Source organism: Eumetopias jubatus, unplaced genomic scaffold (genome assembly GCF_037043125.1).
Source record: "Eumetopias jubatus isolate StellerSeaLion01/CBP00866 unplaced genomic scaffold, mEumJub1_p1.0 scaffold_14, whole genome shotgun sequence".
NCBI lineage: Eukaryota > Metazoa > Chordata > Mammalia > Carnivora > Otariidae > Eumetopias > Eumetopias jubatus.
In genome coordinates, this window is record NW_028274820.1 from 85,827,895 (window position 1) to 86,032,079 (window position 204,185).

General features: G+C 44.5%; 1 protein-coding gene, 1 non-coding gene and 3 pseudogenes across 6 annotated transcripts; 4 read left to right on the plus strand and 1 right to left on the minus strand.

Moving 5' to 3' along the window:
• Positions 1 to 5,097: 5,097 nt before the first annotated feature.
• On the plus strand, positions 5,098 to 152,618 carry NRF1 (nuclear respiratory factor 1). Of its 5 annotated transcripts, none has more exons than XM_028104992.1 (12): positions 5,098 to 5,201; positions 56,366 to 56,597; positions 63,849 to 63,963; positions 67,061 to 67,187; positions 85,626 to 85,766; positions 103,845 to 104,003; positions 104,790 to 104,987; positions 105,607 to 105,708; positions 109,476 to 109,634; positions 112,129 to 112,286; positions 120,053 to 120,177; positions 150,584 to 152,618. In XM_028104992.1, the coding sequence occupies exons 2-12, from the start codon at positions 56,375 to 56,377 to the stop codon at positions 150,745 to 150,747; spliced, it is 1,671 nt and encodes a 556-aa protein (XP_027960793.1). In that variant the 5' UTR covers positions 5,098 to 5,201; positions 56,366 to 56,374; the 3' UTR covers positions 150,748 to 152,618. The 5 variants fall into 5 exon arrangements, with proteins under 5 accessions (XP_027960793.1, XP_027960795.1, XP_027960794.1 ...); XM_028104994.1 differs by having other exon boundaries at positions 109,476 to 109,622; XM_028104993.1 differs by having other exon boundaries at positions 56,369 to 56,597.
• LOC148162536 (uncharacterized) lies at positions 5,229 to 6,239 on the minus strand (annotated as a pseudogene).
• LOC114210689 (elongation factor 2 pseudogene) lies at positions 35,782 to 39,020 on the plus strand (annotated as a pseudogene).
• On the plus strand, positions 80,172 to 81,135 carry LOC114210570 (proline-rich protein 13 pseudogene; annotated as a pseudogene).
• On the plus strand, positions 142,065 to 142,169 carry LOC114210714 (small nucleolar RNA U13). Its single transcript, XR_003609573.1, has one exon. It is a non-coding gene; the product is annotated as a small nucleolar RNA U13 (small nucleolar RNA).
• Positions 152,619 to 204,185: the final 51,567 nt, after the last annotated feature.

Sequence of the window (204,185 nt, forward strand, 5' to 3'; positions counted from 1 at the left end):
AATGAGTTCATACAGGAGTTTGCAATAGTACCTGACTTTTAGTGAATGCTCAGTAAGTTAGTTATTGTTGTTTTTATTCTTTATATGAGGACATTCTGTTTATTAGATCAGGCATTTAAATACAGAGTTTAAAAGGCAAGGTAGATATATTATGTATATAAATGCAGTTTAAAATGTTTAGTGGTTATTTAACATTAAATGAGTGAAATAGTTATTTAAAGGAGTGTAGTGTATTCCAGTTGAGTTGAAGGAGCATTAATCAGCCTTTTCTCAAGGACAAGGCCCATGTTTCCCACCGTATCCCCAGCACTCTGGCATTTGGTATAGAGAGGTACCCACCAATAAATGTGTGTTGAATTGACCTGACAAATCATATAAAAAGGATTCTAAGATGTTATATCCAAAAGACACTGTTAATTGAGACAGGGACTACAGGAGGAGCAGCTTTGAGGGAAGATAATGAGGCCAGGTTTTAACTGACTGAACGTGCAGTGTCTATATGACAGGAGCTCCTGATCATAGTTCAAAGTCTCATGGGCAGGACAGACACTTGGGAAACAATCTGAAGCAGGAAATACATATAACAGGGGGTCATCAACAGACTTTGGGTTCAGGGAGAGGAGGGCCCTTTGAAAATGACTGTTAAAATTTCCTAGATTTTGAAATAGATGAGATCAACTTAAAGGCTCAAAGAAAAATAGATTTTAAAAGTTATTACTTTTTTTTTAAAGATCATTTATTTGAGCGAGAGAGACAGCACTAGCAGGAGGGGCAGAGGGAGAAGAATCTCAAGCAGACTCCACACTGAGCGTGGAGCCCAACATGGGGCTCGATCTTATGACCCTGAGATCATAACCTGCGCTGAAATCAAGAGTCAGACCCTCAACCAACTGAGGCACCCAGGCACCTTAAAAGTTGTTACCTTAATACAGAAATATTAATTTAAATAAAGTAACAGTAAACAGTCTTTTCCATCCTCTTTCCCCCAAACCATCCTCAGACATAAAAAAACTCACCTTGACATTTCTAACCTTGTAACACATTACTTCCTTACACAAATCCCTTGTCTTGGCATCCCTTGAATGCTCTCCCTAGCTTTTGGGGGAGTCCCCAGGGATATTTACATGTGCTCACACTTATTCATCATCATCACCACCACAACAGCCACCATCTATCATACCTGTATTTTGTACCAAGCAGTCTGCATGCTTAATGGTAATTAGGAAGAGCTAATAATACCCAGTGCTTACTATGTGCTTCCTGGGTCCAGGCTCTGTTTGGAGTCCTTATATTATCTCTTAACCTCCACGTCTTGGGCAGAGAAACAGAGGCTTAAAATGTTGAGTGGCTTGTCAAGGTCTCACAGGTAGGAAGTGGTATGGCCAGGCTTTGAACCAGGAGTCTGATTCCAGAACCCATATTACAATGTGGCCTCTGAAAGCATGGGGGTGTGGCTCCTGGGACCAGCGCTCTCTGGAAAAGCAGACCCTGCCTGGACCAGCCCTTGGTGTTCCCAAAGAGGCAAAACTCCCTTGTATTGTTTACAAAGTTCCAGGTTCCCGGTAATCCTTATGGGGCTGGGGCTGCACACATTCCAAAGTAGAAATGGGGAGGCTGCTATTCTTGGAACTCTTACACAGTGGGTCCTGAAGGGTCCCTTGTGAAAATTGTTGCTTCAGCCATCTTTCTTCATTTCCTTATCCCCTATGGTCCCCCCTACCCCACCCCAAGGGACACAGTCAACCCTAGAGCTAAAAGCCTCCCACAAATCAGATCCTGTCAAGTGTCCCACTAGTGAGCAGACTACCTTGGACAGGCCTGCAAGCCGGCTGCCCCAACTGAGACCTACCTTGCTGCTTTACTTACTAAACACACTTGGAGGCCTCCCACTTCCTCCTATTGCTCGGTCTCCCACAACAATCCACCCGGTTAAAGGGTCTTCACCTTTCTGCTCTATGCCCATAAGAATCTTGCCCACCCTTCAAGGCCAAATCAAAGTAAATCTCTCTGAAATTACCCACATAAGTTCAATTCTGATTACCCGGAGCATTTATTATCTGTAGGACCACTCATTTGGTTCTTAGCACACACTATAATTCAGCCAGCCAAATGACCAGCAGCTTCTTTTTTTTTTTTTAAGATTTTATTTATTTATTTGAGAGAGAGAGAGCACAAGTCGGGGTGAGGGGCAGAGGGAGAGGGACAAGCAGACTCCCCACTGAGCGGGGAGCCCAACGCAGGGGCTCAATCCCAAGACCCTGAGATCATGACCTGAGCTGAAAGCAAACGTTTAACCAACTGAGCCACCCAGGTGTCCGCAAATGACCAGCAGCTTATTGAAAGCAAAGCCAACTTGGGAATCTCCTGCATTGCCAAGGCTGATGAACTCCCAATATATTCTCAAAGGTCTAGGCTTCTTTTTATCCTTGCTCTGGGTGCCAAGATTAAGTCACCTTAAGTCAGTCTGCCTTTCTTTTTCTTTCTTTCTTTTCCTTCTCTCTCTCTTCCTTTTTTCCTTCCTCCCTCCGTGTTTGTTTCTTCCTTCCTTTCTTCCTTTTCCTCCCTCCCTTCCTCCCTCCCTCCCTTCTTTCTCCCTTTCTTTCTTTCTTTCTGCTCTAGGCAGGGTTGAATTCACAGTCCTGAGACCAAGAGCCACACACACCTCACTGACTAAGCCAGCCAGGCACCCCAAGTCATCCCTTCTTTCTTAATGCAACTACTACCTACACCTTACCTTATGGAGTTGTCTTCTGACATTATGCTGTCTACAGTTTCTGACTTCCACGTGAAGCTGATCACTGTCACTTCATTGGAATCCAGTTCTTTTAATCTCTTAGGGTAGATTTTTCTGCTTTTTTCCCTGAGACTGATTCTAGAATCTTTGGTTATCCAGAATGAAGAGCCTTTTGGATAGAGCAACTGGGGTTCACAGGCTCATTTGTCTTAAGAAAATAACTTGCATGTCTGAGGAGGGTGGACACAGAGGTCTCTCATTATATGTTTATTGAAGGTCTACTATGAGCCAAGCATTGCGTGAGGTGCTAGTATACAATCATGAACAAGATGAAATCCCTGCCCTCTGGCAGCTTCTGGATTGTGGAGGATTCATGGTCTGAGAAGTGCTGTGGAGAAAGAGTAACGCAGTACTTTCAAACTCTTTGTAGCTGTAATCCAGTAATCCAGTATCATGATCCAGTACAAATACACAAACCTATGTACATACATTTATATATCTGAAATAAAAGCTTCACAAAACAAGAGCCTCACTAAGTTTGACGCTCTCTAATATTTTCTATTTCTTTTATGAAATGTTGGTCATGACCCACTAAGTTCATTTTGTGCTTCCTCAGTGGGGATCAAACTGCAATGTGAAAATGCTAGTAATGGTTAAGAGCACAACTCTGAGGTCAAGCTGATGGCTTTCAGATCTGGCTCCACCTCTTATTGTCTGGGTTTGGGCAAATAATCTCTACATGCCCTTGTTTCTCTACCTGCAAAATGAGATAATAATAACAGTATATCTGCCTCATGGACTTTCCTTGAGAATTAGATGAGAAAGGAGATAATGTACGTAAAGGACTTAAAATAGGCCCTGAAACATTCTGAGTGCTCAATAAGCACAAGTGATAAATACTGGGTATGATGATAAAAGAGCCAAAGCACTCAATTTGGGGGCGATTCGAGAATGTGTCCTGGAGGAAAAGGCCTTAATGTTGAGACGTTAAGAAGTGGCAGGTGACGAGAAGGTATAAAGAATGGAGAAGAAAGTTCTGTGCAGAGAGAGCAGCCCTTGCAAAAATTATGAGGCGGGAGAACTTTCTGCCATGTATGACTTGAGAGCTTCTTGATTTGGCTGCAGCCTGAGGGAGATGTCTGTGGCAGATGAGGTCGAAGATGGCCGCAGGGGTGAGGTCACCAAGGGCCTTGAAGCCAACTCAAAGAATTTTAGGCTTTAACTTATGTGCATTGGGATCTTATTAAGCCTGTTAAGCAGGGAAATGACATGTTTTCTTTTTTGAAAGACCACTCAAGCTACAGGGGGTAGAATGGATTGGAGAGGGCAATTCTCCTGGCAGGGAGACCATGAAGTCTTTCGCAGCATCTTGATTAGAGATGATTTGGTAGCCTGAACCAACCATGCATCCTAACGCAATGGTTCTTAAATTATGGTGTTCATGAGAATTACCAGGACAAGGTGTGTTGGGGAGGGCCGGGGAAGGGCTGTTAAAAATGCAGTTTCCTGGGCTAACAAGCCAAGATTGTGGAGACAACCAATTGGGGCCCAGCATTTAAGTAATCAGCCCTACTGATCCTGATGCACGTAGTTTCCTGATCCCACTTTTAAAAACCAAGAACAAAAACTACCTCTCGTATGTCTCTGACATTAGATTGTTTTTCTGCTACCCACTCCTCTTTACTTCTCAGGCACCTGCTTGGGGGTCCCTATTGCTTCTGACTCCCTGCACTGAACGTACAAACTCCTTGACAGCAAGGGCTTCGTCTTTCTAATAGGTGCATCTCCAGCGTGTCCAGAACAAAACTGGCACAGAAAGGGCCCTCTAGAAATGTTTGCCAAACGAATGAATGAGAGGATAAATTAAAATATTGCTTTGTGCAAAAATTTTTGCTTTTAAATACCTGGGCAGGGTTTGAAATCGGGAAACAAAGGTCATTCCGAAGAAAGGGTGAAGGTGCGACTGTCAAGGCTGAGGAAAATGCGGGGAAGCCCGTTCCCGATTGTCGAGGCTTGTTCAGGAGGTGCTATAATTCTCGGGGCTGAGGGGCGAGAAATGTTACTATTTTCAGATTAGCAACCATCTTGGGCTGCCTGCGCCACTCTCCCAAGAGTCCACACTTGACTAATCCAGTTGCCTTCATGGTTCCGGCCCCATCCAACCCTGTCAAGCTAAACGTGGGCTCTAGGAGGCCGCGGGGGCGGGGAGAGACCCTCGCCCAGAGCCCCCTCCGGGCCAGCCCCGCTGAAGCAGCGCCGACCTCCTCATCATGGCGGCCGCCGGGCGGGGAAGCTGAGCCCGTGCGTCGCGTGCGTGCCTCCTCTCCCTCCCCTCCCCCCCCTCGGCGGCGGCGGCGGCGGCAGAGGCGGCAGCGCTCGCCATTGCCGCTGGTGGCAGGAGGCTGCGAGGAGCCGGCGCGGTCGCAGTCTCCACGGCGCAGGCCCACGGTAGCGCAGCCGCTCTGAGGTGAGTGCCCTACCGCGCAATCTCCAGCTATTTCAGCCCCGGCGCAGCCGCAACACGCCGCCCGCCCGCCGGCCGGCCGGCCCGCCCCGCAGCCTGCACCCTGCCGCCCCCGGCTCCGGGCCTGGGCCCCCGCCGGATTCGGCCCGCCTCGGGCGGGGGGCCCCGGCCCGGCCCAGTCAAACCGCCACCCCGAGGATGCGCAGGCCGCAGTAGGCCCCAGGCGTCCTGGCGGGCTCGGGAGGGAGGCGCTGCCCTCCCGAGAGCCCCAGGGTTCCGGCCTCCCCCGCCGCCTGAGGCTCTGGGGGCCGCGGCCTTCTCACCACCGTAGAACCCGGAGCCCGGGCCCGGTCTTCCCGCGGGCTCGGGAGCGGGAGGCCCGGGAGAGCGCGCCGGGCCCGGGAGCGGGAGGTGGGCGGGCTGCGCGGGACCGGAGCCGCGGCTCCCCGCTCGCCCCCTCGGCCCTTCCCCGGTCTGGTCCGCGGGCGGCGCGGCGGGCCGGGCCGGGGCGCGGGAGCCGCTGTCTCCTGCGGGAGAGGAGTCTGGCTCTTCGGGCGGTCTCCGAAGCTTCCTCCCGCCGGGGTGGCGTGGGCTTGTTACCCAGGTAGACCGGGGACGCTCGAATATGGCGCGTTGCCCACCTTCTTGCAAGTTAGGAGGCGGCCCGGCCAGCAGCGGCGGCGGTTCGAGGAGGAGGGCGCAAAGTCCTTTTGTACGCAGAAATAAGGAGCGACATTGTGTTTTCTTCCCCAGCTGAGATGCTGCCGGTGGAGGGGCCTCGGTTCTTCCTATGCCTGGGGTGGTGGTCTCCTGGGTGAGGAGAGGGCGAGTGGCGCGCCCCTCGGAAGGAACCGAACTGTTGCCACTGTAAAGACAGGGGCTCTGGATGGCCTTGTGCAAGGGTATTATTTCACATCCCCAGCCTTTCGGGGAACTCAAGGGTTTGCCTCTGCATGTTGTCCACCTCAGTGTGCAATGATGTCCACCGCCTCCCTCACCTGTTGTGTCGTTGCTGCTGGTCCCAAAGTTTCTACAGTGCATCTGACTGTGTCCATCAGAACTTGGAGTTGTTTAAAAATCTTAGCATTTTTAGGACTTCAAATGGTAATCTGCTCCAGCCAGTTGGAGGAGCTGTTGCCTGATCTCCATCCCTCCTTAAGCATTAGGTTAGAACATATTAATTGCTTACTTCAGAGCTGGTGTCAGTTGTGCTTAATTCTTTTTGTGGTCAGAGCAAAATTCACGTTTTCTTAAGTGTGTAGAGACAATGGATTGGGAAGTTTTCAAGGTGAAGGCAGTGTGAGTGAACCTGTCAGCATGGACAGTGCTCACAGGAGAATGGGTTTGCGCATCTCACCTGTTTTTCCAGGGCATCATCTATGCCCACGGTGATCCTTTTCCTATTTCATGTCCAGCCTTTTTTTAAAAAAAAAATTCCTTTTGCTTTGACTTTGAACAGTAAGTTATTGGGTTGTTCCTCACTCAAGAAAGGAGGGGCGAGGGGCTTTGGAGATGCTGGGGTTTTTTGTTTTGTTTTTAGAGTTCAGTAGTAGTATCCAGATTTGTGTTTGAATGTTCTTGACGTATTATCTCATCAGGTAGTGAAAATATGACTAGAATCTGTGCATGAGTGTAATTTCCTTATTTTATGAGCAGGAGAGGAAACATACAATTATCACATGTAATGTAATACTTATTCTTGGGTGTGCAGAATTGTTTGTGTTAAGGGACTTTTTTTTTCTTCTGACAGGCATTAAATGTGACTTTCAACTGGGTCCATGACAAAAACAAAAAAACAATCAGATTAAGAAGTACTGCTTAATATCTTTTGGCACATGCTTATTTGAAGTCCTTTGATTTCATCCTATGTGCCTTTCCCCTCCCCCCATCTCAAACTCAACATATATGAGAGAAAATGACTTTTTGCTTAGTAGTCAGTGGTCATATTCTCACTTAGCCAAAAAGAAAAAAAATCATCCTCAAGCTAGGAGTTTTCATGGGAACAGATTTCTTACCAGGTTTTAAGGAAATTTAGCTCCTGGATTTAGGAAGTAACTCTAAGAGCAGCAGATAATGAAAGCCCTTGTCCAGATCTAGAAGGGATTAAAGAAGAAAGGATTTCAGGTTTCCCTCCCAATTCATGTATATTCCAGTGGAACCCCAAATTGCAAGTTTCTTGTTATTATTAAATCACAAGTGTACATCTATCTCAAATTTTGTTAGGAGCTGAAGACAAACACCCTATGATTTAAATACCTGAATTTTCCATTGCCTGTATACTGTGAGTTCAAGCAGACCCCTGAGTTGTCTTGGAGAAGTATTTTATGTGAAATAATCACAAATGGGTGACTGTTTTAAGGGAAATTTAAACTCCTTGGGGTCTGGGATTAAATTTTTTATACCTCATATATAATAAGGCATTCAGTAAATGTTTGTTGGGAAATAATGATGAATAGTAATTTTTGAAATTAAAAATTTTTTCACAAGTATTTGAAAAAAACGTACTGACTTTTGGTTTTTGGAAGGGCTATGAATTGTCAGCCTTTAGAAGCACACCCTCCAGTCTGGAGAACAGGAAGTTATTGCATATGTTCAGCTTCTGTTAGATCTCTTTAGGCAACCCCAGTGCTTTGTGCTGCAGTGGGCTTGTTCATCCACTTAGGGCCACTGTGAAAAATTGGAGTGTGAAGCGGGAACTCTGGGTTGTTGAATCTCAGAAGTGTCTACTCTAACCTCAAGAATTTCAGTGCACCCTCTCTGGGGTTGTAATTAGTCCAGGAAATGTGATATTTGAATTTAAATGTGTGTGACTTTGTGTGGTGCTTATTAATTATGTAATTATGTGTGTGTGTGTATTGTATTTGGAAAATCAGTCTTAAATACCAATCTTTTGTAAAAAACGTTTTAGAAAATGTTCTCTCTGTTCGTTCATGTTTTCCTTGAGAGCTAAAACTAGTGTTTTCAGCCTGAGCTTACCCAAGTATAATTTTCCATAAATGTTTAGTAAAACAGCAATGAAAAAGAAACCTACTTGTTAAGCTTATTTTAGAAACATTTTATTTAAACCAAGTCCAATCATTGTTTTGTTTTGTTTTGTTTTTGAGGCTCTGGGTACATGTTAATTTTTGTGCATTATGTATCATAGTTCCTTTCTTAAGAGCTAGGGGATGGATTATTCACTTTCTGGGCTTTTCAGTTAGAACTTTGGTCCATCAATATTCTTCTAAGGTGATTGGGCTGGAAGAGACAATAGTAAAAGGAGGTGAAACAAATCAACTTCGGGTGTTTCCAGAAGATTACAACCACATTGAGCTATTGGAAACTTTCAATCTTGGAGCAACAAGAATGCTTTGTCTGAAGTTATTTTGATGTAATATGGACAAAAGTTGGAAAATGAAAAGAATTTTTGACTGCTCAGGTAAAATAAGTGGATTATATATGCCTTAGAATATATATTTTTTTCTGAAGTGTAGTTCAGAATTAGGCTAATGAGTTTTTGACCCCACTCAATGCGGTTTAGTTATTGAAGCTTCAAACACATTTCATCATACAGTCTTTTTTTTTTTGCCTTTTCACCATGTCTGTGGGCCTAAATGTGAACATTTATATGAAGTGAAGAAAAGTCAGAAAATACAACTTTGTTTATTTTTATTTTTAAATTTTATTTATTTATTTGACAGAGAGAGACACAGTGAGAGAGGGAACACAAGCAAAGGGAGTGGGAGAGGGAGAAACAGGCTTCCTGCAGAACAGGGAGCCTGATGCAGGGCTCGATCCCAGGACCCTGGGATCATGACCTGAGCCGAAGGCAGACGCTTAACAACTAAGCCACCCAGTTGCCCAGAAATACAACTTTAAAGAGAGCTTTTAGTATATTTTTGAAAGACAAAAACAAAAAAATCTAGGAGGCAAATAAGGTGGGCCTACCATATTTGTGATCCCTTGAGGCAAATCTGTATTCTGTCACCGAAAGTAGCCTCTTAGAAGATAATTGTACCATATATGGGATTTCCTCCAGAATCCCAGACCTTGTAGCCTGCCTTATCAAACTGTTACTGAACCATCAGATAATTTTTTGAGGAAACCAGGTTTGTTAAGGGAGGGGTGTGTGGGTGTGTGTGAATGTGTTTCGGGAAAGTTGGTTACTCTAGAAGAGTAACTGATGCTGATAAAAGAATCTAGTTTTATAGATTGGGATGATCACTGGAATTTAGGGCATGTACTTTTTTTTTTGAGATTTATTTATTTATTTGAGAGAGTGAGCGAGCAAGCCAGGGAGGGGCAGAGGGAGAGGGAGAGAGAGAATCCCAAGCAGACTCTGAGCTGAGCACAGAGCCTGACATGGGGCTTGATCTCATGACCCCCTGAGATCATGACCTGAGCTGAGAGATGCTTAACCAACTGAGCTACCCAGGCACCCCTTTGGGTACGTATTTTTTTTTTTTTTAAAGATTATTTGACAGAAAGATAAAGCGAGAGAGGGAACACAAGCAGGGGGAGTGGGAGAGGGAGAAGCAGGCTTCCTGCAGGGCTCGATCCCAGGACCCTGGCATCATGACCTGAGCTGAAGGCAGACGTTTAACGACTGAGCCACCCAGGGGCCCCTGGGCACATATTTTTAAAGGAAGCTAAAAGAACTACTTATGTGTGGGTCATCTGGTAATTTAGACTGATTTATAGATAAATATATAGTGTATTTAGTATACAAGCATAGTATTTAGATAAATTCATGCATGCTGATTTCTATGGTTATAAATGTGAAAATTTTGGCTGACAGTTTAAATGGACATTTTCTTAATAACTCTTAAATGGTTCCTGTTGGGTAAACTATGCCAAGCCTTTTTCAGAATTATGAAGAATGAAGTTTTTATCCGTAAACGTTAAGACTTGTTTTTAGAAAGGAACTTGTATCACTATTGGTAATTGTAAAGTCTTTGCTTTTTAGAACTTGGAGAGTCTGTTTTGTTGCTGCTCCTGAATGCTAATGTGGTTAGGCTGGCAGCTAGACCTACAAAAACAAGAGGAAGTGAGGAAATGTCCCCATGAAACATTGCTTAAAACTAAGCAGCGGACTAGAAATGGGGATTGAGGGACTAGGGGACTTAATTCTTGTTTTATGTTCAAAAGGGGATAAGGTATACCCTTCATTGAGAAATAACCTTAACTCTGTCTTTGGAGTTTTGCCGTTCATTCACTAGTCATTGATCAAAGACATGCTGTATTCCAGGCATGTGTTAAGTGCTACAGTAACAAGTAAACCACAGGCCTTGTCTACTAGAGGAGAAAGATAAGGGCTCAACTAACTACAGTATAGCTTGTTGAGAAGTAAAATAAAGACTCGTGTGGAATTATAGAGGCAGGGGGTGAGTAATGTGGGGAGAGTAAGTGAGGTTAGGGAAGACTGTAGGAGATCTTTAAGTAGGACTTGAAAGAAAAAGTGAGTAGCTGTTTCACCTGATGGAGAAGAGGTTAGAGGAAGGGCATTGATAGTCTGAGGAATAGCAAGTAGATTTTGCTATGCTTGAGGAGTAGTGGAAAATGAAGCTGATGAGGTTGTGACTTGATTGGGAAGAGCATGGGGAGTTCAAAGATTATAGTTCATTAATGAATGATGATGCCTTTAATTAAGATAGGGACTGTATTGGAAGAACAATTTGAGAAAGAAGGGAATAGGGTATGATTCTAGATGTGGGAATCAAGATACATCAAATAGCTCCCTATTGACAGATTTGGCTGGAGCAGAAGGGGAAGTGGGGATCAATTAAGAGACTTGTATCCATTAGCATAATGTCATTCAGAAACTGCAAAAGAGTATAGTATCAGGATTGAGAAGACTAAGGGCAACCTTAACCAAGCATCTACATCTGAAGGTCAAGTGGAAGAGGAGGGGCCTATGAGGGAAGTTGAAAAAGAATGGCTAAAGAGATAAGATAAATAGTATGGGTTTGAAGAAGCTAAGGATAGGGGTTAAGGGAATTGTAACAGGGAATTTAGCAACTTGAAATCCTACGGAGAGCTCATTGGGATGAAAACTGGATTTGGCAATTAAGAGATAAAAGGCATTTTCTGAGTATGTGTGTATGTATTGTGTGTGTGTGTGTATTGTTTTGACAGGAATCATAGTGTAAACAATAGATTTCTAGAGCATTATTGAATACAGGGTCTATAAAACCCAGTTTAATAGATGACCTATGCTTAGAAATAGGTCCTATTCTTCCCCTTATGGAAATTATAGCATAAAAGCTTTGAGAGAATACTTCAATTCTAACAATTAGATTTTATAGATTTGAGTATATAGTATATGTGTTTTAGTTTATAGTCTTTTTTTTTTTTAAAGATTTTATTTATCTGTCAGAGCACAAGCAGGGGGAGTGGCAGGCAGAGGGAGAAGCAGGCTCCCTACTGAGCAAGGAGCTTCACTAGGGACTCAATCCCAGGACCCTGGGATCATGACCTGAGCAGAAGGCAGGTGCTCAACAGACTAAGCCGCCCAGGCATCCCTGAGTTTTTAGTGTTTGTGTTTTTTTTTCCAAAGATTTTTTGTTTATTTATTTGACAGAGAGAGACACAGCGAGAGAGGGAACACAGGCAGGGGGAGTGGGAGAGGGAGAAGCAGGCTTCCCACCAAGCAGGGAGCCCGATGCGGGGTTCGATCCCAGGACCCTGGGATCATGACCTGCACTGAAGGCAGATGCTTAACAACTGAGTCACCCAGGCGCCCCGAGTTTTTAGTTTTTTAAGATGGAGATTTTTTTTATAATTTAATGTTAAATGCAGGGGTTTTTAGCCTGAATTTTATAGTTCTGGGACTCAGGGATATATTTTGGTCATGTAACCCTGATCTCTTGAAATTGTATGAAAAATTTTTTATGTGTGCCTGTGCAGTTTTTCTGGGGAGAGGGTCCATAGCGTTCTTGACACACGGAAAAGTCAAAGGCCTTTTCAGTATTGTTAATTAAGTCAAATACTGGTTGTGTTGGCTGGCTGAAATCTGTTAACTTGATTGACTGGGACAGACCAAGGGGAAGAAATTTTGAGTGGGTATCTCAGGTGAAGAACTTCGGGAAGATCTGAGACTCCTCCAGGAGATAGGACTAAGAGCACCAGAAGGAAGGTGGGAGGAATGCCAAAGCAAAACTTAACCAATTTCAGAATCTTGCCAAGTCTTCTGGATTCCTTGTTTTGTTTTTTTGTTGTTGTTTTGTTCTTTTAATACTCTAGGATTCACACTAGTATATGACTATCAGTTCATATACTATATACAGTAGTAGGCTTTGTGGGCGATCAAATTACTATTTTATTTTTTATTTATTTTTTTAAAAAGATTTTATTTATTTATTTGAGAGAGAGAATGAGAGAGACAGAGCACGAGAAGGAAGAGGGTCAGAGGGAGAAGCAGACTCCTCGCCGAGCGGGGAGCCCGATGCGGGACTCGATCCCGGGACTCCAGGATCATGACCTGAGCCGAAGGCAGTCGCTTAACCAACTGAGCCACCCAGGCGCCCAAATTACTATTGTTTTAAAGAGAGAATAAGTTTTAAAAGAAAGCTTTGTGGTTCATAGATTGCACTCAAAAATGTTTAAGTTCAGAGTTCTTATACTTTGGAAGTTTTCTAAAATGCACAAATGTTTCAGTCTAGTCATTTGGGGCAAGACATTCTTTACTTGCTTAATTTTTCTGACCATGAAGTGAAAATACCATTGGCCTATTTTACAGGGTCCTTCTGAAGTATGACAGTTATGGAATGCTTTGAGATCTATGATGATTTAATGCTAACAAATTGCTAGTGTTCCAAGTTTCTTAAGTTATTAATAAAATCTAGAAATTTAAGCAAATTTTTAATAATGTTCCATATTAGAACTACTTATTCCAAAATCATTTCATTCTGAAATTTTTTATTTTATTTTTAAATTTTATTTATTTGAGAGAGAGAGGGCACAAGCAGGGGGTGGGGCAGAGGGAGAGGGAGAGCAGACTCCCCGCTGAGCAGGGATCCCGATGTAGGGCTCCATCCTAGGAGCCACCCAGGTGCCCCTCATTCTGAAATTGTAGATAATTGGTCATTTTTACTTTCTACCTCTGATTTTTGGATCTTTGAAATTAGATTAGGAGACAGTTTTGTTAGCTAAGCCCTAGGTTCTGGGGCAGTGATCTCCAGTGACTTGTATGGTCACCCATTCAAGTAAAAATTTTGAGCACACATTCTGAATCACTTTATTTATAAATGATGTTCCTGTGCTATTGTACTAATACATTTGTGTGCATTATAAAGTATATAGAAGATAGGAACTTTTTTTTTAATTTAGCAGAGAAAGAGCACGAGCACACAAGCAGGGGGAGCGGCAGGCAGAGGGAGAAGCAGGCTCCCCGCTGAGCAGGGAGCCCAGTGTGGGACTTGATCCCAGGATCCTGGGATTATGACCTGAGCCAAAGGCAGACGCTTAACTGACTGAGCCACCCAGGTGTCCCAGAAGGTAGGAATTTTAAAAGGACAAGATAAAGATGAAGTAGTTTTTTTTAAAATGTCTTGCTAATTGAGTTAATGATGGTTCATAACTTAAGAGTTTCATTAGCTTGTGTTTTTTTTTTAAGATTTTATTTATTTATTTGAGAAAGAGAATGAGAGCACGAGAGGGAAGAGGGTCAGAGGGAGAAGCGACTCCCCGCTGAGCAGGGAGCCCGATGTGGGACTCGATCCTGGGACTCCAGGATCATGCCCTGAGCTGAAGGCAGTCGCCCAACCAACTGAGCCACCCAGGAGCCCGATTAGCTTGTTTTTATAAATATATTTGTTCATAATTCATTTTTTTCCTATAATTAATGCCAGCAATGTTTTATGGACTGTTGGTAAATACAAGGGAGCGATGAATGGGGGCTCCTGGGTGGCTCAGTCAGTTAAGCATCTGACTCTTGATTTTGGCTCAGGTCAGGATCTCAGGGTTGTGGAGCCTCTTGTCTGGCTCAGCAGGGAGTCTGCTTGAGATTCTCCCTCCCTCCTCCTCTGTCCCTCCCTTCTGTGCTCACTCTCAAAACAAATAAATGTTAGAAAAGGGGGGGGGCGCCTGGGTGGCTTAGTCATTAAGCGTCTGCCTTCGGCTGGGGTCATGATCCTGGAGTCCCAAGATCAAGCTCTGAGTCAGGCTCCCTGCTCAGCGGGGAATCTGCGCGCCCCACCGCATTCTCTCTCTCTCTCTGAAATAAATAAAAGCAATGAATTAATATTGGGTAATCTTAAACAGAAAATTTGTGTTATGGAACTTATAATTAGCTGTGTTTGTGGATTATCTTTACATTCACTAATCTACAAAGAAGATCCCTAGGTAGAACTGGAGTATTTTATCTTTTCCTTTGTTGGTTTTTTTTTTTTGGCTCTTTGTCTTTTATTAAACAGTTATGAAATAAAATTCTTAGTAATTGATCTTCTGTATAACAATAATTCACAAATTAAAGAACCAACCAAGTTTTGCTAATTAAAAACACTGTCATAGACCTAGTCTCTTGCCCCAAAACTGGCTTCAGGTACTAAGTCTAAGAAGAAATAATTCTGATATCACCAGTTATGTGACTGAATGTTAAAATTTTGTCTTTTCCTTAATTTTTGGTTCTATATTTTCAGAGTTTTTTTTACATTAAAAATATATTATTTTTGTAGTGAGCAATTTTAGAAAGAAAAAAAAAACCCTCCAAAGTCAATGGTTGTTTTCTTTGGTTTATAAGCATATAGATGATTTTCATTTTCTTTTTTATAACTTTGAAATTATCTTTAGTGAACATGCATTAACTCTTATAACCAACCCTCCCCCCCAGCCCCCTTAAGTATGGATAAATATAATTATGGCCCTAAAGGCTCACTATCAGATTTTGGGCAGGCAAGTCACTTATCTTCACTGGACCTGTTGCCCCACTTGAAAAATGAAGACAGAAATGGTATCCAAAGTTTCTTCTAAATAAAAATTCTAAATTTCTAATTCTAAAATTGAGTCTGTGTTACGACATGTTAAACAATAAAAATGGTATTTTCTTCTTAAAAAGGCATGTATATATGTTCATTGTAGAAAAGCAAAAAGAAAATTTAAAATGTTTGTAATTATACCATAAAAATATAATATTTTAGTATATATAGTTCTAGATACTTTTCTCCGTCTATATGTATGTACATGCATAAGTACACTGTCTATGAAGATGCAATAATACTGTGCATACTGTTTTGAACCAGAAATGTCTAATTTTATGTAATTCATCTATTTATTTTTGCCCTGAAGTATTCTTAATGGGGCAGTTGTAAATCCATTTGTTTTAATGAAATATAAAAGATATTTAAAATTTTCTCTCCAAATACAAATTTGTTCAGGAAATGCTTGCTGTCTGTTTCGTGCTCCGTGTGTTTTTGCTGAGGTAAGGGTAACTTGGAGTAAGGGCAAAAGGGCTGGCCTGTGAAAGCTTACTTAGTGAAGAATGAAAGCTAAATCCTGGGTTAACCTCAATTTCATTCACATAATAACTCATTTTTTTTCTCCACTCTGTCCATACTTTCTGAGCTAAGATTTCTATATGCAGGATAGTTTCTGAAGTGAACAAATTTATCTCAGTATATTATTGGCCCTTTAATTTTATCCTGGGACCTTTTGACTTGTTTTATTCCTCTTGAGAGCAAATTAGATTATTAGTAGCAGCAATAGTGTAATACAAAAGTGTTAAAAATACCTGGTTTCTTTTTTTTAGCATTATCTATGGGGATTTCAAAAGATTATATGTATATAAAATATAAGTATATGTACAAATATAAAATGCTATGTAATCTCATTCATGCTTGCCCTCAATGAAGCATGTGGCATATATAATTCTAATTTTATGTAAAAATAACTAGATATTTCTCAAAGTTAACTTTCTTAATTTATACAGTGGATTCTCTTTAGAGTTAGTAATAAAACCCAACTTTCCTGCCTTCTCCTTTAGTTCTGTCTTTAATCCCTGTGGTAGTTGCTTTGTTTTTGTTTTTTATACAAAATGGAAAGCACATCTAGGGTAAATAGTTCCTTAGTTACGGCAACTAATATCCAAAGCAATCTAGTCATTTTTCAACCTAGTATAGTATAAAGTTTATGGAGGTGTGTGTTGGAAGAATAATATCTGATTGATTTATTATCTTTTACTCTGAAGATTAGTATCTTTTCTAGGAGAAAACCTTTATGCTTGACATTTAAAATGCTAAATATCTTGCAGGTAGAGCAAGAGGTAGAGAATCTGGGAATAAAAAGAACAAACTTATTGCCTCTTAAACTTGTTTTCAGTTTTTGTATCTGAACATGTGAGAATAATAATAGCTAATTCTAACTTGAGATTCCATCAAGATGGATTGTCTTCATTCTGAAGAAATCCATTTTATAGCCATAGAGTGGTATACATCCACTGCCCTTTAAATAGGTAATCTTTGTTTAGTATTTTTTTTAAGTTTTTAAAAAATTTATTCATTTAAGTAATCTCTACACCAAGTATGGCCCTTAAACTCACGACCCTTGAATCAAGAGTCACATGCTTCTGACTGAGCCATCCAGGTGCCCCAATCTTTGTTTAGTATTAATTTAGGGCTTTTGGTACAGTAGTGATTCTTGTCTTTTAGGTTAGCATGATTTTGAAATTATCTTTTTTTAAGAATAATGATTACTTTTTAAGAATGACTGGTTTTCCTTAATGATAAAAAGTCTATGCGGTTGTTCCATGTAAATATGCATACTCAGATTTGGCCTACAAATAGAGTTTCAGAACCCTATATCCAGTGGCCTAATTGGTATTTCTTGGATGTCTCCAGATGCACTTACATCTCCAAATGAAATTCCCTTATCAAACTTGCTCCTGTTCAACTCTTGCTTACCTCAGTGAATAGTACCACCATTTCATCTGGTTTATCGGAACAGAAACTTTAGTCTTCCTGTGTCATCAAATCCTGTTTATTTAGCTTTCTAAATTCAATTTGTCCTCTTCATTTCCCCATTACCACTTCTGTCTGAGTTGCTATCATTTCTTTCTTGAACTTTTGGAATAACCTCTAAGTGGTCCGCCTGCATCCACTCTGGCTGAGCCCTAATCCATTCTCTTCAGTGCGGCCAGAATGAAATGGTTTTGTCTAAGTACACGGCTCTGGTCGTGCTCCCCCCATTGAATTTAGGATGAAGATAAGCTCTTTAATGTGGTACCTAACTTTTGAACTGATTTTGTATCAGTCATGTTCCCCTAACCATAAAGCCTTTCCTTTGGTGTTCCTTCTGCCTGGAAAGCTTTTCCCTCTCTTCTCTTTCTAGTAAAATCATATAAATTTTATTCAGGTCTCTCCTCAAGCATAATTTCCTCAGGAAGTTTTATCAGATCTTCCTCATTTTTGCACTTTCCATTTACCATGTCTATACATGTCATTTTACATTTATATATATATTTTTTAAGATTTTATTTATTTATTTAATTGACAGCGTGAGAGGGAACACATGCAGGGGGAGTGGGAGAGGGAGAAGCAGGCTTCCAGCCAAGCAGGGAGCCCGATGCAGGGCTCAATCCCAGGACCCTGGGATTATGACCTGAGCCGAAGGCAGTCACTTAACCAATTGAGCTACCCAGGTGCCCTTATTTGTATATTTCTTGATATATGTCTGTTTTTCCCACCAGATTGTAAAGCTTCATTATAGTAGATACAGTGTTCATTACCAGCCACTGTGCAAGACACATAACAAGCAGTCAGTATTTATTTGATTGTGGAAGCCTTGCAAAATTCATTTGTAATATTTTACCTTATTACCAGGCTTTGTGGTGCTATCTAATACTTTATAATTTTTAGGAACTCAGGGTGGGACCAGATTCTAAGTCATTTAAGCCACCCCTGCTCCCCAAAGTTATATGATCATTAGTCTCCTTGAACACATCCAGTGATAGGAAATTTACTTCTTACCCAAAGTCCGTTTAATCTTTAAGATATTTGGATGCTTAGAAAGCTTAGTTTCAACTGAAATTTCTCCCTGTAAGTTTTACCTACTGGTCTTCTGTTCTCTAGGACTTCTAAAATCATACATGTTTTATATTTTCTTTGTAAAGTCCTCTGAGTTCTCTTTTAGTTTAAATGTCCCTGGGACCTTCAGCCTTTTGGAAGGGTAATGGGGTATGCTGGAAAGAGAGTTGGAGGGCTGTTTTCCTAGGCCTACCATAACAAATTACCATAAGTAAGTGCCTTAAAACAACATAAATTTATTCTCCCATAGTTCTGGAGCCCCAAAGTCAGGAATTAGGTGTTTGTAGGGCCACAGTCTCTCTGGAGGCTCTAGGGAAGAATCTGTTCTTTACCACCTCCTGCTTTTTGTGGCTGCTGGTGTTCTTGACTTGTGGCTATATCATTTCAGTCTCTGCCTCTACAAGCACACTGTCTCCTACTCTCTTGTCTGTATAATCTCTGTTGGCCTCACTCCTATAAGGGCACTTGTCATTGGATTTTGGAACAACCTGGATAATCCAGGATGATCTCCTCATCTCAGGATCCTTAGTTTTGTTATATCTAAAAGACCCCTTTTTTTTCCAAATAAGGTAACATTCACAGGTTCCAGGAATTAGGATGTGGGCATACCTTTTGGGGAGCCACCATTCAGCCCATTACAGGAGCTCTGGGTTTAAATCCTGATAATGCAAAGTTGCATGCAAATTTGAGCATGTTACTTGCTGTTTCAGAGTCTGAATCTCTTTAATTTTAAGACAAGGATAATAATGCCTGTATCATTGATACGTGAAGATGTAAGAAAAATTCATGTGAAATGCTTCACACATGATAGCTAACTCATTAAATGTTGCCTTCCACTTACCAAACTATCCGTACCCTACTGTACTTTTTCAGGGTCTCTAGATCTTGTGTACCTAAATACTCTAGATCTTTGGCCTAATCCTCAGCATTAGTTGTGAGATAGGTCTGATAAGTACAAACTACAGTGGGTATTTCTGTATTCTGGACACTGTGTAGCCACTATGATTAATACAGCCCAGATTTGAATTACGTGTATTGTAACCATATCATGAGATTGGCTTGTTGAACTTGGAATTGGTTAAAACCCCCAAGTCTTTTTGATTGGTGTAACTATTAAATCTATACTGTGTAGTTAGGTTTTAGATCCAAGTGCACATTGTCATGTGTTACATTGTGTGTTATAAGTGTTACATTATGTGGCGTCTGGGTGGCTCAGATGGTTAGGCATCTGCCTTCGGCTCAGGTCATGATCCCAGGGTCCTGGGATCGAGTCCTGCATCGGGCTCCCTGCTCAGCGGGGGCCCTGCTTCTCCCCCTCCCTCTGCTTCTCCTCCTACTCATGTTCTCTCTCTCTCTGTATCTCTGTGTCTTGAATGAATTAAAAAAAAATCTTAAAAAAAAATTAAGTGTTACATTATCTAGTCATAGTGTCTAGTGCCTAGTAGGAACTAAGTTAATTCTGACTTTGATGTTGCTGCATGGTTTAAAGGAATCTTTAACCTTACCTACTTTGGTGCTATCCAGAGAATATTTCTTAAAGCAAATGCTGTGGTGAATATAAAAAAGAAAAAAGTTACCATTGGAATAACAACTATAGCAACTATATCAATACGGGGCAGATGGATGGCATCGGATGGCATCGCTAAATACTTCTGTAATCAGGTACTCCAGTACTTCTTCAGGTAATCAAGGCTGATCACTTCTTGGTTGATGGACAGATTGCTTTTGATGTTTCTGTCAGGTATATGAAATGTGTATCCACTGCTTATTTAACAGATAAGCATTTAATGATCTGTATATCTACTAGTATTATTTGGAATTTGCATTTGAGATAAAAGACTAGAGAAATAGGTGATGTAGGAATGGTGTTTTAAAAATACTTATTTTTGCATAAATATTATATGCACGTGATTAAAATATCAAACAATATAAAAGGAATACAGTGAAAAGTAAGTTTCTCTCCTAGTCTCCCTCTCCAGAAATCACCTCCACTAGTTTCTTGTGTATCCTTCAAGGTAGGCTAAGCACACACAAAAGGTGTGTTTGTAACTCCCTTTTTATTTATTTATTTTTTAAGATCTTGTATTTATTTGACAGCATGAGCAGGGGGAGCAGCAGAGGGGAAGCAGGAAGCCCGACGCTGGGCTCAATCCCAGGACCCCAGGACCATGACCTGAGCCAAAGTCAGATGTCCAGCTGACTGAGCTACCCAGGCGCCTCTGTATCTCCCTTTTTTAAAAACACCAATGATTGCTTATGTGCATATGGTCCTCCAGAAAGTGCCCCCCCCCCTTTTTGGAATGACATCTTCTGTGTCCTGAATCTCAGCACCAGTGTAGGATTTCTAGGTTTTTTGCCCTGTTGAGAGGCAGGGAACCAAATTCCATGGCTTTCCATTACTAATTGGATTATGTGGGATGCTTTTCCAAGAGAACTTCTCTTTATAGGCTAAGTTTATACCAGGGAAATACAACCAATTTAATTCAGGCCATTTATTTAGAAAACTAGTAAAGAAAAACCTATGAATTCAGATTGGTTTAATATATAATCTTGGTATTGCTTAAGTCCTTTTTATGCCTGCTTAAAGACTTACTCATTTTGATTATATTGATGGCAGGGCCAAATAAATTATTTCAAGAGCCTGGTAGGTAGCATAGGTCTAGTTTAAGAAGAGCTGGGATATCCAAGAATAGAAGGGCTATGACACACATTTTTCAGCCTTGGGTTATTATTTGTGTTTTCTTTTTTTCTCTTATTATACTATAAGCCAGTGGTTCTTAATCTTTGGTCTCAGGACCCTTTTATACCTTTAAAATTACTGAGGACTCGAGCTTTTGTTTATGTGGGTTATAAGTTTTTGGTTTTTTTTTTTTAAGATTTTATTTCCTTATTTGACAGAGAGACACAGCGAGAGAGGGAACACAAGCTGGGGGAGTGGGAGAGGGAGAAGCAGGCTTCCCGTGGAGCAGGGAGCCCAATGCGGGGCTTGATCCCAGGACCCTGGGATCATGACCTGAGCCGAAGGCAGACGCCTAACGACTGAGCCACCCAGGCGCCCCTATAAATTTTGATATTTACTGTATTAGAAATTAAAACTGAGAAATTTTTAAAAATGTTTAAGTTAAAAATAACAATAGTACACCCACTATATGTTAGAATAGGTGAAATATGTTTATAAAAATTATTTTTTTAATAACTATATTTTTTAAAAAACAGTATAATGGGTATTGTTTTACAGTTTTTGCAAATCCTTCTAATGTCTGGCTTGATAGAAGACAGTTGAATTCTGTTTTTGCACTTAGTCTGCTGTTTAATAACTTTTTTTTTTAAAAAAACAGTATAATGAGGGGTATTGTTTTACAGTTTTTGCAAATCCTTCTAATGTCTGGCTTGATAAAAGACAGTTGAATTCTGTTTTTGCACTCAGTCTGCTGAGTACGTTGCTTTGGTTAAAGTAAATGGAAAAGATCTGATCTTATACCAAATATATAGGTGGGAAAGGGAAAAGCATTTTAAGAGCCTTTTCAGATAATTGTGGATATTCTTTAATATTACACCAAAACTCAGCAGTATTAATTTCTTCAAGGTGATTTGCAGTGTAGGTTCTGAAACCATAATTGTACTTTGTTTCATTGAAATCTATTGGCTTATCATAGACTTTGAATGACTCTTTTAACCCATCCATGATTTTGTAACATCATATGTGGTCATTTGGAAGATACCAGTTTACTGGGTTACGCACCTTTCCAAATGTTGACACAAAAATCACATTCAATAACACTACCATTGATCTCATCAGAAAAGGCTTTTAAGTAATGGAAAGCTGTCAAGCTCACTGTGGCAGATAAAGTTTTCCAGAATTCTAATTATCACTTGATATACCAGATTTTATCTTTGGCAATAAATACTGTCAGTTATTTTCCTTGGAGTGACAGGTTCACTTTGTTGTTTTTTGGAAAAATATCTGCCGTATACCCATGTCTGAATAACCATATAGTCTGTCTGTTAGCCATTCTTTGAAGTAAAAATGGTGTTTTTTGGGGGGGGGGATGTAGCTAATTGAGTTTGCAACTCAAAACATGATATATGTGCTTTTTGAAAGAGCATGCTTCTGAATGCAGAAGTGCTTTATGAATACTTTCCGTTTGGTTATACAGAATAGTAAAAAGACAAGAACTCAAGTGTGAAGATTTAATAAAAATATATAACTTGTACTTTCATCAACACATTCTTCAGTAAAATTGACTCTTACTGTGTGCACATGAAGATTAAGACTATATTGTTCTAAAGTGCCAGTAGTTTTACCCTACTGTTGCTTTTGCACGTAAGTGCAAATATAAGCACAATGAAAACGGCAAATGTCTTGGTTACTAAATTGTTCTGAGACTAATTCGAATGTGTATGGGGGGGATGGAGCTGGTTTCCCACACATACAGCCAACCAATTCTTGGGCACCAGCAGGATGCCTGAGAATTCAACTCATTTCTGACAAGGACTCCCTCCAACTCAGAATGCTAATCACAAGTCCAGGTTATTACCTGTACTTCTGACTGTAAGTCAGAGGATCCCATGACTTCCTTCTCAGGTTCGATTAATTTGCTAGAGTGGCTTGCAGAACTGAGGGAAACACTTAATTTTACCAGTTTATTAAAGGATATGATAAAGGAAGTGAACAGCCAGGTGAAGAGATACACTGGGCGAGGTATGGGGAAAGGACGTGGGGCTTCCATGCCCTCTACAGGTGCACCACTCTCCCAGTATTTCCATATGTTCATCAACCTAGAAACTCCCTGGATCCAGTCCTTTGGGTTTTTATGGAGGCTTCAATAGGTAGTCATGATTGACTAAGTCATTGGCCATTGGTTGATTCAACCTTCAGCCCTCTCCCCTCCGAGGAGGTAGGGGGTGCGGCTGAAAGTTCCAACCTTCTGAAAACGTGGTTGGTCCTCCTGGCAACCAGTCCCTGTCCTTTTGGGGGGGGGTTCCAAAGCCACCTTCATTAACATAACAAAAGACAACTTCAGTTGACCTTATCACCAGAAATTCCAAGTGTTTTAGGAGCTGTGAGCCAGTAGCTGGATGGAGATCAAAATACATGTGGTTCCTCAAAAAATTAAAACTAGAACTACCCTGGGGCGCCTGGGTGGCTCAGTTGGTTAGGCGACTGCCTTCGGCTCAGGTCATGATCCTGGAGTCCCAGGATCGAGTCCCACATCGGGCTCCCTGCTCAGCAGGGAGTCTGCTTCTGCCTCTGACCCTCTTCCCTCTCGTGCTCTCTCTCTCTCTCATTCTCTCTCTCTCAAATAAATAAATAAAATCTTTAAAAAAAATAAAACTAGAACTACCCTATCATCCAGTAATCACACACTGGACATTTGCTCAAAAAATACAGAAACACTAATTCAAGGAGATACATGCACCCCTCTGTTTATTGCAGCATTATTTGTAATAGCCAAGATAGGGAAGCAGCGCAAGTATCCATCCATAGATGAATGAATAAAGATGTGGTGTATATATACCAGGGAATATTATTCAGTCGTAAAAGAATGAAATCTTGCCATTTGCAACAACATGGATCATCTAGAGAGTATTATGCTAAGGGAAATAAGTCCGAGAAAGACAAATACCATAGGATTTCACTCATGTGGAATTTAAGAAACAAAACAAATGAACAACAAAAAAAGACAAAGCAAGAAACAGACTCTTAACTATAGAGAACAAACTGATGGTTACTAAAGGGGAGAGGGGTGGGGGGGTGGGTGAAATAGGTGATGGGGATTCAAGAATACACTTAACATGATGAGCACTGAGTAATATATGGAATTGTTGAATCACTATATTGTACGCCTGAAACTAAAAAAACTTAAAAAGTACATCTGGATGACCAAATATATATTTCTTAAAATCACGGTATTGCAGTTATATGAAAATAGATTTGATCTTATGGGTCCCTTGAAAAAGTCTCAGGGGATCCCAGGGTTCTACTGTTCACTTTGAGAACTGCTGCTATAAGCTGTGTGAGGGCTAAACTAATCATTCAGATGTCCCTCTTCAGTTTCCCTCTTCCGGGATTTCACACAGAAAAGGTGCTGAAAGAATACTTGTTTAGTGAATGTGGTATGATGACACTTAAACAGGACAGAACTTGGTGAGTAAAATAATGTAGGCAGTCTTGATTAGGCAGCTTTCCACAGACAGTTGTTGAGGATAGGTTGGTCAAATGAAATATGGATGATAATATATTTGGTAAATGCAAATTATGATATAAAGAACTAAATATAAGGTGATATTAAAATGAGAATTAACTGGTTTCAGAAATGCACAGGAAAAGGACACGTGTACAAGTACCCACGGAGCCGACAATTCCAGCCTTGTTAGGCTTCTATTAATGACTCCTGTAGTTTTTGGGTCCTTAAATTTGTAGTAGTCTAAGAGAGGATCCTCAAGTCAGATGGATTTGATCTGTAAAGCAAACATCTCATTTAAATTTCAATAGGTCATTGCTTGAGCTTGTAAAGTCTTTTCAAAAAGGGTTACAGAAGCTGGATGTTAAAAACAAATCACTTTTGGGGCGCCTGGGTGGCTCAGTCGTTAAGCGTCTGCCTTCGGCTCGGGTCATGATCCCGGGGTCCTGGGTTCGAGCCCCGCATCGGGCTCCTTGCTCGGCAGGAGGCCTGCTTCTCCCTCTCTCCCTCTCCGAGCTTGTGTTCCCTCTCTCGCTGTGTCTCTCTCTGTCAAATGAATAAAATCTTTAAAAAAAAAAAAATCACTTTTTAGGAAGAATAGTGAATAAAAGTCCTTGTGTTCATATAAACTGCAGATCCAGGTAGATAGTTTTAATTGAGTCATTTTCGCCTTTAAGGGAGCCTGTCTGAAGAATACCCTAGTGTGATTATAGACTATTGTTCCCGCCCCCCCCTTGTTTTTTGGGGCAAGGAATTGGGTGGTAAAATGGCATGATATAGCCTTTTCTTTTAGTGTGGAAACCTCAGTCCATCTAGCTACGTTTTGATAATTTCAGTTTGCTAAAATAGTACTCCTTTTGTTTTCTGGTAATTTGTTTGTTACAGTCTTATTTCTGGTTTAGGGCTAGGTTGTGGGAATGGGCAGTGAAATTGAAGGTGGAAATGGGGAGAAACAGTGCTAGTTCTAAACCATGTAGGTCTTCCTTACCTCCACCCCAATCCTTACTTTTTTTAAAAAAAAACTTTTACTCCTATCACAAGTAGAGATTGTAAGAGATAAGCTAAGGCATTTCTAACAATCAAAACCATACACTTTTTTTTTGTTTCAAGTTAAAAGTTACTGAATCTATTTTAAGGAGTATCTTCAAACATCTTGTGAATTTATCTTTTGTCCTTGAAGGTCATTGCTTCAAATTACAATGGATACTACTGAAAGCTTGGGTAGGATAGCCATTACCTAGACTTGGGTCACTGTCATAGCTATGTAACAGTGTGAATGGGTGTAGCTAGTACAGGGGTTGTGTTACTATGTGAGCCACTTTTGTGGTGCTGCTTGTGGTAGGTGTCATGTGCTGGTTAAAATCCATTTTAAATCACCAAGATGAAAAATACCAGTCAGAAATTAATCTTATTTTTACAACATCTTTAAAAGCCTAAGTACTGTTTTTAAACTGACTAAAGTAAAAAGTCTGCTTTCAAATAGGGTTGTTAAGTGGAAATGTAAAATGAGGTCATATTCAAAATAATTTATATATTACATTGGACAGATTTAATTTTGAGCTATGTGCAAGGTACGGATTAGAATGTTTGCTACAGATATTTTATGGAATGTAGATTTTAGATTGTTATTTGCTTGTAAGTATACACATGAAAACCCACCTTTAGAACCCCTGCTTTAAAATTTCCAAAGAATTTTCTCACTTATAAATGATACGTTTATCTCTATTATCTTCTAGTACCATATTCCATTAAAGTAGTTTGAAGAGATTGGGGTTAAGTACTACTGCTTTGGCATGACTTCTGTAGCTGCTGCTTTAACAGAATTTTGAAATACTTTGGGCATAAAGAAGGGTATAGAACAATTTAATGAATACCATGTACCTACTACGCAGCTTAAGAAATAATGTATCATAGATATTATTGAAACCTCCTAGACACTCCTTCCTCATCATAGTCCCCTTCCTTCCCAGCTTTGACCATTATTCTGAATTTGGTGTTTATCATTCTCCTGCATTTTAAAAAACTTTCTCTTTGTGTGTTGTATCCATGGAAAAGACATAATATTTATTTTTGTTTTTAAATATTACACAAGAGATTAATCTTTATTGATCTATATAGTTATAATTTATTCATTTAACATGCTGTAAATATTTGATTTAATGGAGTGTGAAAGTAATATATGATCTTTGTAGAGAACTTTAAAATAAAGTACAAAAATGAAAATATTTGTAGCCTTGCCATCCGGAGATGCCATGATTAATATTTGGGAGTGTTTTTTGCTTTCCTTCTTCCTACTTAAGTCTATGTATTTTTGGTACCTTTTAATATATAAGGATGCAGTTTTATGGATTACACAAAATTGCAAAGTAGCCACATAAAGGCTGTAAAACCATTTTAGTTGATTCTTTGTAAGAAATAGAAAATGACTGAGCATTACATATTAGACACATACCTGGCAAATTTACTATTTATATGAAATATTGTGGCATATTTCTTAGTATAGAAATACTATAAATGGCATCTAGAAAGAGGTAGTATTGTTAAGCATTTTTTAAACTTACAGAGATTTTTATAGTAAACAAATTACAGATAAGTGATGTTTATGATGTTTATCTCTAAACATTAAGTACTGTTTTGGTTTTAGCCATTTTTTATTTTAAAAAATGAAAAAGATGAAATACTTAGGTATACATATAACAAAATATGGACAATGTCTGTATGAGGAAAACTACAAAACTCTGATGAAAGAAATCAAGAACTAAACAGATTCCATGTTCATGGATAGGAAGACAGTATTGTCAGGACGTCATAGCTTGAGCCTATGGGTCCTGTCCCCCGTGCTTTAATAAAAACACCTTTTTGCGCGTACACACAAACACACGCACACGTGTGCATAAAAGTCATAGCTGATCTATAGATTCAGTGCAATCCCAGTCAAAGTCCTAGCAAATTATTTTATGAATACAGACAAACTGATTCTAAAGTTTGCATGGAGAGGCAAAAGACCCAGAATAGGTAACACAGTATTAAAAGGAGAAGAACAAAGTAGGAAGACTGATACTACTTGACTTCGAGACTGTCTATAAAGCTGCTGTGATGAAGGCAGTGTGGTATTGAAGGAATAGACAGATCAGTGGAACAGAACAGAGAGCCCAGAAATAGATCCCCATAAATATAGTCATCTGATCTTTGACAGAGGAGTAAAGGCAATAGGATGGAGCAAAGAGAATCTCTTCCAACAAATGGTGCTAGAACAATTGGAGATCCACATGCCAAAAAAATGAATTTAAATAGACTTCACACCCTTCCCCAAAATTAAAGTGGATCAGAGTTCTGAATGTAAAATGTAAAACTCTAAAACTCCTAGAGGATAACATAGAAAATATAGGTGACCTTGGGTATGATGATGCCTTTTTAGGGACAACACCAAAGGCAAGATCTGTGAAAGAAAGAATTGGTAACCGGTACATCCAGACGATGGAATATTTTAGCACTAAAAAGAAAGGAGCTATCAAGCCATGAAAAGACATGGAGAACCTTAAATATGCATTACTAAGTGAAAGAAGCCAATCTGAAAAGACTACATGCTGTATAATTCTAACTATATGAGAAAGTGGGGTTTGGTTTGGTTTGGTTTTAACAAGGCTCTATGCCCAATGTGGGGCTTGAACTCATGACCCTGAGATTACAAGTCACTTGTTCTACTAAGCCAGCCAGGCGTCCCCAAAAAAAGTCTTAAAAAAAAAAAAAGCCTACAATGTGTATTTCTGTACAGTTTAAACCAGAATACTATGTACTTTGTATAATTTTATCTTGGCAACTTGATATTACTGTGGAAAGCACTGATTACTGAACAGTATTGGAACTTCTTTTGGCCTCAGTGCCTGTTTGAACTCTTGTGCACTTTTTAGTTAGAACGTTATTAGCAGTGTTGAGAAAGCTCTGGCAGCAACATCATCTTTTCATTAGATGAAGCTGTCCCACCTCCCTGATTTCTTCAGTCTTTCCCATCACCATGCCTCCTATACATTCAAATGTATTTAGCTTTATATAAATTAAGCTATGCATACTTTACATATAAACCATATTTTAAGAATAAATATATATTATGTAAGTTATAACAATAAATATCACATATAATATATAACTATTCAGCATTATCTAACAAAAGGCTAAAGGCTATGATTTAGAGTAGAGGAGCCCCTGGCTGTGCCTGAAAATCCCGATACCCCACCTTTACCATGATTTCTTATGGGAACATTGATTTTTGACACATATTTAAAAAAAATTTTTTTTAAAGATTTTATTTATTTAATTGAGAGAGAGAGAATGAGAGATAGAGAGCACGAGAGGGAGGAGGGTCAGAGGGAGAAGCAGACTCCCTGCTGAGCAGGGAGCCCGATGTGGGACTCGATCCCGGGACTCCAGGATCATGACCTGAGCCGAAGGCAGTTGCTTAACCAACTGAGCCACCCAGGCGCCCCACATATTTTAAAAATTAATATACTTTATTTTTTAGAGCAGTTTTAGTAGAAAAACTGAGCAGAAACTATAGTAAGTTCCTGTCTACCCCCTCGCCACCCCTTCCTTCTATTAACATCTTGCTTTAGTGTGGTAAATTTCTCACAGTTGATGAACCAATATGAACTAAGGCCATAGTTTACATTAGGATTCAGTATATTGTACAGGTATATATATTGTGTGTTTTGACAAGTGTATTATTTTTTATAAAGATTTTATTTATTTATTTGTCAGAGAGCGAGAGAGCGCACAAGCAGGGGAGTGGCAGGCAGAGGGAGCAGCAGGCTCTCTGCTGAGAGTAAGGACCCTGAGGTGGAACACGATCCCAGGACCCTGGGATTACCACCTGAGCTGAAGGCAAATGCGTAACTGACTGAAGCACCCAGGCATCCCTGGGCAAGTGTATTATGACAAATCATCCATTATGGTATCATACAGAATGGTTTCAATGCTCCCAGATCCTCTGTACTCATTCCCTCCCTTATTCCAAACCCTGATATTTTCACTGTTCCCATAGTTTTGCCTTTTACAGAGTGTCATAAAGTTGGAATTGTTACAGTATGTAGCCTTTTCAGATTGGCTTCTTTCACCTAGCAGTGGGCACTTAAGGTTCCACCATGTCTTTTTGTGTCTTGGTAGTTCATTTCTTTTTACTGCTGAATAACATTCCATTGTCTGGATGTACCACAATTTGTTTATTCATTCACCTATTGAAGGACATCTTGGTTGCTTCCCAGTTTGGCAATTATTGAGTAAAGCTACTATAAACATTTATGTGCAGGTTATTGCGTGTACATAAGTTTTCAACTTATTTGGATAAATACCAACGAGTGTAATTGTTAGATCATATAGTAAGAGTATGTTTAGTTTTGTAATAAACTGCCAAACTGTCTTCCAGAGCGACTGCCATATGTATTTTTAGGTCGCTCATGCTTTGTGAAAAACATTACTCAGATATGTAAAGGAATGCTTGTCCTGTGATAGAATAATGCCCTTATGAGCGGTTGAGATCTGTAGGGCTGGCTGTCCCTCCATAATAACAGCTCGTTGTAGTTTGTTCTTGTCTGCTTTTTCTTTTCTGTCTTTCTTTGATTGATTGATTGATTCCTCCCTATTGTTCTTACTCTTTTTACCCTGCTCTACCACATCTCCTGTGTTAGCCTAGGGAATCAGAACTACACTTGTTAGAATAACATACAAATTTAAAAGGCAAAGTAAGACAAAATTAAATCCTTTCCCAGGGTCTCTTGGCTATATTATGAATGATTGAAATTGCAGCATTCAGTAAACGTGTTGTTGCATTATCAGTTTCACTCTACATAATCTTCAGAGATGAAGCAGTACATTAATAAAAACTGCTTTCCTTTGCAGTTTGTTAATAATAAGGAAAGTGTATAATTTTTTTTTTAAGATCTATTAATTTGTCAGAGAGAGGGAGAGAGAGCACGAACCAGGGGGAGCGGCAGGCAGAGGGAGAAGCAGGCTGCCTGCTGAGCAAGGAGCCTGATGCAGGATTTGATCCCAGGACCCTGAGATCATGACCTGAGCTGAAGGCAGACACTTGACCAACTGAGCCACACAGGCATCCCAGGAAAGTGTAGGAAATGTTTTAAGACTATGATAGCAGAAGAGTTTTGGTTTTTTTCTTACATTTCTCTAGGAAAGCCTTTCAGCTTCTACTGTTACAGTTCTCAAAGACACTAAACCTTTGGTTAAAGCTAGTTTTGTACCATCTGTGTAATTCTGTGTGTACATTTGTACACACCCCCAAATGCGGCAGAATTATGTATCAAAAGATTATTTTCTTCCAGTAAGTGAAGGGCAAGGATTGAATCAGATTTTTATCTGGGGTATGTATCCATTTCGCCTGAGACAGCCTTCCTAATATACACCTGTGGACCCCATGTTGCAGAATTTGAGTTTGTGCTCCCTTACTTTCTGTGTATTAGTTTGAATGAGGATGTGCACAAGTCCACTTCTCCAGTGCCCCCAAGTGGTTATGTGTGCTTTGTATGAAGGTGTCTAGTGATGGGAGAACTCCCTGTTTTCTGACAACTCACTCTGTCTTCACACCCCTGTTAGAAAAAAATGATCTGTTAACCAGAATTCTGCCCTACCTACCCTAACTCCTTAACTATTTTTTTCTTATTGGGGCCACATACTATTTATGATTCGTCTTCCCCATGTTAGCCCTTTAATATTTGAGAGGTCATTTTCCTAAAGTCCTTTCTTCTCTAGGCTTAGACATATCCATGTTTTCCAACTGTTTCTTATACTCTTGGGCTTTTCACAGTCCCAGTGCTTAAAAAAGTAAAGTGCCCAGCACTAAATACAGGTGTGGTCAGGCTGATGCAGAAGTCACCTTTCATTATCCACATTTGTATGTGTTGCATGTCATATGCTCATTTCCATACTAAGTTTAGTGTGAAATTTGTCCAATGAGAATTTATTATTTTTAGGCTGTTTGGAGTCCTTATGGACTTTGATTTTACCTTCCATGGGTGTATTTCACTATCTTCAGCATCTCTAGCTATCTACTTGACCAACAAATCTTTTTTGACTTTTCGGTCTCCAAAACTGTCCTTTTTCTGCTTTTTTCCCCACTTGTTTTTCTCAGTGGCAGATTCCAGTTTCTATTACTTTGATGGATATGTATAGCTAAACATGACCCTCAGACAATAGAAAAACATACATTGGCAAAGCCACTAAGGAGTTGTGTGCTCGAATCATGTTGAATATCAGGAACCTTTATGTTTCTTTTCCCTTTTTATATATATAATTATATATAATTTTTTTAAAGATTTTATTTATTTATTTGAGAGAGAGAGAAAGTGAGAGAGAGCATGAGAGGGGAGAGGGTCAGAGGGAGAAACAACCTCCCCACTGAGCAGGGAGCCCGATGCGGGACTCGATCACGGGACTCCAGGATCATGACCTGAGCCGAAGGCAGTCGCTTAACCAACTGAGCCACCCAGGCGCCCTAATTATATATAATTTTTATTATGCAAGGGTTTTTTTTTGCTATTTTGGAGCCAATTCATATGTCTTTTCTGCTTTCTCTACGCTTTTCTGGATGTATTTGAAAAGACACGGCTCAGGGACTATGTCTCTCATGCCTAGCAGATAAAATGACCTTGGGGCCAGTCTGTATGGCAGAGGCCTTAACAGGAGACTAATTCTCAGGCCGCAGTTTCCCAACTGCACGATGGAAGACTTACATCAGGGAGTTTCCACTTGTGCTCCGTGGAGTCCTCAGGAACCTCAGAGGGCTTGCAGGAGATGAGGAGGATGAATGGTTATAGCTGTCTATGTTTCCCAGCTCCTTCAATAAGAGAAGTTCTACTTTTATCTCATGTTTTCAGGTTCCACATAGAATTCTGCTTAAAGATGGGACACCTAGGTGGTTCAGTCAGTTAAGCGTCTGCCTTCGGCTCAGGTCATGATCCCAGGGTCCTGGGATCGAGTCCCACATCAGGCTCCTTGCTCAGCGGGGAGTCTGCTTCTCCCTCTGCCTGCCGCTCCCCCTGCTTGTGCTCTCTCCCTCTCTGACAAATAAATAAATTTTTTAAAAAATTTAAAAAAGCAGAAAGAATTCCCAAAGAACATCATGCAGCTTTGGCGGTCTGTATATGTGTCTCTGTGATTCCATGAGCTTGGAGGCCATTCTCAGATTTTTCATTTGGTAAAGGGGGAGAGAAGGGCTTATTACGGTATTTGTGTTTTCTTTCCTAGACCTGGAAATCACCACCACCACCCCCATTATAAAAGTAATTACGTACTTATTATTTTAAAGGGAGAAGAAAATTATATAAAAGAAATAGTCTTCATAATTCTGCACAGAAGAGTATCCTTAATAGTTTCAGTATGTCTTTGTAGAGATTATTTTGTTTGCTCATAACCATATCCATAATTTTTTTTCTGAATGAGACCACATTCATTCTAGCAGATTTTATAACCTGTTTTTTTTTTTTCAGTTTCCAACAGTGTACATTGTGGATGTTTTCTGTGTCAGTACACATCAGTCTACTTCATACTTTAATACTTCTGTAGTATTCCTCAGTACTAATGATTTATAATTATACTAAGTCAGAGTGAATATTCCTTATTGCATAACACATGGAATCTGTTTTAAAGTATAACCCTAGTTTTATTTACATACTGCTACTGGCATAGTCATTTATTTTTTATTTTTCATTTTTTAAAAAATATTTAATTTATTTATTTGTCAGAGAGAGCGAGAGAGCACAAGCAAGGGGAGCGGCAGGCAGAGGGAGAGGGAGAAGCAGGCTACCTGCTGAGCAGGGGGCCCGATGCAGGCCTAGACCCCAGGCCTGCAGATCATGACCTGAGCAGAAGGCAGACTATGACTGAGTCACCCAGGCGTCCCTGGCCCAGTCATTTTTAAAAAATAGTTTACCCTTTATTCCCCTCCTTTTGGGGTAGTGATATTTGTTGCTTTTTTCCCCCCCAGTTGCTTCTCTTTCCTCTGGTCTGATTACAGATCAAGACCTCAGAAATATTATTCCAATTAAGCTACAGATGCAGATAGCCCTTTTCTTTTAGGCAATCACTCTAATTTAATGTCCCCTTTAATAGTTACAAGTCTGTTCTTAAGAACAAAATCTTGGCAGCCAGAATTATACTTGACACTTTTATTCCAGTGTATTACTGCTGGTGAGAAACGCAGTTGACTTGTTTTGACCCAAGTGAGCTCAGTTCTAAGAGGCTAGGAAGGTGGGTGACAAGCAGCTTTTAGTGGTTTGACAGCCAGCTGCAGGATGTCTATTGTGGCCAGGACCAAGCGGCTGCTCATAAATGTATATGGTAAATTACATCGGATGGTCCCTTTTACCCTTCTGTTTTTTACCATTTTATTAAAGATCACATGGAATAACTGGTAGTGGAAAAAAAATTTTTTTTTGTTCTTACAGGATGATTATTCTTTTTAGTGCTCTATAATTCTTCAAATATTTATTCTAAACATGCAACATTTGATAGTCATGGAAAAATTTTGTTGTTGTTTTTCGAACAGGAAATATAGTGTAAATGTTATTTAGGGAGCTTTTATTCCTTTAGAAACTTAGGGTAGCATTCCCCTACCCCCCTTAGTTTAGGGATATCTTGTACAGGTTAAACAAGTTCTAAAATGGAAATGTTATTCCTACTTTTAAGAAATCATTTTAATTTTATATTCAACCACTTTCTAAATTTCATTTATTTCAGTCTTGAAACATATATGCTTTTTTACTTTTCTCTAACTTTTCTTCTTCTTTTTTTTTTATAAAGATTTTATTTATTTGTCAGAGAGAGAGAGAGAGAGAGAGAGAGCACAAGCAGGGAAAGCAGCAGGCAGAGAGAGAAGCAGGCTCCCCGCTCAGCAAGGAGCCCGATGTGGGGCTTGATCCCAGGACCCCGGGATCATGACCCGAGCCGAAGGCAGCCACTTAACCGACTAAGCCACCCAGGTGTCCCTCTAACTTCCTTTTCTAATCTAGGGTTCTAAGATGATTTTTTCCTTATTACTGTTTGTAACTTTGATTAAATGCTATCCTAAATTTAATTTTGTAAGTAATTCAAGATACAGTTTATTTTAATGGATTACAGTGAATGTGGGGATTTTTATTTCTGAATGGGTACTATTAAAAATTTAGATGTCTGACGCTTTTTGAAGTATTTATGGATAGAAACTGTTATTACCTATGTCATTTAGAAAGGTTTGTTTTATTAGTTATTTATATTACAAAATCTCTGGGTACTGTTTATCTTTGTCTTAAAAAACGTATTTCATGTATTCTTAGTCCAAGTCATTTAGTAAGTTCTATATATCTCAGTTTTCAGCACATGAATTTGAGTGATCATTGAACAGTTCTAGGGTAAAGTTGAGGTAAAGCACTGAATAAAACAGAAAACTCTTTGCCTTCATGAGCTTACTTTCTAGTGGGTTGAGAAAAAAAGAACTAATAAACAAATATTGCATCAGATGGTGATGAGTGCCACGGGGAAAATGATGTCAGCCTGAGATTGTCTCCATACTGCTCAGAAGATTAATCCTCAAAATGCCAAGGCTGCAAATAGAAATGTGGGTTATATATAATGGACTTTTTCTTGACTATTGATTATTGATTGATGTGCAGTTTGAGTGGATTCCCATATATATTGTCTGCTCCCTTTCATACCACTTTCAGTGTCACAGCTGTATTAATAATTCTTAGTGTGGTTCTATTTGTTGCTTAAAATAATACCTTCCATAGTGACTTACAGTTAAAAAATTTTTTTCACATTTCATTTTTTTAAGTGGCTATAGCATAATAGTTAAGGTTGAACCTAAAATTCATTTGACTGTGTTGGACCTACAAAAAGTGATTTCAGTTTGTTCTAATACTGTACTACACCTACTTTTATTTTTATTTATTTTTTAAAGATTTTATTTATTTATTTGACAGAGAGAGCGCGCACACACCAGCAGGGGGAGCTGCAGGCAGAGGGAGAGGGAGAAGCAGGCTCCCCGCCGAGCAGGGAGCCGGATGTGGGGCTCGATCCCAAGACCCCGGAATCATGACCTGAGCCGAAGGCAGCCGCTTAACTGAGCGACCCAGGCGCCCGTGTACTACACCTACTTTTAAAAATAAAATATGAACAGGGTGCCTGGGTGGCTCAGTCGGTTAAGCGGCTGCCTTCGGCTCAGGTCATGATTCCGGGGTCTTGGGATCGAGCCCCACATCCGGCTCCCTGCTCGGCGGGGAGCCTGCTTCTCCCTCTCCCTCTGCCTGCAGCTCCCTCTGCCTGCAGCTCCCCCTGCTGGTGTGTGCGCGCTCTCTCTGTCAAATAAATAAATAAATATTTTTTAAAAAATAACATGTGAACATGTTTTGTAAACTATAAAGCAGTATGCATATTGTCAAGATTTAAATTTTGTTGCTCTTCCGCCATCGTCGCCGCCATCCTCGGCGCGACTCTCCTCGCTCGGATCTGCCTGGGAGAATCCACCGCCATCCGCCACCATGGTGAACTTCACAGTAGACCGGATCCGGGCCATCATGGACAAGAAGGCCAACATCCGAAACATGTCCATCATCGCCTACGTGGACCACGGCAAGTCCACGCTGACGGACTCGCTGGTGTGCAAGGCCGGCATCATCGCCTCTGCCCGCGCTGGAGAGACCCGCTTCACTGACACCGGGAAGGACGAGCAGGAGCGTTGCATCACCATCAAGTCAACGGCTATCTCCCTCTTCTATGAGCTCTCGGAGAACGATTTGAACTTTATCAAGAAGAGCAAGGATGGCTCTGGCTTTCTAATCAATCTCATTGATTCCCCCGGACACGTGGAGTTCTCCTCGGAGGTGACTGCCGCCCTCCGTGTCACCGACAGTGCCTTGGTGGTGGTGGACTGTGTGTCTGGTGTGTGCGTGCAGACAGAGAGGGTGCTGCAGCAGGCCATTGCTGAGCGGATCAAGCCTGTGCTGATGATGAACAAGATGGACTGGGCTCTGCTGGAGCTGCAGCTGGAGCCTGAGGAGCTCTACCAGACTTTCCAGCGCATTGTGGAGAATGTCAATGTCATCATTTCCACTTATGGGGAGGGAGAGAGTGGACCCATGGGCAACATCATGATCGACCCTGTACTTGGGATTGTCGGCTTTGGGTCTGGACTCCATGGTTGGGCCTTTACCTTGAAGCAGTTTGCAGAGATATATGTGGCCAAATTTGCTGCCAAGGGTGAGGGCCAGCTGGGGCCTGCTGAGCGGGCCAAGAAAGTGGAGGACATGATGAAGAAGCTGTGGGGTGACCGGTACTTCGATCCAGCCAACGGCAAATTCAGCAAGTCAGCCACCAGCCCTGATGGCAAGAAGCTACCACGGACATTCTGCCAGCTCATCTTGGACCCTATTTTCAAGGTGTTTGACGCTATCATGAATTTCAAGAAAGAGGAGACAGCAAAGCTTATTGAAAAGCTGGATATCAAGCTGGACAGCGAAGACAAAGACAAAGAAGGCAAACCACTTCTAAAGGCTGTGATGCGCCGCTGGCTACCAGCTGGGGACGCTTTGTTGCAGATGATCACCATCCATCTGCCTTCTCCCGTGACGGCCCAAAAATACCGCCGTGAGCTCTTGTATGAGGGGCCCCTGGACGACGAGGCAGCGATGGGCATTAAAAGCTGTGATCCCAAAGGCCCCCTCATGATGTACATTTCCAAAATGGTGCCAACCTCCGACAAAGGTTGGTTCTACGCTTTCGGTCGTGTGTTCTCTGGGCTGGTGTCCACTGGCTTGAAGGTCAGGATCATGGGCCCCAGCTACACCCCTGGGAAGAAGGAGGACCTCTACCTGAAACCCATCCATAGGACAATCCTGATGGGCCGTTACGTGGAGCCCATTGAAGATGTGCCTTGTGGAAACATTGTGGGTCTGGTGGGCGTGGACCAGTTCCTGGTGAAGACTGGCACCATCACTACCTTTGAGCATGCCCACAACATGCGGGTGATGAAGTTCAGCGTGAGCCCTGTTGTCCGGGTCGCTGTGGAGGCCAAGAATCCAGCTGACCTTCCCAAACTAGTGGAGGGTCTGAAACGGCTGGCCAAGTCAGACCCTATGGTGCAGTGCATCATTGAGGAGTCCGGGGAGCACATCATCGCAGGGGCTGGGGAGCTGCACCTGGAGATCTGTCTGAAGGACCTGGAGGAGGACCATGCGTGCATTCCCATCAAGAAATCTGATCCCGTAGTCTCCTATCGTGAGACTGTCAGTGAGGAGTCGAATGTGCTCTGCCTGTCCAAGTCCCCCAACAAGCACAACCGGCTGTACATGAAGGCTCGACCCTTCCCTGATGGCCTGGCTGAGGACATTGACAAGGGCGAGGTGTCCACCCACCAGGAGCTCAAGCAGCGGGCCCACTATCTGGCCGAGAAGTATGAGTGGGATGTGGCTGAGGCTCGCAAGATCTGGTGCTTTGGGCCCAACGGCACTGGCCCCAACGTCCTCACTGACATCACCAAGGGTGTGCAGTACCTCAACGAGATCAAAGATAGCGTGGTAGCTGGCTTCCAGTGGGCCACCAAAGAAGGGGCTCTGTGCGAAGAGAATACGTGTGGTGTGCGCTTTGATGTCCACGACGTGACCCTGCATGCGGATGCCATCCACCGTGGGGGGGGCCAGATCATCCCCACTGCCCGGCGCTGTCTCTATGCTAGTGTGCTGACTGCCCAGCCCCGGCTTATGGAGCCCATCTACCTTGTGGAGATTCAGTGTCCAGAACAAGTGGTTGGTGGCATCTATGGTGTCCTGAACAGGAAGCGGGGTCATGTGTTTGAGGAGTCCCAGGTGGCCGGCACCCCCATGTTTGTCGTGACGGCCTATCTGCCCGTGAATGAGTCCTTTGGCTTCACCGCTGACCCGAGGTCCAACACTGGCGGCCAGGCCTTCCCCCAGTGCGTTTTTGACCACTGGCAGATCCTGCCCGGGGATCCCTTCGACAACACCAGCCGCCCCAGCTAGGTGGTGGCCGAAACACGTAAGCGCAAAGGCCTGAAGGAAGGCATCAAGGCCCTGGACAAATTATAGGCAGCCTCCCCTGCAGCCCATCTCCCCGGTGGGACTCAGCACAGCCCCTGTACCCGGCTGACGATCGACCACAGCAGCAAGCCCTCGCATTCTCCATAACACCTCAAGACTGTCCACGGGGACGCTCCACCTGACAGGTTCTGGGGCCCACTCAGTGCCATCACTCAACATGAACACTTGATGCCATTTCTTTCGATATTTATTTCAAGATTTCAGAGGCAACAGAAATGCCCTGGCAACAGGGACTTATTTGGCCAGTGGGGGTGGGGGAGATGGGAAGGGACACTCAGTACTTTTTTCCATTTCAGAAACTCAGATGTCCAAAAAAATATATAATGCATTAAGAGATTTATTTGGGTAAATGGCCCGTAGTGGATTTTCCCCCCAGGGGGAAGGAACGAGCGGGTAGACCTTTCTCTTTGGACAGAAGCTAGAAGGCAGGAAACTTTGTGCAGTGTCACCGTGAGCACCTCCAGCTGTATTAGTGCCATTGGGATAATAAATTTGATATGGTGGTGAAAAAAAAAAGATTTAAATTTTGTTTCTGCCACTCCCTGTTTGCTCTAGAACACTTACTTAACCTTATTGTGCCTCATTTCATCTTATATCAATGAGGGTAATAATTAACAATACCTCATAGAATTGTGAGGGTTACATGAGATTATGTACAAGTCTTAGAAAAGCATCTAGCACATAGTTATAAGGGCTTAATAAATGTTAGCTATTACTACCCTATGAGGTGGGCATTATTCTCAGTTTTGCAGAAGCTCAGAAATTTTAGGATTTTTTTCCCCAAGGTTGTGCAACTAGAAATCAAAATCAGGCTCTTCTTCTTCTTCTTTTTTTTTTTTAAATCAGGCACTTCTGACACCAGGTTCTGGCTTCTTTCTGCTTACACTACAGCAGCTCTTAGTAAAAGAAAGAAAGAAAAAATATTTATATAGTAATTTATAAAGTACATTCTTGAATCTCTCCAGTGGCTACTTTAACTTATTTGTGTAATTACCTGTTTTTATAGACGTTTGACATCCATAAAGAAAATTGACAGAAATCAGTAAACTGAGATATGATAGGTTATTGCAACCTAGTGTTTATATTGTTACCTTAGGAAAGATAATAGTGCGACTTTTATATTTTATTTGTTGAGAAATTAATGAACCCTGATAATAAATGTTGATCTCAACCTTCCTAAGAATATAGTGTAGTTCTTAATTCTTCAAAAAAAGAGCAAAAATAAATGTTAAAAAGCAATTAAAAATAGTTTTTAAAAAGCAGTTCGAAAGCATCTAAAAGCAGTTAAAAAAAAACCAACACACGTAAGCCACCAATTCAGTACATCCTACCCAGCATTTCCACATGAATATCTAATAGGCATCTCAGTTGTTCTTCTGACATTCATTCCCATTTCACTAAATGGCTATTGTGTTCTAACAGTTGCTCAAACCAAAAACCTTGGAGTCAATCTTGACTCCTCTCTTTCACTCTACCCTGCATCCAAGTCATCTGAAAATCCAGCAACTCTCTCCTCAACACCTGCACCTCCACGTCTGTCTGCTACTCTGGTCCAAGCCATGCTTATCTTTCACTAGCCTTATAATTGGTCTTCTGCTTCAACCCTTTTCCCTCCCTTCAGGCTGCTCACACATAGCAGGCCAAGTGAGGCTTTAAAAACATAAATCCAAAAATCAGACTGCATCTCTGCCCATCTCATTCAGAGTAAAATCCAAGGATCTTAGGTAGCCCTCAAGGCCCCCCAAGTCTGACCCTGGCTAACCTCTCTGGCCTCCTCTGCCTCTTCTCCCTTAACTTAGGGTGCTTCAGGCATACGGGCTATTTTGCTACTCCACCATCACTCCAGGCTTGGTCCTGCCTCAGCATTATTTGCATTAGCTGTTCTTAACTGCCTGGGATACTCTTCCTTCAAGTATTTCATGCTCGCTCTCTCATTTCCTGCAGATCTGAGTTCAGATATCTGGTCAGAAAAGCAGTCCTTGACCAGTACCCTGCCCCCGCCTCCCTTCTTTCTGAAATATTTCATTTACACACACACACGTATATTTATATATATATTCATATATACATTCATATACATATGTATATATATGTGTGTGTATATATATATTTGGTTTTTGTTTATTGTTTATCTCCTTCCAGTAGCATGTCAAATCCAAGAAGGCAGGGATCTGTTTTGCTGTCTCCTGTGTCTGCATCAGTGCTTGACATAGTCGGTGATAATCACATATGTGTTGGATGAATGAATGTATTGAATCTCTTGGCAAGTCCTTATCTCAACTGTCCTTTCACGGCACTGGGTATTGGCTTCTCTCTTCATTTGGCTACCCTGACACTGCTGTCTTCTCATTCTCGTTTCTTCTTCTAACCCTTGCATTCTCCTTCATATGTTATTGTTTTTTCCTCTTTAATATACCCTTTGAATATTCCCCAAGTTTGCTTCTTTTATTGTCCAGCTTTACATATTTACAACTATTATATACATTTCCTGGTCAGTTCGATTCATGCTGTCTGCTTTCATTACCATCTCCTTGTTGGTGCGTGCCACACTTAAACCTGCACCTCCACTCCAGCTCTGGGTCTCTGTTCCGCTAGCTCATGTGAATATTGTCATGAACTGCCTTCCTGTGCAGTTCTGCTCTTTTCCTGTTCCTTGCCTTGGTTAATGAGCCACTGCCTAACCAGCCAGAGGAGTGGTCGTCATCCTGGACTTACTTTGCCCTCACTGTTCACATCCAGTTGTTCACTAAATCCTTTCCATTTTTACCACCTAAGTATTTCACACACACTTTTCCTCCCCATTGTCGTAGCTCAGGCGTCCGTGAGTGCTCCTGCCTGGACCGTCAAATTAGTTACCTGACTGGCTGCACTGCCTCTAGCCTCATCCCACTCAAGCCATTCTTTAGCCATCCAGTGTTACTTGTTTTATTTAGTGAGACGGTGAATACACCATCCACAAGTTGTGCACAATTTATGGAAAATACAGTAGATACTGAGGTTTTGGTTATTAGATCTTGACCATTCTGCATATACTTATTTCCAGTGATTGGTTCGGTTCCCATTTTTACATGTTTTTTATTTTCATGTTTCTATAATAATCTAATATAATCTCATAAATAATAGGGACTTTCATAGCGTTTAAAATTCAGTTTTAAAATAATTTTTATAAAATGGTATAATGATTACAAACATAAAAATCGTGTGCACAAGTCTCCATTTTCCTCAAAACAATTGTTTTTTTAACAGTTTTGTTCTCTTTCCATCTACTGAAAGTGAGAGTGGGTAATTAGCTAAATCATTTCATCTGGGTGAAGAAGAAGATGAAATCAGTTGCCCACCCTGGTCCTCACAGAAGACCGTTGCTTCAAAAGACATGGCTTGGAAACTTCATGAATTGCATTTATTCCTATGGCTGGGAAGCATGCTGTCAGGCCTCTGAGATTGTGGGAACCAGTCCTCAAAGTAGCTATATCCTTTCAGGCAGAGATGGTGGGGGCTTCAGGAGGCCTGGTAGGAAGCCTGGGGTGGGTGACTGCAGGTACAGTTTTTTGAAAAAGTACTTCAATATGCATATTTATAGTGCAAATTTGTTACAATACAAATTCACTGCACCCTGAGTAAACCCCAAATTTTGGCTTGGAGATACGGACATGATAGTTTGGGATAACGGTTAAGGAGCCCAAGCTAATAGTGGTTAGATTGTACTCCAGGCAAAGGGTAGGTCTCTGATGGAACGAATGGAGCACTTGATTGGAAGCCAGGAGCTGTGGGTTTGAATTTTGGCTTTGCTGCTAACTAGAGATGTGACTTTGAGTAACTCACTTAACCTTTCTGGGTTTCAGCTAAATCTGTAAAACGAGAAAATCAGACTAGATGGTCTCCAAGGTCTTCAGTGTTTTTTAGTTTGCATCTGGTTGAAGGAAAGCTCTGTGGATAGTTGAGCCTGACTAGTTATCAAGATAGAAGGATATAGTTGGGGGCACCTGGGTGGCTCAGTTGGTTAAGCGTCTACCTTAGGCTCAGGTCATGATCTCAGGGTCCTGGGATCAAGCCCGGCTTTGGGCTCCCTGCTGAGCAGGGAGCCTACTTCTGCCTCTGTCTGCTGCTCCCCCTGCTTGTGCGCTCTCTCATTCTCCATCAAATAAATAAAATCTTAAAAAAAAAAAAAGGATATAGTTAATGGGAGTCAGAGTGAATAGTTACAGATTTTTTTAGCCAACCTTCATCTGGGTATTATTTGCACTTCCTAAAAAAATCAAATAGCAGGAAAAAGCTCATGATGAAAAAAACACGGTTCCTGCCTCATCTCTTTTCTTCCATCCCCAGCCTTACTGTCCAAAGACAATGTTTAAAAACCATTTCACTCTTTTTGTTGGTAGCTTCTCCCGAGGTCACTTTCATTAAGACTTATTAATATGTATAAACTTCTGTTCCTTATACACCAACTTTAGAAAATATCTTGTAGATTTTTTATGTGAAAAATAAGAATCAACTCACTTTTTCTGCCTCTTCCTCTGTCTCCCATTAGTTGATATTTATATTATTTATAGACTTATTATCTTTATAATTTTAAGTGGTAAACTTTTATTTTTTTGATCCATCAACTTTCAATAAGGTCTTAATCTGCCATTTTGTAAAATGGTATAAGTATCCCTGCACTTACTTCCCTCTGCCCATATTCTACCTTTTGGGAGCTATACTTCCCTTTTTCATTGTCAAGGTGAAAATTTTCTTTCTGTCCTCCATCCACTGCTAAATGTTATGTGCTTACTTTTATGTTTAGATTGCTGTTTTTACTGCATTACTTTTCCATGCCTGCTCTAATAGCAAGTCCAGAATCATAACTATGTGATTAAACAATTAACAGATTTATATCCATTAGAAACTAAGGAAATAATCAGGTATATGTGAAAGACTTTCCCTTAGTCAATCATTCGTTTACTCATTTATTCAACAGATATTTATTGAATATCAGAATTGTCATCACAGTCCTACTTATAATAGTGAAAATTTGGAAATCAATCTAAATGATTGACTTTAGGGAATTAATGAAATAACTACTGCACACATTTATAAGGGATGCTCTGCAAACGTTAGAAAATGATGTGCAGATGTTAATAACATAAACAGTTTAATTCTATATTAAATTTTAAAGTATTTATAAAATAGTACGTACCTTGGGGCTCCTGGCTGGCTCAATTGGTAGGACATGCGACTCTTGATCTCAGAATTGCAAGTTTGAGTCCCGTGTTGGGTGTAGAGATTACTTAAAAATAAAACCTTTAAAAAAAATAGTATGTACATGATAACCTCAATTTTGTTTTTAAAGCGAACAAAATAAAACCGACCATAGAAGAAACTTGGCAGAAGAGGGATGCTAGAAACATACATACCAAATTGTTAACTTGGTAGTGTGGCCGTCTCAGGTTGTAGTGACTTCTGTTTCTTTTTTGTTTTTCTCACCTGTATTTTCTCATTTACCCAAAAAAGAACTTGTTCCTTCTCTAATAATACATTTTTAACTAAAAAAATAAAAAATTACCAATCATAGTTTTTCTTGGAACACTAATACTAAAATAATCTGGGAGTATCTGGTAAGAATTCAGTAAACACCTGTAAAATGAATGACAGAATGATTGAATTGCAGATTCCTAGATCTGTAGTATTGACACTTATATCTTCATAATTTTATCCAGAGGCAAGTGCTAGTTCAGTTATCTCAGAAGAAAAATGATGCATTGAACTGTCCACCAGAATCTAAGAAACAGCTTTAACTAACTGAATGTTGGCTGTGTAATGACAGATCCAGCAGGATTGAGGCCCACCACAGAAACAGCCAGGCAACAATGCTATATTTGACAGTAAGCAGGATCTGAAATAAGAGTGTCCTTTGTGCTTGTCTGAGACAGAGGGGTGGGTCTTACAGCAATTTAAGTTATTTCCTCTTAATGTAAATTGAGGCAGCCTCTGATCCTGCTGTCACATGACAAGTACTTATTTGATTTTTGGTAATTTGGGGAGCAGCTGTGGACAAATGATTTTTCTGCGAAAAAAAGCCAGCTGTGTTCTGACCCATTAGCAAATACCTGGGCATACTAACCTCCCTATCTACCATGTTCTAACCCAGGGATAGCTTCAGTAACTTACCTGCTTTTTATTGATATTTGTGGCTGTTAATAAGCATCTGAATATTTGCAAATGCATTTTCTAATCCTTTTTATCATTGTCATCAACCCTCCATTCAGGGCACTGTGATAAACACAGGGTGGAAAGCTGTAAGGTGTTTCACAATGTGGATAGACTACTTTTCCTCTGACAGGTGGGTCAGCAGTAGCTTTATTGTTAGCAAATTAAATTGCAGTGTAAAGCAAGAATCTGGAGTGAAGGAGTGGTGGAGTGGTGTTCCTTTGGTCCGCAGACTTTTCCTGAGTCTACTGTCTGGATGTTCCCTGATGCCCTCCCCCCCTCATTACGCCATGTGACTTCACAAGCTGTTGCCTCTGCCTGCAGCGCCCTTCTTTCATTCTGGCAACTGACGAACTCTTGGCTGAAGACTCATCTCCTTCATGATATCCACTTGATGCCCTTGCCGCCTTGTCTTCTCTGTGCTTCCCTAACCCACTGGTGACTTTCACTGAAATGTGATTTTTGCTTTTTTAAATGGCACATGGCTTCCTGCTTAACTTTATTAATTTGTACTTATATTTTTAAGCTTATAACCCAGGGGATTAAAGAAACCTAATAGGGGAATTGGGCAGGTAGGGTCTTCTATAATGAGTAAAGGAAAGCTTTACTTTGGATTGTGAACATCTGTAGGGCAGCTGAGAGACCTTTGCAATGTTGATTTTTTCACGAGGGACAGATTGGTCTGAATTACTGTATAAGCCTATTGTATTAGAACTTTCTTTAACAATGATGTATAATGCCTGTGATTAGAAGCAAGTCATTCTGAAACTTAAAAATAGAAATGTAGAGGGGTGCCTGGATGGTTCAGTCGGTTAAATGTCACTCTTGATTTCAGTTTGGGTCATGATTTCAGGGTCGTGAGATAGAGCCCTGTGTCGGGGCTCCTTGCTCAGCGGGGAGTGTGCTTGAGATTCTCTCTCCCTCTGCCCCTCCCCCTGCTTGTGTGCGTGCTCTCTAAATAAATAAATAATCTGGGGAAAAAAATGTAGAGCTGCACAATTCAGTGTGGTAGCCACAGCCACATATGGTTAAGTTAAAATCAGTTAAAACTAAATAAAATTTAAATTTTAATGCCTTAGAACATTTTCATGTGGTCGATAGCCACATGTGGTTAGCACCTAGTGTTTTGGACAGTGCAAATTTAGAACATTTCCATTGCAGACATTTCTACTGGACAGTGCTCATCTAGAACCTATAGAAGAATTCATGTATTTTAAAGCATTTGGTGAAGTAGATTCACCTAATTCTTTTCTGCGGAAGGATATTGCAGTTGAAGAATTTTAAGCAACCTGAAATTCCCTGTGCTTTCTTGACATTTTTCTTTGGTTGTGGCACCCTCTAGTGTTTCAGTTTTGGTCTAGCTATATTATCATGAAATAACCTATTTGTGATTTGAGTCCAAGAACATTGAAATATTTTGGAAAATTTTGTGTTTATATGCATTTTTCTAGGGAAGAGGTCTGTAGTTTTCACACATCCTCAAAAGGATCCATAATCCAAAAAAGATCAAGAACTACTCTCGGATAGAGGTCCTTCCTTAAATGGCCAAACTTTGTTTTTTTTTTTTTACAGATTTTATTTTTAAGTGATCTCTACACCCAGTGTGGGGCTCAAACCCACAACCCCAAGATCAGGAGTGTTCTGCCAATTGAGCCAGCCAGGTACACTTGGCCAAAACCTTTTAGTTTGTGATCTATAAGCAGTTTTTCTCCCAATATAAAAATAAGTCATGGGGACCACTGGGTGGCTCAGTAGGTTAACCATCTGACTCTTATCTCTGCTCAGATCTTGATCTCAAGGTCATGACTTGAAGCCCCGTGTTGGGCTCCATGCTGTGTGTGGAGCCTGCCTAAACAAACAAAATTCAACAAAAAATAATAAAATAAATCCTGTAACTTTCCTTTTGACATTTCTATGCTTTGCTTATATTTCTGTGTGGAATTAATAATGATAATAATAGGTAACAATTATGTAGTACTTATTATATTCCATGTCCCATTTTAAGCTCTTGTACATATTTACTCATTTGGTCCTCAGTAATTTTATTAACTAGGTTCTATTATTTTCCCCATTTGAGAGATGATGAAACTAAGGCATAGAAGTCAAGTGAAACTTCTCTAAGGTGCTAGTGAATGGCAGGGCAAAGACATGAATCCAATAATACTTAAGCTTCAGACTCTGCACTCTTAACCACCTTGCTTGTAGAAGTGAGGTGTAAAGCCTTAAAGCAAGTATGAGGTGGAATGGAGAAGAGACTTTGCATACCTTTGTGCACTTTGTGTCCAGTTATATAATAAGAAAAAATAGGGGCGCCTGGCTGGCTCAGTCAGTAGAGCCTGTGACTCTTGATCTCAGGGTCATGAGTTTAAGACCCATGTTGGGCATGGAGCCTACTTTTTTAAAGAAAAAATAATAACTCTAAATTGCTACAAGCCACACTGGAAATTATACTTAGTACCCACTGTTGATTTTCAGTAGATATACATAGACCTATGTAGTCTGTCAAGAACTTAGAGTGGTAGATGAGGGTCAAAACTGCCATTGCTACCGTATTTTCTTTGATTGGTCCAAACACCTGAACTAGTCTATTAATTGAATAATATGACAAATCTTTTTGTGACTGTCACTATTAATCCCATAAAAAGACATGTATTGTATTACTGTGATGTTGATTCTAAGGTTTCTGGAATGTTAGACTTATTAAGTATCTTAAAGGATAAGTAAGGGGCACCTGGGTGGCTCAGTTGGTTGATCGACTGCTTTTGGCTCAGGTCATGATCCTGGAGTCCCGGGATCGAGTCCCGCTGTCGGACTCCCTGCTCAGCGGGGAGTCTGCTTCTCCCTCTGACCCTCTTCCCTCTCGTGCTCTCTGTCTCTCATTCTCTCTCTCAAATAAATAAATAAAATCTTTAAAAAAAAAAAAAGGATAAGTAAGATGGGGCGCCTGGCTGGCTTAATCCATAGAGCATGCGCCTCTTGATCTCAGGGTCCTGAGTTCAAGCCCCACATTGGGCATAGAGCTTACTAAAAATTAAAAAAAAAATAGGTAGGATACACTCAAACAGATAAAAGTTTGTATTTATATCTCCTACCTCCCTTTCTGTCTATACCCTCTTCTTACTTGTAAGGCTCCCATTTCTCTCTTCATGGTTCATATTATAATCTCTAACCCAGCCTTTTTTTAATGATTCATCAGACTCAAGATTTTGAATTCAACTTCTATCAGTGTATGGAAATACAAACCCTAGTGGTGGACTTACAAAAAAAAGTCCTTAGAATCTACTTTATTGACAGTATAAAATACATTTCATTATCTTGACTTGTACAAGTCAAAATAAACTTTTGCTTCTTACCAGGACCCTATGAATTATTTCTGATGAGGGTACATATTTTCTTCTCTTTGTATCAATGAAGGCCTAGTAAACCATAGGAGATATTTCAGAGGATTTCATTCTGGGAGTGGGTTACACGGATATTGGAAGACTGAAGGGGCAAAAAGCAGACACCGAGGTAATCCGGATATTAATAATTATGGGAAGCAGCCACCACCCCTAGGGCTGGGGGAACAGAAGAGAAGATTCTAGGAGCTCAGAGGGGCCCCCACACAGCTGGTAACTGGATCTCTGAGTGGGATACCAGGCAGCTGGTGCTCCACCACCAGAGAAGAAGGGGCACAGCTGGAGTTGGGAGAAAGGTTTGGCCTCTTTGTTGGAGCAACACTGATAGGAATGAGAATAGCAAGGAAATTCTTCTCCCTCTCTCTTCTCAATTTATGCTGTTGCCTCCCTTCAGTAAAACCTAACAGGAAACTGGCAGGCAAATCTGGTAAAGGTTGACTGACCCAGCCCAGAGCTGGGTCAAGAGCACATCAGAACAAGTATAGAAGAGAGCATTTGGAAGTGAGAGACGAGATGAATAGCCAGGGCAACCTTATAGGGAAATTACAGAAACTGTAATGCCTGGATTTAGCTTAGTAATTAAAATATGCAAACCAGTTACCCCCAAACATTTATTAAAGAGCAAATTATAATAACAACTATTCATAAAGACTTGATGGAACCAAGCCCTGCCTTCAATGAGCTTACAGTATTGTTTTCTTAGTACTGTGGTTACTCATCCTTAAATCATTGTGACGTTGTGTGGTAAAGCTTGTTTTTCTCACATATTCTATAAAAGCACTATTATTAGCTGGATTCTTGGGCTGTTATTAATATTAATGAATATTTACAAATTTTATCAGCATATCAGAATTAAAAAGAACAAATACATACAGAAAATACATGCAATACATACATGCAGTCATAAAAAATTTTGTTACTTTCATGCTCCCAATGAGGAAGTTAGTCTTACACAAGGCAAGATGATTTCTAAACTTGAACTGTGCTGTTCTCTTGATTCTTAGCATAAGATAGGAATTTGATTTTTCTAGTGACAGTTTGTTCCAGTATGTCACTTAAATATTTCAAAGGCTCAATTTGGAAGGCAATATTGTAGTTAATTTGTTTTTGAAGTCTAGTTTGGTAGAAGTCAAAGTATACACTCATATGATAAAAAATCAAGTAGAAGGATTTATAATAAAAATCAGTGGCCTTTGTCACACTCTTCCCTACCCCAGTCCTACTTTTCAGAGACAGTTAACTGTTTTTGTTTATAGTTTAACTATTTTGTTTATGGTATTAAGCAATAATTCCTCCATAACTCTGGATAATTATTTATCAAACGTGGGCATTTTTTACTTTCTTCTGTGTAAGGATTACCTCACAGCATTTTCTCCATTCTGCTCTATTTTTGATGGTTACATTGTCCTACTGAGTTCTTCCTTCAGCTCTTGATAGTGTCTCCTGACTCCCTCACTGCGGTGAAGATAGGATGTCGATGTTCCTGGCCATTCCTCCACTCCCCCACCCCTTCTCCCACCTCATGTCTCTCTTCTTTATCTGTGTTTTCACCTTGTCGAGTTTCATAACCTTTACCTTCTGTTTTGTACTATATTTAATTTCCTGTATTTTTACCTATGTTTAATTTTCTGTTTTATGGAAAACAAACTGCCTACATGACTGTGGCTTTATTTATTTATTTATTTTTCCTTTGGAGAGCCCAGTGGTGTGGGAGGATATTTTTTTCCAAGTCCAATATCACCCGTGGGCTATTTGAAAGAGAATATTCCTAGGAGGGTCAAATGGATTCTTCTTGTCTTAAGCTCCATTTATTACTCAGAATTAAGCTACATTTTACCCTTGCTTCTATTTTCACCTTGACTTTCTTGTGCAATTTTTTTCTTCCTGCTGTGTTGAGATTTTGATCCATTACTCTGCATTCCTCCAAGAATCAAATCCTGTCGTTAACTTTAGACTTTTTTGAGAAAGGCTCTTCTGTTGAGTGAAATTTCTATCCTAGTTATGAAGTTTCGATTCTGGACTTGTCTGGGAATATAGTTGAGCCTCTTGGTTTTCCTGTCCCTGGTTTGGACAGTAGACACAGTCTTGCTCTGAGACTTTCCCTCAGGCGGTTCTTGCAGTTCTTCTTTTGATATGATAATGCTATTGATTAGTCTAGTGCTTGCCTTTACATTTATTTATACCTTGATTAGATTTCCCAGCCTGCCCTTCCTACTTTGATTTTTAAAATACTGTACACTTGGGTGCCTGGGTGGCTCAGATGGTTAAGCGTCTGCCTTCGGCTCAGGACATGATCCCGGAGTCCTGGGATCGAGTCCCGCATTGGGCTCCCTGCTCCTTGGGAGCCTGCTTCTCCCTCTGCCTCTCTCTCTCTCTCTCTCTCTCTCTCTCTCTCCCTCCCTCTCTCTGTCTCTCATAAATAAATAAATAAAATCTTTAAAAAAAATAAAGTACTGTACACTTAATCTTATCCATTATGTGTGGATTAGATTACATTGAACTCTGTTGGACATGTCATCCAAATTCCAGTAGCTTCCTAGGAATTACTGACTACAGCTACCAGGGTGCTGGGAGATAGGCAAATCCCTGTTTTGTGCCCTCTTCATTACCTTTCAGTCCTGCCCTTACTGGCCCAGAATGGCAAGAGCAGGAACTCCTCTGTACCAAACCGCCCCTCCCCAAGCCATGATAGTTTATATAATAAAGACAAATCTATAGATAAAGAACATGTTGTGCCTGCCCCCTCCCCCGTGATGATCCAGGCTAAGAAAAAGGTTTTAATAAACTTATTAAATGCTATGTTATTATTTTGGGGAGTGAATTTTTTGAATGGAGTGTTGACTGATCTGCTGAACATCACTGGCTCCAGGCATGCCTTTTCATTTGGATTGGTATTTAGAGTGACAGGTTGCTTTCACCTTGCTTCTCACATCTGTTCGGAGGGGTCACAGTTGGGTCCATCTGCTGGCTCTCCATTTGTGCATTATCACGAAATTATGCTAGAATTGTGGGTGCTCTATAGTCTCCTTATTTTATGTCCAGGAGAACAGTATCTCAGTTGCCAGAGTTAATATAATAAAGGAAGGGCTTTTTAGATGCCTGGCTCAAAACCTTTTGCATACAGTTAAGAAAACCATATTCTTAGAGCTGGTTGCCTAATTGAAAGATGAAGAAATTGAGACCCAGTCCTTGCAAGACTAGTCAGGTAGTGAGTCAAGAAGGATAGGACCATAAAGACCTAGGAATTCTGGCATCATCATCATCATAATTAACATTGAGCATTTATGTGCCAGGCATTGTGTTTCTCACTTTATCTGGATGATCTCATTTAATCCTCATATTCTTTGAGCACAGGTACTATCATTTTCTTTTCATTTAAAAACAAATGTTGAAATTGAGACTCAGAGGTTAAGTAACTTGTCCTAGGCTTCCTGGATATCTGATAATAGTCTGCTGTTTTTAAAAATTGTTACTATCTAATATGTTTTCAATTATTAGCAGTTCCTCCCAGTTTTGCTGTCCACAGAATCTGACTGCTCATGGATGAAAGTGAAAATGCTCTACTAGAAATGAGTGGGCGGGTGGTTATGAAGATCTCCAGCAATATGTGTATGCCAGCAATATCTGGCTTTAAACAACCTATTTTATGTATTATTTTATGAAAACATTGAAAGCATCATTTATTAAGTATCCCACTGGTTCAAAGAAGTCTGAAATACCTTTGCCTTTGCTTTTTTACAGAGTGCTGAGTAAAAGTAGTTAGAGAGGTTGAAGGGTGGGATGGGAAGAGAGGTAGAAAGAGATGAGGCACTGGGCACAAATGACAGGCCGGTGAAACAGACAGCCCTATTGATTTCTGCCGCGAACCGCATTCTGCAGGAAAGAATGGAAATCCACTATACCAAGTGTATAGCAGACAGATCCCTTTGAAAAGCAGTTAGATGCCATCTAATCCCAAATCATTTAAAAACAATTTTGGAGTACCCAGAATTTTAAAATGCCCTAAGTAGTTTGTCTCTTACACTAGAAGAACCGTGAAATGGATGGAAAAACAGTATTTTCATGGTGTTTTCCTCTCATATATTGTGTTTAATTGTGCAACTTAAATAGTGTGTTAAAATTGCATTTTATTTTTAAAGATTTTATTTATTTATTTGACAGAGAGAGTTAGTGAGAACAGGAACACAAGCAGGGAGAGTGGGAGAGGGAGAAGCAGGCTTCCTGCCGAGCCGGGAGCCTGATGTGGGGCTCAATCCCAGGACCCTGGGATCATGACCTGAGCTGAAGGCAGATGCTTAACGGCTGAGCTACCCACGCGTCCCTAAAATTGCATTTCAGATATGTACAAATCTGGGGGGTAAGATATAGTCCCTTGAATATTCTGAAATACATCAAACATAGGCTATGGAAGAAACCTTATCAGATACCTTTCTTTAAAAAAAAAAAGAAAAAAGTTTATTTTGATATAATTTTAGACTTTTAGAAAAGTTACAAAAATAGTATAAAGAACTCTCATTACCCACATTTCCCAAATATTAACGTTCTGTCGTGTTTTCTTTATTTTTTCCTCTTTTAAATAATACTGTTTTACAAGGTAAATCTTCCAAAGCTCCATTTGAAGAAACTGTCATGTCATGTTACGCCACACAGAGATACAGGGCTGGGGAGATGACCTCAAGCAGAAGAGAAAGTGTGGAAAAGGGGTTGGGGAGTGAAATGATAGCTGAGTGATTCCTAATCTTTTTGGATTTGAGGCATCATGCGGTTGTTTTATTTTGTAATTAAAGTGAATTTTATTTTGAAATACAGAATACTCCCTGAGATAACTGAATAGTCCCAAAGTTAAAAATCAGAGTTAGAAGGATGAGTTGTGATATGTATAGTGGTGTGAGAATGACAAGGGAGAATTAAAAGTTAAAAGAAAAAAAAATTGGAAACAGCACAAGAATATAAAATAGAAATCAAGAGCTTCCAAAAGGTGAAAATTTGGTCATTTACAAAGAACCAGTTTGCCTGAAGAACAAAGACAACAGAATGGGGCTTAAAGCAGTCAAACTCTGGGGTGGCTGAGGGGAGGGGGTAGGGATCCGGGAAAGAAAACAATCACTCAGAGAAACCAAGGATTTTAGAAGTTTTCAAAGAAGGAAAGGGAGAGTTTTACAGTAATCCCAGGACCCCAAGATCATGACCTGAGCCGAAGTCAGACACCTAGCCAACTGAGCCAGCTAGGCACCCCGAGAGTATCTTTCATAGAGCAGAAGTTTTTAATGATGTCCAGCTTCTCAGTTAACTATTTCTTTCATAGATCAGGCATTTGATGTTGTCTCTAAAAAGTTATCACCATAGCAAAGGTCATCTAAATTTTCTCCAGTGTTCTCTTCTAGGAGTTTTATAGTTTTGAATTTTACATTTAGGTCTATGATCCATTTTGAGTTAATTTTTGGAAGTGTGTAAAGTCTGTCTAGATTCATTTTTGGTATGTGATGTCCACTTGTGCTAGCACTGTTTGTTGAGAAGATTTCTTTTTGGCTCCATTGTAGTGCTTTTGCTTCTTTGTCAAAGATCAGTTGACTGCATTTATGGGGATCTATTTTTGGTCTCTCTGTTCTGTTCCATTGATCTGTGTGTTCTTTTACCAACACCACACTGCCTTACTGTAGGTTTATAGTAAGTCTGGAAGTAGAGTAATATCAATCTTCCAGCTTTGTTACTCTCCTTCAATGTTGTCTTTACTGTTCTGGGTCTTTTGCCTCTCCATATAAACTTTAAAATCAGTTTGTTGATTTCCATAAAATAAACTTGCTGGGATTTCAATTGGGATTACATTGAATCTATGGATCAAGTTAGGATATCTTGACAATATTGAGTCTTCCTATCCATGAACATGAATCTTGTTACTGTTATTTAGTTCTTCTTTGATTTCTTTCATCAGAGTTTTGTAGTTTTCCTTGTATAGATCTCGTCAGTATTTTGTTAGATTTATACTTAAGTAGTCTAGTTTTTTGCTTGCTAATGTAAATGGCCTTGTGTTTTAAATTCAAATTCTGTTTGCTGGTATAAAGCAATTGATTTTTGTATGTGAACTTTGTATCCTGCAACATTGCTATAATCACTTATTAGTTTCAGGAGGTTTTTTGATTCTTTTGGATTTCCTATATAGACAGACAATCATGTCATCTTGAACAAATACAGGGTTTTTGTTTTATTTTTCCTTCCCAATCAGTATGCCTTTTATTTCCTTTTCTTGTCTTACTGGACTAGCTAGGACTTCTAGTACAATGTTGAAAAGGAGTGGAAAAGGAGTTGCCTTATTCCTGACTTAGCAGGAAAGCTTCTAGTTTCTTGGCATTAAATATGATGCTAGGTGTAGATTTTTTATTGATTTTTTTTTTCTTAATTTTGGAGAGAGGGAGCATGAGTGCGGGGAGGGGCAGAGAGAGAATCTCAAGCAGACTCCCCGCTGAGCGTGGAGCCTGCCACAGGGCTTGATTTCATGACCCTGAGATACAACCTGAGCTGAAACCATGAGTCACATGCTTAACCGACTGAGCCACCCAGGTGCCCCAATTTTTCTTATAGATTTTTAAAAATTGAGTCAAGTAAGTTCTTCTCTAAGTTTATATTATTATTATTATTTCTTTAGATTTTATTTATTTATTTGAGAGAGGGAGAGGGAGAAGCAGGCTCCCTGCTTAGCAGGGATGTGGAGCTTGATCCCCTGGGATCATGACCTGGGGCAGACACTTAACCATCTGAGCCACCCAACTGCCCCTGTATTCCTTCTTTTTAAAGGCTGAATACTATTTTATTGTAGATATATCCACATTTTGTTTACGCATTTATTTTTTTTTTAAAGATTTTATTTATTTATTTGACAGAGAGAGACAGCGAGAGCAGGAACACAAGCAGGGGGAGTGGGAGAGGGAGAAGCAGGCTTCCTGCTGAGCAGGGAGCCCGATGTGGGACTCGATCCCAGGACCCTGGGATCATGACCTGAGCCGAAGGCAGACACTTAACGACTGAGCCACCCAGGCGCCCTTGTTTACGCATTTATCGATTAGTGGATAGTTGGGTTGCTTCCACCTTTCTGGCTATTGTGAATAATTCTGCTATGAACATGGGTGTACAAGTAACCCTTTGAGACCCTGCTTTCAGTTCTTCTAGGTATAAATGCTGGATCATATGGTAATATTTTCATTTTATTGAGTTTATTGAATATTATATGCAAAATTTTATATACAAGGATATTCACTGCACTGATGTGTATAATGGCAAAAATTTGAAAGCAGCCTTGCTATGTATCAGTAGGTGATTGGTTACATAATTACAGTACATCCATACAATGAAGTATACTGCAGCTGTTTAGGAAGATCTGTATGTTTTGACATGTCAGAATGTCTAGATAGATTATAATATGAAAAAAGCAAATTATAAAATAATATGTTAATATGAACCTTTTTTTTTTTTTAAGAGGTTCTATTTACTTATGAGAGAGAGATAGAGAAAGAATGGGAAGGGCGAGGGGCAGAGGGAAAGGGAGAAGCAGACTCCGTGCTGAGCTGGGAGCCTGATGTGGGGCTCTATCCCAGGACCCCGAGATTGCGACCCAAGCTGAAGGCAGATGTTTAACCAACTGAGCCCCCCAGGCGCCCTGCATATGAACCTGTTGTTGTTGGTTTTTTTTAATTTTATGTATGTATGTATGTATGCTTCAAAAAAATTTTTTAAGGATAATACACTTCTGTAGGTTGAGGGGGATGAGGGGATAGATAATAAGTGCAGTAGAAGAGCAGACCTTTATCTTACTACTTTACAAGTTACTGCATCATATGTATCATATCAGGATTTATAAGAGGCACAGTTTTATAAGCAGAAAAACCAATTTAAGTGATTGTAGTTTTGGAAAAAATAAAGCTTAACTTCCGATTGTCTGTGAAATACAAAGAAAATGTTATCTATCTCATTACTTACTGAGGGTTTTTATGTCTACGATGTCAAATGCACATCACTGAGATCTTTAAAGTATCTTTTTTATTGTTATATGTAATATGAAGGGTATTTATTGTCTTGTGGCCTGACATATAAAATTAGCTCGGTGAATTTCTATCAAAATGGTTTTACGTAAGGAAAATGTTCTTCCATTTTTGGATCATACTTGAATGGTGCTATCCATTTCCTGTGACTTGGTGTGGTGAGGTATGTAGTGGAATCGTAGGCTTCCTCTGCTCTTGAGGAAAACATTGCTTCGTTTAAGAATTGTGTTACACTACACACTGAATTTTGTTCCTTTGCCTTTTCTTCTGACAGTAGATCTTCATGGAGGAGCACGGAGTGACCCAAACCGAACACATGGCTACCATAGAAGCCCATGCAGTTGCCCAACAAGTACAGCAGGTCCATGTGGCCACCTACACTGAGCACAGTATGCTGAGTGCTGATGAAGACTCACCTTCTTCTCCTGAGGACACCTCTTACGATGATTCAGACATACTCAACTCCACAGCGGCTGATGAGGTAACAGCCCATCTAGCTGCTGCAGGTAATACTGTTTGGATCAGAAGCTCTTCATTTTTTTTCTTAACCTCTGGTATTGTGCATATCTGCAAGGGCCTAGAATGCAGGCATTCTCACATATATCACATTTTCATGATTTTTTAAGCCTTGCATTTACAGCTTATGCCTGTATTCTACTGAGACTTAAGATCTAGAATGGCATACTATTAATGATATGACTTTGGTTTTGTTTTTTTCCTCCATTCTAACAATCTTTTGACTTCTTACTAAAACATTTAGTCCATTTACAGTAAATGTAACCACTGGTATATTTAGGTTTAAATTTATCATGTTTACAATATGCTTTCTTTCTCTTCATCCCACTTACTCTGTATTTACTTTTCCTTTGTGTTTTAGAGGGACTGAGAAGTTTTTAATTTTTTTTTTCTTGTTCGTTTGGAAGTTATACACACTTTTACTATTAGTGGTACCCCAGAAATTTTAATACATCCTTAACTTATTTCAAAGTCTTCTGTAATTGGTACTTTTGTCCTTTTAAAGGGATAATGCAAGTTTCTTAGAACACTTGAATTTTATTCTCCTGCTTCTGACCTATATGCTATTGTTATTCTGTGTATTAATTCTTTGTATATTTTAAGCCATACAAGACATTATTTTTGTTTTATACTTAATATTCATTTTTTCCTTTATATCCAGCTTGTCTTCTGAGAATTTTTCTTCTATGTAAAGATAACATTTAATATTTCCTTCAGCATGGAAGTCTCTCAGTTTTTCATTGTCTGAGAATGTTTTTATTTAACTTTCAATCTCAAAGGATGTTCCCCCTGGGTATAGAATTTTAGGTTGGCACTTATTTTTTTCCCCCTCATATTGAAGATACTGTTCCCACAAATTGCTTTTCAGAATTCAGCTGTTTCATTCTAACAGTTGCTCCTTTGAAGGTTATCTCCCACATAGGTCCCTCCTCCAAATGTTATTAAGATTTTCTCTGTCTTAAGTTTTTTGTTTGTTTTTCCGTCTTCAGTTTTTGTGATACATCTGGCTTTGGACTTCTCATTTATTCTGTTTAGGATTCTTTGAACGTCTTGAATCTGTGGATTGATGTCTTTCATCAATTCTGGAAAATCTTAGTCACTAGATCTTTTTTTTTTTAAGATTCTTTTTATTTATTTGAGAGAGCGAGAGCATGCACAAGAAGGGGGGAGGGGCAGAGGGAGAAGGAGAAGCAGACTCCCCATTGATCAGGGAGCCTGATGTGGAGCTCGATTCCAGGACCCTGGGATCATGACCTGAGCTGAAGGCAGACGCTTGACCCACTGAGCCAGCCACCCAGGCTCCCCTTAGTCACTAGATTTTGCTTCAGTTTTGCTTCTGCTTCATTCCATCTTTTCCTTCTGTGACTCCAATTAAATATGTTAGTTTTCCTCATTGAATCCTTTATGTCTCTTACCCTCTATTCTATATTACCATCATTTTGTCTCTTTATGCTTCACTCTATGTAGTTTCTTCAAACTGTCTTCCAGTTTATTAATTTTTCTCACCAACTGTGTCTGAGGTGATTTAAATCTGTCTACTGAGGTACTAATTTTAGTAATAGTTAAGTTTCTTTTTTTTTTTGTTTTAGAATTTCTATTATGTTTTTCCCTCCCAAATTTGTACTATTATAGTTTCCAATTGTAGTAGAAAAAAAAGTTTTTTAAACCTTTGGGAGTGAAGTAAGCATCATGATTTTACAATACATTTGGTAATTCTCTCTGAGGTGCCTATGGGTCTTTTTCTGTTATATGTTGTTAGTGCTATTTCTTGTTTATGTTAGTTTTTCTCTTCATGTATTGGTTATATTTAAATGAATGCTGGATGGTGTGTTTGGAAGTTTATTTTTAGAAATAATTTGGGGTCTAGAATAGTATTATTGTCCTCTAGAGAGGATTTTTGTTTGCTTCTGCCAGATGCCTGAGGACACTAGCAATCCTGGATTATCTTAATCCAATTTAAGGTTTGAGATTTTTCTGGGCCACTAAATGACTTAAAGCTGGGCTGTATTTTGTACCATTCCTTTGCTATTTACATTGTATACTTAGCATTATGGGGAAGACTCCATGTAAACCATGCCTGGATGGGTTTAATATTGTATAAGGAACATTGATCTTAGAAGATATTTAGGGAAAGTTGGACAGTAAATCAGTTATCAGGAATGACCAAAATACTTCATCTTTTTTTAGTATGTGCTGTATTTAAGGAAAAGAAGACAAATGTGATGAAAAACAACCTTATTACTTTCAGTTATAATCCACTGTGTATTTCTGGAATTGTGAATTTAAAATAAGGCTCAGTGGCAGAACACATTTGAGATGTTTGTAAAATACCTTTTTGAAATATTTATACTTCCCAGAAGAGGGCATCCTAACATAATGAATGCAGGTCAACCGCTTTCCTAGGAAGAGAGATGCTTTTGAGACATAGTTTTGCTGTATTACTGTACTGCACTGTCATAGTGTTAACATTAGGAAAGGACTTTAATCTAACATTTTCACGTGGCAGATATGGAAACTGAGACCCAGCTGGTAGAAATGATTTACCATTTAATCATTCAACAACTATTGAGGAATTACTGTATGCTCTATATCACTGTATATAAATACTACGAACAAGACAGGAAAGAGCTTGCTCCTAATGTAGCTTACAGACCAGTGGTGGGGAGAAGGGTACAAATAATAAAGTAAAATAATTTCAAAAAGCACTGAATACTCTGGAGGAAATAGGTGAATGGAGAGGGAAGGGAAGGAGATTGCTGCTTTTCTAATCCTATTCTCTTCCCTCCCTCCACTGAGGTAATCACTATCCTAAATTTGATCTTTATCATTCTCATGCACTTCTTTTATTTCTGCTGTATATGTATGTATCAATAAATAATACTTAGCATTGTTTGGCATGTTTTAAAGTTTATAAAAATGATAACACTCTAATCCTATCTCTCTGTAACATTGTTTATCTCATTCAGTATTATTTTTTTGAGATTCATTCATGTTGATAATGTGGCAGTATATTTTTATTTTAAGTGTGATTTGGTATTCCATTCATTATCTGAAAATGACATATATTGGTATAGCACTTAGGCTGTTTATAAGTTTTTCCTATTACAATAACTGCAAATGAAGATTATTTTATCTTTTCTTGTGCAAATTGTGGGAGTTTCTTTTGGCATTGGTTTTCAAACTCTTGACATTTCCCATAGTGATACATTTTACATTGTGGTCTGGGATAAATGAATGCACATATAACTGGAATAACAATTTCTCATGGAGTAATACTTACCCTTCTGCCATGACACACCCACTGATATGTTCTAGTGTCTTTCACTTTATTCCATTTTATTAAAAAACAAAAGCTACTCATGAACCACCAAAGAACAGAAACCTGCAGTTTGAAAACACTGCTGAAGGGTATATCCATGAGGATAATGAGAGGGCAAAGATGGGCACATTTTCAACTTTACTAAATATTCCAAATGTCTTTCCAAATCATTGTATCAATTTACATCCCCACACAGCATGCTGGAGTGCCTGTTGCTTCCAGTCCTCACCATATTTGGAATTGTCAATCGTTTTTTGTTTTTGCCAGTCTGATGAAATAGTATCTCATTGTCTTTTTAATTTGCTCATCTCTGAGCTAGAGATTCTAGCCAGTGCAGGAAGACAAGATAGAGTGCCATTCAGACTATTGAAGTGACTTTTTATTGACTATTGCTTTTCTTCTTTTGCATATTTCCTCTTTATGCCTTTGTCCAATCAGGTTGGTTTGTCATTTTTTCTTATTGTAAGAGTTATTGATATATTTTTTAATACTGTTCTTTTCTTGATAATATACATTGCATTTAGAATCTTCTCCCAATTTGTTGACCACTCCTTCCCTCAATTTTTTATTATTTCTTTTGTCCATAAAGGTTTTAATTTATATTATTGTGAAATTTATCAGTCTTTTACCTTACTGTTTATCCTTTTGGAGTCTTATTTAAGGAATTCTTACCCCTGAGTTCATAAGTACTCTACAGCAGTTTATTGCAGAAGTTACAAAATTCCTTGTTGTTTTAATTTAGCTCTTTAATTCACCTGGATAATATTTTTGTGTATATGATATAGGGATCTAGTTTCATTATTTTCCCATACGATCATTTGTCCCAGTACCACATTTTTAATAGTTCATCCATTTCCCACCTCTGTCTTCTGACACAGGGAAGGTGTTTGTGAACTCTTAATCCCGTTGCATTGGCTTGTCTATCCTTCAGCCAGTTCCGTACTGTCTCAATGACTGTAGCTTTATAATAACTACTGATATTTGATAGGATGAGTGCACCTTTTTAAATTCTTAAAATTCTTCACAATTATTCTAGCTATTTTTGGCCTTTTGCACTTCCATTTAAGTTTTAGGATCAGCTTATCAATTTCCAGAAAAAACCCATGCTGGGACTTTTATTTGAATTGTATTGAATTTATAAATTAATTAAGCACCTTTATTTATAATAGCCTAAAACTGGAAATTACCCAAATGTCTATCAATAGGATAAGGGATAAACTGTGATTTATTTATATTCGGGAATATTACTCATCAATAAAAAGGAACAAACTACTAACACATATAACAGTGTGGATAAATCTCAAAAACATTATTCTAAGTGAAAGAAACCTTATACAAAAGAATATATACTGTATGATTCCATTTATTTCAAGTTCTAGAATAGAGAGGGCTAAACGAGGGTGAAAAAATCAGAATTGTGGGTACTTTTGAGAGACTGGGTGGGAACTGACTGAAAGGAGACATGAGAGAACTTTCTGTAGTTGTGGTATTGTTATATATCTTGATAGGAGATTGGTTATCATAAGTACATTTTCAAAATTCATGGTACACTTACACAAAATTGAATGTACACTTAATATTTGTACATTGCATTATATGTACATTTTGCCTCAAAAGAAAAAATTATAAAGAAGTATTGAACTCTAGCTAATGATATTCCCACTGAATATTTAGGGGACTCATACTGCAGTTTACATGCATCAGAATAAAAAAATGATATGGATTGATGAATGGATAGAAAGATGGATGGGGTGCCTGACTGGCTCACTAGAGCATGCAACTCTTGATCTTGGGATTGTGAGTTCAAGCCCCATGTTAGGTGTAGAGATTATTTAAAATTTTTTTTAAATAATAAAAAAGAAAGATGGATAGATGCATATGGTAAAATGTTATGGTAGAGTGGTAGATATATGAATGTTCACTAAAAAATTCTTTCAACTTTGCTCTATATTTGAAAGTTTTAGTAATAAGATATTGGACTCTTATAGATCAATAGAATAAAAACAAATAAGCTAATTAAAAAATGGACAAAGGACTTAAGTAGACATCTCCCTAAAGAAGACGTACAAGTGGCCAAGAAGCCTGTGAAAAGGATGTTCACATTACTAATCATCAGGGATATGCAAATCCAAACCACAATGAGTTGCTATCTGACATCTGTTAGGATGGCTCTATCAAAACAACAACAAAGGATAAATATTAGCAAGGATGTGGAGAAATTGGAACCCTTACATGCTGTTGGTGGGAATATAAAATGGTGCAGTCTTTATGGAAAACGGTATAAAGGTTCCTTAAAAAATTAAAAATAGAACTACCCTATGATCCAGCAGTTTCACCTCTGGGTACATATTCAAAAGAATTGAAATCAGGATCTCATAGAGTATTCACATTCCCATGTTCATTATTCACAATAGGCAAGATGTGGAAGCAACTCGTGTCCATTGACAGATGAATGGGTAAAGAAAATGTGGTATATGTATAGAATGGAATATTATCCAGCCTTTAAAAAGAAGGAAATCCTGCCATGTGCAACAACGTGGGTGAACCTTGAGGGCATTATGCCAAGAGAAAGAAGCCAGTTACAGAGAAGGACAGATACTGCATGATTCCACTTTACATGAGGTATCTAGTCAAACTCATAGAAACAGGGGTAGAAGGGTGGTTGCCAGCAACTGGGGTATGGGAATGAGAGTTGCTCTTCAACAGGTATAAAGTTTCAGTTATGCAAGATAAATAAGTTCTAGAGATCTGGTCAACATTGTGCCTATCTTTAACTGTATTGTACACTCAAAAAATTAATATGGTAGATCACATATATTAAGTGTTCTTATCACAGTCAAAAAATAAAATACTGGGAAAAATGTATCAATAGGATTTTTTTTATCTAGCAGCTATTTACAATGGAAATGAAGGTTAAAAGCATTAATTTATTTTTTGACTTGCTCTGGGGGCTCTTTAGAGGAGTTTATTTAAGTCAGACTGATTATACTACTAAATAACATGTAGAGAGGTCTGTCTAGATTTTCAGGGAGGCTTATTTTAATTGAGCCCCTTAGACCATATATAACATATGTGCTAGTATAAATGTGAGTAGTTAAACTTAATTTTCATATAAGCCTTTTATATGGTTTACAAATAAGGATAAAAGTGGATCATCTGCTTTAAAAAGAAAAAGGAATGTCCTTGATATGTTGAGATTCCAGAATCAGAGACTCCAATAATTCCTTAGGGTCTACCCTTTATTTTAATAATTAGTTTGAGGGCAAGCCAGACCAACTTTTATTAACATTTTTTCCTTAGAGTGGGATAGTTTTCATCTCTTTCCTGCCAGCATGCTTTCATCAGTTTAACTTTGTGGTCAACAACTCCATTTTAGGCACAATTCTCAGATATATAAGAAATAATTTCCAATTAAGATAATATTCTTCCAGCTATTCCTCTTATGGGTGTTGTTGTTACTATTTGAGTTCCAAGCATGAGTGATTATCTCTCTTCCTTAACTTGGCAGTGTCTTGGGGTAATGGAAAGAGGGGCACAGGGATGGAAATGAAATTTGAAATCTGTGATTCTTTTGGCAAGCTCTTTCTCTCAATGCTGCGATTTCATTTAGCACCTCTGAGAATATTGCCTTCGCAGTATGGGCATGCTGGCAAAACACAACACAACATTATGTAAAATTTAGCTAGTGTATGGTAGGGAGGTGTTTAAGTCAGTCACTTTGTAGATTCCTTGTAAGTTTCATTGGTAAATGAAAATATGATTTGTGTTGAACAATAGTGAACTATGTTAATATCAGGAACATTCTATATTTACTGAGAACATATTAGGAAATAAAGGCTACCTTTCTCGTGCCTTTAATTGCTTTCTGTCTCGTAGAGCTGACGGGCTTTGCCTGATCTCAGCACCCACGTTATTGTTTCAGGTCCCGTGGGAATGGCTGCTGCCGCTGCAGTGGCAACAGGAAAGAAGCGGAAACGGCCTCACGTGTTTGAGTCTAATCCATCTATCCGGAAGAGACAGCAAACACGCCTGCTTCGGTGAGGGCTCCCTTCTCCGTGCTGTTGCTGTTCCTCCAGCACTTCGTGGTGTGACAGGCATTACTAGGTGCACCGAGGACACCGTCGGAGTCCTTGATGGCAGAATTAGACTTGAAAGTACTCCTGTGAAGTCAAACACATGAAACTAGAAAGGAAGAACAGATGTAGAATACCACATCATTTCATTCAGAGAAAATTTCTATGCCTGCACTGTGCCAGACATTGTTCTAGGCCTTGGGAATATAACCATGAATAAAACAAATTCCCTGAAAGAGCTTATAATCCAGTGGAGGAAAAAAGAAAATAAACACATATGTAATGTGTCAAATGATGATAAGTACTATGGAAAAAAAGTGGAGTAAGGAAAAAAAGAAAAGAAAGGTTTGGGGGGGATATAGTAGTTTCTCTTTTTTTATAGGGATGGTCTGGGAAATCCTCTTTGACAGGCAACCTCTGAATGGAGACCTAAAGTAAAGGGGCATGACTAATGTCTAAAGGAAGAGCTTTTCAGGCAGAGAGAAGAGCAAGAGGAAAGTTGCACAAGTGGCATGGAATGAATGTGATAATCATGTTTGAGGAATAGCCAGGGAAAGAATGACGGGAGATAGAGTCAGAGCAGTAGTAGAGAGCCACATTATGGGGTCATTGGTCCGGTGTAACGGCTTTGACTCTTGTTCTGAGTGAGATGGGAAGTCAGTGAAGGCTTTTGACCAAAGCAGTGATATGCTCTGATATATGTTTTCAGAGAAATCATCAGGCTACCGTGTTGAGAGTAGAATTTGGATATACCAGAATGGAAGCAGGGAGAACAGTTAGGAGTTTATTGTAGTAATCCAGGCCAGAAATCACAGGATCTTAAAACCAATATCGCAGCAGCAAAGGTAGTAAGAGGTGGTCATCCTGGATGTATTTCAAAAGTCAACTCCAACATGATTAACTGATGGATTGGATGTGGGGTGTGAGAGCAAAAACAGCAGGGAAGGGGACCTCGATTTTTGGTCTGATTACTGGAAGGGTTGAGATGACACTTACTGGAAGAGAGGAGCAGGTATAGGAATGAGTGAGGGTGGGGCAGAATCAGGAATTTGGTTTTGGACACGTCAGGTCTGTGATACCTCTTAACCATTAAGTGGAGAAACAATAAGCAGTTGATACGTGAGTCTGGAATTCAAAGGAGAGATCTTGCTGAAAATGACTAAGTCTTAGATCTTGTCTAAGACTGTGAGACTGGAAGAGGTCACCTAGAGAGTGAGTGCAGACTGAGGCCTGAAGCATTCTACCCTTTAGAGGTTGGAGAGATGAAAGGAATGAGCAAAGGAGTCCAAGAAGCTACCAGTGAATCAGGAGGAAAATCAAGAGAGCAATACACTGGAGGGGCGCCTGGGTAGCTCAGTCGTTAAGCGTCTGCCTTCGGCTCGGGTCGTGATCCCAGGGTCCTGGGATTGAGCCCCGCATTGGGCTCCCTGCTCTGCGGGGAAGCCTGCATCTCCCTCTCCCACTCCCTCTGCTTGTGTTCCCTCTCTCGCTATGTCTCTCTCTGTCAAATAAATAAATAAAATCTTTAAAAAAAAGGAGAGAGAGAGCAATACACTAGAAACCAAGTACAAAGAGTGTTTTAAGAAGGAGGGCATGTGATCAGCTCTGTCAAATGCTGCTGGCAGGTTGAATAAGATGCAAATTGACCATTAGATTTAGCAACACGGAGGTCATGGTTGAACTTGGCAAGAGCATTTCCAATGGAGTGGTAAGGATGAAAGGATTGGGGTGTCTTCAAGAGAAAATGGGAAAAAAAGAATTGGAGAGCGTGAATATAGACCATTCCTTCAAGGAATGCTGCCAAATTTCTTGTTTGGCATATGGTCCTTTGCTGAAGAGTTTTTTCTGAAGAGTTTGTAGGTTGCACAGAAAGATTATCACGCAGGTATAATACACAGAGGACTTAATATTTGATGGTTGTACAAAATGCATTCATAGAGGGTAAGAAATTTTGTCTATAAAATATTCCAGAAGTTTTTTTCTTGTAGTGTTTTAAATATTATATCCAAAATTTCTAGGTCTTATTAGAATGTTGAATCCAGATGGAGTGCCAGTCCATGCAAATGATATGTGACAAAAGCTAGAAAATACAGTTTATTTTATAAGAGGAAGATTATAAGAAACTGAAGGAAAAACCCAAAAAGTACTGGATCGGAAGCTTTCGGCAAAGAGTTTATATGCCACCTGATAGGCAGTTCTTCTCATTTCCTTTAATGACGGGATAGGCCGGAGTAATTAGAATGTGTTATATATAGAAATGTCTTTGCTATAAGGGACATAGACGTGGTAGTACATACTTTTGGAGAAAGATGGAAAACTAGGCATGTTCGCTCTGTTTCATCTGAATTAATTATTCACCAGTCCCTGGAGAGAGTAGACTATGTTCTCAGAAGGATTATAGAATGTAGAACTTTAAAATAATCTCCCATGATTTCAGAGGAAAAGCCCAACATTTCTGTCGTCCAGTGTTGATATATTTAAAAAAGCTCTTTTACTTCTTCCTTATTTGTAAAATATTATAGGACCAAGAATTGTTGTTTATATGCAATGAAAATCTAGAAATGACATTTTTGAAGTCGTATTTCTGGATAAAACTGTCAGTGAGACATAAACAATGACATATCAGTCAAAGAAATTAGAAGCAGGTCATTTAGGCCCCCTTCATTAAGCATGGAGATGATATGATAATGTCTACAAGAAAATGTCTCAGCAGTAATCTTTATCGTTATTACAAGTTGCAGTAAGAGAAAACCCCTTTAGCGTTGCTAGGATCAGGAAGAATTAAAGTCTCCATGTTCAGCCTTGTGTCATGGCTGTGCCTGATGCAAACTTGTAGCCGACCCTTGTATCAGTGGGCTAGTCATTGATCTTTAGGACAAAGGTATGCACATATTTCTGCTGAACAGGATATTCAAACTCACACTCCCCTTTTCACATTTTGGGTACAACAATGTATCTAATCAGAATAAATTGTCTCAAGTCAAAGTAAATTTTGTTTCCTTGTCACTGTCATTTCTCTCTTCTTTAACTGTTTTTATTCTCTTTTCATTCTCTAATTCAGGAAACTTCGAGCCACATTAGATGAATATACTACTCGAGTGGGACAGCAAGCTATTGTCCTCTGTATCTCCCCCTCTAAACCCAACCCTGTCTTTAAAGTGTTTGGTGCAGCACCTTTGGAGAATGTGGTAAGAAAACTCAGCTGTGTCCTCAGATACTCAACTCTTGCTTTCTGTGGGTTGTTGGTTGTTCTTTTGATCCTCTGTCTAGTACAATAGCTTTTACTTCTCTCCTCCCCTCATCTGGGGGTGGGAGTGGGACTGGTTTTCAAACCATTTTATGTAGATCAAAATAAAAAGGATTATTTCTGTTTGTACTTACTATAACAACATATTCTACCCAGGGGGGGAAAGATGGTGTTACGTTTCTTAAGAAACCACCACCACAGGATCTTGTTGGTTTTTTTTTTTTTTTAATTTAAAGTTATTTATTTATTTATTTAGTTATTTATTTATTTATTTATTTATTTTGAGAGAGAGAGAGAGAGACAGAGTGAGTGAGAGAGAGAGAATACGAGCAGGGTGAGGGGCAGAGAGAGAAGCAGACTCCCTGCTGAGCAGGGAGCCCAATGTGGGGCTTGGTCCCGGGACTCTGGGATCATGACCTGAGCAAAAGGCAGACGCTTAACCAACTGAGCCACCCAGGTGCCCCAACGATTTTGTAAGAAAATTACTGATTTATGTCAGAAACAAAATGTGAGATAATTCTAAGATGTAAACTTCGTGAGGCAAACCTCAGGAAGCATTTTACTGCTTGCTGGTATTTGAGTTCCATATTTAAAATCACTTGCATTTCTTTGAAGAATTTATTTGACACTGTGCTTCAATTTTGAAATATAGTTGAATATTTTGATTGCCTAACTATCTGTAGCTAAGTTTATAAAGATAGTATTTTACCTTTGTATACTTATACTAAGTGAACTACTCTTTCTCTGGTGGAAATAACTTTGAATCGTTAGTAGAATAATGGTCTGTCCAGATTTAGATTGCATTTTGTTTTTATTAGGATGACGTTTATTAGCTAAAGGGACATTTATTGGATTTCTCACATATCGAATGTAGACATTTCAGGAGTTTAGAACTGATTAGTAAGCAATTGAAATTTTGTTTGTTTTATTGTGTGTGTGTTTTTTTTCACATACAAATGTTGTTCTTTTTCAACATTTTTGAGTTTTGTTTTGAGTTGTGCCAAAAATTCCTGAGGCCCTAGATTTAGGGTGCATATTAGGACCTTTCCTTAGAAGAATATGGTAGATTTTTAGATCAAAATGGTGCCTGACAAGCTGTCCTTAGTGTCATGATGTTCACCAACATGAAATCTGGGCATGTCTTCTTTTTTTCAGTATCAAAAATTTAAAATAATTTTACTACTAATAGTAATATGATCTGTGAAAAAGACTCATCCAGAAGACTCAGAAAAATACCTCTGAAAATTGCTCACTGAAAAGAGGGGTGCCTGGCTGGCTCAGCCAGTGGAGCATGTGACTCTTGATCTTGGAGTTGTAAGTTTGAGCCCCATGTTGGGTATAGAGATTACTTAAAACAAAATCTTTTAAAAAAAACAAAAACAAAAAGAAAGTTTGGAAAACTCCTGGAGTCTTCCATACATTATAAAAAGAAACAAACAGTCATATGACAAACTAGACAGAAAAAACAGTATTTTCTTCATTGACTGACATTTGATAAATACAGGCTGAAGAATAAATACCAGTAGAATTAGAAGCAGAGTATGTCTTCCAAAACATTAAAGAGGGAAAAAACAAGTCTGTATAAAAGATTTAAAAAGGAAAACACAAAATATAGAACAAAGTAATAAAGTGAAGCCAATTAATTCTGTTATAAATCATAAATATAAATGGATTAACTCCTTTGAGAACGACAAAGATTTTCTTTCAGAGTGGAACAACAATAATCCAAACCAAAACCCAACTGTATTTAATTTATGTGACATACAGTGACTCACAAATGTTCAAAGTAGCTGCAAATGATACCATTAAGAAAGTGAAAAGGCAGTTCACAGAATGGGAGAAAATATTTGCAAATCATACATCTGACAAATAACTTGAATCCATATAAAGAACTCTTAGAACTGAACAATAAAAAGACAACCCAGTTTTATTTATTTATTTAGAGTGCGCATGTGCAGCAGCCGGGCGGGGGTGGTGGCGGGCAGAGGGAGATAGAGAATCTCAAGCGGGCTACACACCTAGTGTGGAGCCCCATGCAGGGCTCGATCTCACCACCCTGAGATCACAACCCAAACTGAAATCAAGAGTTGGACACTTAACTGGCTGAGCCACCCAGGCACCCCAAGCCCAGTTTTAAAATGGCAAAGAATCTGTCACTGTTTGCATATGACATACTACTATACTTAGAACACCCTGAAGACTCCACCAAAAGTCTGTTTGAACTGATAAATGAATTCAGTAAAGTTGCAGGATACAAAATTAATATACAGAAATCTGTTGCATTTTTATACATTAATAATGAAGTAAATTCTGCTTCTGAAACCAATATTGCACTGTATGTTAACTAATTTGAATTTAAATAAAAATTTGAAGAAAAAATAATGAAGTAGCATAAAGAGAAATTAAGAAAACAATTCCATTTACAATTGCACCAAAAAGAATAAAATACTTAGGAATAAACTGAACCAAGGTGGTGAAAGACTGTACTCTGAAAAAAAATATACAATGATGGAAGAAATTGATGACAGCACAAATGGAAAGATATTTTACGCTCATAGATTGGAAGAATTAATATCATTAAAATGTCCATACTACCCAAAGCAATCTACAGATTCAGTGCAATCCCAGTCGAAATACCAATAGCATTTTCAAAGAAGCAGAACAAATAATCCTAAGATTTGTATGGAACCATAAAAGACCTCAAACAGCCAAAGCATTCTTGAGAAAGAATACAGCAGGAGGTATCACAATCCCAGATTTACATGGTTTTAATAATCAAGACGGTATAGTACTAGCACAAAAACAGGCACATAGATCAATAGAACATAATAGAAAGCCCAAAAATAAACCCACCATTATATGGTCAATTAATCAGTGACCATGGAGGCAAGAATATATAATGGGGGAAAGATAGTCTCTTCAAAAAATGGTGTTAGGAAAACTGGACCACTTTCTTACACCATACACAAAAATAAATTCAAAATGGATTAAAGACCTAAATGTGAGACCTGAAACCATAAAACTCTTAGAAGAAAACATAGGCAGTGATCTCTTGTACATTGGCCTCAGCAAGATATTTATGGACATGTCTCCTCAGGCAAGGGAAAAACAAAAATAAATTATTAGGACTACACCAACATAAAAAGCTTTTTGTGCAGCAAAGGAAGCCACCAACATAATGAAAAGGCAATCTACTGAATGTGAGAAGATATTTGTAAATGATACATGTGTCAAGGGGTTAATATCCAAAATATATAAAGAAGTTACACAGCTCAACACCAAAAAAAACCCAAACAATCCAATTAAAAAATGGGCAGAGGACCTGAATAGACATTTTCCCAAAACCTACAGATGGCCAACAGACCTATGAGAAGATGCTCAGCCTCACTCATCATCAAATCATCAAATCAAAACCAGAATGAGATATCCCCTCACACGTGTCAGAATGCCTGGTATCAAAAAGAGGGGCACCTGGGTGGCTCAGTTGGTTAAACATCTGACTTGGTTTCGGCTCAGGTCATGCATGATCTCAGGATCGTGAAATCAAGCCCCACTTCGGGCTCTGTGCTCAGTGTGGAGTCTGCTTGAGATTCTTACCCCACCATACCTCCCTCCACTCGTATGCACGCTCTCTCTTTCTCTCTCTCTCTCTCTCTCTCCAAAATAAATAAATAAAACCTTAAAAAAGAAAAAGAAATAACAAGTTTTGGTGGTAATGTGGAGAAAACAGAACACTTGTGTACTGTTGGTAGAAGTGCAGCCACTATGGAAAACAGTATGGAGGTTGTTGCTCAAAAAATTAAAAATAGAAATACCATACAATCCAGTAATTCCACTACTGGCTATTTATAGAAGATATGAAAACACTAATTTCAAAAAGATACATGTACCCCTATGTTTACTGCAGCATTATCTACAGTTGCCAAGATACGGAAGTAACCCAAGTGTCCATCCACAGAGGGATGGATAAAGAAGTGGTAGTGTGTATACACACACACACACACACACACACACACACACGCACAGTGGAATATTACTCAGCCATAAAAAAAATGAAATCTTGCCATTTGTGACAACATACATAGACCCTAGAGGGTATTATGCTAAGTGACATAAGTCAGACAAAGGCAAGTATCATATGATTTCACTTACATGTGAAATCTAAAAAAACAAAACAAAGCAGAAACAGACTCTTAAAATACAGAGAACGAATTGGAGATTGCCAGAGCAGGGTGGTAGGGGATCGGCAAACGGGTGAAGGGGAGTGGGCGGTACAGGCTTCCAATTATGGAATGAATAAGTCATGGGGATGAAAGGTGCAGCATAGGGAATATACTCAATGGTATCATAATAGCATTGTATGGTGACAATAGATATACTTGTGAGCGTAGCATACTGTATAGAGTTATCAAATCACTATGTTGTAATACCTAAAACTAATGTAAGTTGTGTTCAACTATACTTCCAAGTTTTTAAAAAATGGCAAAGAATCTGAATAGATATTTCTTCAAAGAAGATAGAGAAATGGTCAGCAAGCACATGAGCACTAATGATAGTCATTAGTTATTACGGAAATGAAAATCAAAACCAGAATGAGACCACTTCATACTTACTAGGATGATTATAATCAAAGAGGTGGACAACAATAAGTGTTGTTGAGAATATGTAGAAATTGGAACCTTCCATACATTGCTACTGGGAATGTGAAATGATGCAGTTGCTTCAGAAAACAGTTAGATGGGGCGCCTGGATGGCTCAGTCGATTAAGTGGCTGCCTTCGGCTCAGGTCATGATCCCAGGGTCCTGGGATCGAGTCCTGCATCGGGCTCCCTGCTCGGCAGGGAGCCTGCTTCTTCCTCTCCCTCTGCCTGCCTCTCTGCCTACTTGTGCTCTCTCTCTATCTCTCTGTCAAAAAAATAAATAAAATCTTAAAAAAAAAACAGTTTGGCAATTTCTTAAAATTTTAAAAGTAGAGTCACCACATGACCCAGCAATTCTACTCCTAGGTTTACTCAAAAGAACTGAAAACAAAACTTATACACACAATGTCCATAGCAGCAAAACTTATAGATAAAACTTACACACAATGTTCTTAGCAGCATTATTCATAATAGCCACAAAGTGGAAACAACCCAAATGTTCATCAACTGATGAATGGATAAATAAAATATGTTATTATCCATACAATGGAGTATTATTCAGCAGTAACAGGGAATGAAATACTGATTAAAAAAAAACAAAAAAAAACTACAGCATGCGGGGCTCCTGGGTAGCTCAGTGGGTTGAGCATCTGACCTCAGCTCAGGTCATGATCTCCAGGTCCTGGGATCGAGTCCCTCATCCAGCTCCCTCCTCAGCAGGGAGTATCTCTGTCTGTCTGTCTGTCTGTCTCTCTCTCTCTCTCTCTCTCTCTCCGCCCCCCCGCCCCTCTCCACTGATCATTCTCTCATTCTCTCAAATAAATAAATAAAATCTTAAAAAAAAAAAAAACTACAGCATGGATAAACCTTGAAAACATTGTGCTAGGTGAAAGAGCCCAATCACAAAAGACCACATGTTGTATGATTCCATTTATACGCAATGTCCAGAACAGGCAAACCTATGGAGTAGATTAGTCATTGCCGGGTTGGAGAGGTGGGAAGGAGGAATGGAAAGTGACAGCCAATTAGTATGGGTTTATTTTAGGGGGGATAAAAATGCTCTAAAATTAGATTATGATGATGCTTGCACAACCCTACATTTATACTTAAAAAGGTTGACTTGTACACTTTATTTTTTTTAAATGGTGAATTGTATGGTCTGATATGCTGAATAATGACCCCAAGGATATCCAGGTCTGAATCCCTGGAACCTTGTGTGTTACCTCGTATGGCAAAAAGGACTTTGCGGTGATTAGGTTAACAATCTTGAGATGGGGAGATTACCCTGGATTATCCAGGTACGCCCTACGTCTAATTACATTGTCTTTATCAAAGGGAGACAAAGGGAGATTGATAAAGTAGAAGATGGGTTGGTAGGAGTAAAAGGCTGGATGCAGGGAAGGGGTCAGGAGCCAAAGAATATAGGCTAGAAGCAACTAGACAAGGCAAGGAAATGGACTCTCCCCTAGAGCCTTCAGAAGGACCAGCCTTGCCAATAACCTTGACTTTAGCCCAGTGAAACTAAGAGAATGAATTTCTGTTGGTTTAAGGCACCAAGTTAATGATACTTGTGGCAGCCATAGGAAACTAATATGTAGGGTATGTGAATTATAATCTCAATAAAGCTGTTAAAAATCTTAAAATAATAGGCAAAGGTATGTCAGACAAATGCCTACAAAAGATAAATCATGGATCACAGCATTAATATCAGACAAAGCCAAATTCTCAAGACAAATGAGTATTAACTGAGAACCAGATGTAATTTGATATTGATAAGCAGTATAAATCTATAATGAACCTTTTATGCCTCAAGTGACAGTAAAGCAAAGTGTGTAGATCAAAAAATTACAAATATAAGAAAAAATAAAACAAATGACAATGGTGGGAGGCTTTAATATCTTTGTCAGAATAAGGAAGAAAATGAAATAAGAACATAGGGATCTGAATAAAAGAATAAGGTTAATATAAAAGATATATGCTAGCATTGATACTATATAAGGAGAGAACATGCCATATTTGAAAAATTACATGAATGAATTGTAAGACTTGAGCAAATATTATTATTGGGCCCCAAAGAAAATCTTAATAAATTGTAAAATGCAGAAATTATACAGACCATATGGGGTTTTTTTCCAAGGAACTACTTTAATTTTGTTTTTCAGCTAGAACTACAAATCTCTCTTTTTAAAAATTGAAACATAATTAACATGCAGTGTTACATTCGTTTCAGGTATATATTTCAATGAGTCAACAGCTCTGTACATCTCTCAGTGCTCGTCAAGGTTAAGTGTACCCCTAATCCCATTTATCTATTTCAGTCGCCCCCCCCGCCCCAGGCTTCTGATAGCCAGGAGTTTGTTCTCTGTATTGAAGAGTCTAGTTTTTTTGTCTGTTTTTTCCTTTGTCCATTTGTTTTGTTTCTTAAATTCCACATATGAGTGAAATCATACAGTATCTGTCTTTCTCTGACTTCTTTCACTTCTCATTTTACCCTTTACATACATCCATGTTGTTGCAAAAGGCAAAATTTCGTTCTTTTTTATGGCTTAGTAATATTCCATTATATACTCCAATATTATAATATTCCATTATATATGTATGTATATGTACATATACACACACCACCTCTTCTTTATCCATCCATCTATGATGGACACTTGGGTTGCTTCCATATTTTGGCTATTGTAAGTAATGCTGTAATAAACTTAAAGGGTGCATATTTATCTTTTCAAATTAGTGTTTCCATTTTTTTTGAGTAAATACCCAATAGTGGAATTATACAGGCCATATTTTTGACCATGATACAGAACATTTTGAACTTAATATCAAAAGATAGACAGGAAAAAGTATTCAGCCACATAGAAACTTAAAAATACTTCTTAATTTGCGGACTACTTAGAAAATACAAAAGCAAAACTTAAAAGTTTCGATTTGAACTGGTACTCAAAGGAATATTCATTGCCTTAACTTTTTTAATATACAAGAAGATGGAAAAGAAACTTCTCTAATTCAAGAAGCTGGAAAGGGAATAATAAGATGAGTCTAAGAAAAACGAGACTAAGTAAACATGGGGAAAAAATGAATTTGTGAGCAGAAAAAGTAGAATTGTTACGTTCAAGAAATGATACTATGAAAAGTCCAATGAAAAAGAAAAACTTCTAGCATGCTAGTTGAGGAAAAGGGAGAAGAAAGTCAATATATAGTCTTAGAAATTAGATGAGTCATAGTTGCAGATAAGGAAAGATTGAAACTTGTAAGAAAATGCTGTGCATTAATTCTGTTCTTACAAATTAAGAACCTCAACTAAGTGGATAATTTAGTAAGAAAATAAAATAACTAAAATATATCTGAAGCTCAGTAGAACAATAAACATGGACAAAACTGAATAAGTATATCCCTCAAAGGGGACACTGCTCTGATTATTTTGGGTGACTTCTGTTAACCTTCAAGATACAGAATATAATCTTAATATATCAGTAATGGTGTTCAGAGTGGTATTAAGTAATTAGAACCCATTGTTTATCATAATCAGTATGCAATGTATTGCCCATAATCTCTTGTTAATAACAGTTAAGGAGATGATTTAGATGTCTGACATTTATTGAGTGCTTACTATGTTCTAGGTATAGTTATAAGCACTTCGTATCATCTCATTTAATAATTTTAGTATATGTGCTGCCAAAGTGAGCACTCATTTAATAATTTTAAAACTGATACTTGCATTTTGTTCTCCTGCCTGAAGCTGTCATTAATCTTCCTTTTTGCTTTTCTAGCTGGAGGCTGCTGAGAAACTCTAGAAAAATTAAAATTCAATAGGGCTATTCATCTTTGAAATATGGATTTCAGATTCAAGATTGTCTGTTATTTTAAGAGTTTGTTGAAAGGGGATTGGATACATTACTAGGCCTTTTAATAGTTAATGATGAATTTTTTTTTTCTATTTTTCAGGGTTCTATTTATTTTTCCATACTGTGTTTTGCCCATATTACCTTCTTGTCCACAATTGAGGTGTATAGCAAGGCACTGTAAACAAAATTAAATGGCTCACAACCAATGGGGGAAATGTTTTCAAGTTAATAACAGCAATTACAATTTATTGAGTATTTTTAATGTACCTATTTTCTGCTAAGCACTTTAAATTTATGATTTTTACTTAATCATCACAATAACCCTATGATATATATGTTATTATTTGTGCTTTACAGATGTAGAAATTTGAGGGTTGAGAGCTTAAGTATTTTGTTCAAGATCACACAGTAAGTAGCAAACTAATGATTAATATTCTTAATATATAGGGCTCTCAAAAATCAGTAAAAATAAGAACAGATGAATAACAAAGACCCAAAGATATGTTTGAATATGGATTAAATATTAGATGATATTAAGGAATTCTGATATTTTTGTAGGATGTGATCATTGTACTGTAGTTATGTATGAGAATGCCCTTATTTTTCTAAGATGCATGCTGAAGTATTTACAAGTGTCTAAATATACTCTATAATATACTCTAAGTGGGAATGCCTGGATGGCTCAGTCAGTTAAGCATCTGCCTACAATCTCAGGGTCCTGGGATCAAGCCCGGGGTCAGGCTCCCTGCTCAGAGGGGAGTCTGTGTCTCCCTCTCCCTCTGCACCCCCCCCGCCCCCCGCAGCTCACGCGCACTCTCTCTCTCTCAAATAAATAAGTGAAATCTTTAAAAATAATAATAAAATAAAATATACTTTAAGTGGTTAGCCCAAAAAATATGGTGTATATGTGTACAGATGACCGATAATTATGCCAAAATGTTGGCAATTATTGAATCTGGGTGGTGAGGGTAGAAGCATTTATTGTTATTTACATCTTTCTGTATATTTAAGTTTTTTCATTTAAATTCATATTTTCACACACCTAATGACAAAAGAGAAGACATAAGTAGAAGGAGGAAGTACAAATGTCAAACAAAATTTTCAAAGAAATGGGAATTAAAACAGAAAGCCACTTTACACGGTTTGGGTTGGCAAACATGAAAAAGATGTACGACCTGCAGTATTGGCATATCAAACAGCCAGTTTAAATTGGTGTGATTTTTTAGAGGGCAGATTGACAACTATATAAAATGTGCCCCAAGTGTACACTTTTTAACCCAGCTTCCTTTTGAAATTTTATCCTAAGGAAATAATTTGTTAAATGAGCAAAGATGTATATACAAGTGTATCAGTCACTGTACCCTTTACAGTATCTTTTAAAAATTGAGAATAACCTAAATGTTCAAAGAGAAGGGATTAGTTAGATAAATGATGGCTCATCCAGAGATGGGACCGCTCCACTGCTATTAAATACGATGACATAGGTCTTTCTGTTAACATTTTCAGATGGAGATGATGTATTAAGTGAACAAAGCAAGTTAGAGAACCATACATAGTTTGGTCCTACTTTAAAAGTAAATCTGCATTTTATACATGTTTATGGAATTGTTAAATGCAGAGGATTGTTGTAATTAACGTTTGTATAATATAGCAGATTATTCTCAATAATTCTGGCAATAACCTTGAGATGTGGGCATATTATTATTATTTTCATTTTGCAAGAGAATACTAGCTCAGAGAGGTTAAGTGATTTGCTCCAGATTCCCCAACTTTTTTTTAATTTAATTTTATTATGTTATGTTAATCACCATGCATTACATCATTAGTTTTTGATGTAGTGTTCCATGATTCATTGTTTGCGTATAACACCCAGTGCTCCATTCAATACGTGCCTTCCTTAATACCCCTCAGATTCCCCAACTTCTGAATAGTAGAGCCACTGTTGAGATTTGGATTCATGGTGATGGAGTATTATATCTCCCAGAGGTTTGTCCAGGGTATTAAATATGGGGTTTCAAATTTAATTCAATAATTCAAATTTCATTTCATTTTCTTAGTCCTTGCCTCTTTTTCTAAAAGAGGCTACCTTCCAGTTCCACAGTCCTGTGCATACTTACTGCAGATGTACTTTTATTTGTATGATTATTTGATTAACATCTATCCCCAGCTAGATTGTGAGCTCTGAGACGGGAGGGACTGGATCTACTTTGTTCTCCATTATGCTCCCAGTACCACACATTGCCCCTGCCACGAGTAGTTAGTTGTGAATGAATAAAGCATCTTAAACGTTTGTCAGCACTCAGCAATGCAGGTTTGGTTTCTAAGTTCTAATCCTACATTGGATCTCAACTGAGACCCTGAGACGTAAAGAACTGTGAGGTTGGCTTGTGTCATTCTTCATAGTGCTTGTCCCAGTTTGTAATTATACTTTTATTTTTATGATAATTTTTGTGTTTGTCTTCTCCACTAGATTGAAATATGCACAATAATGGGGCGCTGTGATGGATAAATTTGCTTTCCATTTTGTCCCCAGCTCTTCCTTAGTACAGTAGCTAGCATATAGGAGATGAATAATTATTTGGTTGATGGCTGGCTGGCTGGAGGAACTACTAGGTTCAGAGATCACATACGCCATGTCTATATTTGTAACATGAGGGAGTGAAGTAACCTAAAGCTAGCTGAACTCTCAGAAAGGGCCTTTGACTTTAATGTAGAATGAGATTCCCTTATTCAGAAACTCAGGGTTTCTTTAAGTTGCTCGGGATCTAGCCTCTCAGATCTAACAGATCTTTAAAGGTTTTGTTTGTTTGTTTGCTTTTTAAAGATTTTATTTATTTGTCAGAGAGAGAGAGAGCACACAAGCAGGGGAGTGGCAGGCAGAGGGAGAAGCAGGCTCCCCGCTGAGCAAGGAGCACAATGTGGGACTTGATCCTAGGACCCCGGGATCATGACCTGAGCCGAAGGCAGATGCTTAACCAACAGAGCCACCCAGGCATCCCTCTCTGCCGTTTAAAACCTATGTCTTCTTAAGCCTCAGCTTTTTAAAACAAAACAAACAACAACAACAACAAAAAACAAGTTAAAAGACCTCCGGAACTCCATTGGGTGTTTTGGCCCTTTTGAATATCCTTCTTAGTGAAGGTGCGGCTCCCACCTAAAAGGCAGCATTATTAACGTTTAGACAAGCTAATTCAATTTTGCCCATGGGTTGGTATTAACTAGAGTGGACATATATAACTAAAACCTCCACATTTGTGAAAACTGTTTTTAAGCTTTGATTTTTTTGAGTAGTTTCCCCACATTGATTTTTCCTATATGTGTGTGGCTCGATGTCCTCATGTGTAAAATAAGGATAATACCCACCTCACTGGGGAGCAGTAGAAATTAATTAAAGTTGATTATCAGCCCCCTATATATGTTTATAGAGAGCTGGCATGAAAAGCATTGGCAAATGGTAGCTTTTTTTTAAGTTGCTGTGTCCCGAGGGCATTCTCTTGGCTTACTGCCATATCCCTCTTTTATAGGCTTGGTAGGAATAGGCCTAGAAATATTTTGTTGAGGAACAGCGAGAGAATTTCCATCCTTTTCCAAAAGAACTTCAGGAGTTTCTGGAGGTGGAGCTCTTTCCTCGGAGTCAATAATCCGTAGCATTTAGATGGGGATACACTGGCTATGACTAACCAGTTCTGCAGGTGCAGAAATTAGTCCCAGGCACAGAGGTGAGAAGTAGCTCTGGGGTTGTCACTAGCTTCTTTGAAATCAGGCTTCAGTCTTTAATTCTACTTTCCCAGTAGATGAGTGGACTCTGGAGTTGGTTGTGATTTCTTGTCCTAAGTTTATATAGGTTTTTTAAAATGTCTTCAAGTTACAGGAAATGTGGAAGCATATTTTAAAAAATAGTAAAAAATACCATATGATTTCCTCATATGTGGAACTTAAAAAAGAAAACAAATGAACAAAGAAAAAGACAAACCAGAAAACAGACTCTTAACTATAGAGAACAAACTGGTGGTCACCAGAGGGGAGGTGGGTGGGGGGATGAGTGAAAGAGGTGGTGGGGATTAAAGAGAATATTTATCATGATGAGCACTGAGTAATGTCTAGAATTGTCGAATCACTATATTGTACCCCTGAAACTAACAGAACACTGTGTTAACTATACTGCAATTAAAATCTTAAAAAATAGTGAAGTAAAAACTTTTTTATTTACATACAACAAATAACTAACACTGTTAGATACAAAATATGAGATAAGGAATCCATCTAAGTCCTTTGAGGCTCCAAGGTCTAAGACTAGGGTCCCAGGGGGCGAGAGGAAAATTAGAGGTCTGGACTGAGGTGGGGGAGAAAAGAGACTGACCTTGGGGCTGGAGAGAGAACAGGGTGAAGGCCAACAGAGCTTTATGGGCCCCAGCGTGTGGCCTGGCTCAGTGCCAGATGTCCTTCAGGCTCATGGGTCTGAGGGCAGCTCTGCACTGGGGCGTCTTTGTGTTACGTATCTCAGATGACAACATATTTTTAACCTCAGAAAAGCACATAGGTAAGAAAAAATGTTTTGATCTTTTCATGGCACCTTTCTGAAGACTCCTCTTTTCTCCAGAAAGGCTTCAGCTATACAAAAGAATTATGGTATCTTGTCTGGGACTCTTTTTGCAACCTGACTAAGGGCCCATTGATACTACAGTGGTAGCAGCCAATTCCAAAATCCTCAGCAAGCACATTCCGTGCCCAGAACTCTTAAGGGCTCTCATAAACACCCTAAACGCTCCACCTCTGGCAATTACGAGAATGTTAATTAATATATCATCTGCACGTGGAAAGTCTTCCGGACTTAGTCACGGAAAGGGAGGTGAAAGATGAGGACAGTGGGATCCGCAGACTCTGTCCCTCTACTGAGGAGTTAGAGACCTCCAGCTGCGGCCAGAGGCTGGAGGAAACACCTGAACTTGTGGAATCCCAGTGCCGGGCAGCCAGGACCAAATCCATATCCCCCTAACGTCGGGTACCCTGAAGGTTCCAATCCTGCCCCTCCACCGCCTGTAAATCCTGCCTGTCCTCCAGGCCCCTTTCCAACTCCCCCAGGAGTTCCCCCAGGGGAATCCAGCTTTCCCCCCAGGTGGGCCCCCTCATCCTGTGCCACAACCAGGGTATCCAGGATGCCAACCCCTAGGTCCCTACCCACCTCCCTACCCACCACCTGCTCCTGGCATGCCTCTTGTGAATCCTGTGGCACCCGGCATGGTAGGACCGGGAAGGGTGATGACCAAGAAGACGCAGAAGAAAATGAAGAAAGCTCATAAAAAGATGCACAAACACCACCAGCATGGCAAGCATTCTGCCTCCGCCTCCTCCTCCTCCTCCTCTTCCAGCAGTGACTCTGACTGAATACAGGGCCTGGACCCTTCCCACAAGCCTCGCCAGTTCTCTCCCATCAAGCTTCAGATGCCATCTTGCACTGGGGAAAATTAGCCCTTGTGCCCCTTCTCCCTCATCCCCCCAGTCTGAGCCTTACTGTGCTGTTCAGCCCTAACCGGCTAGGGAGAATGGGAAAAGAATTGCCATGGGCTAGCAAAGACCATCTTCTCACTACTTGGGTAGAACTTTTAGCTGATGAGTTTAGCAGGAGAACTATTTTTTGAGGATGGTGAGACCTTGGAGCTAAATGCCAAAGATGAGTTTAAGATCTGTAAAATGTGATTTTTTTTTTTAAACTTTCTTTTGTAATACTTGTAGTTGGAAGGTGTTGTGGAAATTTAATTATGGAAAAAAAGAAACTGTGCCGTTTTTGTAATGGTGGCTGGCACACTTTGGTGATTTAGTGGCAAATAGATTTCCCAGCAGCCTTTATTGATTGTACTAACTGTAAGGCTGCTGGGAGGTGGAGTCCATTTGGTTGATAAGCTCTGCTTGCCATTTTGGAATCTCACTCCTTGGTTCAGTAGGCTGGCTTAGGTCCTTCTCGTTCTCCACCTCTCAGTCCAAACAAAGCTTTTTTTTCCTTGGGGGGGGGGGGCGGAATATATCATCTGCATGTGTCTGAATATGTGAAGTGTTTCATAACACATGTTAAGTAATGATCGTGGTGTCACACACTAGTCGTACATGGTATATGTAAGAATGTAAGTGATCATTTGATTTTGTAGGAATTTAAAGGAGTAAGAATTATGGCAAGAAAACTTAGGAATTTTTCTTAAAGGGAGTGGAAATTGGGTTGGGCCTTGAAAGATGGATAATTTTTTGGTAGGAAGCAGAATTAAAGGCCCAGAGGTAGAAGAGAACTTGGCTCGCTGCAAAAGTTAGTGAGGAAACTGACCAGCTAGGAGGGTGCCATTCGCATTGTCTCCAGGGCTGGGCAGGCACAACTGTATCTGGTGGCCCGGTTGGAGGAGTATTGGCAAAGTGGGGAATAATTAGAAAGGTGGAAATGCTGGACTGAGAAGTTTGGACTTCATCCTATGAGAAATGGAAACTGTAGAAGTGGTTTTGAGAAAAAAGACAACGATAGCAAAGTGGCTGAACATATAGGCTTTGGAACTAGATAAAAATTAGTTTGATTTGTGGCCATATTACTGTGTACTAGCTATATGATTTGGGGAGTCACTTGTTTATTAAGCCTTGTTTTTCTTAGCTGCACAATGGGTATACTAATATTTTCCTTATAGAATTATGTGAGGGTTAATTGAGATAATATACACAGTGCTTGACACATAGTAAGTGCTCAGTAAATTGTATTTGATTGTCATAAGTCATTGTTTCAGAAATTTATTTATTTATTTATTTTCATACAGCCACCAAAGGGGCTCAGATATTTTTTTTACATACTTTTTTTTTTTAAAGTAATCTCTACACCCAACGTGAAGCTTGAACTCACGACCCCGAGATCAAGAGTCGTATGCTCCACTGACTGAGCCAGCCAGGCGCGCCGGGGCTCAGCTGTTTTATAAATGGCAGTGGTATATAGGATGAATTGGGGGAAGAGAGACTGGTAGGCAGACTAGCTGATTTTGTTTTTAAGTGATTTTTAACTTTGTAAAACCAGTTAGTTGACAGTGACATTGGTATGAAGTAACAAAGGCTTAAGCTGTGGTTTTTGAAGTTGGAAAAACAAACGTCTGTGTCACCAGATCTATGGCATTATCACTTACAAGATGAACCATTATTTATGTACCATGAAGACTGAAAAAACATTGACAAACTCCGGCACAGTGCTGATCACTTAGAATTTTTGTTTTATGCTTATTGAAAGAGCTCTTTCAAGCTTATTTAGACATAGATTTTAATTGTATTGCATTTTATATAGTACCAAAAAAGGAATGTGAAATAAATTGATATTCCTAAAACTTCCTCACTTCCACAGCCTGGTGCTTCCAAATAATTTCTTGTTGCAAAGTCATCATCGTCTGTGACATTTCATGTAATACTGTCCTCTGTGCCATCAAGAGCACGAGTGATGCTGCATGGCTTTAAAGAGTGCTCTGCTATTGTCTCTAGATGTTTTTCCAAGCTGTGACAAGTTTGATGCTGGTGCTTCTTGATCTTACCAGAAAGATCACTGGGGAGATTATCTAACTGCAACCAAGACTCACATTCCTTTCTCAAATGGTTTGTTGATTGAAAAGGCAAGGGATTGGGGCGCCTGGATGGCTCATTCAGTTAAGCGTCTGCCTTCGGCTCAGGTCATGATCCCGAGGTCCTGGGATCGAGCCCCGTGTCGTCGGGCTCCCTGCTCAGTGGGGAGCCTGCTTCTCCCTCTCCTCCCCACTCGTGCTCTCTCTCGCTATCTCTCTCTCTCAAATAAATAAATAAAATCAAAAAAAAAAAAAAAAGGCAAGGGATCACAGTCATGCTCCCAGGGAGAACAGCCACCAAGTTCACAGGTCTATAGCCTGTGACAGCTGTGCCTCAGGTTGTCTCATCCACAGCAATTGTAAGATGTATCCCAATTTCAGAGGACTGATAAATGTGAAAGAATATGCATCTCAGAATTGGTAAGTCAGAACAAATTGAAGCACTAGCTTGATCCTTCTGGGAAACTTTACTGAGCAACCTTAAAAACATGTGGTCACAGCTAAAGTTATTCTGTTGTAAATTACTTGGAGGAATGCTCTACCAGCAATTTGGTTTTTTTTCTTTTTGAAACTCACGGTATTTTTAAGGCATTATATAGCACTGATAAGTTTAGCCAAATGCCTGGGTATGAATTCCTAGAATTTTACTGATCCATAAAAATGGCCAAAATTGTTTGAAACTAGCTAATGTAATAGTAATAATCTAATGATTTTCTGTCTTTGAATGCCAGGTATTTCCAGCACAGTGAAATTTATTTTTATACTATTATCATTCACTCTTACTATGGGCCTACATACTGATATAATGATTTAACTTGATATATTAAAGTTCAAAGACCAGAACTTACGCTTATAAGATTCGGTGTTTCTCTGGGCTGGTAGCATAAAAACTCTACATAGGATACAGAAACCTAGAAAGCAGAAAATATAAATCCTTAAAGTTGGCATGGCAACGCCAGCTGTTTATGTTACAGTAAATATATTGGCAATGATTTTTGAAACTTTCTTTTTTGTGTTAGAAACCAGGCTACCACTGAATCTCTGGGATGATAATGATTAAACGTGTTTGTACTATTTTTCTTTCATCGCCTTCATTGTTGACCTATTTGGAAGGTTCTGTCACTGCAAAAGTTGTATTTCGTAGCCAACAGTAATTTTTACTTTTCTACATGCTTGAGATGGAGTATGGGAATCTTTCTTTTTTAATCCTCATAATGAGATACTTCTAAGGAAGTTTGTCCTGATTGAGAGTCCAGTCTGGAGCAGAAAACCCAGGCCTTGAACATTGTCATAATTTTTGGATACCTCATTTTCTCTTCCCTTTTTTTCCGAGGATAATGGCTTGATACCTGAAAGCAAGTTAGTTTCCTATCCCATCTTGTTATATTTCCGTAATTTCATGGCTTCTTTGTTATCCCCTAAGGTGTCCTTATCCCACTGTGTATTCTTGTAAGTGAATGAACCCATCATTGGTGGTTATAGGATCCCGTGTCTGCCTACCGTTTCTGCTCATCATGGAGGAATGTGTGCATGTACAAATGTGCTGCCATTAAGTTCTCTGTCTCTGGAGAGACCTTTCACTGGTAGTGGAAGGAAAGGAGTCAGAACAGTGATATCTGGTTCAGACCTGGGCATGTTGGAGCTACAGAAACATCATGGATTCGAAGGTTACCTCTGTCACCAGGGAGGACCAGAAAGGAGGAGGGCTTGACCCGCGGGGCTCTCTCTGGCCCTGGGCCTTGCTGATAGTGGTACCTTTGACACACAGCTACAATATACACTGCTTGTTTTTCCCTCCGATGCCTTTCAGCCCAGCCTCTTAAGCACTTGAATCACCTGTTGGGTAGTCTGGCCTTGCAGGAAAGTAGTGGCAGTTTCAGATAGGTTGCCTAGAGCTTTAGAGACATAAGTCCTTGGTGATCTTGGAAGTGATTTTGGTGGTGAACTGCCACAGCTAGGTTTTATCAGGTGGCCCAGGAAACGCAGAATAAAGAACACCATTCCTATTAGATCTGGAACAGGTAAGGGGGTCGGCGTTGAATGAGAAAACATGATTTTAACCAAGAAGCAGTATTTCTGTAAAACTTCCCCTGGCTCCTTTCTACTGTTATTACCTGCAATTTCATCATCTTTTCACTTTAATTCTGTACAGTGTGATGTCTTTGGGGCCAGCGGGTATTTTTATCTGCTAGTTGTAGAAGTGTTTGCTCTTAGGGCTCTGCTGTGGCTGAGGGAGGTAGCCCTACCCCCTCTCCAGTTGCTTGGCACCAACCCTCCCTGGTTGCTGGGCATCTCGTTTACTGCTGCCCTTAATTCCCTGCAGGTGCGTAAGTACAAGAGCATGATCCTGGAAGACCTGGAGTCTGCCCTGGCAGAACACGCCCCTGCGCCACAGGAGGTTAACTCCGAGCTGCCACCTCTCACCATCGATGGAATTCCAGTCTCTGTGGACAAAATGACCCAGGTAAGGGGCGGGAAGTGAGGAGGAGACAGAAAGACAAGTGGCCCGGGTGTGGGCGGGTCTCAGATCACACTTGTCAGTTTTGTGCTCAGTGATAGCAGCGGAGAGAGGCTGGGTTCTGACAGCGAGGCGGTAGCAGCCTTGGGGAAGAGAATGTAGTGTCAGAAGAATACTCTCCTCCTTGGTTGGCAGTTCTTTCCTTTCACTTGGGCCGTTGGGTTAGATAAAGAAACTTGTAGCTCAGAATTGGTTTGCTTGGACAGGTGACTGTTAGGACTTTGATGAGTCACCGTCAAGCAGGGCAAGTAAACTATTAGTCTTTTGGGCTAAGCTGCTCCTCTTTCCATGTAAATTCTGAATACCACCACACTGTCGCCAAGGAAGGCTCCCCTTTCTGGGGAATAAGAATGGAAAACTCAGAAGGACACCCTTCTGAGTCATTGCTTCTCTCCTCTTGCTTTGACGAAGGAAGTCAAGATGTACTTAGCCAGATAAATCAGCATTCCTCAGGAATTTTGCTGAGGTGGTCCGTCTCAGCTTTGAAAGTGATAGCTTGATCAAGATCAAATGCCCTTTTTAATAACATATTTTCCTACCTTATTTCTTTATTGTACTCTTCTCTTGCTAAATCCAGTTGTGCATTTTCTTTCCTTATCTTATTCAGTCTTCCAGCAGCATGTGACACAGTTGATTATTCCTTCCTTTAAAACACTTCCTGGGGCGCCTGGGTGGCTCAGTTGGTTGAGCAGCTGCCTTCGGCTCAGGTCATGATCCCAGGGTCCTGGGATCGAGCCCGTCATCGGGCTCCCTGCTCGGCGGGAAGCCTGCTTCTCCCTCTCCCTCTGCCTGCCTCTCTGCCTACTTGTTCTCTCTCTGTATCTCTCTGCCAAATAAATAAATAAAATCTTTAAAAATAAATAAATAAAACACTTCCTGCTCTCTGTGTCTGACCCCACACTCTCCGAATGTCCTCCCACCTCACGGTGCTCCTTCTCCGCTCTTCCGCTTGCTCTTCCTCCTGTTCTCAATGACCAGTATTGGCATGTCTGTATCTTTACTTTCTTTCCAAGTGGTCTCATCTGGCCCATGGGCTTTATGTTCCTTCTATATCCTGTTTACAGCCCAGCTTATAGCACTCATTCTTAGATATCCAGTGCCCAGCATGCCCCAGACAGAACCTTCGATTGCCCCACTCTCCACTCCCCCTACGACCCTCCGTATCGGTGACCAGCACCACTGTCCATCTGGTTGCTCAAGTGCCAGCATAGGAGCAACCCTTTGTTTCCCTGTTTCGCCCTCACTCCACGTCGTCTCAGTTCGGCTCTGAGATGTGCCCTGAATCTGACTGTTCTCCTCAGTTCCCATCACCACCCTCACCCAAGCCAAGTATCTCTCACGTAGAGACTATTTCATTTGATCGACTCTCTTGCTCTCCTTGCCGCTCTTGCCCCGCTGCAGTCTGTACCTCACGGAACCACCAGAGGTTTTTTCCAAAACTTAAATCTGCTCATATCACCGCCTTATTTAAGCCCTTTAATGGCTTTCCACTATTCCTAGAATCAAATTCAGACTCTGCCATGGCCTCTGAGGTCCTGCAAAATCCGAGAATCCAGCCTCTTCCAGCTCCATTCTTCAGTCTCCCCCTCAGTCACTGTGCTCTGGCCACCCTGGCCCTCTTTTTGCCCAACACTTCAAGCCCATTCTTTCGCGTTGGCTGTTTCCTCTGCCTGAAACGTTGTTCTCCCGGATCATTACATGCGTAACCTTATCCTAATCAAAGTCTGCCTCAGATGTCACCTCCTGAGCCAAGCCTTTCTTGATTATCCCATCTAATGGAGCTTCTCCTTGCTACCAAGTCACTGCCTAACACATCCCCCATTTTATTGTCTTGGAAACACTGATTACTACCTGAAATCATCTTACTCATTAACATTTATACTTACCTGGGATCTCTCTAGCTAGAATTTGAGAGCAGGGATTTAGTTTCTGTTCTTTACTGCCATCTACTACAGCTCCCGGCACCCAAATAACCTCTGAATTCTAAATAATAGTATCTGTTCAATAGATGACCTAAGCGTCAGAGTAAAACAAATTCAGCATGGTAGTTACCTGGATTGGAAGTCTTCCAAGTACGTGTTCACAGGCTGCAGACATTGACAGTGCTACTCAGGAGGTGGCCCTTTTTTCCTGCTGAGTCTGAACCTGTAGCTTGGTCTAAAGCCATACAGTATTTTATAAAGCTACATTGTGATCATTTGCTTGTTGGATTCATAGATCTTTCTGTGAACATTTGAAGAATATCTAAATAATGGCTCAAAAAGGAAAGCATTATCTAAACTTTTTTCCTGTCACTTCATACCTATTATTCTGTCCTTAAGACCATTCTGACTAATTAAAGAAAACATAAGGTGAAATTTTTTTTTTTACCTGATTGATGTAAAGAATCTTCTTTGTACCTCAGATATAAGGTATCTATAAAGTTAACTAAGCTTCTGATTAAGAATACTGTGTTAGGCATGTGAGGCATTATGCCCTCTCCTGTGATGAGCATTTTTTCCTTCTTTGTCACATTTGGTGTGTTAGGTTGAAATAATCTGAGGTTTTGATTATATTAAATCATCATGGACAAGTTTCATGTTATGAAACTTGGCTTATGGCCTCAGAAGTCATAGCAAACAGTTTAATTTTCATGCTGGAGGTAAAACATTTGTAACTGTGCTGTTTTCTATTCTTGTGACATATACACTTGGGAGAGCTTAGTGTAGTGATGGATCCAAGGGAAGCTGGTACTCAAGTCAGGGATCAGACTCAGAGGTGCTTTGTTGGGGGCATGCATTTTCTTTATCGTCCTATGTTCCCTCCTTTCCCTTCTCACCACAGATCATGACCAAAAAGTAATACGTAACCAATAAAACAGATGGTGAGGAGGAGTGAGTAGAGTGATGAAAAGCCCAGCTCCTAATTGAATGGGAATTTCTGAGTATTTGGATCCTGGGTTTTCTACCCCAGATCTTTTTTTTTTTCCCCAGTTGTTTTCCTCAGATCCTTGTTATTAATGTGAGCCAGTTACCTTTTTTTTTTCCTAATTGATCCCAAAACCTTTCATTGTTAATGATAGTAAAAGCAGGGTGTTATTTCAAACTAAACCTAGGTAGGAGAGGGAATGAGAATACAAGCATTTTAACACCCTGTCAATAGAAATAATGCAGTGGTATGATCTTTCCAGAAAGCAGGGTGGCAATAGTGTATATCAAAATTTAACGTGTATGTCATGCCCACCAGGCGAGCAAAGATGTATGTTCATGGCACTGTTTATAATAGGAAAATCTGGGAACAAAGTGCCTGAATAAATTATAATAGTGATGTTTAGAATTTACATGAGAAGATGAGCAGCTCCCAAAAGAGACCAGAAATTTACTATTGAGTGAAATATTAGACACCAAAAATGCCAACTTGTTCTCTATTGCAATGGGATAGAGAGTTCCAGTAGTTTTTAACTGCTTATAAAATAACATTTCTTGGGCGCCTGGGTGGCTCAGTTGGTTAAGCAACTGCCTTCGGCTCAGGTCATGATCCTGGAGTCCCGGGATCGAGTCCCACATCGGGCTCCCTGCTCGGCGGGGGGTCTGCTTCTCCCTCTGGCCCTCCTCCCTCTCATGCTCTCTGTCTCTCATTCTCTCTCTCTCAAATAAATAAATAAAATCTGTAAAAAAAATAACGTTTCTTATGTACTCTAATTCGAGTGCTTTATTTAGTACTTTGTTTAATGCTTTATATTTTGTTTCTTTGGGAGAGGGCTAGATTTTTTCTTTCAGGAAATACATAATTGAGTTAATCAATTTCATTTGTTTAAAACATGCACACAAAACTTGTCTCTGTCGCGTGTGTGTAAAACTTTAGAGAGATGTAAATATATTTACTGTAAAACCAAAGTATTAACAGTGATTATCTATGCATGGTGGCATTATGGGTGATTTTTATTTTATTTGTCTTATTAACACGAATTACTTTTATAACCATAGAAACACAAAAAATATTTTCATATTTATATTGAACTTGAATTTTTTTAAGTTTGTTGAACTTTATGTTTGGGTGAAGATGTCAACAACTTTTTCTTTCTCTTATTTTTCTCTTCTGTAGCTACTATGTTTTGGAAGGCACACTACTAAGTTATTCACAGGGGTATCTCATTTAATCCTTGCCCTCCAGAGTATATATATAATTCCTCTTTCATAGTCAAGGAAGCAGAGCTCATATATGATCAGTAGCTATAAAGGACCAAGTAAATTTAATTGGACACCAATTCTAGAATTCAGACCAAATGGGTAATTCATGACTTCTTGAAGTGATAAAATTCCAGAATTGTAAAAGTACACTGTAACAGAATTGGATTTGGGTTAACCAGACAGCTCTATTAGTTGTCTTATCTGCCCTGAATGCAACGGAGATGACTAATGTTTATATTGATGGGATCCTAACTCATAAACATAATTCTTTTTTTTTTTTTAAAGATTTTATTTATTTGAGAGAGAGAGAATGAGAGATAGAGAGCACGAGAGGGAAGAGGGTCAGAGGGAGAAGCAGACTCCCTGCTGAGGAGGGAGCCCGATGTGGGACTCGATCCAGGGACTCCAGGATCATGACCTGAGCCGAAGGCAGTCGCTTAACCAACTGAGCCACCCAGGCACCCTCATAAACATAATTCTATATGCTATCCTAAGATGAATTTTCAGTCATCCAAAGAGTAAATTATATTTGATATTGTTCTAGTGTTATGTGTTCCATTATTTTAATTCCTTACAAATTTGAGAATTAGCCTGGTTTTTTAGAGTTGGAAGGTCTAGTCTCTAGTCCCAATCCTACCACATATAGCCTTGGTTCCCAGTTTCATCTTCTGAAAATGAGAATAATATATGCCCTCCTACTTTATGGAGTCAGAGGAAGAAAAAATGAGGTATTATATGGGAAAGTGCTTTGAAAATGAAGGCATCACACAAAGATAGTATTACCAATTATTAATACTGTTTATATTACCTATATTAACTTTTGAGTAACCTGAACATACCATTTCTCACCCATTTTTCACTTACAGAAAGTTAGTGAACCTGGAATTTTTATTTGGCTCAGCAATGAAGTGGGACAATACAGGTGGCAATATATTGAAAAATTGAGACATAAAGAGAGGAAGCAATTTATGAAGCAAGTTAGTGACAAACAAATGGAATTAAATGGTCGAGTTCATATTGCCAGTGCTTTCTCTCTCTCTCTCTTTTTCTGTCTTTCTGTAAAACTATATTGTGATCACTCAGGTTGAGTATTTCAGCTAATCAAAACTAAACATTTACTGTTTTATTTTTTTTTAAAGATTTTATTTATTTATTTGACAGAGAGAGACAGCGAGAGAGGGAGCACAAGCAGGGAGAGTGGGAGAGGGAGAAGCAGGCTTCCCGCTGAGCAGGGAGCCTGATGTGGGGCTCGATCCCAGGACCCCGGGATCATGACCTGAGCCGAAGGCAGACGCTCAACGACTGAGCCACCCAGGCGCCCCACATTTACTGTTTTAAAGGAATTTCTTGACTTGCTCTAACAACTATCACAGTTGTCACCTACACAAATTGAAATTACGTATGATAGAATATCTTAAGTTCTATGTGAACTAAATGCTCTGATTCTTTTAGGAAACAGCTCTGTAGTTTTGGTTTTTGTTGTTTCTTATTAATTTTTGGTTTTGGTACAAGTATAATACTATGTTAGTAAATAGAATGTTTACATAAACATTTACTTAAAAACAAACTATTATAAATATATCTTGACCCTGATGAAGTCTTTTGTGTGTGTGTGTTTGTGTGTGTGTGTGTTAAAAAATACATAGCTCTGTAATATTTTTAGTGCTAAAATGAAAACTTGCATTTCTAGGCACCTTTAAGAATAGTGACTAGAGGCGCTCCTGGGTGGCTCAGTTGTTAAGCGTCTGCCTTCAGCTCAGGTCATGATCCTGGAGTCCCAGGATAGAGCCCCGCATCGGGCTCCCTGCTCTGCGGGAAGCCTGCTTCTCCCTCTCCTACTCCCCCTGCTTGTGTTCCCTCTCTCTCTGTGTCTCTCTCTGTCAAATAAATAAATAAAATTTTAAAAGAATAAAAAGAATAGTGGCTAGAACTTATCCTACATCTGCCTGCCTCCTGGCTATGAGTTGAAGGAAGTTGAGATAAGGCTTAGCAGAAGAAATCATTAATTTAGTGTAGATTCTGCAACCCCAGAATTAATGAAATCATCTTTTTTAGAGATTTTGAAAGCCAGGTTAGCACAATTTTATAGGATACTTCAGACCAGAAACCAGAGAATGGGCTAAATTGTGCTTCTCAAACTTCAGTGTGCATGAGTTACCTGAAAGTCTTGTCATTTAAATTCAGACTGTGAATCAGTTGGTCTTGAGTGGAACCTGAAAATCTCCCTTTTAGCAAGATCCCAGCCAATGCTGCTACTAATTACCAGACTACACTTTGAATTTAGGAATTACATCGTTGCTCGAAGAGTCTTTAAGCAATGATTATGATTTTGCTAGTGGGAAATCAGTTCTGCTCTTTACCACACTTGAGTCCAATAGGATTCTCTTGTTCTTGGGAAGTTGTAAATCTTCTTGGAATTTGTCTTAGAAGAGATCCAGGCAAAGATTATAATTATAGAAGAAACATCTCTGAAAAGACCAGTCCAGGATTATTGGTTAAAATTCAGTCCTTTTTGAGACAAAGAAGGCACTACATAATGATAAAGGGATAAAATCAGAAATTAAGAGAAGTAACAACTGGTACCATAGAAATATAAAGGATTATAAGAGCATATTGTGAAAAATTATATGCCAGTAAATTGGACAACCTAAAAAAAAAAAAAAAGGTAAATTCCTAGAAACATATACTCTTCCAAAAATTGAATCAACAAGAAATAGAAAATCTGAACAGACCAGTTACTAGTAATGAAACTGAATTGTAAAAAAACAAAAACAGAACACTTCTGGGGCACCTGGCACTTGGCTGGCTCAGTCAGAAGAGTATGTGACTCTTACCCTCAGAGTCCTCCATGTTGGATGTGGAGATTACATAAACAAACAAACAAACACATACTTTAAAAAATAATTAACAAATAAAACAAAAAGCTCCCAACAAACAGAAGTCTAGGACCAGATGTCTTCACAGGTGAATTCTACCAAATATTTAAAGAAGAGTTGATATCTGTTCTCAAACTATTCCAAAAAATAAAGGAGGAAGAGAAATTTTCAAATTCATTCTGTGAGGCCAGTGTTACCGTGATATCAAAACCAGAAAAAGACACTACAAAAAAGAAAACTATAGGCCAGTATCGCTGATGCACGTAGGTGTAAAAATCCTCAACAAAATATTAGCAAACTGAATTCAATAATACATTTAAGGAAAAGATTTCACCATGGTCAAATGGGATTTATTCCAGGAATGCAAGAGTGGTTCAATATTCACAAATAAGTCAATGTGATATATCCAATTAACAAGAGGAAGGTTATAAACCATATGATTATCTCATGAGATACATAAAAAGTATTTGACATAATACAACATCTGTTCATGATAAAACTTTCAACATACTGCGTTTAGAGGGAACATACCTAAACATAATAAAGGCCGTATATGAAAAGTCCACAGCTAACATCATATGCTCAGTGGTGAAAAACTGAGAACTTTTCCTCTAAGATCAGGAACAAGACAAGGATGTCCACTCTTACCACTTTGATTCAGCTTAGTACTGGAAGTCTTAGCCACAGCAGTCAGACAAGAAAAAGAAATAAAAGGCATCCAATTGGTAAGGAAGAAGTAAAACTGTCACTATTTGTAGATGACATGGTACTATATATAGAAAACTTAAATACTCCACCAAAAAACTATTAGAACTGATAAATCAGGTCAGTAAAGTTGTAGGATACAAAATTAATATACAGAAATTTGTTGTTTTCTATACACTAATAACAAAGTAGAAGAAGGAGAAATGAAGAAAACAATTCCATTTACAGTTGCACCAAAAAGAATAAAATACTTAGGAATAAACTTAACCAAGGAGGTGAAAGACCTATACTCTGAAAACTGTAAGACATCGATGAAAGAAATTGAAGACAACATAAACAAATGGAAAGATATTCTATGCTCATGGATTGGAAGAATTAATATCATTAAGGGGTGCCTGTCTGGCTCAGTCAGTAGAGCATGCAACTCTTAATCTCAGGATCATGAGTTCAAGCCCCACACTGGGTGTGGAGCCTACTTAAAATTTAAAAATTAATTAATTAATTAATATAATTTCCATACTTCCCAAAGCAATCTACAGATTCAGTGCAATCCCTATCAAAATTCCAATAACATTATTCACAGAATTAGAACAAAGAATCCTAAAACTTGTATGGAATCATGAAAGACCCCAAATAGCCAAAGCAATTTTGAGAGAGAAGAACATAGCTGGAAGTATCACAAATCCAGATTTCAAAATATACTACAAAGCTATAGTAATCAAAACAGTGTGGTACTGGCACAAAAAATAGGCACAAAGATCTATAGAACAGAATAAAGAGCCCAGAAATAAATCCATTTTATGGTCAATTAATCTGTGACCACAGAAGCAAGAATATACAGTGGGGAAAAGACACTCTCATCAAAAAATGGTATTGGGGGGGGGGCGCGTGGGTGGCTCAGCCATTGAGCATCTGCCTTTGACTCAGGTCACGATCCCGCGGTCCTGGGATCGAGCCCCGCATCGGGCTCCCTGCTCAGTGGGAAGCCTGCTTCTCCTTCTCACAACCCCCCTCCTTGTGTTCCCTCGCTCGCTGTCTCTCTCTCTGTCAAATAGGTAAATAAAATCTTTAAAAAAAAGATAGTATTAGGAAAACTGGACAGCTACATGCAAAAGAATGAAACTTGACTGGGGCGCCTGGGTGGCTCAGTCGTTAAGTGTCTGCCTTCGGCTCAGGTCATGATCCCAGGGTTCTGGGATCAAGCCCTGCATCGGGCTCCCTGCTTGGTGGGAGGCCTGCTTTTTCCTCTCCCACTTGCCCTGCTTGTGTTCCCTCTCTCACTGTGTCTCTCTGTTAAATAAATAAAATCTTAAAGAAAAAAAAAGAATGAAACTTGACCACTTACTTTCACCATACATAAAAATAAAACTCAAAATGGATTAAAGACCTAAATGGGAGACCTGAAACCATGAAACTCTTAGAAGAAAACATAGGCAGTGATCTCTTGGACATAGCCTTCACAACATATTTGTGGATATGTCTTTTCAGGCAAGGAAAACGAAGCAAAAATAAACTATTGGGACTATGCCAGAATAAATATATTTTACACAGCAAAGGAAATGGTCAACAAAACCAAAGGCAGCCTATTGAATATGAGAAGATATTTACAGATGATATATCTGTTAAGGGGTTAATATCCAAAATATATAAAGAAGTTATACAAATCAATACCAAAAAACCAAACAATCCAATTAAAAAATGGGCAGAAAACCTAAATAGACATTTTTCCAAAGAAGACATACACATGGCCAACAGACATGAAGAGATGCTCAGCACCACTTATTATCAGTGAAATACAAATGAAGACCACAATAAGATATCACCTCACATCTATCAGAATGGCTAGTATCGAAAAGACAAGAAATAAGTTTGGTGGTAATGTAGAGAAAATGGAACATTTGTGCACTATTGGTGGAAATGTACATTGGTGCAGTCACTGTGGAAAACAATGGAGGTTTCTCAAAAAATTATAAAAATACTGGGGCTGTGGGGCACCTGGGTGACTCAGTTGGTTACGCAACCAATTCTTGGTTTCAGTTTGGGTCATGATCTCAGGGTCGTGAGATCAAGCCCCACATTGGGTTCTATGATGCGTGTGGAGCCTGCTTAAGATTCTCTCTCTCCCTCTTCCTCTGCCCCTCCCCAAACCCTTTGCATTCTCTTAAAAAAAAAAAAAGACTCTTTAAAAAAAAAAATAGTGGGGCGCCTGGCTGGTTCAGTCAGAAGAGCATGCAACTCTTGATCTTGGGGTCATGAGTTTGAGCCCCACATGGGGTGTAGAGATCACGTAAATAAAAAAACTTAGGAGTTTTTTTTAAAAAATAAAAAAAATTAAAAATAGAAATACAGTGAGATCCAGTAATTCCACTACTGGGAATTTACCCAAAGAAAACAAAAACGCTAATTCAAAAAGGTATATGCACCCCTGTGTTTATTGCAGCATTATTTACAATAGCCAGGATATGTAAGCAGCCCAAGTGTCCATCCACAGATGAATGGATAAATAAGAGGTGGTATATATACAATGGAATATTACTCAGCCATTAAAAAGAATGAGATCTTGCCTTTTGCAGCAACAGGGATGCACCTACAGGGTGTTATGCTAATGAAATAAGACTGAGAAAGACAAATACTGTATGATTTCACTTATATGTGGAATCTAAAAAAAAAACAGACTCTTAAATAGAACAAACTGGTTGTTGCCAGAGGGGAGGTGAGTGGGGGGATGGGCAAAATAGATAAAGGGAATTAAGAGGTACAAACTTCTAGTTATAAAATAAGTCAAGGAGGTGAAACAGAGTAGGGAATGTAGTCAATAATGTTGTAATAACATTGTATGGTGACAGATGGTGAGCACTTATTTTGGTGAGCGCTGAGTAATATATAGAATTGTCAAACCAGTATGTTGTACACCTAAAACTAATATAAATATTCTATAGTAATTATACTTTTTAAAAAATCTACTACTTTTTCCCTTGTCCCTTCCCTTTCCTCACCTGAACTTATGTCCTCCTCTTACTCTCACTGGGGCAATCTTTGTTGCTTTAATAGTGCCTTGGGGCGATGATGCAGGAGGATAGTAATTCCTCACCGGTTTTCAGGAAGAACCTTAAGAAACATTCAGCACAGTGATTGCTTCATTAGGAAGAAGTTATTCACAGGTCTTGACATGTTTTACTTAGAAAATATTCATCAGCTGTCAATTTAGGTTTTTTGGGTGTTGTTTTGAAAAAGCATAGGTCTGGCCTCCTACCCAAAGAGTAGAAACAGTATACTAAGTGAAATAAACCAAACAGAAAAGATAAATATTGTGTGTGATTCTGCTTAAATGATGTATCTAGAATGGGCAAATTCATAGAGACAGAATGTAGAGTTTACCAGGGCCAGGGAAGAGTAGGAATGGGGAGTTATTGATAAATGCATACAGAGTTTCTGTTTGGGATGATGATGAATAAATTCTGGAAGTAGGAGCGATGGTTATACAGCATTGTGAATGTACTTAACGCCACTGAATTGTACATATTAGAGTGATAAATTTTATGCTATGTATATTTTATGACAAAAACAAATTTAGTAGAGTTGTCTTCAAACTTGGCCACATAGTAAAATCACCTGGAGAACTTAAAGTCCTAGTGCCCAGGCCATACTCCAGACTAATTAAATCAGAATCTTTGGGAATGAGATCCAGGCATGTATAGTGTTTAAACTCCCCAGGTGATTCCAGTGTGCAGCCAACTTTGAGAACCACTGTTGTAGATAATAGTCCCAAATTACTTCTCCCTACTGTAATGTCAAAACCGATATGCAAAGTAGGCTTTTCCTACCATCTAAAATTATCAAAAAATGTTTATATGATGCCATTCAACATTTTGTAAATATTAGGTATGCAGGATGAGATTGAGAATAACAAAAATATTGGTAACAAAATTACTGAATTCTTAGGTAGAACATAGCATATTTTGAGTAGAGTAAAAGAGTAATGATATATTTAGGAATACTAATAGAAGGCATATAAAGGCCTATAAATTCCATATGCAGGATACAACTAGACTAGAGGAAAATATTTGCAGATTATATGGCAAGTAGTAATATCCAGAACATATTAATATGTCCTTCAAATTAATAAGAAAGAGATAATTAGAAAAATAAGCAAAGCATTCTGAACAGTTCACAAAAAGAAAAAAAATAATCACGAAATATATAAAAAGATTCTCAACCTCACTAGTAATGAAAATTAAAATAATTACCATTTCCCCCACATTCGATGAATCAAAATAAGAAAGCTGGATAATAAAATTTGAGGGAGGGTGTGAAAAAAATGGGTCTTGTGTGTATTGTTGATGGGAGTGGTATTGGTACTTTTTGGAGGACAATTTGGCAGTGTCTATTAAAATGTTAAATGCAGGGGCACCTGGGTGACTCAGTTGGCTAAGCATCCAACTCTCGATCTCAGCTCAGGCCTTGATCTCAGGGTTGTGAGTTCAAGCTCTGAGTTGGGCTTCATGCTAGGCATGGAGCCTACTTAAAAAAAAAAAAAATTAAATGCATATGCCTTCTAACCAGCTATTTCACTTTGCTGCTAGAGAAATACCCACACCTATGCACAAAGAAACATTTTTACAAGCACTGTAAATAAATGCTTATCAGCAGGAGAATGGTTAAATAAAATGGAAAAATCTATATCATGGATACTAGGGAACTACTTTTTCTTAAAAATGAGATTATTCTAGTTGTACTACCATGAGAAGATCTCTGTGACAATATGTTGAGTGGAAAAAGTGAGCTGTAGTAAAATATGTACAATATCATACCATTTGTGTTTTCTTTCATCACTTTAAAACTGCTTTTCAGGGGCGCCTGGGGGGCTCAGTCGGTTAAGGGTCTGCCTTCGGCTCAGGTCATGATCCCAGGGTCCTGGGATCGGACCCGCATTGGGCTCCCCACTCAGCGGGGAATCTGCTTCTCCCTCTCCCTATGCTGCTCCCCTTGCTTGTGCTCGCTCTCTCGCGCGCTCTCTCTGTGTGTGTCAAATAAATAAATAAAATCTTTAAAAAATAATAAAAATAAAACTGAGCTTTTCCATCATATATTTATGTAAACACATAGAATTTGGCCTATAAGGAAGGATGCTCTGCTGCTGACAGGTGACTGGATTGGCGAAGGTATCAAGAGGACTTTGTTTATTTAGATTTTTGTACAGAGGAGTACAGCTGAGATGAGGTAGCAGAAATGGACCAATCTGAGACTCCTTCAAAGGGAAGGTAGAATTTTAAGAGCAATTTGATGAATGCGAGGGACAGTTTGGTAGGTTGATGGGGTATGAAGACGAAGGGTTGGCTTGAGAGAAGAGTCTCGAAATGAGTGTCTTCATTGACTGTCCCTCCTATTCTCTGAATTTATTTTTCCTTCCAAACTTGTTCTTCCCATGTTTCTATGGGAATATGTTTAATGAGGAAATGAGATTAAAAGAAGCCAGTGTTTCTGCTGGTGCTACCAGGGAATGGGGGATACAGGATTGGCGTTTCTAATAAGGAAAGTCACTTTCATTATCTCTGTGAACCAGAGGTCAGTGGTAGAAATCATTTTAAATAGCAAAAAAATCATTTTGCTTTTGCTTTCTAGTACCCTTTAAATATCCATTTGAATATAATTGAGTCTGTTGACTTTTAAGTTAAAATAATGAAGCCACAGTCTGAAAATTCTCTGCCACATTCCTGTTTCCCTTATAGGCTATAGAAAACATGACCTGCCAACACAATTTGATTTCAGCAGCTTTCTCTTGAAATTTATTACATATACTCTCATCTCTTAAGTAGATGGGGAGTTGGCAAACGTCTTGAGAAGCCTTTTCTTCGTAACTGAATCAAAATAGACACCAGGGGCCTCAAAAACCCTAGGACTTGGGTACAAGCACACAAAGATGGAATGAGAGAAGATGGGCACTTGGGAATGTGTAAGGGCAAGACAGCAAAGAACCTACTGAATTTACGAGTGGAAAATTTCTAACGTAGTGGGAATTGTCTCATTCGGGTTGGATTAAACTTTTTAGAATTTCAGAAAATCTTTTTTAAAACCATCTATGGTTTCTACATAATCTTCACTTTTGACTGCCACTGGCAGGAATTTGATACCATTTTTCTTTGCTGAATGTGCCCTGGAAGGAGTGGTACTTTCTACTCTTTGCTGGTTTGGGGTGGGTTTCCTGACCAAGCGGGGCACTTTAAGCCCATATAGAACCCTAAATAAGAATGAGAGGCTCGGAAAGCTTACTGCAGCCCAATTAAAGGACAGCCTGAGAGGGTAGGCTTTACCTTTGCTGATCCTGTTGATTGTCTCCTCTGGGGATTAAAGACAAACCTTCCTTAACAAGCACATTGAGTAGCTTGGGTTTCCAAAACTCTCCAGGACCAGTAATTAATCCAGCTGGTAATGAGAGCACAGTGCTGAATTCTGGAAAGAAATCATTTAACTCTTTCTATACTGAATAGTTCATTTTCCCTTAATGATAGTCCCTTTAGCCTTCGCACTGTTTATTTGGGACAGTATAAAATAATAGTCTGGTGGAAAATCGTCTTTTTCAGTGAAGTCACATCATTTCTATGCATTTAAAAGCAAAGAATGGTCTTCATCCCCCAAATGTACAGACTTGAAAAGTCAACTTTTATAGTAGAAAGTGCTTTTTACCTCTTGTTTTGATATCGGGGCAAATTTATACATTTGATAATTAGTAAAAAGTTAAAATCTACCTCTGAGTTAGAACTTGTATACCAGCAGTTAAATTTCACTCTGGTCCCATTTTTTAATTTTTGGTGGAGTTTTGCCTGTGTACGCAACCTTCCCTGTGTGTTGCTTGTTTCTCCTACTCTCTTCTTCCCAAGACTTTGAGACATTTCCATCCAGAGATTTCTAGCACATGGAACATCTCTGACAGCTGCCTAGTTCTAGTTTTCTCTTCTAATTATGGTTACACTTGAGTCTCATTTTCTGATGATTTCCATTAGTAATCTGCTTGTACACTTTAAAAAAAAAAATGCTCAAATATCCCACAGAAAAAATTGCCTAAACCATCTACGCATTGGGGCGTGTTGGTAACAGCTTAATTCCTCAAGGCACGGAATTGGCCTCAGTGGTCACTTTTTGATTCTAGCATTCTTTATTTCTCATCTTGAACCATGTTTACACAGATACATATAAACTCATACTTCTATCTCCTTCTGCCTTTTTCCCCATACCCACCATACCCACCTTGGAAAACTAAGGATAAATGTCTTTCCATACATCACAATGTGTTTAGTACTAGAAAACCATTTCAGAACATTTTTGACTTTTTCTTTGAATTTGAGAAAAGGGCTGATGACTGAAGTAATAATAGTAAAACTGCTATTAAGTCAGTGCAACTATGTGCATATATCCCCACTATCTCTGATCCTTTGAATTGACCCTGTATACTTGCCATTAGCATTTTGCAGTTGAGAAAATTAACATTCAGAGAGAGCTGGGATTCAGAGCCAACTCTCTGAGTCTGGAGTTTGTGTTCTTACTGACTGATTGACAAGAAGTTGACTTGAGAAGTAGTCAAGAGATATTTCACAAAGAATGTGGGATTTGCTGGGCAACAAGGAACAAGTGTCAGCATTGGAACAGTAGCTTGAGAAGGTGCTCCAGTAAGGGGAACAAATCAAAAGGATAAAGCAGGAATGAGTTCAGTTCATAGATAGTGCAGAGATTCACCTAAATAGGACCAAGGCTGCCTGTTGGCAATTAGCAGGAACTGAGTGTGCTGGGAGGCTGGATTGTGGCGGGCTGGAAAAGCTAAACAGAGGAGTCTAGTTTGGTTGCTAGTAGTGAGAGGCCATTTGAAAGTTTTTGTTTTCGTTGTTCTTTTTTTTTTTTTTTTTTTTGAGCATAGGATCTGTGCAGCATTTAGGGAAATCTGTCTGTCAAGGATGCATGGGATGAGGAAGAAAGGGGAGAACCTGGAATTCCATAAGAAGGTCAGCTAGAAGGATGCACTAGCCTTGGGCTAGGAAGTGGGGATGAAGGTGGGTCTGGAAAAGAAGAGATGGAGAGCACAGACATTTCAAAGAAGAAAGAATTGAACTTGCAATGAGTAGCTAGATGGGTGTTGAAGGAAAGAGGTAAAGCTGACTGAGATTTTGAGCTTGACTGTCTAGGGAAAGAAAGTGGGGTTCTACTAGCAAAGACTAAGACTGAGAAGACAGGTAGTTGGAGAGAAGGCAGAGGAGGGTTTTAAATGAGTGTGCACTGCCCACACTTCCTGCAGCCTGTGAGTCCTTGAAACCCAGTGAAAGCCTGATGTGAAAGAGCCAAAAAAACAAGACAGGATGGAAGGTGTCTGTCACCAGGTGCCAGGGTGACCCAGGGCTGAAGAATGTGGGAAACCATGATACGACTGGGTGCGGGATCAGAAGCTCAAAGTCATCAGAATTGGAGAATGTATGGGGTTCCAGGTGGTATTGGAGCAGACTCTTGGTAGCCAAGTGTTTTTGACAGCGAGTTCTTCTGGACACTGTAGTCTTATGTTAATTTAGAGCTGTTGAGCCTTACATCATTATCTCCAGACTCTGCTAGGTATGGATATTCAGAACTCTCCTTTTGGAGAGTGTTAATGGGATTAAAAGAAAAGAGAGACTTGTGAAAGTGTGTGGTATCAGTTTATTTTTGCATCTGAGAAAGCCATTATTTTTTTCCCTTGAAGAAACGCAAATATTGTGTGTGAGGATTAAGGCTTTTCCTTCTCCCTGTATCTGAGGCAAGAAAAAGACACCCTCCCAGGAAAGCAGGATAAAGGGGAAAATGACTTTGAGATGCACTTTCTTAAAATAACTGAAGGAGTGACCTCATGAGCCAGCGGATAGCCTGGGTTTGCAAATGGATACTTTCTATTAGCCTGCTGCTTGATGCCGCAGAGCCAAATATATACAGAGTGTATTATATCATATCCTGTAGGCAGGAGACTGTCTGGGAGAGGTGGACTTGGGGAGGTGAAATGGCAGGCTCCGCACAAGGATCGATGATGTAAATACAGTCAACCAGAGCTCTCCTCGTTAGGGGAAGCATTACTGATTTGGGTTCATGATTCCCTCTTATATAATAATTGGTATCAGCTTCTGGTAAAATAATATTCAAATAAGAACACCTGATATCTCAATAGGCTCTTGAATGTAAAACTGGTGTTGTGCTCATTCTCCCATTAATACTTAACCATTCCCATTTCTGTTTTCTTTTTCTCTTTTATTACTGCAAGCCCATGTCCTTGGGTCTGACTCATTGCTAAAATTGTCTTCTCCTTTTGGTCTTGAGCTGTAGGGGCAGCATAGATGTGTCCTTAGTTGGAGGATACTGCTTCTCTCTGGAGTGTTGCAGAGGTTAAAGGGAAAGCAGTAGGTCCAGGGAGGAACGTTATAACTTGATAAACTGCTTCTCTTGCCAAAATTCATTGTCAGCAATTAAGAGTATTCACAAAGTAAGCTCCCCTTCTCCTCCAACATACACACTCAGTGTGGTTACTGTGCCAAGAGATAAAGAATGGCAGTTGTCTCTGGTTTAACACCTGCCTGGTCTGGATTCGATTTGTGAAATAAATCTGAATGAAGTCCATAATGTGTTTAAGATCACATATGCTCACTCTATGTGTATGTCAGACTCAGAGACATTGGCCTAGCATACCAGAAACTTTCTGGAAAAGCTTTAGGGTTATTTTCCCTTTTTATTAAGTAGACCCTATTTCCCATTTGTAACCAACCACCTTCCTGAATGTTCTTACTGTTTATAGTTTTTCGTATGATTCTCTGGGGTTTTCCAGATGCACAGTCATATCATCTACAAATAGTGATGATTCTACCTGCTCCTCACCTCTTATTTCTCTGATCTGTTTGCCCTGGTTACTACCTCCAGAACAATGTTGAAAACACATCGGCTTTGTTTGACACCTTAAATGTGTGGAAAGCTGCTGTAGGATGGAAATGAGAGAAATAGCATCCATAGTATCTTAGGCAGAAATCAGACTCGTTGGCAGGTATTCTTGATCTTCTAGGGCCAAGTCAATGAAATATAGCTTAAGGTATACTTTACCAACATATGTATAATTCTCAGCCACCCATGGAGCTATGGTGACCTGTGGAAAAACAACGGGTTCTCATCAGTCACATTTTGGAATTCTCTGGGACCCTCCAGGAAGGCTCTCTGTTTTAGACACAAGCACACCCCAGATGTTTTTCATGACTGCTGATGACCACACTCTTGTCTTCCAGGCCCAGCTTCGGGCATTTATTCCAGAGATGCTCAAGTACTCCACAGGTCGAGGAAAACCAGGCTGGGGCAAAGAAAGCTGCAAGCCCATCTGGTGGCCTGAAGATATCCCATGGGCAAATGTCCGGAGTGACGTCCGCACAGAAGAGCAAAAGCAGAGGGTGAGGGTTTCTCAGACCTGTTGCTTTTCCACACTGAATCAACTACCTCAATTCTGGGGGTTCTACTTCTTATGCTAAAAAGTCTAAAAACATATGTGTGAAAGTCAAACTTGTCTCCCAGAAAAGCTTGATACTGTCTGATTTGTAGCCTTTCCCATTCCATCACTTCATCAGTATAAAGACTCAGGGCAGGTCCATGAGTTTACACTTCTCTCTGCCTACTTGCCTTTTGGAGCAGTTTTAATATTATGAGGTGCTTGGAAAAACTGAAGAAGCGTTAAGAAGAAGTATTAATCACTCTGAAGACTTAGAGGATGTCCTTATTTCTGGTTAGCAGGAACCACTGTTGAGAAATATAAATATAGAGTTAAAGAGATGAGAAGTTGGCTGAGTCTGATAATGATACTTCTTTTTAAAAAGATGGGCTCAACTAGATGTCATCCCTTGCTTTTTCTGCATATTTGTTTTTTAGTTAGCCTGGAAGTTTATTGAGAATCTTAATATAAAATTCTTGACAAAAGAGTCAACTTCTTTTGTGAGTTGGCCTCAGAAAAACCCAAAAGCTAAACCAGGCTTTGATCAGGAAGGAAACTAGTAGGAAATCTTTGGTGCTTGGTGCTGAATTTCTTTGTGCCACAATCAGTCTAAGGGAAATAACCCTAAGGGAGCTTATTCTGTACAGGTTTGGTTTGGTTTGATAAATAAGCACCTGCTTATTCCATAGTGGGGCTGAATAACCAACATTCTTTGTGACTTTAATGTGCTTGTCTGGTCTTTTGGTGACAGGTTTCATGGACTCAGGCACTACGGACCATAGTTAAAAACTGTTATAAACAGCATGGGCGGGAGGACCTTTTGTATGCTTTCGAAGATCAGCAAACACAAACACAGGCCACAACCACACACAGTATAGCCCATCTTGTACCATCACAGACCGTAGTCCAGACCTTTAGTAACCCTGATGGCACTGTCTCACTTATCCAGGTGAGTAAACCTATGGTTCTCAGATTGTGGCTTCTGAGGTGGATCAGCGGGCACCTCACCTCAGACTGGAGAAAATTTTTGTCATGCAAACTCTTAATTAACTTTTTATAGCTTCCCGAAGTCTTTCTATCTGAAATTGATTTTTGAATAATACTTTAAATTGTTTGCAATTTGTTAAATACAGAGCTATCGGTAGCTTTTTCTTTGTTTTTTCCAAAACAAAGCACTGTTAAATTGGCTACTTTTGTACTGTTTCATTCTATCAAGGATCAGGAGCTATTCCTTCAGAATTAGCTCTTCTGAGGTAAAACATAACTTGTTGGTAGATGGGGAACCTCTAAAATTCCAATTGGGGTGAAAGTAGAAAGTTGGTTGACTGATACTAGTTTACTGATGGTGAAACGTGATAGCTTCTGATATTGATTTATTTGGTTGAAATAAAATTCTGAACCTCATGTAAGTATCTGAGATATGATTTTAGTAACACGTTTCACATTACAAAGCATATTAATCATTACCTTTGCTGAATTTGGGATTACATGAATCTTAACTTCTGAGTAAGGGAGAGGTAGAATGATCCATCCGCTGAGCTGACACCACTCTCCGTGTTTTTCTTTAGGTTGGTACAGGGGCAACGGTAGCCACATTGGCTGATGCTTCAGAATTGCCAACCACAGTCACTGTTGCCCAAGTGAATTATTCTGCAGTGGCTGATGGAGAGGTAAGAAAGAGGATTTGGTCTGTGTCTACTTAAAATACTTAAATGTGTAGGTGAGGGAGTAGGTAGAGTCCAGAATATAAAAAGACCGGGTAGCCGACACATCTGTAGCATTATTTTATTTAAGCCTTTTAAAACATCAGACCATGACAGTTTTGCAGAGTATCTTATGCTGTGTGTATTAATTGTAATCATTGAAATTATAATTTTACATTTGCAATATAGCATTTTGTATAATACACAATAAAAAGAGATTATCCATGTAATACTTTTATGCTGTGAATCCCAAAGATTTAATCATTGGGCTTTATGAAAAAAAACTGATTATTTAGACTGGAGCTACTGAAGAATTCTTTGGAGGGATAAAAATATTTGTGTATCAGTGGCCGTGATTTATTACATTTTAAATATGCCTTTGAAAAGACTTTATGAGAAAATCCTTCTCTACCAAAATCAAGGTAATTATGGGATGTTAACCTAATGGTAGCTAGCCTTAATTGAGCACTTGGTAAGCTAAGTGCTCAACCCTATTAAGAATAGGTTCTGTTATCTTCACTTTATAGATGAGAAAACTGAAACCTGTAGAGGTTAGGTGACTTGTCCAAAGTCACGGAGTAAGTGTTGAAGCTGAGTAATGCATTTAGAAAAATGTTGTCCAGGCTCTGAGCTCTGAGCCATTTGTGAAGTTCAGGAAAGGGTTCATTAAGGCACTGTGGGCTTTTCCCTTAAAGGTACCAGTATGGTGTAGCCCTGAAGCTTGAAAAACAGCTAACAAATGTCAAAGAGCAGTATTAGAAATAAAGCTAAAAGTATTATCTCATCCTTGTTCACAACCATGGGGCTTTCCACTCAGAACACCACAGAAGTCATTTTCATTTGCACAACTCAGGAAAGGGAGAGAAGTAAGAAAGATCTCATGGCTAGGGAGATGAAGAAAACACAGCCAGGCTCTGCAGTCGGCCAGCAGGAAGTGAGCCCATGTCATGCTGCACTGACGCGTTAGATGTGTGAAGTGGATTTACACGGGAACCCTGCTCGCAAGACGCTCCTCCTGTCTGGTGGGGGAGAGAAATGTCTACATAAATGAACTCTGTTCCATGCTGTAGAAGATGCTGCAAAGTGGTCTGTGCCTTCAGGAGAGAATGTTTCCAGCTAGGGAGTCTGGGAAGGTTTGGGGGCAGGAGCAGCATTTGGTTTTACAGTATAGGAAAGTAACAGTCGACAGGATATTTACTTTTATAAGTATATAAACATCATGGAAGAGTATGGATTAGCTGAGGGAAAAATCCATCTCCCCAAACACTAGAACTGGAGGACACTAGATGACACTAGAACTTGAAGTGTGAAAGAGAGAAAAGACAGTGGTGGGTACATTCACAAGATTTCTTACTCTCTGACTTAACCAAAGTTATCAACCATATCTCCCTACTGAATGTTTCCTGATACTATTTAAAGAAAGCAGCTCTGTTTCTTAAACATTTCTCTAGAGACTAATTCTTTGAAGCCCATTTTACTAAATAACTTCACATATATAGTGGTAATTAACATATTCAGAAGTTCACGGAAAAATAGGAAAAATTAAAAAAAAAAATCTCAGTGACTTATCTACGGCTTTGTCAGCACACCATTTTTAAGTCATCGATTGTAGGAATGGGTGAATGACAGAAATAGCCTGCTGGTAAATACCCAAATTCAGTCAGATTTAAAAAAAAATGTAACTCTTTGCACACTTCCAGTGAAATAAAAATGGTATGAAGAGAAGCAGCACAGGTTATCTCAGAAAGGGACAAAATGTCTTTAGATTTCGAAGTGTGATTTATTTGCCTTCTCATTTCTCCTAGATGTTGACATGGTTGTTAGCATCTCAGTTTTGAACCCTAAGAACTGGAATTACTCAAAATATCTCACTGCTTAGGGCAGATAAGACCACATCAAGTTAATGAAACATTATATCAGATGACTCAGTAAAAACATCCTACTGCCTTGTATTTCACATCTTTTCTTCCAAGGAACAGAAAGTACTGTACAAAAATAAATGATACCTATACTTTTAGAAGTTGTGAGGTCATTTTGTTATCCTCCTTAACCTTGCCAGTGAGACCTCTTGCCATTAGACTACACTGCCTTCAACATCCAGTTAGTTACATTTAGTTACATTTGTCTCTTCTGGTAATATATGGTCTCCCAAATCTGTTTGAATACTCTGTCCTGAGAATGCCCAATAATCTAAGTCCAGTTGACCCTTGAACAACGTGAGAGTTAGGGGCACAGACCCCCTATGCAGTCAAATTCACATATAACTTTTTGACTCCCCCAAAACTTAACTACTAATAGCCTAGTATTGATCAGAAGCCTTACTGATAACATAAACAGTCAACTAACACATATTCTATATGTTATACGTATTATATACTGTATTCTTATAATAAGGCAAGCTAAAGAAAGTATTATTTAAAAAATCATAAGGAAGAGAAAACATGTTTATAGTACTACACTGTATTTATTGAAAAAAAATCCCCTTATAAATGGACCCACACAGTTCAAGCCTGTGTTATTCAAGGGTTGACTGAAGTTACAAAGAAACAAAAAATCTCTAACCTTAGTCAGCTTAAAACTAATTAAGGACACTATAAGTTACATAGACATTTAGAAATGAACAAGGAAATAGGGGCGCCTGACTGGCTCAGTGGGAAGAGCATGTGACTATTGGTCTCAGTATTGTGAGTTTGGACCCCACGGTGGGTGAAGAGATTTCTTAAATGAATAAACAAACTTTAAAAAAAGACTTTTGGGGCACCTGACTGGCTCAATTGGAAGAGCATATGACTTTTGATCTCAGGGTCATGAGTTCAAACCCCATATTGGGCGTGGAACCTACTTTAAGAAAAAAGGAACAAGGAAAGAATTTGAAAATAATATGAAATAAACTATGTTGATTTCAAAATATTTATACAATTTCAATTTTGATGGCATACTTACAAATGCAAATGGGTTTGAGAATTTATTCTGTTGTGTTATAAGACCACCAGTTGGTAATGGTGATATTAATTGCATGTAAGTGTCAGAAAAGTCAAATTTGGAAAGAGAATGTTATGTGATCATAATGGTATATATGGTTCTGTTAGAAGAAGAAGAAGAAGAAACCAAAATACAAAGACATTGAAGACATGAATTTTAAGCTGAACCATCCCACATGTAACAGTAGAACAACTTATTCTAGATGGTTTTTAATGAATATCAGTTTACCTGAAATATCAGTAGGCTGAAGAACAAGTAGGAAAACATGAATAAAGGAATATGTTCTCCATCCTGCCATTCAGTAAACACTTTCTGAGCCCTGTGCCATTTACATAGATTTGATACATAGAGGAAAATAAAGACTGCTCTTGCTCTTAAGGAGCACACAGGTAGGTGGTAGAGAAAAACACATCAAAGCACAATGGCAATGAGGTAAGGATCTAGAGGAAGCAAGCCCAGGGTGCTATGGAACACAGAGGAGAGATCCTGAGCCTCGACCACAGGGGAATAGAGGGAGTTGTCTGGACTCAAAGTTCACCTGAGGTCAGACAAGAAGCAAAGGTGGGAGTTGTTGTGTTCCTATCGAAGGGAACAGCACATGCAGTGCATCGCACTGGGAGAGTGTGGAAGAGAGTGGTTCACTGTAGCTAGAGGGGTAAGAGTGACCACAGTTTGAAGGGCCTCATTGGAGTGGGTCTCTCAGAAAAGCATTGATGCTAACTGTACATCCTCTGAATATCTTTCCCTCCTAGGGCTTGGGGCCCTTTCTCTGGGACATGGTGACATCCGGCATAGATAACCACACAGTGGCTCCCAACAGATGGAAAGGGAGAGCAACAAGAGCTCAAGCAAATACAACTAAAGCACTGAGACTGAAGAATAGGAAATTCCAAAGAAATGTTAACACCCAAGTGATTTATTTATCACCTGCCATTATTCTGAATAGAAATCTCTTCGTCTGCTTCTTCTTCCTACTTCCTCTCTACCCTTTGCCACCATCCATTAATCTTTCATGCCATATAATTTAACTTCCTTAAAGTATACTGTATATGGCATCTTTCTAATACCATTTTTGCTACGAATACAGTTGTAACTAAATGTGTATACATTAAATTGCTGCCATTGGAGTCTGAGTATTGGGAGAGCCGCACTAGGCCAAGCTCTGCAGTGGGATGGGCAAAAATATAGAGGGGCAGATCTGGAAAGAGGAAGACTGTTTAATGGCAAAAGGTGACAGGGGCTGGTCAGCTTTGGCTGGTGTTTTGAGTGGAATCAGAGACCATCTGCAAATTGGCAGTGTCACTTGCCATTTTAAGTGGCATCATTTGCAGTGACACTCACTGGAGCAATGAAATCAAAGAGATATTAACTCTTGGGAAGCAAGAGTTTTGTGAGTTCCTGAGTGGGCAACTTTGCAGCTCTAAGGGGGAGGAAATGGGATGTCTCTGCCTCTTAGTGATGGGCTTTGAAGGCTTGCTGGCATAATCCACTGCCTATGAGAACTCAGGGCAAATACTAGGGTAGTTCAAAGGAATGTCCCATTTTCTGGGAGGCTTTTGACAAGCATTCTGAGAAGCACTGTCATCGTCTTAAGTATGGTAATAGAAAAGCAGGAGGCATTTTAAGTATCTACCTCTCCTAAGCTTGTGACACTTTCTTTGGGACACAGTTAATATGCAAGCACAAGCTCTCCACTCGCTGGGCCCAAGCAATGTGAATCAGAGCTCCAGTGAGCACAGCTGACATCCGGAGACCCAAACCCATAGAGATATTGTACCTGAGCGGACTGATTTATCACCTACCCTAATTTCGCTTAGAAATTGCTTTCACTGCCCCTGCCCTTTTTGTTTTTGAGGGGGAATAATTAATCAACTGCACTTATTGAGCAAAATGGACTAAAGTAGCTAGATACAGGTATCCAGGACTGAGAAATCTCTAAATGCAAAGCATTATACTAAAAGGAGTGGTTCTCAATCAGGGTATACCCTCTCCCCCCCCCCCCCCCAGGACATTTGGTAATATCTGGAGATGTTTTTGAATATCATGACTGGGGAGGGTGCTGTTATCATCTAGTGAGTGGGTAGAAGCCAGTGGTACTGCGAAACATCCTACAATGCACAGGACACCCCCCCCCCCCAAGCAAAGACTTGTCTGGCCTCAAATGTTAATTAATAATGCCAGTGCCGAGAAAACCCCTGTCCTTGATCTAACAAAACTAAATCCTAGTCTGTTCTCTCACCAGATAAAAGTTTTTTTGTATGTTTTATTTTGTTTCTTCATAATTCCTCTCCACTAAAAGGAAAGCCGTTTTTGCTACATTAAAAAAAAAATGTTTCCTGAATTCGGCAGTTTCCATCAAAAATTAAAATATATAATAAATTTAATAGACAGTCCCACCTCTAGGAATTTACTCCATAAGTAGACTCCCATAAAATATACAATGTGGTATGCAAAGATATTCATCACAGTACTGTTTGTAATAGCAAGAGACTAGAAACTTCTTAAATGCCCATTAAAAGATGGCTGGTTAAATAAATCATGGTGTGCTTACATACTACAATCCTGTGCAGCCATCATTATGAGTCATGAATGAATGAAGTAGTTTTATATGTTCCAAAATAGAATTACTTCAGAGATGTATTGTTGGTGAAACAAGCAAGGCACAAAAAGATAATGTAGAATAAGCTGCCATTTTTATTTTTTAAGAGGGAGTAGGAAGGGGGAAATAGGAGGGAGAGAGAGAGAGAGAGAGAGAGAGTGTGTGTGTGTGTGTGTGTGTGTGTGTGTAAATATGCTTGCATATAGAGAGAATGTCCCTGCAAAGACACATAAGAGATAGGTAACCGTAGCCACCTCTGGGCAAAAGGTCGGGAGTACCGGCATTGCATATCCTTTGGTATCATTTGAATTTTTTTAGAATTATATTTATGGTCTATTCAAAAATTCTAACTTTTGAATTTTATGGTTTATTCAAATTTTTTAATCTGAGCCGTATTAATACATTACCTATTCAAAAGAATTCATAAGAATAGGTAATACATTGATTGATACGGCTCCGATATTTCAAAAATTATTTAAAAGTATACATTGGAAAATCTTGCTTTCTGTCTCCTAGCCAACCTATATCCCACAACTCCCCTCCCCGCCACACACAAGGAAGAAAATATTTTCAGTGGTTTCTTTTGTGTCCTTCCAGAATTTCTTTGTGCAAATATAAGCAAATTCAAATATATATTCTAATACCCCCCCTTTTTATACACAAAAGATAGCATACTAAAAACCCTGTTCTGTACATTGTAGGTCATGTTAATTTAAAAATGTGTATGTATTTGGCTGAGCACGTAGCAATTTGTTATAATCCTTTTGTGACTTTGATTCTTTACTCTCCTGTCCTTTCTGCCTCAGGTGGAACAAAACTGGGCCACGTTACAGGGAGGTGAGATGACCATCCAGACGACACAAGCGTCAGAGGCCACCCAGGCAGTGGCCTCATTGGCGGAGGCCGCGGTGGCAGCTTCTCAGGAGATGCAACAGGGAGCTACAGTCACCATGGCACTCAACAGGTGGAGGCAGGGCTGGGGGAATACACGAGGACGGTGAATCTGTCCCTACCTACGGGTCGAAAAGAGAAATGTGGTACCTCTGTCACAACTGGCGGTTGGAGCTTAACATTAACACTCTTGGCCCCTAGGGTATTGTAGTTTGGCTTCTAATCGGCCTCCGCTCACCCCGTTACTGCCCCACCTCACCCCACAGCAACCAGTCCAGCCTTCTGACTTCCAGCTCAAGCCTGCTGATAGAGGGACATCAATCCGTTTTGCTCTATCCTACCTTGTGCCCTTTATCAGACCAAAAGCAGCAGGGTTTGAGTACCTTTGGGTTTTTAAAGGGACCAAAGGATATAATAAAGCAAGCAGCTTCAGGACTGATTTTCCATTTACCCTACAGAACAAATTGCTTTAGTCATACTTTCATTCCTACAAAAGAAACTTTTTGTTAGAGGCATTAATCGATGTTTGGACTGGTTGAGAGCTGATTTTACTGACTTTTCAGGACATTTGTTTCCCTTGCTTATCAGTAACTTTGAAATGAGTTTTATTTAGATTATTAGGAAAAATAACTTAAATATTTTTCTTCAGGTATGTTTAGGAAAGGTGCTACAGAATAGGATACTCCAGTGAGAGTTTCCAAAACGATATTGTTCCCTGCTTGCTTCCTTCTGTTGCTTGTTGACAGAAGAGATCATCCCTATATCATTCTTTTTCTCTTCATTGCTGACATAATTTTCTTTTCAGTGGACCCAAGCATTTTACCTAGTAGTTAATTGTGTGGGTCTTGAAGCTAGACCATCTGGGTTTACATTGCAGCTCTGTCACCTACTAGCTGTTTGACCTTGGATCATTTACTTGAACTCAGTGCCCAGGCTTTCCTCTTCTGTGAAATGGGTGTAATAACAATAGCTCCCTTGTAGGGGTGTTATGAGGACTGAGAAAGCCACTGCACGCAAGATCCTTAGATCAGTGCCTGGCATATGGTAAGGCTACTGTCCCCATTATGTACCGCAGCTGTGAGCCTCACAGTTAGCCACTGAATTCCTATGACCTGCCTGCACTCTACTGGGGAAGGTTGTAAAATAAGGAGTGCTCTAAGATACAATGTCTGCCCAAAGAGAAGTCCTACTGTTATCTTTGGGGGAATTGATTTAAGTAAAACACTTTGTAAACACTAGTACTCAGCATAATTCACTATTGAATTGTGTAGTACAGACCATGAACATTGTAGAAATTCAGAGGAAGGGGATAACCTCCTCCAAAATATATATAAAAAAAAAAAACAGCCAAAGTTTAGATTGGTTGTGATAGGTAACTAGAAAGTCTTGATAGGCTTATGTACGAATGATTTCCATGTGGCTGTATAGTATGGGGACTGAGAAGGTTCTGAGGTCACGTAGATTCAGGTTTGAATTCTAGCTCTGCCACTTACTAGCCATTTGATCTTGGTTTCCTCATCATAAGGATAATTTTCATCATATAGAATTTAAAAAGATTCACTGAGATGATATATATAAAACTCTCATCAAAGTGTCCAACCCATAGTTAGCACTTCAAGAATTAGAGTTGTCAGGGCACCTGGGTGGTTCAGTCGGTGTCCGACTCTTGATTTACACTCGGGTCATGAGCTCAGGGTTGTGGGATTGAGCTCCGCACTGGGCATGGAGCCCGCTTAATATTCTCTCTCTCTCTCTCCCCCACCCGTCTAAAAAAAAAAGAAAAGAATTAGAGTTATCATTGAAATTGCATTTTAAATTTTGTCTGTTCAGAATTACTTACGATGAGAAGAGATTAGAAATAGAAGGCCAGTTAGGAAGAGGCAGGCCAAATGTGCCTTGTTAAAGCCTTGGAAACTAAAGTAGTGAGAGTGGAGATAAAGTGACTGGGTTTGAAGGGAGTGTGGCCAGAGTGTGGTTGATTAGGTATGCAACACACACACCTCCCAGGGGTACTCAGTGAGTCCCCAAGTGACCTGGGATTGAAACTTTTTTCTTAGCCCATTGAACCATGTGGCTTTTCAGTAACATGAAAGTCTTATTTGACCCCTTGCACTTTGGCCCAACCCCACTCCTTCCTTTGAGAGAGGATGCACGGATAAACTTCCTAAAAGTCATGGCCAGAGTGAAAACCTCCCTCTTGGTCTGGTAACCCCTCACTGTGGCATGGAGCCTAACGGGGCCAGCATTAAAGACCATCAAAACTTGATTTCATTGAGCCAACACCTTGGATATTCCAATGAAGTGTGAGTGTCCTGGGAACCCTATACATAGTGGAACATATGAGGCACCTTCTGGCTCCCTTTAGTGTAAGGACCAGGGCTTATTTCTAAAGGCAAGGAGAGTAATGGTTTCCCCTGAGGGCTTGTTAACAAGCTCAGATGCGGCTGAGGTGGCTATAGTGTTTACTCCAAAGGAAGGAGAATGCAGCTCACTATGGCATGGAGGAGGAGTAGAGATGTTGAAATCTCTTTGCAATCAGAGAGTTCAGCGCCTTGATGAGTGTTGGGGGATGGTGTGTTGCTCTGCTAGATGTGAAGAAACCAAGCCCGGCAGCCAAGACTAGACTATAGCCGGGCTACTAGGGGCTTTCTGATTCCAAGCGAGGTCACCCACTGTCTAATGCCAGGAGGTTTGGACGTAAGACGCAGACCCCTGGTGTTTGCTTCTTTGTGGAATTAGACAATACTCCCAGCCTCTCTCTGCAGGTTGTGTTGCTGGAAGTCATCTTAGTGAAAACTACACTGAGAAATCTGGTCTTTGTTCCCATGGTAACAAAGCGATTTCATAGAGCTGCTTCCATCTAGCCTGTTTCAGGTGCAGATGGAACAAGCATGGTTCTTTAATAATCACCTGCCCCACTGCTGCGCTGTAAACAGCAGATGTGGGTGCAGAGTGAGGAGTGAAAGGCAAGCTGCATGATATGGCAGGTGGGGAATAAGAAGGCAGAGGGGCTCCTTCATCTGCTGGAGGGGAAAGGGGGGGTCATTTAGGACAGATGCAGGACAGACCTGTTTTTCAACCACACTATTAAAAGAGTTTTGTGTAGCAAGTCAGAACAAGGGCCCTGGACTCAAACAGCCTTCAGCCCACCCTGGCATTATAAATAACCCAAAGAGGGTAAGGAGAAATTGTCATTAAGAATCTGGAAACAGGGACACCTGGGTGGCTCAGTCGTTAAGCGTCTGCCTTCGGCTCAGGTCATGATCCCAGGGTCCTGGGATCGAGCCCCACATCGGGCTCCCTACTCAGTGGGGAGCCTGCTTCTCCCTCTCCCACTCCCTCTGCTTGTGCTCTCTCTCTGTCAAATAAATAAATAAAATCTTTAAAAAAAAAAGAATCTGGAAACAGTTAATTTTAATTATTTTCAAAATACATAATAAATCAGCACTTTTAGGAAGGAGATGGGGAGAGAATCAAAAGGAACAAATGATGTGCGGAACATTACAGCTCAAAAAACCAAAAGTACTCAGCTGAACAACCAGAGGGAAAGGAAGTGAAATCATCATTTGCTTCTTGCGATACAAAAATTAATTTGAAGTTTCAGTTTGTTAGTTAAGCCATCCTAGATTATATTCCCTCTTAAGTCAGTTTAAGTCACTACAGCCCTGGGGTGCCTGGCTGGCTCAGTCAGGAGAGCACACGACTCTTAATTTCAGGCTCCCCACACTGGGCATGGAGCCTACTTAAAAAAAAAATTGTCTTAAAGTCAGCACAGCCCTTGCATATACACATGCATGGTAAGTATTTATAGCCTGAGTCTACATTTGCCCGAGTAGGAATTCACACTGTGTTGTCGACACCGAGACAATTTTTACTTGTGTGTCTACTGTCTGTCGTGCTGCGACTCAGCAGTATGCGGAAGCAGTGGCTTGCTTTGAGTCCGCTTCTCAAGGAACTCAGAGTTGCTCTTCTTTTGCTGTGAAGACACTTGGCATAAAAAAGAAGTGAATCCTATTTTTAAAGAAAAATTTACTGGTTTTTTTTTTAATGAAAGTACTACTGACTTAGAATTAGAGATATTAAAATAAAATATGGCTGCAATGTACGGACTGGTACTTATTTGTCTAGTAAAATGGGATAGATGGCCTAGGCTAGAAGCCCTCTCTGGAGATGGAGGGCAGCTGCTGCCTGCTCCTGGCTATGAAGGCTGGGCACTTGCAGATGAGAAGCTGATGAAAACTTTGCATTGGTAACTCTGGTTTAGAAACTTACTTTTGTCAAAAACTTGTGAACAGTAGCTTCACCTTGTAAGTAAAGGGCATCTTTTCCTCGCAGTCTAGTTTGCTCACTCCCATGAGGTCTAGTGTCAGTGGTTAGGGTAGATTTGGAAATGAAGGCCTGTTGGCCGCCGGGGTGGCCACGTCATGCCCCACGGGGAAGATCCCTCCACCACTGCTATGCCTCTGGCCCCTGAGCACGGATGAGATAACCAACCTCCCCAGCCTGTGAGCTCGGCATCCTCCTCACACCTCTGGTCCCGGATTGCACTGGCTTGGGCTGGTTCACATCCTTTCCTCTGCCAAACATATTTTAGAAAGGTGTTAAAGAAAATGACTTCAAACATGTAGAGCTTCAGATGTAATAAAATAGGTGTGGCTGGGAACGGGTGCGCTTCCACATCCGCGTAGCTGTCCTCCCTCCATCGCCCGTAAAACTCCACACTGCAAGCCCGTGTCCAGGGTCTCCGAGACTGGCAGGACATCCCCTTTGATGGTCACAGAAATACGAGTATACAAATTGTGACCAAAACTATGGGGAATGGAGCAGTCACTGAGGTAACCTGTAAACAGAGATCGTATTTCCATAGAAACAATTCTCATTGACAGCTTCCTTCTTCAAAATACCACACTGCTGCAGCTTTTCTCAAAGAATAGACTTTTCAGCTCTCTGCGATGTCTCAGGACAGAGAGTGTGAGATATTTTTGTCATGAATCAGTGACAGCTGGATACTGTAAAATTTTCTAAGAAACATCAGTTTCTTAAAAAAATATATTAAAGATCTAGACACAAAATCATTAATTTTATGATCTCTTTTTTTTATTATTTTTAAAAGATTTTATTTATTTATTTGATACAGAGAGAGAGAGACAGCTAGAGAGGGAACGCAAGCAGAGGGAGCGGGAGAGGGAGAAGCAGGCTCCTGGCTGAGCAGGGAGCCCAATGGGGGGGCTCGATCCCAGGACCCTTGGGATCATGACCTGAGCCGAAGGCAAATGCTTAACGACTGAGTCACCCAGGCACCCCATAATTTTATGATCTCTAATAAAGATTTTTGAAGGACTTTAAAATTAAACTCTACCATGTAAAGTGTAAAGAATAGCCTTTAGTAGTAATTGCAGATCAAAGGTCCCTTTCAGTTCTAAATCAATGTCACAGATACTGTGCAATGACTGACTGTGGGCATCGGATCACGAAGAAGTGTGTCTCAGCATGGAGGGTGATCTTAGCTCTCACATGGCCTGCACATGCACCCTAGGACTGTTGAGCTTTTTGCTCAGCCTCAGTTACACCCCCAAATGTTTATGAAGGAAGCAAACAAATTTGAAACACGTAATTATGACCTTGAACTAACTCAAAGGAAGCCAGGAACTTGAAAGTTGCCACAGATGAGTGACTAGGGAAAAAAAGAGGGGTGTCTGTCAGCAATTTTGCATTTATTATTTTGAATAAGTGTCAGAGAGTATTTACATGGGGAAATACAATGTTAGGTGAAAAAAAGTAGGCTATAAAACTGCAGTATGATCCTGATTATTAGCTGTTGTATTTAAGATTAGAGGGAAATAACTTCTCTCTGTATATTTTTAAAGTTTCTTTTATATTTAATGAAACTTTAACAAGTATGCTATGTGTATTTTATTATCAGAAAAAATAACTTTTGAACAGAGACCTAAAAATTAAAAAACAAATCAAATTAGTAAGAAAGGGAGAATTTTCAATTTAAGGGGACTTTTCTATCCATTGGGTTTCTTTTACTGCTTCCTAGAATCCCTACATTCCCCCAGGGAAGTGATTATGTCAGTTGCTTTACTTGTCTGCTGACTTTCACAAGTGAAAGTGACACTGTTGAGTGTGGTGCATGTTGCTTTGCCCACAGTAAGGACATGTCTACCCTAACCAGTCCAGGGCCCTCGTCCCCCAATCCCACCTACAGCTCGTGACTACGAGGTGTGCCTGCCAGAGTTAGGGCCTGCAGCTTCAGAGCAAAGCTGAATCAACTGGCTTCTTCGGTGTCAAACCCAGGACTTTGCCCATCTCTGCAGAACTGGATGACACCACCTCCTCTACTCCATGCCCGCATTTGATACTCCTTCAGTAACTGTGCAAAGCGGGAGCTGATACTTTCCCAGGAGAGGTGCTGAATTTCTGCTTCTTTCACATTTTAACATCTCGGAAATTTGGATACTACAATACTACAGTTATCAGGCATATTTTCTTTCTTGCTGGCACATAAAATAATGGAGCATTTTCTAGTTTGTAACATCCTAGAATCAATAAAAATGGGTATTTGTGCATTTGGGAAAAGCGTATCAAGAAAAAGAGAAAAATAGGATACAAATTGCTAGAATGGTGCTCACTATAAACAGATGGTTAATATCTTTCTATTTTACAAAGTGTTTGCAGTGAAGGGAGATTTCTTGTTTCATTGTGTTTCTGGAAGCTAGGAGTTTGGGCTGATGTGATCATTTAAAATTTCAAGCCTTAATTTAGCACTGCCCACATGTACCCTGAGGCAAAGAGAAGAGCTAGACTTTGCAGGATATTAGGGTCTTAGCCATTACTTTGTATTGGAAGTCATGGATATGAACTACATTGTTATTATTTAATATTAATTAAATAGCGAGTCCAGGTTGTTAACTTCTCGTATCATCCATCCTCTGCCGCCAAAGGGCAGTTTTAGATAATCTGCCTAATGTTACCATAAAGAGAAGAGAGAACAAGAAAGCCTTGTGATTGCCAACCAGAAAGACTTTTGCATTGTCAATGTGGATCAGAGCTCCCACTCTGGCTGGCAGGCACTCAACCAATATTGATAAAGAGATTGGTAATGAGTGCCTTCTGTCCTCAAACACCCATTTCTTTTCTTTTTTTTTTTTAAGATTTTATTTATTTATTTGACAGAGAGAGACACAGCAAGAGAGGGAACACAAGCAGGGGGGAGTGGGAGAGGGAGAAGCAGGCTTCCCGCCAAGCAGGGAACCCAATGCGGGGCTCGATCCCAGGACCCTGGGATCATGACTTGAGCCAAAGGCAGATGCTTAACGACTGAGCCACCCAGGCGCCCCCTCAAACACCCGTTTCTTAGACTTAAAGAAAATGTCACATTAGCTTTATAAATCTGTAGGACTTGGGGCACCAGGGTGGCTCAGTCGTTAGGCATCTGCCATTGGCTCAGGTCGTGATCCCAGGGTCCTGGGATCGAGCCCCGCATTGGGTTCCCTGCTTGGCGGGAAGCCTGCTTCTCCCTCTCCCACTCCCCCCTGCTTGTGTTCTCTCTCTCGCTGTGTCTCTCTCTGTCAAATAAATAAATAAAATCTTTAAAAAGAATAAAAATAAACAAATCTGTAAGACTTGGGGGTTCTCTAGCTATTTACTGTTATCATTTAAAAATTCCTCTGGGTCTGTCCAGCAGTACTGGACTCCTGCATTCACTGGTAGGCTCATAGCCATGGAGTCAGTAGAGAGATCCAAGGAAGGGTTGGGAGGATGGGTTGTCTTGCTGCAGTGCTGTACCTTTATTCAACTTAGACAGCCCCCTCTCTGCTGTTCCTGTGCCCACAGTGAAGCCGCCGCCCATGCTGTCGCCACACTGGCCGAGGCCACCTTGCAAGGAGGGGGACAGATCGTACTGTCTGGGGAAACCGCAGCAGCTGTCGGAGCACTTACTGGAGTCCAAGATGCTAATGGTAAGAGAGCATAAATATTTTATTGAATATCTTCCCTGTTTCCACTTAAACCTTCATGACATGACTGACAGCAGACCCTTCAGAAAGAGGTTGAGCTTTGATTTGAGTTTTTCTTTATTGATAGGCAGTTGATGCCGAGTGAAATTCTAGGAGCCTCTCTGATTCCTTTCACTAGTAGGAGACTTGGGGTTTTCAGCGGCGGGGCGGGGGCGGGGGGAATGCCATGATAATGGCTATCTAACTGAATTGCTTATTTGAAAAGTATTTTGCTGTGATAGGACTGAGAGGTACTTTAAAATTTGCTATGGGGCACATTTTGTTCTTTACTCTCCCATGGGGCAGATCAGTGTCCTTTGCTGTAGCAGAGACCCTCCCATGGGCAGGTGCTTTGTAAGTTAGAACATGCTGTCTTAAGAAAGGCACCAGCATCTCACACGGGGTCAGTCAGCGGGCTGTGACGAAGGCGCTTTTCTGGTTGGTGCCATGAGTCTGCCTCCTGTTAAATGTGGCCTCACCAGGGACCTCTGGATTTAGCCAATAACACGCCACCACCCTGCCCTTCTTTCCCATCTCTTTGACTTCCTGGATATTGGTGATTTCTTGAATAAACAAAAGGGATAAAGTTCATAGAAATATGGTGGCAAAAATTTACAACTCCAGCCCAGCTCTTTGGATCCACGTCAGCAGGCTCTGGAAGTCAGTTACCAAGACTTGGGCTGCCTGGGGAAGTGCCTCAAAAGTCTGGGTCAAAGAGAAGGACCAGACCCATTCTGTGACACTCTGTGATTGTTTATTAAACTTATATATATATATATGTAATTAGGTTAAGTAGGACAAGTTAAGTACTCCATGGTTTTTGGAGATTTCTTTTTAGTCTTGAAAAGAGGATAAATAATAACATAGTCTTATTTAGACAGAAAGTTCCTTAATGACATCAGTGGCTGAGAGAAAAGTTCCTGGCACTTTTTAAAGGATAGATCTGTTGTTATAAGTGAACAAAGGTACCTGGAAAAGTCTTTGAAGAAAGACCCAAAGCTGTGTCCTCCTTTGGAAGTGAGAAGAGGAAAGTACTTGTGTCTGTCACCCAGAGAATAACACAGGAAATGTGAAGAGCCCCTGAGAATCATTTTCTTAAAAAACAAACAAACAACAAAATCAAATACTACAACTAGAGCCTGCCTTTTCTGTAGGGTTAGGGGCTTCCATGAACTAACCCTAACAGAGTTAGACTTGATCTTAGCCAGAACACTGCAGGTTAAAGGGCACCTTACAGCCATGTGTGTTCGGGATGAAATGGACCATAGGTAGATTTAAGGAAAACCTCCCCCTTTAGCTAGAATCCTACCCCTACTTTCTTACTTTATGCTACTCCTCTTCTGAGTCCTAATCTACCTTGAACAGAGAGGATATCTGGCTCTGCGACATTCTTCTGAAGTGCAGATTGCTGTTACTCCCTGTGGAATGCTCCAGATACTCCTCTGCCTGGGTTTGATAGGAGACTAGGAGACTGTTATCCCTTCTAATGGTCTTGACATGTCGTGGCTAGGAGAATAGACAGCTTTAGAGTTCTGGCTCCTCCTCAGCCTCACCTTCTCAGATGAATTTATAGGTAAGTATAAGGACCCTGGGGGTCTCTGGCCAAGTGGACCCATTCAGCCATACAGTAAAGCTGAACCACACCTACTACTGTTGATTCCTGGAAGCTGCCTCTTTTCAGTTGCCTTGGGGTGTGTGAATCAGTTGTGTTGATTTCATGTAGTTGATTGTGTTGGCAGTAAGGGAAAATTCTGGTCTACATCCTAAAAGCCAGTGGTTCCCAAAGAAGGCCGTCCCCAGTGTGTGACTGCCAACATGTGCCGAACTAAGACGTGGGAGTTGGAGTTAGCACTTTCTCAGCGCAGCGTTTCTGATTCACACCAGGCGGTTGAGTTGTGCCTTACACCAGCAATTTCAGGGGAAGGCCAATCATTTCATCTCTCCCTTGGGAATCCAGAGAGTGAATCTAATATTGGATATGATCCAAATAATTCTGATGCTCCTTCTGTCTTCTCACATTTTACCCAGAGTGCTATAGAGTTTACTGTGGGGCTGGAACCAGATCTCTCCCATGTACATAGCTGATTTGGTATCTGGATAGACTTTTAGGGAATTCTCTTTTCATCATTCTTTCAGATTGTTTCCTGTTGCCAAAGTTTGTCACTTCTGTGATGATAACCTTATGGTGTCTGCCAGTAGACCAAGTTGATTATCAGGAAGAGTATTATCAGGAAGAACCAGATGGTAGAGGAACAAGGTGCTATTTGGAAAACGCCACTACTGGGGAAAAAGAAATGCTCCCCAGATTCCAGAGCATGGTTTAAATAAAAATCCTACTAGCAGACAACTCTTCTGAGAGCAATCTGGATATTGTTTAGGCCTGAAGCAGAGGGAGTTTCTGCGTCTTCTGGGATGGAGAACCATCGTGTGTGTTGCTTGATAGAGTACGGTAATGGGAGAGAGATGTCTGGGCAGCAAGGATATGAAGCAGTGTCCTGTAGGACAGTGGTTTTCAAGTGAAAGATAATAACCCATGCATACACGCCAGAAGTTTAATTTCTGGGTCACCAAGGCAGATTGGACGGAGACCTTGCGCCTTGAAGATGTCTCCTTTTGTCTGGACTCTAACCCACCCCAACACTAAGGGGACTACTCAAGCACTGGTATTACTTTATCTCATGTATGCTCTCCCTTTTTTGATAGCACTGAATAGGTCTTTGGTCTCTTAGGATGGAATTTCATGGTTTGGTTCAATTCAAAGTTTTCACAGGTTCCTTTCTTTTTATTGACGTGCAGGGAGAATTGCCTAAGACTAGGGAAGGCCTCTCCATGAGTGCCTTCCTTTACATCTTTTCTCGTCTGCTCCTTTCTTTTCTTTTCTTTCTCTCACAGTCGCTCCTTGCCTCCCCACCCCCCAACACCTTAATATAAAAGGTTGTGTAGTCTGTGAGGCAGGCCCACACAGGGGTTGAAGGGCTCTGTGACCCATAGTCACCTCTCACCTGACCTCGCCACCCATGGTCAGCCATCATCGGGCAACCAGATCTACACATCTTTTTTCTTCCTTTCTATTTCAGCAAAAATAATTAAAAATAGGAACTATATTGACCCTCGGCCACCTCTTCCAAGGTGCTGTTATGTCTGAGATCTTATTGCATATTCATGCAGCTGTCTTTTATTCCTAAAAGCTAGATGGGGGGGTGGGGAGGGACTAAACAGATAGTTCATAGTTAATCAATAAAGATAATGGGAATCATCTGCTTCAACTGTTGTCCCATTAAGCCTCTTACCAGAGCTGCTAAGAAAGTATCCTATTTTAAAGATATAACCCCTTTAATTGTGTATGTTGCAAATAGGGTTTTTTTTTTCAGTTTATTTTTATTTTACTTCTGTTACTTTCATTTTTATTTCCATAATTATTTGTCTTTGGCCTTTACATTTACATAGGCCCCAAATCAGATAAATATATAACAGTTCTTCTGTGGTCTCATTTTTTATTTTAAATACTGTAAAATAGGGACGCCTGGGTGGCTCAATCAGTTAAGCGTCTGCCTTCAGCTCAGGTCATGACCCCAGGGTCCTGGGATTAAGTCCTGCATCGGGCTCCTTGCTCAGCGGGGAACCTGCTTCTCCCTCTGCCTGCCACTCTCCCTGCTTGTGCTCTTTCTCTCCCTCTCTGACAAATAAATAAATAAAATCTTAAAAAAAAAAGTTTAAAAAAAATAAATACTGTAAAATATCTGGAATTTATTTTGGAATATGACATTAGGTAGGAATCTGAATTGATTTTTTTTCCCTACATAATCTATTCTAGTACCATTTATTCCATAAAAAGGTTGAAATCCATCCTTTCTAAACTAATTTAGAAAAATATGTCATTTTTATCATATGCAGAATTCTTTTTCATTTTTTAGTTTATTTTAATTCCAGTATAGTTAACATACAGTGTTCTGTTAGTCTCAGGTGTACAATACAGTGATCCAACAGTTCTGTGCATTACTCAGTGCCCATCATGATGATCCCCTTCACCTGTTTCACCACCCCCCCCACCCCACCTCTGGTAACCATCAGTTTGCTCTCCATAGTTAAGAGTCTGTTTCTTGATTTGTCTCTCCTTTCCCCCAACTCCCGCTATATTTTTTTATTTTATTAGTTTTTTCTTTATGCTCCACACCTAACGTGGGGCTCAAACTCACAACCCTGAAATCAGGAGTCACAAACTCTACCAACTGAGCCAGCCAGGCATCTTGCTTGTATGTTCCTTTATTCATTTCTTTTGTTTCTTAAATTTACATATGAGTGAAATCACACGGTATTATTTATCTTTCTGACTTATTTCACTTAGCATTATACTCTCTAGCTCTATCCATGTTGTTGCAAATGACAAGATTTCATTCTTTTTTATGGCTGAATAATACTCCATTGTGTATTATCCATTCATCTACGGATGGACACTTGGGCAGCTTCCATAATTTGGCTATTGTAAATAATGCTGCTATAAACATCGGGGTGCATGTATCCCTTTGAATTAGTATTTTTGTATTTTTTGGGTAGATAACCAGTAGTGCAATTACTGGATCATGGGGTAGTCCTATTTTTAACTTTTTGAGGAATCTCCATACTGTTTTCCACAGTGGCTGCACCAGTTTGCATTCCCACAGTGTAAGAGGGTTCCTTTTTCTCCATGTCCTCGCCAACACTTGTTGTTTATTGTGTTTTTGATTTTAGCCATTCTGACCAGTGTAAGGTGATATCTCATTGTAGTTTTGATTTGCATTTCCCTGGTGATGAGTGATGTTGAGCATCTTTTCCTATGTCTGTTAGCCATCTGGATATCTTCGGAGAAATGTTGGTTCATGTCTTCCGCCCATTTTTTAACTAGATTATTTGTTTTTAGGGTGTTCAGTTTTATAAGTTTTTTATATATTTTGGATACTAACCCTTTATCAGATATGTCATTTGCAAATATTTTCTCCCATTCAGTAGGTTGTCTTTTAGTTTGTTGATTGCTTCCTTCCCTGTGCAGAAACTTTTTTATTTTGATGTAGCCCCAAGAGTTTATTTTTGCTTTTATTTCCCTTATCTCAGGAGACATATCTGAAAAAATCTTGCTACGGCTGATGCCAGGGAAATTACTGCCTGTACTCTCTTCTAGGATTTTTATGGGTTTCGGGTCTCACATGTAGGTCTTTAATTCATTTTGAGTTTATTTTTGTGTTTGGTGTAAGAAAGTGGTCCTGTTTCTTTTTCTTTTTCTTTCTTTTTTTTTTTTTTTTTTGGCATGTAGCTGTAGAGTTTTCCCAACACCATTTGTTGAAGAGACTGTTTTGCCCATTGTATAGTCTTGCTCTTGTTGAAAATTAATTGACTATATAATCATGGGTTTGTTTCTGGGCTTTCTGTCCTGTTCCACTGAACTTTGTGTCTATTTTTGTGCCAGTACCATATTGTTTTGATTACTATAGCTTTGTAGTATAACTTGAAATCTGGAATTGGGTTACCTCCAGCTTTGTTTTTCTCTTTCAAGATTGTTTTGGCTATTTGGGGTCTTTTGTGGTTCCGTACAAATTTTAGGATTATTTGTTCTAGTTCTGTGAAAAATGTTTTCAGTATTTTTATGCAGAATTCTTAAATAGGCTGTGTAGGGTCTTTTGTGTGGATCATCTATTTGTTTTTTCTTTATACTGTAATATTTTATTATTATGGTGTTACTATTAGCAGTTAGTGAAAGGCCTGTCTCCAAATTTGGAAAAAATTCAATCAAAATTCCAAAAAGATTTGTGGGGGGAGTGACCTTTACAGAAATTTTAAAGTTTATCCAGAAGAATTAAGCCTTTTTTTATCCTTAATTTTACTTCCAGTGTAATTAACATAGTGTTAAAGTCTTATTTTAATTTAACTAATTTAAGTGTTCTCCTCTCCTTCTGCCTCATCTTTCCCTAGGGCAGGGGAAGTGGGGAGTATTCATTATCACAGAGATGGACCAGGAGTGGGAAGCAAGTGCTCTTAATACTGCCCCAGTGAATTGAATGAGACACTAATTGTTGCTGGAGGAGACACTGTCCCTGTAGTTAGACCAAACCAGGTGCGTTTTTCTAGATTAAGAAATCGTGGCTGTCCATTCTGTTTATGCAGAATTCTGTGGAGGCTCAGTTCTTACACTTTGAAATTTTAATTTCCCTTTTTTCCCCAACTTCTTCAATTTCATTTTTTGTACTAAAATGAGGGTGGGGCACACTCCCCTGATGGAGTACTCCAAGCTAGGAATCTGCATTCTTTCCCACTATTGACCTTGCATTCTGTCTCTCAATTCCATTGTCTTATCAATTTTATTTATTTAATAAACATTTATATAATGCTTGCTATGTGCAAGCCCTCTGCTAAGTGTTGTACGTGCATGAACTTATTTAAATAACTCAGAATAATCCTATGAGGTAAACACCATTATGCCCATTTAACGTATGGGGAAAGTGAGACCCAGAAAGTTTCAGTAACTTGGCCAGGTTCACACAGAGTGTGGCGGAAGTGGAATTTGGATTCAGGCAGTTTGCCTCCACCTCACTCAGCTGTGCTGCCTCCCTTCAACGTGACCCCACAAATACAGAGTGATGACTGTCTCCCAGTGTTGAACAAGTAAGTTCAGGAATGTCAGGCGTTTCTCCCCATCCCTGCTAGAAGCCGCTTGCCTTTGTCTAGCTTAGCCGCAGTGCCCATCTGCCCAGGTGTCCCCGATGGCCATAGGGAGCCTGTGGTGATTTCTGATGCCAAGGGCTCCCCTTCCAGCAGCCCTGCCCTCTGCCTGCGTGATTGCACACGCACTTCCCTTTGCTAGCCGAGGGGAGCCCGTAGGTCTGTGGTTCTCCAGTGGCAAAAATTGTAGAAGCATTCAATGGTCAGCTATCACATTTTAGTATTTTTAGTGAGCAGATCACTTTGCAATTAGTGAACATATCTTCTTATTTTCATTTGATTGGGGGTGGGTGGGTGTTGTTTAGAACGAGGGATATTGTTTGGGGGCAGGGAGTAGATGATGTTCCCAAGGAAGTGAACCCAGCTTATGAGTTGTTTCTTCACCCCCTAGAAGCTCCTGTCCAAGCCCTCCTGCCACCATTCAATTGATGCCAGAGTTCTTTCAGCATTCCCACCTGGCTCTAGGAAGGTAGGGACCGAGGTAGTAGAAAGGGCCCTGCGGAATGTAACATTTCTGCCTGAAGCTAGTTGATGGCTAATTTGTTTCCCCTGCCCCTCACTGTGCCTTCCCTTTGGCTCTGCCTCCAGCTCTTGATAGGGTCATGCCAGAGAGTTTGGAAAATGCATCTTTCTCCACCGTTCCGACACCCAGAGACCATCCACTACCTGTGCTGTCCTGGCTGAGACATGGGGCCAGCCCTGAATGGAGAGATGTGTACTCTAGAGGGCTGGGTTTGTTTAAAAATTAAAGCTGATTACAAGGTATTAACATTATACTTACAGAAAGAGCAGGCCTTCTCACTTCTCTGCTGTGCACTGTGTCCCTCTTTGTTCTGACATGGCGCTGGCAACAGCCCTGCTGCCTGAGGGTCCCCCTTAAGACTCATCAACATAAATTTCCTCCAACTAAAAGATAAAAGACCCCACTCGGTCTTCCTGCACTGTAAAACCAGTGTGCATTTTACTACCCAGTTCAACTGCCAAATCAAGTGAAATCAATTTTTAATTCCTTTAGAAAAAAAAATACTGTCTTCTCCTTTTCTTCACACTGAACCTGTCTTCACCTTTCCACCTGGCTACTTTTCTTTGACCCGACTAAAAACTTTTAAGGTGTGCCTGGGGGGCTCAGTCGGTTACCCATCTGCCTTCGGCTCAGGTCATGATCCCAGGGTCCTGGGATCGAGCCCCGCATCGGGTTCCCTGCTTCTCTCTTTCCTCCTCCCACTTGTGTTCTCTCTCGCCATCTCTGTCTCCCTCTCGCAAATAAATAAATAAATAAATAAATAAATAAAATCTTAAAAAGAAAGAAAAACTTTTAAAAATATGTATGTTTCTCCAGTTTACTCTGTTATGCTCACTTTTTTTTTAATTTTTTTAAAAAATTGGTCTTTTTAGCAGGAGGGGTAAAAGAGTGGATAGATGGGGACAGAAACATGAAGTTCAGATGAGAGAGCAGGATTCCTGGGTGAGGTTTTTGCCTGAGAGATTGGAACACACATTCCTATTCTGCAAGGCCTCCCAAGTGAGACAGGACGGCAGAAAGGCCTGTTCCGTACTGATTATAAAGAGGTAAGCGCCGCTGGATCTGAAGGAGGCAGATATGTGTGTGCTTTAATTCTCTGTGGAAACCTACTTTATATGTATTACAAGGACATTAGCGCACCCCTAACCTGGGGGCTTGGACCCTGAAAAATTCTGCATAAATTTTTTGCACTTATCTGGGATCCATAGCTCTGATCAGATGTGCAAACAGATTAGAGAACGCCTTCCCCCACCTCTCACTCCTTGCCCCTCCACCGGCCAAAGGATTAAGAGCCTCTGCTATAGAAGTGGTGGCTGGGGTCATTTAACTTTGTGGATATCTGGTCTAGTGCTGAGAATAAGAGGGGCAAGGGAGATGAGAGGGTCTGCTGGCCTAGCTGCTTACTCTAAAAGCTGCATTACCAAGCTCTGTGATCTTGAGCAAGCAAATTAACCTAAGCCTTAACTATAAAATTAGGCTAATGGTTGTTCCATGCTCATGAGGTTGATGGGAGCATTAAACAGAGTGATTCCTGTAGAGTGCTTAGCATAGTGCTTGGCACATAGATGCACTGTAAACATAAAGCAGTTATTAGCTGTCCACATCAATTTCATCTCCCCGAATTTCATCATTCCCCAGAATATGTTCAGTTGCACTTCCGAATGCAGAGTACTCTTGTGCTTCCCTGACTTCAGGACTGATCCATATGCTTACCTTATGCAGTTGAAGGATTTATGCTCCAGAGGTAAACGCTGCAAAAATGGGACATCAGAAGCCCTTTCTGTATAGCCTTGAGGGAAGGAAATTGAAGGGGACTGGTTAACGGCTCCTGGATTCGGTTATATCACTGTTCTGGGGCGAGGGCTGCTGGCTCCCAGCGCCTAGTTTGCATTAGCTGATAGGGCTCTTGGTTACTCCTAAGGGCATAATCGCTCTTCAGATCTCACAGCTGCATGGGATTTCAATCTCCATCACGAAGGGGCACTTTTTTCACTTTTGTCCTTATTCTCACCACCACCATCATTCCATTATTACTCACTAGAGGTCCTTCTGATCCAGCTCTTCTTTAAAAATAAGAGAGAAAATGCCAGTGCTCATCATGATAAACTATAGAATACATCTCTCGTTCTCCGTTTTTCTGTACTCCTCATTCTCTGGTCACATTAGTATATGGACATGTTCCCAAAAGAGTCAGTGGAGATGTCAGTATTAATTTAATTTAGGAAACATGTCAGTGTTGCTCCTCCAAAAAGTGCTGGTAGGGGCGCCTGGGGGGCTCAGTCGGTTAAGCGGCTGCCTTCGGCTCAGGTCGTGATCTCGAGGTCCTGAGATCGAGTCCGGCGTCGGGTTCCCTGCTTAGCGGGGAGTCTGTGTCTCCCTCTGGCCCTCCCCCCCCACTCCTGCTCGCTCTCAGATAAAATCTTTAAAAAATAAAGTGCTGGTATGCTCTTCTAGTATGCACTAAATCACTTTTTGCCTCACTATTTTAATTAAAGTTTAAACAAATGTATTAAATTAAGTTTTATTGTAAAGGAACATTTTCAGTCACCATAAAGCGCGATAATAGCTTTGCCACGAGCTGTTCTTTGCTATTAAATCATTTGTCCCTTTAATCCAAAGGTGGCGAGTTCAGTACTCCCTGGACTTGAAGCAGGCAGCCCCTGAACGGTGTTATGTGAGCTAGGAGTCCAAGGCCAGAAGCCTCCCAGCCTGAAAGTCCCCAAAGAGCAGCGCTCTGTGGACCCTTAGGCCACCTTCCCTTCAAGTAAATGACCCTCTTTTCCACTGACAGGGAGACGTAAAGGGAAGCTCAGCTCCTAGGATCGTCTCAGTCAGACCAAGCCAAGGCGTTGCCTGTTCTGTCAAAAAGCAAAGGAAGATTCATCTGTCGTACAGCTCTTTTCCCTTTAGAATCGTAGGTCTTTTTTATTTTCATTTTTTTAAGATTTTATTTTTAAGCAATCTCTACACCCAGCGTGGGTCCAGAACACACGACCTCAAGATCAAGAGTCATATCCCCAGCTGACTGAGCCAGCCGGGTGCCCCCGGAATCATGGGTCTTTTTTAAATGGAGGGGGAGGTAGAGCATACTCGCAGACCTGAAAAGATCACTTCTTAGAAGGAATCAGATGAGGATGGTTGAGAAAAGAAGAGGGTGGAGGGGTGAGTACGTGAGGGCCTGCAGCTGGGGCCCCCTGGGAAGCAGGCGCTGCACTGGGGAGCGGCAGCCCTGCAGCCAGCACCCGGGCCCTGGATGCTTCAAATGTCCTCTGGACAACACGCTTTCTTTGCAGACAGCATTTCCCTATTTAAGTCAACTATTTTCTTTTTTTTTTTAAGATTTTATTTATTTGGCAGAGAGATACAGAGACAGAACAAGTAGGCAGAGAGGCAGGCAGAGGGGGAGGGAGAAGCAGGCTCCCCGCCGAGCAGGGAGCCCGATGCGGGGCTCGATCCCAGGACCCTGGGATCATGACCTGAGCCGAAGGCAGACGCTTAACGACTGAGCCACCCAGGCGCCCCTAAGTCAACTATTTTCTTAAAATGATAGTTTTCATTCTGGAAAACATGTTGGTAGATGTCATACCAGGAAAATAACTTTCACTTTTGCTCTCTTTTTGCTTTTTAACTGTAAGCACTGACCATCATTATTTAGGACCTTCATCATTTTCTTGTCTTCCTCCTTTCTTTCCTTTTCTGTTTTTACTACTACGGCTGCCACCGTCACCCTCTGCATTGTAGAACAGTAAGGTGGGTAGAACAGAGCTATGAGCCCTATTTTGTGGAGGCAGCTAAAGCTGGGACTTGCCCAGTGTCACTCAGCAACTAAATGGTGAAACTGGAAACTAAACCCGGTTCTCCAGTACTCTCTACTGCCTGACGTGGGCCCCTTCCTTCCTCTTCACTCCTCCTTGCAACCCACCCAACCAAGGAAGTCAAGGAGATCTAAAACAAGTGAAAACCATTGTCTTTATTATTCATCTGATTCAGCTGTTCCTTTGTGTGGGTCACTGTTTTGCAGGATTGTTTTAAGGAGTGGTAATAGCCATATTTTACTCACCTTAGAAGTCAGTGTCATGATAAATCTTAGCAGAGGCAAATAAATGGCATCAAAACGCAGGATCTAAATGTGTGCTGTCTAATACAGTAGCTATGATTTGTGGCTGTTGGATTTAAATGTGAGTTAATTAAAATTAAGTAAAATAAAAAATTTAGTTCTTCAGTCAGCCTCATTTCAAGCACTCAACAGCCATGTGTGGCCTGAGATATTGTATTTTTTATTCTAATTTATTTAGATTTAAATGTAAATAGGTATGGGGCGCCTGGGTGGCTCAGTCAGTTAAGCGTCTGCCTTCTCAGGTCATGATCCCAGGGTCCTGGGATCGAGCCCCGCGTCAGGCTCCCTGCTCCGCGGGGAGTCTGCTTCTCCCACTGCCTCTCCCTCTGCCCCTCCCACTGCTTGTGCTCGCTCTCTCTCAAATAAATAAATAAAGTCTTAAAAAAAATTTTTTAAATGTAAATAGCTACTGCAATACACTGCACAGATACAGAACATTTTCATCATTTCAGAAAGTTATATTGGATAGCATTGATCTAAAGGCTATAGCAAAAATACTGTGCTCTTCTGGCAAGTTGTGCCCCCTCTGCACAGAGAAGGACAACACTAATACTTCATGAGCCTTGCCTCCCAGTGACCTTCTCAGCTCATAGACAGCATGGCTTTGCTTAAAACAAAACAAAACAAAACAAAATAAAAACCCACTACCATATGACTGCCGTAATCCTCAACCAGTAAACAGCTGGGCAGGAGGGTTGCAAGAACTGGCCTATTTTTGTGCACCGCAGAGTCCCGAGCAGGAAAACCTAAGACAAGAGGCAGTGGAGACACCTAGACCCACTTCCTAGTCTCTGTATGCACGACCCAGGCCGCTTACACGTTTCCACCCAGATGCCTCACAAATGCAGATTTCTCTTCTTGGCTACAGGCATCTTGAGGCGAGGCGCTTTAATGATTTATAGTGACCCCAAAAAGGATCAAATATCCAGAGCCCAGTGGGTCACGAGGCTGAAAGAAGCCATTACTATTGGATGAATTCCAGATTTCACCACGAAAACATGGCTGCTTCTGAAATAGGAACATAGAGGTGTATACCGGGGCTCTCAATTCTAGAATACCCAGAGGGCTTTACAGTTACAGTTTTCTGCCCCAGATGTGTTACTGCCCAGCCCTTTTATAGCACTGAAGCTTGTCCTCCTTCCCGACTCCATTCACAGTTACCTCCTAAAATCCAAAATGCCTTCTAGAATAGCCGTCAGAGGGAAATGGCAGTTTTTCTGACACCCCACTCTTGCCCATCCAGGGAGGTATGTCGATCACACTAAACTTAGGGGCCAGCAGAGACTATTTCGTCCCATTCCCTTTAGTGCCTGGAGCATTGTAAGCATGCAGTAACTCTTAACTACTATTGCTGCTGCTGCTGCTGCTGTTGTTATTATTGTTGTTATTTTTTTTAAACACTCAGACTGAACGGGAAGGATATTAATCTTCAGAGTGTTCGCTTTTAGCTCCTCTGGGACACATTCTTGGGATCTGGTCCAGTGAGCCTCCATTTGGAGGGAGCAGTGTGAGATCCACTCCCTGGGAATCCCTGCCTTAGAAAGTCTCTGTTACTGATAAAGCATACTGTGCCCTTCAGGCATGCTAGAGAAACCAAACTGAGATTCAGTTCTCCAGATGACCAGGTCTTTCCTGTCACTCATCAGACATAGCCCCCACAGCTGGAGGGTTTTCTAATTGTCAGGGTTCTTTGGTGCCTTTGTTTGTCTCCCGTAAAAATGCTGACCTGTGGATACCTCCAGAAGGACCAAGGCTGTCTCTTGAAAGTGTCAGTGTGATGTTTAGATTCATCTTTCTCCTTGCAGAGTCTGCTCCTCCAGAGGGGGTGGTGTATTGTCTCCCCTATACCATTTATAAACAAGGGTGGCCTCAGCATTCATCATTCGTACACCAGAAATTGCTAATCTAGGCCCTGCTACTTGAAGACTTAAGGACTACAGAAAGGAAGAACCTTTACAATGAAATGACAGGCCGCTACACACTGGTCTCTATTCTTAGTATTCATCTGAGCCATGGCCATGTCCTTCCGAGGTAGCTTTTAGGTGCTTTCCGTATTAAAAGCTGAATGCCTCCAGACTTGGCTCTCCAGGGCCCCGGAGGGAATTAGCATACATTGTCAAGCTAGGTTGGCATACCTTCACAACAACTTGGTCTGACTGTGTCAGGTATTCTCAGCTGGGGGACCTCGGTGAGCCAGGGACATTCTGGGCAAAAGACTCAGACCAGAGCTTCAGGGCAGAGACTCCCAAGAAGGTGCCTGCCACCTGGCAGATGGACTGACCAGTCTCCTCTCCATCCCCAGTGTCACGAGGGCCAAGTTACATGTGTCCTTATCTCATTCTCCTTCCCTTTAGGTCCCCACATCTTTCTGAGTCTTTGTATTCGAAAGACAGATTCTGGTCTTAGATGATTCCAGCAGAATCTTGGTGCCTGTCATTGCAGGTAATATTCTGTAAAGGGAATTGGTTTTTTGTTTTGTTTTGTTTTGGCATACCAAATCCAGAGCCATAATTGGACAACTTTAATTGGACTCATTTCTGTTTAATACGTGGATGAAAAAGTAGGTTTTAATTGAGCATGTAAAAAGGTTCACACAAGAACCAGAATCTCATGACAGGAAAAACTCCTACAGAATGAAGTCTTTAAGGTTCTTGGGGAAAGTGGACTTTGCTCATTTTATTTATGCTTCCATTAGGATTTTGAAGGAATGTCAGCGCACTGTTATTAACTCTGATAGCTTGTACATCGCAGCCAGTATGGTTTGGGGGCCCTCTGGCTCTCAGGTTACCTGTGTAAATAGAGGGATTCACTTCCCAGCACCACCATTTGCTTAATAAAGAGCAAATGTGCAGAGCCCAGCATCGGCGGCCTGGCAGAGCCGTAATCTGAACAGGATAAACACGCTTCCTTTCTGTATGATGCTCTCTCCCCATCCTCCTGCCAAGAGCAGGATATCAAATGAAGGGGAGGTTGTGGTTGGAGTCAGTAAAGTGAATGTCTAAGTGGCACCTGCCCCATTCAGCAGATCTGCTTCCCCGGGGCCTCCCACTGCACATCTGCTCCTGACAAAGCTTCTTTTCTCCTCCTGTTGGTCAGACTGAGAGCAAAGACCCAGCAAGGAGACATATTGGTTTTGCCTTGTCAGGACAATTGCCTGTGACATTATAATTACACCAAATCTTCATTATTAGAAAGGCCTATTTAGAGATTTTCAGAGGCCAAATGGGGTTTTCGAAGTGAAATTGATAAACACATCTTTTCCGTTGTAAAGCTAGCAACTGGATCTGAAAATCACCGAAGGGGTCTAAATCTGGAAACTGAGACACTGCTCTGAGTGAGACAAACCCTGCTATCAGATTGGCTCACGAAGCCGGCGTCCAGCAATTCTTCGGGTTTTGCCCAGCCCAGCCGTTCCGTACTGCTCGTAGTCCTATACTGCAGAGCTATGCTGTATTGTTCTCCAGTGCTGGCAAAGTTTCTCACCTGGGGGCCCTGGGGGAGGGGGAGGGGGTGTTAAAAATAAGTTGATGGGGTCGAGCAGCAAAGGGGGAAGGAAAAAACAACAACCCTGATATAAATAGGGGAAATGCGAGGAAAACATATTTTAGGTGAAGGCAGAGCATCCAGTTTCAGATTGAGTTTCCAGTTAACAAAGGCAACTCTTACGGTGTTCTACAGTGTGTTCACAATTGAGGCATGTTTATGCTGTGGAGGTGGCTCACTGGAAGCTCGGGAAAGGTTTTAGAGCTGCACTATTTAAACTTTAATTAAAGTCAAAGTAAAGATTGAGCTCCTCTGTCCTCCTAGCCACATTTCATGTGCTCTGCAGCCACCATATTGACCAGCACACAAATACAACATGGCCGTCTTTACAGTGAGTTCTGGTAGACAGCACTGTGTTAGAGATTAGTCTGAACGTTTTGAAATGGTTTCTTGACTGCTTTTGCCAGCCTTGGAGTTTCTGTTTCAGCTTTGTTGGAGGGGAAAGAGGGAATTTGGAATTTGCCTGGATGTTTTTGGAACAACCCCTTCCAGCCATATTGCTTAGGTTGTGGTCTTTATCTTCCCACCTTAAAAACATTGTTTTCCTCCAAGAATCTCATGTCCTTTCCCCACCCCTCACATACACCCAAAATAATAGTAATGAATTATAACCATGAGAAAGGACTTTAATTTTAGGAAGGTCCACTTTCAGCTGGCTACTCCCTGGTCTTCCGCTCCTTAAGCTTTCACGGCCCTGCTGTTTGACTGGAGAGTTTTCTGACTAACGAGAACGAGCGAATGCTCAAGGGCCAAGGGTGTGTATATGAATTCTTCATTTTGTGTACAACGCGGAGTGCCGATGACACTCTGGGGTGGACCACTGAGCTGGCGGCACCTTCCATTTCTAACAGCTCTGGGGCCCAAGGGCAGGATCTTGAATCTGCTTCCTCCATTTGTCTGCCTCTGGTAGCCACTGCATGGTAGCTTTGACTCCCGAGAGGAAACCTATGTGAAATAACAAAACCACCTCAAATTTAGATCTTGTCCTTTTTCTCCAGAACTTAAACTTTGTAACTATAATGTTCCTTATCCTCACAGCAGCCCTATAAGACAGAGTAGCTGTCCATTTTATAAATGTAAATATAGACAACTCTCAGGTGCCACATACAGATTCTGTCATGCAAATGAGTCATGACACATTTTAAATCCTTAGACAGTTTCTCCCAACAATCCAGCGTAAGCCCGGACCATCTCCTCCCTCCCCCCCAACCCAGCTGCTGGGTACTTAAGGAATACAAATTAGTTTTCATATTAGCCCAAGGAAGACATTATTAGGAAAGTAAGTCTGCTACAAGAAAAGTACATCATGAATTCCAGTTTAGAGGGGAGGTATCGGAGAAATGGCTGACCCTCCCTTCGGCTTAACTAAGAGCTGACTGAGATCACCTTTTATAAACATGCACACCATTGGCACTTGGTGTGCTGGCACGGTTACCGAAGGATTTGTAAAACCCTCCGTGGGAGGGTGTTGGGATGGCTTTGTACGCCGGGCACCAGGGCGTACAGGGGAGGCGGTGTTCTGATGCTGCTCCTCCGCACCACATTCCGGGGGCCCGTCTTGCTCATGCTTTTTTGAAAGTTCTGTGTTGGGCCACCTGTGGAGCTCAGTCAGTTAAGCGTCTGCCTTCGGCTCAGGTCGTGATCCCAGAGTCCCGGGATCGAGCCCCATGTCGGGCTCCTTGCTCGGCGAGGAGCCTGCTTCTCCCTCTGTCTGCCGCTCCTCCCGCTTGTGCTCTCTCTCTCTCTGACAAGTAAATAAAATCTTAAAAAAGAAAGAGAAAGTTCTGTGTTGTCAGACTCTGTCTGGCTGACCGAGCATCATGGGGGCTTGTCTCTGGCGAAAGAAGGTAGCGGCCACAGGGTAGGGTACCAGAGGCGCTGCATCCCGCATGGATGTTAGAGCCCTCTGCTCCCCGGCCCGTCCTCCAGCCACCCGAACGGTCTTAGCCATTGATGATTTTGTGCAGAGATAACAACATGGAGATTCCTCTAGTGTTATCATTCCTTCTGACTTTCTGGCAGAAGCTGGAGTTCTTTTGTAAAGAACTTGTCCCCATTATCAATTTGGTTATGCTAGATACAGTCCAGATAGGAAAGGCAGCATAAACGGCTGAACAAAATGAAGTTTATTGAGATAGATTTCTTTCTATGACTATCAAACCCCCTAACTATTTATTTCTACTTTCCAACCTGCTGTCTTCAGGTGTCTTACTGCCAAAAGCCAATTTAATTCTGCTCTTTATGTGCTCATAGAATTTTTTAGTGTTTGTTTGCTTTCTAAATGGTACTCTACAGATTGTGCTAAATGTGAGGGGTTGAAAAATAGTAGAACATCCTTGGAAGCTTTTGTGCCTCAGTCTACGCCTGTTAGGTTAGAAGAAGCGAGGGCGGGATGGTGGGTACATTTGCGGCGTGGGGCGGTGGGGGCAGGGTTCCTTGTGCTAGTCTCTCTCCTTTTGTGCCTATTTGAAATTTTCCCTAATAAAAAAAAAAACTGAAAATAATGACAGAAAAATAAATAAATCTCCATTCCTAACTCTGGGTAACTCCTGATTGGCTCTTGCATTCATTTCTACATCTGACTTCTGCAAATTCTTAGCATGGTGACTTTCCGCTAAGGTTTCTATCATCTTGGCTCGGCTTTCTATTTATTTTTTTCTAATTTTTTAAATTAAATTTAATTTAAATTCAGTTAATTAACACATAGTGTGTTATTAGTTTCAGAGGTAGAATTCAGGGATTCGTCAGTTGTATATAACACCCAGTGCTCATTATATCACGTTCCCTCCTTAATGCCCATCCCCCAGTTTCCCCATCCCCCAACCCCTTCTTCTTTCTATTTAAAAATATCAACACTTTTGGGACACCTGGCTGGCTCAGTCAGTGGAGCATGTGACTCTTGATCTTGGGGTTATAAGTTCGATCCCCATGTTGGGTGTAGAGATTACTTAAAAATGAAATCCTAAAAAAAAAATCAACACTTTACATATTGCTCATGCCCTATCTACTGGTGTACACACTTGGGGGACCTTGAGTGTCCCCCTTCTTCCCAGGGATTTCTTCTGGATTTTACTAGGCATCTCCTGCCCTTTTCTGTAAGGGTCAGATCAGATGTCCTCCTGAGCAAACACATGTCCCACAGACTTTAGTTGAACACTTTTCCCTCCTGCCATTTTCAGTTTAAAGCCCTATTGGGCAGATCAGCAGGCCTTGGAGTCAGCTTGTTCAACCCTACATTGGGGGCTCAGCCTGCAAGATAGTACACCACAGTGGTTCTGAAGCACAAAACCATGACTTCATTAATGTTCCTGGACATTCCAATAGTTTCAAAAGGAAACTGTGAAATTTTACCTCCAAAATATGTTTTGAAGTACACTTACTAATAAAGTAAAAATGAATTTAATTTTAACATTTGGCTTGTGGATTGAGGGCAAGAGGAATTTCCTGGTGGTCTGAAAAATCAGGCAAAGGACAGAATCTCTGCTATGGAAGTTATCAAAGAAAGTGGTTTTTCCGAGAGGGGTGACATTGTCTAGCAAGAGGGGAGAAAACCTTGTATGCCAAGGAGTGCCTGTTACGCCAAGCCACCTGTGAGGCTGCTATGGGCTTTATGAGAATACTCAGTACGCCAGGTGTAATACATATTTTAATCCATAAATCCCTCAAATGTACCCAAAAGCCATGGGGTTAGAAAACACGGAAAAGAAGGATTAAATGTCCCAGAAGCAGCTAATATAACAGGAACAGAACGACTGGAAGAGAAATACTTTTGCTCTGTTTCCTCCTTGTGTTAGTATCAGGAAGGTTCCCTGGATCTCCTTTCATTTGATATTGACGTTCTTTTCATGATCTTCCCCTTTTGACCCTGCGACTGTCCTCTCTTTTTCCATCTGGTCCTTGTTTGTCATTCTCGGCCTCTTTATCTGCCAGCCGCCTATTCGACTAGCTTCTTTCCCTGATTTCCTTTCATGTTCTCCCATCTCTATACCAGTACATACCTAATGCCTCTTTTTCTTCATATAATAGTGGCTTGCCTTAGACATCAGTCACTGATGTAAATTCTTTTTCAAGCCTGCAAATAAGACTTTAAAGGACTTACCTCCTGCCTGTCACCCCTTGAAACATCTGAAGATAGCGCTTGATGGCTCTTTAAAAACTGCAGAACTAACTTAAGTAATATAATTCATAGCTTTGTTTTTTACTTATTTATTCCTATCCTTTCTAGGTACAGTTTTCTGGTTCCCCCATTTAAGCCAGCACTTTCCTGATACCTGTAGCTAGCTTTCACATCCATAAACTGCAGAAGGCTTTAATACTGTAAATTTTTCCTTTGGGTTTTAAGAATTCTTTCTCTTCGGGTGCCTGGGTGGTGCAGTCGGTTGGGCATCAGACTCTTGGTCGTGGTCTCAGGGTCATGGGATCGAGCCCCATGTCAGGCTCCACGCTCAGTGCAGAGTCTGCTTGGGACTCCCTCTCCTGCTGCCCTCCCCACAACACACACTCTCCGTCTCTAAAATAAATAAATGTATCTTAAAAAAAAACTCTTTCTCTCCCACCAGATGTTGTGTTCATTTGATAAGTTTCTTTGTTTAGCTGGTTTTCTCTCACAGCCATCAATATTTTTCTCCCAACTAAAGATATTTCCATGACCAACTTGGAAGGCCTTTGGGCTGAAAGATTCAGTTACAGCAAACAACAATTCCCAAAGGTTTCCCGGATTGTGAGGGCAAATGAAAGGCCCATTCTTCCTGAGGCTGTCTGTCCTGCTCTATCTTGTCGCGGGGTGGGGTGGGGGCAGGGCAGTCTGGTTCCGGGTGACCGTGGCCAGGCGCATAACTCTGTGCTCTGCTGCACTTGAGCCTATGATATCGTTATTATCTGGAGGGGTTGAGAAATTTATCAGAGTGATGACATCATATCCTCCTGCCCCTGACCGTATATTTAACATTCTTACCATTGATTAGTGGTTCTGCCTGGATTATTCATTTACCAGTGCCCTGAGTCGGCAGCTATTCCATAGACGTCCGGGTGCCGCCGCAGTGCCAGTTCTGCCCATCGCTGCGTTTCAGAAAGGAAGCTGCCCCCCAGTCCCTCTGCCCTGATTTCATGGCTTTTATCTCTAATCTTTACATCTTTGAAGGCTTTTGGCGAATGATGTGCTTCCTGGCAGGAACAAATCACTGCTGAAAGGAGATCTGTGCTGTCTCTGCTTTCATTTCTGTTTGCTGAGAGCTTTAGTCGAATGCCTGTGACCCCACCAGACTTCATCAAGCCTCTTATTCAGAGTCATCTTTGAAACGTAGCTGACATTTATGGTACACCTACTGTGCGCCAGGCACAGTGCCAGACTTCACCTCCGTCAGCACACCTAGCCCTCGACAGCCCTGTGAGATGAGTAGCTGCCCTTTTCCATTTAAGGAAAGCGAGGTTCACAAGCCATTTGGCAGCAGAGCCAGGAGTCACGTGTAGTCTTTCTGACCGGCAAGCCTTTCATGGAAATAAAACAGCCTGTTTTACCCTCACACACAGTGCACCTGAACTACCTTACGGCATTTGGCTACAGTGCCTTGAGAGTCTTGTGAAAATCCCCACTGCACCCGGGAACAGAGTGAAAAGTCCCAAGGCCTTCAGTCTGTGGAGGCCAAGGCTAATACGAATGTGACCGAGTTTCTGAAAATCATGAGGAGCACGATCTATAGTCATATTTAATTATTAAGCATCTACTATGTTCGGGCTACTCAGTATTTAAAGACACCGTCCTGCCAAAATCTAAGCAAGCAGATTATACAGAGAACAACAATAACTACTTGGAAACAGGTTAGCACACAGCTGGTGCCAAATGGTGGAGGGAGGAAAATCACAGGAGGGAAAGAACCTCCTGGTGGGCTGTTCTGTCCGGGGTGACTCCAGGAAAGATGTGGAAATTGTTGGAAGAATGGGACTTGCGTTGACAGGGGATAGTGCTAGGACATCTGCCTGAGCAATATGTGTGGTGGGGAGGGGACACTAAGGGGACAGGTGTGGTTGTAATGAAGAGAAAATGTAGAGCATTTGTGGGAGAGGCTGATGTAATCCTTCAAGCCAGTAGCTATTTGGACTTATTTTTCCCATTAGGAGACAGCCATCAAAAGTTGGGGTTTTTTTGTTTTGTTTTGTGGGTTTTTTGGTGGGTTGGGATGGCCATTGCCAAACGGTATTTCAAGAAGATTTAGCGAACTGTGATATGTAGACATATTCATCAAATCACAGAATACTAAAAGAGTTAGTCTTGAGGAAAGTAAATGAATTCCCCTAAGTAAATAAAGTGCATATGTGCATATACACACGTACACATGTGTGTGTGTTCCATTATACAGTAGGTAAGTGATGAAACTCATTACCTCAGGAGAGGTCAGGAGTAGAGTAGATCAGCTCATGAATGATAAATTCACAGAGTGTGCAAAGCTGTGACCCTAACCTTTTGAGTCACTCTCACTGGCGCCCATGGTCTACCACAAAGCCTCCCCTGGTGCCACCGTCAGAGACAGACCACTGTAAGCCTCATGGCCTCCTGTTCCGCAGACAACAAGGCCAAGCCCCTTAACACGAGCAAATGGTCACTTGTATTAGAAGACGAGACCAGGCTTATGAGGTGATGGCATTATCTGCCACCCATGTAATATGAGAGGCTCGAAGACAAATGTCTGTCCAAAAGTATATTCCCCTGTCACTTATCATGCCTTAATCTTAAGTCCCACTACTAGAGGTAGATTATTTTGAGTCTTGAAAGGAACTGGGCTGAGCAGAACAGTTAAGAGTTCCCCCATTCCTGCACCTAGGAAATTTTAAAGTATAAATCGCCTCTTAAGAAGTTGTCTCTTTGGTAGTTATCCTCGCATTTGTGAGAAATTGCAGTACATTTGGCACAACAGCAAAAAGATTGGAAAGCCAAGGTGTGAGTCATCCGAGTACTGATTAATCAAAATCAAGCACCTCTAGATCCTTCTGTAGTTCATAAGCATGATGATGGGGGCGCTCACGCTGTTGTGTGCCGTGTGCCTCCCTCAGACCTTGTTACAACGGCAACACATGACCCGTCTGACGTGAAAAAACATTAAGCACCTTCATGCAAATGGAATACTCTGCAGCCACTAAAAAAAAAAAATAAAGCCACTCTGTTCATACTTGTAAGTAAAGATCCCGAAAAAGCGAGGTGCATTGTTCAAATGGGGAGGATACACAGACACACAGACACACATTTCCAAATGCACAATCTAGTAGACTACAGGCCAGCCGAGAAACTAGCCACAGCGGTTACCTCTGGGAGGGAGACTGACTTTTTTCAGCCCCATACTATGCCTTCTCTGTGTTACCTATTTTTCAAAATGAAGTATCTGTTAAAATCGAGATTCTCCTGAAAGGGGGGAAACGTAAGAGGCAGACGATCACCTTGTGTGAAATGATGGCCCTGGTGAGATGAACAGGTCCCTCGAAGAATGGACCCTGTGCAGGGGTCTCCTTGGAGCACTCTGAGTAGAAGCCTGGCCACCTCGGAGGTCAGTCTCCCTGTGTGTCCTCCCTGAGAAGGTCATCTGACTTGAAAGGAAGCCTTTGAAGCGTGTGAGCTGCATCAGAACCAACCTAGCCAGGCATCTGAATTTTCAGAGGCTGTCCTGATACCCATCGTGTCATGTGGAGGTTTTCGAAGATCCCTCTGGCTATAGTGGAGCAAGGGCTGAAACCGGGCGATTACAAAGAAAGATAAAACGTAGTCCTGGCGGGGCGCCTGCGTGGTTCAGTCGGTTGAGCATCCGACTCTTGACTTCACCTCACGTCATGATCTCGGGGTCGTGGGGTCAAGCCCCACATCAGGCTCTGTGCTGGGGCTCCCTGTGGGCGTGGAGCCTGCTTCAGGTTCTCTCTCCCTCTCCCTCTGCCCTTCCCTCCCGCACACATGCTCTCTGTCTCTCTCTAATAAAAAAATTTAAAAAAAAATTTTTTTTTTTTAAATGTAGTCCTGGCAAGAGATGATAGGATTTTGTCCAGGGAGGCAGCAAAGAGAAGTGGCGGAACTCCAGGTTTATATGTGAAGGGCAGGTTGACAGGATTTGCTGATGTGCCGCATATGAAGTCAAAGATGACTGTGAAGTTTTCAGCCGAGGCAACTGGAGGGATGTGAGGGCCGCTTGCTGCCCTGGGGGAAGACTGGGAGGAGTGTGTTTGACCATGTGGGCTTGAGTATGTGATACCCGGCAGGGGAGAAATGAGCAGGGTCGGGTCTTGCCTTTTACAGGGAAATGGGGTCCCGGAGCCAGCAGTTCTTCCAGGGATTTTAGTCTCACTGCTGTCGGACAGGGAAATCCTTGTGCCTGGGACCTGTGGCTCCCGAGGCACCTCTGGCCTCTTCCCAGTTTGGCCATTTCGTAAACCTTGGCTGGAAGCCTGAGGGGAGAGGCAGCGATGAGCCCAAAGAGAGTAGTCCTCCACTTTCCAGGTCCCTGCCGGTGGGTCTTCCATGGTCAGGTGGGTGGGCGCATGGAAAGACTCCCACATCGAGAGCCTGGACCCTTGGCTTTGCCACAACTCAGTCATCTTGGGGCGAAGACCACTCAGTCTCTCTTGCTTCATGTTTACTTTTTTTTTAATAACCTTTTTATCTGTTTACTTTTGAGTTTAAAAAGAAAAAGAAAGGGATTTACTAAACTGAATGAATTTTAAGGTTTCTTTTTTTTTTTTTTAAAGATTTTATTTATTTGACAGAGAGAGACACAGCGAGAGAGGGAACACAAGCAGGGGGAGTGGGAGAGGGAGAAGCAGGCTCCCTGCGGAGCAGGGAGCCCGATGTGGGGCTCGATCCCAGGACCCCGGGATCATGACCTGAGCCAAAGGCAGACGCTCAACCAGCTGAGCCACCCAGGCACCCCGAATTTTAAGGTTTCTTATGGCTTTGAAATACTGGGGTCCTAGAGACTGGGGTACTAAATCTTCAGGACTTTATAACATGTGCCTTTAGGGTAAGTCCATGGTTCTGCCAAAGGAACTTGCCTGTTTGTGACAGGGAGGACCACCTGCCCTGCCGGCTCTCTAGGGTCTTAGCAAAAACCAGATGAGACACAGTGGATGTAAGAGGGCTTTGCAAAGTGCTATACAAATGCTAAGAGACAAACTGCTAGGATTGTACAGGGTCTCTCGGAAAAGAAAAAAAGAGAACTCCCAGCCTTTAAAGTAGAATGTGAAGGGCTTCCTGTTGCTTAATCAATCGAAATGACCCAGAATACAAACTGGGATTAACATACGCCTTCTAGATTAGGGCTAATCAGGGCCGGGCTGAGCAGATGCAGGGACAGTCCCAGCCTGATTACTGTACCTCAGCGTTTAATCATCTCTCCTCCAAGGGCAGCCACCGACTTAGTGCACTGGCTTGCAGGCCTCCGGCCCCTCCCCCTGCCCCTCCGTAGACAGGAAGGCCTCTGGGTCAGAGCCGCTGAGACGATTTAATCTAATCCCATGCCAAAATGGCTGTTTGTGAGAGAGAGAGAGAGAGATTCCGAAATTCTAAAATCCCCACAGTAGGATGGTAATGCGCAGATTTAAGGTGGAGGTAGACTAAAACCGCGTGTAGAAAGTAATGGCCTTGGAATTTCAAGGCATTTGGGGTTATGAAATGACCCTGTGCATGGAATTTTGCCCTCCGTAAAGCTTTTCAGAGATGCAGTTGCTGTCACCATTCACTCTTAAGACAGCTTCATCATGCAGTTGTAGAGGACAAATTTATTCCTTCCCTGATCGTGAAGTGAAATACAGAAGATGAATCTTTTTTTTTTTTTTGAAGATTTTATTTATTTATTTGACAGAGAGAGACAGAGTACAAGCAGGGGGAGCGGCAGGCAGAGGGAGAGGCAGGCTCCCTGCTGAGCAAGGAGTCCGATGTGGGACTGGATTCCAGGACCCTGGGATCATGACCTGAGCCAAAGGCAGACACAACCAACTGAGCTACCCAGGCATCCCTGAAATCTTTTATTTATTTATTTTTTAAAGATTTTATTTGAGGGAGCAAGAAAGAGCACGAGCAGGGGGTGGGGCGCAGAGGGAGAAGCAGGCTCCCCGCTGAGCAGGGAGCCCGATGCAGAACTCCATCCCAGGACCCTAGGATCATGACCTGAGTTGAAGGCAGACGCTTAACTGACTGAGCCACCCAGGCGCACCCAGAAGATGAAACCTTTAAAAGTGGTTTTCTTTGGATGAGTCCTGAATGTAGTCCTTTTTACTCGAACATTCTCTGGACTGGGAGTTCCTGCTCTGAAACTGCCTCATAACCCTCAGACTGGGCCACTTCAATCACCCCGTCTCTGGAAGGGACACCTGTGCAACCTCAGAAGGCAGGTTCCCTTCATGAGTGCAGAAATCGTTACTGAGCTGTCGCCGATTGCTGAGGACTCAAAGATGGAGACTCCATCCCTCAAGGAATTGACAGTCCTCCCGAAGACAAGACATGCAAACAGTGATGGTGAACACGGTCACTGCCTCCATGGAGGCCAGTACAGAGGGCTCAGGACCTCTGGAGAAGAGGGGCTAAGGCCAAGGAGGAGGGACTGACGATAACTATTACTGTGGAGGGAAGAACAGGAGCCCATTCAAGGAGCAAGTCCCGGCACATCATCCCAGGCAGAACTGACAGTTGTGTGCATGTCATGGGGACTCAATCAGGTCATTCACCTGATTGGAGTGTAAAGCGGGTGGCGATTCGTGGTCACTAGGCTGAACTGAACGATAGGGGCTGACATAAGGGTTTAAATCCTGCAAGGGGATTTGGATCTATACCCCGAGGGCCACTGAAGAATTGTAAAAGAAGGCAACAGGATCAGTTTGTGTTCAGAAGAATGTTCTGGTTATAGCAATGGCAGCCAATAGATATCTCTGCATTTGCCCTTTTCTCCATTTTATTCTGGAACAAATCTTCCATGATACTAAAACTTGTTACAACAGTGTTGGATGTGGACCTGCATCATAGGAAATGAAAACATATCATAAACCAGAGATATAACTATGACAATTCTTTAAGTCTCTACCCACCCCTACCCCTGTGACCCCCCCCCCCCCATCCCAGCCTGGTGGTTCACCGTGAGGAAGTCTCCCTGCTCACAGTGGTCCCTGTATTTATCAAGGGTGCAACTTGTTCCCCCAGTTTGGAGCTTTTGGAACTGCATCAGGCTCAGAATCGAGAGTAAAGAAATGAGACTGGTCTTTGCTTCTAGGTTAGCTGCTATTTGCCAACATTTGGCTTCTTTGCAGGAGGACACAGGTATCCTGGCTTTGCCGGGGACATTCTTCGTTGCCTCATGAGTTTTGCCTCACCTCTTGTGACCAGAAGAGAGGACAGAAGCGATGATGATCATGAATAGAGTGGGGAGGTGGAAGGGGTTGTAGACTCCATGCCTGGAGTCTAGAGGCCAGGGGGTAGGGCCCAGCTGCACATTGCTGAGGCCACTAATAGACTCCCTTGGCCTGTTGCCCTTCTGGCACATCTTGTACCTCACACTGTGGGAAACCACATGAACCAGAGCCACACCTGGCCCTGAAGTCGCCCTCTGTCAAACAGGAAGTCCTGTCCACACACATTTACTGGCCACGCCAGATGATGCACTCCTGTGCCCGTGCTCACTGGGCCACTGTCAATATTGACTGGGGCTGGGATGGGGCCAGCTTCCAAGAGGAGGGACAACGGAACCCGTTTTTTTGCATTTGTTTTTGTTTTAATTTCATTTCCATTATATTTGGGTTTTTTAAATTTCATTTCCATTATATATTTTTTTGAATTTCATTTTCATTATACATATGTTTTTTTTGAACCAGCCTTTAAAGGGGAAGGAGTAGGGAGTTTGGGGACTCCCAGTAGTGAACAATGTGAGCAAAGGCCCAGAGGAAGGAGTGTGACCGCTGTGTTGGGAGGTGAGAGGAGCCAGGCTGGTGCCCCGAGCGCACAGTGCCTGTGGTGAAGGATGGAGGCGAGACTGCAGAGCTAGACCAGGGCAGAGCACGAGATGTCTTGAATACCATGTCAAACATGAACATTTTTTTATAGGCTTTGGGAACCTTTTTTTTTAAGATTTTATTTATTTGGGAGAGAGAGAGAGAGAGAGATAGCAAGAGAGAACACGAGCAGTGGGGAGAGGGAGAGGGAGAAGCAGGCTCCCTGCTGAGCTTGATCCCAGGACCCCGGGATCATGACCTGAGCTGAAGGCAGATGCTTAACCGACTGAGCCACCCAGGTGCCCCTTTGGGAACCTTTTTAACATGGAATTTGAACAGTTTGAGATGGAGGCGTGACGTGGTCTAGAAAGATCTCTCAGGTGGCAGGGAGAGGTGAACTGAAAGAGGATTGGTTAGAGACATTTAAGAGCCGTATGCAAAGTCTAGATGAGGGAAACTGAACCCCACAGCATTCTGGGGTCAGTGCCGGGCCCTCCGCCTGCTCTCCTCTCAGCTTTGTGTGGGAGCGTGGGCTGGTCTCGCCTCCTTCCAGGCCCAGCGCGGCAAGTGTGAGCAGGGGGTGGGTCGTGCCCTCCATTCCTATCAACACACAGCAGGGTGAGCCTGGATTTCCAAAAATGACTGTCACGAAACAAAACATCGAGCCTGTTTCATGTTGTATCATCAGATAGGGTCCCCAAAGTGGCAAGACTTTCCTCTAGAAAACAGATAATAATTTAACATTGTAAAATAACATGGATTTTGTTTGGGGGGGTTTCTTTTTGCGTTAGAAAATATTCTGATAAAACACTCTTTTTAAAATTAGTTTTTATTTTCAGCAAAGTGATAATATGGCCTTAAATGTCAAAGAGGACGAAAAGGCCTTTTTTTATACCCTAGAGGCAACATTTCATGCTCGTTCTTTCTGGTGTGTATCTTCCCTGCTCTAAAAGTCTTAAATCGTTATTTCTTGAGTTGAGACATTATTACAATTTCTTGATAACCCACTTTGTATGTTTATATTATTATAACTACATAAAAGCTGGTCACTGCTAAGACAAGTATATTATCACAGTTACTACTTGCTTTTTCTCTTCTGTGTTTTAGGTAGTAATCACCGGTTCTACCCCACTTCCGGAAAACCCCCCTCAGTACTCGTGCCCAGGTCGTCATGCCGGTCTCTGCTCTCTGTGCTCTCAGACCTGCTGCAGAACTCTGGTCCGGGGCCCCTCAGCCTGCCCACAGCTCTCCACAGTGGGTTCTCTGGTCTCCTAGATCCCACAGCCACCTCTTGCGTAGTTTTCTGTCTCGTTGCTTTGGAGCACATCCTTCAGAGCTTCCTGAGAAAGCATGCATGGGTGGCCAGCTTTTCCACCCCTTACGGGTCTGAAGATGCCTTTCTTCTGCCTTCACAGTCAATTGATAGCGGTATCATTTCTTGGGCCGGAAACAGTTCTAGCTGGAAAGCACTTTCTCTCAGACACTCAAAGGCATCTGCTCCTTCATCTCCTAGCTTCCAGGCTTGCTTTTGAGAAGTCCCACAATATTCCAACTCCCAGTTCTTTGTGGTAGGACTTTTTTTTTTTTCTTTCCGGAATCTTTCAGGATCTTTGCTTTATCCCTGGTGTTCTGAAATTTTGCAAAGATGCGCGTTATTGTCTTGATCTTTTGTAATCTTGTCTGCTGGGCATCTAATGGGCCTTTTCAATGTGAATTTGTTTTTCAGCTCTAGAAATTTATTTACAATGTGTCTGATAACTTCCTACCCTTTTTTTTTTTTTTTACTGTTTCTGGAATTCTCTTTTATCAGAGGTTGGACCCCTGTGGTCTCATATTTTCTCTCCTTTCCATCTTTTAATCTTTCCTACTGAGAAATTTCCTTGACTATCTTCTGCTTTCTTTGGAATGTATTTCATCTATTAGATTCTTTATTTTAAAGTTTTTCTCATATTCCTTTTTAAGAAAAGCATCCCATTTTGATGATACAAATCTCTTCTCTGAGGATATTAGGGTTCTGGGGCCTTTGTTTTCTTCTCCCCGCTCCTCCCCCGCCCCGACCATTGTCTGCAACCTTGTGTTCCTGAAGAGTGAGAGCCGGTTGTCAGGTGGTGCAGGGCACAGCTAGGTGATCTGTAGGCTAGCACAGCAGGCCAGGACTTCAGGGTCTCCCCCCCGCCCCACTTCCCCACCCAACAGGTACCACTGTGGTCTTTCCCAGCCTTTCCAGGTCAGCTTCTCAGTACAGTGGAGGAACTACAGATGTCTTGTCAACAAAGGTCAGGGTGTCTGGGTGTTGGGATTGGTGAGAGCTACTGGTGCATAAAGTTGAATACACGCTTTTAACCAATTCCCGTTTTTAGCCTCGTCTTTTTCTGCGGTAGTGAGGCCTACATGTCCTGCTCCCGCCATGGACACAGGGCTTGCTACTTCCACTGCTCTGATAAGTCAGAACCACTTGACATTTGCTTCTCATCTTCCAAAAACATGTTGACATCCCTCATTGATGTCCTTCCTCCCACTTCATTCTAATTTTAGTTTCAAGAGGAAGAGGAGCTTGATAATGTGCATTTATTCTGCCTCATTTAACTGGAAATCCTTTTTTTTCTTCAATATGTCATATAAAACTATCAACTTTTCTTTCTTAGGAAGGACTGCCCTTTTCTGCAATTATGTGTTTCTTCCTTTGTGTTAAACCATCCTTTCTACTGTGCAATAATAGTGATATTAGGAGACAGTTGGGTCTTTATATTTTAAGTTGATCCCAAAATGTATTTTTAAATTTTACTGGTCTGTGGATTTAAAATCAAGAAAACAATGCCCTAGGTTTTTTGTTTTGGGGTTTGTGTTTTGTTTTTGTTTTTGTTTTGAGAGTGCTGGGGAGGACAGAGGGAGAGGAAGAGAGAATCTTAAGCAGGCTCCACGCCCAGTGTGAACACCTCATGCCGGACTCGGGGCGCAATTTCACAACCCTTATTGAGATCATGACCTGAGCCAAAATCAAGAGTCGGATGCTTAACTGACCAAGCCACCCTTGGTGTCCCCCCTCTTTTTTTAATAAGCAAACACTGAAGGAAGGGGCAGTGGCCAAGGAAACAGGACAGGATTGAGGGGGATATTTTTTCAAGCCGAGGGAAACAGCATGGGCAGGCAGACAATTGAAGAAGTCGGTAGCAGAACATCAAAGAAAATTAATGGCCGCCTTTCCCAGTGGAAGGAGGCCGTCAGGAGCGCTGGGCTGGGGAGGAGGGTTCACACCTCACCAGCCCTGCTTCTAAAATTAGAAGCAGGCAGGCTCATCTCCTGGCAAGTTGGGGAGGCCCTGCCCTGGGGCCCATTTCCACAGTTTCTTCGAACTTTCTTTCCTGATAGTCTGTTTTATAGAATGACAGTGGGTAAGCGGAGGGATATATTTGTGCCTGGACAGTCGGTGGGCAATTACATGAGGCTGACAGTGGTGCCCTGAAGGCTGGGGGCTGGTTGCTCTGTCCAGCCAGCATCTGGGAGGCTGAGCCCGACCCCCACCAACAGTCTCCCCTTTGTCTCCCCAGGATTGGTCCAGATCCCCGTGAGCATGTACCAGACTGTGGTAACCAGCCTCGCCCAGGGCAACGGGCCAGTGCAGGTGGCCATGGCCCCTGTGACCACCCGGATATCGGACAGCACAGTCACCATGGACGGCCAGGCTGTGGAGGTGGTGACGTTGGAACAGTGACATGCAGCCGTACGATGGCATCGTTTTCTAGTCTACTTCAGAATTTTTTACACGTTTGCAGAGGTGCAATCAAATGGAATTAAGTCTCTCGACTTTGGAAGAAAAGTTTTGTTAACCTTTTTTTTAAAAAGGAAGAAAGGCAGTGGGTTTTGGAATTGCATTTTTTAAAGCACCACTCTTGATTTTCTGGGATTGGTGGAATAAGATACTGTTGTCAATTTCACTGTCCCGAAAAAGCCAAATTGTGGCAGGACTTCTTTCTGCAGAAACATGTGTGTATACTTATGTGTGAGTGTGAATATATGTATATGTGTACATATGGATATACACATTTACATATATATAAAGTATATATATGTATGTATGTATGTGTATATGTATATATATATATATATATATGAAACCCGCATGGAATTATCTGTATGAAATCAAGGTGAGCTGTGGAAAAAAATAATTCACCCAGTTTAGTGGGTGTAGGGTACGTGGCCAGACACAGTCACCCGGTTTTTGTTCATACCAGGGTCATGCGTTGAGCTACTGACAAACTCAGGCGGAGGTGACCATGCCCTTCACCAAAGCTGCCTCCCAGTGGCCACCCAGAACTCTCCCTGCTGGACTCACCTGAGGAAGGAGGTTCCAGAACGAGGTGGGGTCCAGAAATTGTGTTTGCAAGGTCCAAGGGCCTCATGGTCTGGCAGCTGAGATGCTCCTCGGGCTGGCCCAGGTGCTGACCTTGCCCCAGGCAGGTGAATGTCCTTAAAGCTCCAGGCAGGGACAAGAGGGATTTCTTCAGCCTCCCATCTCCTCCCCTTCCCAGGAAGCCTTCTTGATCTCATGACTATTAAAACGTTGCTTTGGTTTTAAGGTCAGTTCTGAATTGGTCATGTATATGAACTGAAGGTAACAAGTATTAAGGGTTTGAGGAGCGCGTGCGCATTAAGTGTGCTTGTGGGCGTGTGCTTGGAGGGGAGAGAGTGGGACGGGGAGGGGAGGGATTGGAAGGGGAAAGGAAGGAGGGAGAGAAAAATCTTCAAAGACCAGGGCACACCAACGGGAGCAATATTTTCCTTTCCAGTAACTTTCTGTAGCTTAAAAGAGGAGACTGTAAGTGACAGGAGCACCCGGCTCGAGGAAGGTTGCTCTTCATGCTGAGGGGCCTTGGAAGAGAAAGGGACCTGGGTGTTTCCAGCAGCCCTGGGGCAGGCCCTGTCTCAGAAGGGACAGTGCAGTTTTCCCAGGTGCGGCCCGGTGGCACAGGCCCCACAGCCGCCTCCTCACAGGTGTTGACCGGTCTGGGTGTTCTCGGTAACTTTCAAATTCTGTGATTTCTCAGCTGCAAGCCCTGAGTCTCCAGTGGCTAAATTCACCTGACTTCTCGACAGGCCAAATCTCTGCTCCTTGAGTACAGGGACAACTCTTCCTCCCTCCTCCCGGGCCCCCATGTGTGATAGTGTATTTAATGTGTTTTTTTTAATGCGACATTAAAAGATCCTTCACATCTTGCTCAGCCTTTGAGAAAAGTTTCAGATTCTTGTATTTGCTTGTTTTATATAAAACTATCTAATGTTCTTTGTATGTTTTTTTCTGTACGTAATAGGGGGAGGGAAGGGAAATTTACATATAAACAGTCCTAGTTCTACAACTTGTTATTTTTTTAATTATTATTTTTTATCGTCATTGTGAAGCTGTTCAGGGGCTTTCAAGTCCGTGTTCCTTTGTGGTGAAATAACCTCCTAATAGTTTGAGAAAAGAAGAAGAAGAAGAAGAAGAAGAAGAAAAGCAAAACCCAAGTAGCAGAGCATGGATTCTGTGTTGTTTTCCATTCTGTCTATTACTGCCTCATTCAATAAATAGTTTAAAATGTGGCAACAGGAAGTGGGACTGTTCATCTCTGTAGGAGCACTTGGCCCCTTGGAACTCCTTTGGGGTGGCTTGTTCTGCTTTGTGAAAGGTGCTCGTACTCAAGCTCGGTGGTCTTTGAATGGTGCTCCGTGATGTTGCGGAGCCCTGGAAGGAGCGAGGGCAGGGGCAGGGCCTCCTGGCCAGCGCCCACCTCGGGAGCAGCGCCACTGAATTCATTTTATAAACGGCTGTCCTGAGGGTGCAGGGCCAGGTGGGGGGCTGGGATCTAACTTGAAAAGTTCTAAAGATGGTTTGAAAACTGTACTCTGGAGTTCTTTCTTTAGGGGTTAATTGCATTCCACATTAAAACTCAGGCTGGGCGATGGCGCCTGTCCATCGGGGTTCCCTGCACGGGAGTGTTGTTCACTGTCGCAGTGGATTATCCTCCCTGAAGCAGAGGCCTCAAGCCATTAATTTTTCCTCCAGTCCTCACTCTGGCTCATTGCTTTCATGCGACAACTGCCATCTTTCCAGCTGTACCTCCTGCCACACCCCCAGCTGTAGGCCCTTCGTCACCACCCCCCCTGCCAGTGGTTTGGCACCTCTGTGTTTGTGTCCGCTCTGTGCCTCAGCCTCGAACGAAGCCCTCCACCCCTTTGTTATTGGATGCCTGGGTCGGTTTCCTGGTGACAGTGATTAAAATCGTTGAGTAAAGGAGACCAGAGGTGTTCTCCTCGATGACTGACAGCGGCTCGTAAAGCTAGCGCCCCTCTCCCCCTTTTTGAACAGATGGCACACTATTGCCTATTTTCACTAGAGGGTGCACCGAAAAAGAGGATCGATCGCAGCCAAACCAACCGAACATCACTGCCACTGGCCACCCAGGAACAGCTGGGTTCTCTAAAGTACCTCCTTATGGGGCCAGCCTCTCTCTGGAGGTACCTCACTCTACAGTACATTCTGTTTGCCTGGCAAGACCCAGCTGCTGCCTTTTCAACAAGCATGTGTTGAAAACTTTCTTTGGTGGGGCTCACGGAGACCTTTGCTTCCATTACTGCCTGAGTCACCACCGGCAGCTGCTGCAGGGCCCAGTAGGTAAAATCGCTCAGTGAAGGGGAAGCGGCTCAGGTGGGCGAGTGGGGGGGGCGGGGCGTGGGGGCAGGTAGAGTGGAGAGAATTGTCTGCAGATTGCCACCAAGTGGGAGCGATGTGGGCCCTAGAGCCCCATCTTCATAATTTTCCAGAGAAGATGGGGAGTCCAGATTTGTGTACAGATGTCCTGATTTCAACAACAAATCAAAAAATCCTTCACATACTCTGCAGGGAAAAAAAAAACCACAAAACACTACACCTGTCGACCAGATCTGGCCCATGGGTCAGTTTTGTTTAACTTGGTGACAGCCTGCCATGTGTCAGATGATACAACCTGGCAGGTGCCCATGGGCACAAGATGGGAGGAGACGTTCGTATGAGCCGATCGTTGCAGCCCAAGGTGATAAGGTGCCATCTGGATGGAGTGCTGTAGCAGAACGAGTTCTGTTCTCTCCTTTTATCTCCTTAAGGGTCCTCTGCGTTAAGTAGTTTATCATCCAGGCTGCAGACAAAGATCCGGTGCTCACAGAAATTGAGACTGGGCTAAGAATTCTTGGCTCTTAGTCCTACATCTGAGAAGTTACTGGCGATGCTGGTGACCGCTGGAGTTGTCTGAACTCAGATGAGTGAGCTGAAGAGAAGCAGAAGGGCAGGGAAAACAAGGGGCTGCTCACCCTCTAAGCTCAGGCTGCCTGTGCACCCTGGACCTCACTCAGACCCAAGCCAGGCTCATCTGCAGCCACTTTGCACATGGAAAAGGGCCTACTCCTGCACCCACCTTCCTCCCTACCTGCAGCCAGTCCTCTCTCCTCCTCCATAATGCCCCCAAAGCCTCTGCTCCGAGGGTGGCTAGGTTGGTACCCAGCCCGTGGTGGGTCCCTTTAGTGTCCAAACTGGACAAACCAAAACTGAAGCTTAATTAGTTGGAACAGAGGCTAGGTGGGGTGAGGGAGGAGAGCCCACATCCCTCTCATCCCCACCTCACTGGGCTCTGGGTCAGGTGATGAGCCCAAGCCAGCCTGTGGCGTCAGCACGGCTCATGCTCAGATGCCAGAGGCAAAGACCACCACCCGCGCACTCCCTCCTAGCCTCTGCTGTTTGCTCCAGGTTGGCAGCTCTCGGAGAAGACCCACCAGGATGCTGGAGGCAGCATGGAGGGAGAGATAGGACTTAAGGTCTCTGAAATAGCTGGACAGGGTAGGTCTTCCCACCTGCCATGCCACTCCCAGTGCTTCTGGGCCCCTGAATGAGTCCCCAGCTCACTCTGAATTTGAGTTCTCTTTCCCCAAAACAGTTAGGCTGTGAGCAAACATTTGTTGACTACTGGTGTCTTGGGAGTGTATTTCTACAAAGGTGGGGGGGGGAGGGGAAAAGAACAGGGATAATACCCATCTGCAGAGGGGGAACCAGTCTCCCCTGAGAACCTAGGACTTTCCCAGGGCGACCTTGGGAGGCAAGGACAGCCCTGTGTCTCAAGCCCATGTCTCCAGCCCTGTCCGGAGGCTTTCCTGGCTCTGGATGAGAACTATGACTTGTCTGCAATTAAGAGTATTTATGTGGTACCCATCACAATAGTTAAAACTTATATACCCTTACAATGCGCCATGTTCTGTTTCTGTTCTCAAGATTTACCTATAGATCCACTTAATCTTTACAAAGTACTGTTATCATCCCCACTGCACAGATGAGCAAGCAGGCACAAAGAGGTTAAGTTTAGAGTAGCTTATTTAATATTTGGGAGAAAAGGCTAGAAGCTATCCCCCCAAATTTAAAGCACTTGTAATTAAAATTGTTGGTACAACTTAAATTGGGTCTCAACTCAGATTTCTTCTGAATGTATCTACCTTTAAGTAACTAGTGCCAGAACTAGCAGGAACTCAAGAGCTGCTCTGCACAGGACACTGCAAAATGCTCCAACACCTTGATTTCTCATCCTCTCCACAACCCTGTACGGAGGTTAGATTCCATTTTATAGCTGTGGGAACTGACACTTGGCAACTTCACAAGGTAAATGCGGAACTAGCTAACGGGGGGCCTGGATCAAACTCTGCTACATCTGTCTCTAGAAGTTCTGTTCTTCGTGCCAACCATTCAGGGGGCAGGTGTCAGAAAACGAGCTGCACATCTGGATTCTCATCTTTAAAGAAAACTCCAGGTGAGTCCTGAGCTTAGCCCACAGGCAGCCTCAGCCATCAGGGTTTCCTGACAGTGCAATGGTCGTCGTGTGGGGCCCACGCCACCAGAGGGGCCTCCCAGCAGCTGGGCCTTTTCGTCACGCATGCACACACAGGCCAAGGCACACAGGGACTTGACTACAGCAGACACTCAAAACATCTCATCCGATGAGTGACCTTAATTTCCAGTGGTTTCTTAGGAAATTCAAGGAACCCAAAATATCCATTCCCACACATTCTCATTACTCAAAAATTTTCTGCAAAAAGCCAGTGTTAACATTGTTAAATAATTTGATGTGAAAAAAATGTTGATGTTATTTCCAAGAAAAATCCGGCCCTGTGAGATCCTACCAAGACTAAAGGGTAGTGAAGAGGCTGGGGCCTGAACACATTCTTGGGCATGAGTAGTTACATTATGTTGTTGTCCTTAAGGTCATTAAAAGCCCCAGGCCCCAAAAGCTATGGAGAGATCGGTCGATGTTAAAACCCAAGAAGCTCCGGGCAAGGAGGCCAAGCCAAACCTTGGCAAAGTAGTTGGATTGTGACGTCGTCAGTTGGGCCTAAGTCCCATACAGTCTTTGGGCTCCCCAGTGGCTTTGCATGGAACAGAATTTTAAAGCTGGAAGGGACATTAGCCACCACTCCTCATTTAGGCTATGAAGATTAAAGCCTAGAGGCAGAGAGACTCAGAACCACACGAGGGTAGCATTGCACCCAGACTTCTGACTCTTGACCAGGGTCAAACCCCCTGCACTCAGCATCTCCTGCCCTGGCCTTACCATCTAAATTCTTAAAACCTTAAACTTTGCGGTGGGGGGGGCGGGGGCACCTGGCTGGCTCAGTCAGTAGAGCATGCAACTTTTGATTTTGGGGCTGTTAGTTCAGGCCCCAGGTTGGGTGCAGAGATTACTTAAAAATAAAATATTTTTTAAAATTGTTAATTTATGCCTCTGTATTTCCCTTACCAGAACTATTTCTTATAGAGAACACTATTTAAGCCAAATAATCTTGAGTCTGAAATTTGCCAGAATTTACCAGAATTGTTGCAGAAAACAGTCACAAAGGGATACTTTTTTTTTTTGCCAAAAAAAAACATATTTTTTTTAATTCACAAGAGAAAAGTTAAGGGAGACTAATCACATAATAGGATTCTTTACCCTGGCCCTCAGGGTTCTCACCTGTACAGAACAGCGGTTAATCAACAATTCAGGGGACCCTATCACCAACGCCCAGGTGATGTCCTTTGCTTCTCCCAATGAATTAGCTGGGTCGAGTGTCATTACCGTTCCACAGATGAGCTGCGCCGAGGTGAGCTGGTCCAGGCTGTGAGTCCTGGCCCCCCAGTCCTCCTGTCCTCACCGGTCCCAACACCTCTGGCAAGGCCCAGCCCACCTGGCCAGACGGAATGAGGTGACACCAGAAAGCGCCCAGCATCAAAGCTTTTCCCGTGTGAACAGCAGACATCCAGGGACGCCTGAGAAAAGACGGGAGGCTGATGGAGCCGAGATCTGCGTCTTCGAAGCCCAAGGTGACGCAAATTCCCGCCCCCGACGTGGAGCCGCAGTCTTGGGGAGCACAGCTGATTGGCCAGCTGGTGTCACGTGTCTGCCTCCAGGCCAATCAGCAATGGCCAGCGGATCGGGGGGCGGTCTTCCTCCCAGGGAGAGAAGGGGGCTGGGAGCGCCATCATCTCCACCCAAGCTGTGACAACCAGGGGACAGAGGAGCTGGGATCCTAATAGCCTCCCTGCTGCCTCACGTGGCCACAACCAAAGAACTCTCCCAGGTCTGTGAAAGTCAGGAAATCAGGGGGTCACTGGGGTAACCACCGCATCTGTGCACTCCCGCCATCCCAATAACCTCAAGGTGTTTAAAAGCGGCTTTACTGAGGTAATTTACGTGCCAGTCAGGTAATCCGTTTCCAGGTGAGCGGCTCGATGGTCTTCGGCAGACTTACAAAGTGATGCGACCATCACATAATTTAATTTTAGAACATTTTCATCATCACCCCCCAAAAGGTCCTAACACTTTTCCCCAAAAAGAACGTGAAGGTTATATAAAAGATGCATGCGATGAAGTGAGAGAATGGGAATGAGAAGTCAAGACTAAATAAAAGGAGGCCCACGTTTGCCCACGGTGGAGTCAACATGGGTGACTTGATGAAGGCTCCCGTTTAGCTCCACTCTTGACAAAGAGGTCATGTTACTAGAAGAAAGGAATAAATCATCAGTTACTCAAAAGAAACAAAGTGCTAAATACTTTCTTTTTTTTAGATTTTATTTATTTGACAGAGAGATAGAGAGCACAAGTAAGCAGAGAGACAGGCAGAGGCAGAGGGAGAAACAGACTCTCCACTGAGCAGGGAGCCCGACGTGGGGCTCGATCCCAGGACCCCGGGATCATGACCTGAGCCGAAGCCAGCCGCTTAACCCAAGCGCCCACAAAGTGCTAAATACTTTCTTAAAGTTGAAGGGAACTCCCAAGTTATTTTACACTCAGCATCTTCTACATTTTTATATCCAAAGCAATAGCTTTGATTACTTCCTTCGGCTTTTAAAGCCTTGAGCATTACTTTAAAACACCTCAATTTTGAAGGTATTCTGGGGGAAGCTAAACTAATGTGGCATGTGTCTATTCACAGATCATCAACTATCCAAGGAAAGGGGAGGGGAGGGGAGTATGGTGAGCAGTTGTCAGTGAGTGAAGCATCTGAGGAGGCCCCTTCCCGGTCCGTGTAAGACCTGCAGGGAACAGGAGAGGAACATCAAGGTCACTGGTCTTGAGGGAAGTGCTTGGCTCTTACGATTTCTGCCTTCCCTTTCCCATCTTCCCTGGCTGCCCATCACCATCCACCTCCCAATCCTGGAGGATCTGGATCAAGACGACAGAGGTTTGGTAGCCATCCACAAGGCAGACCACACCTCCACCCGAAACACTGTGGGTCCTGGAGCTTGGAAGAGGGTGGAGTTGAACTTGAGTTTTAGACTGAAGCTTCAGGGTACTCTTTATAAAGGTATGGAATTCACTCAAAATGTAATTAAGGAGCTAGAAGAGAGAGTCAACAGGACCTGGTCAAAGTCATGACCGCAGAAAATAAAACCACATGGTGTTCAAACCCGTCAAGGTGAGATGGCTTTGTCTTCATAGAGAGGGAAGACACTTGAAACCCGTGGGTTCATCAGCGGCAGTGAAGGGATGGATCTATTTCCCCACGAGGGCCACCTCTGTCTGCACCTCCCCTCCCCCATAACCTCCACAAGATGTTGTCCTTGCTCTCCTGGTCCTAAGGCTTCTGGCCCCCAGCTGCCCCCATGCTACCTTCTCAGGAGAGCTGCGGAGGCAGGAGAAGGCTGGCTCCCAGAAGCTGGGGGCCTCCAGGACAGAACAGGGAGGATCCTGGTGGGGGATGGAGGACACACACAGGAGACCCTCCAGAGATGTCTGTTGGTGGAGCTCAGCAGAGGCCTTCATTGCTGCCTCCTATTCCAGCTGGCATCTCGCCCTGAGAAACCCCAATGGAGCCAGTCAGGGCACGGAGAGGCCTGGAAGGTTCAGGTCAGGCTTCAGCCAACACTGAATGGCAGAGTTTCGAGAACCCTGTATGGGACAGATCTGCCAACAAAACCCCACAGCCCACCAGCCCTACCACTACAGAGTTTGGCTTTCCAGTATCTGCTGTTTGAGAAAAGACACATCCATTATGAATCCAAAGTTCAATTAATTTGCAACTTGCTCATCACAATAGCCTTTATGTGCATTTAAAAAGCTGTGCGAACATGAGCTGAACCTTGCCTAGATCACAGCTCAGGAGTTTAGGACATGCGAGCGACCCACGCTTGGCCAAGGAACCAGCTTCAACATCAAGTGACACTCGATACAGTGACAAGGCAACTGGTTCAGCCCCCATCTAAGGCTGCCACCCACCCCAGCACCCCAGCACCTTTGCAGGAACATCCCCAGAGATGGACAGCTTACTTGTCTTAAGTCACGGCCTGACGGACCACAAGGAAGCTCTTCTGGGAGACAAACAGTCCACCTCTCTGTAAAGCCCACTGCCTCTGCAGTCACAGAGGACCGTAATGTCTCCAGTCCTCCAAATGACTGAAACAGCGTTCACATTCCCACCCAAACCTTTCCACAACCAAAATCTCCAGTTCCAGCTTTCCCTGGAGATTGGTGAGCGGTTTCCAAATATAAGGTGGACTAGATTTCCTGAATGACCCTCCCAGTGAAAACCAAAAATGTTGTATCTTCAAATATCTTTATTTTTTTTTAAGTAATCTCTACCCCCAACTTGGGGCTTGCCTGAGATCAAGAGTCACATGGTCTTCCAACTGAGCCAGCCAGGCCCTCCCAAAATACCCTTTCTCCCCCTAAGATATGTCTTTTAAACGTGCAAGTGAGCGAGCAATTATGTAATCCGCAAAAGGGCATGTGGGCACCCGAAATGTCACTGGTCCGGCCCCGCCCTCTGCTGCGGACCCTCTGAAGATGGTACCAGACCCGGACCAGGGCACAGACCCAGCGTGCCCACCTCCCGTGACCTGCTGCTGTCCCTCCTTCAGTGCCATCCCGGGTGATGTGTGGTCAAAGTCCCCAGGTCTCTCTTCTGCCTTCCTTTCAGTAGTCTGGTCTCCTCCCTTCTTGCCCTTGTACAACTGAGGGGTCTCCCCTAACCTAAACATAGGGCTTTAACCTTCTCTTCAGATGTCAACTTGCTGCTTTAACCTGTCCTTCTCTGCTGGGCGTTCTCAGCCTCAGCTCTGACGACACCGGGGCTTCTCGTTCTGCTGCGCCCCGCCCACCTCCGGTTAGGACAATCCAGTGTCCCCAGATATTGCCACATGGCCCCCAGAGGGCCAACGGAGACCCCTGTTCTGTACAGACCCGGTTGTGCCGGCCCCATGCCCTCCGTGTCCTGGCGGCAGAGGGCTGTGGGGAGAAGAGGCTCACACCTTGGCACTGACATCCTTCAGGCTGAACAGACTGAGGGGCACGTCCCGGGCCTCCAGCAACCCTCCTCCTGCCGTCAGGTGGCTCCGGCTTGTTCCTCCCCCAGACCTCCTTCTCCAAGCTCAGACCAGGTGCTGCCTTCACTCAAAGCCCACAGGCTCCCTCCTTTCCCGGGGGCCATTCCTTCCTCGGGGCCCAGCGCCTCGCACCACCTGTTCGCACCTGCTTGCTGTCCACACCGCCCCGCGGGAGGCCTGTGGCCGGGACAGGCCCTGTCTGCACTGGCTGCGGGCCTCCAGCAGGCCCAGGCCTTCGCCATTAGCATCCAACAGCATTATCTGTCCACTCGTAGTCGCTGACGTCGTCCTGCATTAGGGCTGGTCTTCACAGGGAGCCTGTCACATGGGGTTTTAATGGCACTTTGCTTCAAAAGCCACCAGACCTAAAAGAGGTGGGATCCCTGCTGCCTCAGTTCTCAGGCCAGAGCCATCTGCCAGGCCCTGACCCTGGGGCAGCACCACCCTTTGACCTTGGGGTGAGGCGGGAGCGGGGGGGAACTGGGACTCTAGGGGTGACCAGGATGACAGAGGTGCCCAAGGTAAGATCACCCAGAACTCAATACCCTGTGGGCTTCCAGGACCTCTCTGACCCATGCCAGGCCCCTGCCACGTGGTCCCAGGCACACAAGGATGAGCGAGACAGTCTGGCCCTCAGCTTCCAGCGGATGCAGAAACAGACCCACTCGCAGATACTTCCAAGCGAGGCAGCCAGGGCCGGGCCCAGGGAAGGGTGTGCTCCGGGCGCTTAGCAGAGCTCAGGCAAAGGTAAGGGGGCCAGACAAGGACATGCCCAGAATCTCCCAGGGGAGCAGGGTGGGGGGGAAGCCGGGGGCGGTGGGAAGGGACTGCCTAGTAGGCCCAGTCACACAGGGCCTCGCAAACCAGGCAAGGCGCTTGGCTTGGTCCCGGTGGTGGTGCAGGAACAGGGCTGTCACGGTCAGATTAGTGCAGGCGACAGGAGAGCAGAACAGGGAGCCGGGCTAGTAGCCAGCAGTGGCGATGGTGTCCGAGCCTTCTCCCCACCCCGCCCGCCCACCCCAGCCCTGGTTCTGGCTCCACCACCCTCAGCAACCATGGCCCCCCGGGGGGCTGGGGCACAAACCCCTGCAGTGGTTAAAGGGGCCCCCACGGAGAAGGCCAGTGTCCCCAGCCAGCTCCCTGGCCCTGGTGTGGAGCAGCGATTCACAGCTCTGGAGGCAGATGGCCAGGGCTCAAATTCCCTGCTTCTCACCAAGGTCAAGGTGCTTCATGTCCTAACCCCGGTTGGCCCGCAGTCATGAGGATTAATGGAAAGCAGGAAAACACTGCACCCAGTAAGTGCAAAAGAGATCAGTAGCTTTCACCACGACTGAATCTGTCCCAAGCTCCCCAATTTCTTCTGTTAATTTCCGTCCCCACCAAGGCGCAGGAATAGTCTCACTCCTGCCTGCTTGTCCCAGACCCAAAGTAGCCAGCCCAAAGCAGGGGAGAGGCGCTGAAGGCGGCGGCACCAGCCTGGCCTGGCTCGGCTCACCTCCATGGGCTTTGACTATAAATTCCTTCAATCATGTCGTTTACCTGAGTGTTTACCAGTTCGCTGGCACGCAGGGCACTGCGATTGAACAGATGGTTAACTGCGCATCGATCGTGCTCGGGTGGCTTACTAGAGTGCCCCCCTCTTCCGGTTGCTCAGAAGCTTCAGAATAGAGCCCATTCAGATAGGGGTGGATCCCCTCTCAGCTTCCCGGAGAGTCTGTTTCCTGGTACTTTCTCTCTCCAGTCCCAGGGCCTTGACCTGCCCCGGCCACCATCTCACCCTTGGGTCCACACCTGCCCCCCACATCCCTGGTCTCATCCCTCCATCCATTTTACCAGATCACCACCACCACCACTCCCCCCCGCCTTCCAAGACTCCCACCATACTCAGGGCCCAAACCAAACATGGTCGGCTTCCCTATACAAAACCTGCGCTTTCTCAGACAGGCTCCTTTCTTTCTTCTCCCTCCCCGAAGTCCTGTGTTTCTTCCATCTCCTCCAGTGACCCCCCCATCCCATCTCCTCCGGCATTCCCCGCATCTCTGCAGGTGTGCCTCTTGCCCTTCCTCCCACTGCCTCTTCTGGCTACAGCCCCTGGTGTTTATGCACTGCCTGGTATGTACTTGGTGCTTAATAAATGCTTGACAAGGAACAAACCCTTGTCCTCCTCATGTCTGGCATATAATTTATCAGGTTTTTAAAATCAGTTGCAGCCTGTGGGAGGACGGTCTTCTCTTATTTCCAAGAGCCATAAGCTCAGATGCCCTCTTCTGGGGACGCACCCCCCCCCCCCCAACCTTCCTTATTCAGCCCATCTCTTCCCAAACACATTGCAGCGGCATGGAGTCCAGAGCCTGGAGTGAGCCGAGGGAGGTCTGCCCGCCCTGCCCACCCATCAGCCCCAGTGGCTGCAACCACTCTCATCCCTCTGAGAGCTAGTGAAGGAAGACAGCCAGAGTTGCAGGGGCTGGGGGTCTCCCAGGAAATGCAGGACTGGGGCAAAGGGAAAAGGCCTTTGCACTCTTATTTGTACTGTTCACTGTGGGTCAGAAGAGACTCTCTTCCCCTTACCCACACACGTGCAGCTCTAGTCCTAGGGCTGCCCGAGCCTTCTATGGGCACGGAAAATTCCAGGTCTGCCCACCACACTGCCACCCATCCTGATCCAAGCTGGGTCCCTGACCCTCTGGTCTGTCTCGGAGTTCCCGCTGCATCCCAGGCTCTGAGACATGAGCAGCCCACAGCCGAGCTGCAGCTGGGGGCAGGGGTCCAGCCCACAGGCCGCCCACTCCCCCTGGAGCCCGTCCTGCATTTATATAAGTGGCTTAAACACACCCCCTATCATATCTCTGGGGCCTTTGACCCATTCATCCCTCCACTGCTTTAGCCCAGATTACGGAGATGCCCATGGATGGATGGCCTGCCCACATCCTCCCTGCCGATAGCCCAAAAGGGAGACCCACTCTCAGTGATGTGTGGACAGTGATGTGTGGAAGGGAGGGAGACCCTCCCTTGAGGCCTCAGAGCCCACCCTGAACAGAAGAGCTGGGTGGGGGTACCAAACACCAAACGTTCCCTCCTTCCCGAGCCCAGCCACCCACCTTCACTCCCTCACTTTGGGCCACACCGCAAGCCCTCTTGGTAGCACCCCCAAAGGCAGGACGATAGATTCCCAGCTGATTCGGAGACCTGTGACCTCAGGGGGATGCAGGGAAACAGTGAGTGTCACTTCCAACTGCATCCACCCTCTGCCACTGACCAGCACCCAGGGACCAGAGTCCCTCCCTCCTTCCCTGGGGGGCAGCAGGTCCAGTGCGGTGGCAGGGTCCCTTGAGCGGCGGCTGGCTGCAGAGCTGCCCGCTGAGGCCTTGCACCATAGTTGGCAAGTCTAGAACCACCGGATCCCATGACCTCACCAGTGTGAGTTCTACCATTGCCAAAAATGGGGGGAGGCAAGCGGCAGCGGCGGGCCTGGGGGCTGAGCGGGGCTCAGAGGCTGCCGCCTCTGCTGAGTAAGAGACAGGGACAGTTAGCATGGTCCCGGGCGCGGGACTGTCCAGCAGGAGGCACCCTCCCCACCACCCAAGAAGAACAAGGTCACATCCTTCCAGTTGGCGCCTGTGGGAGCCCAGCCCTCCTCAGCTGCTCCCGGTGGAGTCCCATGGTGCTGGGACCGTGCTGGGACCATGCTGGGACCGCGCTGGGAGGGAGGGAGGGGGTGAACGCACAGGCGGCAGCTATCAGGACCCAGCTCAGACCTGGACCCTGTCCCTACCCACTCTAGGGGGAACCCTAGAGAATACCTCCACTCCAGGCAGTCCTCTGCCTGGACCCTGGGGTTGAGAGAGCTAAAGGGGGCCAGGCTCTGCTGTGTACCGAGCACTCCATGTCACCGTCTCATTTGATCCAGAGAGACCCCCCACCAACCCCTGCTATTCCCCAGGACCTAAAGCTCACCAGCTGGCTCACCCCTCAGGGAAGAAGCTGACTTTCTGTACCTGATACTCCTCCGTATCAAGCCCCAAAGCAGCAAATAGCTTGCTGGAGTCTCCTCCCAGAGGATGGTGGGCCAACCCCTGGGCTGGTGCCATTCCTCCAGGACCTGCACAGGTAGCCTCTGGGCTCACTGACATCACTCATCTTGGCCAGTCAGTGGCAGAAATGAGCCAAGTCAAAACCCGCTGAACATCCCATCCATACAGCATAAACCCCAGTGTATCCACCCACACCAGCCCTACCCATCCGTACACCCCCAGGGGGTTGGCTTCCATCTTAATCCCCAAAGTGCCACCTCCCCAGGCCTCCAGGAAACTTACCCCAAGGACAGCACACTTCTGTTGTCCCACATCCCCCAGATGCGGGCAGGCCCTTTCCTAAGGGGTGTTTGAAGCCACCTAAGGTCACCTCAAGTCTTCAGCCAGCACGCAGGCCCAGCCCTTGGAGCCTTGGAAGGATCTATTCACCTGAAGCTCCGTGGGCAGTAAAACCAGTCACAAGAGGACCCCCTTTCCAAACCAGAAGCCCAGGCTGGAGCATCGGCTGCCAGGGAGGCTGATCCCACCCCCTGGGGCTGTGGCCCTCAGCAGGTGCAGGGGACAGTGGCCACTGCCCCTTCTGGGGTGGAACCAGACCAGCGGGAAGACGGAGTGGAGGAGCAGAGATGCCCACCCCCATTATCCTCAGGTTCTGGCTCCTGCAGGGCAGGCCCCCCAGTAGGATGGGGCAGCTGCAGCCCGGTGCAGGGCCGGCAGGCCCCGGGGTTGGAGAGCAATCTGCTTGGTGCTGAAGGTCCCCAGAACTGAGCAAGGGCGAGCCTGTGGGGTGGGCTGGCCTGTTTGGGGACACCCCCAGGAACTGGGCTCCTGGTCCCGGGTTTTCCTGGGGGCCAGTGACTACAAGGCCAGGAAGCTCCTGCTGCTCCCAGTGCAGTGTGCACGGTGGGCAGGGCGGCCCCTTGTCCCCACCCGCTGGGGCAGCGCCCACAGGCCCGCCCTGAGCGCCGGGCCGGCCGAGTAGGGCACCTGGGGGAGGGAGCCTTCTCGGCACAGCAGCCCGGCTTCCTCGGCAGAACGGGGCAGCCCCCGCCCGCGATCAATGGAGCGGGATCGCATTTCGCAGAGCCGAGGCAGGGCCCAGGATAATGGCTGGGATTGAATAAGCAAATGGAGCAGTGGGGGAGGGGTGCGGAGGCTGGAAAATCCACTTCACACAGTCCCTGCGGGGAGCTGCCACCTCCAGAAGCTCCAAGCCCCACAGACAAACAGGGGCCCTGCATGGAGGGGGTGGGTAGGCGGACACCCTGGCCTGGCTGCTCTTGAAAAACACCCAGAAGTCAGAGCAAAGTGCTTCCCAGAGACCTCCTCACTCAGACGAGAAAATGCTTTCAGCGGCAGCGGGAGGGACTTGAGTCAGACTACAGGAATCCCTGTGGGGCACAGGGCCTTGGCTAGATCAAACAGCTCCATAACTGAGCTGCCTGGGGAGTGGGGAAAACCTCCTGCTCATTCGCACCCCCCCAACACAAAGGAGGATTCAGGCCCAGTTTACAGGGTGGGGAGGCACAAAGGCTGGAGGAGGGGGGAGGTGAAGGCAGGCCTCTGGGGAGGACAGCTGGCTCCAGGGGCCCCAGCATGGGTAGTCACTATTGTGGGTGAACTCGTTGCCCAGAGCAGAAGCTGCGGCCTGACCTGGGACCGCCGAAATTATGAGGTGAAACTAAGTTAGGGCCTGCAGTCTCTTCCAGAGGGCCAGGCATGGAGGGTGGCTCCAGGCTCTGAACTGCCTCCTCTGCACCCCCAACTAGCACCTGTTCCTCAGGGCTCAGCGAAGGCACCCACCTGGGCAGGTGCTGAGCAGCAGAAGCAAAGCCACAGGAGAGTGGAGCCCAGCTGCAGACCACCCAGGGGCTGAGGGGCTGCTCGAGTCTCAGGCTGGAAGGCCCACCCTTCCCTGCTAGGCAGGAAGGTACGGAAATGGAGCCAGACATTTCAGAAGTTCCAGGGGCGCCTGGGTGTCTTAGTCGTTAAGCATCTGCCTTCGGCAGGGTCCTGGGATCAAGCCCCACATCGATGGCTCCCTGCTCAGCGGGAAGCCTGCGTCTCCCTCTCCCACTCCCCCTGCTTGTGTTCCCTCTCTCGCTGTGTCTCTCTCGGTCAAATAAATAAATAAAATCTTAAAAAAAAACACAAAACTGTCATGTCCAGGGGCCTTCCAACCCCCTTGTGTCCACACCCACCCCCAGGGGTCACTCCAATCCAGGCCATGGATACCCTTCTTCCCTGCCCCTCAGACCGATGGCATCGTGCCCTGGAGGGAAGCTCTCAGGCAAGGCAGCCATTTTGGTCCTGGAGTAGAGGGCCAGGGCAGAGAGACAGGCCCTGTGGGGAGACTGGGCCGTCAGAGATCCAGCTGCAGGGACAGAAGTCTCCTTCTTGGGATAAATAAGCAAATAAGAAGTATCCCTTCTCTGCAGTGCTTAGAAGAGCTTCTGCACAGGGACACCATCACCACATTCGGGAGGGACCATGAGGGAGCTCTTCCCCATTGGATACACGGGGAACCAGCAGAGAGAAATGGCCTGATCCCTCCAAGCCTCCAAGGCCGTCCCTAGTGCCCTAGGCAGGAGGGGTTGATAGCCCTGTGTTCCTGCTGAGCAGCCCCTTGGATCCTGCCATCCTCCAGCCAACAGCCTCAACAACACGCCACCCCCTCCGTCCCTACCCCATGCCTGAGGCTCACTCCCCAGGGAGAAACAGCTCCACCAGGAACTGGGGCCTCCAGCTGGCAGCATCCGAGGCCAGTCAGCGGGCCTCCTGCTGAGTGCGGTCACCAGGGCCTCACACCAGGACAGCCTGGCTGGGCCAGGCCTCTCATCCTCACTGTCAGCTGGGCATCTGAGCCTAGGCCTGTATGTAGGCTCAGAGCCGGGATGCCCCCCAGCCCTGGGAGCCAGGAGAGCCCAAAGCACAAAACCACTGAGGCTGACCCCCCCAAGTTGTGGCCGGTGACTGAAGAGTGACATTGGCCTTGCCCACCTCCTCACTGACTAACCTCTTCAGCCAGGCCTTCCCTCTCAGTTTCCCTGTCTGGAAGCTGATGGACCCGCCAGGGCCTGAACCACACACCCTGTTCTCAGTGCCCCCCCCCCCCGGGGCAGACTCTGCCCCAGGGACAAGAGCCCCCGGGGACACACCTGGCCTGACCTCAAAGACAACCCCACTGCCAGGAGCTACCTCAGTTCCTTCGGCAGAAGGCCAGCCAAGGTCTCACCCCAAGGGTGTGTGGGGAGCAGAGCTGGGCCTTCCTGACCCGTGGCACCCCCCCACACCCGGGCTGGCCCTACAGATGGTGACACACACCCCAAGCCCCCCCCCTCCACCGCCCTCCACAGCTGCAGGCGGCCCCATCTGCTGGCCCGGCTCAGATTGCCGGGCTTCCAGCTCTGCCGTGGCCCAAGGCAGTGTAAGGCGATCTGGCTGCCCACGGGGCTGGGGCCCTCCCAGCAGCTGAGCCAGATGGGCCTGGGAGTGGCGAGAAGCCCCTGGGGCCGGCTGGACACGAGTCGCGGGGGGGGCACGCGGCTGCAGTCCTGCTTTTCCCATATTGGCACTGCACATGATTGCTCAGAGCGGAGAGACACAAGCAAAAATGTGCTAGTGCCAAAATCGGCCAAGCAGATCGGGTGTTGCAGGCCCTCTGGGGACCTACTGGAGGGGGTATCCCTGCACCCCCCGCCCTCCCCCCCCGCGCCCCCCCTACCGGCCAAAGCAGCCCCATTTCCGAGGTCCAGGCCCACCACGGGCCAGAGGGGGTGAAGAGTGCTCCCGACACACTCGCGGATCTGTCTCTGCTCTGTTTATGGCCCTTCGGTAATTCACTGACCGAGACTGTTCACAGTGAATTCTACCAGTGCCATACACAGAACAGGAGTCGCGCTCTCGGCCTGCCGACCCTGCAGAGAGACTCCCACTCCTGCTCCCTCTCCCAGCTCCCCGCCACCCTGGGCAGAAGGTCCAGCCTCCCATCAACCCCTCAGCAGCCCTCCTCACCCCACACCGTCACAAGCTTGACATGCCTTGTTTCGGCCCCAAATGACCTTCCAGAAGGTGGTGGCAGCTTGGGGAGAAGGGCCGAACACTCACAGCTTGGGGGAGGGTGGGACAAGATGCCCACACCAGGGTGCTTCCTGTCTCCACCTGAGTGCCCACCCACCGCCCCTCCACCCTCGCCCAGCCCACCCTTTACTCAAGCTGGGGAGGGAGTGAATCCAGTTCCGAGGAGCAAGCAGCTGGCCAGATCCTCCTCTCTGCCCATCACGCCAGGCCCCAAAGGGGGCAGTGACCAGTGGGACATCCAGGGTGTGCCTCTCCCAACCTCTGAGCACAGAACCCTCCTGTTCCAGGATGTCTTGGTCTCCAGCATCCTTCAGCCCCCAGCCTGCCCTGTGGCAGAAGCAGAGCCCCAAGGGCAAACCAAACCCGCTGCTCCCTGGACTCCCATCCCAAACCAGACCTGATCCTGAACTGCCCTGGCTGGACATCGCTGCTGCCGGCCTGTGGCCAGGACAGCAGGGCAGGTGGGCGGGAAGTTCCCTGGCCAAGCAGGCAGCACGGAGGGCGCTGGAGGCGCGGCTGCCTTCCAGCGAGGGGAGCAGCATCTGGCTGGCTCGGAGGGGACTGCAGAGGAAAGCAGAAGCGAGGGAGGGGAGGGAGGGGCTGGCGAGGTTGCATCAGTGGTTGCCAGAGTGGCTGCCTCCAGAGAAGTCAGTGTAGCAGCTCCTGCCTCTGGTGCCCGGTGCCCTGGGGAAGGAATGAGGGAAGAGGAGAGAGGGTCGGACTCAGGGGAGCTGGTGCCCAGGCAGGGGGGCTGGGGACTCTGCAGAGCGGCAGTCTCTGCCGGCTCCAGGCTTGAGTGGGGACCAGGGGGCAAGGTGGCTAGAAAAGCAGCCTGGAAAGGTCAGAGTTGAGTCTCCTGGCCCAGAAACTATCAAAACCCCTTGGTGATGCTTCTCCCACTGAGCTCAGGGTTGCTGCAAGCCACTCTGCCTCCCAGCACCTATGCAAAACCCTCACCCACTCTGCCCTCATCCCTGGTGTCCAAAGGGAGCTCAAATCGCTGCTCCAGGCTCTCCTTTCCCCATGGCCCCAGGGGACTCCTCATCCTGCTTGAACACGCCCCAGTGCTGGGCTCCGGCCTCCCAGAGGCCAACCCAACTTGCAGGGATGGAGATCTTCGGAGGTCACTACCTGGCACTCGGCCTCAGGTTTCCCCACGACCACTGTGCACTGGGCTAGAGAAAAGAAGAGACAGCATCTCTCCCACCCCGGGGGGTGGGAATGTTAGTACAGACTGTAGGTCAACTGGAGGTAGGTATCAGAAGAGCTAAAGGTGTTACCAGCAGGCACACCCAAGGGACCCCTGAAATGCAAATTAGGGGGCACACTCGGAAATCTGCATCTTAATAGGCACCTAGGCAATCCTGCAGCAGGGGGTGCAGCCCTCCTTTGCGGAAATGTCTGGGAGCCCTTTCCTGAGGCCACCACTGTGCACTATCAGAAGCCTTAGCCCAGGGGTACTTCAACCACCCTAAATTCCTTTTTCTTTCTTTCTTTGGGGAGCTGGGGGGTAGGAAGAGGTGGATGTTGGGTGAGGGGGACACTGGGAGCTAGCCCGGCACCAGGCGACTCAGGAGCAGGCCGAGGACAGCAGTTATGGGTCCTGCTCTCTCCCGGGTCCAGAAATGGAAGGTAAAGAGGGCTGCAGCAGGCCGCGGGGGTCCTGTGGGCTCCCTCTAATTGCGGCATCTGTGGAGACACGTGGTCTGTTTTCCTCATCTTTGCAGCTGACTTGGGTCTCTGTAAGCAGAGAATAACTTAAAAGCCAAATCCCCTTCCAGCTTCCAGTTGGAGCGTCAGGGCTGCGCCAGGCTCCTCCCCTGCGCCTGCCTCGCCCCTGCGAAGCCCAATGCGGCAGGACCCGGTGCCGCAGTGCTGGGGCGGTGCCAGACCTGCCGCCCCGGCCACCGGGGTCAACCCCCAGAGCCCCGCGGGAGAGGCACAGGCCTGGGTCCTAGGGAAGCATGGTCTCCCAGCTCTCCTGAAATGAGGGCCAAGGGGAGCTGGGAGGGTATAAGCAGCAATTTGAAGGGTCAAAAGGGAAAACTGAGGCCTGTGGTTCAAGCAACCTCCTCTAGCCTGGTGGGGAGGGAGGGCCATCTGACACAGCACCTCCCCCCCGCCCCCGCCCCCCGCCTTCAGATCCAAAGGCACAGAAATCCACTTCTGGGAGTGGGAAGATGAAGGTAAGGTCTGGGAGCAGGCTGGTTCCCTGTCTCCCACCCTGGCCAGAGGGAGATCCTGACAAAGGAAAGAGCTTCTGAGCTGGTGTGGCCTCAAGGGGACCTGACCTACAGGCCAGGTGGGAAGACCGCTTGACACGAAAGCCACCAAAGCGCCCAGAGGACTTGAGGGTCTCACACTGTGTATCTTACACGCCCTCCAAGGTCTCTGCTGACACCGCCCCACCCTCTTCAGCCCCACCCTCCAGAAACCCACTAGGACCACCTGTAGACACCTCCCTGAGTCCCGCTTCCTCTAGAGGTTTCCTCTAGAGGTTTCCGTCCCTCAGGGCACAGAGCAGGTCCCACCCTCCCAAGTTCTAACAGCTCACAGGAGGAGAGGGTTGCTGGGACACAAAAGTCCATGAGTACTCCGAGATCGCCGGTCTTTGGCCATAACAAAGCCTACCCCCAAACCCCGCCGCAGTGGCTCTCCGCTGCACAAGTACACAAGTACACAACGATTCTGGAGTCCCGGATCTGAGCTGCACCACCCACGACCGCCGGGGGCCTGGCCCCTCTGGTCTCCAACGAATGCCCCCAGGCCCAAGGGGCTAGAGGATGGGGGCAGCTGGGGCCCTCCGACATGCCTAGGGCCTGGTGCCTGTCCCCCTGTCTCCCCAGAGGCCCCAGGGGAGGAACCCAAAGCTGCTTTCGTGGCAGCCCTGGTCACCAGAGCTCCCACCACTGATGCAGGCTGCTGGAGCTGTGAGAGCTCATGCTGGAGCCACTGCACCCCTAGACCCACCTGGTAGGGGTAAAGGAATAAACGAAATTCTCACATTCAGTACCCCGCAATTTTTTTTCCTTTGCGTAAGGCCTACTCCAGAGGTCCCCCTAAGCCCCCCAGGAGCAGGCCAAGGCCTCAAGTACACGATGAGGCAGCCATGAGTGGTAAAAAATCCCGCAGCTGAGGCTGCGGCTCAAGGGCTGGGATCCGAACCCGCAGTCTCTCGGGGAATGCGCTGGCCTGTCTCGGCTGAGGGCTGGGTGTGGGGCCACCTTCCTTTGGGTGCGCTAGGTCCACGGTCAGGACAGACTTCTGGGAAAGCCCAGTCTCGGCTCGGAGACCCGACGACTCGGTACCCGTTGGGCTCACTGCGGGAGGTGGTGCACACCGGGTGGAGCCCAGTGACCCCGCCAGAGGACCAGGGGCGTAGCGCAGACATCCGCCACCTGGCCCCCGGAGGAAAATCGGGCTTTTAATCCTCTAGAGCTTTACGAACCCCGACAGAACACAGGGAGGCTCGGTCCTCACCTAACCGATGGGGGGTGGGGAGGTCGATTAGGGCACGGCCGGCTCCCGGCTCCTAATCGCTCTGAGCCTGTATTAGCGACCCCAGCTTCCAGCGGGTACGTCTATAGACAAGAGTAGGGATGCCAGAGCTGGGGGGAAGGGACAGCAAATGGCTGAGCCTAGAGGGCCCCGCGGAATCGGGCGATCCCTGACTCCGGGACGGCTCCCTCACAGCCCAGCTCCTAGGATGCGCGCACCGGTGAAGGACCCGAGGCGCGCCATCCAGCCTCCGACCCCAAAGCAGAGCTCAGGGGCCCCGGGCGCTTGCTAGCGCCAACAAGGATATGGGGGGATAGGCACAGGGCGACAAGGTGTCTCCGCCGCGTGCTCCAAGGCCCCCAGAATGGGTGGCCCCGAAGCAGAGGCGAGCTGGGGGTCTGAGAACTGCTTTCCCCTAGAGACTGGGCGGGGCCGTTCCGGAGCCACAGAAGTGGTAACGACGTGTCAAGAAGCCCGGACAGGGGGGCTGAAGAAACTAGCTCTCGGAGCAGGAACTCTCCTCCAGCCTAGGTCGGCGCGGGCCTCCCAGCCCTGCGCTTCCATCTGAGCCCACCAGGGCGGCGAAACGCCGACGCGACCCCCGATTGTGTCCCCTGGAAGTGCTTGGGCCCGCGCCGATACGCACCTGGCCAAACACGATCCACACCCAAGCAGCGCGGCCGCCCGGCCCGGGTAGCAGCCCTGGGCGCAGACCAACTCCACTGGGGGACCCAGGACCACGGGGCCGCGTGCGCACCTCCGCCGGAAGGCGCGGGAGAGCGGGGAGGCCGCACTGCCGCGTCATCCCCGAAGGCCGGCTGCCCGCCCAACCCGGGTTCTAGCCCTGCTCGCCCCGGGGCGCCCGCCTCCACCTTCTCCTCCTCGCCGGCGCTGGCTCTGCCCGGCCCCGCCCCGGACACTCACCTGCGCCGGCTCCGGGCTGGGCGCACTGCCGCCTCCCAGCTCCGCGCCGAGTCCACATGGGAAAAACCAGACAAAAAGGGCCCTGGTTCGGAGCGGGCCAGATGAACCGAACCCGAGCCGCGTCCGGGCCAAGGGCCGCGCCCCGAACCTCCACAGTGCTACGCGGGAGGAGGCGGCGCCCGAGCGCGGAGTCCGGCGGGGGAACAAAGAGGAGCCGGGATGGGGCCGCGCGCTTCCTGGGTGTCGGGTGACAGGTCTGCTGGGGGAGGCCCCGGCTCTGCCACCTGAGGAGGAGCCGCCTCCGCGCGGCAGGCGGGGCAGGGCAGGAGAGGCACCGGGGCCCCGGAGGCCGAAGAAAAGGGTGCGCGGGGTGCCCAGGACTGTGCGGCCGGCGACAAGCCCGCCGGCTCGGGCGCGGAGGTGCGGGGACTCGACAGAGTGCAGAGATAATGACTCTGGGAGGGTTTACCGCCCCCGGAGCCCCGCCCGCCCCCCGCGCCGCGCCATTGGTTCAGGTGCCGTGAGGCGGGGAGGGGCAGGGGGCGGGCCGGGGATGATTCACCTTGAATGTGGCTCGGGTTGGTGCACCGCGCAGGGCACGCCCGACCCGGACTGTGGAGACGCTGAGGGCCCCGCCTGGTCGCCCGACCCGGCCCGGTCTGGCCCCAAGGGGTCTCGCCGCCCGCCTTCTATCCCTGCCTCCTGCCCTCAGGCTAGGGTGCCGCAGGCCGAGGTGCGCCCCGACGCCCTGCCACCCCGCCGCCCTCTGAGCCCAGAGCTGGCCGAGGTGTGTGTAGAATAGCATGCTTGGAAATCCGACCCTGTGCTGGGGGAGGGGAGGTGCGTTTGGAGCTCGGACGCACTGTGGGGCCACTGGACGGATCTCCGCAGTCTCCCCCGCAGAAAGGTGCGGAAGGCTGAGTTGTGTCAGTGGGCCCACCCGGAGCCAGGGGTGCAGGGCAGGAGCGAGGACGAGAGGGTTCCCCGCTACGTCCTCACCACCTATGCTTTTCCAGCTCTGCGGCCTCACAGGTGTCTGGCCACTGCGCCGCCGGGAACAAAGGCTGCCTGTCCCGGAAGGGGGAGGGGGAGAGGAGCCGCCCCCAGACCCGTTTCCATCTCCCTTCCTCCTCCCCCCCCACCCTCTGCGGCAGTGGCTCCCCCGGGAGGGGGCGGGGCGGGCCTAGGTTGGGGAGCGAACGCTGATTAGATACTTCTCTGCGGTCCTTTGCTCCGATACCATCCGGAGCATTCCGAGGGGCGGGGCAGGGGCTAGAAGACAACCAGGCTGTCAGCGTTGGGGTGGCCTCTTCCTCCTTCCCCAGCATCCTGAGCACCAGCGCCTCCCCGCACCGCACCCCCCCCCCCCGCCGCTGCTTTGGGCACCCTTCCCAGTACCAGCCCCTCCTGGCCTTCCCAGACGGCAACCACAGTTCTAAACCAGATTAAAATAAAACGTTAATCCGTCCTCCTCCCTTTTAGCTCCTATTCTCCCTATCGAACCTCGCAGGTCTGGCGGCTAAGAAGGCCCTAAAAAGGAGGGTGCTGAGCGGATGCCCCCCCACCAAATCTAAACCTCTCTTGTATTAAAATTGAAGACCGTTAGCACGCTGTTCTGGGCTCCAGCGAAGAAAGTGTAGGCAGTGGTGATGGGCGGCCAGGGTCCATGGTCCCCACTACCCCAGCCCCTGCCCAGCCCCGAGGGGCCGCAAGCGATGGTGCTGATACGAACCCTTAAATAGGTCCGATTCCTGGGCGGGGCCTGCTCCGACCTTGGATGTCGCAGCCAGAGGAGGAGGCAAGACCCCCCCAACCCAGGCAGAACCGCCAGAGCGAGTCGCGGGGGCCTCGGTGTCCCTCTTCAAGAGTACCCCGAGATGAGGCGTGTGGTGCGCAAGGACCCGGACAGAGGAGATCTCGAGCAAAGCTCTAGGCCCAACGGGCCAGAGGGGGGGTGGGGTGGTTCCACATTAACCCTTCCAGGGCCGGCTCGCATTCCCCTTCCTATCCTGGTCGCCCTGAACTGACTGTCTCCAACCGCGCCCTACCTGCTCCCTGAGGGCCGTGGGATGCTGGGTGGTAGGGGCGCGGTGTGCCAGGAACCGCAAAGCCAAAGCGCAGGCTTTGCCGGCTGCGAGTGGCCCCCGCGGCCTGTCGCACCCCCTTTATAGCGCGCGCCCCGCCCCCCGGGGCCCGGCGCGCCCCGCCCGGGCCCATTCACCTGCTGTTGACAACCAGACACCGCTCAGAGCAAAGCGAGCCACCGGCTGCGTGGTCCGGCCGTCGGGGCTGGCGGGGCGGGGGCGCCGCCGAAACGGATCCAGTTTCCACCTTTTCTTAAATGCGCTGCTGAAAGTTGAGACGGCCCCGGCCTCAGGAGCCAACGCTGCTTTCTCCCCCTGTGGCTCCCCGTGCACCCCAAGGCCCCCAACCCTACTCCGGGAGGGGGCGCGAAACTGCACCCTCAAGGGCCTCATACATATTTTAGGGAGCAGGACAGGCCGGTAACCGGAGCTAGACCCGGGCGGTGAGGGGGCGGCCCCCGGGGACCCGATACCTTGTATCCCTTTCATCTAGGGTCGCAGGCGGGGGAGGAGGTGGCTCCGGACGACCTCAGGTCCTCACTTTGCTACCCTGTCCTGTGCACCCAGTGCCCTCCCTCCGCAGGTCAGACGCCAGGCTGCCCGGCGGCGGCATCTTCCTCTCTCTAGAGACATTTTCCGCCTCTCCACCAACATCCCACACGGCCCGCGACACGTAGGTTTGGGTTCCGCGACCCCTCATGTCAGGTTTAGGAAGGACGCCTAAACCTGGGCTACTCCAGCCTGGAAGACGGCGCCGCTCGCTCGGTGCCTGGACACGGCCCTTCTTTCTCGCTCCCGGTGTTTCGGCTTGTCTCTCTGGCCAGTTCAAGTTCTTTCCCACCCCCTGCTCATCCTGCTTCCCTAAGCTCGCCCTCTCCTTGGTAGTAACCGTTGTGCTGAAGATGTTGAGCGAAGAGGTCATCAACCTCCCGTCTCCCCTCCCTTCTCCCTCCACGGGGCAGGATGTCTGGGCTGCAGCCTCCCTCCCCCACCTAGACCTGCCCGCGCGGCGGCGGTATCGCCTTCAGCCTCGCTCAGATTGGTCGGGACCCCGCGCTGACCCGGGCTCTAGGTCCACGACACGCGTAACTAGCATTCGGCAGTGAGACGGCCCCGGGTTCGGGTCCTCCTGCGCTCCAGTTACCAGAAGCGCGATCTCCAGCGATTTATTTCACCTCTCAGAGCCTGTTTCCCCATTTGCAAAATGGGTATAATGACTCCCACCTCTCAGGAGGATAAAGAAAATGCACGTGTGAGCACGGGCGTACTTCGTGACCCGTAGATTCCTGGCAAACTGCAGAACCCGCATCATCACCGCTGTAGTCCCGCAAGCGCAATGCCTTCCGGGTGCTCTTCCCCCGCCGACGGATCCCAGGCTCCTAGTGCTAGCCCCTCGAGATGTCGCCACTACCACGACCCCACGCCCGCGAGGGCCTTGTGCTGGGGGCTAGGGTTCACAGTCTTTCAATCTCCGCCCAGGCCCCAGCCCTCCCCGCTTTGTTCTAGAATCTAAATGTGCATCTGTGGACACTTGCAGCCCAACGAATCCCCCATTTTCCGAAAAACGCCGTTTGTGCGTCTGTGTTTTTCTTCGAGCGGCGCGAGGTCTCTCTACCATTTTCGAAGGGCACAGAAACCCAGAGATTCAGCTCCGGGCTCTTGGGGGGGGGGGGGGCAGCGAGCGCAAGGGTTGATAGGGAAAGGTCGAGAAAAACGAGAGACAGACAAATGAAAGGCGATCCCGTCATAGGAATCTACTCCAGCTCTTAAAACGAGTGAGGAAAAATATATATGGTCCTAATACATCCTGGGAAATATCCTGGATGTTAGGTGAAAAGGGCAAAGGACCCATGGGCTGTAAAAATATAAGCGGGGAGTGGGGGGTGTCTAGGTGTCAGGTTTGCTCCACTGGACACCCAAGACACAAATAGGGGTGGCTTCATGTGGGAGAATTGGGGGTCAAGGGGCAGGAGACTTTCTTTTTGCTGTATGTCTTTGTGGACTGTTGGAAGTGTATGTGTTTGTTTACGAAATGATTATATTAAATTTTCAATTAAAAAAAGAAACAGTAGAAATTGCTTTTTAAAAAAATCTGACTGGGGATGCTGAAGCCTGGAGGAATTGAATCAGAGAGGGTGAGCCAGAGGCTAAGCCGCAGACTGTGAGCAGTGGTGGGAAGGGCTAGGAGGGGGTTTGGGGTTGGGGAGTCTCCGGGTTCTCAGCTCCTGGGGTTGATGCAGGTCCTGTGCCAGGGCCAGGGGGGAGGGGGGGTGGGAAGCAAGAGTGCGTGGCCCCTGCATCCTTGCAACATTTTGTCTCCTACCTTCCCCCACCAGGTGACACTCCGGCTGAGTTTGGCCGTAGCTGAGACTTGAGCGCCACCCCAGAGGTGTCCTTGACCGGAGTCAGCGGAGAAGGTGGCTGGCAGGGATAGGGGACTGAGCACTGGGTGGGTGCTCAGGGCCTGGGATTTAAGTCCAGCCTCTATTTCCTCCTCTGTAGGAGAAACGGAGAAGACCCGCCAAACTTCCTTCTGGAGGATAGGGGCAGAAAATGGGCGCCTGGCCCCTGGAAAGAAGCTCAGCCAGAGGACCTCCAGGGCTAGAAACCTAGCATTCCCACCCCACCCAAGGGCCCGGCACACAGCCCCCACCTTCCGACATCCGTTGCACCCAGATGAGCCGGCCTGGGACGCACCCATGGGCGTGGAGCCCGGTTCCCAGTCCCCAGGCCTGGGGATGGCTTCAGGGCTCCAGGACTCCAGAGCTCGAAGCCCAGAGGTTCTAATTAGGGAGAGATTGTGTCTGCAGTTGGTTGGGGAGGCATCTTGCAGCCTTCAGCAGATTATCCAGAGGTCGGCGACCAAATATGGTTTTGGCCACGGTCCACGTTTCACTTCCCTTGTCCAAAGCAGCATTTAGCTGAATAATTCAGCCCCCAAACCAGGCAAGTGCTTTGTTTTGGGATGCGTCAGAGAGTTAGGATTTAATTGTCTCAAATTAAAATAATCTGCATTTTTAATCAACCAACGCGCTTTTGCTGGGCACCTCCCTGACCTTTCTGAGCCTCAGTTTCTTCATCTGAAAATTGGGAGCTTACCCAAGTCAGAGGACTGTTTGGGGCATCGAATAACGAAATGTTTTTGCAAGCACTTTGGAAACAACAAAGCGTTTCTTCAGGGGACAGTTCTCTTTAGTCCTGCAGTCACCACCCACATTCGAGGGGGTCAAGTTGTCCGCCTTTCTCGAAGGAGGCGGTGCGGCTCCTGCAGGGGCATGGCACTGTCTTTTGCCTGTGCGCAGGCAACTGTAGAGCGGGCGATGCGTTCTGTTCGGGGGCGTCTCGTCCCTTCCTCCCTCGCTCCTAGCTGGCCGCCTCTCCCCACACGCACCCCACTGGGCCCTGCCAACGCGCCTCCTGCATGCCGTGCACCCCGCCCACCCAGGCTCGGGTTGCTCTCAGCCTCCGCATCTCCGGGAGCGTCAACTCGCGCTCGTCGGCGTTGGGGTCTGGTTTGCCTCCCGTCTGCCCAGACCCTCCCAGGGCTCCGGGGCTTGTCTGATCCAACCCGGTGACTTCCGCAGGAGGAATCCAAGGTCCCCTTAGGCCGTGAATTCCAGCCGGAGCCAGGACCAGAGCCCAGTTCTCTGGATCCCAGCCCAAGTTTTTTCCACCCCACTAGATGGGGAGAACTGGGGCGGGCGATTAAGAAAAAAATGCTGAGGGACCCCCTGGGTGAGGGCCCTTAGGAGCTCCGGGTCTCAGAATTGACCCAGGCACCTGAGGGCCTGACCTCTAGCTTAGTGGGGCGGGAGGGGGCGCTCAGGAACTTGGAGATTTTCCCAGGACAAACCTGAAGAGGGGGTGCCAAGGAGATGCTGGGATGCCTAGAAGGAAGGTTCCCTGGGTTCCCAGGCTGCAAGCTGACAGACCCTCGTGGCAGGAGCTGATGCAGGGGGAGGGCTGGAGAACTGGCAAATGTGGAAGAGAGAGGCAAAGGGAAGTGGAAAACGAGCCAGTTTGGGTGGAAGTTGGGGGGACTGGGCCCATCAGGAATTCCTGAAGTTCTTTGACAGTTCCTGGGGTTGGCTCTTTGTAAAGTACAGCCACTGGTAGCCCCACCCTGAAGGTGGTGGGGTCCCTCTTAAGAAGCAGCCTTTGGCCTGTGTCCAGGGGTTGGAGGTGCTAGGAGCACCCTGTAGAGCTGGACAGGGAGGGGCTGGATGGGGGCGGGGTAGCAGGGATTACCTGCCCAGGCTTTTAGCACTTGTCCTGGTAACAAGAAATGCTCTGGGACAGCAAGGGCTACGTCTGTCTTGTTCACTGCTGGATCCCCATGCCTGCCTCTCCCCAAAGATGCTCCACAAATATGTGTTTGTGAGTGAGTAAATGAGCATGGGTACAGAGTGCAGTCCTACCAGGGCCCCGCAGGATTCCGTCCCCCGACCCTGCCCCCTGCAGCACGGAGAGGGAGAGTGGTTTTGCAGAGGAGTAGGGTAGCAGAACAGGGGCCGGAACCATCCCGGACCTTTCTCTCCGTCACAGTCCCTTTACTCCTCCATGATGACTGACGCCATCTCCAGGGAGGCAGAAACTGCTCAGCATGACTTCTGGGGACCTTTCCTCCCCTCCTTTCCCCATCTCATGGACATGGGCTTTGGACACGTCAGTCCCACCTCTAGATTGCAGTTTCCTTATCTGTCAAGTGAGAGAACTGGAAGGAACCCTAAGTGCTGTGTCTGCTTTTCCAAAGCTGATCTGGAAATACCTTCCCTTTCTTCCTTCATCCCTTCATTTTTCTTGATCAAGACACACGGAAGAAATGTGCTGTAGCCCTTCAAATGGAGGCGGACGAGCTGGGCTGGACTTGGACGAGAAGAGCCCCACTGTGTGCTGTGTGGTGCAGGGCAGCGCAAGTCCCAGGATGCTTCTGATGGCACATACTCCCGCTGGTTAAACTAGCAAATAGTACCCCAGGACCCCAGCCAAATCACCAAGTTCTGGAGTTCTGGATCATAAAACAGACTGGTCCTTTGAGGAGCTCACATTCTCTTTGAGACAAGAGCGTGAATGCTGGGTAATGATCCAACTTCCACTTCCAAGAAACCAAAGCTGGCCTGAAACTCCCCTTCCAGCAGAGACTTGCTGGGATGGGGTGGTCCAAGATCGCAGAGCCCATAGACTCAGCGGACACATACCAACACGGTTCCTCATTCTCTCATTGACCTGCAGAATCCCTGTGGGTACAAGCTCGGAAACCCTCAGGGGTGACAGGAGGAATGGATGAGTCAGAGCTGGTTATCAGGGAGCGCCCCCCCCCCCCAGCCCAGGGTGCTGGAAATATGCCTTCAGTTTGGACCTACCCTCGGATGCAGGTCTTGGGCTCCCTCCTGTCCTCTACTCTGGAGTCGGGAAGCCGCCCCCACCAGGTCCCACTTTACTGGGTCCCCATCATATGCCCAAGCCTCAGCCTGAGGCCACTGATGGGGTCTCTTTAAAGAATTTATTTCCACACTCCCTAAAGTGATTCCTCGGCAGTAAATCTCCTGCCACCAGGGCTCTCTGCTCCATGAATGATTTAGCGCCTCAGAGGGGTTGGAACGGTCTTCCTGTGCACTCGGAGGCCCGAAGCTGTGACATCACCATCCCCTCTGGTGATGGATGGTGTCTTCTGTCCTAATGCGAGGAGAGTGCACAGGGCCGTCTGGGAGGGGGTCGGGCCATGAAAGTAAGTACCCATCTGTCTCCACACACTTCTGCTTTGGGGGTCTTACTGATGGACCAGCCAGCTAATTGCCCTCCAAGGTACGTAGAGAAAGGGTCTGACTGAGTCCATCTCTCTGTCCTCAGCCCATAGGGACCGGGCTCATTTCAGAGTGGGTTTGTCTTCCCAATTCCTAAAGTGCTCCAGAGAGAGGAACTATACATACCAAGTGGCCTCTTGCCCTGCTCTGACTTTACAACACACGCACACTCACACACACATGCACCTACACAGGTGTGCACACATGTCCACTCTCAGGAAGTTCATCATTATGTCCCACCTAAATCTTTCCTGCTACCAGTGAAGGCTGTTTTTCTCTGAATCCATCTGGAATCGAGGGAGAACAGCTGCTTGTTATCTGCCATATGCTAATCCTCCAAGCACCCGTGCTGAATGATGACCGGGTCTTGATCCCTCCCTGCCCCCATCCCCCTCCCATCCTCTTTCCTCTAAGCTCCGGTGACCCCAGTCCTCCAGTTCCACCAGCTTTCAGGGAAAAAGACAACATTTTGGTCATTCAGCATCCATAGGTGACCGACTTCTTCAGGTGGAGGGCAGGTGGAAAAGACAGCACCTGAATGGGAGAGAAGCTTCTGCCCACTCTAGCAACCCCGACCCCAGCAGGCCCCACCTCCTTGGAAGGGGCATAACTTGAAGTACCGGCGCCTGCTTCCAAATCGCTTCCCCATTGGCCTATTCTGCCGTCAATCATTAGGTTGAGGTATTTTCTCTAAGCCTGGTCCTGGGCTCTCAAGGGGCCTGCCCGCAGGATCCCATATGTATTAGCAAAGACCCAAAGGAGGACAATGCAGAATGGATAAGTCTTTGGTTTTGTTTTGCTTGGACAATTGTGTTGAGATATAATTTACATACAATAAAATTAATCAATTTTTAGCCTACAATTAGATGAGCGTTGACAAATATATACACCCATGTAACCATCACCACAATCAGGATATAGAATATTTCCACCACCCCTAAACTTTTCCTCATGCCCCTTCCAGGTCAGCTTCTTTTCCCCACCACCCTACCCTCTACCTTGTCTCTCGCCCCCGGAACTACTGATCTGCTTTCTACCACCAAAGTTTTGTCTTCTGTAGAATTTCATGTAAATGCAACTCTGTAGTATGTAACCTTTGGAACCTGGCTGCTTTCACTCAGCATAACGCCTTTGAGATTCATCCAAGTTCTGTGTATTAATAGTTCACTCCTTTCTATTGCTGAGTCGTATTTCACTGTGCGGAGGAACCACAGTGTGTTTATCCAACCCACCCCCTCCCCCAGTTGATAGACATTTGAGTTGTTTCCAGTTTCCGGCCACTGTGGCTGCGGTGAATAAAGTTTCATTCACGTACACAGTCTCTTTGTGAACATATTTCCATCAGAGTTTGTGCTAGTAAATGTTGAACAACCAGCTCTCTGGGATGGGAGAAAGCCCTGATTTGCAGCATTTGCTGGTTTCTGAGGTATAAATCCTCCCACCAGGGCAATTTGAAGCTTTTGATGTGCTACTGCTGATTTTCATTTCCCTTGTCCAGTGAGAGAAATGAGAGATCCGGTTGCCCCACATCCCTGCCAACACTTGATATGCCAGTCTTTTTAATGTTAGCATTCTACACAGGGCGAGCAGCTCCAGGTGCCTGTGGGGTTAACTGGCGTTGCCTTGGTGACTTACGATGCTGCGCATCTTTTCATGGGCCTGTGAGCCTGGCTGGGTAAGTTTTTGGTTTTTTGGTTTTTAAAGTGGGCTCCACATCCAACATGGGGTTTGAACACATGACCTTCACATCAAGAGTCACGTGCTCTACTGGCTGAGCCAGCCAGGCGCCCCTGGATGGGTAAGTTTTGAGGGGACTGGGAGAAGGGTCTGGCTTTGGAGTGTTATGGGGAACTGCTGTGGCATGAAGGGCCACAGTGAAGGGCTCTGGGCAGCCGGCAGCCACCACGGAAACCTGAGGCAGATGGGCCCAGAAAGCAAGCAGCCATGACTGCGGCCCGCAGATAGATCACACTCTACAGAGTTCTTCCTCCAACACTTTCACTTCCCCCTCACATCTCAGTGGTGTCAGAAGATCTGAGGCTTGATGCGAGTGTGCATTTTCCAGGTTTACTCAGCGGGCGCTTGGTGGCCAAAGGCTCAGAACCGGTCCGCTCACTCCCGGCTGTGATAATGCCACTGGGCAGTTTACAAAAAGCTTTCCCATACTTCACCTCATGGGGTTCTCAGGACAACCCCATTCCACTAGTGAGGGAAACTGAGGCTCTGGGGACTCAGTGACTTGTTCAAGCCCTACCGTCCGTGAGTGGCCGAGCCCAGATTTGAACCCTGGTTTCTTGGCTCTCTGGCTTCACTATTGGTCCCTGTGAGGCTCATCTGCCCTCAGCCTGTGTTGAGATAGAGGATAGAGGAGTCCCCTCTATCCTGCTTAATTCTATGGGGGGGGGGCACAGTAGGAGCTTACCCAGGTGACCTGCCCTTGGCCTTAGCCAGTCCCAGCTAGTTCAAGCTCAGCGACCTTCAAAAGAACTGTTTTCTCAGTCCGTGGAGCATGCGATTCTTGATTTCAGGATTGTGAGTTCAAGCCCCACGTGGGGCGCAGAGATGACTTTAAAAAATTTTTTTTAATTTAAAAAAATAAAGAACTATTTTCTTGGGGTGACTGGCTGGCTCAGTCGGTAGAGCCCACTACTCTTGATCTTGGGGTGGTGAGTTCAAGGCCCACATTGGGCTTAAAAGAAAAAAAAAGTGTTGAAAAAGAAAAAAAGAACTATTTTCTTACCATGGTGGCTTTGACTTTGCCCAAAGACCCCTGGACACCTTGTTCCCGGTTGCCTTCAGTCATGAGATTAGAAAACCAGGATATTCATCCTGAAGACTCTGCTCATGTTTGCTGCACCTTCTGTTCTCATCATGAAAATCCAGGCGCAAATGCCTTGTGTCCGTGTGTGTTCTCCACCTGCAGGCTCAGACCCCCGCCTCTGATTGTCTAAGAGCTCTGACATGAATAGTAGCCCTCTGGCACATAGTAGGCACTTGTTAAAGTTTGTTCAATAAATGAATGGCACCTGTTAATGAACACGGGTTCTTTTCCTGGACTGTAATTAATTTAAAAGCCCAGGAGGAGGGGGATTGCATTTATTGAGTGGGTGTTACACTCCTCACCACAACGGTGTGAGACTGTGGTTACCACGTCCTCTCGTATGGATGAGAAAACTGAGGCTTCCTAGGTTTAATAATCTGGCTAGGATGGGGTGCAGCCAGGACTCGAACTGAGTCTGAGTGTCGTGCTGACTGACCTCCGTCCGTTGTCTGTGAGGAGGGTGAGTGCTGACATCCCTGGATGGGCCCTTTGGCCTCCAGTGGGCAGTGGGCAGCCCGAGATCCTGAGCTCCAGACAGGCCCTAGCCCCATCTGGCCAAATACGCCAGTGAAGGTAGGTAAGATGCCAGTCACAAAACTGAATTTCAAACTGTCCTCTAGAGCTCTCTCTAAATCCAGCGTCAGCCACAACCTCAGAGATCATCACTCTGCTCCAGAGAATAAAGTCCCAGAGACTTTCAGTCCAATTTGAATCAAACAGGTCAGCCCCAGACATTTCAGGCTGTGCAGGCCTCGGGCCATGCTCAGCAGCCATTTGCACCCTGTGGCTTCAGCGGGCTGAGGCCACCAGAGGCCTGAGTGTCAGTATCCGAGTTCCCTGCCACACCTCTTGGGAGGGGAAGGTGGTAACATTGTGGGGATGGTAATGCTACTCCATTAATGTCCAACTTCCTGAAAACCACTGAGACACATTTCATTTATGGACTTATTCGAGGCCTGCTTCCAGAAGGAGCAGACAATGAGAGACCGTCTATGTAAGAGCGGTTCACAGAAAAAAAACCCAGCAAAACCCGCATGGAGGAGGGGTCTAGCCATCCACAGAACCACCAGCTACTGCAGCAGGTGGACTAAGCGCTATCAGGTGCTGACCTCAGCGGCCCAGGGAGCCCTTACTACTTGCATCATAAGAAACGGGCTAAGGTGGCCTTTTGGGGTGTGGTGGCTTCCCCTGCAGCGGCTCACACCTTCCCTCCCCCTGAACGTCCAGCGGACCTGAGGGGGCCAGAGGACAGATCTGAGCTTGTGTCACATGGGATTCTCTTGCGAGAGAAACAGGTTCCAGCAAAGATGCCCCCCCGGTGTGAGTCTGGTTTGGGGTGGGGTGCTGAAGCCAGGTGGTTGGGCCCCTGAGCAGCTCCACATGCTCGGCAGGAACCCCGGCTCTCTGGTCTGGAGCCCACTGTCGGGGCTGCTATGGCCTTTTTCAGCAAAGACCAGTTCCCAGCCTGGAAGGAACAGGGCATGAACTGGGGCCCAGCCCAGGAGGCCAGCCCCCACTGGGCCTTCCTGGGAGCCCTCAGCAAAAGTGAACAGCAACAGCGAAACTTGAGGGTGCCAGGAGGAACCTATCATCTTTCTCTCTTTCCTCCATAGCCCATTCCGTGGGGGCTGGAGGAGAGGGCCAGGGAGGCTGGCGAAAAGCCACCTGAGGCCGCTTTTCATTGAAACCATCCATGTACGGGATAGAGTTACTTGTATCAAGTACACAAGACTTTTAATCCACTTTGTAATCAAACAAGGCATCACTCTGGGCTGCTAGGAGCCTGACATGACAGCATATTTCCACCCACTTCACAGGTGGGGAAACTGAGGTACAGCAGAGCATGAGAAGTAATCCACTCAAGTCATCCTACACCTTTGCAAAGGCCAGGGCCGGCACGACAGAGCGAGCGTGTGGGGCTGCTTCGGGCACCTGTACTACCTCTCCAGTTTCCAGAGGCCCATTTAACCTGAACTGGGATCAACCGAGACTGGGGTGGGGGGCGGGGCGGGCTGTAGGCAAACACAAATGGTTCATCATCCAAACATGCCCATGGACGTGAGTTTATGTCTGCCGAAGCTAGGTACCTTCTCTGGATCCCAGCCCAGACTGGCTGAAGAATTAGCTACACATTGCCCTCATTCGGCCTCCAGCCAAGACAGTTTCCATTCCGGTTGGAGCCCTACCCCTCTCTCTGTAGGACTTTGGGCTAGTCTCCTACACAGGTCTCAGATTCTGCATCTGTAAAAACAGGGGCCATGCTGGTGGCTCCATCTGGTCTGGAGTGGCTGTGGATTCTGTGGATGCGGGGTAGAGTAGCCTGTCTTGGCCAGAGGCTAGGACAGTGAGATGTGAACTTGTCGCCTGACTGGAAGGAGCCCCTTCCTGGCAGTGTGAAGAGGGGTGCCTTCGGGGTGGCCTCAGCCACCGAGGAAAACGTAGGTCCTGGGTGGAGGGTCACCAGAGGAAACAAAGGATGCCACTCAGACTGGAATTTTAGGTACCAACGGATCATCTGATAGTATAGGTGTGTCCCAAATATCGCACGGGACATACTCATACTAAAAAAGTATTTTTACAGCACCCCACCCCCAACCGCCTGCTGACCACAGTGTCTGACAAGCTGCTGGGCCCGGGGGCTGTCCTCCTGTGCTCCCCGAGGGTCTCCGACCCGCTGTTGTCCGCTCTTGCTGCCTGTGTTCCCAGCTCTCATTCTTGTCTCCATCTGCCCGACTCCTGCGCTCCTGCCCCTGGCTGTCTTACACAGTCCCTCCTCGGCCTCCATCCCATATACCCTACTGCCCCACAGGTGACACTGGTCAGCAGGACTAAGGATGCCTGGTGCTGAGGGCTCAGACCCACCCCCACGGGACCAGCCTGCAGAGCCATGAAGGCGAGACCCCTGAGGGTGAGGGGCGCGTGGGGGATTAGGCCCTCCCTGTTCCCCGTGATGTGAGAAACACAAGCCTGGGGCTCCAGGCCACAGCCCTTCCCACCCCGTCCCACCAAAAGGGCAGTTGGGACATGACCTTTATTCGGGGTAGACACTGTCCCTCTGTACCAGGGAAGGGCACGGCAGCAGGAACAGCCTGTCCATGGCTGGGCTCCCAGGCCCTGCCCACGTGTGGCAGGGCTGGCTGGGCCTCAGAGCAGAGGGCCTCACCAGATCTGTGCCACCCAGGGGCCCAGCTGAGCCGCGGCACGGGGGACCTCTCTCCACGGCCTCCGTGCCCCAGGAAAGGAGCTAAGACCTGGCCGGGTGGGAACAAGCCTGGGGAATAAGGAGCCAGCCCCCACCTGCGGCTAGGAGCATCTGCTGGCTTTCCTGGCTAGTGGGAACTTACACAAGCTACCTGACCTCTGTGAGCCTCAGTTTCCTCATCCACCTCGTGGGAACATCAGGCTTAACGTCAATCATCTCTGTAGAGCTTTGAGCACAGTGCAGCGCAATGGGAGACCCCTAATACATGTTTCTTCTCTGTCTTTGCAGGTCAGGAGCCACCTCCAGTATCTTGTTACCTAATAATTAGCCACAGTGGGGGGCGACTCTTGGCAGATGGGACAGCCATACAGCCTCAGAGAGTCCCGCAGACCCCCTCCAACTACTGGAAGCACTGAGTATGGGAACAGAGGATTTTCCTCTCAGCCATGGCCAGCCTTGCTGTATGGGCCCGAGGAGGCATCTCTCTTCTGGGCTTGAGCCGGGCGCTCAGGAAACAGCTGCTTTAGGGGCAGGAGCCCAGGAGATGAAGACCCTCCTCCCTGGGAGGGTCACATTACCTGAGTGACAGAGAAGGCCTGGAAAGAGGGGAGGGGACGGCAGCCATGGGGGTGCCAGGCCTAGTCATGTCTGTGCGTCCTAGGCGTGCTATCGGCAAAATTTGTTTGGGTCCTTTGGATTTTTATTTTTCCTTTTTCTCGAATTTTCCTTTCAAACTAATGTTTGGTGCTTCCCTCATCACAGAAATAATCCCGAGACTGCAGAGAGAGAGAAGACCAAGCAGACGACACAAACCCCCCAAAAGCCACTGACCACCACCCACTGTAGGTTTTTCCAGTCTTCTTTCCCATGTGCATTTCGTTTTAATAAAAAATAAGAGCAGGGGTGCCTGGTGGCTCAGTCGTTAAGCATCTGCCTTCTGCTCAGGTCATGGTCCTGGGGTCCAGGGATCGAGTCCCGCGTCGGGCTCCCTGCTCGGCAGGAAGCCTGCTTCTCCCTCTCCCGCTCCCCCTGCTTGTGTTCCCTCTCTCGCTGTGTCTCTCTCTGTCAAATAAATAAATAAATTCTTTTTTAAAAAATAAAAACAAATAAAAAATAAGAGCGTTTTGTATATATTGTTTTGTAACTTTTCTCACTGAATTATCTTTTCTCATTTGGGAATCTTATATCCTATGATAATTAATAACTGCAGTATTTCATGCTAGGGTTATTCCTTAATTTGTCAAGCCCATCTTAAGGACATTTGGGTAATTTCCAATTTCCGGCTATAATACAAATTTAGATTTTTTTTTTTAGGATATATTTTGAGAAGTGGTATCTCTAGGTCAAAGAGTATACAAATGTAAAACATTAATTTTTATTTTTATTTATTATGATGATGATGATTGTTTAAAGATTTTATTTATTTATTTGAGAGAGACAGAGAGAGCATGAGCAGAGAGAGGGAGAAGCAAACTCCCTGCTGAGCAGGGAGCCCAACGTGGGACTCGATCCCAAAACCCTAAGATCACTACCTGAGCTAAAGGCAGATGCTTAACCCACTGAACCACCCAGGGGCCCCTATTGTGATTATTTTTTAAGTAAACTCTACTCCCAGTGTGGGATCACAACCCCGAGATCGAGAGTCGAGTGCTCCACCGATTGAGCCAGCCAGGTGCCGCAAATTTAAAACATTATTGGGTCATATTACAGAAGCCACACACAGGCACACATGCCCTGTCATAAATTCCAACAAGCAGGTGGTGTGTGCAGTAGGTGCTGGCCCCGGGGCCCTCAGGGATCTGGACTGCTTCCCTGGACCCCCATCATCCCTCCATACCCACAACAGCGCCCCAGATGCTACGAAAAGGGGCAGGGCTGAGGGACAGGTCTTGTTCCCCTGTCCTCGGTCCCCAGGACCATCCTCCTCCTTGCTCGGGGCCCAGGGACCCTGGGAGCAAAGAAATTCAGACAATTTAGTAGATGTCTGGAGATTCAGGATTGTGTGGCCACCATCTGGGCTAGCTCCTCCTTCTTTTCCAGGACTGAGGCTCAGGGTATTTGTCCCTCTCCCGAGGCCAGCGAAGCCGAGGAGGGGCCGGCAAGAAGGCAGGGGATGGGTGGTAAGGGTCGGGGGATTATCATGGGGTGGGGTCAGAACCTAGGGGTCACTGTCAAGACAGATTCCAAACCCAGTGATTGTCAACCGGTCTTACCGCAGACACAAGGCGGGGAGGCTGATATGCCTCTGGGCTCCTTCTCTCCCTCTATCTATGTGCATGGCTCCATTTTCACCCATAGTCCTTAGGACTTCCAAGAAAGATCTCCTTGAAGGAAAAGTTTCCAGGCTCTAATGCTAAGAAAAACGTGGGAAAAATGACTGCGGGTTTGATTTGCACCCTCCCCTTGCCCCCATTTACAGATGAGGACACTGGGACTAGGTGTCAGGAGTGACTTGGCCAAGGTAACACCAGGTTAGTAACATGCAGTGATGGAACGAGACTCCAGGTGCCGTCACTCTCCAGGTGTTTTGACACCCCCACCTTTAGGAAGGTGTTAGCTCTGCAGTCCTTCAATCAGCCCCCTACTTCTCATGCCAGGCCTTCCGGGCCTCTCCCGAAAGTTTTAGGGATTGGCAGTGCCCATTCCTGTGCTCTGAGGGGCTGTTCTGAACGACTGCCTCCCCTCCTGGGCAGCAGCCCTGAGACCCAGGCTTCCTGCCTCGGTTTTGCCCATGCTAACTCCTCTGCCCCCATGCCTCCTGACCCACCCCCAGCTCTGCCATCCTTCAGGACCCACCTTAAAAAGCTGCCTCCTCCTGGAAGCCTTCCCTGACTCCCCCAGCTGGAAGTGCTTTCTCCCTCCTGCAGCAGCGGGGGTGGGGGGGGTGGGGGGGTGAGGGGGCGCAGAGCACTCTCCTGAGGCTGGAAGAGGCCCCTCTTTCCAGGAGTCTGGGTCTGGGGCCTGAAGCCTGTCTGGTGGGAGCCTCACTTGTCCGGGTGGGAGTGAAATAAAGCCATGGTGGGTCTTGGAGGTTGGGAACTTTCCATTTGATTCTGTCAGCAGTGAAGGGCCTTGGCATAGAGAGAGCAGCTGCCCTGGCAGGAGGTGGAGGATGGACTGGAGCAGAGAGAGCAGGCAGGGAGGAGTCGGCTAGAAATCCCCAGGAACTGCTCACGAAGGCCCCAGAGGATGCTGGCTGCGGGCGCGGGAGGAGGGAGCACCCAGGGCTTTGTGGAAGGAGGCCTTCCAGACACAGGGTCCGTGTTCACGTGTCCCAGACTGAACACAGTGTGGCTCTTCCATGACTGGCCGCAGGTCCGGGGGCCAGGCAGCGTGACACTATGGTGAGGACAAGCGCCAGCTCAGGGCTCAGACTGCTCCACTTCAAACTAGCCCACGTCCTGCCGGCTGGCCTCCTGAAGGTGCCCTATTTCCTGACCTACACCTGGCGGGACACGAGTTTAAGAGGCCAGATGGAGCAAAGGGGAGGAAATGCAGGGAACCCCTCAGTGCCTGTGAGCTCACCCCAGTTCTCCCTACATCCCTGTTTCCTTACCCGAGGTACCTGGGGACAGCAGTGTGCACATGGCCAGGCTGTTGCTGGGACAGTGACACCAGCCCGGGTATGTGGGGCATCAGCACACACGTAGTAGGGGTTCAAAAGCATAGTAAGTGGTCCTCGGACTTCCAGGCACCAGTAGGGCCTGTCCTGGGGCCTCCATGTGGTTAGCCTCGGATGACGCGGGGCACCCTGGGAGGTGGGAGCAGGGGCCCTGGAAGGGCCTGCTGAGGGATGACAGTGTCCTGCCCTCAGGGCCATGGGCACGGGCTGGGTCCGGGAGAGGGCTGGGGCTGGTGCAGGGGGAAGGTGGGCTAAGCCGCCTCAGGAGCCTGCACAAAGGCCTCACACAGCCCCACGCAGCCAGTCAGGGCCCAGCAGGAGGGAGGAGCAGCCAGGTGGATGGGGGGGGTGGAGGGGGCCAGAGCTGGGGCACCCAAGGGTCTCCGTCCTGCAGCCTGGCCTGGAGGCCTCGCGTCACAAGCTCCTCACGACAATTGCAGCACTACAGACATCCTGTGCAGGGGGCGGTGAGAGCTGGGAGCAGGGGAGGGGCTGGGAGAACAGCAGGGAGGAGCCCCGCCCCCACAGCGGAGCTGTCCTGGGAGCATCCTGATCGGCTCCGTGTGGGATGCCCTGCATCTCAGCAGAGTCAAGGAAAGTCTGGGGTGTTTGGAAGCAGCAGGCCCATCACCATGTCACCTGCTGAATGAGAGGAGCGGGGGGGGGGGGCGTGTGGGCAGCAACCTGGAGCTGACTGTTTAGAGTTCAGGTTATCTCTGTTTACCGCTGAGAGAACACAAAGCCATCCGCGGGTATTAACTGCCCACCTGCTTCCAACATTAATTTGCTCATCCAGGGTTCCAGCCGATGGCGCCAGCAATAAAGGAAATTGCTTTTGAAGTTGACAGAGGCTGAGAATGGAGCTCTAAGACCAGCCCTATCTTCTTCCAGGTGGCAGCTGGGTCCCTCCCCTGCCGCCTGACCCCCGAAAATCAAGGGCTTGTAGTTGTCACCATGGAGCTGGACAGGGACCTTCAATCCCGATATGTTTTTTTGTTTTTTTACCAAAAGACCCTCTGCCTGTGTCTCCCAGCCCAACACCAGGCCATCTGCCAGGCCTCCAGCATGAGAGCATTAGGAGAGGTACCAAGCAGAACTTCCTGAAGTTCTGCCGGCTGGCCTCCTGCAAGGAGCAGGCAGGGAGGAGTCGGGCATCTTGAGCATGAGGAAGGGTGTGGCATCTCCTGCCTGAGTTCTTTGGGAAAGCACCCTCAGGCCTGGGGAATCAGAATTGAACAAGGGGGCCTTCCTGGCTAGGGCACCCACAGGTCTGCCTGATGCCGCCCTTGACCTGAGTAGTGAGATTCACTAAGATAGTCCTTCAAGGGGCTGCCCTGCTGAGCTCCCACTTTCCTAGGTGGGGAGACCCCAGGAGATGGATCATCGGCCCAATACCTCCTGGTGCCACTCCCCAAACCCTTGCTCCTATCACCCCAGGCCATAGGGTGGGCAGTTGTCTGCAGGGGTGCTAGACTTTCCTTGCTGACCACATCAATCTACTTCCAACTTCTAGTGTTTATAATGGTTACTATCACTAGTGACCACTTAATATGTGGGTGCTAAAACCCTCACAGTAATAGCCCACTTTCCTCCCCACACGCTTGTCCTGAAGGTGGGCACTCTTATCATCTTCTTTTATTAGGGAGCTGCAGTTCTGGAGGCCATTCTGGAAGGTGGTCTGCCCGCTCTGTCCAGGTTCTCGGGGTATCAGCTCCTGTCCTGCCTGCAGCCCCCAGCTGAGAGAGAGAGTTAGCTCAGCTCGGTCTGGCCCTGGCATCTCCTCCTCCCTCAGCACCACCTTGGACCAGTTCTTTCCCTTTTTTTTTTTTTTTTTTTAATTTAAGTAGGCTCCATGCCCAACATGGGGCTTGAACTCACGACCCTGAGATTAAGAGTTGCGGGCTCCACCGACTGAGGCAACTGGACGCCCCTGGACCTGTTCTTTCACTGCACCAGCCCACATCTGCCCGGCGCCCCAGGAGCCCCCGGGGCTGCAGAGGTGGGGGGAGGGGCTGCTCCCAGCCTTCAGGAGGCACCCAGAACTAGCAGGGTCTGGACTCCGTCTCTCCGCCCTGTCCACCCCACCCCAGCCCAGCCCCACTGCCGTCTCTCCTCTGCCCTCTTTACATCTGTGTCAGCACCACCAGCTTCCAGAGGCGGCCCAGGCTGGGAGCCTGGTGTAAAGGACAGCACCCTCCTTGCTGGAACAGAACCCTGGCCTGGGAGAAGGCATCCGGGAGGTGGGACCCCCTGCCCCACCGCACTGTGTTCCCGACTCCCCTTCCCCCGGTCTCTCGCTTAGAAGGCTGCTGCCTCTGCCTGGGCCCCAGGTGAGCTGAACCCCCTCTGTTACTCTGGCCCAAGAACCAGGTTCTCGGCAGCACAGCCAAGACCGACTAGAACTTTCAGAACAGACTTTGTGGAATCACAGAGAAGGAAACCCGAGGAGTAGAAGTAGCGCTCAAACAAAGTAGAAATCCGCGCTCCCATCTTCTCTCCTCCCCGAGCGGGGCTGTCTGCAGCCCCCTGGCATCAGTGGCCCAGCCCCACGGGGGCCTGACTCCTATTCTCAGGGTCCTTGACTGTTTCTTCTTAAAGCCTGGGGGAGTGGGTTGAATGGTGCCCGCCCCCAAAAGATATGTGCACGTCCTGATCCCCAGAACCTGTGAATGTTACCTTATTTGGAAAAAGGGTCTTTGCAGATGCAATCAAGTTAAGGATTTTGAGACAAGAAGATCATCCTGGATTATCCGGGTGGGTCCTAAATCCAGTGACAAGTGTCCTTACAAGAGACACACAGAGGAGACAGACCCAGTGGAGGAGGAGGCAATGTGACAGAGGAGGCAGGGATTGGAGCGACTTTGTACAAGCCAAGGAGCACCAAGGGTGGCCGACAGCCCCTGCGAGCCAGGAGAGAAGCATGGAACAGTGTCTCTCCCTGAATCTCAGGAGCAAGCACCCGGCCCACAGCCTGATTTTGGACTTCTCGCTCCACAACTGAGAGAACAGTTTTACATATCTTTTTTTTTTATAAACTGCTTTTTTTTTTAAGATTTTATTTATTTATTTTGAGAGAGAGAGAGAGCACATGGTGGGGGGGCGGTCAGAGGGAGAAGCAGACTCCCCGCCGAGCAGGGAGCCCGATGCGGGACTCGATCCCGGGACTCCAGGATCATGACCTGAGCCGAAGGCAGTCGCTTAACCAACTGAGCCACCCAGGCGACCTGTTTTACATATCTTTTTAAGATTTATTTATTTATTTGAGAGAAAGAGAGAGAGAGACGTGCAGGGGGGAGTGGGTAGGGCCAGAGGGAGAGGGAGAGAATCCTCGAGCAGACTCCACCCTGAGTGTGGAGCCTGACGTGGGCCCTGAGCCCACAGCCCTGAGATCAGGACCTGAGTTGAAACGAAGAGTCGGACGCTCACCAGACTGAGCCCCCCAGGTGTCGCTGAGAGAATTGTTTTAAACTGTCTGCTTCTGGTCATTTGTTATGGCAACCTCAGGAAACAAATACAGCTGGTGTTCTGAGGTGTAACCTACAGCCCCAACTTCCACTAGCACCATAAACTGCGGACGGTTAACTGTGGCTCCAGGCAGACCTCCACCCTGAGGTTCAGATCCCCGCTCCCCACGGGTTCACGGACACCTTCACTTGCCTGTCCCAATGGGCACCCTAAAGCCACCATGTCAAAAAAGCCATAAGCTGCTCCTTGTCCCGTCGTACCCCTAGCTCTGAATGGGACACCTCACCCTCACTGGGAGGTCACCTGGGAGGCACTCAGTCAGCAGAGATCTCCCCCAGCCCCACCTGCCCGGGACCGCACCTTGGAGCAGGTCGCCCTCGGTTCTCTCGGGAAAAACCACCCAGCTCCCTCTCCTTTTACACTCCACCCTTTCCAGTGAGCCCTGTGATACTGAGGATTTGTGAACCCGTCACCACCCAGACACTGCTTTCTCATGCGAGTTACGGTGTCCAGCGGGAAGGATGCATCTTCTGCCAAAGATTCCAGAGGATTTCTGCTGGAGGGATGTGGCTCCTCTGGGCCCCCTCCCTGGCTCTGGGGGAACATGTTCCAGTTGGGGTAGTCAGCCCGTCCCAGATGCGGTTCTACACGAAACCCTGAAGGGGCTTGTTCAAGTCTCTAGTCCCCTAATATGTCACTCCAGCAGCATTATTTTACATCATTCTAAAAACCCCACGTCACTTGTCCTGAAGGTTGGGATCCTCAGCGCCGTTGTCAGCATGCCACCAGAAACTCTTGCCATGCTGTCTGAAAGTTCTGTACGAACAGCCAGATGTCACATGGACGTGTGACAGTGACCCGCTATGGACCTGGCTGTCATCATCCCCTGCACAGACCGGCCTCAGTGGGATGGAGCATAGCAGGCACGAATCTGTAGATGAAACATGTATATATGTAGCGCTACATTTATCTTTTTATGTTATTATTATTTTTTTTAAGTAGGCTCCACCCCCAGCCTGGAGCCCAACGCGGGGCTTAAACTCGTGACCCGGAGATCATGACCTGAGCTGAAATCAAGTCAGGTGCTTGGGATGCCTGGGTGGCTCAGTCGGTTAAGCATCTGCCTTCGGCTCAGGTCATGATCCCGGGGTCTTGGGATCGAGCCCCGCATGGGGCTCCCCGCTCAGCGGGGAACCTGCTTCTCCCTCTCCCTCTGCCTGCCGCTCCCCCTGTTTGTGCCCATGCTCGCTCTCTCTCTCTCTCTCTCTCTCCTCTCTCTTTCTGACAAATAAATAAATAAAATCTGAGGAAAAAAAGAGTTGGATGCTTAACCGACTGAGCCACCCAGGCACCCTGAACCACATTTATTTCTATATTTATGTATACATGCCAAAAAACCACAAGCTTTCCGACTTCACAGTTTTTTCTAGTTTTCCCTTTGACGTATTTGTACCTCCCTCGCCCAACAGTGAGAAGTCCAGCTCCTGTTACTCTTGAAATATTGACTTACTTGGTGAATCCCTGTACATAACTAATCTCACATGGCAGCCTCCCCTCCCCCAAGGGCTGCCTCAATGGAACAGAAGCTCTCTCCCCTCTACTGGGCTCCAACATTGCATTCTAGTCCGCCCTCCCATGTGAGTGCCCTCCTACTGTGTCTGGCCTCTGACACTCCGTAATAGGTGGGCCTCCCTTGGCAATGCCCATCTCATCCGGTTCAGGCTCTGACACCCAAGCAGGTGAAAGGACCCGTTCTGCGGAGGCCCTCCTTCCCCGTTCCTGCTCTGACACCCCAAGCCACCCCCCTCCTGCACCAGTGCACTCCTTACCTGCACACTTACCTTGCTCAGCCCACTTCACGGGCTGTTCCGGGAGGGGAAGGGAAAAGAAAGAAGAGGAAGAGAGAGAGCTCCGCCTTAAAAATTTTAAGTTTTATTTAATATATCTGGAAGGTCATTCCATAGAAGGAGGTAGAGAAATTCTTCATTTCTTTTCTTTTTTTAACAGCTGCAGAGGATTGCATGATGTAAATATATCACAGTGTATTCAGGGGCCATTTGTTTGCTTCTAATGTTTTGCTATTTCAAATAGTTGTCAGGTATATTTCTGAAGCACCTGGAAACGATCGAGTCTGGTATTTTAGAGACTGTGTACCCACAGCCCTGTTCTATATAAGCCGCCAGATGCTCCTTTCAGAACATGCCCTGGATTTCAGAAAATCCTGGCCACCAGTCTGTCAGTGGCCAACTGCACCAAGGATTGATGCTTGAGTCAGACATTGAACCACAGACTGAACCTCAGGGAGGCCAACAGCGTGTGAGGAGGTTTGACGACAAACTGCCCATTGGGGCTCTCCATATTGGAAGGAGACAAAGGATCAGATCAGAGCCTCTGTTTTAGGAGATATGATTTCCTTTAGCGTAAATGGAGGAAGGTCACAAGAGCTCCAACTGTACCCAAATGGCTCTGAGATCAGTTCCCTCAGAGGAGTCTCAGGACCCAGAGTTCAGCTGAGGGGGAGGCAAATTTCTCTTGTCAGGTCTCCCTGCCATAGCTCTGAAGGCAACCTTGAATATGACTTTTGTAGGATATCAATTAAGGTTTATTTTCTCAAACATGCTGTTTATTTACTTACACTTTTCTTTTTGCATATAGGGTGCAAAGGTGCGTTTCCTCCTACCATTGCTATCACAAATGTCAAATTATGAATTAAAGATGTTTTATCATTGGTGAATGAGTGTGTGTGTGTGTGTGTGTGTGTGTGTGTGTGTGAATGCCTCATGTTTACCTGTGGGCCAGACCCGAAAGAATGACTATTTGAATGTGACTCTGATCAGGATGACACAAGGCAGCGTGGGGAGCATGAGATGCCCACCTGACAAGGACAGAGACATTATCTGGCCGTCTTCCTTCCAGGAGGGGAAAGAACTGACCGAGAACTTAGAACACACGGGTCCTCCAGCTTGCCAGAGTGGGTGGGTGGCAGAGCTGCCCGAGGGAGAGCAGAGAGGCTGGCACTGATGTTCCAGAAAAGCGAGAAGAGCGATGTGGTCAGTGACCGCCCTGCCAGGCCGGTGCAAATTATTCATAGCGAGGATAGGAGTCCAGGGGAAAGAACCCTGCGCTGGCGATAAGGAGGCTGGTGTGTGACCTTGGATGAGTTCTGTTTGGCTTGAACAAGTCGCTTAAACTCTGTGCCGAAGCCCCTGGGACAGCACAGTAACCCACTGTCTGCATCTCGCAGGACCAGGTGGGTTACTAGATGCAAAACTGGAATGCCCCAAATCCTTTCTGCAATAGGGCGGGGTATAAACAGAGAGACAGATGTACCAATCGCACCGAAGGCCTCAGGATCCAGGTGAGGACACCGAGGCCCAGCCCAGGAAAGCCACGTGCTCAGGATCCAGGGAGCATCCTGCCCCTGGCCCTAGAGGGACTCCTCTGGAAGAGCAAGGAGACGGGCCAGGGCAGAGGCCCTGACAGGAGAACAGGTCATTTCCCTTGCAAACATGAAATTCAAATCTGAGAAGGTATCAGGGCTAGGGCAGGCAGCTGGGCACAGAGGCTCTGAGGGTCAGGGGATGGCATCACCGAGAGCCCTGGACCATGATTCCGCCTGACCCCTCTTCGGCTGGTCTGAGCTCTCAGACCGTGGGGGCTGGTGGTCCTCTCAGGCGGGTCTTGGCATTTCCCCAGGGCTGTCGCTGGGGCCAGGGCCGGGGTGAATGCAGGCCCCGGCACCCTCCCCACCCCCAGCCACCCCGGCCCCGCTGGGACCCAGCTGGGGAGGCTGACATGGCCACAGCCGGCACATGCATTAGTAATGGCCACCGATCCGGCTGGCCCTGCGCCCTGTTTCCAGAGTGGGACAGTAACCCGAGCCTGGGGGCCCCTGCCCTCTAGACTCCACCCTGTGGTGGAGCCATTGGACCCCTCCTCTTTTCCTGGTCCTTAGTCGCTCCCTCAAATCAAAGAGAAATTCAAACAAGTTATTTCTCTTCTGACATCCCGAGTGTTCAGTTGTTCATGTTGTCTCTTCTTTCTGAGGATTCCCCAACGTGGGAGTGCTAGGAAATGACCCGGGGAGCCTCTAAGGACCAGTTCGCTCGGGGACAAGGCCTCTCTGGGCTGGGCCTGTTTCCTCATCTGCAGTGAGCAGGTCCGTTCTGAGGCTACCTCTGGCCCTGGCGTTCTGGGGCCCCGGGACTTGGCCTCTGCCCCAGTGGGGGCTGCACCTGGTGGTGGGGGACACAGCAGGGCCACTGTCAGACCCTGGCGGGCTAGACTCAGTGAAGAACTCAGTGGCCCAGCTGTGGAGGCTCCTGAGCACATGACCTGGAACCACGTAGGCCTGAATGATTGTAAGATTTGAGGAGAACAGGGCAGGGGGCAGGCGGGGGAGGGGGGCAGGGGGCATTGCTCACACCCCAGCTATTCTCCTCAGGCCCAGGTGGAGGGAGGGAGTAGGCCACGGGCAGCTCATCTCACCCTGGGACTATAGGCAGCCAGCGGCTCTTCCATTTCCAAGGGCAGAGGTGCAGGCCCTGCCTCCCCTCTGTGCCACCCGAGTCCCTTCACTCCCCCTGCAGCTCTGGGATGTCCCCGAGAAACTCAGGCTCTGTCCTGGGGCCTATGACCTGTCTCCAGTGGCTGCCCTTGAATGGGAAGCTCCTGGCTGCCCCAAAATGCCTCTCCTAGGAACCTTGTAATTCTCGCCATGAGAGAGAAGGCATTGTCACCTAAACACACATCACACCAGAGATAAGAGCCCTCCAGGAATCAGGCCACCAGCAGGAGGACGGATAGGCCTGTGTGGGAAGGGAGACTTCAGTGAGGGAGCACATCTCAGGTGGGGCAAGTTGGAGTTTGAGTAGCTCGAGGACACTGAGGAAGTGTGATACTAAAGGGAAGGGGGCCAGGCCAGGCTCTGTAGGTGACCAGCCATGTGACCTCAAAGAAGCCACGACCCTCAGGAAAGACAATAGCTCAGCCCACTTCCTGCTCCCCCCACTATGGCCCTGAGTGTGCCCCAAGATTGCTCTGAACAGAGCTCCTGACACCTGTCGTGACTGATTTCTGGGCTCACGATGGATATAGGCCAGGGTGGGAGCAGAGATGGGGTCTCAGGGGCTGTATGACCAGAGTGGTCTTCCCTGGCTGAGGCTTTCACTAAGGTCTAGAGCTTCCATCGATTGCTCAACTCTGGGCCCCAGGGGTCAGGACCAGAGGCTCCTGCACCTGGCTGGCCTGCCTCCACTGCTCACCTTGCCCTGGGCCTGCCCAGTGCCACCACCGTGGGCCTGGTGGGGGAACTGTTTTCCAGGGTGACAAGCAGACGATGGTGGGAGTTGAGACCCTGCACTGGAGTGAGGACACAAACCGCCTTTGGAGCTTCATTCTCATCAGCCCCCCCAGGGTGCCAGGCCCCACCAAACCGAGCCGGGCTTCAGGCCTCCTGGAAGTAGGCAGGAGGGAGGGTGTCAGGGAGAGTGTCATCCAGCCCAGCTCAGGGGCAAGTGAGGGAGGGCTCTCTCCCCAGAGGCTCAGGGCTCCCCTGCCCCTCGTCCCCAGGCAGCCAGGGTTTCTAGCACCCTTCTAAGGCCCTGCTAATGCAGTCACAGCTGACAGGCAGTGGCTAAATAATTCAGCAGAGCTGGGTATCTTGACTCCTGCTGGGAGGCCAACCGCAGGCCCCAGTCTTCCACCTGGGCAGTCAGGCAGATTCCCCAGGACCCCCAAGGCTTCCCCACACCCCAGAGGGTCTCACAGGCCCCCTCACCAGGCTCAAACCTGCGCCCCCAACGCTTGCTTGCCCTCCAGTTGTGCCCCTGCCAGAGCCAGCCCCCCACCCCGCACGTCCCCCATCACGAAGCCTCTCCAATTCCACCCGGTATGTAGACCCCTTGCATCTGTCTGCCTGGCCTCTGGCCTGGTCCAAGCCAACACCCCCCTCTCCCAGACGATAGGGCAGCCCCTGGCTGGGCTCCCTGCTTGCACAGTAGCCCCCGTTTGTCCTGCACATGACATATCGAACCCAGTTTCAGTCTCACTCGTGGTCACCGTGTCTCAGGGTCGAGTCCCTGGCCCTGCGTGCCCCCCCCCCCAACTGCAGGATTGGGAAAGTCACGCTGTGTGGTTCCCCCCACGCTGTCCTAACCTCTCTGCTTTCGCTCAGGCCTCTTCCTCAGGCCTCTTCCTCAGCCTGAGATGTCACCCCTGCCCACACGCTCTCCCCCTCCCCAGCTGTGGCTCCCTTGTAAGACTCAGCCCAGGCCTCCCTCCTCCCAGGAGCCTTCTCTGAGCACCAGGGGCCCACTCTGCCCTGCCTGTGTCTCCACTTTGCCCTGTCTGCAAAGTCAATTATCCAGTCCTGGGTCTGTCTTTCCCACCAAGATATGTATCTCTTTTTTTTTTTTTTACTTTTTATTATGCATTTATCAGGTGTTCTATATACATATATAGACATGGTAGATATGAAAAAGAACCAACTAGAACTTCTAGAACTTTGACACAATAAAGAATTGGTTAAATATAGCTCAAGGCAGGGGCGCCTGGGTGGCTCAGTCAGTTAAGCGTCTGCCTTCGGCTCGGGTCATGATCCCAGGGTCCTGGGATCGAGCCCCGCATCGGGCTCCCTGCTCAGCTCCCTTCTCCCTCTCCCACTCCCCCTGCTTGTGTTCCTGCTCTCGCTGTGTCTCTCTGTGTCAAATAAATAAAATCTTAAAAATATATATATATAGCTCAATGCAATAGAATATGATATAGCTCTTAAAAAGAACAAAGCCACTCTCTATATACTGATGCGGAATTATTACTACAGAAAACAAAGCAAGATGTAGAGCAGTGCGTAGAATTTGTTTCCATTTGTATATAAAGAATCTGCTACTTTATGCTTACATACCCAGGACCCCTCTCTGGGACAGCACTCATGAGGCTCCAAATAATGGCTGTACTCTGGGAAAGGAAACAGAGTAGGGAAAAGTAGGAAGGACCAAAGGATTTACCTTAAAATTTTAAATTATTAATTTTTAAAAACTATGACAATTCTTAAAAAAATTATGACTATTTTTTAGAGCAGTTTTAGGTTCACAGCAAAACTGAGGGGTTGGTGCAGAGATTTCCCATATGGCTCCTCCCCCTCCACAGCCTCCCTTATTACCAACAACCCCAATCAACAGACGCTTAACCGACTGAGCCACACAGGCGTGCCCTCCCCAAACGCATATGAAAGCCTTTATTTGAATTGAAATGTGACATCAGGCTTTTTCAGACAAAAAGTAAGTCTGATTTGGTTGATTGATTCGAGGACGGAATCGGGCTATATAGTAAATATTTTCCATAAATTGAATAGTCAAATCTGTTGTTTCAAGGTTTTGACAAAGAAATTATGCATGTGTGCATGTGCGTGTGTTACACATATGGTGTGTGTGTGTATAAATATATAATGTGTGACATATAAGGCATTTTCTAAAAAGTTGTGTTAATAAAATCATTAAAATGTTTTCACTTTCCCAAGCCTTCTGAACATGATCAGTTAAGCAAGTTCTTAAAAGTGAAAAAAAAGTTATAATTAACATATTTGATAAGTCTTTGATATATTTGATAACTTATTCTCTACGTCTTGGCAAAGTTTTCTTAGTATACTTGCCACAATTGATAAACAGAATAACTTTAGCAATTGAGTTAAAAAACGTTTTTTTGTAACTCAGGTAACTTCCAGTTCATTGCTTTCAGCAAACTAGAGAACTGATTTGTCAGCAGATAGACCATTAAAACCAATTTGTGATGATAGATTACAATTTTGCCTAGAATTCAGAAAGAATTCAAAGAATCGATTGAAATTGCTATATCTAAATCCTTTCCATTCCCACCATCTTCTTATTTATGTTTGTTGGTGCTTACATCGCTAAAGATGAAAAACAGGATTAAAATTATTCCTGAATTCTGTCCTAACACCATAGCTATAAAAAATAATTGCAAAAAAACAGCCCATTCATCTCATCAAGAGAGCTATTTCTACTTACATTTTATAACGTTTTTTGAGATATAATTCCCATCCTATAAAATTCACTCTTTTATAGCCAACAATTCAGTGATTTTTAGTATATTCACAAAGTCATGCAATTATGACAGTATCTAGTTTTGGAACATTTTCATAACCCCCCCCCAAACACCTGTTACCCATTGGTAGTCATTTCCCACTGCTCCCTCCACCCGGCTCCAGCAGCCACCAATCTACCAAAGTCTCTATGGGTTTGCCTATTCTGCACATTTCACTACAATATGTGGCCTTCTTTGTCTGTCTTCTTTTACTCAGCACAGTGTTTGCAAGCTTCATCCATGTTACAGCATGTTAGTAGTTCATTTTTTTCAGTGAATATGAATATGAAATGAATAACATTCCATTGCATGGAGATATATATATGTATATCATACAATACCATACCAATATCATATATATGATATATATCACATTTTGTTCTTCCTTTCCTCAGCTGATGGACATTTGAGTTATTTCCACTTACGTGCTATTATAAATAATGCTGCTGTGAACACTTCTTACAAGTTTTTACGTGAACACATGTTTACATGTTTTCAATTCTCCTGGGTATACACCTAGGCATGGACTTGCTGGAATGTATGGTAATTCTATGCTTACCCTTTTGAGGAACTGCCAGCCTGTTTTCCAAAGCGGTTATGCCATTTTACATTCCCACCAGCCAGTGTATGAGGGCTCTCTCTTCTCCACATGCTGGCAGCACTGGTTCTTGCCCACCTTTTCTATTAGAGGCCCTCCGGCCTTTCTCCTTCTAGTAACGAGAAGTGGTATCTCCTGATGGTTTTGATTTGCATTTCTCTAATGACTCATGATTTTGAGCCTGTTTTCATATGCTTATTGGTCATTTGCATGTCTTCTTTGGAGAAATGTCTATTCAAGTCTTTGCCCATTTTGAAAATTGCTTTGTCTTTTTGTTTTTGCTTTAAGATTTTTTTTTTAAAGTAATCTCCACACCCACCATGGGGCTCAAACTCAGTCCCCTGAGATCAAGAGTTGCATGCTCTACCGACTGAGCCAGCCAGGCACCTCTGGGTTATTTGTCTTTTTATTGTTGAGCTATAATAGTTCTTTATATATTCTGAGTACTAAACCCCTATCAGATAAATGATTTGCAAATAATCCTCTCATTCGGTGAGTATTCCTTTCACTTTTTTAAAGGAAGTTTCTTTTTTTTTTTTTTTTTGACAGAGAGAGCACAAGCAGGGGGAGCGGCAGAGGGAGAGGGAGAAGCAGGCTCCCCCCTGAGCAGGGAGCCCGATGCGGGGCTCGATCCCAGGACCCTGGGATCATGACCTGAGCCGAAGGCAGCTGCTTAACCAACTGAGCCACCCAGGCACCCCATTTCTTTCACTTTTGTAAAAAAAAAAAAGTTTTATTGGGTTATAATTGACATGTAAAATTGTATAAAGTGTCATTTTCTTTTCTTGTGATATCTTTGTCCAGTTTTGGTATCATGATAATATTGGCTTCCTCGAATGAGTTGAAAAGTGTTCCCTTCTTTACTATTTTTTGGTAAGAATTTAAAAAATTGGTATTAATTTCTCTTTAAATGCTTCACAGGATTCACCGGTGAAGCTGGTTGGACCTGAGCTTTACTTTGTGCGTGTTTTTTTTTTTTTTTTAAGATTTTATTTACTTATTTGGAAGAGAAAGAATGAGAAAGAGAAAGAGAGCCCGTGAGGGGGGAGAGTCAGAGGGAGAAGCAGACTCC

Excerpts from the sequence above, each read along its gene's own strand:
- NRF1 (XM_028104992.1), top strand. The coding sequence starts at position 56,375 with ATGGAGGAGCACGGAGTGACCCAAACCGAACACATGGCTACCATAGAA. Across the intron at positions 67,188-85,625 it reads CAGCACCTTTGGAGAATGTG|GTGCGTAAGTACAAGAGCAT; the intron begins GTAAGAAAACTC and ends AATTCCCTGCAG. Across the intron at positions 120,178-150,583 it reads TGGAGTCCAAGATGCTAATG|GATTGGTCCAGATCCCCGTG; the intron begins GTAAGAGAGCAT and ends TTGTCTCCCCAG.